The 288,358-nt window shown below is 40.6% G+C and overlaps 2 protein-coding genes across 3 annotated transcripts; both read right to left on the bottom strand.

Annotated features, from left to right (window-relative positions):
- Window positions 1-25,161: 25,161 nt before the first annotated feature.
- LOC127626327 (saposin-like protein 11) lies at window positions 25,162-31,635 on the bottom strand. Its single transcript, XM_052102050.1, has 2 exons — window positions 31,133-31,635; window positions 25,162-25,381 (listed from the first exon to the last, which is right to left on the bottom strand). The coding sequence occupies exons 1-2, from the start codon at window positions 31,608-31,610 to the stop codon at window positions 25,353-25,355; spliced, it is 507 nt and encodes a 168-aa protein (XP_051958010.1). The 5' UTR covers window positions 31,611-31,635; the 3' UTR covers window positions 25,162-25,352.
- A 53,960-nt stretch (window positions 31,636-85,595) lies between these two features.
- Window positions 85,596-241,329, bottom strand: LOC127626006 (ephrin type-A receptor 8-like). Of its 2 annotated transcripts, none has more exons than XM_052101506.1 (17): window positions 241,123-241,329; window positions 197,264-197,328; window positions 157,002-157,665; window positions 114,558-114,713; window positions 109,754-110,212; window positions 108,199-108,323; window positions 107,066-107,228; window positions 105,209-105,305; window positions 98,906-98,973; window positions 98,596-98,721; window positions 95,976-96,161; window positions 94,041-94,102; window positions 93,695-93,904; window positions 93,404-93,553; window positions 92,684-92,874; window positions 92,015-92,170; window positions 85,596-88,482 (listed from the first exon to the last, which is right to left on the bottom strand). In XM_052101506.1, exons 1-17 carry the CDS (start codon window positions 241,208-241,210, stop codon window positions 88,368-88,370), a joined length of 3,081 nt encoding a protein of 1,026 aa, XP_051957466.1. In that variant the 5' UTR covers window positions 241,211-241,329; the 3' UTR covers window positions 85,596-88,367. The 2 variants fall into 2 exon arrangements, with proteins under 2 accessions (XP_051957466.1, XP_051957465.1); XM_052101505.1 differs by having other exon boundaries at window positions 105,200-105,305.
- Between the last annotated feature and the right edge of the window lie 47,029 nt (window positions 241,330-288,358).

A 288,358-nucleotide genomic window follows, 5' to 3' on the forward strand; every position in this document is an offset into this window, starting at 1 on the left:
TGTGCATCCCACAAATCTCCATCAACTGCAAGATCCTATCAATATTGGCCAACATTTCTAAAGAATGCTTTCAGCACCTTGTTGAATCAATGCCACGTAGAATTAAGGCAGTTCTGAAGGTGAAAGGGGGTCAAACACAGTATTAGTATGGTGTTCCTAATAATCCTTTAGGTGAGTGTATATATATATATATATATATATATATATATATATATATATATATATTGACCAAAACAAAGCTCAAAGTTTTTAACTTCTGGCACTTTTAGCCTGTGGATTTCAACTGAAAGTCTCAATAAAACGCTTTTCACACTTTTACAAACAATGTCCAACTCTACATGTACATGCATCACAGAACATTTATACAATTTTTCAAATTGTTCCTGAAAGTCATGAAATTCCCAACACAGTATAATTTCCAGCACATCTCATATTCTGCATTGTGTTCTGTGGTGGACATTATGCTGATAGAAATACAATTTTTATTGTTTTTGAAATAAAAATAGCCGATTCCTTTGTCTTGCTAAGACCCATTTCATAGCTAACATTTTATGTATCTCCCCCCACCAATTTGGAATGCCTAATTCCCACTACTTAACAGGTTCTAGTGTACTCACTTCAATCTGGGTGGTGGAGGACAAGTCTCAGTTGCCTCCGCTTCTAAGACCGTCAGTCTGCGCATCTTATCACGTGGCTTGTTGTGCATGACAACGCAGAGACTCACAGCACGTGGAGGCTCATGTTACTCTCTGTGATCCACGCACAACTTACCATGTACCCCATTGAGAATAAGAACCACTAATCGCGACCACAAAGAGGTTAACCAATGTGACTCTACCCTTCCTAGCAACCGGCCAATTTGGTTGCTTAGGATACCTAGGTGGAGTCACTCAGCACACCCTGGATTCGACCTTGCAACTCCAGGGGTGGTAGTCAGCGTCAATACTCGCTGATATACCCAGGCCCCCCACATTTTATGCATCTTAAATACAAATAATTAAATCATATTTTCACACATTTTTGCATACTTTTTTTTTTGCATACAAATTTACAGGTTGATTGTAAATAACTTTCAATAAAAATATTCTGTTCATAAGTAATATGAACCTTCATTTCCCCTTCTGTCGCTCTCTCCACGTTGTGTCGGAGAAGCGACACTAGGGGTCTCTCTTGAGCGCCGATATTCACTTCTGATCTTATTGAAAAGGGCCAATGGGAGTTGGCAGTCAGTATTTGCATACCCCGCCCCCGGACATACGGGTATTTAAGCGGGGCAAATACGGGAGTTCATTCAGAAAATTTCTTCGGAGCCGATGGTCTGTCTGCAGTTTGCTGCGAGTTACACGCCACTTAAACGTTCCTGTTTTCCTCTGACGATCTGCATGCTGTTGGATCTTGACGGCGCACAACAGCGGCTTTCTCCTTCTCAGTGCACGGAGTGCATTGTTGCCCCTGAGCGCTTCGACAGCGCAGACACGTACACACACACACTGTGTATTAAAAGAGTTTTTACTAAAAGAGTAATTTTCTCTAAAAGAGCAAACACAGCGGTGTTGAACGTCCTTTTAAGGACGCATCTTTTTCAAGATGCCTTTCCGCCCCTGTGTCATTCCTGGATGCGGTAGAGTGCTCTCCGCTTCAGACGGCCACAGGCGCTGTCTCGTGTGTTTGGGCCGCGATCACACCGAGGCGGCGTTTGTGGATGGTTCATGTTCTCACTGCGAGAACATGACCATGACCACGTTGTGGTCGCGGCTTGCTTTCAACAGAAAGCAAGCCACCCAAGCTGCACCCCGCATTGCTCCTTCTTCCCACGGGATTAAGGACGGTGCGGTTGGCGCTGGGGGCGGCAGTGGGTGCAGTTTCGCCTGGTAACCCCCCTCGAACCTCCCGTTCCCCGACACACTCGCTGGTCTCCGTCCACGCTCGCGGCGATAGCGGCTCGCCTCACGGCCCGGCTGTCTATCCTCCCGAGTCCGAAGCAGATGAGCTCGCCGCTGCATCGGAGAGTGCGGTGTCTGATGCCGAGGACTCCCCTCGGGCCCAGGCTGAGGCCGACGCTCAGATGTCCGACATGCTTTCCCGGGCCGCCTTGAGCGTGGGGTTGGACTGGAACCCTCCATCCTCCCCACAGCCTTCTCAGTTGGATGATTGGTTCCTGGGGGCAGTGCGCCGTTCGCGGCCTCGCATCCCCCCGGTCCCTTTCTTCCCGGAGGTGCATGATGAGCTGACGTCTACGTGGAGAGCCCTGCACTCCGCTCGTCTAGGTGCCACCCGCTCCACTCTCTCCACCCTCGACGGCGGAGAGCGCCACGGGTACGACGCGATTCCCCAGGTTTATAGGGCAGTTGCGCACCATCTATGCCCCGGTAGCCCTACCTCCTGGCAGGGTCGCCCCGTACTCCCATCCAAGCCCTGTAGGACAACATCCTCGCTTAACGCGAAGGCCTACACTATGGCTGGACGCGCTGCCTCCGCCCTGCATGCGATGGCCCTCCTGAAAGTCCACCAGGCCAAAGCTCTCAGAAACATGCACGGGGGTGGACCTGATCCTGATGTGCTGCAGGAACTGCGCTCAGCGACCGACCTCACCCTGAGAGCGACGAAGGCCACAGCGCAGGCACTCGGACAGACGATGGCCACCCTAGTGGTCCAGGAACGGCATCTTTGGCTCAACCTGGTCGAGATGCGTGAGGCTGACAAAAACCGCTTCCTGGACGCACCTGTCTCCCAGATTGGCCTTTTCGGTGACACCGTCAAGGACTTCGCCCAACATTTCTCCGCGGTGAAGAAGCAGACGGAGGCCATTTCGCACATCATGCCCCGCCGCAGACCTGCCGCTACGGGCCCTGCCCCGTCTGCCTGCCGAGGGCGTCCCCCTGCGAGGAAACCAGCTCCTGCTCTGCCTCAACCCAGGCCCAGCTCTCAGCAACAGCGTCAAGCACTCCACAGGCGGCGCACGCCCCCTGTCTCACGATCCCCCTCCAGGACCCGGAAGGCTCCCAAGCGTTCCTGAGACAGTCGACCCAGAGCCGAAGACGTTAGCTCCGGAGGTGGTAAGACCGCTCCGTCCCCTGGTGGACGGCCGGGAGGAGAATCCTTTGTTTTTTCATTTGCCACACCCCCTGACGGGGGCTGTGGTACCCACACTCTCAATAAAAGAGCTATTTCCTTTGCCTCTGGGTCACCTGGCCCGCAAATGCCGTTTTCACGGCAATGTGCTTTCAGATCACAACAGTCCCGGTACACCGGACGCGGCGATCCCGCCTTCCGCCTGCCCACGACTGTCCCCCGGCCGGCCGGTTCAGACGAGGCCAGAGGACGCCAACATCAGACCTCCTTCTCAGTCAAGAACCCGCCCCCTGCCGGGCGCGCGGAGCAAGGTAAGTGCTTTGAGTCTATTCTCAGCACCTCAGCCTCAGTCCGCAACGAAGCCACCCGACGCTGCATTACCTGTTCCGCGTGGCTTTCGCTTCCCAACGCATCACGCTGGCTGCACCGGACCATTCGACTCGGTTATGCAATTCAGTTTGCCCGGCTCCCGCCCCCCTTCAGGGGCGTCCGCTTTTCCGCAGTACACGGCGAGCACGCCAGTTCCCTGCGCACGGAAATCGCGACCCTCTTAGCCAAGGGCACGGTAGAGCCCGTCCCTCCAACCGAAATGAGGAAGGGTTTCTACAGCCCTTACTTCATTGTACCCAAGAAAGGCGGCGGCTTACGACCAATCCTGGACTTGCGAGTTTTCAATCGGGCCTTGTTAAAACTCCCGTTCAAAATGCTTACGCAGAGAAATATTCTGGCTGGCGTTCAGCATCTAGATTGGTTCGCAGCAGTGGAGGACGCGTACTTCCACGTCTCAATTCTGCCACGACACCGACCCTTCTTACGGTTCGCGTTCGATGGCCAGGCGTTTCAGTACAAAGTCCTCCCCTTCGGCCTGTCTCTGTCCCCTCGCGTCTTCACGAAAGTCGCAGAGGCGGCCCTTGCCCTGCTACGAGTAGCCGGCATCCGCATTCTCAACTACCTCGACGACTGGCTCATCCTAGCACACTCTCGAGAGTTACTATGCACACACAGAGACCAGGTGCTCCGGCACCTCAGCCGCTTGGGGCTTCAGGTCAACTGGGAAAAGAGCAAGCTCACTCCGGTTCAGAGCATCTCTTTTCTCGGGTTGGAGTTAGACTCAGTCTCAATGACAGCACGTCTCACGAGCGAGCGTGCTCAGTCGTTGCTGGACTGCCTCGCTTCCTTCAAGCCAGGCACAGTGGTCCCTCTAAAACCTTTCCAGAGGCTCCTGGGGCATATGGCGTCCTCCGCGGCGGTCGCGCCGCTGGGGTTGATGCATATGAGACCACTCCAGCACTGGCTCCAGACTCGAGTCCCGAGACAAGCATGGCACCGCGGCACGCAGCAGCGGGCCGTTGGAAAGGGGCCCCGCTGCGTTGGCACATCAATTGCCTGGAGTTGCTGACCGTCCTTCTTGCTCTCAGGAAGTTCCTCCCATTAGTTCGGGACAAACATGTCCTCGTGAGATCGGACAGCACCACGGTGGTGGCGTACATAAATTGCCAAGGCGGCGTACGCTCCCGCCACATGTCACAACTCGCCTGCCGTCTCCTCCTATGGAGCCAGCAGCGACTCAAGTCGCTGCGTGCCACTTACATCCCCGGCAAGCTCAACGTCGTAGCGGACGCGCTATCACGACAACGCCTGCCCGGCGGGGAGTGGAGGCTTCACCCCCAGTCGGTCCAGCTGATTTGGGAACGGTTTGGCAAGGCCCAGGTAGAACTCGGTAACATGTAGACCGACCGGCCGGGTGGATCGCTTGCGCCCAGCGCCCTTTTCCTGACGTCAAGGTAAAGTAGTGCGCCTTCTTCCCAGGGCGCCCCACTCCGAATCGGGCCCCTGGTCGATTCCTCCCCAGCCCTCTGGGTCTGCGGTTCAGCGGAGGAACTCACCGACCCAAGCCACTGCGGGTACCCTGATGGCTACCCTGTACTGGTATAGGTGCTCCACAGGTAAGGCCTCCTGCTCGGACTCCCCCTGTGTGTAATTCCATGGTTCTGTCCCCTTACGAGCGGACCCCCGTGTCTCCCTTAGGCAGTTACAGCTGCCTCGGTCGCCGTGCTGTAGCAACTCCCCCCTTTCGAGGCTGGATCTACCACCGCACCATACTTTCCACACGTGCCCTAAGACGGCCGTGTGACGTGTCTACCACTTTTCGTCCCCAAGAAAAAGGGCAAGTGTGGTCTCCGCAGGGTCTGGGTAAGACCCCCTTCCCTATATGCGTGTAAGGGCCCCGGCCGTGATTGCTCTATGCGAGAAACATAGAGATAAAAGAGGCCCAGCCAGGCTGGCCCATTCCCATGTTGGCAAACATCGCCTTGTTCCCCTCCCAGGGTAACTAGAAGGACTCCGATGTTCTTATGGGGCATTGGGGAAGGGTACGTGCAGCCAGGTACAGACGATGCGTGGCACTGGATGAAATCCCTGCCCGCCTCTGTATCGGCGGTCCACGTACAAGGTTCAGCGCATGGCAAGATTGGAATGGGTCCCCTAGTGTCGCTTCTCCGACACAACGTGGAGAGAGCGACAGAAGGGAACGTTTGGTTACGTATGTAACCTCCGTTCCCCGAGGGAGGAACGACACGTTGTGTCTTTCCTCCGCAATGTCGCTGAACCGAGCCACTGTTGTGGCCGGACCATTTCGGCTCCTCAGAAAAATCCTGAATGAACTCCCGTATTTGCCCCGCTTAAATACCCGTATGTCCGGGGGCAGGGTATGCAAATACTGACTGCCAACTCCCATTGGCCCTTTTCAATAAGATCAGAGGTGAATATCGGCGCTCAAGAGAGACCCCTAGTGTCGCTTCTCCGACACAACGTGTCGTTCCCTCCCTCGGGGAATGGAGGTTACATACGTAACCAAACGTTTTCTTTTATCTTTTTTAAATATTGTCATTTAAGCATTCTCTGCACTCACACTTTTGGTTAGTAAGTAGGCCAATGCTAACTTCTGAAAAAACTTGTTTGGTGGGGCAAAATTGCTTAGTGGGGTGGAAATTACACTTTGGGGCAGCTGTATCTTTTGAAATATTATTATAAATAATTTTCAAAAATGTTTATTTCAATCTTTGTTTAGATTATCATAGATTTAAATGTAATCATTTTTATTTTTATAATGGGTTTTCATAGTTTAATATTGAAAGTCTGGCTCTAGGACAAGGTTAAAACAAAAAAGGCATTTAAAACGTATTTTAAAAAATGATAAAAGCCTGCTAAAAAGTTACCAAGTCACTTTTAATGTGAGTTTGATATCTGTTTTTTTTTCTTCTTTTTAACCAACCCCTGGGACATGGAACTAATTAATAAATAATAATAATACCTACAAATAATTCCCAAAATAAGTGTAAAAGTCTCGAAGGCCAAAAAAGGCACTTGTGACAAACGTTTGGCAATAAAAAATATCTTTGTCACAGAGTGTGCCATCTGTGCACACATCCAAAACAACGATTTAATAAAACCAATACATTTACCCTGAAGTATGCCAGTCAACCAAAATTTGAAACAGTCAATTTAAAGTTTAGTGCATCAGGGTTCATTGTGTGCATACACTTCACTTAGTTGCTCAGTAAACAAAAAGCCTTATCAAAAGCATATGATAACCAGTGGTCCATAATCCATTTTATGTGTTTGACATTCAAGTGTTTTCTTGTTTCTTGAAACTGGATCTCAAAATTATGGTAACAGCAGGGAGCAGGCTTGAAAGTACAGCGTTTGCTCCAAACACATTAACCATGCTTGAACTCTACTCTGTTTTTTTCTCTTTTTCTTTGATTTGTGTTGTTGTCAATTCATCTGTGAGAGTACCCCCTCCTGTTCAGAGTAATGACTGAATGGCTTTTCTGTCGCCTAGAGCCAGGCAGTGGCGAAACACGGCTTCATTACTGCAGTGTGAGGCTGAACTTTCAGTGTCAACTTCTAGGAGATAAATTTCAACTAAATGAACGATGGAATGCCCGTTAGCTTTCCATTATGTGACTAATAGATGACATTAGTCACGTTTAGTAACATTAGTATCAATTAGTAATTTTAATTAGTAGCATGTAATGAGTAATGAACATTATTCTCAAAGACAATGCTGTAATTCTTTTGTTCTATTTATTTATCTAAGGGCCTCACAAATAAATCTAAATATATATACTGCCTCATAATCATTTAAATTAATAAAGTAATGATAGAACTCTGTGGGGATGGGGGCATGGTTGTGTAACTGTCTTGGGAGAGGCTCATCACCTGGGTTGTCATTATCATTAACACCTGTCTCTCTTTAGTGATGGTGGAGGGAGACCTGAAAAGACCAGCAGATGCATCAGTCGGCAGAGAGAGAAAACAGAGAGAGATGGCTGTGGCGGTTTGGGCACAAAGATCCCTTTTTGTTCTGATGCTAAAGGAGTAATAGAAATTCTCACGTTGACTGTTTCCGCTGACTTGCCCATGAAAATATGAACTCAACACCATTCCTTGTTCTTTTAATTTCTCTTATCAGATTTATTTTTTTTAATTCCAAAATTCAGCATATTAGTTATAATAATATGCTGTTTTGTAGCCAAAAAACATTCTACATATGTTTTTTCTTTTTTTTTGCTGCGTCATTTAAATGTTTCATGTTTTTCACAAATAAACATTTTCTTACAAAGAAAATATGAATTGCCCTTTGCCAACTCTCTTCTACAAAGGAAAACAATTAAATGTGGAATTCATCATTTTTATAGATAGTGCCATCAATTATATTATTATTATTATAGTGTAAAAAAAACTCCTAACTCCTTAGCTTACATACACCTTAGCTAAATACATTTAAACTCTTTCTAAATACATTTCACACTTCCTGACATTTAATCATAGAAAACATTCCCTGTCTTAGATCAGTTAGGATCACTATTTTAAGAATGTAAAATGTCAGAATAATATTAGAGAGAATTATTTATTTCAGCTTTTATTTCTTTCATCACATTTGCATTTAACTTGTTTAACTTGGGTCAGCTTGTTTAGCCTTTTGGCCTTGTTTAGCCTTTTTGGCCTTCAAGACAGAACTCGTGTAACTGAATCAGGTTTGTAGGCCTCCTTGCTCGCACAAGCTTTTTCAGTTCTGCCCACAAATGTTCTATCGGATTGAGGTCAGGGCTTTGTGATACCCACTCCAATACCTTGACTTTGTTGTCCTTAAGCCATTTTGCCATAACTTTGGAAGTATGCCTGGGGTCATTGTCCATTTGGAAGACCGATTTGCGACCGAGCTTTAACTTCCTGGCTGATGTCTTGAGATGTTGCTTCATGAAGCCATCTATTTTGTGAAGTGCACCAGTCCCTCCTGCAGCAAAGTACCCTCACAACAAGATGCTACCACCCCCATGCTTCATGGTTGGAATAGTGTTCTTCGGCTTGCAAGCCTCACCCTTTTTCCTCCAAAGATAACAATGGTCATTATGGCCAGACAGTTACATTTTTGTTTCATTAGATCAGAGGGCATTTTTCCAAAAAGTGCATTTGAAGTGCACATTTGTCCCCATGTGCATTTGAAAAATGTAGTCTGGCTTTTTTATGGTGGTTTTGGAGCAGTCACTGAGTTGCTGAGCAGCCTTTCAGGTTATGTCAATATAGGAAACATTTTACTGTGGATATAGATACTTGTCTACCTGTTTCCTCCAGCATCTTCACAATGCTTTGCTGTGGTGCTGGGATTGATTTGCACTTTTCACACCAAACTGCAGTCATCTATATGAGACAGAATGTGTCTCTTTCCTGAGCAGTAACCCTCTTGGAGCTTCATAGGAGCTGGTGGATGTTAGAGACATCTTCCATTTGAGGATGCCCCACAGATGCTCAATAGGGTTTAGGTCTATATATTACAGACTTGGCCAGTCCATCACCTTTACCATCAGCTCTTTAGCAAGGCTGTGTTTGGGTCGTTATCATGCTGTCAATACTGCCCTGCAGCCTCTCTGAAGGGAGGGGATCATGCTCTGCTTCAGTATGTCACATATGTTGGCATTCATGGTTCCCTCAATGAACTGTGCCAGCAGCCCGAGACCATGACACTCCCACCAACATGCTTGAGGCAAGACACACTTATCTTTTTTGTAATGAGGCTTCAGTAGGCGGGGATCGAACCCAGGTCTGCAGTGCTCAAGTGTTAGGTGTTTTACAACTGCGCTAACTCCCCAATAAATGAACCCAAGAGCAGAAGAGCAAGAGAAGAGTCAGGAAACTTGTGTTTCTTCCCAAAAAATTATAATCTTTACTTGAAAAATAAAGCAAAGTACAAATACACAAGGGAGGGAGGGAGGCATGAGCCCACTGCAAAACCTCAGAAAGCAGACAGTTAGGGACAAAGAGGTGCCCTGGAGGGCCATAACCTGGTCCTGGCTGCTGCAGTTGGGCCCTCTTGACAGCCGTCTCAATATCCCACTGGATGGGGGCCACCATCCTGGAAGTGGGGAGAATGGGATCTGGACAGGACTCCCCCTCTGGTGGCACAAACTGTCTCGAGAGTGCATCTGGCTTGAGATTCTTGGAACCTGGGTGATAGGAAAGAGTGAAATTAAATCGTTATAAAAGAGGGACAAACAGGCTTGTCAAGAATTCAACCTCTTTGCCTCCTGGATGTAAGTGAGGTTCCTGTGGTCCGTCCATATGAGGTAAGGATATTTTGCCCCCTCCAGCCAATGCCTCCACTCTTCCAATGACATTTTAATGGCCAGCAGCTCTCTGTTCCCAAAATCATAATTCCTCTGAGTTGGGGTAAGTCGACGAGAGAAGAATGCACATGGGTGAAGCTTATTATCACTCTTACTCTGTGTCAAGACAGCTCCTATCCCCACATCTGAGGCATCCACCTCCAATAAAAAGGGCATCTCTGGATCAGGGAGAGTAAGGATAGGGGCAGATGTGAAGAGTCGCTTCAATTTATTGAAGGCCTGGTTAGCTCTGCTGGTCCACTCAAACTGTCTGGTTGACTTCTTAGTGAGTGTGGAGAGAGGCTCAGCAACAGAACTGAAGTTTATAATGAATCTCCTATAAAAATTGGAGAAGCCTAGAAAGCGCTGTACCTGCTTCCGCTGGGCTCACTTCCATGGTTCAGTGTTGCTGTAATGAGGCTGCCGTTGACGGGGATCGATCCTGGGTCTGCAGTGCTCAAGTGGTAGGTGTTTTACCACTGAGCTAACTCAACAAATAAACAAGGAAAGCCAAGCTTCCACAAAAAGAAGAAAAAGAAAAAAAAAAAAAAGAAAAAAGAAAAATCATATACATATACATATACATAAGGGTCGAAAAGTGTATAATAAGGAAAACGCTTAGCTAGAGAACTGGTCAATGGAGGCACAGGGTACATAGGCTCAAGACTGAACACAAAGGCAGGGAACAAACATACTTATAAAGGCCTAGACACAGGTGAAGGGAATGAGGGTTAACAAGCAGAGAGTTGAACATGGTTAGGGGTGTTGGTGCCATCTGCAGGAGTGGAGAGAACAGAGCTCAAGGTATAAGTGCCATCTGCAGGCCTGGAAGGAGCATGGAAACTGAGTTCTGAGTGGAACCTGTCCTGCTAAACTGCTGTATGGTCTTGGCCATTGTGCTGCAGCTCAGTGTCAGGGTCTTGGCAATCTTATATAGCCTAGGCCATCTTTATGTAAAGCAACAATTATTTTTGTTCAGATCCTCAGAGAGTTCTTTGCCATGAGGTGCAATGTTGAACTTCCAGTGAACAGTATGAGGGAGTGTGAGAGCGATGACACCAAATTTAACACACCTGCTCCCTATTCACACCTGGAGACCTTGTAACACTAACGAGTCACATGACACCGGGGAGGGAAAATGGCTAATTGGGCCCAATTTGGACATTTTCACTTAGGGGTGTACTCACTTGCCAGCGGTTTAGACATTAATGGTTGTGTGTTGAGTTGTTTGGAGGGGACAGCAAATTTACACTGTTCACAAGCTGTACACTCACTACTTTACATTGTATCAAAGTGTCATTTCTTCAGTGTTGTCACATGAAAAGATAAAATCAAATATTTACAAAAATGTGAGGGGTGTACTCACTTTTGTGAGATTAGTATATATAATATAAATCTTTTTTTTTTTTCATTGTTTACGGAAAAAAACCGAATGGGAAAAAAAGTCCACCGTTAGAATTTAACAGAGGTAGGCTGATGGCAGTCTGACATGATCTCAATTGATATTAACCCAGATTAGTCTCTAGGGGGCAGCATTATCCTACATCTACACAATCCTCCATCACAATCCGTTGATTATTTATCCTACACTGAAACACAAGAAGACACTGATCAAGTGTGCTCCCGAGGACAGTAATATTTTCCAGTGCAGGTTTGGGAGAGGTTTGGTTTGTAGACTTTAACTTTTAAAATGCCCTGTTTCCCAGAGCTGTGAACGCAAGCTGAGGGAGCCAGTCACTCAGACTGCAGCTGCTCATTTTGACAAATGAGAGATGAGGGTTTAATTAAGCATTTCATTACTGTGCTCTCACAATTAACACTTATACAATATGGGCTGTAGATGATGCAGTGAATAATTGCTGTCTCTTATTAGAGAAGATGAAATATTAAAGAAAAGAAATGGACAGAACAATGTTATTTATTGGTATTTGATTATATGTTGAAATTGTGGGCAGTTTTTAAAGGAATAGTTCACTCAAAAATGAACATTTTCATAATTTACTCAACTTCATGCCATTCCAGATGTGTATGACTTTCTCTCTTCTGCTGAACACAAACAAAGATGTTTATAATAATGTCTCAGCTATGTAGGTCCATACAATGCAAGTGAATGGTGATCAAAACATTGAAGCTCCAAAAAGCATATAAAGACAGCATAAAATAAATCAATCAAAATTCACGCAGTCTCACAATAAGGATTTCAAACTCAATTACACTTATCCTTTAGCACCATATAGTGCTCTGCGCATGTGTCAAGCACTAGGAAGTGTAATCGAGCTTGAAATCATGATCATGCAGACAGCAATGGTAAGATGTACGATGAAAAATTAGTTATATTTTGGTCTGTTCTCACTCAAAATCGATTAGATCGCATCAGAAGACATTGATTCAATTCTGGGGTTTTATGGATTACTTTTATGCTGCATGTATGTGCTTTTTGGAGCCTCAAAAGTTTGGTATCCATTCACTTACATTGTATGGAACTACAGAGCTGAGATATTCTTATATAAAACTTTGTTTGTGTTCTGCAAAAGAAAGAAAGTCAGACAGTACATATCTGGGATGGCACAAGGGTGTGTAAATGATGAGAGTATTTTCATTTTGGGGTGAACTATTCCTTTAAGCTAAGGAAAACAGTGTTATTACTACATCAGGATCTATTTCAGTTCAGATGCTGCTTTAAAATGCAGTTGACAGCAAGACAGTTTGCTCAGTTTTGCAACAGAGCAAATGTTTTATAAATGTGTATTTTTAATGTTATTCAAAGCCAGCAGAACCAACAGCAAATCCTGTTACAATCTCTGTGTCTGGCCCTCACACACTCTTTACACTAAATGAAAGGAAGTGGAAATCCTATTAGTACTCTTGTCCTTGGCTCTCTCCCCCTGTCTCTGATATGCGTCTGCGTTTAATGCTGAGAGCAAGTCTGTTACACCCGCAAGACCCCTAGTTTTGCATCATTGCTTGTGTTTGGACAACTGCGTGCATGAAACGTTCCGAAATTAGCCCCTATGGCATTGACAGACATCCTGATACCTGAAGTTTAAAGCCTGTGGGGCTAGTTTCGTCACACTTTCTAAACCAAGCTCCCAGAGGGTGCCTTTGAAGGGATAGCTCACTCAGAAATGACAATTCTATCATCATTTACTCACCATTGTCCTGTTCCAAACCCATATGACTTTATTTCTTCTGTGGAACACAAAAGATGTTAGGCTGAATATTTTGTGTTATCACTTTTGTGTTTTACCGAAAAAATAAGTAATATAGGTTTGGAACAGATTTGGGTGAGTAACTGACAGAATTTTCACTTTTAAGTGAAATATCCCTTTAAGAAATCTGCCCCTACGGTGCCCACAGACATGCCCTAACTTTAAAACCTGTGGGGTTCATCTTTAATACTTATCTGGAGTCAGTCGCCCTGCAAATAACAACCCGAGGCATTACTAGAGGAGTCATGATCTTGGTTTTTACATCAGTGTTAAGTGAGCATAAAAGGCAGTTGAGGTTGGAAAATCAGACTTTTTCCTCCTCTTCTCTCATCCTGTGTGAGTCAGAAGTGGGTAGGTGGCAGTGGCACATTTGAATCAGTGCCAGTCAAGAGAGAAAAAAATGACTCTTTGGCTGAACTTGATTGAGTCGTTGACAGTGGTTCCATGTGGTTTAAATGAGCTTAACTGTTAACATTACTATGTAATATCAACACAAACATTTTGTGATGAAAGAACTTGATGAATCGATGCAAACCCAACAAAATTGTCAAAAATGTCAGTGTTACTCAAATAAATCTGTACTGTATATATGTACTAAATAGTGAAAGTGAATGTTAGCATGCTAAATACATGCTGGTTAGTTTGGTTCATGGCTCTTTTATTAATGATTTTTATTTTTTAAATCCCTATGAGAAAAGAATGAATGGGAAAGAATGGGAAAAATTCTTTCAGAACCAAGATGGCTGAAAAAGTGGGCAGCCAATGTTTATATATATATATATATATATATATATATATATATATATATATATATATACATTAGCTGCCCATATATATATATACATTAGCTGCATATATATATATATATATATATATATATATATATATATATATATATATATATATATATATATATATATATATTCATGCTGGAATATAATACCCACTTTTCATGATCCAGTCAATTTTAACTTGAAATAAAAAAGTCCAAAACCAAATTTTTTCTTGTTGAATATCATGTTAAATTTGATCCTTACTTACTTTTACATTACTGCTTTTATGTAATGTGCTGTGAATGCTATTTCTTGTTGATTTTAAAACTCCAATAGACATGAATTGCAATTTTGAAATATATATAGGTACTCATGAGCACTCACATTAAAATAAAGACTCCAGTCATATCAGTAACCTTATAAAAGCTATTTTATTCTACATGGAGAGGGTCCACACATGGGGGTGGCCATTTTAGAATCACATGACCAGAAAAATACTACTTGCTTATTTATGATTCATAATTATGGCTCACCGTGAATACTATTTCTACAATGGCATCTGAAACTGAAAACTATTTATTTTAACCTATGCTGCATCCAAGCCGCTAGGTGTCAGTGTATTTCCAAGATGACACAAAGAAAGTTCTGATATATTACGCCCAAAATGTACTGTTAAAGGAACAGTTCACCCAAAAAAAAAAAAAGAATTTGGTCCTAATTTACTCACTAATGTTGTACCAAACTTGCAAGTCTTTCTTTCTAAAGTGAAACACAAAAGGAGGTGTTGTAATGGAAATTGCAGGCCAACAAACGTTGAAAGTGACTTTCTTTAAAGTTTAAAAAAAGGACCCAAAAGTATCACAAAAGTAGTCTATGTCATCCAACTCTTCCTAAGGCATAAGATTGGCATACGTCTGTTGCATTTTCATGAGTGCTTTGAGTAAATTATTACAGTTTTCATTTTTGGATGAACTATTCCTTTAAGCAAGGAATTATAATATGAATTAAAATAACAATATAAATAACACCAAAGGCCTAAACTAAACAAAGACAATTAACTCTAACTATCAATCATATTTAATTAATCACTCCCTCTTTTTTGAGCAGATTTAAAGCTTATGGTGCATGTGCAGGGGAGCATGGGAACAGAGCAGAGAGACATGTGAGATCAGCTCGGCTGGCAAATGTAAAGCGAGTGGGGTCATGTTAGAATGTATGCATTTTAATCTGCAAGAAGGCTGTATCGATCAGCTAAGCATATCAAAGCTTTCCTTGCTGCCGAAGTTTACTATGCAATGACATAACCGATGTGGCTTCCTCTGAACGTGTGTGAATGGACTGACAAAAAACAGGTTGGAAGGAAAGGGGCTGTGGTAATCACACAGTAAACAGCTGTGAGGGGCTGATTTAAAACTCACTGGAGCAGGCTCACTTGATTTGGATTGAAATAACGCAGAGTTACCCCCCCATAATCCCTCATGCCTAAATACATGAATTTAACAGATGTGTTTTGAATGTTTATTTGTAATACTGTGCCATAACATACTGAGTTGTTCGAAAGTATTGTAGTTTAGGGTTAGTTTATGCAAAAATTTGAATTCTGTCATCATTTACTCACCATCATGAGGTTCCAAACCTGTATGACTTTCGGTAACACTTTACATTTATGTTCCCTTTAAAGAGTTTTATTTACAAATGCATTATAACTCATTTAAATTAGGTTATTACAATATGCATTATGGTCTCATATTAATCTCCATTCCTGAATGGCTACATCACTCTACTCTCTCCTCCCCACCAATAGCTGGTGTGTGGTGGGCGTTCTGGCGCACTATGGCTGCCGTCGCATCATCATCCCTATGCTATGTAAAGCGCTTTGAGTGCCTAGAAAAGCGCTATATAAATGTAAGGAATTATTATTATTATGAATTATTAATAGGGTGACTTTCATGCAAAGTGAGCCAATATACCTCATGTTATAAATGCTTAATAACACATATTCAACATTAGTAAACTATGAAAATGTACCTTAATGTAAAGTGGACACATATTAAGCATTTATTAAGTAGTTGCCAACATTAGAAACCTATGTACATAGAGTTCAGTATGTTTCATGGCCATCAGGCTTTATTATACAATACAGTATATGCTGAGAATGAGCATGAGATCCAGATTTTTTTGGAGACAAGGAAAGTGACAGAACAAGTGAGTCAAGGCATTACATAAATTGTAATTGGTGAGTAATTATTTATTAAGCATTCATAACATGCAAGTTAAAATGCTCAATATTGTAGTATTATATATATTATAAGTATTGCATGAAAATCACATTTTTGTTCATGTTGTTATACATTTTAATAAATGGTTTATAACACATTATTTAATTAATTATTAGTCATTTATAAACCCTTAACAAAGGAAACATCACTGTGTTTATTAAGTGTTACATGACTTTCTTCTATGGAACACAAAAGTAGATGTTAGGCAGCCTCAGTCACTTTCACTTTCATTGAATGGAAAGAAGATGCAATGAAAGTGAATGGTGACCGAGGATATCATTCTGTCTAGCATCTCCTTTAGTGTTTTACAGAAGACAGTAAGTCATAAGTACGGGTCTGGAACAACATGAGGGTGAGTAAATCATGACCATTTTCATTTTTGAATGAACTATCCCTTTAAATTACAAATTAATTTGGTTAATGAAGAACTCTGCTAGGACAGAACAGTAAAGCTATAACTTTACCTCTGACATTTCAGTGGAAATAATTTGGGGTGGAAATCTTTGAAAAAAATCTTATACTGTTTTCCACCTTCCAGACTTTTTCATCCCAGCGGGCATCTGTTGAAAAACAGGAACCATATTTCACCCCCAGTGTTTGAACGAATCCTGCTTTTAATTATGTTTCCTGTGTTATTGTGTGTTTTTTTTTTGTTTTTTTTTTGCGAGCTGTTGGTTTTGTGCTCCATCTCAGTGAGGGCTTCATTAATCAATCCGTCTGACAAGAAATGGCTCACCTGCATGCGGAGGTGTTTATCTTTAGCTAATTTCCTGGCGGGATGCCTGTCATGCTGTGTTTAAAACCAGGAACAGGTGTAAACAGAAGGATCTCAGGACTGTATCTTCTATATGAGTTTCTATCACCACACCTGTCGCATAGTTATAAAAAAGTGCAAAAAATGTGATTGTTGCAACTCCAATCAGTGTCGTCTGTTTTCGGTGAAACCTGTATTATTATCAGTAAGCATGAATGAATGTTTTTGCTTGATAACATTTCCTTGCTTTGAGTTCAACGGCATCACATATGGCCTACAGAGTGAAAATCTAATGAAGCCTGTCGGCATCACATCATTTAAGTTTGTGTACAGATCTGTAGTTTGAAACATCTGACACATTCAGTGCAGTAAAGACCATGTGACTTTGCATATAAAATGAATACTCGCCAATCATTTCTAATGACTGTCAAATACTTAAACATCTTGTCCTCAATTGTGAGTGCAATGCAAACTGATAAAAAACGTAATTATACATAGCTCTGAGATGAAAATAAACATTTGTAATTAACATGCAGCGCAGACGTTGGCCAAAAGGAAGAAAGACAATGCGCCGTGCGCTCCTCGTTATGCTTCTGTGAAAATGACTGCAGCTTCCAATCGCTATCGGCTGAAAAACCCCAGCAGCTCAGGCCCAGAATGGCTCAAAGCAGCTGGAGCCAAACCCCACAGCTGACAGCTGGTTCAGGCTGAGGAGGGTCTATGTGACCTGGCTCGTTCCAGCTCCACTGACAAGTACTATGTACAGAGACAGAATAGCTCAGACAATATAGCATTCACACAGCGATCAAATTAGGGTGCACAGTGCAATCAACAGGTTTGGGGTCAAAGAGGCACACAAGGAAATTATATTAACATATCAATATGAACAATGGTCATTGTTTGGTTGCAGAGTTTTCTTTGTATTTTACTGGAGTCGTCTCAATGAGATGCCCTCACATCTGTGCATTTAGCAAGCAAGTTCATACAAAAACAAACTTATTTGTGCTTTGTCTCTCACAAAGGCTCTGTTCCAAAACGTAGTGAGCTGAAAACGTAGGCTGCATTTTAAGGCATCATATGCTCCCAAGTTGAAGGCTGTTCAAAAAGGTACAGGGCAGACATGACACGTTGTAGCAACTCATGATGTAATAACTGCACATAATGTAATAAGTATAACATTATTAATGTTATAAAATGTTATCAAAACGTAATAAAATCTTGAGCTCATAATGTAATAACGTAATGTAATAAAATATTACTTAATAAACTCATCAAAAACATTTGAATTAAAATGTCATAATTTTGTCATATTGTAATAATTTCCAAAACAAAGAAACAGGTATACATGCTGATAAATAGTGTGTGATAACAACACTGTGTACAAAGTAAAGCCTACCTTGTAAAAACAATTACCCACAGCATCAATATATATATATATATATATATATATATATATATATATATATATATATATATATATATACACAGCACACATTTTCAAGTGTTGTTAAGGAGTAGCACAACATCTTATAGCAAAAGAAAAAAAATACTTTTTAAACCAGTAACTTTAAAAATAGTAATAATTAATAAATAAATAACACTGGGACAGTTCAACCAGCCACCAATCAAAAACAAATAAATCCACAAATTTAGGCAGCATCTACGGTACAAGAATGCACCCCAGAGGCTACAATATTTCTGGGAGTGCTGAAGAAAAACAAGAAATATACTGGGGAAAACATTTGCACAATATAATCACCTATTATGCATCTTCAGATGAACACTATAAGTGTGTTGTGTGTTGAAATGCAACTCAGTTAAATAAATATTAGTATATTATTAAGTACTCCAATCTGACTGAAAAGGAAAAGGCTAGCAATTTAACTAAAATATTAAAGAATGTTGCATAGTGTGCCATTTATTTTTTCCAGTAGAAGTCCTTTATGGTAAACAATCCAAAGAACACATGATTTACTACAATCTACTCCCATGTCCATCGAATATGCTGGCCAAAAAGCTCCTTGAGTTTTTGAGCAAGGCCACTTGTGCGTCCAGCTCATTAATACAGCCTCATCATGCTGATGCAACAATCCTCAAATTGCAAAATATCTGCCAAAGCTTCTCTGATATATATATATATATATATATATATATATATATATATATATATATATATATTTGGGTTTCTCCCCAATTTGGCATGCCCAATTCCCAGTGCACTCTAAATCCTTGTGGTGGCGTAGTGACTTGCCTCAATCTGGGCGGTAGAGGACGAATCTCAGCTGTCACCAAGTCTGAGTGAGTTAATCCGGTCATTTTATCACATGGCTTGTTGAGCGCGTTACCACAGAGACCTAGCACACGTGGAGGCTTCACACTACTCTCCGAGGCGTCCACGCACAACTCACCACATGCCCCACAGAGAGCGAGAACCGCATTATAGTGACCACGAGGAGGTTAACCCAACATGACTCTACCCACTCTAGCAACCGGGCCAATTAGTTGCTTAGGATCTGATATATATTCTTGGTAAAAATGGCTGGGTAAATTCTCTGAAAAGGGCAGAGCCTCTGTTAAAAGTGTGAAGCATAGACATTCAAGGCTGAGATTAGTTTTGACTCTTGCACTGGGAGAAGGATAAGTGTCAGGGGCAGGATGAAGACCAGGATACATGTCTGAGATGGGAATAGGATCATGTTCAGTGTTTGAGGCAGAAAATAAACAAGATTTTATGACAGCCATTTAAATGACTAAAGCTCAACCATGATTATAAACGTAATAATTACATAATTAGAAAGCAGAAACGTCATTTTTTTATTTAGTGAATTTAAAAAAAAAATGTGTTTCTGGGTCTAAGTGACTCTGATGGAGCATGTCATAATCACAAAATTAGTAAAATTTGATAAAAAAATTTGAGTTCACAATATAGCCTAATAAGCCTACATTTATTTTTATGTAATAACCTAATGAATATATATATATATATATATATATATATATATATATATATATATATATATATATATATGGGGGCTGGACTGGCAATCTGGCACACCGGGAATTTTCCCAGTGGGCCGACGCACTTTGGGGCCAATCATGGGCGGACTGGCCAGCGGGAGAATCGAGCGGGCTGGTGGTGCATCCGCGAAATGTGCCGAATGGGCCGCGATAAGCAAAAATTAGCTGCTGCGTTATGCTGGCCCGGAAAACATCTATACTGCTGCTGACTCTATTTTTCCTCTATGGTCTACTTTCGTTAAAATACTGTAAATGGGTCTGCAGCTCCCCTGACCCGCATGTGATTAGACAAGAGTAGCATAGAGCTGCAGACTCAGCTGTACACAGCACCTGATGTCTACTCACATGCGGGCCAGGAAAGAGAGAGACAATGTGCATGGACCTTGAAGGGGTGTAAATGAAGTGTGTTCGGTACTCGAGAAAAATATTCTAGGATACAATGCTGAAAGATCAGTGCTATCTACGCCCCTGAGCGCTTGCGGTGTACACATCTTAAAGTATACAAACGGTGAGTTGGGGTAATCAAAATCATGATGTCTCACGGTCCGAATGGAACCCATCCAGGGTCTGGACCTGGACTGCAGTCCGCTAATTGGTGACTCACGGTTTAGTGGATGTTTACATAGAAAGACAATTGAAAAACATCACAGATGAAAGCAAAAACACATTGAACAGCTCCTTAGATACCTTCTTTTACCCAAGTCTAGCAGATGAGGACGTTTTTCAGACAGACAGAAAGACAGACACTGTAGCAGTATCAGTGAGATGGGTGGGAAAGGATAGCACAGGGGCTGATAGAATCACTCCCTAGGACAGTTTATTTTGAATGAGTTAGGTGAATGGTCACGGAATTCAGCGCAGGAGCATGACACCTGACACGGAGTGAGAGAAGCGGAGTGCCCGTCTGTGCGAGGATCTGCCGCTGACTCAACACATCTGCAAGACAGACTGTGCAAAACAATTAATCTTCAGCAAATGATGATCGCGATATGTATTTGTAAATATATCAGATGCTATTATTAAAAAAACAGGAACTCGATGATATTTATACAGTACATATGATGTTTATCTATATCTATATATCTATATCTATATCTATATATATATACACATACAATATTTAAATGATATTTAGCTTTTGGTACACATCTTTTGTTTTGTGTCGATGAAGGGGTATTTTCGGCAAAAAAGTTTGGGAAACACTGTCTTAGGGTACTGTTGTGTTAGCTTAGCAACACGCTAACATCAAACTCATTTGAAATAAATTGTGAGTCTCTCATGTGCTTCATGTGCAGAGCGCTATTTGTATGATGCACAGACTATTTGCTGCATATCTTATGACGTTCCGTTTCCATTTTCAGTCAGGATGCTGCCTTAAAAGGCAGCTGCCTATGTAGACAGCATGGCTAGCTCATACCTAGAGACTCTCTTTTTCTACTGCCTGGCATTTACCAACCTCAAATGTTTCTATCTCTCTCTAATTCAATCTTCTTTTTTTTCTACTAATCACAATAATACACCAATTTAATTGGCTCTGACTGCCTTCCAAAGTCGATTGCCAACACCTTCTCATTTTCTTTTACCTTTCTAATTAGTTACAATCATCCTGAGTGATATTTATTGATCACAGATCTTTGTTTGAAGGAGACTCTGTTCTAACACTGCAAACATTTGCCTTGCGTTAGTCGCTAATTTTAGTATCAGTAAAATAATTATGATTGACTCTAGGTGTATCTTTGCTCCTTCAAAGTATTATATTAATTAAATGAGGAGAGTTCAGAAATTAATTAATCTGTAAGGCTATGCCAGGAAACTAAGTTATCAGGCAGGAATCAATCAACACCACTTTGAATGTCACATTAGCTTTCTTAAATGTTAATTCAAAGCAATATGGCGAGGGACAATGTGTGTTTTTTATCCCCCAGATGAAGGATATAGCTTTGTTCTTTGCCCTCAATTATCTGGTTATTCCGTAACACCACAGGTAATTTGAATATATTATATGATAATTTGTAAAACAAAATGTAGCTTTAGCAAACAACCCACTGTGTCTCGAAATGATGAGGTCTTCCTAGCAGATGGTTGCACTGCAAGGCACTTACATTGAAAAAGGACAATTCTGTCACAAACAGGCCCATACTGAGGGAGGAAATAAGACATCTTGACCAAAGAATTTTTTTTATATAGGAGAGTGAATCAAACACTCAGGATGGGGCTTACCAAAAGCTTATTGATTCAAACCACAAGGGTACTGGTATAGGTGGTACTAGAATCTAGTCTAGGTGGACTAGGAGGTGTTGATATTTTTTTTTTTTGTCCGGCTATGAAATGCCCTGACCAATAAAATATGAGGTTTGATCACGAGTCAGGAGCTTCCGCAGTTACCAAAACCAGTTGAACTGGTGGCGCTAAAGCATATAAAGCTGTTTTGACCACTGCTGATGGAACTGAAGGAACTCAGCAGTGATGATGTGCATTTAATTTGCAACAAATGCCTTAAAGGTGATCTCGGTAATTTTCTCCTATAGACATGAATTGTAATTTTGCAATATATGTAGGAAATCATGACCCCTCACTTTAAAATGAAGACTCCATAACAGTAACAGAGTCATAACAGTAACCATATGAAAGCTGTTTTATTCCACACAGGGGTGGACTGGGCCGGCCACAAAACTGGTGGTGATAAGCTGAAACAGGCTGCTGCGTTAAGACGAACTGGCCGTGACTGGCTGAAGAGGGCCGCAAAACGGCGATACAATATGCTGAAGGGGAACGTGACATGCAGAAAAGGACTGCAATCTTATATCTCTAATATAATGTACTGTATATGGCGATTTGTCTAACATCGTTTCATCGCCTCTGGTGTGAAAAGGCCTTTAGACATGAAGAGATTGTTTAACTGACATGTAAAAGGACCAACCACAGATCTTTTTGTTTATGTGCAGTTTAGGGGTGGGTTTATCTGAAAGAGAGCAATAGTTGGGTTTTGGAAGTGACATCCCACTCATTTTTTCCATAGGGTAATTAATTCATTAATTTTCAATTGTGCACTTAGTTACGATAACTTATAAAAGTTTAACGCCAGACAACCAAATTGGGTCACATAGACATACATGTTGGGTCGTGATGTATTTTAAGATGAGCAGTTATTTCCTTAATAAGAGTAACTAAAATTGCTATGAGTAATACACTCTGTTCAGAGCACTAATTGATGCTGTTGCGCTGGCTGGAACTGTCTTTCATATCTTTTCCCTAGTAACATTTGATAGTCATGCTCTCTCTCCAAGATGTCATGTGACGCGGATGCCTCTTTAGGTGCTTACGTAATGCAGCCAACAGATTACTCAGCTTGAAATGTTAACGACATTGCATTTACCATGTACACTAGACAAATAAAAAGATGATACATTCATTGATGAATGATCATTGATGAATTTGTCTCAGTTTTATATAAAGTATCATAAAGAGCATAAAGTATCATATCATAATGCATTATGTGGGCAAGTTCAAAATAATGAGCAGGGTGGGGAGGGTTACTTTTAAAATGTATTCCACTACAAATTACAAAATAAAATTTATTTTAAGGAGTTATTCGATTTTTTACTGTAACACAATATTACAATTCTTATTAAGAGTAATATCTTTGCAGTATATCTTTGCACTAACATCAAATGTCTTACTAGAGGGAAGAAAAAAGATTGAACGTGGATTTTCTTGATAGAATTCATTATAATATATAATCATGACTCATAACAGGTGGATCTAATTGCTAGAAATACCATTTTACCTTGACATAATGCTAAATGTTCACTTGGCAATTTACACAAGGAACTATTTCTGATGCTCCAAACTTACTTCAAAACCCCACAAAGTGTACAAAACAACATCTTCCAAACTTTTGTGGATTCTTTTCATAGAATGAGGTAAAAAAAATCTATGATTTACAGGCTACATTGGTTAGTATTTCTCTTATAAGCATCCTTGAGTCTTGTAAAAACAAAATACCCAAACCACATAAAAAATTTAATTTAAAACCATATAGCCTTGTAATCGTGTATTTATTGGATTTATATTTCACCTGTCAGTGTGTTTCTAACTCTTTTTTTCCCTCAAAGATCCTCAATGCATGGTGGCAGTTCCACCTTTTCACACATAACAGTATGAGTGTCTGTTCATCCCAGGTAAACATGAAACTTGTTATTTCAGTCCTGGGCCAAAAGTTTAAGAACCCCGAAATAGGGGCCTGGGTAGCTCAGTGAGTATTGACGTTGACTACCACCCCTGGAGTTGCGAGTTCGAATCCAGGGTGTGCTGAGTGATTTCAGCCAGGACTCCTAAGCAACCAAATCAGCCTGGTTGCTAGGGAGGGTAGAGTCACATGGGGTAACCTCGCATGGTGTGATTAGTGGTTCTCACTCTCAGTGGGGCACATGGTAATTTGTGCATGGATCTTGGAGAGTTGCATGAGCCTCCACATGCAGAGTCTCTGAGGTGTCACGCATGACGAGCCATGTGATAAGATGCTTGGATTGACGGTCTCAGAAGCGGAGGCAACTTGTCCAAATCTCACCTCAAATCCTCGCGGATTGAGGTGAGTAACCGCGCCACCACGAGAACCTACTAAGTAGTTGGAATTTGGCATTCCAAATTGGGAGAAAAGGGGATACATTTTTTTTTTTTAAGAACCCCTGGAATAAAGTATTAAAATGTGTTGAACTGTTACATTGTAAACTCAACTTTATTACCAGGTGGACTGGTAAAAAACCTCCTAGAAGTTGCATAAAGCTAGTTAATCAGATTAGTGTTTGTCAGACTGAAAAAGTGCTTGTCATCTTTGTGTGCAATATACATCTGATATTCAGTGAATGGACTGCTTTGGATCAGCATCTGCTAAATACTATGAATAACAGTTGATGATAAACTGCACCTGATCTCCATGGTCTCCATGTGACCTCATCCTCTTAACATCTCTTTCTGTATTCTCTGCTAAATTGCATGTTCGACTTCAACGCTCCAAGCTTTGTTTTTTCTCCTGACCTGCGGTGTAGTCTTTGATCACAGTTCTGCCCTAAAGGCAGCCTGCCAACGCTGACCTTATCCGAGTCAGTTTTTCTCACCTGCAAACACTCAGAATAAAAAGCGCCCTGCATTTCAACCAGTTACAACTGAACATTTCTCCTTTGTTCTCCTTCATCCATCTCAACCTGCCAATCATCATCACGCAAACAGAAGTTGTTTCGCTTAGAAACAAGAGGAAAGATGAAAGGACAATCAACAGAGGACACGTCAGCCACAGTGCACAGAGTAAATTTGAGGCGAGTCAAAGAGTGGTCTTCCTTTATCTGTAATTTCCGTCTTCCTAACCCTCAAATAATGATTGACTTTGGCTGCCATAATAATGATTGACTTTGGCAGTCATCCCCTTGGATAAAACAAACTGTGAAACAGAGGAGGAGAGAAAGAGATGGGTTATGGGGGTCACAGAGTGTTTGGTCTGAGTTGCTCTAAGAGAGCATCCCGCTGAGATAATCATTGTTTCCATTGCAGCCTTGGATGGCTGTGGCCAAACCTGCTTTCCCTCAGATCAGTGGATGGATTGTTGAGCTGACTGCACATCGGGAGAATGAAAAAGAAACAAAGATTAGAAGGAATGGAGAATCTGAATCTTGAGGAAGACATGTATGTACAGTATGTGTATATACAGTATATATATATATATATATATATATATATATATATATATATATATATATATATATATATACAGTATTAGAGCTGTCAATTTAACAGATTATTTTGGTTCCATTCATTGTATAAAAAAAATAAGGCATTAAAGAAATGCAATTAATCATGACCCTGCCTGTAGTAAATTCAGAAATATGAAAAGTTCCTACCATCAGAGAAATTCCACAGTCACAGAGCAATTCGTACTAGCTTCCACAAGTGTGCTTTTGTGCTCAAAGCCCGAGCTAGGATCTACTATCGTTATCGGTGAGAACCAAAAATGAAGTATCTGTACTGATACTCATTCTCAAAAAGTGGTATTGGGACAACCCTAATACAGGTGAAACTCGAAAAATTAGAATATCGTGCAAAAGTTCATTAACTTCAGTAATTCAACTTAAAAGATGAAACTAATATATTATATAGACTCATTACAAGCAAAGTAAGATATTTCAAGCCTTTATTTGATATAATTTTGATGATTATGGCTTACAGCTTATGAAAACCCCAAATTCAGAATCTCAGAAAATTAGAATATTGTGAAAAGGTTCAGTATTGTAGGCTCAAATTGTCACACTCTAATCAGCTAAACACCTGCAAAGGGTTCCTGAGCCTTTAAATGGTCTCTCAGTCTGGTTCAGTTGAATTCACAATGATGGGGAAGACTGCTGACCTGACAGTTGTGCAGAAAACCATCATTGACACCCTCCACAAGGAGGGAAAGCCTCAAAAGGTAATTGCAAAAGAAGTTGGATGTTCTCAAAGTGCTGTATCAAAGCACATTAATAGAAAGTTAAGTGGAAGGGAAAAGTGTGGAAGAAAAAGGTGCACAAGCAGCAGGGATGACCGTAGCCTGGAGAGGATTGTCAGGAAAAGGCCATTCAAATGTGTGGGGGAGCTTCACAAGGAGTGGACTGAGGCTGGAGTTACTGCATCAAGAGCCACCACACACAGACGGGTCCTGGACATGGGCTTCAAATGTCAAACGTCTTACCTGGGCTAAAGAAAAAAGAACTGGTCTGTTGCTCAGTGGTCCAAAGTCCTTTTTCTGATGAGAGCAAATTTTGCATCTCATTTGGAAACCAAGGTCCCAGAGTCTGGAGGAAGAATGGAGAGGAACACAATCCAAGATGCTTGAAGTCCAGTGTGAAGTTTCCACAGTCTGTGTTGGTTTGGGGAGCCATGTCATCGGCTGGTGTTGGTCCACTGTGCTTTATTAAGTCCAGAGTCAACGCAGCCGCCTACCGGGACATTTTAGAGCACTTCATGCTTCCTTCAGCAGACAAGCTTTATGGAGATGCTGACTTCATTTTCCAGCAGGACTTGGCACCTGCCCACACTGCCAAAAGTACCAAAACCTGGTTCAATGACCATGGTATTACTGTGCTTGATTGGCCAGCAAACTCGCCTGACCTGAACCCCATAGAGAATCTATGGGGCATTGCCAAGAGAAAGATGAGAGACATGAGACCAAACAATGCAGAAGAGCTGAAGGCCGCTATTGAAGCATCTTGGTCTTCCATAACACCTCAGCAGTGCCACAGGCTGATAGCATCCATGCCATGCTTCATTGAGGCAGTAATTAATGCAAAAGGGGCCCAAGCCAAGTACTGAGTACATATGCATGATTATACTTTTCAGAGGGCCGACATTTCTGTATTTAAAATCCTTTTATTATATTGATTTCATGTAATATTCTAATTTTCTGAGATTCTGAATTTGGGGTTTTCATAAGCTGTAAGCCATAATCATCAAAATTATATCAAATAAAGGCTTGAAATATCTTACTTTGCTTGTAATGAGTCTATATAATATATTAGTTTCACCTTTTAAGTTGAATTACTGAAATTAATGAACTTTTGCACGATATTCTAATTTTTCGAGTTTCACCTGTATATATTTTAGACCGTTAATGCATTAACGCAGTGGTTCTCAAAGTGTGGAGCAGGGTGGCGCAGAAGACTGACCTGTTCTCAAATCTTATTCACTTTCACACATTCAACAAAAATAGTGAAAGCCCAAATAGCAGCTCTTGAAAGCCCAAAGCATTGATGTCAGGTGCACTCATGCAAACAAGGTCATTCTTGCATGTGCGCCAGTTTCAAATGAGTGACGACGTGAATTAATACTTATATTTCAGTCTGTTCCTCACATCATATGGCTTCAGAAGAATTTAAATCTAAGGCACAAGTGTTATGGATGACTTTAATGGTGCTTTTATGTGTGCTTTCGGAGCATAGTCAGCCACAACATGATTCTCGCATCCCTCAATCTTGTGTTTCATGAATGAAAAAAGTGCACAAAAGGTTTTCTTGTTTCAAAGGGGCGAGATCAGAAAAAACTGAGAACCACTGCATTAAAGCATGTGATTCATTTAAAATGTGTAAATTTTTTGCAATTAACACATTTACCATTAATACTCCATAAACCAGCATAAATACTGGTTGGAAGGGCAGAACCTTTGGATGTGTCTTCCCCGAATCATACTTTGACGCATACTTCATAACTGTAAGAGCTGCTTTGAACTCCACATGAAAAGCGCTTGCAGACAAAAACATCTCCTTCTACGTTTTGGTGATAGTTTACACTTGACCAGAGCATGTGAGCGAAGCGGAGCGGTGTGACGCTCAGCTCAATATTCCGCTCTATGCGCATGCGCTCCACTCAGTCGCTCGCGTCCCAAGCGAACGCTCCACTGATGAATCGCTCACGCTCACCGGTAAAACAAATCCCGCTCAGATCCCGCTCAGACATAAAATGTCTCTGTAGGCTACTTGCTTTCTGTTTGTACTTTGTAATGAATATCTGGAATACATGTATAAATTACAGTAGCTAGGATTGTAAATAGAAGTTATTTCGGGGTGATTCTGAATAAAAGTCTGTTCTTTTTATTCATTTAAATGCATTAAATTAACTTAATTATAAAACATGTCTAGCCCTTTGGCAAACTTGCCTATTAAATGCAATAACTGAAAAGGTATATTTGATTTTCGTTATTTTATTTCCGTGAACATAACTGCAGATGCAAAACAGGCATATTAAAATGCGCACGCACACACAAACAAGATGAAATGCATGTAGAACTTCACAAAACACATCTGGACTATCATGCTCATAAAAGCACACACAGGTGAAATGCACTTAACAACATCTTATCAAAGCACACCTGGATGATTTACTGGCATTAGTAAAAGAAACGCGCGTTCTAAAGTTTAAATATAACTGCGGGTAATTGCGGTCTATTTAAAAACGTCTCAATCTTTACATCACTTTAGAATTTACTTTTAGAAACATTAGCTTGGACAAAGTATTAGGTTTCAGGCTCATGCGGTGTGCCCGGGACAGTAATCCAGCGGCGGAAAACACGCGCTCAGAACTGGGGAGTCTGGGGACGCAGGAGAGGAAAAAATTATTTATCTCCCTTTGATTGGTAGCAGTTTTTTCTGTAAAAACTAATTTGCGTACATTATAATAGCGTACAGTACATTTTCTGTTGCCTAGGCCTACATCTAAATTATAGGCCTACCTAATTATTCGGGTCAGTTTTTTTTTTATTTAAATTTAACAAGTGGTTCAATAACTTCTGTCTAATTTCAACTTAAAAATAGGCTACATCAACTACAATTATGTAGGCTAATTCATATTGTGAGTTGGCTATAGGTTATTTTTAGTTGCACTGATATGATGATTGCATAACGAATTAACAATTCGTTCCAACCTGACGTCAGCATGTTTTAATAATTAATTTCCTAATTTTATTTAAATCGTACAAAATTAACAATATAATATTTCGATCCATGGTTTAGTAAATCGTGACCACGTTGTAATAATTTGTTTCCTTGTTTTAATAAAACGAGAGTAGCCTACTAATTAGTTCAACATGGCCACGATTTACTAAACTCAGAGAACGATTTAAGAACTTGTAGAAACAAATTTCATTCGTAGCCACCCTAAATGAGAGAACGAATTCTTAATTCATGGGAAGTTGGGAACGAAATGTTAATTTGTATATTACAATATATTTTTGTCTGCATGTCATGAGAGGGGCTCAGTACAACAGCCTACCTTACCCATTTATCTATTAATTTATTTTCGAATGGTATAGGCTATAGCTCACCTTTTGCTGCACTACCATGTTTGCGTAGCACATCCTCCTGCTTTCTGGCAATGTGACGCTTTATATTCCAATATGAATCTTTGCTAACTCTCACAGTCTCTCCACACTCCCTTTCAATTTCTCCTCCCTGCTCGTTCTTAACTGTGATTTTTACTGTGCATTTATGCATAAGGCTCGCAACTTCCTTAAAACAATATTTGAACTCCATAACCAACCCACTATTGCTTTAGCTAATTCACCGATTCTCGAACTAGCAAATCACAATAGGGCATTCCGGGTAGAGCGAGCGGCGCTGAGCGGACGGAGCGAGCGGAGCGGAATCTTCAGAAAGGCGCTCTCCGCTCAGGAGGAAGTATTACCGCTCCGCTCCCCGCTACGCTCACGCTCCGCTACATACTTCTTTGGTAATTAAAATGTGCCTTACTTTGTTTCAAAAATACTTGATTTCTATCACAAGTCCCATCTGGGCTTGTTTTACATCAAGTAGCATTAAGAGTTCCTTTCTCCATCATTTTATCACTGACACCGAAGCACAGTCCAATGAACTGTATATTTGTCCTTGGCAATGAGGGTGGACATTTTTAATTGTTTTGTTCTCGCCAAGACTTGTTTGTGTCCGTAATTGTACTAAAGCCAAGAAATTGGCTCTAAAATGTCAATGGAGTAATATACACTGACTTAGCACTTTATTAGGAAAACCTGTTCACCTGCTTATTAATATATGTAGCTATTTATACGTAAATATTTGTAACATTTAAATGTACATGTTTGTACGTATGGATAGACACTGAAACGTACAACATGGACGTTTGAAAGCATCTAAAATGGAATTTATTTTACATATGTACAGCTTTAGAAATTTAAAATATTGACAAATCCATTACAACTATATTTGAATACATGAATCGATTATTAATATATTTTTACTGTTTTATAGATATTTTAGATCCCTTAACCCTACCCCATCCTCTAAACATAACCACATTTCAACAATATAAAAACATGTAACAATTAGATTGTAATGTATTAGAAGGAAGTACAAGAGCTGGATCTAGGTGTGGCGATAATAAGATAAACAAAGTACAATGTAACGGGGTAAACAGGAAAAAACTAAACATCCACGATGGGAAATCACAGGAACAAAGGAAACAACCACGATGAACAGGCACATAAACAGAAGGTCAAACCACATATCAACTGACAAAGACTAAACAAACAACAGGGCATTATATACACAATGGGTAATGAGTAAATGAAAGACAGGTGAAAACAATCGAGGACAGCTGGCAGTGATCAGGGCTGGGAATTATGTGAAGTGTAGTCCGGGAGGAACAGATAACAGGGGAGAAACACAAGGCAAACAACAGTTAATCATGACATGGGAAGAGACTATGAAATGACTTCTGTGGTCTTGTACATGGGCAGAGACGCGGAGACAACCTCCGTGGTCGTGAACATGGGTAGAGACTCAGAGACGACCTCTGTGGTCGTGAATAAGAGCTGAGACTTGGAAATTACCTCTGTGGTCCTGTACATGGGCAGAGGCTCGGAGATGACATCTGTGGTCTTGTACATGGGCAGAGACTTGGAAACGACCCGGTCGTGTACATGGGCAGAGACTTGGAAACGACCTGGTCGTGTACATGGACAGAGGCTTGGAAACGATCTCCGTGGTCGTGTAAATGGGCAGAGACTCGGGGACGACCTCTGTGGTTGGGTACATGGGCAGAGACTTGGAAATGACCTCCATGGTTGTGTACATGGGCAGAGACTTGGAGACGACCTCTGTGGTCGGGTACATGGGCAGAAACTTGGAAATGACCTCCATGGTTGTGTACATGGGCAGAGATGCGGAGACAACCTCCGTGGTCGTGAACATGGGTAGAGACTCAGAGACGACCTCTGTGGTCGTGAATATGGGCTGAGACTTGGAAATTACCTCTGTGGTCCTGTACATGGGCAGAGGCTCTGAGATGACATCTGTGGTCTTGTACATGGGCAGAGACTTGGAAACGACCCGGTCGTGTACATGGGCAGAGACTTGGAAACGACCTGGTCATGTACATGGACAGAGGCTTGGAAACGATCTCCGTGGTCGTGTAAATGGGCAGAGACTCGGGGACGACCTCTGTGGTTGGGTACATGGGCAGAGACTTGGAAATGACCTCCATGGTTGTGTACATGGGCAGAGACTTGGAGACGACCTCTGTGGTCGGGTACATGGGCAGAAACTTGGAAATGACCTCCATGGTTGTGTACATGGGCAGAGACTTGGAGACGACCTCTGTGGTCAGGAACATGGGCTGAGACTTGGATACGGAAGCCTTTCTCCTCCTACTCTGGGAGGCCAAAGTTGGCAACACTAGGATGTACAAGGCTAGCAACGCCGGCTCTGGGAAGGACGAGGCTGGCAAAGCCGACTCTGGGACGGACGAAGCTGGCAACGCAGGCTCTGGGACAGACGAAGCTTCCAGCTCATTGGCCATTGCAGCCTTGGGTGTTGGCCATGGCAGGCGTGGGCGTCGGCTCGTTGGCCGTGGCAGGCGTGGGGCGTCGGCACATATGATGGGGAGAAACACAATGCAAACAACAGTGAATCATGACATAGATACTCTGTAATACAATGTAATGTAATGCAATCTATTAATTTATATATATTTTACAGCCGCAAATCCCACACCTACTCCTAAACCTAACCATAACCATTATTAAGCATATAAAACATGTAAAAAGCAGATAAATTAAATCACAATAATTTATTCAGAATACTGGCAAAATTCTGTACAAAAGTTTTACAAAGTGCGATATTCTGCAGATGAAGATTGTTGAATAAAAGGCTTTGGGTCTGTTCTTCACAGAAAGCTGTCTGAAGATTTGGATTATAGCGAACAACTGTATGGATTAATTTTATTATTATTTTATGATGCTTTTTGTGGTATATTTTTTGGCATATTCTGAAAAATCCTTTTGTGTCCCATGGCAAACCAAAAAAAATGAACTTCTTAATAAGAACGCTCAAAGAATACATACAAATTCTAATGAGATCACGTTGACTTATTCATGCGGTTATTTAATCAGCCAATCATATAGTAGCAGTTCAATGCTTAAAATCATGCAGTTATGGATCAGGAGCTTAAGTTACTGTTCACATCAACCATCAGAATGTGGAAATTTTTTTATCTTATTAATTTGTACCGTGGCATTATTGTTGGTGCCAGATGGGCTGGTTTGAGTATTTCTGTAACTGCTGATCTCCTGGGATTTTCATGCACAACAGTCTCTAGTGAGTGTCAGTTCTGTGGACGGACACAATTTGTTGATGAGTGTGGTCAATAGCTAGACTGGTTCGAGTTGACAGAAAGGCTACGGTAACTCAGATAACCGCTCTGTAAAATTTTAGTGACCCCAATAGCATCTCAGAATGCACAACTTGTCAAACTTTGAGGCGAATAGGCTACAACAAAAGAAGACCATATTGGGCACTTTATTAGGGCTTTAGTATTACTGATAAAGTGCTAAGTGAGTGTATATATATATATATATATATATATATATATATATATATATATATATATATATTAATATTGTCAGTCGATTAAAATGTATTGCAATTAAACATTTCAATCAACTAACAGCACTAACATATATAGTATACTGTATATATTATGTACAGTATATTACAGTTCATTGGACAACACTTCCATGTCAGTAAGACAATTATGGAGAAAGGACGTCTTAATGCTATTTTATGTACAAAACAAGCCTTGATGCTTGACTCTGGCGATGATGCCCTGATGTGAATCATAAATGCGGCTTCACTTTTGCTGTAGAAGAGCAGTCCCATTGCATGAAAATGCAATCTATGGGGAGATTAGTTCTTTCAATAAGTCAACCTCCAAATTAGACTTTGGGATATGTTTAATATTACTTGATTTGGTGCTATTTTAATGCATTTCTATCTTTATACTTTATTTGGAAGGCTTTAGCGCAATTCCTGACAAACAAGTATTGGTGACAACAAAGCTATTTACAATTTCCACCTTCATTGCCATGGAAAAACATACAGTTTATTGGACACATCTGTTACACTTATTGTTACACTATATTGGGAAAGTACACTTTGTATTCACAGTGGAACCTACAATTAAATAGTCTATTCTAGGCATTTCTGAACAAAAAAATAAACAGTAAAATAACTATAAAACACAAAATAATTAATGAAACAGCAAAAATAAAAAATTAAATAACATACAAAAATAGCAAACAATATTTGGACAATAACAGCACAAATATGATGCTATTTGAATTACAGTATGGAAGGTTGACTTCAAAACAGTATTGTTCTAGTTTAATTATTTAATTATTATTATTTAAAAACAAATCTAAAAATAATTATTTTGTTATTTCAAAGGTGTTTTAAACCAGCATATGCACTGAAAGAGAAAAGAAACACTTGTTTAATTGGACTTTTGACCCAAAATCTTAAGTTACTGAAATGATTTGACAGCAAGTTGCTAACTAGATAGATGGCAGACAGACAGTCCGACAGATAGACAGAAAAACAGATAGTCGGTGTATATGTGCTTCATTGTATTGAAGAGAGCTTCTGCATAAAGACACAAGCAGTGAGTCTTGACCCTCACTCCATTAGTAGCGGCTCTGCACTTTGTTAATGGAAGAATAAATGTTTGGACGATTAAACTTTATTGGCCACTTCAGATGTTAAAATGACAGAACCGAGTTAGTCGCTACAAGGTGTGAAAGGTCAGCAATTATCTGAAACAGTCATCCCACACTAATCTGAGTCAATTCCGGAGATGCGAGCTTCACGGCACATAAGGATATTATAAACATCAACGGAATTCTTTTGAGTCAGTCACCTTAATGTCAGAGGTTAGGCTGTTTTCATATGCCATAATATATAAAAAAAATATGACACACAATATGAGACAGATTTTTCTTCTTTTACCAAACTTTTAAGAGTCCATTTTATACTGTTATAACATTTTCATGTTTTCAATTGCACTTTATTTTGTATCATTTTTAAAGTGCACTTTTAATGTTAGTCAAAGTCTGTAGTGCCACAATTTAGTTCTACATGAAATTCCATACTTACTCTTTAGCAGCTACAGTACATGTCTTAAAAAGAGAAAAATAAAGAAAAATACATGCAATCTGCCATCCTATTCCTCTCTGAGTTTCGGAAGAAAAGGACTGTACGATTCTCAGATGTCAAGGAGAGACCTTGAACCATCTCTGTCAACTGTTAAAAAGAGTCAGTCTGCTTACCCTTTGCTGTACAATAAAGATTTTCACACGGCTTCTCACTTCAAATGCTTGACCTCTGACACGCACTCAAACCAAGCAGGGAGCTCAAGTTTCTTTCATTGTGACATTGAGAGAGCTACACAGCCAAATCCTCTAGGGTCCAAACCGTTAGAATGTCTTTGAAAATATGTTTCTTGGAGTGTGTTCTTTTATCGACCAGCACCTGGGAAAAGCCATTCGTAGAATACAAAGCTCTGACCACCATTTAAACTTGATTGGACTAAATCTCTATTGACCCTTATTAATTTTCAAAACTTTGAGGAAATGATTGCAAATATATATTCAAGCTTGTACAACTTAGGCCACACACAAGTGCACAACGGCAGATGTGAATTCTTGGCGAACGCATTGTGTACGCAATGTCCTGTTGTATATACTTAATTAACATTCTTGGATTACTGTGACAATAACAAACCTAAGTACTCGAGGGGAGAACTGAGTTACGTTGAAATGTCTGTGTCATTAAATTGGATTTGTTAATATTTTGGGAGCTAGCTATACACGTTAAAGATCTAAGGGGCTATTCAGAACATGTTCTTGCACTGAAAAAAGCTGGACAGAGCGCATGAATAAATCAGAGTGCAGATGTCTCGAGACGTGTTTTGAAAATGTGAATTTCTTTTTAGGTTGATACGGCATCTTACACGCTAAAAAATAAAAACAAATGCCCGTCTAACATGCTTGCGTAGAAAAACAATTGAATAACAACAGAGACTGACACAAAAAGACATTCCGTGTGAATGGTCCCTAACTTGCTCTGCCAACTGTTGCTCCGTCATGACAGTAGTTGTCCTGAAAGAGGAAACTAACTGTAGAAGCAGATGCTTCTTATACAATACTAAAAGGGGCAGCTGTGGCTCAGGTGGTACAGCGGGTTGTCCACTAATTGCAGAGTTGGTGGTTTGATTCCCTGCCCACATGACTCCACATGCCGAAGTGTCCTTGGGCAAGACACTGAACCCCAAGTTGCTCCCAATGGCAGGCTTGCACCTTGCATGGCAGCTCTGCCATCATTGGTGTGTGAATGGTGAATGAGACGCAGTGTAAAGGGATTTGAATACCGCAAAGGTTAAAAAGGCGCTATATAAGTGCAGACCGTTTACTAATACGCTGTAGCGCCCATTGAGACAACTCTGAGAATGCAATGTGAATGTGTGTTGCAATATTAATTGGACCTATTTTGGAACAAAACTAAGCATGAAATCAAGAGTTTCTCTAAGCATGAAAAATGTCATTGTTTTATGAACATTTGACAAAGACTACCAAGTAATTAATGGAGATTAATCACAACAACAACAAAAAATAAAGGCGTATGTGTATTTATTAGGCATTATATAGGTTCTGTAATTTGTATGGATGATGATGATCATATTGTAGATTTATGCAACAGTGTTCTTTACTTGGCTCACTCACTTGTTTCTGTTTAAATGCGTTAACGGTTTTATGTTAATCAAAATGTAATTAATTGCTAATACAATTTAAATAATCACTTGCATTTACATGTGAATTGCAACAACTCTACTTCAAAGACAGTTTTTTTTCGAATAACATGAACTATTGAATCACAACATAATCACGAATGTGCATTCATAATATAAACTGTGTAAATTTGAATTTCACGTCAACTTTTAGGTGACAACATAGCAGTCAATACCAATAAATAGCATCAATTTTGATTTCATGTTGACTTTAATGTAATGACCTCCTACGGAAATGCTTGACCAGAAAATCCGAATTTGGCTCTTCGCCATGCAGTGGGAACATAGTCTTAGACTAGGTGCACTTCTGACTCAAGTATGAGCTCTTGTCTCATATTTCTAAACCCATCACTGTTGAATGTGGATTTGTGGTCAGCAGGTGTTTTGAGTATCATAGAGTATCAGTTTTATTCTGAGAAGCACTGATGAGTATATTATCCATGTAGAACCAGTTCATAGGCATAATTAAAACAGCGATAAAACGCAAGATAAGTGTATCTCAAGGAGGATGAAAATATGATTCTGACAATTATTAATCAGCATTGAGACATCATTGAGTCCATTCAAGAAATTGCATAAGGAGGCATGCTAAAATAGCAATGCTTTAGGTTGCCAACAACTTGCATTAAAAAGGACAATTATGAGACAAAATGAAGGTATGCATGTGTTAATCTGCCATATTCATAGCCATAAATAAATGTGACCCATTCCTGAAATCCTGAAAGTTTAAAGAGGGCGACCCTTCAAATTTGATTGCCTTATTCAAAATGTCCTGCTTGAATGATCTTAGTCTTCATTAGGTGGGGAGACAGAGGCTTGCTTAACGATAATGATGGAGCACAAATGTGCAGCTCAATCAGGAGTTTGATCCCGTCAGAGGAGGCAGCGTCGCAACCTCCACAGCTGAAAGAACACAAGCAGCTGTCTCAGTTGTTACGTACTGGGATCTTAACCCTACCAACCCCCAACGGAATACATCAACTGGGAGACAATCAACCTCTCTTACAGCCATTTCTCATTAAATAGCCCAGTGCGTACGGTTAAAACAAGGCACGTGTCAGATGCAAATGGATTGATCTCGAGTGCAGGGCAGTTTAGTAAGATCTTAGAATGTGCAGAATTACAGCTCCTCAAATTGGAAAGAAACAAAAACAAGAAATGCAGCTGTGCGATGAACAGTTGAGTGTGAAAACAGCCAGTCCAGCTTTCAAGTTAGCTACACTGAATTTAAATACGCTCACTGAGCACTTTATTAGGAACACAGGTCTTCATAAAGTGCCCGACGCAGTCTTCTGCTCTTGTAGCCCATTATTATTTTATGCATTGCACTGCTGCCACATGATTGGCTGATTAGATAATGTATAATGTATAAAATTATATATATATATTACTTTATATGAATATTTTAGTAACTTGACACTGAAGCACTGCTACTTCGAGCAGAGACCAAAAACGGTTCAAGGAAAGAAAACAATCAAAAGTCCTTTCAATTGTTCCGAGTGATAACTTTATTTTTAAATGCTAGTAACTGGTTAATTTCTGTAATATATATATATATATATATACATATATATATATATATATATATATATATATATATATATATATTTCATGAAACCTAATGACAAATCGCAGTAAATTGTTGGAATTACAACATTTATACCATTACGGTATATATAATTACTACATATACATGCATGATTAATCTAGATGCTACTTCTAGGTACATTTCCCAGTAGTCAAGTCAAGTCAAGTGGTTTTTATTGTCGTTTCAACCATATACAGTTAGTACAGTACACAGCAAAATGAGACAACGTTCCTCCAGGACCATGGTGCTACATAAAAACAACAAAGGACCAACACAGGACCACATGAGACAACACAACGAAATAAAATACCTATATAAAAAACCTATATATACCTATATAAAGTGCATGTGCAAACATGTGCAAAAAAGTACTGGACAGTACAACAAATTTCTGACAATGAACAGGACAATAGACAGTGCAGCGCCGACCAGTACTCAGTAGTGCAAAAAGATGACAGTTTCTAAAATGTAAACATAACATACTATGAGATAGTGTTCTATGCACATAGCAGTTATTGAGGTAGCAGACAGTTATAAAGTGACAGTAATTAAAGTGCAACTCAGGACACGTGTGTGTCAAACCAGTCTCTGAGTATTGAGGAGTCTGATGGCTTGGGGGAAGAAGCTGTTACACAGTCTGGCCGTGAGGGCCCGAATGCTTCGGTACCTCTTGCCAGACGGGAGGAGGGTAAAGAGTTTGTGTGAGGGGTGTGTGGGGTCGTCCACAATGCTGGTTGCTTTGCGGATACAGTGTTTTTTGTAAATGTCTTTGATGGAGGGAAGAGAGTCCCCAATGATCTTCTCAGCTGTCCTCACTATCCTCTGCAGGGCTTTGCGGTCCGAAAAAGGTTTGGGACTTTTGGGAAAGTCCCAAACCAGGCAGTGATGCAGCTGCTCAGGATGCTCTCAACAGTCCCTCTATAGAATGTAGTGAGGATGGGGGTTGGGAGATGTGCTTTCCTCAGCCTTCGAAGAAAGTAGAAACGCTGCTGGGCTTTCTTGGTGATAGAGCTGGGGTTGAGGGACCAGTTGAGGTTCTCCGCCAAGTGAACACCAAGGAATTTGGTGCTTTTGACGATCTCCACAGAGGAGCTGTCGATGTTCAGCGGAGTGTGTTCACCTTGTGCTCTCCTAAAGTCAACAACCATCTCTTTTGTTTTGTCGACATTCAGGGACAGGTTGTTGGCTCTACACTAGTTCATCAGCCGCTGCACCTCCTCTCTGTATGCTGACTCGTCGTTCTTGCTGATGAGACCCACCACGGTCGTGTCATCGGCGAACTTGATGATGTGATTCGAGCTGTGCATTGCTGTACAGTCGTGAGTCAGCAGAGTGAACAGCAGTGGACTGAGCACACAGCCCTGGGGGGGCCCCAGTGCTCAGTGTGGTGGTGGTGGAGATGCTGTTCCCGATCCGGACTGACTGAGGTCTCCCAGTCAGGAAGTCCAGGATCCAGTTGCAGAGGGAGGTGTCCAGGCCCAGCAGGTTCAGCTTTCCAATCAGGTGCTGGGGAATGATTGTGTTGAATGCTGAGCTGAAATCTATGAACAGCATTCGAACGTATGAGTCCTTATTGTCTAGGTGGGTGAGGGCCAGATGGAGGGTTGTGGTGATGGCATCGTCCGTTGAACGGTTTGAACGATATGCAAACTGCAGTGGGTCTAGTGAGGGGGGCACTAGACCCACTGCTATCTATATTAATACTATCTATACTGAATTACTGTTAGGCATGATGCATTAATACAGATATGATTCTGCCAGTATGATTCTGCCAGTTTTTGACTGAAAAGCAGATCTGTAATTAAACAAATACTTAAAATAAAATAATTAAACAATTATTAAATAATTAAAATTAAATAATAAGCATTAGATGGTGTTTAACCCAAATGTGCCAATACATTGTGTGTGTGTGTGTGTGTGTGCAGGCGAGAGAGATTTAGGCTATTAATTGATTTTAAATGACCAGATGTATACTGGTGAGTCAAAACATTATGACTAGCTTCCAAAAATGCTGTTGGTCCTTTGCTTGCCGCCAAAACAGCGCAGACCTTAGCAGCAGATCCTTCAAGTCCTGTAAGTTGCGAGGTGGAGCCACCGTGGATCGCTTTGGATTCCCACAGATGCTCAATCGGATTGAGATCTGGGGAAATTGGAGGTCAGGGCAACACCTTGAACTCTTCATCATGTTCCTTAAATTCCCGAACAATTTGTGCAGTGTGGAAGGGTGCATTATCCTGTTGAAAGAGGCCACTGCCATCAGGGAATACCATTGCCATGAAGGGGTGTACCTGGTCTGCAACGATGTTTAGGTAGGCGACACGTGCCATATTGACGTCCACATGAATGGCAGGACCCAAGGTTTCCCAGCAGAACATTGCCCAGAACATCACACACCCTGCTCCAGCTTGTCTGCTTCCCACAGTGCATCGCGGTGCCATCACTTCCCCAGGTAAACGGTGCACACGTACACGGCCGTCCACGTGATGTAATTGAAAATGGGACTCATCAGACCAGGCAACCTTATTCCACTGCTCCAAGGTTCATTTCTTATGCTCGTGAGCCCATTGTAGGTGCTTTTAACGGTGGACAGGGGTCATCATGGGCACTCTGACAGACCCCATACGCAGCAGGGTTGTGACAAATTCCTCCTGTAACCAGGTGGTCATAATGTTATGGCTCATCAGTGTATATTTAAAAAAAAAAAAAGGTATAAATATTAAATATTTTTGGGGACATATTTAATATTAAGAATACATTTATTTTATATACTAGGCTACTGTATGCTATGCTTGCTATTATTTCTATGCTGATAATTCCCCTACATGCTTATTTTGAGTTCGTTTTTCCAGACCAGGTTGCTTGTTTCTCTAGTGAGATCTGCAACATCGCAACTGGTATATCACCCACCTTTAGCTCAGACAGCCCAACTGTCATTTTAAAAAGAATCTCATTATCCATTCTTTTATTTAGCTCTTTCCGGTTACCAATTGGAAAGGAGGCTGCGGAATGCTGCAACAGGAATAAAAGATACCATTTTGGCTCAAAATGAACCAAAATGAAAAACGTTTGGTTACGTATGTAACCTCCGTTCCCAGAGGGAGGGAACGACACGTTGTGTCGGAGAAGTGACACTAGGGGTCTCTCTTAAGCGCCGATATTCACCTCTGACCTATTGAAAAGGGCCAATGAGAGTTGGCAGTCAGTATACGGGTATTTAAGGGGGCAAATACGGAAGTTTAGTCAGAATTTTTCTGAGGAGCCGGAAATGGTCCGGCCACAACAGTGGCTCGGTTGGGCAACATGGCGGAGGAAAGACACAACGTGTCGTTCCCTCGCTCAGGGAACGGAGGTTACATACGTAACCAAACGTTCCCCTTCTGTCGCTCTCTCCACGTTGTGTCGGAGAAGCGACACTAGGGGACCCATTCCAATCTTGCCATGTGCTGAACCGTGTACGTGAACCGCCGATACAGAGGCGGGCAGGCTGCACGTACCCTTCCCCAATGCCCCATAAAAACATCGGAATCCTTTTGGTTACCCTGGGAGGATAACAAGGCAATGTTTGCCAACTAGGGAACGGGCCAGCCTGGCAGGGAAGGGGGTCTTATCCCAGACCCTGCGGAGACCACACCTGCCCTTTTTCTTGGGGAGGAAAAGTGGTAGACACGTCACACGGCTGTCTTAGAGCTCGTGTGGAAAGTATGGTGCGGTGGTAGATCCAGCCTCGAAAGGGGGGAGTTGCTACAGCACGGCGACCGAGGCAGCTGTAACTGCCTAAGGGAGACACGGGGGTCCGCTCGTAAGGGGACAGAACCGTGGAGTTACACACAGGGGGAGTCTGAGCAGGAGGCCTTACCTGTGGAGCACCTATACCAGTACAGGGTAGCCATTAGGGTACCCGCAGTGGCTTGGGTTGGCGAGTTCCTCTGCTGAACCGCGGACCCGGAGGGCTGGGGAGGAATCAACCAGGGGCCCGACTCGGAGTGGGGCGCCCTGGGAAGAAGGCGCACTACTTTACCTTGACGTCAGGAAAAGGGCGCTGGGTGCAAGCGATCCACCCGGCCGGTCGGTCTACGTGTTACCGAGTTGTACGGGCTCGGACCTGACAAAACACGAGACGCAACCGACTCAACGCGGAGGTTGTAAAACCTCGCGAAGGTGTTGGGTGTTGCCCAACCCGCGGCTCTGCAGATGTCTGCTAGGGAGGTGCCCCTGGCCAGTGCCCACGAGGACGCTACACCCCTTGTTGAGTGAGCTCGGACCTGCAAGTGTAGGGGCACGGCCTGTGTGTGATAAGCCAGTGTGATGGCGTCGACAACCCAGTGGGCGAGCCTCTGTTTGGAGACGGCATTCCCTTTCCAGGTAAATGCGCAGGGCGCGCACTGGACATAGCAACGAAAGGGCTGGGTCTGCCTCCTCCCGGGGCAGCGCTTGCAGGTTCACTACCTGATCTCAGAACGGTGTGGTAGGAACCTTGGGCACATAGCCCGGTCGCGGTCTTAGGATCACAGACGTATCTGCCGGACTGAACTCCAGGCAAGTGTCGCTGACAGAGAACGCTTGCAGTTCCCCGACCCTCTTGATAGAGGCGAGCGCGATCAGCAGGGCCGTCTTAAGGGAGAGGGCCCCGTGTCCAACTGATTCAAGCAGCTCGAAGGGAGGTCTCTGGAGTCCTGCCAAGACTACCGAGAGATCCCAGGAGGGAACTAGGCCTGGCGGGAGGGATTCAACCTCCGGGCGCCTCTCAGGAACCTGAGGATCAGTTTGTGCTTACCCAGAGATTTTCCGTCTACAGGATCGTGGTGGGCGGCAATAGCGGCAACATACACCTTGAGGGTGGACGGGGACAGCCTCCTGTCCAGCCTCTCCTGTAGGAACAGAAGCACTGACCTAATCGCGCATCTCTGCGGGTCTTCAGCTCGGGAAGAGCACCAATCTGCAAACAAACGCCACTTTAGGGTGTAAAGGTGCCTGGTAGAGGGGGCTCTGGCTTGGTTAATTGTATTCACAACGGTCGCCGGCTTCTTCCGCGTCCCGTCCAGGGACCAGACGTGGAGGTTCCAGAGGTCTGGGCGCGGGTGCCAGAGCATGCCCCGTCCCTGAGAGAGGAGGTCCTTTCTCAGAGGAGCTGTCGCGAGGAGCCTGAGTTCCGAGAACCAAGTCTGAGTGGGCCAGTAGGGGGCCACCAACATGACTTGCTCATCGTCCTTCCTGACCTTGCACAGCACCGGCGCAAGAAGGCTCACTGGGGGAAATGCGTACTTGCGCAGCCCTGAGGGCCAGCTGTGTGCCAGCGCGTCTGTCCTGAGGGGAGCCTCTGTTAGGGCGTACCAGAGCGGGCACTGGGAGGTTTCCTGGGCAGCAAACAGGTCTACCTGGGCCTTGCCAAACCGTTCCCAAATCAGCTGGACCGACTGGGGGTGAAGCCTCCACTCCCCGCCGGGCAGGCGTTGTCGTGATAGCGCGTCTGCTACGACGTTGAGCTTGCCGGGGATGTGAGTGGCACGCAACGACCTGAGTCGCTGCTGGCTCCATAGGAGGAGACTGCGGGCGAGTTGTGACATTTGGTGGGAGCGTACGCCGCCATGGCGATTTGTGTACGCCACCACCGCGGTGCTGTCCGATCTCACGAGGATATGTTTGTCCCGAACTAACGGGAGGAACTTCCTGAGAGCAAGAAGGACGGTCAGCAACTCCAGGCAGTTGATGTGCCAACGCAGCGGGGCCCCTTTCCAACGGCCCGCTGCTGCGTGCCCGCTGCACACGGCACCCCACCCGGACCGGGAGGCGTCGGTTGTGACCAGAACGCGTCGGGACACCTGCTGCAGGGGCACTCCTGCCCGTAAAAAGCAGAGGTCTGTCCAGGGTCGGAGTGTTTTGAGGCAGGCGGGGGTGATTCTTACCCGATGCGTGCCGTGGTGCCATGCTTGTCTCGGGACTCGAGTCTGGAGCCAGTGCTGGAGTGGTCTCATATGCATCAACCCCAGCGGCTTTCCAGCGGATTCTGCCAGTTTTTGACTGAAAAGCAGATCTGTAATTAAACAAATACTTAAAATAAACCGTGTATCGCACCGTGGATCGCTTTGGATTCCCACAGATGCTCAATCGGATTGAGATCTGGGGAAATTGGAGGTCAGGGCAACACCTTGAACTCTTCATCATGTTCCTTAAATTCCCGAACAACTTGTGCAGTGTGGAAGGGTGCATTATCCTGTTGAAAGAGGCCACTGCCATCAGGGAATACCATTGCCATGAAGGGGTGTACCTGGTCTGCAATGATGTTTAGGTAGGTGACACGTGCCATATTGACGTCCACATGAATGGCAGGACACAAGGTTTCCCAGCAGAACATTGCCCAGAACATCACACACCCTGCTCCAGCTTGTCTGATTCGCGACCACCGCGGAGGACGCCATATGCCCCAGGAGCCTCTGGAAAAGTTTTAGAGGGACCACTCTGCCTGGCTTGAATGAAGCGAGGCAGTCCAGCACTGACTGAGCACGCTCGCTCGTGAGACGTGCTGTCATTGAGACTGAGTCTAACTCCAGCCCGAGAAAAGAGATGCTCTGAACCGGAGTGAGCTTGCTCTTTTCCCAGTTGACCTGAAGCCCCAAGCGGCTGAGGTGCCGGAGCACCTGGTCTCTGTGTGTGCATAGTAACTCTCGAGAGTGTGCTAGGATGAGCCAGTCATCGAGGTAGTTGAGTATGCGGATGCCTGCTACTCGTAGCGGGGCAAGGGCCGCCTCTGCAACCTTCGTGAAGACGCGAGGGGACAGAGGCAGGCCGAAGGGGAGGACTTTGTACTGAAACGCCTGGCCGTCGAACGCGAACCGTAAGAAGGGTCGGTGTTGTGGCAGAATTGAGACGTGGAAGTACGCGTCCTTCAGGTCTACCGCTGCGAACCAATCTAGATGCTGAACGCTAGCCAGAATATTTCTCTGCATGAGCATTTTGAACGGGAGTTTTAACAAGGCCCGATTGAAAACTCGCAGGTCCAGGATTGGTCGTAAGCCGCGGCCTTTCTTGGGTACAATGAAGTAAGGGCTCTAGAATCCCTTCCTCATTTCGGTTGGAGGGACGGGCTCTACCGCGCCCTTGGCTAAGAGGGTCGCGATTTCCGTGAGCAGGGAACTGGCATGCTCGCCATGTACTGCGGAAAAGCGGACGCCCCTGAAGGGGGGCGGGAGCCGGGCAAACTGAATTGTGTAACCGAGTCGAATGGTCCGGTGCAGCAAGCGTGATGCGTTGGGAAGCGAAAGCCACGCTTCCCAGCTCTGCACTAGGGGCACCAAAGGGACGAGTATTTTGGACGTACCCAGCGGGGCCTCGCAGCGGGGCGGAACAGGTAATGCAGCGTCGGGCGGCTTCGTTGCGGCCTGAGGCTGAGGTGCTGAGAATAGACTCAAAGCACTTACCTTGCTCCGCGTGCCCGGCAGGGGGCGGGTTCGTGACTGAGGAGGAGGTCTGATGCTGGCGTCCTCTGGACTCGTCTGAACCGGTCAGCTGGGGGGCAGTCGAGGGCAAGCGGAAGGCGGGATCGCCGCGTCCGGTGTACCGGGACTGTCGTGATCTGAAAGCAGATTGCCGTGAGAACGGCATTTGCGGGCCAGGTGACCCAGAGGCAAAGGAAATAGCTCTTTTATTGAGAATGTGGATACCACAGGCCCCGTCAGGGGGTGTGGCAAATGAAAAAACAAAGGATTCTCCTCCCGGCCCTCCACCGGGGGACGGAGCGGTCTTACCACCTCCGGAGCTAACGTCTTCGGCTCTGGGTCGGCTGTCTCAGGAACGCTTGGGAGCCTTCTGGGTCCTAGAGGGGGTTCGTGAGACAGGGGGCGTGCGCCGCCTGCGGAGTGCTCGACGCTGGGGCTGAGAGCTGGGCCCGGGTTGAGGCGGAGCAGGAGCTGGTTTCTTCGCAGGGGGATGCCCTCGGCGGGCAGACGGGGCAGGGCCCGTAGCAGCAGGTCTGCGGCGGGGCATGATGTGGGAGATGGCCTCCATCTGCTTCTTCACTGCGGAGAACTGTTGGGCGAAGTCCTCGACGGTGTCACCGAAAAGGCCAATCTGGGAGACAGGTGCGTCCAGGAAGCGATTCTTGTCAGCCTCACGCATCTCGACCAGATTGAGCCAAAGATGGCGTTCCTGGACCACTAGGGTGGCCATCGTCTGTCCGAGTGCCTGCGCTGTGGCCTTCGTCGCTCTCAGGGCAAGGTCGGTCGCTGAGCGCAGTTCCTGCAGTACATCAGGATCAGGTCCACCCCCGTGCATGTTTTTGAGAGCTTTGTCCTGGTGGACTTGCAGGAGGGCCATCGCATGCAGGGCGGAGGCAGCGTGTCCAGCCGCACTGTAGGCCTTCGCATTAAGTGAGGATGTTGTCCTACAGGGCTTGGATGGGAGTACGGGGCGACCGCGCCAGGAGGTAGGGCTACCGGGGCATAGATGGTGCGCAACTGCCCTATCGACCTGGGGAATTGCGCCGTATCCGTGGCGCTCTCCGCCGTCGAGGGTGGAGAGAGTGGAGCGGTTGGCACCTAGACGAGCGGAGAGTGGGGCTCTCCACATAGACGTCAGCTCATCATGCACCTCCAGGAAAAACGGGACCGGGGGGATGCGAGGCTGTGAACGGGGCGCTGCCCCCAGGAACCAATCCTCCAACCGCGAAGGCTGTGGGGAGGATGGAGGGTTCCAATCCAACCCCACGCTCACGGCGGCCCGGGAAAGCATGTCGGACATCTGAGCGTCGGCCTCAGCCTGGGCCTGCTGGCCCGAAGGCGGCAGTCCAGGGGAGTCTTCGACATCAGACATCGCACTCTCCGATGCAGCGGCGAGCTCATCCGCTTCGGACTCGGGAGGATAGACGGCCGGGCCATGAGGCGAGATGCTATCGCCGCGAGCATGGACGGGGACCAGCGAGCGTGTCGGGGAATGGGAGGTTCTCGCAGTGAGAACATGAACCATCCACAAACGCCGCCTCGGTGTGATCGCGGCCCAAACACACGAGACAGCGCCTGTGGCCGTCTGAAGCGGAGAGGCTTCTACCGCATCCAGGAACGACACAGGGGCGGAAAGGCATCTTGAAAAAGACGCGTCCTTAAAAGGATGTTCAACGCCGCTGTGTTTGCTCTTTTAGAGAAATTTGCTCTTTTACAGGAAATTTGCTCTTTTAATACACAGTGTGTGTGTGTGTGTGTGTGTGTGTGTCTGCGCTGTCGAAGCGCTCAGGGGCAACAATGCACGCCGTGCAAAGTACAGAGAAAGCCGCTGTTGTGCGCCATCAGATCCAACAGCAAGCAGATCGTCAGAGATACAGGAACGTTCAGGGTGTGTATTCTCGCAGCAGACTGCAAACAGACCATCGGCTCCGAAGAAATTTTCTGACTAAACTTCCGTATTTGCCCCGCTTAAATACCCGTGATGCGGGGCGGGGTATGCAAATACTGACTGCCAACTCTCATTGGCCCTTTTCAATAGGTCAGAGGTGAATATCGGCGCTCAAGAGAGACCCCTAGTGTCGCTTCTCCGACACAACGTGGAGAGAGCGACAGAAGGGGAACATTTATTTTTTAGGCCCTGGTTTCAACATCACTACAACATTCAGGTCTTTACTGAAAACATTCAGGGCTTAAGCTTTGGTATACCACCCCTTGCACCACCATTGCTCTTTAACATTGAACATGTTTACATGCACAATCTTACACCGATTATGCTTAGTAAGCTGACAATGTGTACAGTCATGTTATCTCCTTTTTTTTTTTTAATCAGGGTAATGTCATAAACAGTTGAAGCCAAAACTGATTGCACACATAGATTTTTGCCTATTATCACAATTTCCCTTGCATGTAAACACCTTTACCCGCGTTCTTATGGCTTATGCAATGTGAGAAAGTGTTGTGCTTATGATATGACGCCTAAACCCAAGAAAAAGCTGGTGATTTTAAATGTCACGCAAGCATGTTTTTCTTACGGTTTCATATTTTTGGAATACGCCTATAAAAATAATTCATGGCAAATTTGCTGCAAACACAGATTATTTTCACATGCAAATGAGCTTTGCAGCAAACTGTCCATTGTTGCCAAAGGTATGCTGCAGTTTCACCACTATTGGTGATGAGCTGCAAACTCTGCAAACATTTGTGGCAAATCACAAGCTAATTGGCATGTGGCATATAGTGGCAAATGTGTGCTACATTTGTGGCAAGTTTGCAGCTAGTTTGCCAGAACTCTAAACTTTTGTAGGGGTAGCTATCAGTATATTGTTATATATTAAAGGTTACACTTATATTCCATACTTGTTGAGCTTATTAAATGAGTAATTAAATTTAGCCATTAAAGAGAAAATTACTTAATTTAATTACTCTCGTCTGGATTCCATTCATTTATGAATTTGTGTTTAAAAAGTTATTTTTCTGCCATCTCCATCTCACCAATCTTCAAATGATTCATAAACATTTGTCTCTAAATTTGTAGCTTCATATATAAAGGCTTTATATTTGAGATGATTTTAATATGTTGATGTTGCAGGTTTTAGTGTCAATCCAAACATACCATACATGTTAGCATGCAACAGCACTTAATTGCTCTAAATTGTCAGACGTAATAATATAAAATCAGGTATGTGCTAAATCACTCGCTAATTAAAACAAGTTCCGAATCTTTGCAATATGTCATTTCTTCTCTATATTTCTTTATCCAATTATTTCTTTTCTTTATTGAATCTTTTTTGGAAAGACCAGCCATCTGGCTGCTAGTGTTCCTGGCAGTAACTTGTTCTGGCAAATGTATTGCTATCATGACTCTTCATTAAAAAATAATTTTCAAATTAACAACATATTTATGGACTGAAGAGGAACCAGATAAAATGTGTATCTTTCACTCAAACGAAACGAAAGAGAGACAATCTAATTATGGTGAACTCGCTTCAAATACACTCTGAATCATCGTTATGCTGCTAATAAGCTGTCAGAGGTGTCAACAAAGCTGAAATGTGTTGTTTCTTAGCAGCACTCTAAAGGAATCATGCAAATTAAGGAAAATAAACTGAGAATTACATCACTAATAAATAAGCATCCTGCTCTCGGGAGCTTCAAATTAGAACTAAAAAATCATTTTAAAAGGGATAGTTCACTCAAAATGAAATTTGTTCATTATTTATGCACCCTCATAATGTTCCAGAACCATAGACATTTCTTCTGTGGAGAAATGCTAGCCTCAGCCACAATTCCCTTTTATTGCATCTTTGTTCCATACCATGAAAGTGAATGGTGACTGAGGCATTCTGTCTAAAATAACTGTCTATGATGAGCCACTGCAACTAATCTAATATATTCTTATGCTTTCTAAAATTTGAATAGTTTGGCTCATCTTGATGCAAAACTAGTAATTGCAAAAGTGTGTATGGTTCGAGAAACTGTGACGTCCTTGGCGTTACGACTGCACACAGTCAAGGTTGCTGTGATCTATTTAAATGTAAGCTGTCAAACACTTTGTGTTCAACCCTCAGCACTGCTGTAGATGTTTCTCTGTAGTGAAGGTCAAGTGAAGAATCATATACTTCCTGTCTGAATCAAACCTGCTGGGAAAATGCATGCAGAAAATTTCAATCATTATTTACTCACACTTATGCTGTTCCAAACCCATATGCTGTTCATTTTTGGATCACAAAAGGGAGAATATTTAAACATACATTTTTTTTCTACAGAATGAAAATGTCTTCCGTTTTCCACTAAAAATATATAATGATCCTTTAAACAAGATACATGTACTGGAAAAGCAACACTGCAGAAGATTTTAAGACAGGCTATCTATCTTTAAAATACACTACCTACATTTTTTCAAAATAATTTGTTAAATTTTTACATGGCTTGTTGTACATATCGCGGCAGTTTCCTGGTAAAATTAAAGGGGTCATGACATGGTTTTTTTTATTGTATTATTATGTTCCCTTAGGTGCAATTATAGTATTAATATATTTTTTTTTTAAGAAAAACTTTTAAAATCTAGTGATTTATGACCTTTTCCCACCCTGTTTCTCATCCTCTGATTCAAACAGTCTGTTTTGGGGGCGTTTTCCATTTAAGACTTCAGTGTTAACGCCCACTGTTATGATTGGCTAACGTCAGTGCCTATGTATCAATTATTGACGCCCCCAGCCAGAACAATATGCAAGTAAACTAAGTAAAAACACTGTGATTATTCATAATGAATGAAATTGCGCTTTAAAAAGTAGTTTAAAGTTTAAAATAGATTACTTACAGTTTGCGTCGTCGTTGTTCCCAGAATAGTCGGCACGGACTTATCTTTGAGCAACAGTTTTCTGGCAAAGCCAGCATCATATTGAGATTTGTTCTCAAAACAGTCATCCTTAAAATGTACAGAACAAACGCTTAAGTTAACACTGCCGTGACTGGGTCGTCCGCAAAAAATAAACTGCATCCATTTTTCCCTGACGTCTGGATCTTTCGGCAGCTTATTCAGAGGTTTTGTTTGACCACAGCCAGGAACAGCACATCTGTGTGGCATCGTAATTTTCCTGTGCACAAGTAGTCTCTGTCAGAGCTCGCTGTCCATCGACTGAACACTTGTGAGGCGACGGCGATACTGAAATGAGCGTAGTCTTGCGCTTAAAGCGTAGTTATCTTGTGCTGGAGGCGGTCATATGCAAACGCTGTTACGTCACTTCTAACCGACACGTCACTTCTAACCATGAATCCAGAACGAGATGTATTTTGAGCTTGATTAAATAAATGATTCGTTTAGAATGGGGAGGACGTCTTAAAATATTAAACTTGCAGGACGTTTTAATGATACAAAGACCTCTTATATACCAAAAGATCAAGGCAAATTTGGTTTCTCATGTCATGACCCCTTTAACACTAGAGGCGTTACAGCAACAAGGACTTTTAGTCCCTTTTACACTAATCACGGCAAATAAATGCAGAGAAAAATTATAAATGATCAGTTCATAAACACTTACCTTTCACCCTGTTCCTCACACAATGCTGTCTCATGACATCTCAACACTTTTATTACAGTGTAGTCAGGGCCGTAGCCAGGGTTTGAAAATTAGTGAGGGCCACGGTGAGGTGTCAAGACTTACAAATGGAACAGATTCAATCCATAAAAATTAAATATAAAAATGTAAGGACAGAAACAATAATAATACTGAAATCATGTATTAATCACAAATGCAGTTAACGATATTAATACTGCATTTTTGTCACATAGAAATGCACATTTGAAAATAAAGCATTGATTTTGAGTTGGGCAGCAACATTTACTCATATTAACTACAGAAAAACAGCAACATTTCATTAACAACTAATTTATCTAGGACTCTGTTACATATTAATATTATCCAAAACAATCAGTTGTTTTCCCAGTCTCTTAATTATTTATATCAGTAATTATTTCCCCTTTAAAAAAAGTTTGACTCCTTTAGAAATTAATTATAATTTTAAAACATATGTATAAAATCATGACCACTCACAAGAGATTAGGACTCTAGTCATATCAGTATCCTTATGAAAGCTGTTTTATTCTACATGGGGCAGGGGCGCCCTTATGGGGGCTGCCATTTTAGAATCACATGACCATCTGAATACTAATCGCTAAATCTCAGTAACCATCTTGTTATTGGACACATTCACTCCTATATTAAATTATTCATGGTTGATTGTGAATATTGAATTTCTACAATGGCATCTATACCTGAAAGATGCTGATTTTGCATGATGCTGCATCCACATCACTAGGTGTCACTGTAAATCCAAGATGACATGAACAAAGAGTTACTGAGTGTAGCTACATTTAATTCACCTTTTTCAACTAAGGTTCATTAGAACTAAACATATTTACAAACAAGAAAAAGTAATAACATCATACTTAATTCATGAGTTTCCATGCTTGAAAGCTTTTTGTTAAATTCTGCTTTGTATTTGCCTTTATGACGATTTATCATTGTTCGTGCATAGTATCCAGAGTTTAACTATGACATTAGTAAGATCATGTTAATCACAGGTAAAAATAAAATTAAAAAAAGATGTAAAAAAAAATACATTGTTAGATGTAATTAATTTGTAAAAAAGAAAAAATATATAATAGTGTATGGAATTTGTAATGAAAAACATCCTAAACACATGTAGAAATAACAAAAACAACCTCCATAAAAGTTACTTTTATTGCCCTAATATACAATATTTCATATTTTTGTAGGCTAATAATAGTAACATTTACTACAAATACACTATTTCTGGCAACATACCGTAGTTACTACTACAGTTAATGTTACTACAGTAACTGTCAGGTATATTTCTATAAGGGTGCTGATTTGTGGAATGAAAAGCCTGTAATTACCATTGTGAATGGAACAATGTTTTCCTGTTTACCTTGTCACTGTAGTTTAATATGAGGGGCTGTTTAATCTTGTTTCACCTATAGCTTCAGCACAGAGTCTTTAAATGTCTTGTATCAGATGGGTTTATAACAGAGAATTCTGTGTCAAATTCAAATGGGTCGCACACGACTTGCACTGTGTTAACCTCGGGACAGCACGCCACATGCGCAGAGCAGGTTCATCAGATTAGTGAGACCGGTCCCGCTTTTACTCTGCTCTGCCTGGCAAATCCGCTGCGCATCTTCAGGTAGCACCATTTGATCACACTCTTGTGGTATTTGCGGACACTAAAGAATCCATCCAACTGTCCAAACTAAATTATACATGCATGCAGACACTCAAAGGTTTTATCAACCGCTTATTTTTTATTCAGTTGCATCAAATGTTATATTTTAATATGAAAGAATTACTGAGGTCCAGAACTCGGTGACCTCATAGATGGCTACGGCCATGAGTTTAGCGCATGACTTGCAAATTGATTCATGACCAAAAACATTTACAAGCTTATTTGAGTGCAATCAAATTGTGCAGTTGCTCAACTTTCCAGAAAAGCATGCGAGTTGACACGTTAGCCAAAATGATCATAGATGCACCACAAAAAGAGAGTTTTTCATGTCACATTTGCTTTTTATTACACTATCGGTTAGGTTCAGGTCTAAGGTTTAGGGAAGGAAGGAAGGTAGGTTTTGTTGATTTAAATGTCAATAGCGCATTTATCTTACAAACCTCATCTGTTTGGAAGTACATTTAACTCACTTTTAGTGCCACACAGTGGACACTTAACCTTAGAACTGCTGCAATACGTGTAGGGAACCAAGTAAAGTAATTTTGCAAAAATGTTGATACTATCGCATAATATTTATGACATCATATTGAAATACACTTATTTTAAAGATTAATTTTCTGAAAACACTTCTTAATATCTAATGTTGTTTTTCATCTCAAGTAAATGTATCTTGTTTTAAAGGGGTCATGAAATGGAGAATCAAATTTTACTTGATATTTATACATATAAGAGGTAACTGTACTATTAAAACATACTGTAAATTTCAGAGCTCAAAACTTCCTCCCAAGTCTAAAAAGAGCATTTACAGTTGCCACCCTGCTGAAATGTATTGTTTTGAAATCTGTCTGTTTGTGATGTTGAGAAACATTTCTCATTTCTATTTACTCATCCGACATGCATCATCAAACCCTTGGCTCCGCCCACAGGTGTGCAGTTCAAATCAAGCTAAATAATCCTGAACACCAAAGGGGACCCATCTGGACTATTTTGAATTATTTTGTATATAAATACAAATATATCTCGCCGCTTTAAAAAAACGCGGTGTCAAGTTACAACTCTGAAAGGGAGAAGCAATTATCTTTCATTCAGCTGCTGCCTCTTGTTGTTTTGAGCACAAACTCGCCATGGATGTGTTCTTTCACCCATCTGTTTTTAGTTATTGGTGTATGTAAACAAGAACTAGATGGACGTTTTTGACCATTTTGATGTGTGCACCTACAGTATGTGTGTGTGTGTATTTTTTTTTGCCGCGGATTGCTTGTAAACCAGACAAAATATGATTCAAGCTTTGCAAAGGAACTGTTATTGAAGAATGGGGCAGTTAAAAACACTTGTTTCAATTGTCATGACTGTTTGATAGTTTATGGTATTGAGTGATAACAGTTGTGCTTGAGATTAACAGTTTAATATATTCGGATGCAATGTGTTGGATGTGCTTTATGTGTAAACCCTGAAATTTTGTTTTATAATGTTGAAAAACACACTGTTGAAAAAGGGCTGGTTTTTGTAAATAATTACATAATTTTCATTTTGGAGGTGTTCATGGAGTATTACAATACATTTACCTATACTACATCACATAAGAACACTGTATGAGAGTTCACTTTTGTTTATTTCTCAATGTAAGAACACCAGACGTCCTTTACCTTCACCGTCTAGGAAACCATTAATATGACAAAGAGGTGAGAGACGCCCCGCACAAACAAACACACTTGATTTATATCCAGTGCCAACGCTCTTTATTAGACTGTCAATACATTACCTGTTGTCTATTTGCAGCTGTCGAGTCAGAGAACACAGACAGTGGAAGACAAAAATAAATGCGTCTGCGGTGAGTGAGAAAAGCCGGCGGTGATGAGCGGCATGATGGACAGAGTGGTAATTGTGCCGTGAACCGGATGCATTCCTCCATTCCGTGTGATGAGTGCACTTTCATCTGGATCTCGCCTTGTGTCGGCGCCCTGAGCCGATGTTTACCTTGCTCTGCGCTTACTTTGCCTGTCGATCTGAGCAGGGAAGATATTACGTTTCAAGTGCTCTCCTGGGCTAAACTATCATTTCAAAGTGTTATCACACAATGCTGACTCCCAAGGGCCACTTGCCCGCTCGCCTGCATGCCATACGGAGGCGTCGGAGGAGCTCTAGAGTTTTGCCAAGCCAGACAGACGCCAAAGCAATGGCATCTTGGCAAATGGTTTGAGAACACATAAAAGGGTGTAGGAACATTCCAATACACCAAACTATTAATCAGGTCGAACTATGACCCCATTTCTACCTGGTATTAAGATGCATTTGGGGTGATCCGATCACATGTGGTCAGCCCTAAATACAGGTCTAAAAGGGGTCTAGTTATTCTAGAGTAAATTTTAAGGGTATAAAATGAAGTGAAATCTACTTAGTTTCATGACATAATATTGATGAAATGAGTAAGCATTTAACTTAACTTTCAAGATTTCAGTTAATACAGTATCATTTCTCAAAATTTGATGTACAGTAAGTAACATTTCAATGAACATTGTATATGAACAATTCACATTTTGAACTTTCCTTACAAACCCAAATGTAATCTTGTACCACATGACATATGGAAGCTTTCCAAAGGGATCTTATTGTATTCTATGTAGTCTAATCGACAACATCTTCTTGCATTGCTGGCAATTGACTATAGACACAGAGTTGCTCATGAAGACCTCAATATGTGGTGCACAAAACACAATGACGGTAACAATCATCAGATCATTTTTTAAATCATGAATAGTTAATTTTGACTAGACAATTAACTTCAGACTTCATAAAACAAGAAGTTACCAAATGTCATCAACAATAAAGGTGGTGTGCATAAACTTGCAAATGGTGAAACCATGCAAGCTCATGAATTATTCAAGATAGGAACAACATAAGTCAAATTTACTTATTTATTTACCAGTGCAATTTACTCAGATTAGCAAATAAATATGACAAGGTTTTCTATTTTAGTACTGATACATGATGACACATTGTAAAGATAAACAATCATACATACTAGAGCAGTCATATTTACATGCTTGAATTTAGTTCAAATGTAGAATTTACTTAATATTTTCAAGTTCAAGCTTGAACTTATTCAATGTAGAAAACAATGAATCTTTTCTGCTATATTTACCTAACCACAAAAAAAGAAATTCAGTATAGAACAAATAAAAACAATATAAAAGTTCCGAGTTCCAGATCAGGATTTTTTCCCTCTTTGTTCTTTCTGCATTAATCTATTCTTATAGTTCTATACAGTAATGTGTTTTTAAAGAATTTACTTGCCATTAGATCGGTCAAATTACCACATTGGCAGAAAACAGTTGGTCAGTCCAGCCAGTCGCTTTTGTGTTAAAGAGCCCCAACTTTTGTGCTATCATTCCAAACAATTTGGCTACATAAGTTCTCCACTTATAGCCAGCTACCATGTGACAGTTGTCTTCCAGTGAATATCATACAAGGAGAAATGGACCTGGTTAATTGCAAGAATATACTCTGTATAAAGGCCTTAATACATAAAAAAATATTATTATCATTATTAATAGCAATAATGATAATAATAATTAGGTTGGACCCCTGCTAGCCTTATAAACTCCTCTACATCAATGCAGTAATAATCCGTCCATTCCCTAAACCACACCCACATGCTAATGGTTCAACCCACCGTGCAAATTGCAAGACACAAAATATGGAAAAATTGTAAATTGGTGATGAGTCAGATATTCCAAAAATCATTTCTAAAGTTACAATTTAGAAAAGGTCTAAAAATGAATTGTAAAGCATTAGACGGACCTTCCGCAAAGGTAAGCTTCAAATTAAAAAATAACCTATGGATAGATTCTTCTAAAAGCTAAAATATATTTAATGCTAACAACAGCATATACTCATTGTGCCTAATGTGCATTCTGGGTCAAAGGTCAACAGGGGTCAGAGGTCAGAAAGTTGCATTTTCAATAACGATGTGTTACTAATTGGATCACCCTTGAATAGGGCAAATGTGAGCAAATTAATTTCATAGTCCTGGAGTCATTTCAAGGACATCTCCAGCAGTGACATCTGTTCTCAGCAGTAGATGAGAGTCAATGTGTCTTCCTCACCACATGCTAATATTTGTCAGGAAAGTGTCTCACCCTAAAACCACTTCTATTACTCTACCACTTTGTAAAATGTACAAAACTGCCCAGTTAAAGGTTGCACATAGTATTTTTCCAACCCCTAAGCTATATGACACCTTTAAGCTTTAAAATATTAACATTAATAGCATTCACAATGCTGTTAACATTCGTAGCATGATGTATTTCTAAGTAGGTCTGGATATTGATACAAATTCAGCAATTTAAATGGAAAATCTTTCAAAGCTCTTCATTTGCTTATGATTCTATTTGATTCTGAGTAATTTAAGTATACATTATTTCAGTTCATAATGTCCATTTTATGTACCAGTACATTGAAAATAAATTATCTTTTAGCTAATGCTGTTAATTATAGAGGGAACATTCTGAATTGGTACAGTACACATATTTATTTGACAATTTTTATTTTATAATAATTTTTCTTTTTTTTTAGCATTCGTTTATAATAACATTGAAGCACTAAGGCAAAGTTCAAACACTTAACTCATGGAGCCCACCCAATATTCATCACAACAGTGGAGGCTTTACTAGCCTTCCTTAAGTGAAGGATTAGCACGTCTAATTGTGCACCAATGGCCAAACTCTCTGTGCTGATAAGGTGCTGCTCATGAGTAATGCATTTCAGTCTTCCTCTGAGTGCTAGACGCAGACAGGATTTACTTCGGCCTTAAATCCATCTCTCTTCTTGTGCGAACAGGATCAGAGGGAGCGTGTTGTCGTATCTATCTACATAAGCAATCAAATGAAATGCCGCACTGATGTAGACTCTTCAATTTAGGCATACGATACAGATGGGGCACTGGTGAAATTGTTTCTTTTTTTCTCTTGCTGACTTTCTCAAACGTTTAACAAGCTGCTTAAAGGACCTGAAAAAAACAATGCCTGGAACTTTCTCAGAAGAAAATGTTGGATGTGTTGACCTTTCAAAATAGCCACAAAATAAATGAGTGTTATTTAAGGAAAAAAGTTCAAATTTATATTAGATATTCAAAGCAGATGGTAATTTTAACTTACAGTTTTGTAAACTTAGTGCTTCCTGAGGCAAACATAACTATTTCTATTGCTCAAACCCCTTTTAAATCTAGCTGATCCACCAGCTAAACCAGCATAAACCAGACTAGACCCGCATGGGAATTTCGTGTTGGTTAAGCTTGTCTTTTTAGCAGGGTAATCACCAGGAAATTCCTTGTAATGCTCCACAACCTCCTAGTATCGTGGCAGCGAGTTTGCTAGGGTGAGCACCACTCTCATTTCTTTCAGAAATGTAAAAATCTTGTCTATAAAATATTCGGTAACGCTTTAGATTACAGCTCGCAATTTGCAGTGTAGGTACACCGAATTTACAGCGTAACTTTTTGTATTAATAGTGTACCTATAAATTACTTACGTGTCGGTATAAGGGAACAATATGCAAAGTTTGGGGAATAAAATTATAAATAATTTATACTGTAAGTATTTTATAACTAAGGTGTAACTATTCTAATACTAAGTGGTATGTATGACCTACTATACTTAACCACAATCTTACGTTAGCGAGCAATTTAGCACTGCGTACCTTTTTGTAATAGTACCTAGGTATTATATTATAATATATATATATATATATATATATATATATATATATATATATATATATATAGGCCTAGGTATTTTTTTAACCTCAGGGTACATATTCTATTATTGCAGGATACATGATGGAGATTACTGAACAATAAAACTTGAAATCTAGGGAAATTAGTTAATGAGTTTCTGCTATGATTTTATTTAGAATTTTCAATGTAGGCTACTTACCTTATGAAAGTGTATTGCATACAGTCCATCTCAGCTGTGAGTCATGCCAGCAAAAGAGTACAGAATTTAATTTGGTCTTCAAGCAAAATTAAATCTAGGCAAAACAACTAGGTATAACAAGGCAAGCAAAATCTGAACAATTGCAAAACATTTTTCTGTAGATACTGTGTAAATATACCATTGTTCCGTGTTGTTACCCCTATTTCCATGTAGTTATAGGGTAAGTGCAACATTTGTGGGCTGTAAATTGAAGTGGTGCTTGTTACCCCCTTATTCCATGTAGTTACAGGGTAAGTACAACATTAAACAATTTTAATTATGCTGGAACAGATAACCCTAGCTTTAGCATTAGTTATATATATACATATATAACATATCTACGGTAGAATATAAAATGGATGAAATATTTCATCCCAAGCATTTCAGTTAAATATAATTTATGCTTTATGTCAAACCTTTAACCTGGGGTGTAACATGTGGACTTGGCAACCCTGCTTAAATGGTAAACATCCACGACTGTAGGCCTAGGATTGCTGTACATGTGGACATATGCTAAAGTTGACCGTTACTTTTCACATCATTGTCATCAAACTTCTCTGTGATCCGAATGGGGATGCTTCTTTAATTGTAGATCATGAGGATGGAGTCTTGCTTGCGTTTTTTATAATGGGAGTTAAAAAAAACTCTCTGGTGGGATGAAGCAATACAAAAGGCCATACCAAATTAAAGATAATTGATGGTAGTGCTGTTCGATTCCAAGCTTTGTAGAGACTTCTCGATTCATAACGATTCTAAATCAGGGAATCATTCATTTTAATAATTTCACAGCCCTACTTGACAGCACAACAGGGAGCAGGACGGCAGTACGCCGTAGAAAGGACAGTAGGTAGTATTTTGATTACATTTATGATCACATAAGTGTTTGGTTTGTTTGTGGTTTCTATCAGCTTTTTTTATCAGTGAAAGATGAATCAGTCCAAAAGAAAGATATTCAAACCTTCGAAATACAGGAAGATGGATGAAAATGCCAAATCGACTGAGGTCACAGGTGGGAGCAGCATGACCAGCACCGTGTCGGGCAAACATGCTACTGGGGTTAAGTGTTAGATCAGAAGCTCCCTTTTACTCTATTGCTGTTTTGACAATAATTAATTTTTACTACTTTAAATAAACATCCTAGCTTTGTGACCAGCTAATTTATATATAATCTAACTTACTGCAATGGCTAACATTTTGACTCCTTTCTGCTCTTTAGTGCTACCGACAGATGGGCTGAATTTATTTTCACAAGTGGAAATAAAGTTGTGGCAGGGCGGAGGGCGGGGCCGGGTTGCGATTCCACACACCCAACCCCTAATCAGGCTAATTAAGCCTCAGAGAGGGATAAAGGCCGACTGGAGACTGCAGTGGGACAGAGATCGAGAGATTTACAGACAGCTGTCCGACACCTTTGTGTGTTTGTCTTTCTGGTTATGTTCATTATTAAATTCTCATTTAAATTTTCAAGCCGGTTCTCGCCTCCTCCTTTCCCTTTTACCTTTACAAAAGTCAATGAGGTTTTCATGATGCACTGCACTGCACCCTGAACTTTGTATGTAATTATTATTGTGCCATTCATTTGTAAGGCAAAGGCATTTTTGACAAACTAGGTATAAGAACATTGCTCCAATGTAAGTGGCTGAATTGTGTTTGGACATATTAACAATGTAAGTGTATTTAATGAAAATGTACAGTACCAGTGATAATTATTTCTTAGATTTGATATTTTGAAGAATGAGAAAGTGGTCAAATGATTTTAAGCTAAGAATGCTACTCTAAAAGCAGAGATCACCTTGCTTAAAGATGAATGTGATTTTTTTGAATAAGGTGATTGAAAAGATTAAGTCTGCTGTCCCATCTGCAATGTCACAAATCCATACTGTTCCTACAGTGTCAGGTCCCTCAGGTTTATGTTTCATGCTTCATTGTTATTGGTTGCTGTCAGAACAACTATTTGTTTGCTTTGTAGAAAACGAATTAATGAGGAGTAATTATCATAATTTTACTTCAGGACTGGAGTTGAAAAGCCGTTATCTACATCTTCCTGTACATGATGGGATATAGGCATGTAGATGCATAAATGTTATCTGACAATTTAGCCTCTACACTCAAGCTGAACCCAGTGAACAGGATTTGTGGATGAATCAATCCTCTAAATAACACTGCACTGTAGAGAAAAGCGACATGGAAACTGTGTGTGAACAAATAAACATCCTTTTCCACAAATATTGAAATAGATAAATAAATGGTAACCATGGTAACTGCACACAACAAAGATGGTGACAGATGTACCATCACAATTCTTGGAATATATAAACATTAAAAATGCAGGTTAAAAAAAACTATGAAAACCAGACTAAGATCACTATTTTTTTTTTAAACTAACTAAACTCAGTACAGCTTATACATTTTCAGCTGCACTACAATGATTGTCACTATTAAAAATATCACAATCTCCAATATGATCTGATAACTGTGATAGGATTGTTCCATCATAGTTACTTATAACAACATGAGGAATTATTATTTATAAATCAGTGTCTTCTGTCTCAAGCTTCGCATAAAAATGTCATTTACAGTGATTACGATGGCCCTAAATGTTTCAGTGCAGGTGGACTGTTTGACAACTTCACCATTGTCTTAATATATTCACATATTAGGCCTTGGGTAACAAACTAATAGGCTACTATCGAGCCACAATTTGTATCTTTTTCTCAAAAAGTTAACTCAATGTGATTGCATATGTGCTTTGATATGGACTGAGAGTCAGCTTCTTCAGGGTCAACAGGAAGAGACTAAAAGAAACTCAGTCTCAGGTTTTGTTGGAAAAAAAAAGCCAATCTGTAGGTTAGCAACATACTGTTAACAATTCCACAGTAACTGACTCAGAGTTAAAGTGATCTCTGTTCCTAGACACTGAAAACTTAGTTTCTGAAATCATGGGAAAGAAACACATTTTCTACCAAAGCCACTTAAAGGAATAGTAATATACTTATATATTATAATAGTTCCACCAACTACTCAACATCAGAGTCCTCAGTGAAAGGAAAGAAAAAGAAGAAGAAGCCAAGCAAGAGAAAAAAATGGCTGCTGGAAATGGGGCCTCTCTAGATTTTATCAAAAATTACTTTTATCAAATAGTGATGGTGCTATTTATTACATCAGTAATGTCTGGACTATACTTTGTGATCAGTTGAATGCCACTTTGATCATTTAAAGTACCCATTTCTCTCCGAAACTGCAAAATCTGTTTTGGAATTATTCTATCATTCATCCATCCATCCATCCATCCATCCATCCATCCATCCATCCATCCATCCATCCATCCATCCATCCATCTATCTATCTATCTGTCTGTCTGTCTGTCTGTCTGTCTGTCTGTCTAAATGCTTTTTACAAAAGTGAAATGTTTACAGAAATGCAGAGATTTATGGATGCTCTTCAACTTGATCTATCAAAACCTGATACAAATAATAGATTGTGCTCTTGCATACTAGCATCAGTGAACATCAGAAATGGTAGTGAAAGGTAGTGTAGATCAAAGTATTGGGTGTCTGAATTCATGCCTGTTTGCTCGTGCAGCTCGTTTTCGTGACTGTGTTCAGTCTTGCAGTGTGAAGTCTGAGTAGAATGCTCTCTCTCATGAATAAAACATTGCGACAAATGAAACGAACCGCTCCACTTCCACCAGCTCACATGCTCAACACGAGGACACAAACACGCTTTCTGAGTAACACAACATGCTCGGGCTTCCCATTTATATTTGATGCTGAAAATAGTAGCATTTTCTCTATCAGAGGCTTGGGGAGGCACTGCTTCAGAGTAGAGGCAGCACCAGGTGATGAACTGGTGTGCCTGGCTTCCATGCAAAAACAGCGCATTCTAAATGTGCACGCAGGCAGCCCATGAGTTCTTGCTGCCGTGTGCCTGCCTGTGTGACTCGGTTTGAATAAAATTCTAAGGAAAAAAATTCTAATAAATGAGGAACAAACTCTTAGCTAAACCTTTGATCTCCTATCCTATTAGTTTTTTATTCACAAATTGGAGGAAAATAAGCTATAAGTCTGTAATCTGACCCACACCCTATAGGATCTGACAAACTGTTGTTCAGACCAGATTTGAATGGATCAGTTTATTAAGTATAACATTGGGTTATTATTAATAACACTTTATGTGTTCATTTTAACATAATTCCAAAAAAAATAAAAAATTAAATCCCATTGACATTGAAGGAGGGACCAAAATATGATAGAGAATTGGGGGTGGGCTTTATAGAGTGCATCAGTGCCTGGCCACTTGTTCAGCGGTCTCAGTTCCGGAAATATTTTTCCCATTAATGTCTTCAATAGGGATTATCATTATCAGTGATGAGTGCATTTCAGAAGATGCATTTTTCCCTCTAACATTACGTTTTCACTCCACTGATGGCTAGGTTAGCTGAGATCATCGATGAGCCACCCTTTTGCCTGTTTGTGGATTGTCCCTTCTCGGATCACTGTCGGTAGGTACTCACCACTGCTGACCGAGACTACCCAACAAGCTTTGCCATTTCAGAGATGCTCTGACCCAGTCGTCTGGCCATAAAAATGTGGCCTTTGTCAAAGTCACTTAAGTCTTTACTCCTGCCCATTTCTCCTGCATTCAACATGTTGACTACGAAAACTGATTGTTCGTTTTCCATCCAATCTACCCAGACCTTGAAATGTGGCCTTGTTAGATAATCATCACCATTATTCGCTTCACCTGTGAGAGGTCAGAATGTTTTGGCTCATTGGTGTACAGTACATCCACTGATGTACAGATGCACTCTTTGTGTCACGGATCCACCTGACCCTCCTGCCACATACACACAACCCTCCCACTCTCCTGAATACTGATCACCTGCACCTGCCTCTCTTCACCATGTCAATCAGATCTTCTACTTCAACCCCATTCTCCCTTTACTCATTGTCTGGTCTCAACTCAGAATACAGACTCACTTACCTGAGACTTACCTGAATCTTCAAATGTAGAACTCCAATGATCTCTCCAAGCCTCCACTCCTATGTCTACTTCCCATTGTGTGTTTGTCACCCCAAGGAATATCACTACCTACATCAACATGAACCATCCTCAGGTTTCAGTCCTTCACATCTGCACAGATCTGCTTATTTACTACTCACCTGTTTTTCTCTGTTTGTGTTTTGTGTCAATAAATACCTGCCTTCGGGTTCAACACCATCATCAAGTCTGGGTTTCTGTGACACTTTGTTTATTAAAATAAAATGTTTTACTAGCGTGGATTAGAACCCAGAACTCCTTGTAATTGAAAATGTTACTACGGAGACTGCTGTATAACATACCGAGGTGGACGGCACGACAAAAACATAAAGACAGGTATGTAGCCAATCTACTAGAAACTACAAAGCAGTTTCGCACGGCACGGGACCTGACAACTGGTAAAACCACATGCAGCGTTTGTGCAGCCAATACTGTGCTCGCATCGCGGTTTCATCGTGGTTGAGAACATAATTAAGTCAAGTCACCCACATCATGTCTCTCACAGTTTACTAAAACAACATATACAAATAAAAATTCCAAAAAATATTATTAATATCATTTTATTAGTCTTTTTTAGACATAACGTATCCACACATGTAGGCTTCTGTTCAAGGGCCGGTCGCTGAGCACAGTTCCTGCAGCACGTCGGGATCAGGGCTACCCCCATGCAGATCTTTGAGTGCCTTGGCCTGGTGGAATTGCAGGAGGGCCATGGCCTGGGCAAGCATATCGGACATCTGCGCGTCGGCCTCAGCCTGGGCATGCAGGCCTGAAGCGGCAGCCCAGGGGAGTCTTCAGCGTCAGACGCCACGCTCTCCGATGCAGCGGCGAGCTCATCCACCTCGTGCTGTAGAGGATAGGCAGGCTGGCCGTGAGGCTAGCCGCTGTTGCCTCGAGCATGGACGGGAGTCAACGAGCGTCCCGGGGGGCGGGTGGTCCGAGGACGTGTACCCAGCGGAGCTGCACCCGCTGCAGTCCCCAGATAGCCTCCATCGCCAGCCGCACCGTCCGCAATCCCGTGGGAAGGAGCAATGCGGGGGGGAGGGGCGTCTGGACTGATAAAACTGGACTGATTTTTGTTGAAATCAAGCCGTGACCGCAACGTTGCCATGGTCATGCTCTCGCAGTGAGAACATGAACCATCCACAAATGCTGCCTCGGTGTGATCGCAACCCAGACACACAAGACAACGCCTGTGGCCGTCTGAAGCGGAGAGCACTCTACCGCATCCAGGAACTACGCAGGGGCAGAAGGGCATCTTTATAAAGACGCGTCCTGAAAAGGACGTTCAACACCAGCTGTGTATTGCTCTTTTAGAGGAAATAACTCTTTCAGAGAAAATCACTCTTTTATAAACTCTTTTAAGTTTCTTGCGCTGTCGAAGCACCCAGGGGCAAAATGCACTGCCGTGCAGAGAAGGAGAAAGCCACTGTAATTCGTCGTCAAATCCAACAGGCAAGCTTCAGAGGAAAACAGGAACAGGTGTGTGACTCGCAGCTGACTGCAACACGACCATCGGCTCCGAAGAAAATTTCTGAATGAACTCGACGTATTTGCACGCTTTTATACCCGTATGTCCAGGGGCGGGGTATGCAAATACTGTCTGCCTAATTCCCATTGGCCTTTTTCCATAGATCAGAGGCATATTCGGCACTCAAGAGAGACCCCTAGAGTCCCTTCTTCGACAAAACGTCGAAGTGATCGACAGATTTGCACCTTTTATTGTTATCTATTTAAAAGCATTGACAAGCTACTTAAAATATTTTCCACAATAAAATGCACAAAGAAATATGAAGTTATTTTGGGCAGCGAAATGTTTTGTTATAATTTAATTATAGATGGTGTATTATACAGGACAGTCCTGGTTTTGGGTAGGGTCACTGTTTTTTCTTCTTAAATGAAATCTCCTCGCTGTCCTTTTTGCTATTGTCTCTGGTATCTTTTGCAGAGAAGAAATTCTATTTTGTTGCATTGCATGTTGATTTGATGATAGGCCAACTTTCATTCTAGTCTTCAGCAAATCAGCTGAAATGTATCTGGTTACCAATGCAATGACGTCATGCGCTTAGCGCAATGCCCAAAATAATGCAAAAATGCCTTTTCAACAACAAGCTGAAAGAAGCCGATCCATGTCTTCATTCAAAATTTGAAAATGTAAGCGGGTGTTTTCTGAATTTTAATTTTCCCTAGGAGCACAGAGGTAAATGAGACAAGTGTCACATTCAGACAGCGAAACTAAATGTTTTACATAGTACAAGTACTTTAAGGAATATCAATACAAGTTAAGCTTAATCAACAGCATTTGTGGTGTAATGTTGATTACCACAAAAATACATTTTGACTCGTCCCCTCTTTTCTTTAAAAAAGCAAAAATCTGTGTTACAGTGAGGGAATTACAATGGAAGTGAATGGGACCAATTTGTGAATGTTAAAATACTAAAATACTCACTGTTTCAAAAATATAGCAACAAGACATAAAGGATATGCATGTAATCACTTACAAACTAGATCTGTGTAAAGTTACAGCCAATTTTACAACTTCTTTGCCATGATGATGTAATGTCAACAAACCCTTAAAGGGGTCATGACATGAGAAACCAAATTTGCCTTGATCTTTTGGTATATAAGAGGTCTTTGTATCATTAAAACGTCCTGCAAGTTTAATATTTTAAGACGTCCTCCCCATTCTAAACGAATCATTTATTTAATCAAGCTCAAAATACAGCTCGTTCTGGATTCATGGTTAGAAGTGACGTGTCGGGTTAGAAGTGACGTAACAGCGTTTGCATATGACCGCCTCCAGCACAAGATAACTACGATTTAAGCGCAAGACAACTACGCTCATTTCAGTATCGCCGTACGCCTCACAAGTGTTCAGTCGATGGACAGCGAGCTCTGACAGAGACTACTTGTGCACAGGAAAATTACGATGCCACACAGATGTGCTGTTCCTGGCTGTGGTCAAACAAAACCTCTGAATAAGCTGCCGAAAGATCCAGACGTCAGGGAAAAATGGATGCAGTTTATTTTTTGCGGACGCTCCAGTCACGGCAGTGTTAACTTAAGCGTTTGTTCTGTACATTTTAAGGATGACTGTTTTGAGAACAAATCTCAATATGATGCTGGCTTTGCCAGAAAACTGTTGCTCAAAGATAAGTCTGTGCCGACTATTCTGGGAACAACGACGACGCAAACTGTAAGTAATCTATTTTAAACTTTAAACTACTTTTTAAAGCGCAATTTCATTCATTATGAATAATCACAGTGTTTTTACTTAGTTTACTTGCATATTGTTCTGGCTGGGGCGTCAATAATTGATACATAGGCACTGACGTTAGCCAATCATAACAGTGGGCGTTAACACTGAAGTCTTAAATGGAAAACGCCCCCAAAACAGACTGTTTAAATCAGAGGATGAGAAACAGGGTGGGAAAAGGTCATAAATCACGAGATTTTAAAAGTTTTTCTTAAAAAAAAATATATTAATACTATAATTGCACCTAAGGGAACATAATAATACAATAAAAAAAACCATGTCATGACCCCTTTAAACGACTGTAAATATGACTATGTTAACAACTTTACAGCTCAAATAATACACAAGTTTTAACAGAAGAATTAATGCAAGTGCTTTTATAACATTATAAGGTTCACATTTCTTTGTTTAAACCCTCCAAAAATTGGCCACATTCACTTTCATTGACCCAATTCTCTTGTAAGAGCCTCACTGTAACCCAGATTTTCGAGACGAGTCAAAGTTATTTTTTGTGATAATCAATATTATGCCACAAATGCTGTTGTATTGAACTTAACTTGCATTGAACCCAGAATATTTCTTTAAATGTTGAGATGTGGGGATTGGGAATTTTAGGTTCCAATGTTGTGAATTGTGTGTTAAAATGTGTACCTGACATGACAATCTACTCATAACTACACATGCAATATGAAATTATATGTATAGGCTATGTGAAATTTGTAAATTAAAAAAGCTAAAATGTGGTTAAATGGTGAAAAATACAATTTAAATAAAAATATACATTTTCACAAACTATTTAATGCAAATGTTTGCAATACCTTTCAGAATGTATGCAAATATAAGAGATAAAAGATTATATATTTTATGTAGTACTACCCTTCAAAAGCTCCATTACACAAACTATACTACAATTTACACAAATCATCCTGTTCAAAGTTTACATCCCATTGGTTCTTGGTGCATGTGTTGCCTTCTTGAGCATCAATGAATGTTTGCACCTTTTGTGTCCATCAATTGTCCTAAGTGTCAAAAGCTGGATGTCTTTATCATTTAGCCACTGTGGGGAAGAACTTAAATGTGCAGAAGATGCTAGGAGACCAAAGAATGCACAGAATGTTTCTTAAGAAAGGTGGGCAGCTTCACAGCTCAGGACAAAGCAGGGACCCATGAACAATTATTACACAAACAGTCATTGATCACAGAGAAAGCAACACGACATATTAAAGGGTTTGCTCTCATGCAGTCTGTCTCATGAACGCGCGCAGGTGATCAATGGTCGGTGAACAGTTTCACTTAATAATACATACGTTTTCAGTTTTTTTCTCACCAAACCTTATCGTGTTCCTTCAGAACAAGACGTGAGTCACATACAATAATTTGATAGACTTCTGAATTATTATTTTGTGTCTTTTGAAGCTTGAAATGGTCACATAAACTGCCATTGTATGACATCACTGAGCCCAATTTTTTCTCAATTTCTCCCTTTGTGTTAAGAAAAAGAATGTCATATGGCGTTATAACAACACAGGGGTGAGTAAACAATGACTGAATTAAACATTTTGGGTGAACTAATCCTTTTAGAACCAAGGGAATGTAAACTTTAGAACAGAATCATTTTGTCTTGTATTATATAATTATATTTATTTTTTAAACAATAACACACGGACGAATCAGGGTTTTAGGTGCACAATCAGTGCGTAGACTTGCCCCACGTTTTCTGTGAATTAACAGTCATGTCTGTGTTAAATGGCCCTAATATTAGCAATGAGCTTTACCAGTGTTTTCTGATGTAGCATTTGCAGTCAAGCCATTAAAAATGGGGAAAAAGTGATAAAGCAACAAATAACTGAAATGTCAACAGAACGTAATAAGAGTTGTGTTGAAGGACAGTTTTGTCTTTATACACCCAAAGCCCATGCTTTTATTCTGAAAAAATTTTGACTCAGTTGTTAAAAGACTCAGACTTAACTTGGACTCTAAGTTGGACTCGAGCCCAACACTATATTTACCATTGATTAACAACATGAGAGTAGGTCTATCTTTAAAGGTTTATTAGTTACCATTAATAATCAATTCCCCTATGGAAAAAGTAAATAGGATTTCTACTTCGAGAACCATACTGTTTCACTCTATAGAATTGGTCTAGTTATGTCTTAGTAACCACCCAGAACATCATAGCAACCACATAGCAAAGCGTTAAAAGTGACTCAGAACACCTTAGCAACCAGCAACACAAAGCAATGCCCTAGCATTCAAATACAACACCTTAGCATAATCGTGCCGCTTTTTGCATAGGCAAGCATCATTCACATTTTGTTTAGAAAAAGTATAAATCTAGTAATTTGCATTAATTGAAAAGTTAGAACTTTATCAATCTCAGGTGGTATTTCATGTAAATAACAAGCACAACTGGAAAAAAAAGGTTAGAAGCCACTGCTCAAATATATAGGAATATGGTGTTTATAATTATAGTGTAATGTATGCAGCATGCTTTATAATTTAACCGATTTGTCAGTACTAGTACAATACTGCCTAATTTATTTTGCCACTGCAGTCATCTATCTTGAGGACATTTTCAGGTTTATGAGGTGAGAATGTTTTAAGGTATAGAGGTTGCTGCATGCGCAACAACACAAATCATGTAGTATGTTACAAATTTTATGTAAGATCGCATTCACGTAAAGATGGAAAAGGTTTGCTTACATCCAAAGTGCATTCCCCTTCATAAAGGGAAAGCTGTTATCAAAAATAAAGCTCTGATGCTAAAATGGCCAGGAGAAAACTTGCACTGCAAGCTACACGCGGGACAGTCAGACCAACAGTGAGAGGTTCAGCCAGCGAACATGCAAGCCCCGCAGACAGACCTGAGGAGAAAATCAGGCAGGGGCAGAACAGAGGCTCTGGTGTTTTTGGAGATCAATGCACATAATTTCATGATCTATTTCCATGTTTTTTTCCTCTCTTCCTCATCGGTGTGCTTAATTACCATCAGATTGAAATGTGCTGATTCCCTAAAATGTTGACATGATGTTTCCGAATGTTCTGAAACCCTGACATCGACCCATTCGGATGAATTACTGATATGTGTCATCTCCGATCCAATTTATTTGCATCAATTCAAGCGTAAACATATTTCCCTCTAGTGGAAGTGATACCGTGTTGTGCGAGCAACCTGCAAGTCACGGATTCTAGTCAAGTAATTGTCTAAATCAATGATGAGCATGATACGAGGTTGAATTTTCCTTCTAAAATAACCACTATCCAGTAACGGATAGGATGAGGGTTGGGGTTTGGATTAGGCAGAGTGGTTAACAAAACAGAGTGACTATTTGCACCAGGTGTTATAAGCCACAAAGCGTGGCTATTTGCACTCCAAATGTCTAGTGGAAACTCAGAAATCTACGACAAACTGCTATATAAACTCAGCTTCAGTGGAATGGTGTGTGACTACGGTATGAATGTGCTTTTTCGTGCCAGCGCCCCGGGTTCGAATCCACCTTTTGTCCCACTCTGTTTCCCTTCCTGTTTCCTGTTCCCACTCTTAACATTCCCTTTAATACTACTCACAATTATAAATAATAAAAAAAAAGAATATAAATGTTTATTTTGGTAACGGTGAATGTCGGGGAGTTAGGGCTTGATATACAGGTTAGGGAGGGGGACTGTTGATCGCACACGTTCCCTTCCTCTTCTGGTGTGAGAAGGGTGATTCTCCCGGAGCCCGACATCAGTAGTGTGTAGATTGTATCGCAGCTTTTGCGAAAGTCCTGGGAGTCTAACCTGTGAGAAAATGAATTAATTAGTTTTACTAATGTAATATTTTGTTTGTACTATAGTATGTTTATGGTAGAAATCATAGTTTTGATGTAATTAACCATGCTTACTGCAGTAATATATTCTTAATATAGTAACCATGCATAATTTTGTGTTTACTATGATTTTCCTATGAAATACTATGGTGATACTATGGTTACTGTAGTAAAACCTTGGTTTGTATTTATCAATAGACCAATCCCATTGTTTACAAACACTGCAGTACATGTGCAGTAAGTGGTGGTGTAATGTTGGCTGGCAACAGGCAGACAAAGAGACGATGATGTGTGGTGAACACAAGTGCAGTTTTATATACAAATGTGATATCCAGAAACCCTAACTACAAATGTGAACAAATACAAAAACATGAACTACTTAACTAGACTTGACATAACATGACTTGATTATGAACTTAGCATAAACATGATTGATTCAACATTACACAAGCAAACACATTAAACATTACATATCCCCCCAACTAAGGGTGGCTCCCGACACCCCAAAACATGAACAAACACATGAAACATGACATAATCCCAATGTTCTGTAGGGAGCTGGGGGTGGGGGGGTCTTAAGGCATTGCTTGGCAAGACAGGGCATGAAGCATGGGATCAGGGCAACACCAGTGGAAGGTGGAGCCATGAGAGGTTCGAAGGGCACACTGAGGCGTGGCTGTGACGTGGCATGGAGCAGGCTCAGGCGTGGCTGTGACGAGGCATGGAAAATGCTGAGGCGTTGCTTTGACGTGGCATGGAACAGGCTGAGGCGTTGCTGTGATGTGGCATGGAGCAGACTCAGGACTCCGGGGCAAAAGATGGCACTGGCTCAGCGACCATGACGAGGGACTCTGGCTTGGCGGCCATGATGTGGGACTCCAGCTCGGCCTCTGCCTCCCCCACAGTGAACGTAGAACTAATTATCTGCAGGGCAAGTCGATATATTGAGCCAGATTGAGGGGACTGCAACTGCCAGGCATCAGGGAAGAGATTGGCTCATTCAACCCCACCCGGAAAATGTCCTTGAGGGCGACTTCATTAAAGTCTGCCTGGCAGGCCAGAGCGCAGAAGTCCTCAGCATCATTTTCCAAAATGAAGAAGAAAATGATGAAGCTGGATTGCTGGGTCAGTCAGGTCTTCTGTAATGTTGGCTGGCAACAGGTAGAGGAAGAGACGATTATTTGTGATAAACCCAAGTGCAGTTTTATTTAAAAACATGATATCCATAAACCCTAACTACAAACGTGAACAAATACAAAAACATGAACTACTTAGCTAGACTTGAAATAACATGACTTGACTATGAACTTGGCATAAACATGACTTGAACACAAATTACACAAACAAACACTTTAAACATTACATGTGGCAGCCAGCAAAATGTTATGATAGATTTGACAGATTAGACCTCTAAATATCGCTGAAAGATAGCTAGCTAGATTTGGGCACACTATTGCTATTAACACAGCTAAATATAATCATTGATTTAACGAGTACGGCACAAAGCCATAATAAATACAGAGACATTATTAGCTATACAATTATTTTTTTAATGAAATTAATTAATGTTTGCTACAAAGCCATGAGTTGGAAATGATCTCCTCGGTCCAGTCAGCTTTGTTGATGGAATCCGATAAAAGTGAAGCCCTTGTTTTTTGCCATTGTGATTTTGACAGCCAACAGCGCTGTGCTCTTGTCAGCTTACAAGAGGTTTGGTTTACTGTTCGCACTGGTCTTTTTGCCATCACTTCTGTATGTGACGTAGGAGGTGGCCTTGCAAAATTATTGGTGTATAGTAACATTAAAAAGTGAGTACTGTCAATCAAAGCGGGATATGTAAGTTGTTTACAGTCAATCACTATGTATTGTTGAGTGTCATGCAGTCCATTTTTTATAGTCCAATCCTAAATAAATAGAAAGAAATCAGTATGACAAGTAACAATCAGCTGACACAAAATTATTGATCATGTCTGTTCACATACCCACCCACCCACCTACCCAATATTCAAGCCAAATCTAATCCCTTGCCTACAATAAAACTTGAAATTCATATGTGATCTGCTTCAAACTTTGTATAAGACTTTCAGAATAATTCTATCTTTTCCTGACTAATAAATCGCCATCAGTTTTATGTATTTTTATAGTTTTATTAACAGTGAATGTAGGTGAACCCTATGGTGTTTTTTTTTGCCAGAAACTATGGTAGCCATGGTACATGTTTGTAGGGTTTGAAAAATATGATGCTTTCCAGTTCAACTGTATATAATTGATTTGATCAATGTAACATTTCTATTGTCTACAATTTAAGAGTGTGCATATTTTTGTGAGTCAGTGTAAAAAAAAATCTGAAAAAGTGTATAAACCAATGGATATACTGTTGTAAATGCAGCACAGTTTTGTAAGTGTGGGTCCCAGGTAAACGCAAAATGTCATATTTGGGTTCTGATCTGATCTGATCTGACTTTCTGAAATGTTGGAAGGAGGAGATATTCTGTCTGGGGTAAAATATCTGTCACTTTGCCTTCATGCACTGCCGCCCCCTTGAACTACACAAGTGGGGGAGCTACAGCATGCTGGGAAAACAAGCCACTGTCACGAAAAGTGTGTTAACTAGGACAGTGAGCTTTTCAAATATTTACGTCGCTTTCAAAAGACATGGCCTCAAAAGAGGACAGACATAATAGAAAGAGAGGGTTTTGACACTGTTTGACTATTGTTTACACAGATCTGAGTCTACAGATTGAAAATGAGTTTAACGATAGAGTGTTTAGATTTTGTAGGGTCTTCGGCCAGGAACATAGTCTACTCAACGTGAACGTAAACCCGAGCACTTGGCCAATGCATTGACAATGCACGGTCCCGTTGTACATACTAACGTGCCTTCTTGCATTACTGTGATGGTAACAAACCTCATTACTCAAGAGGGTGACAGAGACACCTTCAAGTCTGTGCCATTCAACCAGATGTGTTATTATTAAGTTGCTATAAATACATTGCCTTGCTTGTTTAGCTATATTCTCTCCAAATTGTTGCCATTTACTTGAAAGAGAAAACTCAGCATTCACACTACTGTGTTATGAAATGCAGTCTGAGATATTTCAGAATGCAACGACACACAGAATCGAGCTTGCTTAGCTAGAAGCGTCTGTGTTCATGCATGAAGTATATATTTTTGGGATTAGCTTAATTAAGATCACTTACAAATTCACACTTTAAATAACAAAATACTGTTTTTCAACCAAGTGACATATGCAAACAACTGATACAGGAGCTTTTCTCAGAACTGACTTTTCTATATCATTTTTGTGATTACATTTAACCATCTGGTGTGAAAAAGGTGATTTTAGTCAGTCAGTTCACAGTTCAAAGTACTGTTTGTCTTCATTATGAATATTATAACTATAATTTATAATTAAAAAACAATCTTCTTTTTGTGAAATGTTTTGCTTGAACAGTTTACTTTTAAATAAATGCTACTTGCTTTGATATTTTGTTCTCATTCATCATTGATGCCTTTTTAAGTTTCCAAATACTCTTTGGGGCCAATGTATATCCTACTTTAGATATACACTGTATCTGGTATCTTGTTTTTAGTATATATGATGTGAACTGAAAACTTTATTGGAGCTGCTGCTGATTCAAATTAACGGCCAATGGGTTCAATAAAATCATTTATGCTATGTAATAATATAATATGTTTTTAATAAAGTATTTAAAGGAATAGTTTATCCAAAAATGAAAATTTCCTCATCATTTACTCACCCTTCTTGCCATCCCAGGTGCGTGTGATTTTCTTAATTCTGCTGAACACAAATTACGATTTTTAGAAAAATATCTAAACTCTGTAAGTGGATACAATGCATGTGAATGGTTGCAGAAATGTTAAGGTCCAAAAAGCAAATAAAGGCAGCATAAAAGTAATCAATAAGACTCCAGTGGTTAAAAACTTGTTTTCAGAAGCGATATGACTGGTGTGGGTGAGAAACAGATGAAAAATGGTGTCCTTTTATACTCAAAATCTCCACTTATTCTTTCTTCTTCTTTTGTTTTTGCCGATTCACATTCTTTGTGCATATCGCCACCTACAGTGCAAGGAGGAAAATGTATAGTAGAAAAGGACTTCAATATTGATTTAACACCCACACCTATCATATTGCATCTGAAAGTCATATTGGTTATTTTATGCTGCCTTTATGTGCTTTTTGGACCTTCAAAGTTCTGGTCACCATTAACTTGCATTGTGGGGAACTACAGATCTGAGATATTCTTCTAGAAATCTTAATTTGTGTTCAGCAGCAGAAAGAAAGTCATACACATCTGGGATGGCATGACGATGAGTAAATATGAGATCATTTAAATTTTATTCACACTGTTTGTTGAATTCATGTTGCAGCTACTGAGACAATGTTGTTTGTTTAGTTTGTATAAACGACGTATGCAAGAAAGATAAGTAATGGATAATGATATTTTATAACATTAAAAACTAGCTCTCTAAATAAATATGGTGTGCTGAACCTTGCAGAGAACCAAAAGAAACATTTTCAGCTCTGTTTTGTGAATCTCTTTTCACTAATAATCTCCGTGAAGTTGAATCGGCGGTCAGGCCGCTCTGTGACTAACAAGGTTTAATCCCGGCCTGCAACACCATGGCTCCTCCTGATTCAGCATTCACCCCATACTATTTGCATTTTTTGCCCCTTAAAACATTTTATCTACTGAATTAGGTCTTAATTTCTTCTCTGTCTGGTTGATATCTCCAGGGGTATGATAATTTGCAAAGCATGGATTGTATCAGATCCATGCAAATAAGGATCATTGGTGACAGACTTCGCTTATAACATCAAAGGGAAAGTTTGAGCAGGCCGGGTGCACACAGAGGCCAAGAGAGTAAAGGTTCTGCATTGAAATTATGCGGATTTGCATATATGGTAATGAGGGCACTATTACATTTTATTAGTAACTCATGAATTTTTCTCTAAGGGTAGAGAAACCCTTATTCAACTTGTTCAGGTAATTAGGTCATCCACAGCGGATGTCTTTAGTTATTTAATGTATGCAAGTATGAGTGTGTTTTGACTCCTGGTTTAGTCAAGAGGTTCATTAGAGTAATGAAGACCTGTTTATGTACAGTAAAAAATCTTAGTAGGGTATTGCATATATTTGTAGCACATAAATGTTTAAATTACTTCTTTCTTGCTTTTTTGATAATAGCATTCATTGTTGCCGTAGAAACTGTTATTTTTGAATTCGGTCATATTGACCCAAATGTACATCATTTTCCTTAGGGATACTGCAAACATGCACGCAGAGAGTATAGCATACACTATGAATGCACAACAACACTAGTAAGTCAAGGCACTCATAAATGTTTAATCGCAGATTTTGTATGAATTGCACGTATCGCAAATGTTTGGAACACCTGTTTGCATTTTGTCCGTTTGGATTACTGTGGACGCTCACATTGAAGTGTATTTGTCTTAAACACAGTTGGTGACAAAAGCAATTCATGATGTTGTTTACAATGTCCATAAGAATATTGAAAATGTTTTGTGTGCTGAATTTTGACAACAGTATCAGCAATTATATATTTTTGTCAATATTAATTAAACATTTGACTGTAAAAACTTGCATTGGTTGGAGCCATCTTGTGTGCTTCAATGGAAACAAGTAAATCATTTTTAAGATAGTTTTCTATAAATTTTTTATTAGTGACCTAGATATAATGAATCATCTTAGATATTGTTTTTCTTTCTTTCTTTCTTTCTTTTTGCCATAATAATACTTGAAAATGAGAAGAAGAAAAAAATCCTAAAACTTTGTTTATTTCCAGGCTTTAAGATTTAAATTCCAGTGCAGTCTTTAAGATTTTTATACCACACTTTTTGATACATATACTGTATACACTTCAGGTTGATGTTATTTCAAAAGCTAAAAAAATGCCTCAAAGGTATAGTTCACCCACAAATGAAAATTCTCACAAATGAAAAAATTATCATTTACTCACCCTCATGCCATGACAAATGTCTATGACTTCCATTCTTCTGCTGAATGCAACCGAAGATTTTTAGAAGAATATTTCAGCTCTGTACGTCCTCACACTGCAAGTGAATGGGTACAAACCTTTTGTTACTTCAAAAGCACACAAAACAGCATAAAAGTAATCCATAAGCAATATGATAGGTGTGTGTGAGAAACAGATCAATAATTAATCCTTTTTTACTATCAATCTCAACTTTCACTTTTCACTTTTGTTTTTGGCGATCCGCATTCTTTTTGCATGTCGCCACTTACTGGGTAGGGAGGAGAATTTATATTAAAAAAGATTTATGTTTCTCACCCACATCTGTCATTTAGTTTCTGAAGATTTCGATTTAACCACTCAAGTCATATGGATTACTTTTATGCTGCCTTTATGATCTTTTTGGAGCATCAAAATGTTGGACACCATTCACTTGCATTGTAAGGACCTACATTGCTGAAATATTCTTCTAAATATCTTCATTTGTGTTATACAAAAGAAAGGAAGTCACATACACTGTAGTAGCACAATATGATGGAAACATTTTATAAATAGTTGGAAAATGTGATTTGCCTTACGATAATCCTATGATGACATCATCGTAGTGCGTATAACATTTACAGTTTTACCATTAGATATGTAGTGGATATTAAAATGTATCTTCAATTATTATATATATATTTTTTTTAAAGCATATGAGTATAAGGTTTATTTCACCACATTGTGGGATGTCCTAAAATAATCAGTGTTGTAAAATATCTTATTTTAACATTGTAATTTACATTTACATTTATTCATTTGGCAGACACTTTTATCCAAAGCGACTTAAGAGGAACACATTGTAATCATCTTATGGAGACAGTGGTACAAAAAGTGCTGCATTACAAAGTTTCACTAGCATTAGGATAGTAGTGTTCAAGACAGATTAACGTGCAACAATAATTTCTTTTTTTTTTTTTTTAGTGACTGGATAAGTGCTCATGGAAAAGATGTGTTTTTAGATGTTTTTGAAGACAGAAAGTGATTCAGCTTCACGAATGGAGTTTGGAAGGTCATTCCACCTACGTGTTACGATGAAACCGAAAGTTACGGAAAGTGTTTTGGTGCCTCTTTGTGTTGGTACAACAAGGCGCCATTCCATAGCCGACCGCAGGCTTCTGGTGGGAATGTAGCTCTGCAGAAGTGATTTTAGGTATGCTGGAGAAGATGCAGTGACTGTTCTGTATGACAGCATCAGAGCCTTGAATTTGATACGTGCATCAACCGGAAGCCAGTGAAAAGAGACAAGGAGTGGTGTAACATGCGCTCTCTTTGGTTTATTAAAGACCAGACATGTTAATGCATTCTGGATCATTTGTATGTGTCTAATTGCACATGCAGGAAGGCCTGCAATGAGAGCGTTACAGTAGTCCAGTCTAGTTATGACAAGGGACTGAACGAGAAGTTGTGTGGCATGTTCAGAGAGAAAGGGTCTTATCTTCCTGAAATTATAGAGAGTAAATCTACATGATCGTGCAGTCTTTGTGATGTGGTCTGTGAAATTAAGTTGGTTATCAATGGTTACCCCTAGATATCTGACCATTTTGGAAGGCGTTACTGTAGTTGAACCCAGCTGCATGGTGATGTTGTGTTCAACAGCAGGGTTGGCTGGAATGCCAAGGAGTTCAGTCTTGTCTGGGTTAAGTTGCAGTTGGTGTTCCTTTATCCAGGCCGAGATGTCTGCCAAACAGGCCGAAATTCGAGCAGTCACCAACAGTGCAACAACAGTGTTGTTGGAATGGAAAGACAAGTAGAGCTGTGTGTCATCGGCGTAGCAGTGGTAAGAGAAACCATGTAACTGAATGATGGGCACAAGTGATGTTGTGTATGTAGAGAAGAGAAGTGGTCCAAGCACTGAGCCCTAAGGTACCCCAGTAAGTAGCTGATGTGACTTGGACACCTCAAATCTTCAGGCTACCTTGAAGGATCTACCTGAGAGATAGGAATCAAACCAGTCAAGCACAGTTCATGTGATGCCCAGAGAATAGGTGAGGAGAAGGTGGAGAATAGGATCTGATGTTTGACTGTGCGAAGGCTGCAGAGAGGTCCAGTAGAATCAAGACGGATGATCTGGATCCAGCTTCCGCCTATCTTAGTGACTCAGTGACAGGCAGCAGGGCAGTCTCGGTGCAGTGTCCACTTTTGCAGCCTGAATGATTGTCATCCAGCAGCTTGTTCTGTGAGAGATAGGCAGAGATCTGATTGAAAACTACCCTTTCAAGTGTTTTTGCCATGAATGGGATGAGAGACACTGGTCTGTAGTGTTCTTCTTGTGTGGGGTTAAGTGCAGGTTTTTTCAGCAGTGGCATTACTCGAGCCTGTTTAAATGTAGTGGTGTAGTGTAATCCATGTTCGTATTCATTTTAAAATGAGTTCAATCAATATGGGACTTTTATTCTGAAAAATTATGTCCAGAAGCGCCTGCTGTTTTGTCTCATTACTACACACCAACACACAACGCTGAGGGAAAACACAGGACAGTGCAAGATACAGCTACATATGCACAAATTGTGACAAGCTCCATCATTTCAGTCAAAAGTTGTTTTTTGGAGAACACGATTTTAGTCTCAGCTTTCAAATTATATCACTTTTATCTCTAAATGTAAACAATAAATGTTGTATTCATGCTCTTTAAAGGATTAGTTCACCCAAAAATTATAATTCTCTCATGATTTACTCACCTTGAAGCCACCCCAGATGCGTATGACTTTCCTTCTTCAGAAGAAACAAAATTAAGATTTGAAATGGCACATTTCACCTCTGTTTGCCATACATTGAAACTGAATGGGTGTCATGAGGCTGCTGGCTGTCTGACAGTCCAAAAGGCATATTTAGGCAGCATAACACATGACACATGATTCCACAGGACTCCAGTCGATCAATGAATGTCTTCTGAAGCATATCTATAGGTTTGTGCAAATAGATAACTAAAACGTTTTTAACTTTAAATCATTGCTTCCGGCAAAACTGCTGTAATGCTGTTTGAAATAATTAACTCTTGTGTGACATTCATTCCTCTGTTGCATACAAAGTGCATGTTACCGAGTTCTCATGTGAACACGACATTGCACTTTCATCACGTGACAGCTCCACGATGAGTTGACTGGTAGCATGAAGTGTTTTTTAAAAGTTAATAAAGTTTTAATTATAGCTTTTTTTATACAAACCTATCGATTTGCTTCAGACATTCACTGATCGACTGGAGGCTTGTGAATTGCTTTTTACAAAAAGTAAATGTATTGTAGTAAAAGTATTATTTATCTCTTCAAAATTTAAAGAAGTTTAAGCCAACAGAAATATTTATACTTCAGTAAAGTAGAAAGCAGCTTTACAGAAGATCAGACATTAACAGAAGATATAACTGTAATATCTATAATGTTGATGAATCATTATTGTGTAATTAGATAAAACATGATTGTTAATCATGTTTAAAAATAAGTAATTCAATAATAATTGTATTAATAACCCCAGTGAGCAAGCTGAAGGCAAGGAACACAAAACTCCATGAGATGTTGATTAATGGAGAAAAATAAACTTGAGAGAAACCAGACTCACTGTGGGGGCCAGTTCCTCTCTGGCTAACATCATGAATATAATGTAAATATTACTTATGTATAGTTCAAGTCATGATTTAAAATTATTAAACTAAGTAAGTGTTAAAAGTCAGTGTTTAAACATCGATTTTGTTTGAACTGTAAGATTATTGACCAATGTCTTTGAAGTCCATCCTGGATTAACAGCAGAAGTTCACATTGATGCAATTGTCCTTGTTAATTGGCTGATGAAGGCTTTTGTTGACAATTGTTTGTCTATGCATTCCATTTCAAGAGTGTAGTCCATCAATAGACCGAGGTGATGCAGGCAGAGATCAGTGAGGTGGATCGCATTTCAACCTGGCCGGAAATTTTTGTGAGGTTTGGTGTGGTCCATCCTAAATCCAAGGTTCAGGCAATGACAAATGTAGTATCCCATGTCTTATGGTTGGAGCTGGCATCAGTTCATCCTCTGAAGTCCATCATAATAGACTGAAGGGATGTTTGGCTGGCACCGGCTGCATTTAGTCATCATCGTTCAATGACACGTGGCAGTGGAGTCCAACACGAAGCAGGAATAATGCTGGATCCAACCGGTTCTGGTGACCTCAGTATAGGAGTCCCGAGGTTGAGACAGGGAAACAAATAAAATAGTATAAGCATAGATGCCATTCAATTTATTGCAGAGCTATAAATCATGATCAATGTTTCTGGTTTCTGGTTCCGGCAGACTAAACTAAAGCAGCCTAATTGTGGTTTGGAGGATAAATTAGGTGAATGCCTGGATAAATAGATGAGGCTTTAGTCTAGACTTAAACTGAGGGAGTGTGTCTGTATCTCGAACAGCGTTAGGGAGACTATTCCATAGTTTAGGAGCCAAATATGAAAAGGATCTTCCTCCTTTTGTGGATTTTGATACTCTAGGAACTATTAACAGGCCAGAATTTTACGATCGTAATGAACGTGATCGAATATAACATGGTAGAAGGTCACATAAGTACTGTGGAGCTAGACCATTCAAAGCTTTGTACGTAGATAATACGGAATTTAACAGGTAGCCAATGTAACAATGATAAAATGGGGCTAATTTGATCATATTTCTTGGTTCTTGTTAGCACTCTTGCTGCTGCATTTTTAACCAATTTAAGTATATTTATTGATCTTGCTGGACATCCTCCCAGTAATGCATTACAATAATTTAGTCTTGAGGTTATGAATGCATGAAATAGTTTTTCGGCATCAGCAACAGAGAGCATGTGCCATAATTTAGCAATATTTCTTAGGTGGAAGAATGCTGTTCTACAAACATTGGTAATTTGATTTTCAAAGGACAGTATCAAATTTGGTATCAAATATAACACCCAAGTTCTTCGCTGTTGAAGATGATTTAACAGAACATCTATCGAGAGTCAAATTATATTGTAGTGGCTTATTTTTAGAGTTTTTTGGTCCAATAATTAGTACCTCTGTTTTGTCAGAATTGGGTAGAAGGAAATTTCTGGCGATACAATCTTTTGTTTCATTAATACACTGCTAATTTGGAGAATTGCGAAATCTCATCAGGTTTTGAATAAATATAAAGTTGTGTATCGTCGGCATAGCAGTGGAAAGTTATTCCACGATTCCTGATAATATCTCCCAGGGGAAGCATATACAAGGATAAAACCAGAGGCCCTAAAACTGATCCCTGTGGCACTCCATATTTTACTTTTGTTTACAAAGTGGAATATAGACAAAGTGGTAGCGGTCTGCTAAATGTGACTTAAACCATGCTAATGCAACTCCACAAATGCCAGCATAATTCTCTAGCCTATTCAAGAGAATGTCGTGATCTATCCTGTCGAATGTGGCACTAAGATCTAAAAGCACTAGAAGAGAAATGCAGCCGTGATCAGATGATAAGAGCAAATCATTTGTAACTATGATAAGTACTCTCTCTGTACTGTGATGAGGCCTAAATCTTGACTGAAATTCTTCGTATATATTATTTCTCTGTATAAATGAACATATTTGGGAGCATACTACCTTTTCTAGTATTTTCGACATAAATGGGAGATTTGAAATCAGTCTATAACTAGCCAGTTCTCCAGGATCAAGTTGTGGATTCTTAATAAGTGATTTGATAACTGCCATTTTAAAGTTTCTTGGGACATGTCCTAAGCATAGTGAGGAGTTAATAATATTAAGAAGAGGTTCTGAAATTACAGGAGATACCTCTTTTAAGAGCTTAGTTGGTTTTGGATCTAACAAAAATGTTGTGGCTTTTGATGTTTCGATCATATTTGTTAGCTCTTCATGACCTATCACAGTGAAGAATTGAAGTTGCACATTAGGAAAATTGATAGCATAATTCCAATTTTATCTCTGATTATTTCAATTTTATCTGTAAAAAATTTCATGAAGTCATTACTCTTGTGCTGCAACGTAATGTCTGGTTCTGTTGAGGATTTATTCCTTACCAATTTAGCCACAGTACTGAATAAACATCTAGGATTGTTGTGGTTATTTTCTATGAGTTTACTACAATATGCTGACCTGGCAGCTTTTAGTTCCTGTCTGTAGCTACAGACACTATCCTTCCATGCACCACAAAATACTTCAAATTTTTTATTTTTCCACATGTGCTCCATTTTCTGAGCTGCTCTCTTGTGAGCATGAGTGTGATCATTGTACAATGGTGCAGGGCTTATTTCTTTAATTTTCTTTAAATGAAGTGGGGCTACAATATCAAGAGTGCTAGAGAAGACTGCATTTATATTTTTTGTTATTTCATCAAGTTCTTCTGTGCTTTGGGGTTTATAGAGTGTATGAGAAAGATCTGGAAGTTTATCAGTGAAGCTATCTTTAGTGGTCAAAATAATAGTTCTACCTGAATGATAGCATGGTGAAGATTGAGTAACGTTAGCTGATTGCAGCATACAAGAGACGAGGTAATGATCCGAGATGTCATCGCTCTGCGGTAGAATTTCTATATTATCAACATCTACTCCATATGAAAGAATTAAATCTAGCGTATGATTATGGCGATGAGTTGGTCCTGTTACATTTGTCTGACTCCAAGATAGTTGAGAATTTCGAGAAGTGCAAATCCCAATGTATAATTTTCATTATCTATGTGAATGTTGAAGTCACCTTCAATTAAAGCTCTATCTATATTAAATATACACTTTAGGGGGGTACAAGGGTAAAAGACGACTTCGTTTTTTATTTATTTATATCTGACGGTGTCACATTAAGCATTATATATATATATATATATATATATATATATATATATATATATATATATATATATATATATATATATATATATATTGTTTGAAGAATAATATATTTCTGTCGTATTGATTTCACCTTTACCTGGGGCTATATTTCACAGTTTACAATGTTTCTCATGACAAATCTGGTGAAACGCTGTCACCTCCTTCTTTACTGTGATACTGTGTCATGCTTTTAAATTTGTATAAAAACTTTAAGCAGCTTCAAATGATTGGATTTATGCAAATGGGTAAACCTTCAGTACATTGACTTCACAATGAACATGACCCTTAACCACTGAAAACAGCACATCCACGTGTAAACACAGAACAGCGCATCAACCCTTGAGTGTGCATGAGGGTTTACACTGCTACTGGGTCTAGAAAGGTATTAACAGTGCTGGGTAGTAACGGATTACACATAATCTGGAATATGTATTCAAATAGATAGATTACATGATTACATATTACAAGGCAACAGCAGTAAATTGTAAAAACTGTATTGATAATTTTTTTATCAATATCATCATATTCTTACCTCGAAGTGCAATAGGCTAACAGATGTACATTTTGAGCATGTGCTCCTTTTACATTACAACAGTAATATATGCACCTCAGCTAAGGACTAGGAGATGGATTATTAATGAGTAGTAAGGGTTAAAAGTAGGTGTGTCAGTGATTTGAGCTATTAGCTGTGACCTAGCAATGTCATTACTATTGATTTCAGGTTCATTACTGTTTGTTCATGTAATGTTTTATGCTCTTAAAATGAACTATATATATATATATATATATATATATATTTCTTACCACCTCACCAATGGTTTGCAGCTCACACATTGAACTTAATTGCTTCAAAGGATCTAGTAGATGGCAATACACAATAGTTCAACTGCAAAATGTGCAGCATTGTGGAACAAAGCCCATCGCTCTACTGTCGCTGCTGATACAGTGGAGTCTATTGCATGACACCAGACATAAAACATGACACAATTGTTCCTTGTGTGGCTCGGTGGAACTCTGCTGTATTAAAATATTTTGCTCTTTTAGAATATTCTTGCTGTTCAAAAGATAATATCTTGCACCTCAGTTTTGGAATAGGTGATGAACTATTAATAAGTAAAGGTTCCAGTGTTTTTAGATGAAAGCTTTGACCTAGGCAACCTGGTCATTTTTGTTCGTGATGCTGCTATTGTTTGTGCTCTTAAAATGAACTTGACATCTCAGTGTTTTGAATGATAAACTTTGGCCATGATCTGTGATTGCTGTTAGATTTTATATTTATTTAATTCATGTAATGTTTAATGCACTTTTTAAAAATGTCATAAGGAGCTCTTTTTGTTAGTAATAAAGAATGGAATACATTTTCTTCCTCTTTGTACTTTTGTTAAAATGTTTATCCTTCTCAAATGTGACATAAAATAAAATAGAATTAGTTTGAAAGTAATCCAAAAGTAATTGGATTAGATTACCCCCAAAATGTTATCTATTAGATTATGTTACTTATTGCATTTTTTATCATGTAATTTGTAATCAGTACCTGATTACAATTCACAAGTAATCTGCCCAACACTGGGCATGTCACAGTCCACTGAAACATGTACACTAACAACAGTACCTACAGTAACAAAATTGTACTTTGTTGCTTTAGGCTATAGCTACACCTCAGGCTACTTTTAGTTAGTTGCAAAGTTCCAAAGTTTTAGTAATTATGCAAAATATAATTTTGTGTTTTAATTTAGCTTTATTTAGGATGAAAATATGATATTTACCCACATCTGACTTTTATGTTGACATGGATTGTTGTGCAATGGGTTTCCTTGGGGATGGCAACAATTATGATGTTGATGAAGATGTTAATGTTGATAAAGACAAATTGTACCAAGACAATTATGATGACAGTAAGAAAATTGATAATGTGCCCAGATAAAAAAAACACATTAAAAAAAATCACTGATTAAAAACACACAAGGAAGTGTTTTGATTTTATTTGCACTTCAGAGTGCATACAGAAAGTTATTGCTCTTTCCAATGGAACAGAGAGAAAGAAAAAAACTTTATTTGATTAATATTTACATGTCTGATTCATTGGAAACTCCATTACAAAAACATGTACAGTTAAATTATTTAATTATTATCTTTAAGATGAATTTAACAGACATACACTGTTTTCAGTGCTTATCAAAGGAGGCCCAGTGTTTTTAGCTTTTATTTACAGGGTTGTATAGATGGACAGGAAACAGAGGGAGAGAGAGCGGGAATAGGGTTGGAACATGACCTAAACCACATTTTGAACTTGGGTCCCTGTGAGTCAACAGCTCTGATAAATGTCAGGGGCGAATGTGCTACCTTCTGTGCCACAGCTCCAACAGCAAGTTGAATTTTGATGAAAGATTGCAAAGATATTTTATTTTCTGTGGAATAGCATGCACTAAACATTGTGCACAATACAACAAAAATGAGTATTAAGAAAGTAAAAAAGGTTGATATCATGTTGATTTTAAAGTCAAGTTCCACTTTATAATTAAATCTGCACTTTTTTCCTCATCAAAAAAGTTTAACTCCTAAAGACATGAATTGTAATTTTTCAATATACGGAATGTAGGAAATCATGAGCACTCACATTAAAATGAATACTCCAGTCATATCAGTAACCTTATAAAATCTGTATTATTTTGCATGGAGAGGGTCCACACATGGGGGCTGCCATGTTACAATCACATGACCAGCCGAACACTACTCGCTTAATCTCATTAACCCTCCTGTTATTTGACACTTTCACTCATTGATTAAAGAAATCATGGCTGACTTTGAATACTACATTTCTACAATGGCATCTGAAACTTAAAACTATTGATTTTAAATGATGCTGCATCCAAGCCACTAGGTGTCAATTAGTCCAAGATGACACAAAGACAAAAGTTACTAAATGCAGCTTTAAGTGTGAGGTAGGTTCATTACTGGAGCTGATGTTTGTTAGTTAAAAAAATCTATTACCCCTAAACATTAGATTTTCTTAGGGTAAGAATTAGGGTCACAATTTTAAAACTGGCCATCTCTGAATCAAGATATAACAGAAAGATACAGATTCTACTTCAAATAGATCTCAAGCAGAATGAATGCCTTTCTGTTATTTTCAGTAGACCGGCATTTACACATATTTATTCCTCCCATTTCCAGAGGGATCCACAGGGAAGCTCGGTTCAGCACGCAATAAATAACAGCAGGTTTAGTTCCAGGGTGTTTAATCAAACACATGACACACATAATTGCCTTTTTTCCCTTTTTTACGACCACAGAGGCAAAATGGAGACGAATTCAGTGTTTGTCCATATTATTGTGTGCTATGCAGCTTTTATCAAGAGCCCAGAGATTTCCATTCAAAAGGATAATCACCCAAAAATTAAAATTCTCTCATCATATATGCACCCTCCTGCCAACCCAGATGTGTATAACTTTTGTTCTTTTGCTGAACACAAATGTAGGTTTTTAGAAGAATATCTCAGCTCTGTAGGTCCATACAATACAAGTGAATGGTGGCCAGAACGTTTAAGGTCTAAAAAGTACATAAAGGCAGCATAAAAGTAATCCATACGAATCCAGTGGTTAAATCCATAGAGATTTGAGAAGTGGTTCAGTAGTGATATGATAGGAAAGGGGAAAAACCAGATCAATATTATGTACTTTTTTCCATAAATCTCCATTACGCTTCACTTCCACATTGCCCAATATCGCCACCTATTGGGCAGGTTTAACATGGACTTAAACATGGACTTAAATATCGATCTGTTTCTTACCAACATTTATCTTATTGCTTCTGAGGACATGGATTTAACCCATGGAGTTGCATGGATTACTTTTATGCTTTTTGGACCTTTAAAGTTCTAGCCACCATTCACTTGCATTGTATGGACCTACAAAGATGAAAGAAGTTCATATACATCTGGTATGGCATGAGGGTGAGCAAATGATGATAGTATTTTCATTTTTGGGTGAACTATCCCTTTAAGTGTCTTGGTTTGTCATAGATTATGTGCTTGTTGCTTAAAGATGAAGTGTGTAATTTCTATCCCAGTTTAATATGCAGAGACAAATAAGTCAGCGATTCATAGGCTGACTTCGGCAAAAATGTAAACACTGTGGCACTATAACAATATTGCTGTTCGTATAAACACAACAGCATTGGCTTAAACCTGTTTTCCGACTAATGGTATGCTTTCCAAATAACTTTTGCAATTCTGTTTTGTATCACTAGTGATGCAGAAATTGCACACTTCACCTTTCAGGTTCATTCCAATACGACATTGTTTTCATCGTAATATTCGGCTTTGAATATCAGCACTTGATGTACTCATAGTTTCATCCATGCCATTGTGGTGCTGTGGTGGGTGTGGCAAAACTTTAACAATATGCATATTCATGTCCATCTTTTTAATATTCATTAGGTCCACTTTTTACATATTCAGGACTCTGTTATTCATAAAATCTTCATCCATGTACAACAATATTTAAATTATTTGTGTCGTTTAAGGCAGTCCGTCATACATACAAAAGAAAGTAAAGAGAAAAAGGGATGTTTTCAGAATGTCCTGTTGAAGCAAAAAAGATGTGTTGCATTCATTCTCATCCCAGTAGTAGTTCATGTCAGGTTCTGTTTTAGGAAGGGGAAGTAGTCTTTTGAAGTTCATACACAAGACCCAAACACGCATCAGATCAATATGTATTTTGTATTCTGATAAGGCAGAGAGGTCCATGATTATATGTGCACTGATGGCACGCTCTGGTTCAGTACCTGGGCCCTCATCACCTGAACACTGGTCATGATCTTCTTCTGGTGGCCCATTAAAGTAACGCCCAACCTCTGGATGTCTCTAAGATAGAAATAAAATAAGAAATGTAATTAGTAGGGCTGTCAGTCTATAAAAATGTAGAATCGCGATTAATCACTCTTTTTTCTTTCTTTTTTTAATCACGATTAATTGCCGATTTTAAAACAATGCTGAAATTTCACACCATATACTTATTTTCCTGTCAAAATGCTTTTATTTCCATCTTAGGAAAGAAAACCAAACAATATGTAACAATATAATGCTTTATTAACATTTTCCAAACAAAGCCTTCGACAGTATAATGTCACCTATTCCAGAAACATTAAACATTTCCCAAAGTCTCATTGGGAGGCTGACTTATTGAAATAATTAGAGCCCATTGGTTGAGTATGAATTTCAATATCAAATAGTTTTTGCACACAAGTAATTTTGAACGGTATAAAATTAAGTAAAATCTACTTCATGACATAATATTGATTAAAGTGAGTGAGTATATTTAACTTAAACATTTCAGTTAATACAATCATTTTTACTTACAAATTAAATGTACATTTAGTAAAACATCTTATTGGAACATTTCACATTTGAACTTTATGACATCCACAAGAAAGCGTATTGCATGCTACATAGTCTTATTAGACAATATCACTATGCATTACAGGCAAAAGAAGCAAAATACAGGGCTGCACACGCAGACCTCAACACTTGGTGTGCAAAACACGATAACATTAACAATTAAAAGGTTTTTTTTTTTTTGTGATCATGAACAATTTTAAGTAAATTATCTTCAGACTTCATAAAACAAGAATATACTAATAGTAACAGCAAAAACAATAATATAAATGGTGTAAATAAACTTGCAATCAGTGAAACAATGCAAGCTCATTAATTATTCAAGCCCAATGCATGCTGGGAACACCAGCTTCAAAGTAAAATATACTTATTCTATGTACTCACATAGCTAATGTACTCATATTAACGAATAAAATAACAAGGTTTCTACTTCAGGAATGATAAATGATGATGCATTGTAAAGATAACAAACAATCAGTAATAATAATTATTTATAAGCAAGAACGTTCAGTTTTACATGTCTGAATTGAAGTACAAATATAGAATTTACATAGAAAGTATTTTCAAGTTATTCAATGTACAAAGTACTGAATCTTTTCTGCTATATTTACTTCACCACAAAATCCTTTTTTTCAGAATAGTTATTATAACTTAAAATGTAGAGTTATGACAACTCAATTATCCAAGTTTTTGTACGCTGAATTGTGATGTTATTGAATTTAGAAAAACTATTCCGATAAAATCAAAAATCATGCTCATGTATTCGGATTCCCAGCATGCACTGCGGCATGAATAAATTATGCAAATTGTAGAGTTACTGTTATTTTTTTTACTGTTTGCTGTTTTAATTTATGCTGCTGGTTGGTGTGTTTGTTGTCACTTTCAGTTATTTGGCATGTAGCAATAATTCAAAGCTAATATTTGTACTCAGTGTTTGATGATTGTCATCATCATTGTGATTTGTGTGTAGAGTTCTGCATTCCAACGGGACAGCAGCAGAACCCGCGGGACCCTATCAGATTTCTTGCGGCACGGGATTACATTTCTGAGTTGAAAGTGGTAGCAGACGGTACGTCCATGAGTTCTGTGCGGGAGTGGGCAGTCAGAAAAGAGTTTTAAAAATTAGTTGTGGAAATCTATTTTTATATTAGTATATTAATATAAAAGTATTACATTCATGAGTGCAAAAAAATTTTACAAAAAAAAAAAACCTGTAATTTATTTGTGTTATGAAGCCAACCTCAGGCAAGTCAGATGGCATCAAGTCACGCATCATCTGACAACAGCAATAACAGAAAAATAACAATATTTGCATACACTTGTCTATTTGTTTGGATTTTGCCCTATGTGGAAAACAAATGCAGGTTTGTGGGAATAGGAGTGGTCGGAACGGAAATCACCGCGGGCAAAGGGCAGGTGAACATGGAGCAAAATTCAGCAGGAGCATTCGGGTGTGGGATAGAAACTTGAGGGAGCATGCGGGAGCAGGATGGTAAAAACAGTCCTGTACACACCTCTGATATAAAGTGTTGAGGCCTTTACGTGTCTCATTGATAAGCTTTAGTTTGAATATGATAGAGGTATAATATGTTGGTCTCTGATCATCATCTGGTCATGAGTTATCAAATTGTAGTTTATTTTACCTCTGACAATGGGATAGCCCTAACTACTTCTATGCTTATCAATAATATATTTCTATATTCAGTTTGAACTGAAATTGAACGCAGTTGATTGAAACAGTGTTGAGTGTAATGCATTACAAAGTAATTAATTACTGTAATTACATTACTTTTTCATTGAAAAATATAGGGATTACTCTTAATTTTTCAATAATTTAATTAGTTACTTCTGATGTAATTGTGTTAAATACTTTATAGAACAATTCTAAATAAAACGATAGTGAATTTAAAATGGAAATGTAACGTCTAATGTTAAAATATATGTTTTCGAATTTAACGCTACCCCCTTAAATTATTTGGACATGACATTAATCATTTATTTAATGTTTATCCTTGTATACTACATCGAGGTTGAGTTGATCAGGGTTTTAGAAAGTAATGCAATTACTTTTCAGACAGAGTAATTATTACAGTAAAGTAATTTCATTGTTGAAGATGTAATTAGTAGTTAGTAATTAATTACTTTTTTAGAATAATTTACCCAACACTAGATTGAACTAAGTCAAGTTTACTTAAAAAGACATTAAGCTCATTTAACAAGTTTTATTGATTTAAGGCAACTTTATGTTCTGTTTAAATAAACTTTCCCTCTTAAGTTGACCACTTACATTTTTAAAAGGGAGCATGAGCACTTTCTTTAAGTTAAAATAAAACAAAAAAAATTCCCAATGTTATATACAGCATACTGTATATAGACCTATAGAATTTGACTGAAATTTACTGAAAATATTATATTTCTATATTATATTTGAAAAATATTTGAATATATAAGGATATTGCAGAGGATATTTAGATATTTTACTGGAAAAAGAAAAATACTGATAAAGAAGGTTTGTGTGTGTGTACTGTGTGTGTGTATGTGTATGTGTATTTGTATGTGTACTATTTATTGTACTGCCATAATCATGACATCACTTTTATTTTATAAGATTAACTGAAAGCATTTGAGATAAAAACATTTTTTGCAACCAGATCTCAAAACAAAACAAAACAAAACAAAACATAAAGTTATAATTTTGTTATAAACGGTGTATGGTTTCAAGGCAGCAATGTTTTCAAATTCACAAAAACTGGACTGGCACATTAAATAGCCAATGGAAATGTGAAGAACATATAGATACTGCATCTAATAGTCAAATGATCTGACCTAGGAGGCAACAATCAGTGGCTTTAAACCAAAAAGGTCCCTCCATTGTATTCTTAATCTACCTTAGCATCAATATTCATGTATTTTACCATGGAACCCTGTGAGCACACAATGATGCACTAAAGGGTGTCATTCTGGCATTACAAATCTTCAAGCACTCCATCAATCAGCTTACTGTTGATTCATGCTCATCACATGCCCTAGAGTCAGGTACCCTCCTACAGCAAAGCGGTCCTTATAACGGCCCATCTTAATGGTGTCCAACCACTCATCCACCGATCTGCAGCTGGTGAAATCAGGAATACTTCTGTTCATCAAAGTGCTGTTTAGTCTGAAATGAGAACACGGGGTGTGAGAAAGCAAGTACAAATATTACCTCTGAAATGTGATGAGCGCATGCAGAAAATCAATACAAGTTAAAATGATGGAGAAGGTTGGAAAGGAGGAGGCCATTTCAAGTAGATTAATACAGGGATGAAATCCCTCTTTTTCTCCATCAACTCTTTCCCCCCCATCTAGATATGCACCAGTAACTCGACGGTACTCACACTCCGAGAGGAGTAATTCATACAAGTCCAATTGTGAAAGGAGAAGCCTTCTTTTTTTTTGTTCACGCTTTTGGATCAATGTCAATATCGCACAGAGGCCTTTTATTTAACAGCGACCACATCTATTTGAGATGAGCTTATTGGAAAGTGTACACTTTTGTCTTGGCGGCAACGTATTTCCGAAACATTCTCGTCAACTTTGTGATACTTTGTTGGTGTCAGTTATGATACGTTGACAAAGTGCACTTGTTTAGTAAATCCCTAGGAAGGCCGTGCATTGATTGACGGGTGCTCACCTGCACAATGTGTCCATTGTCTTGAGGTTCTCTGGGTTCCGGATCAGCTTGTCCAGGACCATGACAATCTGGCAGAATTTGGGTCTTTCATTGCGGTCTTTCTGCCAGCAGTCCAGCATGAGGGTGTGGAGGGCACCGGGACAGCCCATGGGTGCAGGGAGTCTGTAGCCCTCCTCTACAGACTTGATTACCTGCAGAAATACAAGAATCAAATTGATATGTGTAAGATCACATTGCCTTTTTCCAATATAATTCCACTAATCAAATGATCATGATTACGCATGTGTGATTGGTACAAAATAGCAAATGTAGTAAGCTAGTATGCTACTTTGAGCATAGCGAGAAAAAGTCGTATGTGCGAGCTATACAGTTGCATGCTGCAAAAACAATAAAGGTAGTATGCTATTCTGTACATAGACTACATGGCTTTGGTAAAGTATGTGTGACTGATACAAAATAACAAATGTATTATGCTATTTTGAGCATAGCCAAAAAAATAAATAATTAAAAAACAAAGTATTTTAAAAATAGCCGATCTGTACAGTTGCATACTCCATCATGGAGTACATAGCCATCATGGACTTTGTAAAGTATGTGTGACCGATACAAAATAGTAAAGGTAGTATGCTAGTAAGCTATTTTGAGCATAGTAAATGTAGTATGCTAGTGTATATTCTAAACATTTGAAATTGGTGAAGTATGTGTGCGATTTAGACTCACATCTCTGTTGGTCAAGTTCCAATATGGCCGTTCTCCATATGACATCACTTCCCACATCACCACTCCATAACTCCACACATCACTGGAAGACGAGAACTTCCGATAGGCAATAGCCTCAGGGGCCGTCCAACGGATTGGGATCTTTCCTCCCTAAAATTCCATAAGGAGGAAGGATGAACAAATTTAGATGCATACAAGTTTAAACACTAACAATTGTGATATGAAATAGACGTACAGTGTGATTCAAAAGTCTGATTGAACATTTAAATAAATCAGAACATGGACACTCACACTCGTGGTGTAGGCTGCATCAGGGTCGTCTTCTAGCACACGTGACAGACCAAAATCTGAAATCTTGCACACTAGATTACTGTTGACCAGAACGTTCCTGGCAGCCAGATCCCGGTGGATGTACCCCAGATTGGCCAAGTAAGTCATGCCGGCAGCTATACCACGAAGAATCCCGACCAGCTGAATAATGGTAAACTGACCATCATGTTTCTGTTTAGAAGAACGAAAACAAGCAAAGGAAGAGAAAACTTTGTGAAGTCATTCTTTAGTTCACAGGGAGGTTCAATGAGGCGAAACATAATTACAAAGACGTAACAGAAAATAAAAAAAAAACGTGTTTACACACCCTGAGGAAAGAGTCCAGTGAGCCATTCTCCATGTACTCTGTGATGATCATTACCGGTTTGCCTGAGCAGAGCAAGAGAAACAAGGAGAAAAACAGAAGGAACGAGAAAAGTATGTAGAGTTTAGAAAGGTGAAGTGAATTTCTCTGTGAAGTGAAATTTAACTATAGGTTTCCAACCACTTCTATCTGTAAGTTTCCATGCTAGTGGAGCACGTCAATATTTAATGTGATGAACTACATCTGTGGTTACTCTGCTAGGACACCTGTGTGAACTAGAGGAACTGACTGATTGCAAAAATGGTTCAGAAAAGTGAAGATAGTTCTGAGAAATGCTCAAGCATCAGTTGTTTGCAGATGCCACTTGGTTTGATTTTGTAATCTAATGTGCAACCTAGTCTCATCGAATGAACGTTACTAAAACAATTTTTGCTAACTTGCAAAGTTGTACTGCAGGGGGTCCGCAAATTATTGTTTGATCCACCATTGGTGGCATTTGTAAAAATCACTCACTCGCAAACGAGCAAGTATGAACTATCGACATATTGAAGTCCTTCACATTTGCATGCCAAATCTTAAAGTGTGACTAAACTGCGCTAGACAGCAGAAGCGCGCAGCCTGGAAAAATCCTTCACTGCTCATCACGATCAATGCACGACACACATCAGGTTTAGCTGCACTGTAGCAGAGGGTCACTTGAGTAAACAAGTGTTTTGTGTTGGTTGTGCTGTACGGTTGAGCAGATGACAGCCTGCTTTCAGACATAACGTACTGGTATAAATAAATACAGCAGCTACCGATGAGATTATCAAGGTGGGATACAGGGTCCTTGACGTTCCACATACACAAGATGGTGACTCAAATCAACATAAAAGGCACACTCTTTTTGTAATTTGTAATGTTTTCCTTATTACAAATTTTATGAAATCAACTGTAATTTTAAAATGTATAAAATCGATAACTCAAATGAGATGACTCCGTTTTAGTAACCTTATAAAAGTTGTTTTATTCTGCATGGACAGGGCCTGTCTGTATATCTTTCTGTCTGTCGGTCTGTCTGTCATTTTCTTTCTTTTTGGAGGTTTGGCACAGGGATTAACAGAGGGATTTAAAAATGTCAAAAATGTCAAAAATGTTGCAGACTCCTGCTGTACATCCTTATTGAAAAGACCAGCAAAAACCAGCTTAAGCTGGTTGGCTGGATTTAGTTGGATGCCCAGCCGAGCCAGGCTGGTCAGTTAGATGGTTTCAGAGGGGGTTTGAACACTTTTTAGCTGGTCAGGCTGGGAGACTAGCTAAGACCATCCTGACCAGCCAAGGCCTCCCTGACCAGCTAAGACCATCCTGACCAGTTAAGACCACCCTGACCAGCCTGACTAGCTAAGGCCAGCTAAGACCAGCCTGACCAGCTAATAAAAGTGTTCAAAACCCCTTTAAAACCAGCTTGACCAGCTATGACCAGGCTGGGTGACCAGCTAAAACCAGCCAACCAGTTTATGCTTGTTTTAGCTGTTCTATTCAGCAGGGCAGCATTTAATAATTATTCTAATGGCTTTGCAATGTAAACATCATGACGTATGCATACAATAATTTGGTAGCCAACCATCCACATTTTTATAGGCATAAAACTCAATACTTAATTTTATACAATTTGTTACTGGGGTACCGGCTCCATCTCTCTACCCACCAAGGGGTAAAAAATGGTTGAACCCCTGGTTTAGGGTAATGATGTCTGTTTTGTGTCTACCTCTCATTTGATTTTAGATCACAATTGGATAGGTTTAAGTTAAATATTTAGGCTAGGGAGGTACGTTTTACTCATTAGAACTTCTATCTAATATTCACCTTTAAAACCTCATCTGATTACATGCAAATGTTACATTTTAAGTGTGACTTAAGTGTCCAAATAATTTTTTGTGACTGAAGTATAATGCTTACTGCGAGTAACAACTCCTTCCAGGTGTATAACGTTAGGGTGGTCAAACTGCGCCATGATGCTGGCCTCGCTGAGGAAATCTCTTCTCTGTTTCTCTGTGTATCCAGCTTTAAGAGTCTTCAGAGCCACCGGAGTATCACGTTTTCCTGGCAGTTTCATCCGCCCATAGCATACTTCACCAAACTCTCCTGATATGTGCCAAAAAAAAGGATAAGAAGATGGGCAGTGTTCAATCATTTCAGATTTGTATTCAAGTTACAATTTCAACCTTCAGGCAGTACGTTTACATGCTCTTTAAAAGTTTGATTTCAGTCAGTCTTTTGAAAATGTCTTGTCAACAGATTTGTCCATCTGGAGTTGTACTTTTTCATTCTCAAATTTTTCTGAAATCAGACTAAAAGACCTAGATAATGTTCCAGCTCCCAAATATACTTGAATTTGAATCTAATTTCAAATGTGATGTTTTGAGCAGAATTCTCAATTATTTTAACTGTATTAAAAGAGGTGTTTCTTCTTGTGCATAACTATGAATGTGTTTAAAACAAATAAATAAAACAATTTGGACCAGATGGTTGTTTTCTTTTAAATCCGTATATAGCCAGCAAAGTTTAAAACTCTTGCTTTAGAGCAACATTTGATTGATAGGTGACTAGGCGGTTCTTTGTTATTATCTGAGATGCATCAGGACAGACTAGCATTTATAAATGCAATGTGGTCACATTGTTTCTGACTATCTCCAAATGTGGTTTGAGTGATCGGATCACAAAACGTGTTAGGACCCATCAACACCTGATTTTAGTGCTTGTGATTGGATCACCCAATATTTGGTTGAATAAACCTGATTTTTATTCACAGCTTTGATGCGTCTTGGCATGATCTCTACCAGTTGTTCACATTGCGGTTGGGTGACTTCATGCCACTCCTGAAGCGAAAAATCAAGCAGCTCGGATTTGTTTGATGGACTTGTGGCCATCCATCTTCCCACTGATCACATTCCAGAGGTTTTCAATGGGGTTCAGGTCTGGAGATTGGGCTGGCCATGACATGGTCTTGATCCAGTGGTTCTCCATCCACACCTTGATTGACATGGCTGTGTGGCATGGAGCATTGTCCTGCTGGAAAAACCAATCCTCGGAGTTGATGAACAGTCAGTGCAGAAGCCACTGGATAACTTCTTCCAGGATAACATTGTACGTGCCTTGATACATGCATCCTTCACAAAGATGAATCTGCCTGATTCCAGCCTTGCTGAAGCACCCCCAGATCATCACTGATCCTCCACCAAATTCCACAGTGGGTGTGAGACACTATGGCTTGAAGGCCTCTCCAGGTCTCCATCTAACCATTAGACGATCAGTTGGAGGATCGTAGATGATCTGGGGGTGCTTAAGCTCCATGGCAGAACACCACGAAGGAAGCTGCTGCTTTCCAATAAAAACATTGCTGCACACCTGAAGTTTGCCAAAGACCACCATGACACTCCACAATGCTATTGGGTAAATGCTTTGTAGACTGAGAAAGCCAAGGTTGAATTGTTTTGGAAGAGCATGCAGCACTACGTATGGCGTAAAAAGAGCACCGCATACCAACTTGAAAACATAATTCCAATGGTGAAGTATGGTGGAAGGAGCATCATGATTTGGGGCTGTTTTGCCTGGACCACTTGCCATCAGAGGAAAACACAAATTCCCAAGTTTATCAAGATATCCTACAGGATATTGTCAGGGTGGCTGTACCCCAGCTGAAGTTCAGTAGAAGCTGGGTGATGCAGCAGGACAATGAACCTAAACAAAGTAAATCTACTACAGAATGGATTAAAAAAAAGAAAATCCATCTTTTGCAGTGACCCAGTCAGAGCCCAGAACTTAACCCAATAGAGATGTGTGGAATGACATCAAGAGAGCCGTTTACTCCAGATATCTTAAGATTATGGCTCAGCTGAAGCAGATCTATAAGGAAGATTGGTCAGATGGTTCTGAACGTTGTGCATTCAAACCCACAGCTACCAGAAACACTTGGTTGAGGTTATTGCTGCCAAAGGAGGATCAAGGATAATTCTGAAGGGTTCACATACTTTTTATTGCCACATACACACACACATATATATATATATATATTAGTATTATTATTTACAAATATTAGTAATTTTAATTAAATTTGAGTCAAGATATATCAAGAATATTTTTTTTTTTTTGTATTTTTACTTCACACAGTCTTAATGGTTTAAATGTGTCCTATCCGTTCCATTTATTTATTTTTTTCATTACATGGCAATAGAATTGCTACCTACTTGTTGTTTACACCACCTGAATTTTATTTGGTGGACAACATTTTGTTTTTAAAGAATTTCATTTTTAAATTAGACTTTTATATATTTGTTTAAATTTTTTATTTTACTGTCTCCAGACGGAAACGGCATTTAGACATTTTTTACTAAACAAACAGCAAAAAATAAAATATATATCAAAATGGTTTTGAACTCAGAAAATGTAATTGAAAACATGTTCTTCATAACATCATATACTTAACAATTATGAATCTATGAGACTGTTTAAAAGGCAACACTCGTGTAGTGCCTGAATACCCAGGTGTTTTGGACACAGTTGCAAAGGAAAAATATACCTGAACCAATGATTTTCTCTATTTTGATCCTGGAAGCTTCAATTTCTCTGGCAAACTCGTGGACAGCCTGGCAGGGGTCCTCATATGTGTGGGGATCAATATAAAATCTGGCTTCAGGAAATGATACTAGAATAAACAGAATCAGCATTTGGTCACATATCGCAGCATAAAAGCAATTTTCAGTCAGAGCCACAATCTCTGAAGGGCCTTGACAGCAGCTACAGCATGATATTGCAGCAAAAAAAGCAATCGTTTCCTGCCTAAAATTCATTAAAAGAGGAATCATCAGGGAACAGATTGTCTTTCATACCATGGCCATTTTGGTAGTGCATTTTCTCCTCGTCTGAGTCCTGGAAAGCTTTGCTGTACCCACAACGCCTGTAACACAAACCGGGAGAAATATACATATATAAGGTAGATAAGATATAAAATATGTAAGTATACAAGACTTGTAAGGCCCTTATTTCATGATATACGTCCCACATATTAATTATATTCAAATGAAAAATAATAAAAAAGAAATGACCTAAGTCCCTAATTATGAAAGGATTCAAGACATTAACAAATTTTCCATATGTGGGGATTTCAAATGAACAGCTTCTGTTCATTAAAATACAGTAAGCGATGATAAACGTCTAGGTTACTAGTGTAACCCCTGTTCCCTGATGGAGGAAACGAGACGTTGTGTCGATTGTAGTGATACAAGGGGCTTCTTTTGGGAGCCTCGGATACCTCAGAATATGAAAAAGGCCAATGCCAAATTGGCAAACAGGATTAGCATGTCCCACCCCCAGACATACGGGTATAAATGGCGGGGATCGTGCATCTGTTGAGTCAGGTTCTGCACTGAGGAGCCGAGAATAAGGTTCGGCCATTACAGCGGCTTGGTACAGTGTTGTGGGAAGGGGACACAACGTCTCATTCCCTTCATCAGGGAACGTAGGTTACACTAGTAACCTAGACGTTCCCCTTCTGCCACTCACTCGATGTTGTGTCAATTGTAGTGACACAAGGGATCCCTATTCAATAGTGCAACCTACACTGAACCGTGTCACGTGATCTACCGATGCTGGTGCAGCAAGCTGTAGCGTGCCAAAGGAGAATGGGCATCAGACTGCATGTAACCTTCCCCAACGCCCCACTAAGATGTCATATTGTTTTTATTAGGTTCCTGGTATCCGACCAAGGATTTTCCTTAAGGGGTGGGAACAAGCATCGTGACAAGCATAGGAGCAAGCCTCTGCCCTTTTCTCTCTCTATGGTTCTCCTCATAGTGTTAGATGCTACTGGGGCCATCTAGCTATAACACGCATCGGGGAAGGTGTTCTTTTCCAGTCCTATTCTTTCAGGGGGAAAAGACCCCGGAGACCACATCCTGCCCAGGCTGGGGAGGTGAAAATGCGGCAAATACGTCACGTGGGTCTGTTACGCCTCACATGGAAGTGGCACGGTGGTAGGTCCTGCCTAATGAGGGAGGAGCTCTACAAACACAGCAACTGGGACAGAGGGGACTGCCCAAGGGAGACGCAGGTCTGCCTAACTGGGGGAACATACCACGGAAAATACATCACAGGGGGTTACCATGATAACCGGCACCTATGGAGCACCTATTCCAGTACAGAGTAACTAGTACCCAAAATGGGTCTTGTTGGGAATTCCTCTGCTGAATTCACGAGCCAGAGGGCTGGGGAGGAAGAACATCCAGGGAGTGCAAGTTTGAGGACTCATCTGGGAGTAAAAGCGCACATGTTTGCCTTCAGTGAGGGAAAAGGCACTAGCGCACGTGGTCTACCCGGTCAGTCATCGACTCAACCTGGAAATTGTAGAATCTCGCAAAGGTATTGGGTGTTGCCCAGCCCACTGCTTTACAGAGCTAGAGAGAGCTAGAGAGGTGCCGTTGGCCAGTGCCCACAAGGATGCCACACTTGTTGTAGATTGTGCTCGAACCTGCAAGGGGGCGGGCATGTCCTGGTTCCGATAGGCCAGTGCGTTGCATCGGCTACCCAGTGGGCGAGCCTCTGTTTGGAGACAGCGTTCCCTTTCCGCTGTCCGCCAAAGCAAACAAAGAGCTGCTCAGAGAGTCAAAGCTCTGTGTGCAGTACAAATAGGTATGCAAAGCACGTACCGGACACAGCAACGATAAGGCTGGGTCTGCCTCCTCCCAGGCAGCACTTGCAGGTTCACTACCTTATCCCTGAAAGGGGTCGCAGGAACCTTGGCACATAGCCCGGTCGAGGACTTAGGATGACATGAGCATCTGCCGGACCGAGCTCCAGACAAGTGTTGCTAACAGATAATGCTAGCAGGTCTCCCATGCTCTTGATGGAAGTGAACGCAATCAGGAGGGCCGTCTTCTGGGAGAGGGCACTTAGCTTGACTGATTCTAGCGGCTCGAAGGGGTGATGATCAGGTCATTCTTCCCTAGGGACTTACCGTCCACCGTATCATGGTGTGCCGCTATAGCCGCCCCTCCAGCTTCCCTGTATCAATGAGAGCACTGACCCGACTGCGCACCTCTGTGGGTCTTCAGGTCGGGAAGAACACCAATTTGTGAACAAACGCCACTTTAGGGCATAAAGCTGCCTGGTAGAGGGAGCTCTGGCTTGGTTGATCATGTCTACGACAGCTGGTGGTAGACCACTCAGATCTTCCGCATCTCATCCAGGGGCCAGATGTGGAGGTTCCAGAGGTTTGGACACAGATTCCAGAGGGTGCCCCGTCCCCGAGAAAGAAGGTCTTTGCTCAGGGGGATTTTCCAGGGAGGTGCTGTCACAAGGAGCATAAGATCCGAGAACCAAGTCTGGGTAGGCCAATAAGGCCCTCGTCCTCCCTGCAAGTAGGCTCACTGGGAGAAATGTGTACTTGCGCAGCCCCCGGGGCAAGCTGTGTGCCAACTTGTCTGTCCTGAGGGGACTTGCCTCAGACCTGAGTGAGTACCAGAGCAGGCAATGGGAGTTCTCTTTGGAAGCGAACAGGTCTACCTGTGCTTTGCCATAATGGTCCCAGATCAGATGAACCACCTGGGGGTGGAGTCTCCAATCTCCGTTGAGCGCATCCGATTTCGTGTTGATGCTACCTGGGATATGAGTGGTGTGCTACGACCTCAGTCAGTGCTGAGTCCAAAGGAGGGGATGGCGGGTGAGTTGTGACATATGAGGGAAGACACTGTCTTGGCGATTTATGTACACTACCGTTGCGGTGCTGTCTAAATGGATCAAGACATGCTTGCCTCGGACCAGCAGGAGAAACCTCTGCAGGGCAAGAAATACAGCCAGCAACTCTAAGCTGTTGATGTACCAACATAGCCACGGGCCAGACCAGGAATCGGCTGCTGTATGCCCTTTGCACACAGCACCCCAACCCTGTTTGGAGGCATCTGTGGTGACCACGATTGTCTGGACACCTGCTGCAGGGGAACTCCTGTGCCCAGAAAACAGAGGTCTATCCAGGGGTTGAATAAATGACAGCAGAGGGGGGTGAAGATCACAAAATACATGCCGCGGCACCATGCCCATCTCGCGACTCGAGTCTGAAGCCAGTCGAGCAGCACCCTGACCCGAGGAATCAATCTAGCTGTGAGGGTGGAGGGGAGGATGGAGGGTTCCAGACGAGCCCCACGCTCACAGCGGCCTGGGCATTCATATTGGACATCTGGGCGTCAGCCTCGAACTGGGCGGGCAAACCCCAAGGTAGCAGCCCATCTGAGTCCTCCGCGTCAGACGCAGTGACGCTTTCCGATGCAGTGGCGAAGTAATCAGCCTGCTCCATGGCGCCAACGGAGACATCAGACTGGCCATGAGGCGAGGCATTCTCACATCGAGCCCAGACGGAAGCAATCGAGCATGATGGGGGGGCAGGTGGTTCGTGGGGATTTACCCCGTGAAACTGTGCCCGCTGAACCCAAAAATCGCCTCCATCGCCAGCCGGGTCGTCCTCAATCCTTTGGGAAGAAGGAGTAATGGCGGGGGTGGCTGGGTGGCGTTTCCCTTGAGAAAGGAAAGCCGCGACCGCAACAATGCCATGGTCAATTTCTCGCAATGAGTACATGAGCCATCCACAAACGCTGCCTTGGTGTGATCGTGACCCAGACCTATGACCGTCAGAAGCTGAGAGATATCCAGGAACAACGCAAAGGTTTAAGGGCATCTTGACAAAGACACGTCTTTAAAAAGACATTCGACAACAATGCGTTAACTCTTTTAGAGAAAATAATGCTCTTTTAAAGGAGTTGTTGCTCTTTTAGGAGGCTGTCGAAGCGCCCAGGGGTGTATATTGCTCTGGCGTGCAGAGGAGTGAGAAAGCCGCTGGCAATGCGCCGTAGGTCCAACAGCAAAGCTCTCTTAGAGTTGAGTGGAACAGTAGTAAGATTTTCAGCTCACACAACCGCTTGGCTCCGACGAAAAAAGGTATCTGACTGAACAGATGAACGATACCCGCCTTTTATACCTCTATGTCCGGGGGCGGGACATGCAAATTCTGTACGCCAATTTGGCATTGGCCTTTCATATTCAGAGGTATCCGAGGCTCCTGAAAGTAGCCCCTTGTTTCACTACAATCGACATAACATCGAGTGAGTGACAGAAGGGGAACCACAATTAAATTCATTATTTAACAAAGACTTGTGGAAATGCAAGTTGTTTGCATAAAAAAACCAACAGACTGACCACAGACTTTTGCGGAAGGATATTTCCCATTCTTTTACTCCACAGGAAGTTAAAATAAATAAAAAATAAAAATAAAAAAAAGGCTTAGAGATTGCAACACCTGCAATGTATAATCATTCCATGAAGTCATAGTCAAAATCTAATTTGTTGACATTACTCTAATATATATATATATAAATAAACCCGAGTAGGTTTGTAAGTAAATAAACATACTTATTTGGCTCATGTAAAGTGGATGTTGAATTGCATGTGAATGTAAAGTTAACTTCATAACTTAAGTTAACATAAAAGTTTGAAGTGCACTTTTTCATGTGCTGTTTTTCCATTTTTGTGGCTTTTTTCCAGCTTCTCACCCAGGAGCATTATGTTTTTTGGACATTATATTATGTTAAAAGAACTTGATCTTTTAAAAACGAATCTCAAAAAGCATCTGCATTCTGTTCCATTAGTTGCACTGCGCTAGCCTATTTTTAAAGAGCAAGATCGCATTCGGTCTGAACAGTCAACAAATTTGCTGAGCTCTTTTGCCACAATACCAGTTTCCAAGGTAAGAGTAACTTTGATTGGTGGATCTCTATTCAGGATTGTGGGTAGTGTAGTTAATCATCAGGAATTCCACATTTAAAACTATAAATAATTTATTTCAAGTTAAAATCACTCTGATTGTTGCTTCTACAAAAGCATATACCATGACAACTCTATAAAAAGGTCTATCATGAAAGGTTTATTTGTTATTAAAACACTGGAGAAAAAGAATGGGATTTTTACTTCCAGAACCCTACTGTTGTGTTCTAAATGGCTATATCAGAACATCCCCCTATCAATACAATAAAAAATGTATGAAGGTATACTTTTGAGGGAGCAACTTTGCCTAGATATTGCCTTGTGAAGCACAGTTTTCTACTGTGTTTCACAAGGCAAGGGTGTCAGGGTCGGTTTTGACATCGGGAGAGGCGGGACTTTTCCCGGTGGGCCGATGGGCTTGTGAGCCAACAGCAAGCAGATCCACGATATAAATATAATAATAATAAAAATGTCAAATAAACAAATAAAATTAATTTAAAATATGATACTATTATTGTACAATATTTTATAACTTCAAACATAAAAACACCAAAATGATGCTTCATTCCTAAGTGTTTCATGCAGCCAGATTTGCCATCCCTTAAAGATGTTTGATCTAAGAGAAATGGGCCGTTCACACTAAACAATTACAGACAAAGGGTGGCACGGAGATAAACAACACATCAAAATACTTAAAAGTTTGCAAAAAAATGTGGCTAAAAGCACAGTGTCATTGGGCCAGTCTACAAAGTTGCTAACTCTGCCAATTAACCAAGTGGCATATCAAAGGATTTTTTGCACTCAAAAAAAAACACACTTGATCAACCATCTCACAGAGAAATGTGATCTACTACGAAACTACTGACATCTTATTATTCTAAGTTGATCTTGTCCAAAAAGTTTAAAAAATATTGCCAATCAACTTTTGTTTACTAAATAACTAAACACGTTTTTGTTATTGCTATTGTTCACCCTCGAGCTCTTGCATGAAGATAAGCACTGAGAGAAAATCCCGAGAGTAAATTAAGTTATGATTTAATGTCTTGGCGCATGTACCAATCTATTCTATTTATGTGCAACATAGCCTATGAAAACCATATATCAATAATAATAATCATAAAATATAGATAAATAATGAAATGATTATAAAATAATAAAATATAGATTAAATATATACACAATAGAATCTCCAGGGGGGCACAAAAATCCTGAAATTCACAGTACAACATTTTTTCAAAATCCAACCCTGAGTGCAACTTCACTGTGAATCATATTTGAGTCTTAATTATTTCAGGATAGAAAGCTGGCATGAGTTTTCTCTTAACATATATTACAAAATAAAGCAGGGGAAAGTGAAGGCAGATAATTCAAAGTACTCCTCTTGCCGTTTTCTGCAGATGACAAAGGCCAGAAATGTCACCAGTCCTGATACCAAAACCATGCAGATCCAGATAACTGTCATGTTGGTATATCGCAGGGGAGCTGGTGAGGAAAAACAGAAACCAGCACATATCAACACAAATGCCTCATTAAGCACTGAATCATCAACAGTTTTGCCACTGCAGGGGGATGCTCGAACGAAAACGAAATGGATGAGTAAAACTCATATTTGTCAAAGGAGATGAAAACGATCAGCTTCACAAGATATACCAGAGTAAGGTATTTTATGAATATTCAAGTTATAAATACTGAAAAACTTTGCTGTGGTCAAACAAGAAAGGCATAATTGAAGGTTTTAAGACCAATTTTGGTGCAAATCTTCCATTAAGCAATCGAATGGATTAAAACACTTAAAGCTAATCATTTTTGAAGACCATAAGGTTTTAAACATGATGTAACTTTCGTTTATAAGAACAATGTATTTATCAGAAAAAGAATAATACACCAACATTCTAATATTTGGAATTATTTATGAAGTTAACAGTATGGATTAAGTCTAAAAAGTGTAATAATTGTGTTGTAGCATCTCTCATTTGTAAGCCACTTTAAATACAAGTATTTGCTTAATAAAATGCAATGTAACTGGATTTTTACATTTTCTGAAGAAAATATGATTGGTAAAATATTTGGCTTTACAAAATGTGCTGCTACAATGCTAGAGTGTTTTTTGGCACATTTCGGTGTTGTTGCTTGGGGTTGCTATGGCACTGTCAAAATAGCCCACCCCCTGGTCTCCATGATATTCTGGTTCTTCAACCTGTCTTGGGTCCCTCCTTAAAGGGATAGATTTCAGGAAATGATATGAAAATTCTCTCATTGTTTACTCACCCTCATGCCTTCCCAGATGTGTATGACTTTCTTTTGTCTGCTGAACACACAAAAAATATATTTTTAGAAGAATATCTCAGCTCTGTAGGTCCACACAATGCTAGTGAATGGTGGACAGAAATTAGAAGTTCCAAAAAGCATATAAAAACAGCATAAAATAAATCCATATGAGTCCAGTGTTAATTTAACCACTGGAAAATGTGATTACTTTTATGCTGCATTTATGTGCTTTTGGAGCTTCAAAGTACTGGTCACCATTCAATTGCTTTGTAAGGACCAAAAGCACTAAAATATTTTTCTAAAAATACATATATATTTTTTGTGTGTGTTCAGCAGAAGAAAGTCATACACATCTGTAACGGCATGCGGGAGAGTAAATTAGAGAATTGTAATATTTGGGTGAACTATCCCTTTAAAGAGGGAGTCAAGACATAATGATGAACCAGAATATCATAGAGTCCGGGGGAGGGCTATTTTTACTAGGGCCAGTAAGAAATCACTTAGCAATTACCTGAAACTCCCCAACAACCACAACAACCTAGCAACCACATTGAAATTTGCCAAAAAACACTCAGAAAAACCTAGCATTGTGGCAGCATGTTTTGCAAAGGCAATCACCACTTATATTTTCTTCAGAAAATGCAAAAATCCAGTTACATTTTTATTTATTTATTAAGAAAATTTGTATTTAAAAGGATGAGAGATGCTACAACACAATTATTAGACTTATTAGATATATAGACTAATTGGAACTTTAAACATCTGGACACCATTCGCTTACATTATATGAACCTACAGAGCTGAGTTCAGTAGAAGAAAGTCATTCACATCTGGAAGGGCATGATGGTGAATAACTGATGAGAATTAAAAATTTGGGTTGAACTATCCCTTTAAATGTTAGATATTTTTTTCATGGGTTTTAGCATCCAACAGGTGAAAATGTATATAGCACAAACATGTGGAATAGCACTCACTTGCTTTGCCGGTTTGTATCTCCACTGACTGGCTGAAACGGCCACAGCCAGCAGAGGTTCTCGCCCGTATCTGGAAGATGTAGCTTGTGCCGGGCTTCAGTCCTGAAACTTTAGCACTGGTATTCTTTGACTTTAGTGTAGCATAACTTTGCTGCTCATTGTCCTGTGGAGATGTCCCAGAGAAACAAACAAGACAATGACAGGTTACAATGTACCTTTAAAGGACAATCAGATCTAGTAAATAATCTATTTAAGGTGATTTAGGTTTATACAATCCATAAATAAGGGTGACAGTGACCAAAGACAAACTGTCCAGTGACTTCAAACAAAGGACCTGACATTTTTTGGTTTTAAAAGAATCAGAAACAATAACAGCAGAAGTGTTTGGAAAAACATGAGGGTGAGTAAATGACATACCTGTAATTTGAACTATCCCTTTAAGCCAAGACAAGAGGATTAAACAGCATAAACTGAATTGCAAACAACTGTGCAGCTCACTAATCTGTTAGCATTCTCTGCTTCACTCCACAATGTCCATGAACCTTGTCCCTTCCTAAAGCATTTCACTTTGTTTAAATGCCTTTGATGCTTGTCAGTCCCCTGAGGAGACCGCAGGCATCGTATGTCCGTCAAAAACCAATGCATGGTCTTTGTTAAGTACCGTTCCCCATGAATCAGCATCACAGACAGCAGTTTGACAAGCGGGGATTGCATGTAAATTGTATTTACATCATGGCATTGTTAAGTAGGCCCTGTATACTAATTCTCTATCACAGCTGAGATGTCTTTTGAGCCATTAGGCAGCAAAGCTCCTAGCTCACGCAACAATTAACTTCTCTCCAGTGTTTGGCAGCACTCACTGTTTGCTGTCAATGTCACTTTAAATAATCTCACCAAATCAGTCAGAGAGTGCCATTGGTTGGTAATTTCCTTTCAATTACACTGAGCTGCCAATAAGCCAAGCCATTAAATTGAGATATATGACTTCGGGCAAGTCTATAAAATGTGACCCTTTATTAACTGGCACTCGCTGTCAAGCCATTTGTACTGATGAAAAGACCTTCTCGTTAGTAAATCAATATCAACCCTGCTGGACTTGGAGTGTATTGACTTTAATAAAGAAATTATCCTACCTTTTCATAATATGTGATATCATATTCCAATATAACTCCATTGGGCTGGGCTGGTTCGTGCCAGAAAAGAGTAATACTGTTCTGACTGGCGTTTTCTTGTCGGATAGCCGTCACTTGAGATGGAGCTGTGAAAACAAGACATGAATGTCTCCTTAGCAAAACAACAGATTAATTCTACAAAATGTATATTATATTATGAGAAACAATAAAAATAATACACTATTTATTATCCTTCTAGAAAAAATAGTCAAATCCATTTGCTGATTTAATACTGTATGGTTTATTCGTCTATAAGATAGTCATTTTGGTCATTAGCTGGATCAAATAAGTTAAGGTGGTTGAACAGTTAGACTACTAGCTGGTGGGGTTGAAGCCAACTTGGTTAGGGCTGGTATACTACCTACACTTAGCTGTTTGAAGCAGGTCATTTATGGTCATTAGCTGGTTCACGCTAATTTAGGTGATTGATCAGCTAGACTACTAGCTGCTCTGGCTTAGGTCTATGTGGTTAATGCTGGTGGACCACCTTGGCTAAGCTGTATGAAGCTGGTCATTTATGATCATTAGCTGGTTCAAGCTAGTTTAGATAATTGATCAGCTAGATTACTAGCCGGGGGGGGGTTGAAGTCAACATGGTTTGCACTCGTAGACCACATTGGCTAAGCTGTTTGAAGCTGGTCATTTTGGTAATTAGTTGGTAAACCAGTTTTGGTGGTAGATCATCTAGACTACTAGTTGGTGGGGCTGGAGTCACCTTTGTTAAAGTTGGTAGACTACCTACACGTAGCTCTTTGAAATAGTTCATTTATGGTCATTAGCTGGTTTACGCTAGTTTAGGTGGTTGTTCAGCTAGACTACTAGCTGCTCTGTCTGAGGTCTACATGGTTAGTGTCATGGGTTTGGAGAGATGAAGGACATGCCAATCGACAAACAAGACGAGAACAGACACTTGTGTGAGATTTCGGCCACACGCACACCCGACACCTTCCCGAAGTGACCGAATCTCAGCACAAACAAGAAGACAGCTCGTGTCCTGGGCGCATGGTGCAAAGTGAGTGCAACAGGCCTCCGTCGACATGAGAGACAGACAAGGATTATTGATGCGTAGTGGCTCCAGGAGCAAAGCCACGGAAGGCTCAGGCAGCAAAGCCGTGGAAGGCTTAGGGAGCTAGCTGGTGGGGCTGAAGTCAACTTGGTTAGGGCTGGTAGACCACCTTGGCAAAGCTGCTTGAAGTTGGTGATTTTGGTCATTAGTTGAATCAAATTAGTTTAGGTGGTTGATCAGCTAGACAAGCTTAATGGTGTGGCCAAGGTCAACCTGATTATGGCTTGTAGACCCTCTAAGATAAGCTGGTGGATACCTTGTTATCCATGTTCCAAAACACAGCTTGAACTGCTCGACTAGCTTGACGACTTTAGGCTAGTAAGACCTGTATTTTCAGGGGTTTTTAAGAATTATGTGAGGGCAAATAACACTGTTCAGATTTGTTTTAAATCTCTGGACATTTATACAAACATATTCCTCAAGATTTAATGACCGAACAGTATCTCTTACCTGCCTGATTTGTGGTGATATTGACCATCACAGATTTTGGTTGCTCACTGCTCAGGTGTGTGACTCTGTTCAGCGCCTCAATACGGAAGGTGTAGTTGGCATGAGCGGCAAGGTTCAGGACCGTCACCCAGGGTTCCGTAAGTCCCATCTGTTGAGGGATAAACCGTACCGGAGCCACTCTTGTCCGGGCCACCAAAACCCCATTCATAATTCCTCCAACTGTTTCGCCAACAAGTCGAGTCTTGTCTCCAACAGCTCCATTGAAGTTCCCAGCCCCGTTGCCCCCAACAGCACCGACCCTACAGTCTTCACAATGTGTTCCATATTTGTCACACTTCTGGCACTGAACATCATAGATGACATCACTGCGGCCCCCGGTGTCCAGAGGTGAGCCCCACTCCAGACTGACCGAGGTGCCATTCACAGATGAGATGACGTTTACTGGGGCTGAAGGAGGTCCTGTGGGGAGGGTGAAGTCAGAAACTGGTTAATTATAGGTTAATTAGAGAGGCTGAGTGTATTCATGCTTATCAGCTCTGACTGATCAAAAGGGAATTATTGAATTTGCACTTCAGTAACCACATGACCTAAGTTCAACAAATAATCACGTCTTGTGTTTTTTTTAGACTCAAAGTCTAAAAAGCTGAATTGTCAAAATTGTAGTTACAGTTCACCCAAAAACTTGAAGGGAACTGACACCTTGACACTAGTTGGTTAAAATTAACTGAAGAAAGTACTGCAAGAAATGAAGTTAGTTTTGAGAAAATATTAGAATAACTTGGTTAGATATTTTGTTATCTAATGCAATGGCATTCAGTAATTTTTAAGAGTGGCTTGAGTGTCCAAATATTTTTTTGGAGTCACTGTATCTAAGAAGTTAAATCTGAATTAGAAGATCTTGTATTGAAAAGTAACGGCCTGATTTGTAAGCCTGCACTGTAATGATGTGGAAATAAGGGAAAGGCAGAAGGGTGTGCGGATCCAAATGTGGCTTTATTTTAATACCAAACAAACAAACACTGGAGCAAAATAAAAAGTCCACGAGGGGAAAAGTAAACTCAAACACAAAATAACGCACGAGTGAACACAGGCTGACAAACATCCACGAAGGGCAGGGTTAACTAAAACGAACACGAGAGAAGAAGGCAACACAAACACGGATGAAGCACTCACGGGCAAAAGCACGAACATGAAACGATAACGATCGACAACGGAGATAGGAAACGACAGGGTTTAAATAGATAGACACAGTGATAACAAAATAGGCGACAGGTGCGGATAATAACGCTGTGACAGCGGTGATGAGGAGTGAGGAAGTGTAGTTTTAACAGAGACAGTGAAACACAGGCGGACAACAAGGAAGACATGACAAGGAGCGTGTTCGGTGAAACAGAAAACACGGGATGGACAACAAGGAAGAGTGACATGGAACGTGATTGGCGAGGGTAAAACGGAAAACACGGGGCAGACCACAATGAAAGGTGACATAAACGTGACTAGTGAAAACAGAGAACACAGGGCAGACAATACGGGAACATAACATAATCCCCCCTCAAAAGGACCGGATTCCAGACGGTCCTACAAAAAGAAAAACCCACAAAAATAACAAAAACAAAAAGTTCAAGGAGTGAGGGGGTAGACCCAGGGGAACACAGACAGACAAAAGGGGGCACAAGGGACACAGAGACAGTCCAAGGAGGCACAAGGGACAATTAGGCAGTCCACGGGGGCACAAAGGGCAGACAGACAGACCAGGGAGCCCGAGAGGGCAGACTGGCAGACCAGGGAGGCCGAGAGGGCAGGCAAGCAGTCTCTGGGGGTGTGTGAAGGGAACCGGGTCAGGTGGCCTGGGGGGCGTCCACCGGGTAGGGACAGGTTTAGGAGACCAGGGAGGTATCGACCGGGCAAGGACAGGTTTGGATGGCCCGGGAGCTGGCCACAAGACAAGGGCCGGTTCTGGAGGCCTGGGAGGTGGCCACAGGACAGAGGCCGGTTTAGGTGGCCTGGGAGGCGACCACGCTATGGGGACAGGTTTGGGTGGCCCGAGAGCGGGCCACAAGGCAAGGGCCAGTTCAGGGGGCCTGGGAGGAGGAGTGGCCACTGGGGAAGCTGGCGGAGCCAAGGTGGACTTCTGAGGCGGAGCAGTCGTGGCCTTGGGTGGCGGCGCCGAAGGAGGCGTAGGCAAGGACGCTGGAGACCCTGGGGGCGGAGCAGAGACAGGCAGATCCGTGGCAGACTCAGGCGGTAAGGCCTTGGGCGATGGCGTAGAAGGCTCAGAAGGCGGAGCTGGGGGAGCCACTGGAGGCGGAGCTGAGGGGGGCTCAGGAGGTGGAGCTGAAGGAGACTCCGGAGGCGGAACCGAGGGAGGTTCAAGAGGCAGAGCCGAAGGAGGCGAGGGCGAAGAAGGCTCTGAAGACGGAGCCAATGGAGGCTTCGGAGGCGGAGCCGGGAGAGGCTCGGGAGACTCCGGAGGCGGAGCCAAGGGAGGCTCAGGAGGTGGAACTGAAGGAGGTTCTGGAGGCGGAGCCGAAGGAGGCGAGGGCGAAGAAGGCTCTGAAGGCGGAGCCAAGGGAAGTTCAGGAGGCGCAGCAAAGGGTACCTCAGGAGGCGGAGCCGAGGAAGGCCTAGGAGACGGGGCTGAGGAAGGCGGAGCCGAGGATGGCTCAGGAGGCCCAGGAGGCGGAGCCGTGGGAGGCTGTGGAGGCTGAGCCGAGAAAGGCTCAGGAGGCAGGGCCGAGGAAGGTGGAGCCGTAGGAGGCTTAAGAGGCGGAGACCTGGAAGGCTCTGGAGGCGGAGCCCTGGAAGGCTCAAGAGGCTTGAGAGGCGGAGCCCTGGGAGGCTTGAGAGGCGGAGCCCAGGGAGGCTTGAGAGGCGGAGCCCTGGTAGGCTCGAGAGACTTGAGATGCGGAGCCCTGGGAGGCTCGAGAGGAGGAGCCCTGGAAGACTCGAGGGGCGGAGCCCTGGGAGGCTCAGGAGGAGGAGCCCTGGAAGACTCGAGAGACTGGAGAGGCGGAGCCCTAGGAGGCTCGGGAGGAGGAGCCATGGAAGACTCGAGAGACTTGAGAGGCGGAGCCCTGGGAGGCTCGAGAGGAGGAGCCCTAGGAGGCTCGAGAGGAGCCCTGGGAGGCTCGAGAGGCGCTGGCTCTAAGATGGGCACGACCACTGGCGCTGGCTCTTGGACGGTCCTGACTACTGGCGCTGGCTCTTGGATGGTCACGGCTACTGGCGCTGGCTCTTGGACGGTCACGGCTACTGGCGCTGGCTCAGGGATGGTCACGGCTACTGGCGCTGGCTCAGGGACGGTCACGCTACAGGCGCTGGCTCAGGGACGGTCGAGGCTACAGGCGCTGACTCAGGGACGGTCGAGGCTACAGGCGCTGGCTCAGGGACAACCGAGGCGACAGGCACTGGCTCACTGACCTCTGAGGTGACAGGGTCTGGCTGGTTGACCGTGGTATGCGCTGGTACACTGTTCCTGGTCGGCGTGGCTTCAGGCTCGCTGGCCGTGGCTGGCTCGGCTCGGCTCGCTGACCGTGGCTGACGAGGGCTCGGGCTCGGTAACCGTGGCTGACGAGGGCTCGGGCTTGCTGACTGGGGCAGGCGTGGGCTCTGGCTCGCAGACCGGGGCAGGCGTGGGCTCTGGCTCGCAGATCGGGGCAGGCGCGGGCTCTGGCTCGCAGATCGGGGCAGGCGTGGGCTCTGGCTCGCAGACCGGGGCAGGCGTGGGCTGGGAGGCGGAAGCCTGTCTTCTCTTCCTCCTCCGGGCAGATGAAGTGTAACGCGCTGGCTCGTGGGGGGCAACTGGCGTAGGGATGGGCTTTCTGACAGGTGGGGCTGGCGCGACAGGAAGCACCATGGACGACTGGGGAGTCACCACTGTGGGAGGAGAGGTGGAATCCTCCTCGGCGATGCCCACAGTGAATGGCGAGCCGCAGACCAGCAAGGTCTCCTCCACGAATTCCTGGAGAGTCCAACCGCGTGTCGCCGGTGGTAACCGCTCCTTAAGCGAACCGTCCAGATTACCCCTGAAGAAGGCCACAAGGGAGGATTCAGGAAAGTCCGCGACACTCGCCAGTTCAATGAAGTCGCGGACGTGGTCCTCTATAGGTCGGCCTTCTTGCCTCAGGCTGAGCAGCCGGTAGTTAGCCTGCTGGACTGCTGGATCCATTGGGTGGTTCGATCGTTCTGTAATGATGTCGAAATAAGGGAATGGCAGAAGGGTGTGCGGATCCAAATGCAGCTTTATTTTAATACCAAACAAACAAACACTGGAGCAAAATAAAAAGTCCACGAGGGGAAAAGTAAACTCAAACACAAAATAACGCACGAGTGAACACAGGCTGACAAACATCCACGAAGGGCAGGGTTAACTAAAACGAACACGAGAGAAGAAGGCAACACAAACACGGATGAAGCACTCACGGGCAAAAGCACGAACATGAAACGATCGACAATGGAGAGAGGAAACGACAGGGTTTAAATAGATAGACACAGTGATAACAAAATAGGCGACAGGTGCGGATAATAACGCTGTGACAGCGGTGATGAGGAGTGAGGAAGAAGGGAAGTGTAGTTTTAACAGAGACAGTGAAACACAGGCGGACAACAAGGAAGACATGACAAGGAGCATGTTCGGTGAAACAGAAAACACGGGACGGACAACAAGGAAGAGTGACATGGAACGTGACTGGCGAGGGTGAAACGGAAAACACGGGGCAGACCACTATGAAAGGTGACATAAACGTGACTAGTGAAAACAGAGAACACAGGGCAGACAACATGGGAACGTAACATGCACACTCACTTGTGCAGGGAGAAGCAGGAAGGTCTGTAGAAGAACGGTAGAAGTTGGTATCACATGGGCAGGTTAGAGCAGCTCTGGTCTCGGAGTGACTGTGGAGGGGACATTTCCCACACAGCTGATTACCCGCAACTGGCTTGTAGAAACCCACCTCACAGGCTGACAGGGAATACAGAAAAAAATAGAAACAAGTTTAAAGGTAATAGGTGCATTTTTAGATGTTAAATAAACATTTTCTTCTAGCCCAGCTTGATGGACTATAAGTAAACTTCAATTAAAATCTTTCACTTAAAGTAAAACACAGTGGATCTCTGAACTCTGAGCTTACCAGTGCCCCAAACCCCTCTAAAATTTGCAAATCAGACCAGACTGAGAGAACAGTGAAAACGAGCAAACCACCTTAGGCTGGTATATGCTACTTTTTAGCAGGGATTTGTTTGCATGAGCATCCCAACAAGCCAAACCCAGCAACATTGGCTGAACCAAATGTCATAGATTTTGGGCAGGATTACCTGACTGCATATGGAAGACAGGGCTGTGTTCGGGAAACTAGTTTGAAAACAATTATTTTCTCTATTCTGGTAATGTTAATAGTAGAAATGCATCTGCAACTAAAATTATTATAACAAAATAAGCAAACTTCTGTTTACTATTGAAATGCTTTCTTGGGGGGACATTTAGCCATTTTTGTCAAGTGTGTCACAAAGTCATTAGAGAAAGGGGCAATGGGAACATTACTGTCCAGACTTGAACCTGCACCCCCACTGCACAATGGCTCAGATTGTAAAACTATGTTAATATTATGTCATACTATGTCTAACAGAATTTTTTTTTAACAAATATAACAAGTTGTGAACAAGTCATCAAACACAGTCACTTCAAGTGAAGCAGTTCAGAGATGGAAAGAGAATGTTCAAGTAGGGACAACAAGCATATGGGTGAGAAATGTGAGCTTTAGGGAAAAAAGAAAATGAGAATTAACACAGAGTGATAGCAAGTTCTTTATCTTGACTGGCAGAAACCCAAGGGAGCCCGAAAAGTTGCAGTATTTATCCTTGTCTGTTTTCTCTTTTGGCTTTATCTGATTAATCCTTCCCTCCCTTGATGTTTTTTTAAAAGCTCCAGAGTTGAAAAGCGGGTCACGATAAACATCAGAACCGTATGCTCATCAAGTACAGTGGTGTCTATGCACTTTGAAGTTTCTGACAGATTACCCACGGCAACACAATCATGCACACACATTCAACATATATACCTACAGACATCCACGAGAATGGAGGTTGTAGGGTGTGTTTGCATTTTTTCAAGTTCTAGTTAATCGCAATGAACTTTTTGTGACCTTTTCCAAGGGTGATTGCATTCATATCTGTTGATTTTCGTAAGTGAAGTGTACACAAAATTTATTAATTTATTTATTGCATTTGGATAGACCCTGAGGCCATGTTTACACTAATAGATTTTTTTTAAATACATTGATTTGTTTAATGTGTTTATGCCTCTCATTCAAACTGGAAACCTGTTTCCTTCACCAAAAATGGAGATGTTTAAAAACGCTACCCATAACTATATACTTTGGAAAATGATGATGGTGACAAAGGGTTGGGGTTATGAAATTGAAAACTGAGTTTTCAAACTAAAATAGATTACTGTGGACTTGGCCTGAAATGCTCAATATTAACACACTGACAGCATCTAAAACATAAACCCTTTAACATTTGTTAATGTTTAGGTAAATGAAAACCTTTGAAGTCAGAGTGTCTTGGTTATTGTCATAACCTCCGTTCCCTGATAGAGGGAATGAGACGTTGTGTCGATGTAGTGACACTAGGAGTTGATATTGAGAGCCCCAGACACCTTCAGATCTTTGATAAAAGGCCAATGAGAATTGGCGGATACATTCAGGTTTTGCACTGAGGAGCCGAGACAAGGTCCTGACCATTACATAGGTGTAGAACAGCCTGTGGCAAGAGGTACACAACGCCTCGTTCCCTCCATCAGAGAACAAAGGTTACGACAGTAACCGAGATGTTCCCCTTCTGTCACTCACTCGACACTGTGTCGATGTAGTGACACTAGGGGTTCCTATACGAAAAGCCACATGGCTGAACTGTGTTACGTGAACTGCCGATGCAGGTGTAGACAAGCTACTGTGAGCGTAAGAACAGATGCACTCGGACTGCACGTTGCCTACTCAGGCGCCCCAAAAATGTTGTGTAGTCCCAACAACTTAGGGGGATGAGATGTAACTAGTATGGAGCAGGCCGTGCACAGACTTTTCTCTCTAAGTTTTTCTCTCCACAGAATATTAGATTCGTCTGGGACCTTTAAATGCTTATAAAATGCACAGGGAAGACATTATTTTGCCTTCCTATTCTTTCAGGGGGGAAAGACCACACCCTTCCCTAAAGGAGAGTGTAAAAAGTGGTGAATATGTCATATGGGCCCGAGGCCGCACATGGAAAAGGCGCAGCGGTAGGTACTGCCCTTTGTAGGGGAGGAGCTCTGCAAATGCATTGACCGGGGCAGATAGGGCTCTGCCAACGGAGATACGGGTTTACCGAAAGGGAGACTGTACCGCGGAAGATCCATCGCAGGAGGTTACTGGGGTAACTGAGACCTGTGAGGCACTTACCCCAGTATAGAGAACTTTTGCAGGTCCCCGACCCTCTTGATGGAAGTGAGCCACCCGTCAACCCTCTTGCAAGAAGGGAAGCACTGAACTGACTTTGCATCTCTGGGGGTATTCGCTATGGGAAGAACACCACTTAGCGAAGATACACCACTTCAGGGAATACAGCTGCCTTTTAGAAGGAGCTCTGGCCTGAGTAATCGTGTTAACCACTGCGGGCGTTTGACCAGATATGTCTTCCGCTTCCAGTCCAGGGACCAGACATGGAGATTCCAGAGGCCTTAGCGTGCTTGCCAGAGGGTGCCCCGTCCCTGAGAAAGAAGGTCCTGCCTCAGGGGAATTTTCCAGGGAGGTGCTGTCGCGAAGAGCGCGTGGTCCGAGAACAAGGGCTGGGTGGGCCAATACAGAGCCACGAGAATGACCTGCTCCTTGTCCTCCCTGACCATGAACATAACCTGTGCATGTAGGCTCACTGGGGGGAATTTGCACAGCCCCCAGAGCCAGCTGTGTGCCAGCGTGACTGTACCGAGGGGAGCTCCTGTCAGGGCATACCAGAGCAGACAGTGGGAGGATTCCATGGAGGCAAACAGATCTACCTGTGCCTTGCCGAATCGACTCCAAATCAGCTGGACCACCTGGGGGTGGGGTCTCCACTCTCCCCTGAGCATCACCTGCCACAACAGAGCATATAAGTCACTGTCGTCGTGTTGCTCATCCGGACGTGCTTGCCCTGGATCAATGGCAATAGCCTCTGCAGGGCGAGCTGTACTGCCAGCAACTCGAGGCAGTTGATGTGCCAATGCAGGCGTGGTCCTGTCCAGGAGCCAGCGGTTGCGTGCCCATTGCACACAGCACCCCAGCCTGTCTTGGAGGCGTCAATCGTAACCACGACATGCCTGGACACATGCTCTATGTGGACTCTAGCCCGCAGGAATGAAAGGTCTGTCCAAGGGCTGAAAAGCCAGTGGCAGATGGGCGTGAGAGTCACGCGATGTGTTCCACGGTGTCATGCGTACCTCGGGACTTGGGTCTGGAGCCAGTGCTGTAGCGGTCTCATATGCATCAACCCAAGCAGCGTGACCAAAATCTTGAACGGGAGTCTGTGCGAGGCCCGGTTCAGAAATCGCAGGTCCATGATTGGCCACAACCCACCGCCCTTCTTGGGAATGATGAAGTAAGTGCTGTAAAACCCTTGCCTCCCCTCGGCTTGAAGGACAGGCTCTTCTTCAGAAGGATCGCGATCTCCAGCCGCAGGACAGTGGTGCTCTTGTCCTTCACTTATGTGAAGTGAATGGCGCATAACCGGGGTGGGTGCCTGGTGAATTGAATCGCATGTCCAAGTCGGATGGTTCTGGCCAACCAGCGTGACGGGTTGGAAAGCAATAGCCATGCATCCAAACACCGGGCAAGGGGCACTAATGGAAGGATCGCATCTGACATTCCTGGGGGTGGGTCCTCGCGGCGGCGGGGAGCAGAAAGTGCCGCGTCGTGGCGACCACGCTGAGGGAGCCCTCAAAGCACTTACCTTGCTCTGTGTACCCGGCATAAGGTGGGCCGACGACTGAGGAGGAGGTCCTCTCGGGCCGTCCTTGAGACTAGTCACCATCGGCCGGCCGGGGGTGTAGTTTATGTGATGCAGTGGAGGCACGTGAAGGCGGGGGGCAGCGTTCGTAAGGCCATGGCTGCGAGCGGTCAGTGTCCAGTTGCCCGGGGGGTGTGACCCAAGGAGAGAGGAAACTGCTTTTATTTTGAAAATGTGGGTACCGCAGCCCATACAGGGTTAGGCGAAAAGAAAAGGAAACAAAAGATTTTCCTCCCGGCCCTCCACCGGGGAATGGAGTAATCTGACTACCAGCTCTGGAGTTCCCGCAGACATCTCGATCCTCGGGTCTCCTATCTCAGGGGTGCTTTGGAGCATTCCTGGGGGTCTTCTTGGCCGGCCGAGAGGCGGGGGGAGTCCCTCTTCTGTGTGGGGGTTCTACGATGGGGCCTCGGGCTGGGCTCGGGCTGAGGCAGAGACACTTGGGTTTCTGTTGCCGCAGGGGGACGCCCTGGGTGAACAGATGGGGTGAAATCTGAATGAATCTGCATTCCAGCTCCCTTTTATGTCAGGGGGAGTGGCATACAAATTCTACTCGCCAATGCTCATTGGCCTTTTCTCAAATATCTGAAGGTGTTTGGGACTCTCACACCCCTAGTGTCACTACATCGACACAACTTCGAATGAGTGACAGAAGGGGAACTTAAATTTCCAAAACATTTGTGACGTTGCCATGTCAGGTTCAATACTAAGGCCAAGTTCACACTAAAACATTTTTGGTTGACTTTCGAAAACACTCTCTAAGAGTACGAAAACGCTGACTAACTCCTTACGGCCCTTTCGTAGTATTATGTATATGTATACAGTACATTTTCATTTGATCTAATATATTTTTGTCACAATTTTGTTTGAAAATGCATTTATTTAGTTATGTTTAAGCCTCTCATCTACACTAGAACAGTGTTTCCCTCCACCAAAAACAGAGCGCTCAAACAATGCTCTTTATTACAGCATACTTTGGAAAATGATGACGTGAAACTGCATTTTCAAATGAAAACAGATTAGTGTGGATGTGTCTTTAGACACAATCCCAGTGCTGGACTCTCGTTTATTAGTGAATTTTGGAGAAACTTTGTCAGAGAAGTCAAATTTGTTTATAAATGAAATCCAGATGGGACTAATAAAAGTGAAGTCTTTTGCACAATTTTATGGCTGATTTTTATTTTATTTTATTATCATCAAAGCTCAACCAGTATGAAATGTAAGTTTCATACACTGTAGATGTCAAACTAGGTTAGCTGCATTAAATAAATGTGATAACATTAAACTTAGGCTATTTAATTAATAATACTCATTAAAATTATAATGACATCAACCTTTAAATTCCAATAATTCAATGTTCCATGAACCTCATCTCTAAAGTCATACATGATTGGTTTTATTTTGTGTTTTTTTTATTTTATTTTAGAAGCTGCCCATACGTTGATATTGTGCATGTCAGTGTCTATCCCACTAACTACGAATACGAATACCTACGAATACTAATGAGATCACGTTGCATTTTCATTTTTAGCTGAAATATTGCTTTTATAGGACTTTTCTTAATAAATCTCTTTTCGAAGCAGATAAGAGTATGGTGTTTACATACACTACATTAGGGTTGCCATGTTTTAGTTTTTTTTTATAGCACATTGGCACATTGTTTGGTTTGTCAGCAGCTGTCAGAGTGCATCTCCCTTGCAGCCAAATTTGCATTACAATGAATTTTAATGAATATTTAGAGCCATTGTGTGCTGACCTTGATTTCTACTCTCTGTTTAGATAGTTAAATAAATATGGTTGAGAAGAATAACTACCAAGGTGTGATATGACCAGACTATACAAGGACTCATAGAAGAAAGGTGATTTAAGCATCGGCACTAAAAAAGACTCACATTAATTAAGTGTTTTTAATTACCTTCATATAACCTTGCATGCTCAATCTAAAGTTCTGAATCAGATCTGCAACTCCTCTATGTAGTAACCACAAACCTTAGCATGACTTTTAAGAGACTCACAAGCAGACAAAGAAATACTTACATACTCACAGACACCCCGAGAACTCTTATGGGAGCAAACAGCAGCTGCTAACAGGCTGGGAGGAACGTGTGAGTGATGAATGAATCTGTCAGTGAAATCATAGCTGGAAATGGGCCACTCCATCACAACTCCTCCAAATGCACACATGCTGTAAATGTCCCTCTCTACAGTGAAGGGGATACTGATTGCACAGTGTCTGGACAACCACTGGACGCATTCAGCTCGATCGTGTTAGTGTGTCATTTGCTCGGTACACACTGTTCTGATCTAGATTTAGGCCAGCATCACTCACTCTACATTACAGCACTGTGCCATATTTTAATATATGTGGGCCTGTAATGTTACTTTAATGACTGTTTCCTGTGAGGGTCATATAAATCCAACAGGTGTTCCCAATCAGGCTGTAATTTACAATGCAAACATTTCTGCTTTTAAAATGACTAAATCCCATATGTGGAATACCAAAGGCAAAGTGCCTTGTAATATTTGAATCTTGAAAAATAGTGATGTATTCCATAGCGATATATTTACATGGAAATTTAAATTCTTGGCCGAAACCAAAAATTCTGGACACACTTGGCCAAAAACTGAAAATGATTATTTTAAATTAGTCTTTTTGGAATAATTTAATTCTAAGTGTTATTCTTAGAGATGCACCAAAACCACTTTTTTATAACTTAACCCTAACCTAACCCTAACCCCTAAACCTAACCTTCACTAATCCTTACTCTAAACTCTAACAGTATCCCTAACCCTACCCATAATGTACCTCAACCTCAGAAGCAGCAAATGTGAATCTAAAATTTTGCAGAACTTCATGTAGTCACACAATCAGTACATTCTATTGAATTAATTTAAGTACATAGTAGTGTTACATCAAAAAGTGAGAGTTTCTGCTTTTTTTGGTGACTGCACATTTAGGTGTGACATTAATCAAGGTTAGTGACATTTGGAACCAGCCACTCCGTCCCCGGGCTAAAAACTCTGCAGCAGTGATACTGACCTTGACTGGCACCAACCAGATTCTGAAAGCCACGCGGTCATGATAAGACTTAATACCGACTGGCCTCAAACCACAAGGGAGTGAGTGGGTCTCGAGATCGAACATCCAGAGGGTAAAAATAAATAAATAAATAAGAATGGATAAGAAGAGGAAATGATGAATTGCTTACAAACGATCAGTCCTTCAAGTGTCATCTCTAACTATCCAAATGCCAATTCATGCATGAAATTCCAGCCAAACCATAAGTACAATAACAGCAAACACAGACATGACCTTTTGATAGTCATTAAATAGGCAGGCCTTTGATATCAAACAGCGTGGATACCATTTTGCATTACAATACAAGAATTTACCTGCATATTAGATTTAGTCTTCAGTCATAATAAACTCTGCACATTATAGATGTTCAACAGCAGTGTGCGTAATATCTGCCAATTTTGCTAAATATTACTCACACTCTCCTCTGTAAAATTAAAAGTATAGTACACCTAAAAATACAAATTCTGTCATCATTTACTCACCCTCATGTTTTTTGAGTTTTTTAAGTTTTTCTGTGAAACAAAAAATGTTGGCAAGGCAAATGTTGTTGTGCTGGGGGACGTGTTCGCTGTCCTTTTCTGCATATTGCGGCTCCGTTTTGTGGTCCGTTCAGCATAACGCAGCGGCTCATTGTTGCTTATTGGGCACGTTTTGCGGCCGAACTACCGGCCCGCTCGGTTCTCCCGATGGCCAGTCTGCCCCTATATCGCCGCTGGCTCCCCGGGAAAATGCCCGGTATGCCAGATTGCCAATACAGTCCTGGGTCACACTTTATATTAGGTGTCTTTAACTACTATGTACATACATTAAAATAAATACAACATAATGTATTTGCTGTGTAATAACATGTTGTTCTGCAAAATTCTCACAAGATTCACATTTGCTGGTACTGTTTGAGGAGTTATGCTTTAGGGTAAGGGTTGGTTTAGGATTAGAGGTAAGGTTAACAGTGTAACTACAAATATAATTGAATGCAGGTACTTTTAATTTAAGTACAATGCAACAATTCATACAGTATGTACATAATAAGTACATTGTATGTTACATAGTAGTTAAAGACATTTAATGCATTCCAAAATGTATCAAACCACAATTCATAACTGACCTGTCCACTTCTACGGTAAGTTCTCTCTTTCAAGTAAACTACTGTCATGGTGGAGCGACAGTTTAAAAAAATAATATTGCTGAACAAGTAACGTAAAATCAATATATTTATACCTGAATAATAACCCATCCAGTTGAATGGTAAAGACTTTTGAAGGCATCTCTATCACCCCTTGATTACTGAGGGTTGTTACCGTCACAGTAATGGAAAATGCACCTTAAAGGATTAGTTCACCCAAAAATTATCATTCTCTCATTATTTACTCACCTTTAAGCCATCCCAGATGTGTATGACTTTCCTTCTTCAGCCGAACCGAAATGAAGATTTTTATAAGCACATTTCAGCTCTTTTTGTCCATACAATGAAAGTGAATGGGTGCCATGATGATGCTGGCTGTTTGATGGTCCAAAAGACATATTTAGGCAGCATAAAAGTATTCCACAAATTCAGTCGGTCAATTAATTTATTTTGAAGCAAATTGATAGGTTTGTCATCACGGAGCTCGCGCTTTGTACACAACATGTGAACGAACGTCACGCAAGAGTTAGGTAATTTTAAACAGCATTACAGCGGTGGCTGGAAGCAACGATTTCAAGTTAAAAACTTTCTAATTATCTATTTGTTTCTTACACAACCTATAGATTTGCTTCAGAAGACATTCATTGATAGACTGGAGTCATGTGGATTACTTTTATGCTGCCTAAATATGTCTTTTAGACCATCAAACAACCAGCAGCCTCACAGCACCTGTTAACTTTCATTGTATGGACAAACAGAGCTGAAATGTGCTTATAAAAATCTTCATTTCGGTTCTGCTGAAGAAGGAAAGACATACACATCTGGGATGGCTTAAATGTGAGTAAATCATGAGAGAAATATCATTTTGGGATGAACTAATCCTTTAAACATGCTCAACCAGACAGCGAATTGGAAATGCGTTGACTTAGCGCTTGGATCTGCATACTTGCGTAAAGTAAGTTTCAGGCACACTGTATGTAGGTTTGACTTCACATGTTACGTTACAGACAACTAAGTGACTGGAAATAATATTATCCATTCATCCATCCATCCATCCATCGTCAACCGCTTATCCTGTGTACAGGGTCGCGGGGGAATGGAGCCTATCCCAGCTAACATCGGGCGAAAGGCGGGGGACACCCTGGACAGGTCGCCAGTCCATCGCAGGGCCACACATAGACAGACATACACTCACACTCACCTCCACATCCACACCTAGGGCAATTTTTTTGGAGACACCAATTAACCTAGCCTATGACTTTTGGATGGTGGGAGGAAGCCGGAGTACCCGGAGAGAACCCACGCAGACACGGGGAGAACATGCAAACTCCACACAGAAAGGCCGGGGCAACCAGGGTTTGAACCCACGACCTTCTTGCTGTGAGGCGACAGTGCTAACCGCTGCACCACCGTGCATATCACTTTTTGAAGCACAATTTACTTTCATTATATGCAAAAAATAAGCATGAACATTCTGCATGAGATCTCCTTTTGTGTTTCATGGAGTAAAGACAATAATACAGGGTTGGAATATGGGTAAATAATGCCAAAAATTCTTCATTGAACTATTACTTTAATTGATCCCAAGGCTACATGAAGAAAGAGTGCATGGGTCATAAAATCTACAAACATAGCCCCCCAATGCACAAAATAACAATATACCTTTGACACACAAGCATATCTTAATTTGTGCAAATGGCTTGCAGTGGCCTCTAGAAAGCAGCCTAATTTGAAACTGGCCATGTGTAAAAATGTGTTTATCCCAGAGGGAGGCTTTTAATGGATAAATGAAAGGGCTGTAAGGAGTTAATTGTTCATGGCTTGCAATCTGATATTAACAACTCTTTGTGGTTACGAGCATGGGTCATGTAAGTCTATTATCGAGTTTATTCTCAAATACGTACATACATATAAGTACAGTTTATGAGTGTGTTTGTGTGGGCATGCAATTTTGTTTTTGTTTTCTATTTTGGCACTTAATCTTGTTGTCTGTAGATGCGGTTCGGCAGTGTCCTCCAAAGATCTCATCTAAAACTTTCCAAGCGCAGGAGGGTAATTGCTATCAGATCAATTTACTCAAGAAAAGTGGTGCCTCTTTCTAAGTGCTTGATAGATGAAGACCAACTTGTCTAAATTGGGGGCGACCTTGAAGAGTCATTAACAGTAGAAGGAGAGATGCGGCTGGTGACTTTATTACTTTAAGAATTTGTGTGATAGTGCAGATAGACACGGCTGCTTATGGAAAACAAATGAATAAATGACTGAACAGATTTCAGTCCCCGCGATTTGAAAAGGACATCATTTTTGCAGTTTTTACATCATGAAGAACAAAGCCTATTAGCTAAGAATGTTCAGATGGAGATGGATTTCTCAAAACGGACCAGCTGACAAGTTTCCAAAAGTCCTGTTAAAACAATCAAGCCAAACCAGTCTGAGCAGTGGAAACCAGTTTGGTGGCCATCTTAGACCAGTAAACCACCTTAAACTGGTTTAAGCTGGTATAGCTGGTCTTCCAGCCTGACAAGTTGATGTTTAGCTGGTTAGATAGCCAGTCTCCCAAGCTCACCAGTTGAAAAGTGCTCAAAAGTCCTCTAAAACCATCAAACCTGAACAGACTGACCAGTGAAAACACGTTTGGTGGCTAGCTAAAACCAACAAACCACATTAGGCTGGTTTAAGCTTTTTTTTTAACAAAGAAAATAACAACATCTTCCATCTAAATCCAGTTACGACTACTTTGGAATTTCAAGATGTTTTTTTGTTTTTTTTTTTGCAACAGGACACATTTTAAATCTGTTTGATGGTGGTAAAATGGTTAGATGGTCTGTAAGCCTTGCTAAGGTGTTTATACTTTTTTGATGGTTTTAAAGGGGCTTGGGCCATTTGTCAGCTGGGAGACCAGCTGTCCGAACAGCTATACTATTAAAACACCAGGGGCATCATGTATTAAACTGCATAGATTTCATTCTAAAAGTGTGTGTATGCACAAAAGTCTGATTTTGCATATGCACAAAACATTTCAGATTTATAAACCCCCAGAACCTGCGCAAAGTTCACTTCATGGTGTGAGGCTGTACTAAGCCCTAAACGTACCCCAAGCCCTAACAACTTAACATTTGCCCACTTCGTAGAAAATAACGAGATGTATATCGTGTATCACCATTTAGCCTAAAAATACAGAGATATGATTTTTGGTCCATATCGCCCAGCCCAACTAGAATGTATGAACACAGGAGATAATACAGTCTGTTAATGCCTCAAGTGCCCATAGGTTAGATGCTAGTGCTAAAAATAATTTCTAAATATTTGTCTTGTTTAGAGTAAAATATCTAGACATCTTTTAAGCAAGATCTGTTAACCCGAGAAACATAATTTTTTAAAGATATTAACTTTTTTTCAGAGAATATATCTTATCCCAGGACAATTTTTTATTCTTGCAAGTATAAATCTATGCAATTTTGCTTCTCAGAGAATGTTTTATATAATTTTAAGGGTGTTTTATAGAGAAGATGAATATATAATACTGGAAACAAAACAAAGATTAATTTTGATTCAAGTGATTAACTACATATGTTTTATTCTATTTAATTTAATTAATGCTGTGTATTTAAATGCAGTGTTGGGTAAGTTACTCTAAAAAAGTAATTAATTCCTAACTACTAATTACATCTAGTGTAATTAGATTACAGTACTAATTACTCTGACTGAGAAGTAATTGCATTACTTATTACCAATTAATTTCTAAAACCCTGATCATCCTCGTCCAGATGAAAAATACAAGGATAAACATGACATTTTTCTTTTAATTCTTTCATATAAAATCAAATAAATTATTCATGAACTGGTCAAAGAATTTAAAGGAGCTGTATTCAGTTAGAATTTGTTTTATTTTTTATCATTAGACATTAAGTATTGATTTTAAATTCACTATTGTTTTATAAAGAATTGTTCTATAGTCTATACAGTATTTAACACAATTATATCAGAAGTAACTGTTATTACATTACTGAAAAATTAAAAGTAATCCCTTAAATGTTTTCAATGAAAAAGTAATTTAATTACAGTAATTTATTACTTAGTAATTACTTAACACATTTTAAAATCAAGGATACTTTTTATAAATTCCATCATGAGCTTGAGAAGCGACGCACCATTTTTTTTGTGCATTACACAACGTTTATACATGAAGCCCCAACTTGGTCAGGATGGGATACCGCTAAACCAGTTTAAAATGCATAAGAGCAGCAAACCACCATAGGCTGGTTTAATTTTTTTTAAATATTATTTTCTTCTTTTTTTTAACACATTACAAAAACAACAACAAAATGAAGATGATTAGTTGATTTCCCAGCCTGGCCAATCTGGCTAAACTGGTCTGTTTGGATGGTTTTACATAGATTTTGAGCACATGCCATCTGGCCAGATTGGGAAACCAGATAGCGACTAGCTAAACCAGCAAAAAAACAGTTTGGTCAGAATGGAAGGACATCTAAACCATTTTAAAACACCTAAAACTAACAAAGCATGCAGCCTGGTTTAAGCCTTTTTAAGCAAAAAAATCTAAATCCAGTTAAGACTATTTTTTGAATGTAAAGCTGGTTGAAAAGTTTTAAAAAGTAGAGAGAGACAAAAGGTATTCCAGCAGAACAGTTTGGATAGTTTTGGAAAGTTTTTGTCAGATAGTCAGACTTGAAGACCAGCTAAACCAGCTTGGGAGACTAGATCAACCAGTTGAACACTTAAAACCAGCAAAACACCTTAGATTTTTTATTTTCAACAGAAAACATAACAACATGGTCTATCTAAATACATTTAAATCTATTCTTAAATTTAGACTGTTTTGTTGTTTAAGCTGGTCCAAACTGAAAACCAAAACCCGGTCTTTTCTTTCAGCAGGACACATTATAGGATGGTTTAAGTTGGATTTTTTTGGCAGGTTGTGTTAATAAATAATAATAAATAATAAAACATGTATGTACACACTTTATACGATCTTTGACAATCTTCTCCCAGCAGGGAAGCCCTGTATCTCAGACCAGTGCTTCTGTCCGGTGGCTACATCCCACACTTGCTGCAGCGTAACTCTAATGAAGTCATTTAATCTACCTGAAACCTCCCACAGGGGCCTCTCGCTTTAATTATGTTCTTAAACGTCCCTCACTTGCACTAATAGGCAGAAATGAAACATGGCACCAGGTTAACAAATCCAGCTGGAAGAAGGAACCTGAGTGCATATATTAAAAACTTCACAGGCTGACGTTAATTTTTGTCGCTAGAGAAGTACATATGCCATATAGCAAAGTGAGGCTGTGATCAGAAGCGCCCCTGTAAAGGGCATGCAGAACATTTTTTAATAATTCTGGTGCAAAATGGGTCACATGGCGTTAAATATTCCTATTCATTTTTTTAAGACTTATGTTTTCTCTTTGTTAAGATAATGATGTATTTTCACTCAAAAGATGTTTTTTTTTTTTTTATAAAAAATATTTAACAATAAAAATATATTTAATAATAAAAAACGGATCAAATTGAATTGTGTATTTTTTAACAACATTAAATGAGTAAAATCCTAAAATATTTAATAGCGAATTCTCTTAGCAGATATTTTCAGAGCTTGCCAGGTACATCATTGGTTGTATAGCAATGCTATGTTGTTAAATTTTATTGGTTTGTTAAGTCACCCTTTTACTGTTTCTGACGACTGTCATATTTCTCCTTTAGTGGCATTCGCAACCTGGTCATACAATCATGTTACAATAACTACATGTTTGCAAAATGATTTTTATGTGGCCTATTGTATGTAACACAGCAATTTCCTGGTGGAATGAACACTAGAGGCGCTAAAACAACAATGACTTTTATCCCCTTTCACTCAAATCACGAGTGAAAGGGCAGATTATGAGTTCATAAACACAATGTTATCTGATGACATATAAACACTTTTACTATAGCATATGACTCATTTTATCATTTGCATTGCATAAAAACTACAAACTGCGTGGTAGCTCAACTGATAGAGTGTTGCATATGCGATACAAAGGACTGGGGTATGAATCCTGAAGAGCATGTGAGTCCATACGTGAGCCAAAATTGTCGTAGAGGCACCACAATATGATGTGGTTGCTTCAGAAATTGTGTTTTTCATCTCATTTGCTTTTTATGACACTATCGGTTAGGTTTAAGTTTAAGGTTTAGGGTAGAGAGGTCAGTTTTTTGGGAGAGCATTTCACTCACTTTTAGTGCCACACAGTGGACATTTCGGAACTGCGCTGAGATGTGTAATGAACTTCAAATTGTATTTAAAATAAAACGTTGCCACAGTCACGCAATGTTTGTTTCATGGGAAAAGGCACTCACAAATTGCGATGTCAGAGCACCCAGTCCCTTGAGTCATAAAGATAAAAAAGAAAATTCATATGAAGCTTTGAAGATAGTTAGTAATGTTGGTTTTGTGAATAGTTTCCTGAGGTTTGCTACCAAACCTGGCTGTAGAGCAGATTGATAACTTTAATAAAATGCATAATTCATATTTATTGAGATTATTATCATTACCATTGCTGGTTTTATAGTTTTTATTATAATTATTTGTTGCCTAACAACAACAGCAATAAATATAGCTGCAAGCAGCAATGATTGGGGCCAAGCCCTAAACACATTGCAATAAGCTCCAGCACAACAGTCACACCAGCTGAAGCGGATATCAAACCAGGGTTCACCCAATCCTTTGAACTGAAGCTCAGAGCTCTAACCACTGCCCCACACAATCAACAAGTCTATATTACGTCAAAGAGACATTCTAGGATGAGATTACACAGCAAATTCCCCGGTGTTATATATACACTCCTTATTGTTCATTTCAGTCCCATCTGATGGAGTTAAAACCTAACACTGAGCAGTGTTGAATCTAGATTTTGAAGTGTGCAATGTTTATTTGGCCAAATGTATTAAATATAGTAAATACACTCTCTGAGTGATGGTTGATCATTAGTGATGAGACCTGGTGTTAACAAGCAAAGTCTACTGAAGGAAAGAGGAACAACAAGACCAAGAAAACCAGGGGTGTACTCCACAAAGCAGGGTTAATTTACCGTCACATATACCCTGAACTCTCGGATGATTAACCCATTTATGATATACCCTCTAACTCTGGGTATGAGGGTTCAAGAACACCTGCGCGGGGTTAGTTCACTCAACCGTGAGTTTGAAACTCATTTTGTGCTCATTCACGGCGAATTCAGAAAGGCATTCTTTGTAGATCGCCAAATCACGAGTCACCATGGAAACAGATGCTTAGAAGAAAGGCGCGCCATATTTCAGTGAAGCAGAACATGAAGTTTTAATGACTTTAAACGAACATTATTACATTGGTTTAGGATTGAGAGTTTGCATGACAGAATGTATACTGATACATTGAGTGAATTTTTAAATTAATAAAACTATAAAGGTCTACAGTACATTTAAAAGCTTAATTCAACATTAATATTAGACCTCTCTCAACTACATTAATGTTTATTAGGTCGACCGTTATGTTATTTGTTTGCACTATTATACGTATTAACATTCATGCTCTATTGATATTTTGATAATATTTTAAGATGAATTTTAATGGTATTTACCACAATCTGTGCATGCTAATGTTATTGTTACTGTATGTCATGTGAACTGAATGTATTTGCTTTATTTTTAATACCATTTGATGTACCCTGTTGGGGTTTCAACATCTTATAATCATATCACATTTAATTTCCCACAGTTGCTGATGGTCTCATTGTATTAATAGACACTCTTTCAATTGTAGGATCTCCCACAGTTGTCATCATTTTCCATTGATTTAATGTAATATTTTTCAGTAGGCCACACATGATTATTCTGTGCATTATAAGATGAAGATGCTGTAACAGATGTGGACATGATTTGTGGATAGGAGTCACATGTCACTTGTCATGATGTGTTGTCATGTACAGTAGGGTCCATCTGCCTCCACCAACTTTAATTGAAGATCTTGTGTCTGATTATACATTATAGATGTTCATGATCTCAGCATTAGAGAAAGGTAACTAATCTCTTCCTTGTTAATAGGAAGCTGTAAATGGTCCCCATTGAAAGGCAGATTAAAAATGTAATTTAGAGATGGACCATGTACAGCTTCTGATGGAGTAGAGAAGGCTGAGCATCAGAAAGATACATCTTTTCATTGAATCACCTGACCACCGACTAAATGAGGGCACTGTTGGTAAACTCTAAATTTATTCTATGACATTTATAGAATAAACATGATTTATTAGAAGGGCTAAATATAAATAAAGCCCTGTTTTCACAGTGAAGAGTTTGGTGGATTTTGGACCTCCGTTTTTGTAACCGAAAGCTGAGTTTATCTGTTAATTTATCCATAAATTTTACCCAGTTGTGTTGCATAACCTGCTTTCTGGAATACACCCCAGCAGAGACCACAACATTTGAAAATGGATTTGCTTTAAACTAATATGATCATCTTCTGGGAAATAAAGTATTGTTCAGTAAAACAAGCACAAAACAGTGAGATGGAAAGGGTCCACTGGGAGGATTTCTGGAATATCTAACTGAGATTTTGTAAAAGTAAAAGTATCAAATGAAATCCAAAATTACAGTGGAAGTGTAATTTAGTGACCAGGGGTGTAGCAGTAAATGTTGGACCCTGGACACAAAACTATTTTAGGACCCCTAAATAATTTGGGTTTGTGGTGAGGGTTAGATATAAATGTTTTTTTTTATGGATATTTAATCGTGCTATATTATTTATAAGTAATTAAATTTTTTTTTTTCATAAGACAAACAATTTGATTTCAACAATACATTTGTAAAAAAAAAAAAAATCATACAAAAATGTATTTATACATTTAGAATCTACAAAGTCTGTAATAAGAGTTGTGCAAGGTTGTTCAGTCTATACTGAGGCTTTTCTGCTCTCGGGTAGTTTTAGCAAATCATAACTATATCTTACATAAGGTTCAAAATATACTTTAAATATTATAGTATTATTATTATAATTTTATATATATTATTATATAAATAATTATAATGTGTGAACTTATTATCAAGTAATTGATAAAAAGCAAATTCTTACAAGCCCTGCAACAGAATTTTGCATTTTTTTTATTTATATAACATTTTTGTCACTGTGACAGTGGAATTATTTAGCAATTTTTTTACCTTGCAAATCAGTGACAAACACAGGTTATAAATTCTGTCAGGAAAGTGAAACTGAACTTCATAGAAAAAATATTGTAAATTCTGTTGTGGTTTTTGCTTGGGGACTTGTTATTGGCTGTTGTGTTTGCATAATGAATTAGTTAGGTCTGTGGAGTAGGGATGGGCGATACCACTTATTTTATTTTCGAGTCCAATATCGTTGATACCGATACAATACAAATACCGGTACTTCTATAATTTTTAAATACAATTTCTTTTTTCTTTTGCAATTTCTTGGGATAAAAATGGGTAGTTTAAAATATTAGATTTAGTCATAATTCAAGTAAGTACTTTTTTTATATATATTTGCGAGCCTAAACAGAAAATTATTAGACTTCTGTTTTACTTACCCTTAAAAAATTAACCATAGTTTCACTGCAGTAACTATAGTTTAACAATGGTTTTTAATTAAACCATTGTTACCACACAATTAACCATGGTTACTACTACAATATAGGCCTACTGAAGTAAAACCATGGTTTCCTGCGATTAGTGGACAACCCGCTCTACCACCTGAGCCACAGATACCCCCGGAAAAATTTTTTTTATGCAAAGTCGTGGTTAATACATTATTACTACAGTAAATCTATGGGTACTTTTTAATATAATGGTATTGTCATGTCTAGGTTTGTCATTACTTAGTGTGAATAACTCCAGATGCGGTTTTTCTGTCAGTACCTCAGAAAAGCACTGCTCACTCTTTGAACGAGTGCTCAGCGCTGTGACTGAAAGGGTGAGTGCTGTCTGCTGGTGTATTTTAGCATTTCTGCACATCAAGATGAGCAGAATAAAAAATAGTTCAGGTGCCATGCAACAATTTATAATATAATAATTTTTTCCAACTTCGAAGCTTATGAGATGCAGTAATATTCATGTAATCTGAATAATAATATCACTAGTTTTAACTACTTTAGTATCGATCCGCCCATCCCTACTGTAGATAATGCTGGCAAATTTGCATTTTCACACATTTTGAATAAGCAGAAGCACTAGCAGTCTGTTCTGTAGAAGAGTGGGAATAACTGTAAGAATCTTCTTCTCTGTCAAAGGTCACTGAAATCACACATGGGAATATGAAGACTGTGCAACAGTGAAAGAAGTCCATGCAGTACACGATCAAAGAGGATCTCCCCTTTGCTTTTTTGTGGGCCCTCTCAGAGTGATGAGTCTATGTGAATAACTATGTGAAAGATTTTTTTTGAGTTTGTTGAATCCTTCAGTGGCAGTATCTGCTCAATTTGTCAAATAACCATTGCAGTAAATCCTCTTCTATGTGAACTGCATATATTGCCATGATCAATGTATCATTGATTTGTTCAATTAATTTACAACTAAAGCGATCAAAGCATTACAGTTCTTTTAGGCACTTCTCACAATGTGAATAACCTGCGTTCTGCTCATTTTTTTCCTCTCCCATCATTGTGCAACTGAACATGTTTTGCTGAAACATTATTACACCTACTTTAGGAACTTACTCATTAAAGAATAAGGTTCTGAATAATAACCATTAAGAATAAGGTGCATAACCAAAGAGAACATTAATCAACATAACGGCGACTTTAAATCAAAAACGATTTAATAAAACAAAATAAGCAACATTAAATAGCGCTAAAGCTCTATTAATTCCCAGTCTTATCACACACACACACACACACACACACACACACACACACACACACACACACACACACACACACACACACACACACACACAAACACGTTGGTTTTCCATGTTTTATGGGGACTTTCCATAGACATAATGGTTTTTATACTGTACAAACTTTATATTCTATCCCCTAACCCTACACCTAACCCGCACAAAAAACACTTTCTGCATTTTTACATTTTCAAAAAACATAATTTTGTATGATTTATAAGCTGTTTTGTGAGCTACATAAGCTACATTAGGTCCCCACAAAGTGATAAATACATGCTCTCTCTCTCTCTCTCTCTCTCTCTCTCTCTCTCTCTCTCTCACACACACACACACACACACACACAAAGTAACTTATAATAGTAGTATATGGCAATGTTGTATTTTGAGTATTGTCAGGCTTTCTCCCAGGAGATGTTGAGACATTTAATTTGTTGTTCAACAGCATATTTTATTTGCAGTGGATGTACATCTAAGACTGGGTGACAGTAAGACAGATTCAGTTGTTGCAGTGTTTGCTGGTTTGATCTCTTTTTTACTTGCTCTTGTTGTGCCTCCCTCTTTCCATCAGTAGACTCTGTGTTAGCATCAGGTGTCTTCACTGATGATCAATCATCATCCAGAGAGTGTACCTTCTTTATTTGAATTATCTGTTTGGCCAATTCTGTGAATTGTTATAGTTTAGTTTTTATTTTATTTTAATCGAAGCAGGAATTACACAATACAGTCTGCATTGAAGTAAGCACAATATGAAGACTCACAACCTTTTGACCTGCATTCCAATGTGTTAACCACTGGGCCACAGTTCAAAAGACCCAAAGAGACATTCCAAGCTGAGAGTAGCTGATTTAAAATAAATTATTATAATATAATAAATACATTTAGAAATGTATCTCTGCCAAGTTCAGAAGACTTAGAATAAGGAAGCAATGGTACATTAAAGGTTTTGTTTAAGTTGACTAAGAATTTTTGCCACTAAGTGGCACTGTCTCCAAACGGCTGAAGTACCCTCTGGACATGATGTCGAAGACCCCGCCAATGTTTATTCAAATCGGACAAAGCGTTTTATATATACATTACTTTTTCATCAAATTAAAAATGGTGGAGATGTTAAAAACGGTGTTGGAAAAATGTATATAGTTTAAATCCTCATGACTCAAGGAATCTAGTTAAACCAAAACGTCTAGGTTATGTATGTAACCTCCGTTCCCTGATGGAGGGAACGAGACGTTGTGTCAGAGAAGCGACACTAGGGGTCTCTCTTGAGCGCCGATATTCACCTTTGGACTATGAAAAAAGGCCAATGAGAGTTGGCAACCAGTATTTGCATGTCCCGCCCCCGGACATACGGGTATTTAAGTGGCGCAAATACGGGAGTTCATTCAGGATTTTTCTGAGGAGCCGGAAATGGTCCGCTCAGCGACATGGCAGGGGAGACACAACATCTTGTTCCCTCCATCAGGGAACGGAGGTTACATACGTAACCTAGACGTTCCCCTTCTGTCGCTCTCTCCACGTTGTGTCAGAGAAGCGACACTAGGGGTCCACTTATAAAAGCGCCATGCGCTGAGCCGTGTACGTGAACTGCTGATACAGGAGCGAGCAGGAATTCTTACGTGCAGGACGACCAACTGTATCAGGCTGCACGTACCCTTCCCCAATGCCCCATTTAAGCCATCAGGATTCCTTATCGTTACCCTGGAGGGGAACAAGGTGCTGGCCGCCAACCTGGGAACGGGCCAAGCCTGGCCGGGCCTCTTTTCTCTCTATGTTTTCGCATAGAGCAACTTAGGAAGGGGCCCTTACACGCATTGAGGGAAGGGGGTCTTAGCCCTTATTCAGGAAGGAGAAGACCCTGCGGAGGCCACGCCTACCCGAGAGGGGAGGCAAGTTTAAGTGGAAAAACCATCAGAGGCCTGCTTAGGGCCTATGTGGAAAAGTCGGTGCGGTGGTGGATCCAGCCTATAGAGGGGGGAACATACAGCATGGCAGCCGAGGCAGCCATGACTGCCTAAGGGAAACACGGGAGTCAGCTCACCAGAGGGGACAGAACCGTGGTGTTACACACAGGGGGAGTCCGAAGGAGGCCTTACCTGTGGAGCACCTATACCAGTACAGGGTAGCTTACAGTACCCGCAGTGGCTTGGGTCAGCGAGTTCCTCCGCTGAACTGCGACCCACGAGGGCTAGGGAGGAATCGACCAGTGTTCCAAACCTGAGATCTCCTGGGAATGAAGGCGCACTGTTTCCCCTGGTTAGGGGGAAGGGCACTAGGTGCAAGCGATTCACCTGGTCAGATCGTGGGCATGCCACCGAGTTCTACGGGCTCGGTACCTGAGAGAACACGGGACGATACTGACTCAACTCGGAGATTGTAGAATCTCGCAAAAGTGATAGGTGTTGCCCAGCCCGCTGCTCTACAAATGTCTGCTAGGGCAGTGCCCCTAGCCAGTGCCCATGAGGACGCAACACTCCTGGTGGAGTGAGCTCGGACCCGCAAGGGGGGGGGGGCACGGCCTGGGTGTGATAAGCCAGGGAAATGGCGTCGACAACCCAGTGGGCGAGTCTCTGCTTGGAGACAGCATTCCCTTTCTGCTGTCCCCCAAAGCAGACGAAGAGCTGCTCAGAGCGTCTGGTGCTCTGTGTGCGGTCCAGATAAATACATAAAGCACGTACTGGACACAGCAGTGAAAGGGCTGGGTCTGCCTCCTCCCGGGGCAGCGCTTGCAGGTTCACTACCTGATCCCTGAAGGGCTTGGTAGGAACCTTGGGCACATAGCCCGGTCGTGGTCTTAGGATCACGATAGTATCTGCCGGACCGAACTCCAGGCAAGCGTCGCTAACAGAGAACGCATGCAGGTCCCCTACCCTCTTGATGGAAGCGAGCGCGATCAGCAGGGCAGTCTTGAGGGAGAGGGCCCTGAGTCCAGCTGAGTCAAGCGGCTCGAAGTGGGGTCTCTGGAGGCCCGTAAGGAGGACCGAGAGATCCCAGGAGGGGAACAGGTTAGGCCAGGAGGGAGTTATCCTCCAGGCACCTTTTAGGAACCTGACGATTAAGTCGTGCTTACCAAGAGACTTGCCGTCTACCGTGTCGTGGTGGGCCGCGATAGCGGCGACATACACCTTGAGGGTGGAGGGGGACAGCCTCCTCTCCAGCCTCTCCTGAAGAAACACGAGCACTGACCTAACTGCGCACTTCTGCGGGTCTTCGGCTCGGGAAGAACACCAGTCCGCGAACAGACGCCACTTTAGAGCGTAGATATGCCTGGTAGAGGGGGCTCTGGCTTGATTGATTGTATCTATGACGGTCGGTGGTAGGCCGGCTAGATCTTCCGCATCCTGTCCAAGGGCCAGACGTGGAGGTTCCAGAGGTCTGGGTACGGGTGCCAGAGCGTGCCCCGTCCCTGAGAAAGAAGGTCCTTCCTCAGGGGAATCCACCAGGGAGGGGCTGTCGTGAGGAGCGTGAGGTCCGAAAACCAAGTCCGGGTAGGCCAGTAAGGGGCTACCAGAATGACTTGCTCCTCGTCCTCCCTGACCTTGCATAGCACCTGTGCAAGAAGGCTCACTGGGGGGAATGCGTACTTGCGCAGCCCCGCAGGCCAGCTGTGTGCCAACGCCTCTGCCCCGAGGGGAGCCTCTGTCCGGGCATACCAGAGCGGGCAGTGGGAGGTTTCTTGGGAGGCAAACAGGTCTACCTGAGCCTTGCCGAACCGGTCCCAAATCAGCTGGACCGACTAGGGGTGGAGCCTCCACTCTCCGGGCACCAAGGGGACGGGTTTTTTTGGACGTACCCGGCGGGGCTTCGCAGCGGTGCGGAACAGGTTACGCGGTGTCGGGAGGCAACGTGGCATCCCGAGGCTCTGGTGCTGAGAATGAACTCAAAGCACTTACCTTGCTCTGCGCACCAGGCAGGGGGCGGGTTCGTGACTGAGGAGGAGGTCTGATGTTGGCGTCCTCTGTACTCGTCTGAACCGGCCGGCCGGGGAACAGTCGTGGCGCTGAAGGCGGGGACACCGCGTCCATGGAGCCGGGACTGTTGAGGCCTGAAAGCAGAGTGCCGTGAGAATGGCATTGTGCCCCAGAGACAAAGGAAATAGTTCTTTTATTGAGAATTTGGGTACCGCAGCCCGTGTTAGGGGGTGCGGCAAATGAAAAAACAAAGGATTCTCCTCCCGGCCCTCCACCGGGGGACGGAGCGGTCTTACCACCTCTGGAGCTAACGTCTTGGGCTCTGGGTGCGTTGTCTCAGGAGCGCCTGGGAGCCTTCCGGGTCCTCGAGGGGGTCCGTGAGACAGGGGGCGTGCGCTTCCCGCAGTTTGCTCGACGCTGGGGCTGAGAGCTGGGCCCGGGTTGAGGCGGAGCAGGGGTTTGCCTTCTGGCCGCGGGAGAAGTGGCTGAATATCTCGACCAGGTTCTGAACATCTCGACCATGTTTAGCCACAGTTGACGTTCCTGGACCACTAGCGTGGCCATCGCCTGCCCGAGTGCTTGCGCTGTGACCTTCGTCGCTCTCAGGGCGAGGTCAGTCGCTGAGCGCAGTTGCTGCAGCGTGTCGGGATCAGGGCCACCCCAGTGCATGTCGCGTAGTGCCTTGGCTTGGTGGACCTGCAGGAGAGCCATGGCATGCAGGGCGGAAGCGGCGCGTCCGGTGGCGCTGTAGGCCTTCGCTGTCAGCGAGGAGGTTGCTCTACAGGTCCAGGAAGGGAGTACGGGGCGACCTCGCAAGGTGGTAGGGGTACCGGGGCATAGATGGATCGCAACCGCCCTATCCACCTCGGGAATCGCCTCGTACCCATGGCGCGCTCCGCCATCGAGGGTGGCGAGGGCGGATGAGCCTGTGGCGATGTGACGAGTGGAGAGGGGTGCTCTCCAAGAAGACGTCAGCTCGTCATGCACTTCTGGGAAAAACGGGACCGGGGGTGCGAGGCTGTGAGCGGCGCCCAGACCCCAGGAACCAGTCGTCGAGCCGTGATGGTTGTGGGGAGGATGGAGGGTTCCAATCCAAGCCCACACTGTCGGCTGCCCGGGAAAGCATGTTCATCATCTGTGCGTCAGCCTCAGCCTGGGCGTGCAGGCCCGAAAGCGGCAGCCCAGGGGAGTCCTCAGCATCAGATAACCCACCCTCCGATGCCGCGGCGAGCTCATCGGCTTCCATCATAAGAGGGTCGGCCGACTGGCTGTGAGGCGAGTCACCGCTACCTCGAGCACGGACGGGAATCAACGAGCGTGTCGGGGCGCGGGTGGTCCGAGGGGGCGTACCTGGCGGAGCTGCACCGGCTGCCATCCCCAAATCGCCTCCATCGCCAACCGCATCGTCCTCAATCCCGTGGGAAGAAGGAGCGACACGGGGGCGACTGGAGTGGCTTGCTCACGGTTGTAAGCAAGCCGCGACCGCAACGTTGTCATGGTCATGTTCTCGCAGTGAGAACATGAACCATCCACAAATGCAGCCTCGGTGTGATCGCTACCCAGACACACGAGACAGCGCCTGTGGCGGTCGGAAGCGGAGAGCACTCTACCGCATCCAGAAACAAGGGCATCTTTATAAAGACGCGTCCTTAAAAGGACGTTCAACACCGCTGTGTTTTGCTCTTTTAGAGGAAATTACTCTTAAATAAAATCACTCTTTTAGGGAAAAAACTCGTGAGAGTTTTTAAATCTGCACTGTCGATGCGCCCAGGGGCAGGAATGCACAGCTGTGCAAACAGGAGAAAGCCACTGTTGTGTGCCGTAGAATCCAACAGCATGCAGCAGAGGGATAACAGGAACTCGGTGTGTACACGCAGCAGTTGCAGACACGACCATCGGCTCCGAAGAAATTTTCTGAATGAACTCCCGTATTTGCGCCGCTTAAATACCCGTATGCAAATACTGGTTGCCAACTCTCATTGGCCTTTTTTCATAGTCCACAGGTGAATATCGGCGCTCAAGAGAGACCCCTAGTGTCGCTTCTCTGACACAACGTGGAGAGAGCGACAGAAGGGGAATCATAGTTTTAGGATGAACAGTTAAAAAGTTACAGCCAAAAGAGCCAATTTTGGCATTTCTTGACCCATACGTGGTGCTGTGACCAAACTTTGCATGGTACCTCGGATCATGGTCCTGATGAAGCATACCATATTTTGTTTCAATAGGACAAAGCATTGCCGAGATACATCCTCAAATCCATTTTCATGTCGACGTCGCTACATTTCTGAACAGTAGCACAAATTTAAATTATTTCTTGTCAATTGTATGCGGCTCAGTCTGGAGATTATTTTGAGCCATTGTTTGGACAAATTGAACAAAGTTTGAAGGATGTGAAAAGTTTAAACTGTAAATGTCATAATGCAAGACGATGGCCACTGTAATGGTTGGAGTTTTAATAAAAGGGATCTATTTGAATCATGAGGAGTAATCAAAAATGTTTGGTGAATTGTGAACCAGAATGGTGTCTCTAGGACAAACGGTTCAAAAGATACACACAAAAGACTTCTGAATTGATGGTAGCACTATAGAGTATGACCTAGAGAACCCAAATTTGATATAAGGGCTATTCATGCCACCCCTATCAGTGTGCCAAATGTAATAATTTTCCTATGTATGGTTCATAGGGCTGCCATATGGGGATTTTCCACTGCACGGTACAACTCGACTCAACTGGACTCTGCTCGGTTTTTGGGGGTTTTCCACTGTGGATAGTACCTGGTACCTGATACTTTTTTTAGTACCACCTCGGTCGAGCCGAGCCGATACTAAATGAGATGTCAAAATCCTGCAGATCACTGATTGGTCAGGGAGAATCGTCACTACCAGCATCAGTGGATTTCCGACACGCGACATCAACCCACTAGTTTTAAAGTTAGCAACAGTGATAACAGTATTGTTTGTTCACGCAAATTTTGAATTGTGAAAAAAGAAATAGCTGTGCGCAAAACCACGCCATGGTCAATAAACGAGGTCTACTCATTAGCGATGAGTGAAACAATAAAGTCTATCAGGAAGTGTACCAGCTACCACTGGACCTACCAATAGTGTAGGGAAAAGTTAAAAAAAAACATAAAATTGACTACAGAACTATCAAGGAAAAGTGGTAGTGGTTCAACCAAATGGACGCTATCTAAACCGGCGAGCAATGGGAGCGAGAGTGCCCTGGACTGGCGTTGATCCACGATGGAGGATGGTATGTTTTGTTATGTTAACTCTATACTCTGCTTGAAAGCTTCACTTTATTTAGTTGACCAGCTACAGGAAGCTTGCTTCTAAAACAACCAGGCCAATTTAATTGTTACACTTGTGTAAAATCACCGTGCGACAACTGCTTTATGCAGCACAATGAGCTAGTAGCTAACAGCTAGCGGTTGTGTTATTGTTTTGTTCAGTTTAGGTTGTGTTTAAGATGATGTCATGGCAGTAGAGGCGGCACAACTATGACGATCAGCCTAAAATCCCACCCACGTTGAGGGACACTAAACTGAAATGGAAATGCAAACTCAGAAAAGTAAAGTGAGTAGAGTTGAGGTGAGTCGAACCGTAAAGTGCAGTGGAAAAGTTCCAATCGACTCCCAGCCATAATAATAATAATAATAATACTAACGGATACAATAGGTGCCATAGCACCATCGGTGCTTGTCCCTAAAAATACAAACGAACACAATAGGGGCTACTATTGCTTGCTTCGGTGCTTGGACTCTAATAATAATACTAATGGATTCAATAGTGGCTACTCAATTTTGGTGCTTGGCCCCTAACGTACGGATATAATAGGGTATGGTACCTCAACAGGCAAGCGCTAAAGGCCTGTTCACACCAAATCCATGATGATTTTGTGGGACAATCTTCCATAGCCTAATATTTTTATATTACATTTATTAAAAATAAAATACATGAGAAAACACTGGTTCACTGTCTTTTCTTTATTGAAACGATTGTAATACTTTATTATTACATATTACCCTTAAGAACAATACTAATGCTAATATGTCTAATAATTGAATCTGTTATTAGAAAAAGTGCAAGGAATAGATTCCATTTGGAGGTGAGCAGGAACAGTTGACTTGCATGGAGGACATGGAGATCCAGATTCTTCATTAAAGGTTTTTTCTCTTTTTTCCCTGCAGGCAAAGTTGTGTAGTTTTGTGTATCTATATACAAACAAAATGTTCTTAATTGTTGAATAAATAAAAAAGGCTACTAATACTGAGAAAAATAACTAATAAAATAATAATTAAAAAAAGATAAATAATAAAAACAACAATAGTAATAATAATAATAGCAGCAGCACAAACACTTTGTCATTACATTGAGGGCTTTGGCACTTTACATTGTATTGTTGACAGAATTTGGCTCTTGGTGAAAACTAATTGGGTAACCCTTCAGTGCTTGGCCCCTAATACTTACTTAAATAGGGAGTAGAAGGCAAGTGTAGACATAAATGACATGTACATATTTAATTACAAAACTATTTTGTTTTTATATATACATTTGCAACATGAATGATCATTTTTGACTTCAGAACTGTCCAATCTGTAGAAGTAGCAGGTGTTTAGAATAAAGTTTAGGACAAAAACCATCAGTGTTTCTCACTTCATGCTCATAGTTTTGAATGAATACTGAACATTACATTCAGTTGGTTAATCATATATTGTCTAATAGCACAAATATTTCAACCTATCCAAAGCTCAAATCAGATCTGAAATTCCGCCAATGGTCGTACCTCCACAAAGCCGCCGTGCGACACTTCATCTTTCATTTTCGCAGTGAAATGGCAGCTTCAGTCCAGTAAGATGAAAGAAAAATAATCTGCAAAACTATGAGTTTTTCGAGTTGAAATAAAAAATAAAAGTTTTTCGAGTTGAAATAAAATTGTAAGGTGTAAAAAATTTATCTTTAGAAATGTAATTAAGTAAAAATTAAGTATTCAGTTTAAATTGCACTTGAGTCAAGTACAAATCCAAGAAAATAATACTTAAGTATAATACTTAAGTCACATATACTTCACAAAAAAATCCCATAAGTCAGTGATGCTGTTCAGTCCTGCCAAAGTCTCTCAGACAACGGTGGTCTGCTGCATCCTCCGCTATATAGCGCTCATTCAGTGGCGTATTTGTTTAGTGTGTCAAACCAACATTGTTGGGGAGTAACGGAATACAATAACACCGCCCTCATGGAGAGAGCACTCGTGGCCGACACTACAGAGGTTGGTTCACTCTCAGTCTCTGTTGCGGATGTAACCCGATCCTTCCGAAGGGTGAACATCCGTAAAGCCGCGGGTCCAGAGGGCATTCCGGGCTGCGTCATCAGAGCGTGCGCGAACCAACCGGCTGGTGTTTTTACTGACATTTTCAACCTGTCCCTCTCCCTGTCTGTAGTCCCCACATGCTTCAAAATGTCCACCATTGTGTCTGTACAAAAGCAATCAAAAATCACTTGCTTAAATGACTGACACTGGACTGTTGCTCTGACCCCCATCATCAGCAAATGCTTTGAGAGGCTAATCAGAGATCACATCTGCTGTTCTGCCCACCTCTCTGGACCCATTGCAGTTTGCCTACCACAACAACCGCTCCTCTGATGATGCCATTGCATCTACAATACACACTGCTCTCTCCCGTCTGGAAAAATGAACACATATGTGAGAATGCTGTTTGTAGACTACAGCTCACCATAGTGCCCTCCAAGCTTGATGTGAAACTCTGGGCTCTGGGCTCAAACAGTTCACTGTGCTCCTGGATTTCCTGTCAGGCAGACATCAGGTGTTAGAATGGGCATCAACATCTCCTCATCACTGACCCTCAACACTGGAGCCCCGCAGGGCTGTGTTCTCACCCCACTCCTGTATTCCCTATACACACATGACTGTGTGGCAACACATAGCTCCAATGCCAACATAAAGTTTGCTGACGATACAACGGTGGTAGGTCTGATCACTGACAATGATGAAACAGCCTACAGAGAGGAGGTGCACACTCTGACACGCTGGTGTCAGGAGCACAACCTCTCCCTCAACGTCAGTAAGACCAAGGAGCTTGTAGTGGACTTCAGGAGGTAAGACAGAGAACACAGCCCCATCACCATTAATGGATCACCAGTGGAGAGAGTCGGCAGCTTCAAGTTCCTCTGTGTCCACATGACTGAGGAACTCACATGGTCTGTCCACACTCAGGCCATTGTGAAGAAGGCTCACCAGCGCCTCTTCTTCCTGAGACGGCTGAGGAAGTTTGGAATGAACCACCACATCCTCACACGGTTCTACACTAGTACTGTAGAGAGCATTCTGACTGGTTGCATCACCGCCTGGTACGGCAATAGCACCGCCTTCAACCGCAAAGCCCTGCAAAGGGTGGTGCGAACTGCTAGACACATCATCGGAGGTGAGCTTCCATCCCTCCAGGACATATGTAACAGGTGGTGTGTGAAAAAAGCTCAGAGGATCATCAGAGACTACAGCCACCCGTGTCATGGGCTGCTCTCACTGCTACCATCAGGTAGGCGGTATCGCAGCATCAGGACCAGCACCAGCCGACTACATGACAGCTTCTTCCCCCAAGCAATCAGACTTTTGAACACTTGATCTCTCACGATCAATAATCAGCACTGCACTTTATTAATCTTATTATCTCACACTGGACTGTCATAAATTATATTCTCTACAATACATCTACTGTATATATATTTTATATATACTCTTATTTTTTATTTTTATTGTATGTGTATTCTATATTGTGTGTATTGTTTACAGTACATTGTAGGCCTATATTATTATTAAGTAAGTGTAAGTATTTGTACATTAGATACGTAAATTGTGCTGCGTAAATCTGATGTTTGTTGTAATTGGTATATGTCTCGTCACTGTCATGACTGCTATGTTGCTCGGAACTGCACACAAGACTTTCACCTACTGCTGCACTTGTGCATATGGTCGTATGACAATAAAGTAATTTGATTTGATATGTAACAGGATTACGTATTTAAAATACAAAATAGTAACTGTAATTAGAATAAAGTTACATTCAAAATGTATTTTGATTACTGAATAGATTACTTTGCATTTTATTGTCATTTGTTTCATTTCATATTTAGTCCTTTCAGATGGAAAACATTTATACATATAAATGATGTGATCTAAAGTGCATTTGAACAGCAGTGAAACACTTTATGATGTGTTACATTCATACGTGCAGACAGAGAAGTACGGTGCAGACAGAGAAGTACGTTTGACGTAAGAAGAAATTGAAATAAATCTTGCAGCATGTAATATAATATAATATGTAGTGGAATGCATTTCAAAAGTAACCCTCCCAACCCTGCAAACCAATGATACTCCTTCACAGCCTGCATTCAAATGTTGTTGGCTGAGGATATAGGTAAACTTTAGAGGTTGGAAACGCCACCAGAGCAGTTTGCAATCCAAACAGTGAGTGCTGCCGCTGTTTAAAGAGATCACATTATGCAGTTACAGATTTTTAGGGGGGCTGAGATGAAAGTTAGGGGGGCTTAAGCCCTCCTAAATAGGGTCTAGCAACGCAAAAAGAAAAAATAAATAATTACAAATTATTATTTTCAAAGTAAAAATGTTTGTCAAAAGTTAAACACAAGTTTGAATTCAAAATATCCAAGCATGATTTAAGAATGTTTCAAAGAGCATCTTATGTGCTTCAATAGAAGGAAATCTCCACACTGCAGCAATCTAACGGTGTAACCGCACATCAAGTGAGACAAATTCATCTCTGTTAATGAGCATTAAACAGTTGTTGATTGTTTGATTGAATTGCTGTCAGCTATCTAAACGTGTCTAATTGAAGTGTGCAGAGACAGTGAAAGAGCGACACATTTACAGTGGCGCTGACTGAATAAAACAATCTAAATGAAAATTTAGTGCTGTCTTGTGAACAGCAATTATCAGGGAAACGCCGAAGAAGCTTTTGTTTAGTTCTTTTGTCTGTGCTCGGACTTGAAATGTCTTATGAAATTGCTGTGATGCTTTGGCTTTGTGGATTATCACACGCCCCGTTCGTTTCATGAGAACAATGGCAATGCAAATGGACTGATAAGACGGTTTTCGGTTGCAACGAGGGAGGCAGGCGTGCATTGTCATTCTCACAGAGTTTGGTTTAAATTAACTGCGACAAAGAATGTGAGAAAGAAAATCACAGCTGACGAGTTATAAAGTGAAAATCTGATTACATAATGTATTTAAGAATTTCCTGTCACCATCAACACCACAGACTGATATTGTGAAAATTACGTGACTGTGGCAACAATTTGTAAAATGACAATGCGTGGCTCCTTAATGAAATGTCCACTGAGTGATGGCAAAAGCGAGTTACATTTTCTCCCAATCAGAGAAGGTTAATGCTTGTGGTAGTGGGGGCGTGGTTGAGCGCCAGTTTGTGAATGGAGAGCAAGATCAGGAGATGAGAACAGTAAGGATCATTACATGTCAGTGATTGTCTCTAACAGCTGTTTGTCATTGCAGTGAGAGTTGGAAACAGATTTAAGGACAAGCCTGATACCAGTTAGGGAGAGAGAGCTTCACACACCCCAAGACAGTGCTGTTTGAATGAACATTGTGTTTGAGTGTTTACCGCTGGAAAGCGTAGTTTTGAGTTTTGTAAAATAAATAACACATTTGAGTTGGATTTGCTGTCTCTCGCCTCCTTTCCAAGAAAGCTAAGAACCTTTCACAATGCTCTATCAAGTTCTAAATCAACTAAACCTACTTCCCTACCCTTAACCTAACCAATAGTGTCATAAAAAAAGAAAATGTGCCATGAAAAGTGCAATTGCTAAAGCAACCACATCATTTGGTGCTTCTATGACATTTTTGACTCACGTGTCGACTTGATTGGTCTTCAGGACTCGTACCCCCATTTCAAATAAAATTGTTTAAGCCTAAGAACTATTTAAATCTCAAAATGTCACGTCCATGTCATTATTGTTGTGTTCAGGTAAAATGAGCCATGCATTGAGCTAAAATGGGCCAGTGAATCTGTAGAAAAAACATTATTGTCAATAAAGAAATGTGCTCTTTTAATTTATTTCAAATTTGCCTCGTTAAATTAATGACATTGCATTGCAAGAAATCTTCTCTGACATCACAAATGAATGTGTTAAAATGAGTGTAGTGGGGGAGGTTGAGTTAAGAGAGATTGAGGTAAATTTGAAGTTGCTAGAATATTGCCCTCTAGTGGCTGGGAGCATTTATGTTGTGTTGTGGCTTAATTTCTTTGTGTTGTTGCTTAATTTATTTGTGTTATGGCTTAATGTATTTGTGTTGCGGTTTACATTTGTTGTGTTTTGGCTTAATTTCTTTGTGTTGTGGCTTAATTTATTTGTGTTGTGACTTAATATATTTGTGTTGTGGCTTAATTTTTGTGATGTGGATTAAATTTTGTGTTGTGTATTAATTTCTTTGTGTTGTGGCATAATTTATTTGTGTTGTGGCTTAATTTCGTTGTGTTGTGTCTTAATATTTGTATTGTGGATTAATTTAATTGGGTTGTATCTTAATTTATTTGTGTTTCGGTTTACTTTTGTTGTATTGTGGCTTAATTTTGTTGTGTTGTGGATGAATTTCTTTGTATTGTGGCTTAATTTATTTGTGTTGTGGCTTCATTTTGTTGTGTTGTTTGGCTCAATTTATTTGTGTTGTGGCTTGATTTCTTTGTGCTGTAAACTTTTTTTTCTTTGTTAATTTAATTGTGTTGTGCACCTCTGGGCCACCGTAAGATATAACTTTAAAAGACAACCTCCCTTTACTAAAAGTCTCAACTTGTTACCATTTTGTGAAAAGCTCCTAGTGTATGTGTGTTTGTGTGTGGATTTGTGTGTGTGGATCAAATACTGCATTGTTCTGTAAAGGTTTTCTGAAAGTCTTCACATTTTAATAAAGTAATTTCTAAAATTAAAGTAATTTTTTACTATTTGTTAATATAGGAATTTATGTTCAACTGTCATTTTATGTGTAAATTTATTTTTACACATAACAGTTCTTATTAAATTAGCATGAGTGTTTGTGAGAGTGTGTGTGAAGTCATTGTGCATTTTTGAGCACATTTATGGATACTGCGTTCATACAATAATACTATAACACATCCAAACTTGAATTTGGATTCTTTCAATATTATTTGAGCAGTTTTAATAAAAAGGAAAATATAATTGTTTATAATCATTTATAAAGTGGCCCATTTTGGCTTAAACAATCTACAGACTCCCTACTGTATATTAGAATACAAAATATTAATGCACGTTGCCTGGAATAAACAAGTAGTTTATGCTTGTTAGGTCATAATTGTGCAGACCCTTCTTCAACATTTCTGATACATGTACACGTTTATGGCTGGGGAGGGGGAAAGATTTTGAGTGACAGGCGTTAACTCAGTCTTTCCGAGATAAAATGCATTAAACCCCGCAAACCCTTTTCCAAACCCCATTCCTCTGTCTGACTGCCTGTGCGGTGGGCAGACAGATAAAACCAACATTGTCACAGCGGCATAGTTGTCTGCAGGCCTTCAATATTGCACACAGGAGCCCCCCATTTCCTCATTTAATCCCTGTGTAATATGTTGGCCAGAAAACCCTCGTGCTGTACACAATGCTCACCCAGCTTAGACACAAAAAAGGCTTATTAGTCTCCCACACTTCTCCACCCCGTCTTACAAATTCCTATTCTTTCCATTCGCAGGTGCAATATCTGTTTGTGTTATCACGGCCACCAATGTGTTGTTGGCTGGTATTGTTCAGTTTTTTTCCCTCATACAGTGTGGTTAACAGGACACAGAGTAAATTAGTCTTTACATGTTGGATTTTAACTTGTAACAGTTATTTCGTTACTGTAAAGGTATATTTTTGTTGCAATCCAATATGATGTTGAAGTTTGTTATTGCTGATATTTAAAGGAATGTTCCAGGTTCAATCCAATGCATGATGTTGATTACCTTAAAATAAATGTCAACTTGATCCTCAGTTAGAAAAAATTATACAAATTAGTATCGCACTTACAATGGAAGTCTATGGGGCATTGCAAGAAATTATAAAATACATACTGTTAACTTGAGATTTAACAATTGTTAAAGAAATATTCAGGGTTCAATACAAGTTAAGCTCAATCAACAGCATTGGTAGCATAAAATTGATGACCACAAGAAAACGTTTTGACTCACCCCCCCTTTTCTTAAAAAAAAAAGCACAACTCAGGTTAAAGCGAGGCACTTACAATGCAAGTGAATGGAGCCCATTTTTGGAGGATTTAATTGCAATCAGAATATAATAGAAGAACAGGGAGCCCTGCAACAGATGCATGGCCCTCAGAGACACCCCCCCCCTACCCCTCTCCCATCCCCCGGACATCAGGTCAGTCTGGGATTACACAAAAAGACATAAAAGACACAAAATATAAATAAATAAAAGATATGTGGCAAATTCTCCAAGAAGCTTGGAACATCTTATCTGCCAACAACCAACAAAAACTGTGTCCAGATGTAAGTAGGAGAATTGGTGCTGGTTTGAAGGCAAAAGTGTTCACACCAAATATTGATTTAGCTCTTTATCTGTTTACTGGACTTTGTATGATGTTAATTGATTAATGAAAACTATTTATTTCATAATTTTTTAAGAAATACTCACTTTGAAAAATTTCACAAGTGCCTAAAACTTATGCACAGTACTGTACATATATATATATAAATATATCATCCACCTTACATATGTTAGGCTGACTAGCCTAATCTCTTACAAGGAAAGTGAATGGTGACTGCAGCTTACATTCTGCAGAAATCAAAAAGTAGGGGTTTGGAAAAACATGAGGGTTCGTAAACGATGGCAGCATTTTCATCTTTGGGTAACCTATCACTTTAACCCCTTAAAGTGCCTTTCTGTTATACACATCCTGTATATAACATAGCAATTTTATGATTTGTTATAGAAAAAATTATGTCAAAATTGTTTTCTGTTATAATCGATATTATGCCACAAATGTTGTCAATAGAGCTTCACTTCTATTGAACCTTAAAAATTCCTTTAAGAATTGTCCAGTGCCGAAATTGCTAAGCTGAGAAGAGAATCATTCGAAACACATATCGGTTTTCCCAGACTATAAATGCATAACCATTCTCAGCATAATAAAATACTGTACAGCAATGACATGAACTGAACACAACTTGCCTCTCTAAAATCCTAATTTTGTTCTGCGACAACAAATCTCCCTGCTAATACATTCATACTCTTAATTATATGGCATACTTATGGCATTAATTAGATGGTGTCCTCGTCAACTCGAAGACTGTAATCAGTATGACTTTCTTAAAACATATCATTAATACCCTTTATCTAACAGCAACAAGTTCACAGAAAAGTTGTCCTTTTGTATTCATGAAACAATGTTTCTTTTTGTCAGTTTTATATAAATTGGTAGTTAGAATAAAACAGATCCCAGAAGATATATCTGTTAAAAGTTTATTTATCATCAAAGCTAACTAAATGTTAAATGTTCTTCACTTTAAACTAGGGCTGGGCGATATATTGAATATTCACAAATTGCTGGCATAAAATTAAGCAATATCGTGAATACCACACAGATTTAAATGCTCTTTTTATTTGGCCATATAAGGATTCACCCAAAAATGAAAATTCAGTCATTGTTTATTTACCCGTGTTGTTATAACCCTATATGAGTTTGTTTCTTAACACAAAGGGAGACATTGTGAAAAAATGTGGTGCTCAATGAAGTCATACAATAGCAGTTTATGGTGACCACCTCTTCAAGCTTCAAAAGGACACAAAATTATAATTCAGAACTAGTGGTCGACCGATATGTTTTTTTTTTAAGGGCCATTGCCGATATCCAGAGAACAGGGTGGCCGATAGGCCGATACAATGCCGAAATATGACACAATTTAATATAGTAAGTAACAAATATTAAATTGCTAAAAATATATAATAAACTCTTATTTATCACTCTTTTTAATACATTTCACACAAAACTAAAAAACGATATTGTATTGTAAATAGTAAAAGTCTTTTTATTTCTTTTTAGTCATCACATTTAAGTAATTTAGTTGCACATGAAGTTGTGTTAATTGTTAAATTGTTAATATATTAGGAAGAAGGAAGTAACAGTACACCCAGTAGTCCAGCAACCATGGATGGTATGTCCATGTTGTTAGCAATCGTGTTTACTCAAAAATATTGAATCAAACCAATTGTACATACAGTACACAGTGAATAAGACATTTACTTATAGCACACGTGACACGCTTTTACCTTGGGCTGCAACTGAAAACGTAGACAGCTGACTTGCTACCTTGCTGCTTAACCAATTAATGGCTTAACTGACCGCTGTTTTAACTGAATGAAACTCTTAAGGAAACTAATCTCTGAACAGTTTGAAAAGCACCTTATTTTCATCCTACCTCCATATACTGCCTCCGGAGGCAGCATTGTCCTGGTTTCAGATGCAGCCTTAAAGTTGCACTCATACATTCGTGCGGATCCAGAGCGAGCTTCATCTCCTGACAGTTTAAATGGTTTAAACAGTAAATGAGATATCTGAATGTTTTCAGATGGTATATGATATTAGTTTTATTGATATTTGCCTTTTTTCTCATTGGACAAGACAGTTAAAGTTTCAGGGAACTGTTGAGGAGAGAGAGAGAGAGAGAATGAAACAGGCGAGCACTGTGACATTATGAGCTCAAACACATCTGCGGACCAGTTAATTTAGACTGTGTTACACACTGATTTATTATTGGAATAACACGATGGCACGTAACAACAAAACAAATCATGACTGGTCGTTTACATGTCTCAGATGCTTCACATGTAAGCAGGTGATTTTCGGCGCCCTTAAGAAAAACAAACGACGAAATGGGAAAAATTTAGCGGCATTGGCTGATACATTTTTCCGCTTGGAATATAAAAAGTCTGAATTATCTGCCCATTTATCGGCCTTGCTGATAAATCGGTCGACCACTATTCAGAAGTCTAAAAAATTATTCCATGAGACTCATGATTGTATGATAATTTTGCCAAAGATTTGAAGTTGAAGAATTTATGCATTTCTATGCCCAGCCTTATTTTTGAATGTTTTTGCACCGGTGCTAGATCACAGTGGACGGATTTACCCACGCGATACCCACGTAAATGCCAAAAATAGAAAAAAAAAAGCCATCAGTAGAATATATCATTGCTCGTCACTGCTAGTTAGGACAAAAACTTTAATTACCATAGAAAGAAAAGGGTGATAAAAAGTCAGTGAACATTTTCACTATACAATACATTCGATTTCAGTTTGTTTCTCACCAAACCTTATCGTATGCTTTGATAACAATCATGAGTCTCATGGAATAATTTATTAGACTTCTGAATAATACTTTTGTGTCCTTTTGAAGCTTGAAGAGGGGTCGCCATAAACTGCCACTGTATGACATCACAGAGCACACAATTTTTTCACAATTTCTCCATCTGTGTTAAGAAAAAGTAAAGAAAGACATATAGGGTTATAACAACACAGGAGTGAGTAAACAATGATTGAATTTTCATTTTTGGGTGAACTATCCCTTTAAGTTTTATAAAGAGTGCACCAGTAGACTCATTTCACAGCCCTTCAGTGCTGCACAATTAATAAAAATAACATAAAATTGGTGATGTTGTTATATATGATTATTAAATCACAAAATGCACTGAATAAAGACAGATAAACATGGTCTGTGTACCCATCAGAATGAACCGGTAACCCGCTAATCTGTGTGCACACGCAGGGCTAATGATGTTTTCAGCACTCTCAGAGCAGTTCACATGTATTGTAAAATCAAAAGTACTGCAGGTGCAACCATCTGTGCAATTCAAAATTTTAGTAACTGCAACAAGTTATTATACAATATACAATACAATACAATATAATTGTAAATAATGCTTTTTATTAAGCTACATGTACTTTTGTATATGCAATATAAATATAAATATCCATATCAAAGAAAATGATTAAATCTCATTCTCCCTTGTGTTTATTTAGCCTAGCGAAAAACTGGAAAACAAGCATTCATAATTTGAGGGATGAAATGATGGTTACACTTATAAAAAAAAAAAAACTTTTGAGTCATGTCAGACCAAATACACAATTATCGAGATATACATTGAATATCATCAATGGATTGAAAAATATTGATATATAGCTTTTGTAGCTACATTACCCAGCCCTACTTCAAGCCTTCAGGATATAATACATACAGCCTATTATGTTCAAAACCCATTCATCACATCTTCACTCAAATCATCATATTTTAGCTTTTGTGCAGGTGTCTTTGTGTCTGTGAGATACAAACAGACAGCTTAAGGACTGTTAGTCATCTATGTGACCAGATCGCATCTGTCTGCTTTGTAAATCTAATTAGCTGCTTTCAGGTCTATGATCTAATAAAATAAATATATATTAAAACTCTGCAGCTCTTAGTTCTCTTTCTCTCTCTCTCTCTTTTGTTCAACTGTATGCTGTCAGAAAATAAATATAATTATGGAAGAGTGACAGTATAAAGCATTCTGAAATTCCCTGATGTGATGCCAATGAGCTGGCGATGTCTCGGCCCATTAAAGCAAGAGAGATGTCTAACAATCACAAGCAGACATGAGATTGTACGGAGGAGTTCAGAATTATAAACTGTGAGTATAACATTTGGGAAATAAGTAGATTGTAAAAAGCTAGCCTTTTTTGCAATGTTGTTTTTGACTAGCTTTGAAATAATCTAATGTCAGAGTTACAATGTCAAAGCTTTTTTACCAGATGTTATGAGTAATAAAAGACCTTGACAAACAAATTTAAGCTCTTTGAGCCTTGCAGAAGAAGGAAACACTATTTCTGTGAAGCAAACCTTGGACAATTCCTCCAAAACACTAACAAAATGGGAACACATCAATACTATGAAATTCAGATATTAATGTAAATTTGTCATTTGTAAAGAAAGAAAATAATTCTAAAAAATCACTAGTGGTCTCAGACTTTTGGACCCCACAGTATATCTTGATACAGTATAGTAAATGTTATTATATTTTTCTTTTGTTCAAAGAACCCAATGCAAATCATCATGGCCTTCCAAACACAATTCTTGTAGAATGGCAGCGTGTTTACAACCACTCATGAATAAGTTAGCCCACAGCGGCGGCCGAACATGTGGGAGAGACGCTCTCCCTTGAATCTAAGTAGGTTAAATCAAGTTGCCAAATGGAGTGGATTTGACAAGGCTCCCTGCTACTCGAATGAGCATGAACTGTCTCATCTCCACTGAAATGGATATTTTCCCCACACTTTCACGCTGGACCGGAAGTCCTGGAGCCACGGCTGACAGGAGAGAGACGTGAAGCTAGCTTTCTGTTTTGATCTGCACTTAAAGTGAGCGTCGCTGAGCTCTTTGTCAAAAGAAACAAGAAACATTTTGACGTTTTCTATCACTACAACATGCAATTCTTCCACAGGGGCCAGCGCCCAAGACTTAAGTGGTAGTATGCAGGGTGTCCCCCCATACTGCGAAAACAAAAATTGTAATCAATGTTTTCCAGTAAAATACATAAACATTCTTAAACAAGAAAAAAGTCAGTTCACTCTGTGGCCATCTTGGTAACTTGATAAGTTTAAGACAATTAAACTGAATTCAAGATATATTCTCTGAAAACAAATCTTACACAAGAAGTCTCTTCTGCTAAAGCTCTAGTTCACCCAAAAATGGTTGTTCTGTGGTACCCCCAAAAATACATTTTTGAGATTCTTTTCGCAATTCTTTCCATACAATGATAGTTTGTAGTGACCACACTGTAAAAAAAATTGCATTAAAATACCACCAGCTGTGGTTGCCATAAATTTATGGTATAAAATACAGTGACCATTTTTCAGGCTTTACATATATTTTACGGTTCACTACCATTTATATTATTAAATAGTATAAACTAGAGCTGCCAAAAGGTAACACATCAATGCATGCGAATGATACAAATTTTATCACGTACATTTTTCTTAACCGTGATTAACACATATACAATTAATAAAGCATAAACCTTGGAAAAGGGTGGAACCTTTGCGATGTGTCCGCCTGGAGTCATTACAATGACAAACACCTCACAAACACACACACACAGCCGTGTCAGTGATCAAGTGATGGGAAAAGGGAAATCAAGTACTTTGCATCATGTTTAAGGTGCAATTTAATTACCATAGAAGCACGTCAAGTCTTAACTATCACGAAAATGTAGAATGCGACATTGTTTGTAATCGATTTTCATGTGAAATTCAAAGTAGTGATTTGAATTAGGAGTTGATATTTACAAAAAAATTTACAATACCTGTCATTCACTACAGAAAACGTACTCCCCTCTGCCATGTTGAAAGTTTAAGTCTCCTCCCATCTCTGAAAGTAAGATATCAGGTATTACTCTGGTAAATTATCTCTGAGTTCCAAGTCATAATTGCGAATTTAGGGGTCATTCATGTGCAACTTCCGAGTGGGAAACTCGTATTTACGATAATTCCGATAGCACGTGAAGGCAGCATGTTACTTGAATAGGTGCAATTTTAGGGCATTTCTATCTTTATAATGTGTAAGTCTTTATTTGGAAAATGTTATTAACTACAAAAGGTCACATGATGACTTAAATTTAATCAAGAGTGGCCCTCCCAGAAGAAATAATAAATACACATGTTGAGAGTGCACAGTGTCAATCACCCAAACATGAAACACCATCACAGTAACACATGTGACATAACAGCAATATAATAGACAATAAGCTACATACAATATAACACAGAACACCCAAATGTACATAACTGATAAAAAAAAATAAGATACAACTATTTCCTTTAAAATATAATGAAATGTGGTAGGTCACGCAGGGACTTCTGGGAAAGCTTGATTATAATTTTTCACTGTAATTTCAACAACAGTTCATGTATTCTCTTGTTAAACTTAATACATTTTTACCATTAATTATACATAAAATAATACTTTTTACATGCATTTACACATTTCATTTTGCTTACATATGAACTAAATTCTCTCTTAGCTAATGCTGTTACAGGGGACCTTCTAACTTGAGACATTACGAAAATAATAATTTTACAAATGTAATTTTAGCTTTAGTTTTTCATCTATATCATATATATATATACTATTTTCTTCTTTTTTGGAGCTTGACAGATGTCGCAGGTGTATATATTCTGTGGGGGATGGGTGGTGGGGGGGTTAAAGCTTTGTTCAATGTTCAAGCCAAATGTACTCCCTTAGATGTCACTATGAACTGTAATTTAATGGAAAATAAATGCGTAAAGAAAAAATTATTAAAATCCATTTTGTGTTCTATGAAAAGAGCACACAGGATTGAAATTATATAATGGTGAGTAAATAATTGCAAGACTTATATTTTTGGTTAAACTAATGCTTGCTTACTTTAAGAGTAGTAAGTGATTTTTTTCTTTTTATGAGGGGGCCACAGTGTCTAAGAGCAGCCCAGTTAGAGTGCTGGTTTGTCCCTGAGCTGTGCGTGACTAGAGGAGGGCGAGTTCACCGTGATAATTAGCACAGTGACCCAGTTTAAACAGCAAAAGCCTGAATCTGTGGCTCAGACACTTAACCTTTACTGACTCACACAGACAGAGGCAGTGCTTTAGAAAGGAGCCAGAAAGGAAATGGATTGCCGTGAGTGCTATTAGCCACAGATCGAGCAGAAAATTACCTGACAAACTATGAGTATTTGTGACGGTTTGAGTAATATGCTCGACACAGAACATTTCAGTACTGGCAACAAGAGGGAAATTGAATTAATAGCAATTCTACAGCATTTCACAGTCATGTATCCATTGAAACATACAGTAGCTGCTAATGGCCATGCAATGAGAGCTTTGGAAATGAACTAGTAAACAGAAAGAAAAAAACAAATAGTCCTTCTTTTATATGGTTTATCACAGATTCATGGTTAATTCCTTTAAATGAGTGAACGAGCAACAATTGAAAATGCTTATTGAGATGGAAAAAATAATTTTGGGGAAGATAAAAAGAGGTAGATAGATAGATTTATTTACTATCATAATAATGATCTTAATTTAGTTAAATTAGCAGTGTCACTATTTTTAGTTAGATAATCCCTAACACTGCACAATTCAGCTTTTAAGAAATTAGTCAAACTTTTCCACTCACCAATACAGCTATCTCTATGTTCCTCAAACCCGGCACTACACACACATCGCCCAATAGGCACAAGCCACTCCCCCTCTGCGCTGCAGTACATCTTGGGCGTGTCTCTTTCTTCTGCATGGTCCACACACTGACCTCTGACCTCCACGAGTGAGGACGAATCCGCCCCTGTTACCACATCCGTGAAGACGGCAAGATTCCGTGCCATGCCCGTGCAACGTTTAAAGTAAACTCGCACCGACACTATAGCGATGCAAGCTCCGATATCCTGGAAAGCCAAGTAGAAGCCTCGTTTGCTAAGTGGCCCCACGCCACGAATTTCAGTGTTAAGTTTGAGTCTTCGCACACCTAGGTCCACGTTTGTGAAACTTTCGTCAGCCGCGATGGTGTCAATTTTGGAAAACTGACTCTCCCAGATGCTCGTGCCAATATCACGGTCAGTCTCGTAGTAGTAGAGGTTAAAGGTCTCCTTGCAGGTGCCGAGTACGCCTGGCATGCTGTTGCAGTCACGCAGCGTGAATTTAATCTCGATGTAGATACGGCGGGCGCCGTCTCGCTGGATCCAGTTGGTTCGGAGCCAGTTGTTTTGGCTCAGGCTCATGACATTGCACACCTGGTACGTATGGATGGGAGTGAAATACTCATCCATTTCGTTGATTGCGTCCCACTGCCAAAGAGAAACAGAGAATGAGAGAGCTGATATTATATGGAAAATGGGTCCATTTTAAAAGAATACAAAATCATAAAAGTTTAGAACAACATAAGGGTGAGAATTTTATGCATGTGCAAAATCTGAATATTGCAAAACAATTTGCAAATAAAGCAGCATTTCCATCCCATGTTTATGAGAGAAATTGGTTGAAATTGGTGCAAAATAGAAATGAAAATGGAAGTTGAAGCCAGTTCTGGAAGGTAATAGTAGACAACAATTGTGATGACAGACTTGGGCATTTCAGAATAACCAGGGGCCTGTACCACGAAGCTAGTTAAACAAACTCAGGGTTACAGGATTGGTTTCGATTTGACAAAACCAAACCAATCCAATCACGCTTAATTGGTACCATGATGCTGCTCATTAACTTTGTCAATTCAAATTTGATCCTTAAAATGTGTTCATATGTGCATGCACTAGAATGAGTGACGTTTCCAATGAACAGCCAATCATGTAAAACATGGAGAGAAAGAGAGAGACAGAGAGCGATTCACTTCTCGCAAAGGAGTCAGTGGGATTTACCTCTCCCCTGAATGCTGATCATTATGAAAATTTTAATAATTAATTTTTTTTTAATATTTACAAAATTAAACAAAACAATTTAAATGAGAAACAGCTGATATGTGTAAGTACATTCCTAAATGTTCACAACAAGTACATAGGCTTATTATTTTTAAAAGCTTAAAAACTATATGTTAAAAAATATATAAAATGTTATATTCAAGCTTAATGAAATGTAATACTATTACATATTTATATACAGTAGGCTACTTTAGCATAATTAAAAGTTAGCACTCGGAATATTAAATAATTGGTTTGCAAAAATAAGGCATATTTGTAATTTTTTTAAAGTCACATTTTGTGGACTGCTTATATTAAACAAAGTGAAATACAGTATGTTCATCTCTAATCCTTAAAATAATGGGTTTGGGTGGCATTCATCCCCTTTCAATAGCCATCTTGCTGAGTGATTAATATTTAAATATTTTTAAACAGATAATTATTGGCAGGTATTGCATTAATCCATCTTACTAGCTGTTTTATAGACAGCCAAATATTCCAAGTATAATATGTTTATATTTTTATAGATATTTTTTATTTTATGGCTAGATTAAGTAAATTAAATCAATTATAATGTATTTTAATAAAATACTCCATCTGCTGAAAATCTATATTTAGACTCTCAGATAAGTAATTTATCATTGATTCATCAAGTCTATTTTTGGATTTCTAAAAAAAAAAATTGTAAAGTATAAACTTGATTGACCCACCTGAGGGTCCATAGGGGGTCAATATATCGCAAAATAAGTTTACGCTTAAAATGATAAAATCCACAGATACATGAGTCAGACATATATGGTATCACTTGAGAGCTTAGAATCTGAATCTTTCATAGATAACCATTACTTCTGCATTTATGTTACATAACAGAACAAAATAAGGGCTGAAAACATCCACGTCGCAAATAGGCGCCACCTATAGGTAATGTGGTAGAAATATTAATATAAATATAAAAGTCTTTCACTTAAATAGACAAGTCATATTTCAAATGAAAGCTAACCTTCTCAGAAATGAGACTGTATAGTTTATTTTATTGCCCTAATATCACAGTTCAAAATATTTTCAAAAGAATCACAACGTGAAATATGATTTCTGTAAAATGATTTCTGAGCCGATCAGTGCAACTGTAAGCCACAAGTAGCCAAAAATCTGCTTTTACACAGTTTTCTACAAAATTTGACATTTTCTACTTATTTGTGATCTTGCTTGGGTGAATAATTCAATGTTATATCTGAGATGTCCAGAACAAAATATGCAGTCCAGCAGGAAAAGCATGCAAAAAAAACACTTAGCAGAACATTTTTAAATGTGATAAAATTATTGTTATTATATCCCTGCAAAGCGAATAATATTGATTTTCTATTGACAACTAGATTGAGCTTCTTGTCCACTCAGAGGCCGAGATATTCGATGAAACAATAGGGGTGGTGCATGAACTGAAAATTAGACTTAATGTCTATGGACGAGCACATCTGTGAGGGCTGAAATGCGTTAGAGCATCGCCTACATTTCAGATCTGCATTTTGTCATGGAAGGTAATAGAGGAAAACTTCTGCTGCCATATAGTGGCATAAAATGCTCACAAAGTTAGGACAAAAACAAAACTTTTTACATTTTCTGTTCATAATAAGACACAATATTGTTTATGACTAATTTGAGTCTTTTTTATTTGGAGGGTTTTCTGAAAAAATTATACCAGCTTTTTGCAAAAAGTCCACAGTATGTGTGAATGGTGAGCTTTAAAATTTGAGTGTTAAAAATTGCAACATGAGCAACATTTAAGATGCTATGCAATTAAACTATCCAGTGATATTCTCTGAGCAAATTATGTATTCACATGGCTTGCTGAGGAAAAGTCACATAACTATATTACTATTTAAATTCTATAGGAATACATATTGATAATGTGTTACATCATAGTTTATGAGCTTGAATTCTTTTTGAATTTAATTTTGTTTTGTTTTGTTTTTTAATGAGCATTTTACAGATTTAATTTGTATCTTGGTGGTTTCATCCAGTATTTTCAAATATGTGGATGGAAATCCAGCTAATGATGACTTTTAAGGTGAACTATCCCTTTAAGGATAGATCCCTTTAAGGATAGGAGCTTCTGTTACAAACACATCTTCAATGCCACAGAGATCTTATTTGTGGATTTACATATTTGTAGAATTAAGATTCTTATAAAACAGACAACATATTGCTACTCATTCTTTAAAACATTTACATCTTGCATTGCATTTCTGTGCTGAGATTAATTTCATATTGTGATGAATGTGGCATGTGTTTCCCAACTAACAGAATAACTCATTATTCATAGACCATTTTTGTGCAATTTAAGCAGTTTCTTATGCAATGCAAATATTACGGGTTGCAAATTAATTTTAAGATTCATATATTGAGCTCGAAGAAAAAATTGGAAATGCTCATCTGTGTGAATGTGCAAAACTGATAAAGCATGTCATTGTTTTCCTTGAATGGTGACTGAGGCTAACATTCCAACTAACATCTACTTTTACTAACTTACATCTGCATGAATGAAAGTCATACAGGTTTGGAACAAAATTTGAATCAGAGCACAAGCAAGAAAACCTGTTTAGAGGGAAAATGTACAGACAATACATTGTGTGTAGGCCCAATCTGATAGTGCTGATGTCTCAGTCAAGCTGTCTGTGGGCAATTAGCTCTTCTCTATCGGCTCGCTCATGAAATAGTAAAGAGGGCGAGTTGAAGGCAAGCTGTACTTTGAAAGACCTCGCGCCCAACTGGGGTAGATCCTCATGAGGAGGGAGCCGCTACGTGCCGCCACACAGCGGGTCTTTCATCTCTCCAAGCCAAGTGCTCACACCAAGCTCTACAGATGGCACAGACGTACACCGCGTTTGAGTGCTGAATATTCCAATACAATTTCTATTGTAAGGAATTAGCTTTAATAAGTAAATTATGATTAATTCACTTATTTGAGTTATATTATTCTCAAGGCTTATCGAAAATAATATTACACATATTTAGGTACAACTTTGAAATTAAATCTTTTAAAAACATGGATGTATTATTTATCAAAATATACCACAGTCAAATTACCTTTGAAAACAGAAAAACTTTATTGCCTATTTTAAACATAAATCTGTTCTAATACATCCAACATGAAACAGGTTTATGAGTAGTGGCAGAATGTTAAGTAAATGATCAATACAGAGAAAATTAATTTTATGGAGTCTGTTGACAATGCCTTAAGAACCATTTATCATTCTTTGAGTCTAAATCGATTTGCAATCAGATTATCCAAAGTATTTAACTAATACACCAGCACTTTGAGCAAAAGTCTGGAGATGTACTTGCATGTCGTTGCGTTTCCTTGCATTGTGTTTCTTGTGTTGATTGGTTCTTTGGCTCTTTGTCGAAATTTCATTCCGTCATTGTCTTGGACTCTGTTATGATCGTGAATAGTTATTATCTGTATAGCTGATAAAGTGGGCTTTGAAGCAAGGCCTTCTGCAAGGAAGCATCTCGACTCCCGTTGGGTGTGTGAACCATAGAGCAAAGAGTGAGAGACTTCCTCTGGACTTTTGTGTCCCAAGTTTTCCTTGGACTCTACATGGCATGGACGATTAGGAAGAAGCAAGAGAACCGGAGAGAGGAGACCAAGCAACAGTTCCAAGAGAGTGTTGCAAGAGAGAAGAATTCAAGAGAGTTCATTCTTGGTAGGAAAGATTTCAACTGAAATTGGCTGCACCCAAAGGTGCCCTGAGCCAATTAGAAGTGGCTTTTCAGAGTCACATGGTCGACTGGTCTATCCATTTCAAAGTTTCTTTACAATCCTTTGTGTGGAGGATTCTTACAACTTCCCATGCAAAATAGTGCATGTTTAATCATGAACGTTTATATCTTGGATACAACTGACTATATCAAAGATGAATTAACATAAACGTTCCTGAAATGCAGAAAGAAATTCAACGATATTAAACATGAGGTTTTTTTATCCAGAATGTTACAATCCTTAGTAAAAATGACTTAAATAACATAAGATTAAAGATTATAATCATCGATTTGTCAGTTATAAGTGATTAAAAATCCCTACACATATTTTAAAAGGTACATCGCTATAATCTTTCATTTGTCAGTTATAAAAGTGATCACAGGTCATAAAGTCATTTTCAGAATTGCCTAGCTAGGCTATATATTTATACATTGAGGGTCAATGTGGTCTTTGCTGAAGGAGGGACCCTAGCTATATAGTATATACAGACCAAAATATCATAAAGACCAAGAACACTCAAGCAATTCCCACTAAATCTATGAACTGGCCAACAAGAAAAGGGAAGGAAAAAAACAAATTTATGAACAGTAATCAGATATTAAAAGTTTTAGCCCATCTAAGCACACATGAAGAGCAGTGCAAGAGGTAACACTAGAATTCAGTTCCTACTGGCCTTGGGTAGATCGCCTCCCCTGAATACATTACAGGCACGGAGGGCCTAATTGAAAAGGAAAATGCTGACCTCAGAGATGCCTCGAGCTTGGCCACAGTAAACTTGGCCTCTGCTCACACGTAGATCTTCCAAGGCATGCCCTTCCCATGGGAGAGCTACAAAAAGCCCATTGCTGTAATTTAAATGTTTGATTCGAGCGTACACTATAACAAGCCACCTACATTAAGTTTTTATCAGTTAAATTGAATTTGTCCTTGCTCTAATGATTAGAGCATTAGAAAATCTAACGCTCTGAACAAATGTAATACCTTTTATTAGTGCTTTTGAAGCATATTTAGGTTGGCTCGAGGGGTGTGAGCAATTTGGTTAGTCTCTTCATAAGCTTCCCGATAAAAGTCTGGGTTTTGTTTGAACTATATCACATAATAGACTATCTGTGAAGAAAACTATTGAAATAAATCAAAGTGATGGTATTTTTGGGAGGCACAAAGTAAATCCTTTTGTTCAGGTATTGAAACGCCTTTGTATGTAAATGGATCTGATCTCTGATTTCTGATACTCCAATCATTTTAGGCAATATTTGATCCTGCAAATGGGCTGGTTTGAGTATTTCTGTAACTTCTGATCTCCTGGGATTTTCACACACAACAGTCTCTAGAGTTTTCTCAGAATGGTGCCAAAAACAATAAAACATCCATTGAGTGGCAGTTCTGCAGACGGAAGTGCCTTGTTGATGAGAGAGGTAAATGGAGAATGGCCAGACTGGTTCACTCTGAGAGAAAGGTTGCGGGAACTCAGATGACCACTCTGTACAATTGTAGTGAACAGAATAACATCTCAGAATGCACAACATGTCTAACCTTGAGGCGAATGGGCTACAACAGCCGAAGTCCATCTTGAGTTCCCAAAGGCTCACCAAAACTTGACAATTAAAGACTGTAAAAACATAGCCTGGTCAGATGAATCTCAGTTTCTGCTGAGGTACACCGATGGTAGGCCCACTGCAGCCTCAGCTTTCTGTTCTTGGCTGAAAGAGTGGAACCCGATGTGGTCTTTTGCTGTTGTAGCCCATCTGCCTCAAGGTTCAACGTGTTGTGCATTCTGAGTTGTAATAAAACTATGAATTGTTCTACCATCTGAGCAATTCAAGCTTGAGGTAGGCTTACATGTAACATTGTGTTTTTACAAGCCACATCAGCAAGGGGCATTCAGCGTGCCTCAACAAACCTCACAAGCAGTGCAGCCACAGAATAAGAGCCGGTCACACAAGATGATTTCTTGACAGCTGGATGAAGCACAACAGAAAACAGGTGCCTTAAGATGTGATTTTAAAAGTTTCAACTAATTTAAACTTGACACAGGCTCAGAAAAAGGGCAGCACCTTGACATCTTCATCATGTTCCTCAAACCATTGCCGATTTTTTTTATATATATATATATATATATATATATATATATATATATATATATATATATATATATTTGTATGCAGAATGGCAGGGTGCATTATCCTGCTGAAAGGGGCTACAGCCATCAGGGAATATCATTGTCATGAAGGGGTGTTCCTGGTCTGCAACGGTGTTTAGGTTTTACATTTAATTTTACATCCACATGAATAGCCAGACCCAGTGTTTTCCAGCAGAATATTGCCCAAAGCATCACACTCCCTCCACCATCATGTTGTCTTTGCATTGTGCATTCTGGTGCCATCACTTTCCCAGGTAAATGGCACGAACGCACTCGGCCATCCATGGCGACCATGTAACCTTTTACCACTGCTCTAAGGTTCAGTTCCGACACTCACTTGCCTATTGTAGGTGCTTTGACGGTGGACAAGATTCATCAAGGGCACTCTGACCAGTCAGTGGCTATGCAGCTCAATACACAGCAGGGTGCAATGCACTGTGTGTTGTGTCACATTCCTCCCGTAACTATCATTAAAATGTTCTATGACTTGTGCCTCAGTAGACCTTCTGTTCATTCGGATCACATGGGATAACCTTCGTTGTCCTTGTGCATCGATGAGCCTTGGTCACCCAAAACCTGTTGCCAGTTTGTGATTTGTACCTTCTCGGACCACCGTCAGTATTTACTCACCACTGCTGACTGGGAGCACCCCACAAGCCTTGCCATTTCAGAGATATGACCCAGTCGTCTGGCCATAACAATTTGGCCCTTGTAAAAGTCACTCAAGTCTTTACTCCTGCCCATTTCTCCTGCATTTAACACATTGACTTCGAGAACTGATTGTTTGCTTACCATCTAATCTTCCCAGACCTTGACACGTGGCTTTGTTAGGAGATGATCAATATTATTTGCTTCACCTGTGAGTGGTCATATTGTTTTGGCTCATCAGTGTATTTCAATCTGAATATCTGAATTAAATATATATTTAAATGATAATTTCTGTTACATGTGTTTGGGGAACTTTATCAGCAAATATTGATATGGGATTAATTACAATTAATTCGATTAAATATTTGGAAATTTATGTAATTACTTTGATTAAATTTGTTAATCCATTGATAGCCCTGATTAAAATAGCAATTATTCATTTTTAATTATTTAAGTAAATAAAACCTGTGTGAAAAAAAGAATGCAATCCTGATTGGTGATGCTAGTGGTGCAGAATTTACACACTTCACTTTTAAATATTTAATATAGGCTTACCTACAGTAAGTACAAATAATGACAGATGCCAACATTGACCGATACAGGGTTTGTATCTGAACACTTTGATATGGATCCTCATCACAGCTGACATGTAATTGTAAAGTAATTTTAGTGAGCAAAATAGGCAACATATTATACATTTATATCATGTATCATGCATTTATATTTAAGGTAATGTATATATATTAGGGCTGTCAATCGATAAACATTTTTAATAAAATTAATTACACGGTGTCCCGATTAATTAATCGCAATTAATCACATATGCAAATATTTGCTGAGAAAGCCCCTCATATAAAAATAATTCATTATATAATGATGAAATAATTATACATAGTTATCTTTAAATATTTATATATATATATATATATATATATATATATATATATATATATATATATATATAGTAAAATAACAAATATTCAGATAATTAAAATGCATTACATTATTGTGGCAGAAGAGTTAATCATTAATAAGACAATACAAAAAGTGACTTTAGAATACAATGTATTGTTTACTACCATATTATTGATCATAAGTCAGTCATTGTCACACAGTTCACAGCAATCCATTTCACAAGTGAATTTGTCAATCAGTTTGAGATTTATTATGAGGGCTTGTTTAAGGACCCGTCAATTTCAACAAGCATCAGACATGCTTTTGTAGCATCTCGGGTGCATTGCGTCATAAACATAAAATGTTTAGGTCACTGTGTCAAGTTAAATATTGTTTAATACTTAGAACACATCTTGAAATCCCTTAGTTGGAATTTGCGCTCCATGAAGTGTTTTGAACGCAAGAACGTAACGCATGTTTGTGTTGTGCTGCCTGCTGAAGGGTTGTTTTGTTCACTGTATAAACTGCGTGTTGCCCATACAGCTGAAGTTTCACTTACTGACCTCTGGAGTAAACAGGTGGTACTAGAACAGCTTGCATTTCTCAGGAATCTTCCTTATTGCGGTCCGGGGGCATTGCAATTAATTGCATAAATAAATAAAAAAAACGTTATTTTTAACAAATTTAATCACACTGAATTAACGCGTTAAATCGACAGCCCTAATATATATATATATATATATATATATATATATATATATATATATATATATATATATATATATATATATATATTAATTATTAAAATCAAATGCACCCCAAGAGTCATTCATGGAAGATGTCACTGAAATGTTTTTATTAGTTTACACTTTCTCAAAGCATTTGCAATAAGGAGGTATGCAAAAAAATTCACGACACAAAATTACTAAGGAATAATTTTTTGGTAGTGTCATGTCATGTTTTCCTTTAACTCAGATTTTAGCACAGTGTGAAAAGTTAAACACAGCTCCAAAAAACCTGGCAGAGAAAAGTTTTGTATCAATTCTTGGTGATCTAATTTCAGATTAGTGACTTGGATGAGAAAATCCTTTGAAAAAAAGCAACACAGAACAACTGCTGATCTTAAAGTGGCATTGACACAACCATGCAGCATCAAACCAGACTATTAATCTTGGAAATATTCCCACCCTGTTTCACTCAAGAAAGACATCTTGATTTGATTTGAATTGAATTCTCCTCCTGCTGATCGTAATACCGGCTTTGACAGCGATAACCTTTTTGGAATCTATGTGTTAATTGTGTATGTCGACCACCAGCTAGCACACAGTGTTGTGCTTCATCCAGAGCTGTGTGAGGTTAAAACATCTGTCATCTAGTCTTGATATATTCTGTGCGTCGAAGTATTGAGGCAAATAAATGAAGAGTCTAGATAATGTCAAAAGGCTTTAAATGTATAAATAACGATATATAATACAAAAGGGCAATCAAAAAATAAAGTTACATTTTAGCTTAAGCAATATGACTAAAAGTGGTCTAAATAAAACCACCTACAACAACCTAGAAACTGCCTAAAAATGCCCTAGCAACCACACATAACATAGTAGCAATATTCCTACCAATGAATGCTATGAAAGAGCAATTACATTTTCCTCTGAGGAGACATCTTCACTGGCCACTAATATACTGCTGCTGTGCAAATAGATCATCATGACACCAAATGTCTACCAACCTTTTGGGCCCTGCGAAATATTTGCTCAAGACCTTTGTGGTTCCTTTGTTGTACACTTTAGAGGATATGAAATATCAGTATTTATTCAAGTGCCTGTGGTCCTGAGCAGGGAGAGGAGAAGAGAAAACATCCTGCTCTATTTAATAAGGTGACGCTGTTCGAGGTAGATAAGTAGGAGTTCTTTTTTTCTTGATGTAATTACTGCAAAAGTTACTGAGAAGCATTAAATGTCAGCTATCAGAACTTAACAGACTTGTGTTGTGAAATTATATAATATATTTTGACAGGCAAGGATGAAACTTCTGAACACTTCCCATGTTGTTATACTGTAAATATAATATTATGATTCTCATATCATTTTGTTTTTCTGTAAAACTGTGCAAAAGTCTTAACATAAGCACATAAGATGTTTCACAAAAGCATTTGTCAGGACGGTTATTTAAATAGGAAAATATAAGGAAATATAGTATATAATTTATAATAGGAAATATACATGTTAGACTCCCAAACATTACTTTTGCTAATAGAAAAGATGAACAGAAGAACAGGGAGCCCTGCAATAGATGTCATGACCCCCCACAGAGCCCCCCACTGAACATCAAGCTTGGAACGTCCTAAATGCCAACAACCCATAAAAACTGTAGGAGATCTGATGCTGTTTGAAGGCAAAGGTGCTCACAGCAAATATTGATTTAGTTTGTTTATGTTTACTGGACATCAACTGATAAATGAAAACTATTTATGACATTATTTTTGAAGACATCCTCACTATGCAACATTTTCCCCAAATGCCTAAAACAGCTGCACAGTACTGTGTGTAGTATATATATATATATAATGTAATTATATAATACTGTGGAAGTTAACACCTTAACGCAAAATTCATTTAACAACGTTAATTATTTTTTTACCCCGTTAACAAAACACTTTCAATAAACCGTAGTTCATGAGAAGCGAGTCAATTCGCTTGGTGGGAGACATTATGCTGCTAAGCATTTTATCATTGTAGCACAGCAGTAGAACATGCCCGCAAAGAACAGATAAAACTCCTAACATTGTAACATGATTGTAACATGATTGCACTGCGTGTCCTTGAATAACATATAACATGTGAGTAAAGGCAGACGGTGGAGTTTCTTTTCTCCCTCTCTATATATATGTTCATATAATAATATTACATTTTTACACAATATTTTCAATTAATTTTGTTGTATTCATATTATATATTTACTCTTTTGAATGTTTGTACATATTTTCTTCAAAAAGACTATCTTCAAAAACCACTTTTAACCATAATGTAATATATTAAGCTCAAAACATTTCTTATTTTAAATTTTTGTTTGATAATGATGGTCAAATTTATCTCAATGTAAAAATTAACTTTTTATGTTTAAACAATTTCTTATTCTAATAAATAAAAAAATAAAAAAAGTAAAATGTATTTACTTTTAATGCAATTAGATTGTCATGACACCAAAAGTCTACTAACCATATTTTACAAATTATGAGTATCTCAATTTTAAAGTTTCTTTGTTTTAAGTTTGAAAATAAAACAATTAAAAATGACCATTTATTTTCTTTTAATGCGATAAAATTATCGTGACATCAAAAGTCTACCAAACATTGAACCCTACGAAATATTTGTAGAAGTTGCAGTGAATTACATATTAATATGATATCATTTATAAAAAAAATTAAGAATATTTTTACATAAAATCTTCAAAAAATATTTAACTTTAAAAATATTTTACAAATTATGAGTATCTCAATGTAAATGTTAATTTTAAGTTTTTTTTTTATTTAAAGTTTTAAATTAAAATCTTGAATATGATGGTCAAATAAAAAAATAAAAAATCTTTACTTTTAATGCAATAAGATTGTCATTACACCAAAAGTCTACTAACCTTTGGACCTTATGAAATACTTACAGAAGTTGTAATAAATTACACATTAATATGATATAATTGTTTTGAAAAATTTGACATAGTATCTTCAAGACATTTTAACATATTTTTTCTTAATAATATTTTACAATTTGTTATTTATAAATGTAAATGTTTCTTAGTTTAAAAAAATGTCATATTTTAATGTTTAGCTTGAATATTATGGTCATTTTTTAAAAGTAACATTTATTCACATGACACCAGAATTTTACCAACCTTTGGACTCTATGAAATATTTGCGAAAGTTGTAATAAATCACATCTTCATATTTCAAATCAAAAGTTTCTTTTTCATTTGTTTGAAAAACAGTCACTTTTTACTTAAAATGTTCATTTATTTACTTTTAATGCTTTGAGTTTGTTGTTACTGCTCCGCAACTCAGGGTGTTTTCTCAGCCCATTGCAAATGACCTTGATATGAATACAGCATGATGCAATTATTGCATGTTTGTGACAGTAAAACACTCCAGCCCATTTCCCCTGAACTCCATTCAGGTGCTGCAGCCACCCGTAAACTAATGCTGTGCCTCCATGCAACAGCGCAGAGTGACAGAGTGACACATTTGATGGTAACAGGGGAGTGGGCAGACATCTGGATACATCCATATCATCTCACTCCATTTGTCATAGTCCCTGCCTATCTTATCACTCCGATCGATTGTGGTGGGTGGGTGATAGGGCGAGAGGGGTTGGAAAGAAGGTGGGTGTCAATAGACATGTCACCATGACTATTGATAGGCACATAATGAAGTCATCGGACAGCAGCTGTCACAGCCTGAGTGATTTGCAGTAATGACAGCCTATGGTGACTGAAGCCCTGCAGGAATGTGCAGAAGGCTGAGATGTCTGCCAGGGGTGAGCCTGGGGTCACCCGTCTGTCTGCCAAACAGAATTGGATAGTAAAAAGCTATCTCACTATGAGTTCATGAAGGGGCATAAATGATTCAAGTCTTGTCGGCTGCGGTGAGGAGCCATAACAATGGATTCAGATACAAACCCTGGATCTGTCAATGTTGGCATCTATCATTAGTTGTTCTTATGTAAGCCTATATAATAAAATTAAAAGTGAAGTGTGTAACTTCTGCACCACTTGCATCACCATTTTTTCTATGCGATCAGACTTTTTGCCTGGCAGGCGATAAGAGGGGCCAAAAAACCTCAAACTTACATTGAAGGAGGGTCCTGAACCATATATGGAGACCAGAATATCATAAAGCCAACCTGGTCTAATAGAAGAGCATGTGAGCTGAAAGTATCATAAATGTATCACAAAATGATGTGATTGCGTCAGAAATTTAATTTTTTATTTCACATTGCTTTCTATTACACTTTCGGTTAGGTTTAGGTTTAAGGTTTATGGTAGGGTTTTGTTGATTTAAAACCTCATCTGTTCAGGGGAAAATGTAGTCACGTTCAGCGCCAAACAGTGGACAATTTACCTTAAAACTGCCAGAACACACTAGCATTGTGGTAGTGAGTTTTGCTCAGGCCTGAGTTTCCCGATAACGTTGTCTCTTAGCGCGCTACGAAGACTCTTAAGGTATAACTTAACTGAAGGTATACCATTTCTAGGTGTGTTCCTCGAACCATGCCTTAGGAAGCCGCCTAAGATATACCTTCTTACGTGCGACGTTACCCGGTGCTGTCCGTGGCGATGGTGCTGAATTTGTTGATATCGATGGCTCGAGAATCAATTATTCTCTCGTGCTGGGGCTGCTTCACTGCGTTATGTGAGAAAGCGGTGTTCTTTTAAAAGAAGCACTTCAGAAATAGTGGAAATTGCATTTATTTGGACTCATGGGATATTATAAAAAAAAAATTACAAATTGCAAACTAAATTAAACCCTGGATATTTTATATAATTTCGAAAGAGTGCGCGAACGCACAACCTCGCGGCTCAAACGTGTCATGCGCCTAACCCACTACTGAATTGGCCCATACAAAGCTGTCGTAGTGCGCTACCAGGCCACTTTGCCACCACGTCTGCAAACATCCCCTGTGGTCCACCACCACCTGGACATTGATGGCCGCGAAGCCCTTACGACAGATGAAGGCCTGGTTGAGCTGATGGGTTGGCTATGGGGATAAGTGTCACGTCGACAAGCCCTATTATTTGTGGTATACCGGCAATGGCATGGAAGCTTTGATGCGCCTCCATCACTTCGTGCCTGGCGGAAGGCATGCGGATATAATCTGTGGCATGACGGAGCAGGATGTTTGTGACTGAACGAACGCACCGCCACACCGAGGTCTTAGGCTACTCAGTCCATATCCATCCCCAGCCACCTCCAGAAAACTCCCCACTGCATAAAAACGGAGAGCCGCAAGCAGCTGAATTTCGGGGCTGAGTGGGTGCTTCCGTCGAGTTTGTCTTGACACATCCGGACTAATAAGATCTAAAAGCTGCTGAATTTGCTGTCGTGGCAGGCGAAATTTCTTTTGAATTGTATCTTCTGACATGGTAGCCAGGGGACTAAAGTTTTCGCGAATATAATAGTGCACATACACTAAATGGCTTCATGGATCGGCGCCGTCTTTGATTTAGCACAACTATTCGCTGTATCGCTGCAATAGTTTGACCAAATTCCCCACCACAGTCATTCTCTTTAAATAGACTGAATAAGCCTTTACTTTCGAATGGTTTGCCAGCTGATGTACCTTTGGATAATATAATTAAAAAGCTAACAACAATCAGTGTGATGACAATTTTATTATTTGCATGAAAACACTTGAATTAGCCTAATTGAACACTGGGTGTATTCAATTTAAAATAATATTCGTATAGACTAAGATGTAAAGAAGCTTTTTGCAGTGGTGCCCACTAGCGGAGTGAACTGCCAACAGTGATAAGGTATAGCTAAGAATGCTCCAGACCAACCTTCCGAACGTATGACTTACAGAAGGTATACTTAACTAAGAACGTTTCGGGAAACACGTATTAACGATAAGGTACAGCTTAAGGTGTAACTTAAGAACGACGTAGCGTTAAGAAGGTTTCGGGAAACTCAGCCCAGGCAAACAACACTCACATTTTCTTCAGAAAATGTTACAGAATATTTTAACAAAGGCATTTTATACAAACACAAAAAAAAATGCATTTTTACTTCTTGTTCAATTTATTTAATTAAAATGAACTAAAGCAACACAATTTTAGAACACTTTATCACAACGTGATTTCAATGCATTTTATCCATTTAAATTGGTAAAATGGAAGTTTGCTTAATCAAGTTGGGACTACATGAATACTTGTTGTGGTGTTAGGGCAAGTAAATGTTAAAATTAATTGTTATTTTATATTAAGTTTAATATTTAGTAATGCAGAGATTTCAAAGAGTTTTTTGACTTTTGGGGGTTACCATTATGTTAAAGAGTGGAGCTTTAGCTAATGATGAGGACAGGTAAATGTTACACTTGAAATTAATTGCTCGTTTTGTTGAGTAAATGCTGAGCCTAAACATAGCAAAGTTACTAAACTACACTCTGTTGTGCCAACCAATGTATTTAGCATGCTTAAAGTCCCTTTTTCACTAGTTAGTACATAAACGAATAGAAGAAATTTATTTGAGTTACATTGACTTGTCTAATTTTGTTGGGTTTACCCAGTTCAACTAGGTTCTTTCAACACAACATGTTTGTGTTGAGATTACATAGTAATTTTAAGTTAAGAAAACTCATTTCAAATATGTGGAACCATTGTCCACGACTAAATCAAGTTCAGCAAAAGAGCTATTTTTTGAGCATACACTTGCCTGTGACCTCTGGATGTCAGAACCAATTAATACAAATAAACAAAAGTTGAATTGTCTTGGCTTGATGAGAACTGTATGATAACTGGTAAAAGTGGGACTATTTTATATTTATTTCATCATCTTCTGAAACTTTGTCGAACTAGTGAGCTGTAAAATTAGCAATTACAGCCATCATTTAATCACTCAATACATCACGAACGTGCTTAATATTTCTGTATCCGGCTGACAGCTTTAGTTCATCCAAAAATGAAAAGGATGTGTTGAGGAAACCTGTTTGAAAACCTGTTTGTCATTATTTTTCAAAGATACGTTTGTGATGCTAGTAGTGCAGAAATGAAACACTAAAGCTGATCTAAGGTAACAGGTGTGCTCTGAACTATTGCAACATATCTTTCTCATGTTTCAGACGATGTCAGTTCCTCATCATTTGTTTCTACTTTATGCTCACATAAACTTCCATAAGCCTCCTATTTGCGTGAGGGAACGTGACGGATTTCATAGTCAAGGTGCTGCTTTTATCCAATTTTAATCCAGCTTCCCGGGTCAGTGTCAGATGGCTTTTAATTCCCTTTTGTCAAGTTCTTCCTGAGAATGCAGCCCATTCTCATTTTACATTCAGACTTGCGTGTATTAAAATTGGTGCAAATAAATTCATAAGGATAGATGCAAAATAGTTTGTTAAGTTGGCTGCGTGTGCCATCAAAGAGCCAAATATAATTATTTTTGATTAAATTATTATTAGATTTATTATAATACATTTGAATATACATGTATACATTTAAAAATACAATTATTTACATTTCTTATAGTTTATCATTTAATTTTCAAAACATTTTATTGAATTTATATTTTTTACAGGAGGCATTGTTTATGATGCTAAATATTTCAAATATCTTAATGAATGATGATTATGAGTAATCACTATGGAGCGTTTCATAAACTCACTGACTGTAATTACATTGGTTAATTTATTTCTTCACTGGGGGAAAAAAAAACCTGGAAAACACAGGTTGTTTATTTACAAAATCATATTATTTGTACACAACAAAATTGTGTTTCTCTTCTAAACTTGCTTTCCACTCATGTTATTCTCTAAAATGTGGACTGTACTAGATTACATTATGTAGGGTGAATGTAAATACTTTTCAGACAAAGAATTAATGAGGCAAACCAAGAGAAAAAATTATGTTCATGTAAATTAATTGGTTCATGTGCAGCCGATGTATATGATTAAATCATGTAAATTCAAAGTATTTTTTTTCAGTGTGTAGCATTAAACTCCAGTCTATCACTAAACCTGGTTTAATATATGGTGTGATAAAGTGAGATGTGACAAGCCTCACAGGACCTGATACTGAGGGAGCTTTCACACTGGGCACGTTTGCTGTGGTCCGATTCCGATTGTTCCCGTTGCCCCTGGCAGCATTGGTCTGGTTTCACACTCACTTGATTCTATCGAACCCCAGTCCAGTTGCGTTCATCTAAAGTCATCACAAACACGCATGGTGAACACAATGCGACTCATACTTTTTGTTTTGAGTTATTTTGGTGATATCATGCACAGCAGAGTGAACGACAACTGCGTATATGTGTGCTTCATGACGTAACTCATCAGATGTCCAGGGGAAGGCGGCTTGCAGCTGCTCGCAAACGTCATTTTTGAGGAGACAGCTGATTGCAAGGAACTGATTTGCATCTTGTTTACACTTGTTACACGCTTACTCACGCACGTGTCCAAGCTGGAGTTATTGCCACTGTAATCTCCTATTATACCCTATATTTATAACCTATAATAGTATTTATATATAGTATTTATAAGGTGTATAGATAGAGAGTGGTGGTGGCGTAGTGGGCTAAAGCACAAAACTGTTAATTAGAAGGTTGCTGGTTCGATCCCCACAGCCACCACCATTGTGTCCTTGAGCAAGACACTTAACTCCAGGTTGCTCCGGGGGGATTGTCCCTGTAATAAGTGCACTGTAAGTCGCTTTGGATAAAAGTGTCTGCCAAATGCATAAATGTAAATGTAATACAGACAAATAGACAGACAGTATTTATAGTGCTGATTGTAATTGTATGTCATTGTGGTGTCATTACTTTTTTGGGACTTTCAGGAATGTGTGGATCCTCGTGTGTTGTCGAAACTAATGATGTCGTCATCGGCTAAAATGCATGGGCAGGTTACTTTACTTCCTGAACGAGTGCGCACCAGAGTCTGAGTTGCTTTCACATTCCCGCGAATCGTGCTACAGTTCCATTGCAACTGAACTCAGACCACCTCCTATGGGTAGTCCCGGGCACCCCGGTCTGCACGATACCTTTCACATTACCAATTTTTCATGTGAACCGTGCTGCTGTTTGGAACTAAACTGCCAGTGTGAAAGCACCCTGAGATAGCAATGTGCCGAGAAGCTGTCAGAGAAGGCACTTAACCCAAGGGTGCCCACACGTTTTTGCGTGATGATCTACTTTTATATGACTAACTCAATAAGATCTACCAACTAAAAAAACTGTTTAATTTAAAAAAAAAAAAAATGCTTGTTGGGACTACTTTATGTATCCCTACATGCAATTAATCTTCAAATTAATAAAAAAAATAAAAATAATGTTCAATGTTGATATCATCCAGTTTTAACACTAAACCCAAAACACCTACAGCACAATAGATTACAATAGACAGGGCATTAGACAGTTTTGCATAATCAGGGCAGTAGCCGCTGGTAGCTAGTCTCAAACACTGCTAGCTTTGCAACTTCGCGCTCTGTTCTCAGAAGCCCTAGGAGGGCGCGAACCTAGTTGTCATGGCAACTGAATAAACAAAAATCTCGCCTCGTCAAAATTTACTCATCAAGTTAAAGAAGGAAAGACATTATGTATATTTTTATAAAAATTTTACGAAACCACATTTAAATTTTGTGCGATATGCCAGCATTGCCTTTGCGATCGACTGGTAGATCGCGATCGACGTATTGGGCACCCCTGCTTTAACCAAACACCTGTTTCCTTATACTGAAAGAATAAACACATGACATAAAGGGGTCATGTCAAGCATTCTTTTTTTATGTACTTTTTATTTTCCTTGAGGTTCACTTAAAATTATAGAAAGATTTTTGCACAAAAAACAGTCATAATGAAGAACTACTTGACCTTTTCCCACCCTACTGTATACAATACTTTTCCTTTAAGACTTCAATATGCACAACCACTGTGTTATGACTGGCTAGCATGTTTGCAGTGCAAATACATTACACTCGTGCAACTGTTTTTTTCCAAGAATTTAAGAATGAAAACATACAAGTGATTTACGAAATCCCCGAAAAGCACTAAGTCCAGGCATTCATTGATAGCTACATTATATGTTCCAATTTATGTGAAGCATGCAATCAAACTACTACGACTGAAATAACAATCAAAAACTAAACAAAGTCAGCACACTGTTGCTCCCCTATACTTCTATTTTTAGGCATACTACATTTGGTGATAAAATGAATGAATAAAACAGATTAAACATTAGAATTTAACTCCCTGTGTCCAATATACTTGGCACTTCTCCATGTTTTAATATACATTTCTTTGTAAAGCCTAAATCTTGGTCCTCAAAAGTATCCATAGAGAAATGTGCTGATCAAACATAGTATAACCCCACATTGAAGCATTCAGGAAATTTGTTTGAATAAGCCACTCATTCCTAACATTAGAATCCTTCCGAAGGCTATGCAGAGATGCAGTATTTCCATAACCAGGAACACAACAACATCTGGGGACCTTACTCAACATCTTAATCTTTTCATTTGTTAAAGCAAAGTACAGCAACAATATTACCACTTTTAGAGTTTAAGTACCTTAGGCACTCTCTTTTTCACCACAGTGATTACGTATGATGTGGAGGCAAGGCTATTCAAATGAACACCACATGCTGATGTCACAATGTGTCTGATTTCAAAACTTGTGGAAATAATACTTGGTCTTTTTGGACTGGAGAAGAAGTTTTGAGTTCTCAAACTAAAAGTTTGTTTTTATAGTTCAAAACATCAAGGAAAATATTATTCCTTTTGACATCACCTCTTAAAGATGTTAAGTTCTTATGTATAGTCTTGGCCAAATGAAGAAAACTGTCTCGTCCATGAAACTTCAAACTACTGTCAAAAATGGTAGTAAACAGAAATAGTGGATTATTTCTGTTTACTAGCAGATTATAGTAGGTGGCCTTAACTACTATGTATTTAACCATTTGATACAATGTACTTATTATGTACATACATGTTGATGCATTTTAATTACATTTAAAGTACTTGCATTTAATTACAACTCTAACCCCTAATCCTAATCTTAACCCTAACTTTACTCCTAAACCTACCCGTGCCTCAACCTCAGAAGCAGCAAATGTGGGAATTTTGCAGAACATGTAGCTACACAGTAAATACATAGTCTTGTATGTATTTCATGTTAGTACAAAGTAGTTAAGGCCACCGAATATAAAGTGTGACCGAAATAGTAACCAAAAAGGAAGGTCAAAATTCTATAAAACATGTAAAGTGCTTAACTGTGCATTAAGTTACCTTACCACTTAGCTATCACCAAAATGCAGAATGAGACAATTTTGTCTGCAAGCTCTTTTCATGTGGAGTTCAAAGCTGTTGTTGGCGTTTTATATATATATATATATATATATATATATATATATATATATATATATATATTATCACCCTTGGTAAATATGCACAAAGAAGGCTGTGAAAAAAAATCTGCATTATTTAGCCTTTTGATCTTTCATTCAAATAATTAATACAAATAGAACCTTCATATATATATATATAGTATATATATATATATATATATATATATATATATATATATATATATATATACACATACAACAGTTAGTTCTGGTCCTTGAATCTGATTGGACGAGAGACATTCCATGAGTACAGATGGTCTCACACCATCAGTACTCGGACGCTTCAGTGTGTGTATCACTCCGCTTATGTTCATGCCATTCTAAACTAAAGTGTATGAGCAGTGCAGATGTGTTAAGAGCCATCTGTCTCTTTACATTTAATATTGTGACATTACATATCTTAGCCAGCAGGTGGAGGCAAAAGATAATTTTTGTGTGTAGTATAAGTCAGGTGGTGACGAGAAGTGACGAGTGTTTATATTCAACAGCACTCCATGATCGCTCATATTACTACTACACAACTAAAGCTAGAAAAGTTTGTTTTAACGGCTTTAAACTAACAACTTCAGCATTACAGCTCATCACAGCTGAGAGACACAACAGACTGATTAATTACACAAACTCAAAGCAACTTTCCACGTTGGAGAGGACAAAATGTTGGAGGAGACTGTGGTTTCTATAGTGAAAGACTCTTGTGTACCGGCTACAGCGAAATAGGGAGGAATACCCCCAATTGTAAAGCTATTTTTCCACATAGAAAATAGGATGCATTTCACCAAAATGACATTACCAAGGGCTTAAATATACAAGGGAACAAACAAGGGAACGAGGAACACCTGTGGAAACAATCAGGGGAAACCAATCATAAAATTAAACTACAAAAGGACTACAAAAACTGGAAACAAGAACTAAACAAAAATTTCAACATAAAAGCACAAAATCAAAAGACAACAGGGAATATGTGACAATTATTATATATTAAAAGGAGTCACCTTATAATGTTAAATTAAAAACAGTAAAAAGGCATTCCCATAATTCCATACTCAAAACAGCGAAATTTGGTTATTGGCCTATTTCAATTAAGAAGTTATTTTTGTTAATAGTTATGAACATAAGGTTGTTTATACATTATATAAAGATTATCTGTTAATAATATTTATAATTTTAATCTGTAAAATATACAGGCGCCACAATGCCATCCCATAATACCTATAACATTGTACGTTTTTTAAAGAAACTAATTTAACTGTATATTTACTGCAGGGCCAAACAAGCATCAACCCCAACTGATTTGATAAAACATATGGCAGATATGCTTTAACCGTATGTCATGTTTCTTGTAGCTGTGCTCAATGAGTGTGTAAAGCGAACCCAGATTTGCAGAAGTCTTCTTTGCATGACACAATCTGCCACGGCAAACATTTTTTCATCAAAACTGCAGGACACACACAGTGCGAAGGCCCCTCCTCTATGACAGATCATACGTCACAGCCATACAGCCTTAAAAGAATGACAAATAGAAACAGTAATCTCTTTGCGCTGTGCTCTTTTTGTCCCAGACGGTCATGTGTATTGTGTGGTGCACCGCACAAGTCACGTAGCATTCCGAGGAAGGCTACATTTTAAGGAAATGGAAATGGCGAATCCTTGAAAATACAGATTTATATAGAGGGAAGTGTCCATGCAGCAAATCCTTTCGTGAAAGGGAATCAGAGGGCACAAAGATAGCTGAAGTATTTAATCCATCTAAACCGATTCCACAGACGGTACAGACATTGCTGTGGCACTTTAACATGTGGGTCAGGCCTGCGACTACCAAACAAACTGTATATACCGACTACGTGATCAGCATGTGCTGTGTAAGTATTTAGTTTGTTCCAAAAACTGTCTTTGTTGTCTGGAACTGCCTAGAGAAAATAATTATGGCTCAGAGGTTGCTCTTTTATAAAACATTGTTGACATAGAGTTAGAGTATAGAGCTATACAATTAATGTGAAAAGTATTACTCAGATAATTTATAGTAAAATAGTCTTTGAGTTCATACTGAGATCTCTGACTTTTGATGCAGACTTGTATGTTGGCAAATCTAAGCACAGATGGAGACATTTTTGAGACCTCTTCTGAAACTCTAGAGGAGGCAAATATGAGATTACTGGGTTCCTTTCTTAGGAAAAAAGCAAGAGGCTTAAGATGCACTCTCACTGCTGTCTAGAAGAGATAATTGAGATATTACTGAGTTCTCATTTGTGATTTTACAAATTACGATAATTGAATTTAGCCAATATATATCTTCGACTAATTTGATGAGAATCGCTTGAGTTCATGTTGAGCAAATTTGTGCACAGTCTTTCTCTTCTGAAAGGAGTGACATGTGAGATTACTCCAGTGTGCTCTTTGTCTCCACTGGTCTCAGAACAGTTCGAAATGCACCACATTTTCATGCTAAATCCATATAAAGCCTCTGAAAGTAAAAACACATTTCTCAATGTGTAAATGCACAGTTAATAAAGGATTTCTAATTAAAACCTTGTGCTGTTGTACACATTAGTGTACATACGCTAAATCGCTCAAATTTAAAAAACGGCATATCGGATGAAACTAGAGACTCTAATATTTTGACTGAAGTTTCAATGTAAAAATGTAATGAGGTTTCTTACCAGATGTAGTTTACTTGGCGTTTCTGCCAAAGACAAACTTCGCTGTGATCCTTGCCATGTTTTGTCATATGACTCCATACGACGAAAGTTTAAAATACTGTCAATTATGCGTTGCGTATAGTGAGGACAAAATACAACGTCCACACATGCGTATGCAGGGTCGCACAAGGTAATATCATTGCTGTCTAGGAGAAACATTTGCAACATTATAGAGTTCTCATTTTAGACTTTTCCAAATTATGATAGTCAATATGATTTGTTCTTAGAGTAATTTAATGAGAAATGTTTGAGTTAATATCGATATCTATTTCTATCGGGAAGACACGCAGGCTTGAGTGAAGTTTAAGATGCCATTTATTTGATAGATGTAAAACAGAAAGTAATGTCTCTCTCTTTGGCGTAGGCCCCGTCCGGCGGTCCGAGGGAGTTGTACCCGGAACCGTCATGTCCTGCCGGAGATAGGATGCAGGAGCGAGGAGCCTACCCCAGTGCGGGACGGGGCTCAACTGGTGGTGGTGGGGTGGTGGAGGTTGCAGTGTTAGCACACCGAACCAGCAATGTGATAGTTTGTGAGCAGACTTATAAAGCAATGGCTTACATGCGATTGGCTAGGAATTACCCAGCTAATGATGTGATGATGTACAGCTGCTAGTCTTCCCGCTAGAACTACGCTGCGCATCCATGACTTTTGATTGCAGAATGTTTCTGCAAAAATATAATTTTGTTCGAGTAAACCAAAAATTAGTCTTCCAAAGTGTGTTTTTGCCCTACCCTGATTCACTATGGTAAGCCTAAATTAACGATTCATGTTTTAGTGCTATCAGGATGGATTTCCCAGCAAAATGCATACTTTCTTCATTTGTCCATGCATGTTTATATCATGTCCGTAAATAAGGAAGAAAAGGTCTGGCTACTATAGCACATGTATGGTGCAGTGGAAGGTATGGTAGTAGCTTGAAGCTGAAAGCTTGTAGTCACAACAAATTATCAAAACTGACCATGAATCATTCAAAACTGCAACCCTCTGGTGAATCACCTGTTCAAACCTTGAACCGAGAAGAGTCTGCAAACAAAAAAGGTCAGAGGTCTGATACTATTTAAAAATGACCTAGAGATGGCTTTTTTCCTGCTCGAGAGGTAAGATATTTTATTGGACCGATAGTTAGGTAACTCTCTAACATTAATGTGTTAGTTCGTTAAACAGCGTTAGCCACTCTAAGGGGCATTTTATTATGGATTGTGATAATGCGGTGCTTGATTTTATTTTCGAGGAAGGACAGTGTAAAATTTTTACTTTATGGGTCCTATCTAGTCTTCATCTTTTTATTTAGCCAACTAGTGACCATTTCCAGTTAAACAGGTTATCTCTTGAGCTCGGTATCTTGTAGCAAATGTTTTATGATCAGTAGGATAATCTGCATTTAACCATCAGATTCATCCGCAACAGAGAGTAGAGCCGAAGCCCAACTCACGTAATTACCAAAACAATGTTCCTCTCCATGTAACTTGCAGTTTTATGCTTCTAATGCTAGAGGGCCAAAAAAAAATGTAATATAATTATAATTTGTTCTTGGAGAAATGTAATGAGAAATGTTAATATTAAAATCACTGATTTGTGATTGCCAAATTTGCTATGCTGTGAGACATTGTTGAGCTTTTTCTGAAACTTTATACATTTAAAATTAGCACCAAAGTGTCTCAGCAGAAACATTTCCATTTTCTCTCCATTTAATCTCATTGCTGTCTAGGAACAACAATTGAGACATTAAAGAGCTCTTCTATGTGATATATATATATATATATATATATATATATATATATATATATATATATACAGTTACATTCAAAAAGTATTTTGATTACTGAAGAGATTACTTTGCATTTTATTTTCATTTTGTTTCATTTAATATTTAGTCCTTTCAGATGGAAAACATTTATACATTTAAATAATGTGATCCAAAGTGCATTTGAACAGCAGTGAAACACTTTCTTATAATGTGTTACATTCATACAAGCAGACAGAGAAGTAAGTCTGAAGTAAGTTTGGTGCAGAAGAAATAGAAATAAACCTTGTGTAAATTGTCAGCTTTACCATAATGCTATTTCTAGACATTTTGCATTCACGTGTTACCAGGCACGATCATATTTGTTTATCAAGAAAATTCATTATAGATCATAATTTTTTTTTTTCTAGTAAGACCATTGATATTAGGACAAAAATCGTATTCTTGATAATAATTTTTGTATTTTTTCAAATAAAAATATCTAAAAATCCTTAAAACAAGATCAATTAGATTAATCTTGTTTTAAAAACAACAGTCAAGAGTAAGGCTAAAAAACAAGAGAAAAAAATATAATCTGCTGAAGAAATAATCCAAAGTATTTAGAATACGTTACTGACCTTGAGTAATCTAACGAAATACGCTACAAATTAAATTTTAAAGCATGTATTCTGTAATCTGTCGTGGAATACCTTTCCAACCCTGTATATATATATGCAGGCTTTGTGTTTTCAGAACACAAATCTGAAGTCAAATGAACAAAAATAAATAAAAGTACATCTATAAGTGAAGAAAAGACAAGATTCTGCATCTAACAGAGCACTGCCAAGTGTAAATGAGATACATTTGTCGTGACACATTTCAGTTGGGTCTGCCGCATTCACATCAGACAGGTACACTAATTAATGCCAAGCTGATAAAGTTCGCAACTAATTTTAGCCAGCTGTCAAATAATAATTGGGGAGGAGATGCTGTCTGTGTCAGTGCAAATAGGCACACTAACAATCTATTTGCGGAAATTATTTTTACAGTTGAGAGAAGAAGATGTAACTGCCTGCATACCATGAGAGAGATGGTTTAATAGTCATCGCTGGCCTTTGATGTTTATATAACACAGTAGATGTGAAACTAAAAGGAGACAAAGATCAATAAAGTAGCTTTCATTATCTGCTGTGAAATGAATATAACAAACAGTAATTAGAGGGCAAATGTAAAAGTGGATGCTCATTATCAAGAGGTTTTATTGCATTCAGGCTTGCTGACTTGTGCTGAAAGTGCACTCCATTAAATTGTGTACATCCAATTTTCTACCTTTTAGGTTGTAAGTAAGTGTGCTTTCAGTAAAGGGGGAAATCCATTTCATTTGTGGTCTTCTTCTTAGGACTGTCATTCAAAATTCGACTGTATTGGATGCAACAATTCCTTTTTAGGGGGTAGTTCACCCAAAAATGAAAATTCTGTCATCATTCGAATGTTAATTTACCCTGAAATCGACCACATCAGACGTTTTGTATCAATTAAAATGTTTTCACCGCTCCCTGTGGCACTACTAACACCAAGATTCCCATAGAAACCAGAAAGTAATCGCACTCACTCCGAGATACAGGTTCTTGTCACGTGGAAACCAGGAAGTAATCGTGTTCACTCCTAGATGCAGGTTTTGGTCAAATGGAAACCAGAAAGTAATTGTGTTCACTCCTAGATGCAGGTTTTGGTCAAATGGAAACCAGAAAGTAATTGTGTTCACTCCTAGATGCAGGTTTTGGTCAAATGGAAACCAGGAAGTTATCACGCTCACTCAGAAACTGTCAAAATGGAAAGCAGGAAGTAATCGCACTTACTCCGAGACACGGTTCTTGTCCCATGGAAACCAGTAAGTAATCACATTCACTCCGAGACACAGGTTCTTGTCACATGGAAACAGGAAGTAATCACGTTAACTCCGAGACACGGGTTCTGGTCTAAATGGAAACCAGGAAGTAATCAGGTTCACTCCGAAACACAGGTTCTGGTTAAACTGGAAACCAGGAAGTAATTACATTAACTCTGAGACAAGGGTTATTGTCAAAATGAAAATCAGGAGGTCATCGCGCTCACTCCGAGACAGGTTCTGGTCACATTGAAACCAGGAAGTAATTGTGTTCACTCCTAGATGCGGGTTTTGGTCAAAATTGAAACCAAGAAGTAATCACACTCACTCAGAAACACAGTTTTTGTTTCACTTGGAAACCAATAAGTAATCAGGTTCACTCCAAGACACGAGTTCTGGTCAAAATGGAAACCAGGAAGTTATTATGTTAACTCCAAGACAAGGGTTCTGGTCAAAATGAAAACCAGGAAGTAATCGTGCTCACTCTGAGACAAGGTTATAATAGTTTTACATTTTTTATTTCTATTTCGTTTAAAATGTTTAATTCCAATTTAGTTTAGTTTTCATTTTGTTTGTTAGTTCTTTGTTAGTTTTAGTTGTTAAATATTTTTTAATTTTAGTTTTTCATTACGTTTGGTTTTTAATTAAGTTTTTATATCAAGTGAAACATATAGAATGGGGAAAACAGGCAGTTCTGCAATGTGGGCCATGCGCTGGACACCCAAATGTACAGTTTGTAAATAATACTTATAATATACAAAATGTTAGTTTTGAGAGTCACATGACGCCATGCAAGGAGCGGACGTGTAAACGGCGAGCTCTGCACACTTTGCTTTATTTTTATGTCATAAACTGTTGAGATTTGATACACCCTACTACATATTTGTTCTTTGAAGTCAACATGGCAAAGAATTCAAAATCCTTGGGCTCTTGAGATATTAAAACACACTTACATGCTCAAGCTGATACCTATGACAGGCACGCAGACCAGGGACTCAGTTTGGATGGTCAATTTATATTGTAAATTGGACTATTTGGAGAATCATAGCAGGCAAAATAATGTCCGAATTGTTGGAATTCCTGAGCATGAGGAGGGACGAGATATGTTGAAATTCCTTGATGAGCTCTTCCTGAATCTGCTCGACATAACTGGCCATAAGCTGGAAATCGAGTGAGCTCAAAGAGTCCCTGCTTGAGAACCTCTGAGAGCTTTGCGAATTCGACGAGAGAAAAACATGATCAATTCAAGGAATGCAAGAAACTCTTACATCAAAGGAAATTTGCTTTTTCTCTGATGTTCCTGGTCAAATTGAGATTAGATAAGGATGGCCGCAAAGTATTTACATGTCCCCAGCAAGCATTGTCTTTCATAGAGGCATTGGGGTGAGTAAGCCATTTGATGTTTTCTCATGTGGCCCCTGAGTGAGCTGTCTCGCTGTACATACACTTGGCCTTCTGAGAAAACTGAGTGCCATTTTTGTTTCTTTTTGTGCTGGTTCCGCCTAGTGGGTGGAGTTTGTTTTGTGGAATAACATTCCTTTGGGACAGTTGTGGATGAATCTGCTCGTTGTTTGTACTTGTGCCTCCTATTGGCAGGAATTTGTTTTGTGGAGTATTTGCACTCATGCATAGCCGGCTCACTGAACATTCGTTTGACTGCCTGAGGAAACTGAACGGCTTTTTAAAAAAAATGTTGGTTCTGGTTCCGCTAGTGGCTGGAGCTTGTTTTGTGGAAGATCACAACTTGTTCTTTGTGTTTATTCTGCATTCTGACTGGAGTTTGTGACATGTTTTTGGTTAGAGTCCAATGATAAAATCATAAAAATAAAAATAACTAAAATAGCTACTTCTTAGAATTTTTGACCAGTATGTAGCGCTGTTCATAAACTGCTCACATAGTATCTGGGAATGATGGTCATCATACAGGAAAGCGTTCCAGAGTTATAAGCCAAAATAGCAATTTTCATAGCAAAAATCTCCTGAGCAGTAGGAGTCAGTGTGCCAAAATGCTGCAGGTAACCTCAGGGCCTAATGGTGACACTTACCACATTTCATCCCAATCCCTCAAAACGTTGAGTATATTCTGTTATGTAATTTTGTCTCACAAAAGTTGTATAGAAGCACCAGACTTGAGCAATCCGATGGCAAAGTATTTGCAGGGAGTCTTGTAGGCATATATGGAATTTTTGAGTTTTGAGGGATGTTTTCTTTAGTGCTGACTCAAGTAAGAGCAGGGGAGTCAAAATCAAATAAAATCGATTTATTGTCACTCAACCATATACACAAGTGCAACAGTGGGTGAAAGTCGTGGGTGTAGTTCCCAGCAATAAAGCAGTATGACACTTACAATAAACATCTGATTTACACATGACACATCTGTAACACAACACAATATACAATATACGTTTAATAATATACAATATACAGTATACACAAAATAAGAAGACTGTATACAATAAAAATACACTAACCCCCCACACACACACCATGTAATCAGTGGAAATAAATATGTGGGTCCAGTCTGAGGCTAATAAAGTGTGGTGCTGATACTATATGTATCGTGAGTGATCAATAGTTCAAAACTCTGATTGCTTAGGGGAAGAAGCTGTCATGAAATTGGCTGGTGCGGGTCTGCCTGATGGTAGCCGTGAGAGCAGCCCATGGCTACTTGGCTGGAGTCTCTGATGATCCTCCAAGATTTTTCACACACCGATGTGTCACCTCTGACGATGTGTCTGGCAGTGCTGTTGCTGTACCAGGCAGTGATACAGCCAGTCAGGATGCTCACTACAGTGCTGGTGTAGAACCGTGTGAGGATGGGGTGTTCATTCAAAACTTCCTCAGCCGTCTCAGGAAGAAGAGGCGCTGATGAGCCTTCTTCACAACAGCCTCAGTGTGGATGGACCAAGTGAGTTCTTCAGTGATGTGGACACCGAGGAACTTGAAGTTGCTGACTCTCTCCACCAGTGCTCCATTGATGGTGATGGGCTGTGTTCTCTGTCTTTTCTCCTGAAGTCCATCACAAGCTCCTTGGTCTTACTGACATTGACCAAGGAGAAATGAGAGGTTGTGCTCCTGACACCAGCGTGTCAGAGTGTGCACCTCCTCTTTGTAGGCTGTTTCATCATTGTCAGTGATCAGACCTACCACCGTCATATCATCAGCAAACTTAATGATGGCATTGGAGCTGTGTTTTGCCACAAAGTCATGTTTGCACAGGGAATACAGGAGTGGGCTGAGAACACAGCCCTGCAGTGCTCCAGTGTTGAGGGTCAGTGATGAGGAAATGCTGTTGCCCATTCTCACCACATGCCGTCTGCTTGACAGGAAGTCCAGGATCCAGCTGCACAGCCAGCTTTTTAAGCCCAGACGCTGGAGTTTCACATCAAGCTTGGAGGGTACTATTGTGTTGAATGTTGAGCTGTAGTCTACAAACAGCATTCTCACATATGTGTTCCTTTTTTCCTGGTGGGAGAGAGCAGTGTGTAGTGTAGATACAATGGCATCATCAGTGGAATGGTTGTTGTGGTATGCATACTGCAGTGAGTCCAGTGAGGCAGGCAGTACAGAGCAGATGTAAACTCTGATTAGCCTCTCAAAGCATTTGCTTCAGGATCAACAGATCTCAGTTTTTTTGTTATCTTCAGCTGCGCCACGTGCTCTGTAATATTTTTGGGAATAGAATTCACCCCCCTAAAGTGGCAGATACTATGAGAGTGGTGATTACTGCTTTTGGAAAAGGTCATGAGGCATCAGTGTATTACTCCCTATTAATTCACCACTCTCAAGAGAAATTGGGAGAAATATTTAAACATGGAATTTGAGGAGGGAGAGTGGGGTGGGATTCTAAAAAAATATCAAAACAGAGCAAAACATTTAAATTCCATTTTCACATGTTGTGCAAAGAAATAGATTGGCTTATTTCGGCTTGTTGAACATGCTTTGGGCATTTCTATTTTGCATTAGATGCATTGTCATGGTAACCAGATTCTGAGCGAATTGCTGCAAATCTAGAATGAAGTATCGTCAAATCAATGTGCAATGCAATACAATATCTTCCCTTCCCTGCAACTGATACCAGACATGATACCAAGAAGGACGTAGAATTTATTTAATTTCAAAGAAAAAAAAATCTGTGAGGCTAACAGCTGAAACCATGACATTATCAATTTATTTTTAGAAATGATGGGATGCCAGGACACACCTTGTAAAACCGGGACTGACTTCTGGTCACTCTTGTTTTCTACCTGCTTTGAAAATTCATTTTAGTTTAGTTTCTGTTTTTCCAATTATGTTTATTTGTATTTTTTTTTTAGTTTACAATAATAACCTTGCTCCGAGACACAGTGTGTTGTCCCCTGAAAATCAGGAAGTAATCATGTTCACTCCGAGACACGGGTTCTGGTACCGTGGAAACCAGGTATTAATCGGTTTCACATAAATAATGGTGAGCCTGATTCTGAGGTTGCATTTTTGCTCTAAAACAAAAATTTTACTCCACTGATGGTGAGGTTTAGGGTTGTGGCTTGTGTTAGGGGTAGGGTTCCTTTTAGGGAAGCTACGATCAATCGGCCACCAATCAATATCAAACTGATCTCTAAATCCAAACTGCACCAACAGTATTTTAGACCACAAATATGTGCTCTTTGTCCAGTCTCTTCTCAACACTCTTACACTCATTAATGCTCTAGTGGGAACAAGTAGAAGCAGAAATAATATTACCAACATCTAACACAAAAGGAAGGGACATAGTTAGGAATAAAATAATTTTATATCAAACATTTAGATTTGTATAATATTATCCAAAAAATAAATACAATATACAAAATTGAATTATGAATAACAATAATTAAATGAAATACTGATATTGAATAAATAAACACATCTGTCACATTAAGTTTAATATGGGTTATCAGTTCGACAGTTTGTAACTAAGTCTTGTTCTTTATAGGGCTATCTATCCTAATATAGAGAATATTTTGTGTAAGTCTACTTTTGTTAATTCCTATTAAAAACTTTCATTTTAAAAATGAATATTTTTAACCTACAGTAATTTAGTCAGCAAAAAACAAATCAACAGCTATGGTATAACAACAGGATAATTGAGTTAACAGTGAGCAGAAAGCTTCTATTACAGTTATGACAGAGCTCCTCATAAATGTTAAATGATCAGTATCAGGATCAGTTTTTGCCAATCAGATGACAAGAAATTGGAGACTAGATGGTGTTAAGAGGAACTCTTCTCTCTCCTTAAAAATCTCATGTAACACTTGCTTTCATGGTGCTTTTTTGTCCTTTTTGGAGCTCAACAGCCATCATCCCCACACACTTGTATGACAAGGAAAATAATGGCCATTGCATTCTTCAAAATGTAACCCTTTGTGTTCCACAGAAGAAAGAAAATTATACAGATTTGCAACAACATATGAGTGAGTAATAATTATTTTAAAACTTCAGAAATAACCCCCTTTTAAATCCATATTCAGAGACTCTTTGATTTTATTGCGTTCCGCCTCTGTTAAACTTGTGAAATGATAATAGCTGGATTGTTACATCAGTGGTGTCAATGTGTTGTGGGCTTTGGTAATTGTCGCCTTACGGGGAGGTGCGTCACTCCGAGGGACATCACCATGCCATCAGAATCTGACAGCCACCCTCGCTAATTGTGACAGTTCAACACTTAGATCACGTTGTGCACTGCTAATTCAATACCCCATGCATCATTTTCTCAATTTGAATATGCAAATATCCCTGACTTGAAAACAGAATACAGCCCCAACTCTCAACATTGCCTTGGTTCCCTATCTGTCACGCACTCAAAGTTGTGTCAATGTAGTGACACTAGGGAGTCACTCTTGGGAGCCCCAAACACCTCTGATCTTTGAGAAAATGCCAATGTGGAATTTGCATGCCACTCCCCCAGACATACGGGTATAAAAGGAGCTGGCTCGCAACCACTCATTCAGATTTTTCCTTCGGAGCCAAGTGGTGTTGAGAAGCAAGTTCCACTGCTGTTTCATTCACCTCACAATGAGTAGCGTATGCTGTTGTATATATGGCCAGGGCCTGTAAGTCTACGTCGTCTCTGGTGAGCAAAGCTTACAGTACCGCTGGACAGGCCGCCTCCGCCCTACATACCATGGCCCTCTTGCATGTACACCAGGACAAGGAATTGAAAGAGCTGCATGTGGGTAGTCCTGCCCATGCAGTGATGCAGGAGCTGTGCTTGGTAACCAATCTAGCCTTCCGGGCGACGAAGGTCACAGCGCAGACACTCAAGGTCACACAAGGTCTGCTTCCTCGATGCTCTCAGATCGGCCTATTCGGCGACACCGTTGAGGACTTTGCCCTCCAGTTCTCAGTAGTGAAGAAGCAGATGGAGGCCATTCAACACATACTTTCAAGGTTCCGCACCCTGTTTGTTCGCTGCCGAGTGCGTCCCCCTATAGCTGCAACTCATACTGCTCTGCCGCAACACAAAGCAACCGCTCAGCCCCTGCATAGAGCCCCCCGCCAGAAGCTAACACCCCCCGTCTCATGGTCAGTGGCTAAGAGCCCAAACAAGGCCTGCAAATGCCCCTGAGACGGACAACCCAAGGAGGAAGTGGCCCGCTGGAACCCCGGACCTGATATCCAGACCACTTTGTCCCTCTTTGGAGGGCCGGGAGGAGAATTCTGTGTTCCCTTTTGTTTTGTATTTGCCGCACGCCCAAGGGGATGCAGTACCCACATTTACAAAAAAAGAGCAGTTGCCTTACTCCATGGGTCACAAAGCTGGTGTTTACGGTCGTAGTTATCATGACAGCTGGACACTTGCAGCCAGGGCACTACGAATGCAGGCCCCCGCCTTCGCGTACCCAGCCGCAGCACACACCCACCCACAGCCAGGCAATCGTGACGAAGGCACTCAGCGCTCCTCCACCATCGCTGACCAGTCCTGGTTATGCGGAGGGAGGTAAGTGCTTTGATTTTCCCTCAGCACAACCACGAGCTCATGATGCGAGCTTCCTCGATGTGACTGTTCCTGCTCCTCCCCACCACGAGGCCCCACCCACAGATGCGTCAAATGCGATTGTCGCCTTGGTGCCCCTCACTCAGAGATTGGAAGTGTGGCTATGGCTCCCCAACCCTCCAGGTGGAGATGGTAATTTTGTGTCCCAATAGATCTGGTCTAGCCGAGAAGAAGAAGGGGTTCTACAGCCCCTACTTCATCGTGCCAAAGAAAGGCGGTGGTTTGCGGCCAAATTTGGACCTACGGGTGCTGAACCAGGACCTGCACAGACTCCTATTCAAGTTGCTGACTCAGAAGCGCATTCTGTTATGCGTTCGGCATCAAAATTGATTCAAGGCGGTAGAACTGAAGGACGCGTATTTCCATGTCTCGGTTTTACCTCAACACAGACCCTTCCTGCGGTTCACTTTTGAGGGATGGGCATATCAGAACAAGGCCCTCCCCTTCAGGCTGTCCCTGTCTCCTCACATCTTTCTGAAAGTCTTAGAGTCAGCCCTTGCCCCGCTAAGGGAAGCGGGCATCCGCATCCTCAATTATCTCGCTGACTGGCTGATTCTAGCCTACTCCCAAGACCTGTTGTTTGCGCATAGGGACCTGGTGCTCAGGCACCTCAGATGGTTGGGGCTTCAGGTCAACTGGGAAAAGAGCAAGCTCTTCCCGGTTCAGAGCATCTCTTTTCTCGGGATGGAATTAGACTTGTTCTCCATGATTGCAAGTCATTCAGACAGAGAACAGTGGCCCCACTGAAACAGTTCAGTCATTGCATTACCTTGCATTGCCTTTCTTGTGTTGCTTGGTTCTTTGACATTTGAAGAAAGTTAACTTTGTCGATGTCTTAGACTCTGTTATGATCGTGGATGGCTGATCAAGTGGGCTTTGAAGCGAGGCCTTCTGCAAGGAAGACTCATGACTCCCATTGGGTGTGTGAACCGTAGAGCAGAGAGTGAGAGGCTTCCTTGGTACTTTTGTGTCCCAAGTTTTCCTTGGATTCTACATGGCACTAAGGATCTCGAAGCAGCAAGAGAGCCGAAGAGAGGAGACCATGCAATGGTTCCAAGAGAGCGTTGCAAGAGCAGAAGTAGAAGCAGAATGTAACGTATTCAATGAAAAAGGAGGAGGCGAGAACCGGCTTGATAAAAAAAATGATAATCGGGGAACAGAAGGGGTCTCCCCCGCCCCTGGTAGCGGTCCTCTCGCTCCAGGCGGTCGCCAGTGAGCCCCTCCCCGCTCGCGGTCGGCGGTCTTAAACCCGCCGCATTTCAGCAGCCGGTAGGCGACTCCTGCGTCCCTGGCAGCGGCCCTGACCACTCCAGGCGGTCGGCTAGGAGCCCCTTCTCCCCTCGCGGTCGTCGGCCACTGTCCTCGTTCAGGCGGCTGGGCTCCTCGTCCCCCGGCAGATGGCCATGGCTGCTCCATTGGGGTGGACGGTAGTGGCGAGAACTCTACTATGGCGTATCTCTCCTCCTTCCCGGGCTTCGGCACCAGTGTAACGTATTCAATGCAAAAGGAGGAGGTGAGAACCGGCTTGATAATATAAATGATAGTTTAATGGTAAACTTAAAACAAAGACACAAACACATATGACGGACATGTCCGCTAACAATCTCTCTCTCCCGCACGGCCCTCATCAGTCAGACTTTAAACCTCACAGAGGCATAATTAGCCTAATACAAGACCGGGTGTGTAGTATCACGACCCGGCCCCGCCCTCCGCCCTGCCACATTCCTCCCTCGTTCTCTCAGGCTGGGGAGCCCCCGGCCTGACGTACACCCCCCCTCTTTCCCTGGGGGAGGGTGCGCCTTCCGCGCTGTCTGCCGGCAGGTCATCCCCATCTACCTGGACGAGGGAGGGGACAAGGGGAGGGAAACAGAAATAATTAAAATGGGGGTACTTCCTGTAACAGTGTAGTACCCCCCAAAAAACTGTAAAATTTAAAAGAGGATAAAGGCCAAAGCAGAGCGACAGTGAGAGAGAGAGAGGAGAGAGAGATGAAAAAAAAAACTCTTACTCGCCAGTTCTCCGATACGCCGCAGCTTGTTCCTCGGCCACTCCTCCACCCTTTATCGGATGACAGCCGCACCTCTCCGGGCGGATCCGAGGCAGTCCTCCAGCCCCTGGCGGACGGAACACCCCGCCGCGTTCTCGGGGAACAGAAGGGGTCTCCCCCGCCCCTGGTAGCGGTCCTCTCGCTCCAGGCGGTCGCCAGTGAGCCCCTCCCCGCTCGCGGTCGGCAGTCTTAAACCCGCTGCATTTCAGCAGCCGGTAGGCGACTCCTGCGTCCCTGGCAGCGGCCCTGACCACTCCAGGCGGTCGGCTAGGAGCCCCTTCTCCCCTCGCGGTCGTCGGCCATTGTCCTCGTTCAGGCGGCTGGGCTCCTTGTCCCCTGGCAGATGGCCACGGCTGCTCCGTTGGGGTGGACGGTAGTGGCGAGAACTCTACTACGGCGTATCTCTCCTCCTTCCCGGGCTTCGGCACCAGTGTAACGTATTCAATGCAAAAGGAGGAGGTGAGAACCGGCTTGATAATATAAATGATAGTTTAATGGTAAACTTAAAACAAAGACACAAACACATATGACGGACATGTCCGCTAACGATCTCTCTCTCCCGCACGGCCCTCATCAGTCAGCCTTTAAACCTCACAGAGGCATAATTAGCCTAATACAAGACCGGGTGTGTAGTATCACGACCCGGCCCCGCCCTCCGCCCTGCCACACAGAAGATTACAAGTTTTTCCTTGGTCGGGAAGTTTTCAACTAAAATTGGCCACACACCAAAGTTGTCCTGAGCCAATCAGAAGTGACTTTTCTGAGTTGATTTACAATGCTTTGTATGGAGGATTCTTGGGACTTCCTGCTCAAAAATAGTGCATGTTTAATCATTAACTTTTATATCTTGAAAACGGTGCAAGAGACATGACATTCGTTGTCATCAACATTCTCGATGTAAACAAGCAAGCATTTATATACTAAATATGACATTCTTTCAAGAATATTATATGTGTAACAAAACATGAAAATCCCTGATTACATATCATTACTCTAACATGCTCTAAGCATTCATTTGTCAGTTATTACAGTGTTCACAGGTCATAGGGTCATTTTCAGAATTATCTAGCAAGGCTAGGTATTGTGTACATTGTGGGATAAAATACATTCTGTACATTTTAAAGGGTTTACTCAACGAAGTACAACGTTCATGGATTCCTTTTTAACTGCTGTTTGCAGAATAATGAGGATCTCATGACTAATTATCGTCCAGAAAATAGAGTCATAGAATTGCCATTGTTTTGTTCATTGTATTTCAGGAGGATCCATGCAGTCTCTGCTGAGCTAAGAGAGGATGTCTTTGGAATGTGCAGAGGGGGAGAGGAGGTGTCCCGGGGAAGAAACAGATGTCACTGTTTTAGGTCCATGTTGATTTTAGGCCTTGGGACTGCCTTCACAAGTCTCCGTTTCCTGATATGGCCACGGATTTAAACATTTCAGGTCATAAGGATTACTTGGCCATTTGGTCTTAACAAGGGTTAAAGTTTGTGGAACAAAGATGGATCTACTTTATTGGTCAGCTCTGTCATTACAAACCCTAGTTTGAGATTAAGCAGGCATGGAAGAGATGGTCTCCGCCATGGATTCATTTTTATAATTCTCTAATGCTTGGTCTGGGATCTCTCTGATCTGTGGAATGTGGTGTTATGTTCATTTGATGGCTTTGTTTGTGGATAATCCTACACCTGCATAGAGTTTGGTCCGGAATACTCTCACGTAGTTTTGAGACCCTGACTGGGCTATGTGCCCAAGGTTTCCACCACCCCTTTTAGGGATCAGGTGGTGAGCCTGCAAGAGCTGCCCTGGGAGGAGGAAGACCAAGACGTGTCGTTGCTGTGTCCGATGTGGGCTTTGTGCATATACTTGGATCACACGCAGAGCTTTAGAGGCTCCAAGCTTTGGCAGACAGAGGAAAAGGAACGCTGTCTCCAAACAGAGGCTTTCCCACTGGATCATGGATGCCATCACTTTTCCCTACCCTTTGGGATTACGAGCACAATCCACGAGGAGTGTGGCTTCCTCCTGGGCACTAGTCAATGGTGCCTATTTAGCAGACATCTGCAGAGCATTGGGCTGGGCAACACCCAATAGCTTCGCAACATTTTATAATCTCCAGGTTGAGAAGGTTTCGTCCCGTGTGTTGTCAGGTATGAACAGGCAAATATGTGGGACAGCTGGCCAGCTGCACCGCTTGCGTACAGTGCCTTTCCCTTCCTGGAGGGGAAGACATATGCTTTTTTCCCCTATGCGAGTTCACAAGACAGTTAATCCTGGATGTCTTTCCACCCTAGCCCTGTGGCTGGTGAATTCAGCGGAGGAATTCATAGCCGGGCCCAGTAAGTATGCTAGGATGCCCTGTACTGGAGTAGGTGTTCCACGTATTTTCCGTGGTATGGTTTCCCTGTTGGTAAATCTGCATCTTCCTTGGGCAGAGCTCCTTCTGCCACCGGTTGCCGTGTTTGTAGATTTCCTCCCCTCTTCCTCTTCCACACGCAACTGGCAAGCCCATGTGACATAATTGCCACATGTTAACCTCACCTTCGGGCAGGATGTGGTCTCTGCGGTGTCTTTCCCTCTTGGAAAAAGAATACCTTGCCAGACGCGAATACATTAAGCCAAAAAATTTTTTTGAGAAAAGGTAGCGGCTGGCATGGCCTGTTCCCATTGTAGATATGACTTGTCCAATTCCCATTGGCCTTTTCTCGAAGATCAGAGGGGTTTGGGGCTCCCAAGAGTGACCCCTAGTGTCACTGCATCGACAACGTCTTGTGTCGTCATGTTTTTTTCACTCTCTCACTCTGTCCTATCCTCACCCTCTCTCTCTCTCTCTCTCTTTCAGGGCAGACTGAGAGTGGTTGAATAATGTGTCAAAGTGACAAGTGAGACAGATGAGCTGGGGATTAGGGAAAGTGTGTGTGTGTGTGTGTGTGTGTGTGTGTGTGTGTGTGTGTGTGTGTGTGTGTGTGTGTGTGTGTGTGTGTGTGTGTGTGTGTGTGTACAAAGCATATGTCAGCAATCACAATTTGGCTGAGTGTTTTCTGCATCTGCACTGACAGACACAAATCTTTAAACACATTTCGCATGCTATAAACAAACATAATAATATAGAGAAAAAAAATCATACAAGTTGGAAAAATCTGACCTTTTAACCTCAACAGAAATTGAAGAAGGCACAAATAAAGGCGAAACATATTCTACACACATATGTGAACACAAGTGCTTCTAATTACGCAGGCTTGATTTCATGACAAGTTGCACTCCAAATTTTGTCAGATAGCAATTCATAAAACATTGAAAGTACATGCTGCATTCTCAACAGTGCCACAAGAACTATAGCAGACATTAGTCTGAACTGTCCACTTCTACAGTACAGTAAGTTTTCTCTGTCAAGTCAACTTCTTTCATGGCGGAGAAACATTATAAAAATAATATTATTGAACAAGTTAAGGTGAATATATTTATAACAACTTACCTGAATAGTAAAATCCAGTTTAATGGCACAGACTTTTGAAGGTAACTCTATCGCCCCCTTGAGTACTGAGGTTTGTTACCACCACAGTAACGCAAGAATGCACTTTAATCATTTTAAACCTGACCGCACATTGGCAATGCATTGGCCAAGCACTCACATTTGTTTATGTTTCTGGCCTAAACGCTTAAGGTTACTGTGTGTATTTCCTGTGCCACTAGTGGCAACCAATGGGATTGCAAAAATATTGTTTGCAAACAGGATACAAACTGTGGTTGTTATTTGACATGTCAGTCAGATGTTCTCTTCCCTTCTAAGTGGGTGGGTCTTGGTCAGAAAAAGCTGCAAAATGGAGTATACTTTATGCAGCAAGTAAGAAGCCTGGCTATGAGAAACTATCCTGTTTTAAACTTACGCCATTGGTTGAGCCAGATGTCGAGCTGCACAGTGTTTAGAGTCTACGGGAAGTCAAACTACATATGGCTTACCTAAAGTTGTCTCTGTACATTAAACTGAATTATGAGAAAGTATGTATTTTAAAATCTACAAGCATAAAACAGATGACAGTTTTAAAACACACATGATGTAATGTTAAATTAAATTGGACATTTCTTACCCCATGTGAAGGATATGTGAGCCAGCCCCAGTCTCCTGATATTTTCGTTGTGTCCAGGATATTCACTGTAAATTGAACATAAGTACATTTTACAATGGTAATCAAAAGCACTGATTTTCCTGCAATTATATTAGTGGAACTAAGTTTACGATTTTATGCCCAGCCAAGTAAATTGGGATTGCATACACTTTTTTTTGGCTAAATTGTAGCAATGTCTTCTCTTTTAAACTGATACAAAAGTTTTAGAAAATGTATCATTCAAACAAACTGCTTGGCAGACATATAGCGAATTCCAATCAAAAGTGATCATCCCTATGCCCTACTCACTACAAAGGACAGAGCTCTAGATATGGACACACTGAATGTAACATGACATTACAGTTTGAATGTAGCCATCACTAAAAGTGTTGTGACGGGGGCCTTTCTGAAATAAATTAAGTTTCTTATTTTTGTTTGGAACGTCCCCTTCTTAAAGTGCCCTTCAAAGGCAAAAAAATGCCAGACAATCTGATCTCCAATCTCCCAGAGACTGACATCTAATGTCATTATCAAAAAGCAAAATGGGAATAAACCACAAGTACCCTCTTCTCAAAGCGAGAGCCAAAGCTTTTACAAATAATTTCCTAAATGTTTGGTTAATGGCCCATAAATGAGTTCAAACTCCTTTACGGCTGGGCCAATATGCCACATTAACCCAGTGTTAAATATAGTGTCAATTGAATACAATAAATGGACAAGCTAGACTTTCTTGCTCTATTAAGGGCTCCCACCCTTTTTGACCAATTCAATTCTATGACTTTTTTCAGACATTTGTGATTTCTGGATAATAAATTATTCAGGCCAATTTGTGAACTGTTTAATCAACTTTAAAAACTGGTTCACAATCACCATGGTCTACTCAACACAAGAACACTATTTAAGATATTCATTATTTTAGAATAAAATAACAGTATAAATAAATAACTAGAAAAACAATATATTCACTATAAAAATTTCCTTTTCAAGATTTTATCATTTTGCAAATATTTTCCAGGCCTGAAAACAAAATATTATAATTCACTGATATTTCCTGGTTTTCCATGACTGTGTGAACCATGTCTATTAAAATAAATTTCGCAAAAAGAAACCAAACGTTTGCTTGAGAAACAATCTGAAATGTAATTTATTTTTGGGTGAAAATCTTGATGTCCACTGCACATTCATGAGCGCTAAGAGAGAAGCTCATTCATAGTGGCACACATGTTCAGCTGAAAACTTGCATAGTTTTGTTAGCACTTAGCAACGCAAGTTATGAACAAGATTTTCTTTGAAAAATGTCTTCAGAAGACTTGCAATATGACACATGAGTTGCATGTATTACTTTTATATTTTTGGTGCTTTTTAAGATTTAAAGTAAGTCTCTATCAACTATCATTGCATTGAATACACAGATCAGATATTCATTAAAATGCTCCCTTTTGTGTTCTACATAAGAAAGAAAGTCATGCAGGTTTGAGGGTGAGTAAATTAAGACACATTCCCCGTCTGTCACTCAGTCGATGTTGTCTCGCTGAGTTGACACTAGGGGTCGCTCTTGCGGAGCACGGCCATCTCTGATTTTGAGAAAAGGCCAATGAGAATTGGCGTGTGGAATTTGCATGCCACTCCCCCGGACATACAGGTATAAAAGGAGTGACGCTGCAAATACACATCAGATATCTTTTTCGGAGCCGAGAGAGCAGTCGTAGAGCTGAACTCCTCTGCTGTTCCAGTCATCTCTGCAAGCTGTTGGCTTTACGGCGCTTTCCAGCGGTCCTCCCCCTCGCATACTACGTTGTGCTGAGCATACACCCCTGGGCGCTTCAGCAGCTGATAAAAGAGATATGGAGTGAATAACTTCGTTTATATATACATTTATACTCTCGTATACATATATATATATAAAAAAAACAAAAAAAAAAACATTAAAAGAGTGGCACAAACGGTGAAGCCTCTTTTTCAAGATGTCTTTCCGTTTGTGTGTGTTTCCTGGTTGCGGTCGTTCTCTCTCCCCGTCTGATGGCCACGATCGTTGCCTCTTGTGCCTGGGTGCTACCCACGCAGAGTCAGCGTTCATGGATGGTTCATGCTCTCACTGCGAGAGCATGCCCATGGCTACACTGCGGTCGCGCCTCGCACTCGTAAGAGCGCGGGGCACCCCAGCCGCTCCCCGACTCGGTCCTTCTCCCTACGGGTATGAGGCGGTGTCGGCTAGCGCTGGGGGCGATATGGGGACCTCAGTGGGAGCCTCTCCACCGGATACAACCCCACGGACCTCCCACTCCCCGCCACGCTCGTATGCTCCAACCGAGCGCTGGGGCGCGGTTGCCGGCTCGCTTCATTGCGGACCCGCGATCACGTTCGGAGCGCCTGACGACAATGAGATTTCGATCGCGGCATCGGAGAGCGGGTTTGTCATGTCTGACGCTGAAGACTCGGCTGAGCTCCCACCCTCGGGTGCGGCGGCTCAGTCGCAGGCTGACGTGGTTGCCCGGGAAGCTCTTTGTTTGCTTTGGCGGACAGTGGAAGGGAAGCGCTGTCTCCAAACAGAGGATCGGCCACTGGGTCGTCGATGCCATCACGATGGCATACCACGCCCAGCATGTGCCGCCCCCTGCTGGCCTACGAGCCCATTCTACCAGGGGCTTTGCGGCTTCATGGGCGTTGTGTCATGGCGCCTCTCTAGCAGACATATGTAGAGCCACGGGTTGGGCAACACCTAACACCTTTGCGAGGTTCTATAACCTCAGGGTTGAGCCAGTTTCGTCCCGTGTGTTATCAGGTGACACAAACAGGTAAGTTCGGGTCAGCTGGCCGGGTGTATCGCTTGTGCATAGCGCCTTTCCCCTCCCTTGAGGTGAAGACGTGTGCTCTTTTCCCCAGTTGCGTTTGCAGGAAGTGTGAACCCTGGACGTTCTTCCTCCCTAGCCTAGCGGCCATTGAGTCTTCGGAGAGGCTCACTGCCGCCCCGGTACGGGCGTCACCAGGCCCCTGTACTGAGGTAAGTGCTCCACATGTGCTGGTTGCCCCCTTCGGCAACCCCGTGTGACGTATATCCCGCAAAATGGTTTCCCTACTGGCAAACCGCATCTTCCTTGGACAGAGGGCCCTCTGCCCTGGGTCGCCGTGTTTGTAGTAACCCCTCCCCACCTTTGGGTAGGGTCTACCACGGCGCCGTTCCACACGATGTGCTTCCGCTGTTAGCCGGTAAGACCGTGTGTGTATTCCACCTAAACCCCCCCCCCCTCGGGGCCGGGTGTGGTCTCCGCGGTGTCCTCCTCTTTGGAGGGACACCCCCCAGCTTGGAACATTTATAATTGGCCCCCAGCCGAATGATTGCATTCCTTTTACAGGGGAGAAAAATAGAGAGAACGCCCCAGCTGGGCCAGCCAGTCCTTATACTTCTGAGCAGTTAGCTGTTCCCCCTAGGTGCAGGGGACCGCTTCATGCCTGCCAGTGTGTTGGGGGTAGTTATATGACGGCTTGCTGCGCTGGCTACGAGGCACACAGGTTTGCCCGTCTCGCACCGCTTGTCTGCGTAACTCGGTTCAGCTCTGTGGCGTTTTCCATGGGACCCCTAGTGTCAACTCAGCGACACAATGACTGAGTGACAGACGGGGAACGTCTCGGTTACTGACGTAACCTCCGTTCCCTGATGGAGGGAACGAGACGTTGTGTTCCCGCTAGCCACAATACTGAACCATCCGCTGAAAGCGCAGGGTCTTTGGATCGGCTCCTCAATGCGATACCTGATGTGTATTTGCAGCGTCACTCCTTTTATACCCGTATGTCCGGGGGAGTGGCATGCAAATTCCACACGCCAATTCTCATCGGCATTTTCTAAAAATCAGAGATGGCCGTGCTCTGCAAGAGCGACCCCTAGTGTCAACTCAGCGACACAACGTCTCGTTCCCTCCATCAGGGAACGGAGGTTACGTCAGTAACCGAGACGTTTTTCATTATTGCTTTACTAATGAATATATACAGTATATATATATATATATATATATATATATATATATATATATATATATATATATATATAGTTGAAGTCAGAAGTTGACGTAAACTTAGGTCCAGTAGAGGTCCAGTGATGTTATTCAGGTAGGCCAAAACCAGTCTCTCAAATTACTTCATGAGCAAATATAATTAAGTCACCTTAAGACCTTTTAAGTTTTTTTGGTGACCGGAATGATGGTGGAGCATTTGAAGCAGCAGGGAACTTCACACTGCTCCAGTGATCTACTGAAGATCTGTGTGAAGATGAGGTTGGTTGGTCAGCACAAACGTTCAGACAGGCAGGTGAAACACAAAGACCTTACTTTTTGGTGAAATTTCCTCTGTTCTGATGAAACAAAATGAAACTGTTTGGCCATAGAGACCATTGTTATGTTTGGAGGAAAAATGTTGAGCCGAAGAACACCATCCCAACCGTGAAGTTTGGGGGTGGTAGTATCATGTTGTGGGGGTGCTTTGATGCAGGAGGGACTATGGCACTTCACAAAATAGATAGCATTACGAGGAAGGACATTTTTGTGGATATATTGAAGCAACATCTCAAGACATCAGCCAGGAAGATAAAGCTCTGTGACAAATGGGTCTTCCAAATGGACAATGACCACAAGATTACCTCCAAAGTTGTGGCAAAATGGCTTAAGGACAGCAAAGCCAAGGTATTGGCGTGGTCATCACAAAGCCCTGACCTCAATCTGATAGAAAATGTGTGGGCAGAACTGAAAAAGCATATGCAAGTAAGGAGGCCTAAAAGCCTGACTCGGTTACACCAGTTCTGTCTGGAGGATTGGGCCAACATTCCAGCAACTTATTGTGAGAAGATTGTGGAAGGCTACCCAAAATGTTTGACCCAAGTTAAACAATTTAAAGGCAATGCTACCAAATATCAAAACAACTTATGTAAACTTCTGACTCACTGGGAATGTGATGAAAGATATAATAGCTGAAATAAATAATTCTCTCTACTATTATTCTGACATTTCACATTCTTAAAATAAAGTAGTGATCCTAACTGACCTAAGACACAGAAAGTTTTCTGTGATTAAAAGTCAGGAATTGTGAAAAACTGAGTTTAAATGTATTTGGCTAAGGTGTACGTAAACTTCTGACTTCAACTGTACATATATATATATATATATATATATATATATATATATATATATATATATATTGAACCTTTGTTTTTATTCATACAGTATTTTTTAGGCACATAGATTTCATTGCATCGTGCTTAAGAACATGGTAGCATACATCACTGTAACAAAAAGCCTTTCATGGCTTATTGCTAATCCTAGCCCCAAATTTACCATGATGAAACATGTTCGCTGGCTCATATTGATGACCAGACATCGTGCCTGTTTTCATTACAATTCAAGGTCGCCCTGAAACAAACATTGTTTTCTTTCATAACCACAGCTGAAGGCCATATCATGGTAAATTTCTCTCATGGATAAACATGGTAAACTGTATCTTCCTGCTCCCATCCATCTGGGATACAGGGGAGGAACTGTGTGCCCCTGAGCGGGCGTTGTGACACTTGATGGGGGAAGCTGTGACAGATGTGCCCATCTGTGCGTGAGGAGGAGCCGATGAGAGACAATCACCTGACCCAGTTTTATCCCCATAAGCCCAGAGACCCAGAATCCTGTTTTACATTCACTGCACCTAACTAGTTGGAAATGGATAAACAAGGAGTCACCTTCAATTTGCAAAACTCCCAGACTGCCACATGAATACGTGTTGGTACCGCGGTAACAGATAACACAAACCGGCTTAAAACTCCTTAAGGTATCGTGAAACAACAGGTGAGCTCAAAGCAGATGTATAATTATATTTTACAGGTAAAATGGTACAGTAGTACAATCAGAAGACTTTGAGGCACTTTCTGCCTGTCAATCAATGTGCATTTACAGGACAGCCCATAAATGGGATGCAGGAAGCTGATAGTATGGTAAATGAAAGTGGATATTTCAAGTTCAATACGATATTCAGCTTTATAAGCAGTTGTCAGTTACTAGTTTATCTTGCATTATAACTGTAACTTTGTCCGACTTGGCTTGACTTTGTAGGACAGGGTTTTGAAAAAAAGGGGGCAAAAAGGGGGAAATAGGCATGCCTATTTCAGTGGCTAGAAGTTCTGGAAAGGCTAACATCTCTAACCTTTATGTTTATGTGCATTAGCAAAAAAAATAATATTTATAATAATAATAAGTCAGCATGTTTAAATTTGTATAGTTTTTTGTGGTCTGAAAAAACAGCGAAATCCCATTTTTACAAATCCGAATTTCAAGTGTTTTGAAATTCGATTAAAATTGTATTTTATGTTAATGTATTTCAGTCAATGAGTGCGATAACATGCACACCAATACACTAACTACCATAAGTCAGTTTATTCAAAAAATCAAACATCGCAAGTAAAATGTATTTACATAAGAATTGAAATCATCAGGTAATTCACTGCTTTTGATGACAAAAAAGTCATGTGAAAAGTATTTGTGCAAATTGGATAAGCCGGTAAGAACGCCAGTAAAAGTGATTACATACAATGTGAAATCTGGAAAAAAAATTCTACATGTGCCAATTGGTTTATGCTTAAACCATTTGTCGCCTTGCCCTGATTAAGGAAAACCATTTAATGCACTTACATGACCTGACATGTTGTCGGTTCAAGCCTAAGTGGTGTAAAATCATGCTCACTTAGCTCAGTACTTACAGAAACTTTAAGCTTTGTTCAGACAAGCAGCAAAATTATATTTATTGACATCTTTGATTTAAATTAGCTTCTTTTTCGTGGTCTGAAAAAAAAATATGCAAACTATATCCATGTGGTTTAAAATCTGATTAAAATGTGATTTATGCTAATGCTAATGCATTTCAGTCAGTGTGATTTGGGCCACATTCAACTGTATTGTGAATATTGCCAGAATCTCTTCATTAACAGGTTTTTTGTATTTTTTCTTTAATTTACATGTCATCACTTTGGTCAATTTTCCTTAGACTCACTTCAAGAACTTCCTCCGCTCTCTTTCTCTCTTCTCTCTGTCTCTCTAGCAGATAGCATGTGTTTTAATCAGCAGTATTATTGTGCTTGGTGATTGGACTCATAATTTGGTAAGGCTGCTTTTAATGAGGGCACTGGGTCAGAAGGTAGGAACAGATGGCCTCTCTCACTCTCTCATACTTTCTCTCCTTGTTGCTTTTGGCTCCTTGGACCAGCATTAAGAAGTAACTAACTAATAGTGATGCTACCAACTTAAGCGCATTTTCAGAACCGTCACAGCTGAAATTCAACTTTTTATTTCTTTTTTTTAAACAGTGTCGCTTGTCCTGTTTAGCATGTTAAAACATCACATTCATATGATGCACATTCTTTACGGGCGGATTCACATTTACTTTTGTACGGTGAAATTCCATGGGCAAAATACAGTCATCTCGGAAATTCATAATGGAAATTTGCGCGATAATACATTTTGTGCAATGGACTTCCAGTGCCGAAAAATGTCCCCTTGTGTATTAACTTTGAATTTGGTTAACTTTGACAGGTTGAATTCGCTGCATTGACCAATAGGAACTTGCTTGGTTTGGCAGTGACATATGTGTGGGCGGTACTTTGTACACAGCTATACTGAATATTCCAAATCAGTTAGCTTTGAATTTCTTTTTAAATTCACTTTCACAGATTATAAAGTGCAGTGTTAACAAGAGGCAGCTTGGCAATTAGTTCTTTGCTGGTTTCACACATGCTCAACGTCCACAAAATTTTGCATGGTGTTATTTTTGAGGGAAAGTATAATAGGTGGTATATTTAAACATTTTTAATTCCGCAATTTACAGGAAATTATGTCATACTCGAGGGCTTCTCAATTAAATAGTCAAGAAAATAAAATCGATTCGTTTAAGGGGCAGTCACACTACACTGGACGCTCCATTCACTCCCATTAAAACGCATCGGAACGTTGCGGTAACACAGCCTCATATGCGAAGATATTTTGTACTACACTGCATATCGAATGTTCAAGTTTGGTAAACTTTGGCCTATGAATCCGTATGTCGAGAGGATATTTGACCAATAGAAGATTGAAATGTCACACGCTGACCTCTTGGGTAAATACAAATACTATTTAAATATATACAGAGGTAAGAAAAAGTTTGTGAATTCTTTGGAATTAGTTATATAATTACATAATTACAATCTTTCATGTCTTTACTGAACACATCCCATTAAACATTCACAATTCTGTGGAAAAAGTAAGTGATCTCCTAGTCTAAGGATGTCAACAAAAGCCAATTAAAGTCAGGAGTTAGCAAGCCTGGCATCCAATTAATGAAACAAGATTGGAGGTGTGGGTTATAGCTACTTTGACTTATAAAAAGCAATCAAACATTTTGATTTTGCTTTTCACAGGAAGCATCTGCTGACATGGAATATGCCTTGTGTAAAAGAGATCTCAGAAGACCTACAATCAAGAATATATATTTTGCATAAAGCTGAAAAGGGTAACAAAGTTATCTCGAAGAGCTTAGATATTCATCACACCACGAAAGAAGCTGCTGCATTACAACAAAAATATTGCTGTGCACATGAAGTTTTCCAAAGTCCAACTTGACAGTCCACAACGCTACTGGGAAAGTGTTTTTTGGACTGAGAAAAAGGTTTAATTGGTTGTGAAGAACACGCAGAACTTCATATGATGTAAAAAGGGCACCGCATACCAACTTGAAAACATCATCCCAATGGTGAATTACAGTGGAGGGAACATCATGATTTGGGACTGCTTTGATGCTTCAGGGCCTGAAATCATTGCCAGCATCAAGGGAAAAATGGATATCCCACAGGATAATGTCAGGATGGCTGTAAACCAGCTGAAGCTCAGTAGAAGTTGAGTGATGCAGCAGGACAATGACCCTAAACACTGAAGTAAATTCACTACATAATGGCTTCAAAAAAGAAAATCCACCTTTTTGCATCAGAGCCCAGACCTTAACCCAAGAGAGATACTGTGAAATGACCTCAAGAGAGCCGTTCACACCAGACATCCTAAGATTATGGCTGAGCTGAAGCTGTTCTGTAAGGAAGAGTGGTACAAAATTCCTTCTAAACGTTGTGTGGGTCTAATCCTCATCTACCGGAAACATTTGATTGAGGTTACTGCTGCCAAAGGAGGATCGACCAGTTATTAAACCCAAGGGTTTGCTTACTTTTTCTACACCACTGTGAATGTTTAATGAAATGTGTTCAATACATGAAAGATTATCATTGTCTGTGTGTTTATAGCTTAAGCACATTGCGGTGTCTGGTGGAGACCATATATGTATTTATGTGTGTATGTGTGTGTGTGTGTGTGTGTGTGTGTGTGTAATATTTCAAACTGCATGTTTAAATGTTGCAAGAAAGTGAATACATTTTAACACTTCGAATATAGTATTTTTTGTGATGTTTTATTTACTTAGACCAGAAGTCCATTTGTGAATTTATTTACCCAAGTGTAAATAGTGTGGTCTGTGACATTATTAAATCTTTGCCCTGTTTGTTTGAGCAGCCAGACACAGCAACACTGGCTCAACCAATGTCGTGAGGTAGGGGTGGGACTATCCATTTCAAAAATAGTTCCATCTTCCTCTCATTTAAGGGAAATCAGGCAATTGTACCAATTTCAGAAGCCCATGTCAAAATTACACATGGAGATGCCTGTTGCTTGTCAACTGTGACGAATGAATTTCCGCGACAAAAGGATCTCTTGGGGGGGATTAGGTGTACACTTCCACAGTTTTGTAAAACAATTTTTTATCTTTTGCCCCCCAGAAAATATCATTTTTTTATGAGTCCATCCATCAAAACAGAAAAGTCATGGACCTGCTGTAAAATAAGTTTTGTTTGTTTCGGAAACACAGACGTCCCTGGGCAATGGTTAACTTTTCCATTTATTCTTTTACTCTTCGAAAACTGTTCTCCATTTCCAATTCTTCTGGCTATTCACGCGGAAGCACGTTTCAAACCTGTGGATTGATGGAGGTCTGTGATGTCCCAAACTGTCTGGGTCACTGCTGGAGAGATTGCGGTGAGTAAAAGGGAACAGGGTGAAGTTTTGGTCATCGAGGTGAGAGTAGAAGGGGTACCGCCAACAGCCTCAAAGCAATTTGTGCAATGCATTTGGATTAGAAATGTAACTTTTTTCCTAATGACAAAGAAATATGTTTGCAATTCAAAAGGGAATATAAAGTAATAATTATAATTAACAATAAGTTCTCTTACGAGAGGTTCTCTCATATTGCGTAAGCTAGCTTACGCTACGGGAAAGATTCATCTTTTCTGAGATATTGAAGCCAAAACATTATCCTTAATTTTGTATCATTTGTCAACGCAGTGCAGCAACTGCAGACCTTGAGCGGGCTAGCTAGCGAGCTCATTGGTTGCTCTGCGGCAACTGCTGTAGCCTATAGATGAACTTGCGTGAACTCGCGCCCAATGAGAGAGCCCGCGCTCACTGTCCCAAAGCCCGCCAGAATGGGCGTGGCTAAGGTGCATATAAGCGCAGTTCAGTAGGCTGGAACCCTGATTTTCATCTCTTCAGCGAAGCTCTTCGCATCTCTGAAACTGCAAGCAGCCGTTGCCGTTCGAGGGGCATCAAGCAAGCTTGGACAGCGCTCGAAGAAGCCGGCTGCCGCCACCTTCAGCCATCCTGCCAGCTACGCCATCCGGCGACGTATCCTTTTAAAGCAAACTAGTTCCTCAGTGAACTTCACAAAAGAGCACGAGCATCTTTTTAAAGATGCCTCGCACCTCGCGGTTCATGCCGCACCCCTCTCAGCGCCGGAGACCGCCACATCATCTGCGCTCTCTGCCTGGGACTGGGGCATGCAGAGCTCGCCGCTGACTGGCGGGTGCGACCTCTGCGAGGAGCTTCCGATGCCGACCCTGCGGGCTCGACTTCAAGCGCTCAGGACCAAGCCGCCAGCGCCTTCTGTTTCGCCGCGCGGAAGAAGCGCCGCTCCCAAAGGCTGCCGGAACCGGGTTTAGAAGCGACTGTCTCGCCGGAGCCTCTCCCTCGAGCATCGCGTTCACCCTCCCTGCCCCCGGACGCCGCGCAGTTGCCGCCGGCGGCCGACTGCTGCCACCTCGAGAGCGAGGCGGAGGACAAGGGCTGCTGTTCCATCATGGCTTCGGACAGCGAGGAGTGGTCACAAGCCTCCTCATCGGCCCAGGAATCCAGCAGGACCCGCGCCGGAGTCGAAGGGGAACTGATACGCCTTCTCACACAGGCCGTCGACCGCCTCAGGCTCGAGTGGTCACCACCCCCTGAGCAGGCTCCCAACAGACTCGACGGCTGCTTTCTTCAAAGCCGTCACCGCAGGGCGCCCGCGGCCCGGGCCGCTCCCTTCCTCTTCAGTGGATGGTGCCGCCGAGAAGGGCTACTCTTCCATCCCCCCGGTCGAGGATTCAGTAGCAGCACACCTTTGCCCGCCCTCCGCGAGATGGCGGTCTAAGCCAGTGCTCCCGTCTAAGGCCTGCAGAACAACTTCCGCCTGTGTTGGCCGCGCCTATTCCGCCGCCGGCCAAGCCGCATCTGCTCTGCATTCCATGGCCGTCTTGCAGATCCTCCAAGCGGACCTTCTTCGGGAATGGGATGAGAAAGGCAGGCACCCAGAGGCTGTTACAGATCTAAGGAGCGCGACGGACCTCGCCGCCAGCGCCACCAAAGCTGCAGCTCAAGCCCTAGGGAAGTGCATGGCCTCGCTGACTGTAACCGAGAGACACCTGTGGCTAACGCTAGCTGACATGGGAGAAGCTGAGCTCCACGTTCCTCAACGCCGCTCTCTCCGTCCGGTCTCTTCGGTTCCGAGGTAAGTGGCATTGTTGACCGCTTTTCGAAGTCCAGAAAGCCACCCAAGCCATGAATCTCTTCCTGCCTCGCCGCGCTAGCTCCTCTGCAGGCCGCCCACGTAACCAGCCTCCTGCACGAGCATCTTCACAGCGCCCAGCTCAACAAAGCCAGACTTCCCAGCGTCGACAGGGCGGCCGCCCCAGATCAGCGCTCAGACAGCCGCCGCAGACCGCCGCCCCGCGGGCCTCGGCCTAAGATTGCGCTGAAACCTGAACAACCGAAGTCCTCCTAGCTTTGTTGAAAAAACGACGGCTCAGTCCCGCCGCGGCGGACCACCGTCAAAGCTTCAGCCCCTGTCAGTCCCCTTCTCTCAGGCTACTACAGTGGTGAGTTCAGCAGCCAACAAGCCGGTGTTACTACCCGCTTGCCTGCACTCAAACGCCGTTTTCACGGTGACACAAAAAGATCTTGTAAAGAGCAAACATGTCTTATGTGTAGAAAATGTGCCCACAATCCAGTGTTCACCCCTACACACAAGCATTACACTTCCCGTGTCCCTATCAGAGAGCAAACATGTCTTATGTGTAGAAAATGTGCCCACAATCCAGTGTTCACCCCTACACACAAGCATTACACTTCCCGTGTTCCTATCAGAGCACACTCACATAAAGCGGGCGCGCGTGCGCGCGTCCCCTCTCTGCCCGCTCTGTCACACGGCCAGCAAACACCTCTCTATGTGTAAGTCCCGTGCCCGTGACTATACTCGCGCATCACTTAACAGATGTGACTCTTTCCCCATTCATCTCATTCGGGAAGTCACTCACAGAACAGCATGTCCCTGCTGTCTGCGAGCAGTCATGCATAAGCACAATAAGCACGCTCACACATTCTGTTCAGCCCGCTGTGTACGGCAATCAGGGCGACTCGGCCATTCACCCTCTAGCGTTACGCTTCAAAGCGTGGGAAGCTATCCCAGGGATATGCAAATGGGTGTTAAGCACAATAAAACAGGGCTATTTGCTACAGTTCGATCGCCGCCCTCCCGCTTCAGGGCGTGCTCGAACTACTGTGAACACGGAAGCAGCCTGCATGCTTCGTTCAGAAATAGCAAACCTTCTGTGCAAAAGGGCCATAGAGAGAGTGCCGCCTTCACTGAGCGAGTCGGGGTTTTACAGCCGTTATTTTCTTGTCCCCAAGAAAGACGGCGGCCTCAGACCAATATTAGATCTCAGGGTTTTGAACAAGGTGCTTGCAAAAAGACCGTTCAAAATGCTTACAATCAGGAAACTCCTCGTGCATGTGCGCCAGGGGGACTGGTTTATTTCTCTCGATCTGAAAGATGCCTATTTTCAGATTCAGATAAATCCCCATCACAGGCCATTCTTGAGATTCGCCTTCGACGGTCAGGTTTATCAATACACGCGTCTTTTCAGATGAACAGCCTCACGCCTCTGAAAAAATTTCAGAGAGTGTTAGGTTACATGGCCTCAGCCGCAGCAGTACTTCAGCTGGGTTTACTGTGTATGCACCCGCTTCAGCATAGGCTAAACACCCGCGCGTCTCACCGGGCGTGGGCCACAGGCCGCCAGCCGATCAGAGTGACTCAGACCTGTATATCAGCTCTGGAGCCTTGGACGGTGGCCGAATGGTATCAGCGGGGAGTGACGATGGGAGCTGTATCTCGCCGAAAAGTCATCTCGACAGACGCGTCCAACACGGGTTGGGGCGCGGTCTGCGAGGGCTCGCCGGTTTTGGCCTATGGTCAGTTCAGGAAAAGCTCCTTCACATAAATTGTCTGGAAATGATAGCGGTCGATTACTGGCCGCGGCGCTTCCTCCCGGTCATTCAGGGTCACCACATCCTGGTCCGTTCGGACAACAGATCTGTGGTATCCTATCTAAACCGTCAGGGCGGTGTCAGATCCAGGAACCTCTTCCATCTGACAAAACACATACTAAGTTGGTCCCAGGGCCACCTGCGCCGCTGAGGGCGACGCGACGTGCCAGGCCACCTGAACGATGGCCCAGACAGACTGTCCAGAGACAATGTTCCCCCAGGGGAATGGTCCCTGCATGCTCAAACAGTCCAGAAATTATGGCAAATATTCGGCAGAGCAGAGATAGACCTCTTCGCGTCAGAAGAGAACTCTCACTGCCCAGTATTTTTCTCGAAATGCGAGGACGCGTTGGCCCAGGTCTGGCCCAACCGCCCGCTTTACGCCTTCCCTCCCGTCTCGCTATTGCCACAGGTAATGCAGAGGATCAGGGAAACGCATCACTCGGTGCTCCTCATAGCCCTGCGCTGGGAGAATCAGACATGGTTCCCGGAGCTTACGCAGCTGTCACTGACAGCCCCGTGGCCCATCCCAGTGAGAGCAGATCTCCTCTCTCAAGCTCGCGGCACGATCTGGCATCCCCACTCAGAGCGCTGGGCACTGCACGCGTGGGTGATCAACGACTACCCGTCGCTTTGCCAGAAGGAGTAATGAACACTATCATACATGCTAGAGCCCCTTCCACGAGAAGACTCTATGCGTCCAAATGGTCGGTGTTTTCAAAATGGTGCACCGACAGAGACCTGGACCCACGGACATGTGGGGTGTCGTCACTGCTCTTGTTTTTACAAGAGCTGTTGGATAAGGGCAGATCCCCATCCACGCTCAAAGTGTACGTGGCGGCCGTCGTGGCGTTCGCCGAACCCCTGCACCGCCTGTCACGGGGAAAAAACGAGCTGGTCATCCGCTTCCTCAGGGGAGCTAGAAGGATGAACCCCCCGTGCTGTCTGTCAGCGCTGCGTGTATTGAGTTTGGACCAAGTGACCCCAAGGTCATTTTAAAGCCTAGACACGGCTATGTCCCCAAGGTGATCGTTACTCCTTTCAGAGCACAGATTATTTCCCTATCGGCTCTGCCAGCATCCGATAGCGAACGCGACACAAATCTCCTTTGCCCAGTCAGAGCACTGAGATTGTATACTGCGCGCTCCGCCTCTTTCAGACGCGCTGAGCAGCTTTTCGTTTCGTTCGGAGGGCGCACCAAGGGTCTTGCCACCTCGAAACAGACACTGTCTAGATGGATAGTGGACGCTATTGCTGCCGCGTACGTGTCGAAAGACCTGCCATGCCCCTTAGGCATTAGGGCTCACTCCACCAGAGGCATGGCCTCCTTGTGGGCATGGTCCAGCGGGATTTCCATTCAGGACATATGTGTGGCAGCGGGCTGGGCTTCCCCCTCCACCTTTGTCAGATTTTACAATCTGGAAGTGCCCGCCCTGCAGGCAAAACTACTAGCGGTTTAATACGCTACAGCTCCCCTGGTGAGCTGCACTAATGGGACACATTCCACACAGACCGGCACCGCCGCTCTGTTTTTCCCTTCCCACTATGTGCTTATGTATCACACACACACTGACCCGCACTCTTGCCGGCCAAATATTATTTCCCCACTCACAAGGGTTCCCCTGGGTCCCCCCACCCCCCTGGGCCTCATGCAGTGGATGCTTGGCGCGACGGCGTTGACAATGGGTTCCGTAGTGTAAGCTAGCTTACGCATATCTGAGAGAACCTCTCGTAAGAGAACGTCTCGGTTACCTACGTAACCTCGGTTCTCTCTAGATGAGGAACGCAGTATTGCGTAGCTGGCGTGCTTCAGCGCCACGGCGATTTTACGCTTCATTCAATGAAAACCAGGGTTCCAGCCTCACGAACTGCGCTTATATGCACCCTAGCCACGCCCATTTTGGCGGGCTTTGGGACAGTGAGCTGGCGCTCTCATTGGGCGCGAGTTCACGCAAGTTCGTCTATAGGCTGCAGCAGTTGCCGCAGAGCAACCAATGAGCTCGCTAGCTAGCCCGCTCAAGGTCTGCAGTTGCTGCACTGTGTTGACAAATGATACAAAATTAAGGATCATTTTTTGGCTTCAATATCTCAGAAAAGATTAATCTTTCCCGTAGCATAAGCTAGCTTACGCAATACTCGTTCCCTCATCTAGAGAGAACCGAGGTTACGTAGGTAACCGAGACGTTGTAAATAATGCAAGCTGGGTATGAATCCACAAGAGAATTAAATATACCTGTGTTTGTTTGTTTGTTTGTATTTTTAATGAGAAAAAATACTTTTTCGAATGCTTCAAGCAGTTTAGAGGGTGATAGACCTAAGTAATAAACTTCAGTGTGTTATTCATCCTGCACCAGTTATGCTACAAACATAAATTATAAACTCAATTCACGTGGCTTTTTGAGGTGTGCTGTTATATTTCTACGCAATTATATATAAAATATAACATAAGAAATATACATAGCAATGCTTTGCCAACCAGCCAAGACACCCTACCATCATGGCGGCAAGTTTTGCAGTCAAGCGCCACTTACATTTTCTTATATATATATTTGGTTCTTTTTGTTTTTGGTCTAATGCAGCTAAAATGCAAAGAGCACAAACACATCCTTAATAGAATGTGCTATTAAATGAATCCTTTGTCTGCACAATCAAATCCTTCTCAATTTAATTTCAAAACAACCATCTGTATCCTTTCAGCCAGTTCCAGCTGGAGCAACAATAACAGGTGCAGATTTGGGAAGTACTGATGAGGGTTTAAGATGACTTTTGATTGGCAGACCTAATTCCACACATGACTATTTTCATTTTGACCAATCAAATCACTGATCTATTTCTTATTCTTACACACACATAACTGCAAACTATTCAAAAACAAACAGAAGGACATAGTTTTATCCCTTTCCAGAATCTACCCTATTTCTTTCATTCTGACTGGCAACTTACACACTGGAGCTAATGCTGTTCTGAAGACATCTGGGTGAATTCAATAAAAAAAGTTGCTCAACTTTTGCACAGTGTTTCAGCCCAAAAAAATTATTGTCATTCTTCAGCGCAAACACCTTCTTTCTATGTAAATTATAGATAAATTATACACTCACTCAGCACTTAATTAGGAACACCTGTACACATACTTGTTCATGCGATTATCTAATCAGCCAATCATGTGGTAGGAGTGCAATCCATAAAATCATGCATCTGAATGGGGAAAAAATTTGATTTCGACTGTGGCATGGTTGCTGGTGCCATACTGGCTGGATTGAGTATTTCTGTAACTGCTGATCTCCTGTGATTTTCATGCACAACAGTCTCTAGAATTTACTAAGAATGGTGCCAAAAACAAAAAACATACAATGAGCGGCAGTTCTGTGGGCGGATGCACTTTGTTGATGAGAGAGGTCAACGGAGAATGGCCAGACTGGTTCAAGGTGACAGAAAGGTTATGGTAATTCAGGTAAACACTGTACAATTGTAGTGAGCAGAATAGCATTATGTCTGTCATTATAACAGATAGAAAAACAAAGCACATATTCTATTTAACCCACAGCATGTCAATTTTCATTTTAACTATCTTTACCATATGTGGTATATATGTGTGGCTTCCCTCATACATGCTTTTTAAATGCAAAGCACTCCATGTTCACTTTATTTATGTAATTCCTAATAACGTTAGATATTCTTTAAAATGTTTTTGTGTGCAAATACACAGGATGCTGTTTGGAACAAGCCTAACTGAAAGGGATAGGCGGCATGGACCAAACGTTTCGAGAAGAGACAGAACTAACCGACTAGTTGTCTAGTCGGTGCAACCCCTACTACACTTACAATTATATGACAATGTACTACAGTTCACTAAACCTAATAGATTTGCTAAAATGTACAGTTTTCAACAGCAAGGAATACTGGAATATCTTACAATGCAATGCGCTCAACCTGACTTTCCATTGTGATGAATGAACTGGAAGCATATACAGATGCAACTTTTTTGTATTCAGTATTTGTAATCAGACTACAAAAATGTAATAGTTTTTCACACAAAATGTTTTAAAAAATACGAAATAAATGTTACATTTCCGAGATGATTGCTGGGTGCAACTAACATGCATTGTAAGAAATTTGCGTAATTTGAACGAAGAACGGAAAAATACTCCAGTGAAAAACTGTCAATAGTTAACTAGTTGCTACCCTGTACATTACCATGTACAGTAAAAAAGAAAATAAATTTTATCTAACAAGAACTTGCATGTGTGTGTGTATATATATATATATATATATAATGTTTTTTTTTTTTAAATAAAAGTATTATTTACCTTATAGTTAACACTGAAGATTTGTTAACTGATACCTTACACCAATTGCAAAGCAAGACAATACAATATATAATGTGTGTGTCTATATATAGTTTTAAAAATATTTTACAGTGTGCAATCTGATGAGATTATGTGACAACAATGTTGCGTCCTGTAGCAATGCATACCTTTTCACTTTTTTAAAGATGTCAGTATACAGTATATTCTGCACCGTATCTAGTCAGTATTAAGCTAGTATTCCATTCTGAGCATGTCAATATATTTCCTCTCATTAAAGCATATCTGACAAGTATTGTTTTTCCATTATAATTAAGTTGATTTCGGATCTCACACAGCAACTGTGTGCCACTGCTTCTGTTTTTCATGCAAAATCTCCTTCTCTTTGAAATGACATTCTTACAAAACTTCACAGGGAACACAACAAAGCGATGGAGTCTAAACACTCTCACTGCTGCGGGGAGTCTGTAAGCGACTCGACACAAACATTTAAAACAACATTCTGTTTTAGCATATAATCTAAGTGAAGAAATCCCCGAGGACTCATTTCATGGATGCAAATCTATTCTCAAAGCTCTGGAGAATCTTTCTATTGCAAACACATCATGCTTGAAGGAATCGGTCATTAAATTGGCTCGGTTTTGCTTGTGTTGAATAACCGGCTGCTTTTAGTTTAAAGCACTACTTTAGTGAACGGTGATGAATTGTTGATAGCATTTCGAGACAGAGATGAATTCCCAGCTGTATTGGTCTGCTCTCTGCCAGGTCCTCCAGAGGAAATTATATCGCTTATAGGTTTCTTTTTCATAGCTCAGGAGACTTAAAGGAATAGTTAGACAAAAAATGAATATGTTATGTAATTCCAAACCCTTATGACTTTCTTTCTTAAAAGTCTCCAATTGCTCTCCATTTACTCATGGCTGTTTTAGTGACACAATAACAGAGATCGCATTCGTGATTTTTCTTTTTTATGGGCCTCAAAAGCTCAATTTCTTAAAGACTACAATTATTTTAGACTAGTAGCAGCATTTTGACTCTCTGTCCTGCCATGACTGATCAGTTGATTCCAGAGTTTCATGTTCTCTGCAGCCTGAGAAGAGCAAGAACTGGAGATGAACACGAGCCTCCATGTCCCTGGAGGATTCAGTGGGCAAAAACGGCCATGCAGCACCAAAGCTGGGTGTTCCCTAGAGAGTGTTTGCTCACTTGTTTGCTGGATGGATGTAAAGGCTTGCAGAGTTATTTCTGGAGCAAGGAAAGCACAGCAAAATCACTATGTAGAACAGAGTTCAATAAGTAACTTTAGTTAGAAACAGCTATGAGCTGGGAAGAATGTTTACAAGTTTATACGATTCAGACATTCAACTATCTCATGTTCATTCTGGATAAAACTCATTCAGAATCAATAGCTTTCTGTTAAACACTATTTTAACTTTAGTCTTTAAACTTTATGTACTTAAAGGGCCATATTCTACAGTTTACCATTTTTATGTATGTTCCCTGAAGTTCGCTTATAACGTTAGTCAAGGATTATAGAGTGCCATCTTGGTGCAGGAAGTATTTTTTTGTTTTTTCATAAAATCCTTCATAAAGGAGTTGACCAAACATGACATGAACCAAACCAACCAGCTCCGAGGTTAATCACAACATTGCAAATTTGATTTGAAGCAAATTAAATATTTGAAAATCTAACAAAAAGACAAAGGTACAAGACTGTGTACTTAACATCTGAATGAGGGAATAAACTATAGCCAACGATCCCTTGACACATTGTGAATGACATATTTGGAAAGAGTGAAATCATGAAAATGGGTCACATCATTAAAACATCAATAGAACCATTACAAACGTGATGATTAGATTTTTTAAAGATGAAGGAGAAAAAATTAGAATCAGGACTCTATATCTTGGTAGATGACAAAGTACATGTTGAAGACCTTTTCCCCCAATATATAAACATTTTATGTTAAAATGTACATGAATATATAAGTGAAAAGTGTGTATTTTAGGTGCTATGACAAGTCAGAATTTATTAACTATTTCAAGTTTTTCATAATTTTAATCACCTTTTAAAATTGTAGAAGTATAATTAAACTAGTGTCTCAATTAATATGAGAAAACTGCAAGTGGGCAATTCCAGCATTATGGATGTGATATTTGCAGTGAAAGTGTGAAATTTTATTTAATCAGTTTATATGTATAATCATAGACCGCTGCAGATCGAGTTCAGACATCAGAAAAGTTTCAGTCTAGACAAGTATTTTTTCCAGTTTAGATCAGGAAATGTGCTTGTGTTATGGATGTGACAAAAATGGACACAAGTTTTTGAGAACGAGAGTTGGTCACGCTGCATTCGAAAGAGAGGGCTCACACTGCGATTTGAATAGGAGACTGCTCTATTGAGAGAGAGAGCTCATGGCATTCGAACGGGTAAGCCCAGCAAGCAATCGAACAGGGAATGTGAGCACAAGTGTTGGTCATGCTGCGTTCCAAAGGGAGGGCTCACACTGGGATTAGAACAAGAGACTGCTCTATAAAGAGAGAGAGCTCACGGCATTTGAACGGGTAAGCCCAGTAAGCAATCGAACGGGGAAGGTGAAAATGAGAGTTGGCTCACGCTACGTTCGAAAAGGAGAGCTCACACTGGGATTAGAACGGAAGACTGCTCTATAAAGAGAGAGAGCTCACAGCATTTGAACGTGTAAGCCCAGTAAGCAATCGAATGGGGAAGGTGAGAATGAGAGTTTGCTCGCAATCCATTTGAAAGGGAGGGCTTACAATGTGATTCGAACAAGAGACTGCTCTATAAAGAGAGAGAGCTCATGGCATTCGAATGGGTAAGCCCAGCAAGCAATCGAACGGGGAAGGTGAGATTGAGAGTTTGCTCATGCTGCGTTCGAAAGGGAGGGCTCACAATGCGATTTGAATGGGAGACTGCTCTATAGAGCGAGAGCGCTCACGGCATTTGAACGGGTAAGCCCATCAAGCAATGGAACTCTGAAAATAAGAGCTAGAGTTGGCTCGAATGGGTCTTAAGCCCAGCAAGCAATCAAACGGGGAGAATGAGAACGAGAGGAATGGGGCTTGTTTGCAGAGGTAGCCTCACTCAATAGACTACCCATATATAGGGAAATATGGTGCTTTGAAGAGGAGGTGGTGACCGCCATCCCCTGTAATGCTAGCTGCAGCTGCTGAGAAGTGAAGACAAAAGCTTCTGCGGAAGCATGGTAAAACGGTGCTGTGGCAGTAGAGTAAAGTGGGCCTCCTGTGGGAGCAGAGTTAAGGCAGTGCTGTGGCAGTGGATTGAGTATTTGGGGGCATAGTGAAGGAGCTTCTGTGGGAGCGTTGCTGTGTCTCCACTGCTGTAGATGCACTTCTATGAAAGTATGGAACTTAGATATTGAAAGCACCTGTGGAGAAAATATTAACAATCATGTACACACATTTGGTATGGGTGGGGCACTGTTGCTGTGGTATCAAGTAGGGCACAAAAGACTTCATTAAATTCATCAACACCTGTAAGGGAAGCAAAGGTTAGCTTGAATTTACTTGTAGGGGGAGTAAATGGTTAATTAGGAATATGTAAATTTATTACCATTTATATACATCTGTAAGGGAAGCAGAAGGTTAGTTATGGAAAATGTGTCAGTTACATTTATATACAGCTTTGAGGGAAGCAAAAGGTTAGTTAAGAATACAACTTTATTACATTTGTCATGGCAGGGCACTGCTGTGGCAGTATTAAAATGCAAAAGGGGTGATGCTGTGGCATAATCGAGAATATGCGGTCAATGCTGCGGCAGTATCGAGTGTGGGCGCGCACTGCAGCACATTATCTGGTTGGGCACTGTGGCTGCAGTATCAAATAGGGCACACATGGTTTATCAAATTTAGGCACACCTTTTTGTGTGTCTGGCTCATATCGACCATGAGCAAAGGAAATGCCAATGCAAAGGTTAACAGGAAAAGCTAAAAGGCTCTTAAGATTACTGTACTACCACTGCACTTGAACGGGAGAGCTCATAGTGCGTTTCAGATGGGAGAGCCCACCCTGTGATTCGAATGGGAGAGCCTGCATTGAGGTAAAACGGGAGGGCACACAATGCGATTCGAAAGGGAGTGTCTGCGACCACTGCATTTGAACAGGAGAGCCAACAATGCAATTCGATGGAAAGCCTACATAGCATTTGAATGGTGGGTGGCACAGAGTAATGAACCTTGCTGAATTGTAGTTTGTGATGAGTATATATTTATGAGCTGTGCCAATAGAGTTTTAATAAGAGAAAATATAAGCAGAAACAGGAAGCATGATTGCGGTGTTGTGGGAGATTTAGTGGCACGGCCTGAAAAGTTCGGTAGTTGCGGCTCCTGGAAAACACATTTGCGCTCTTTTGTGGTGTGGTGGGAGTTTGTCGCATGGTTCGAAGGACACCGCAGTTGTGGCACCTGTACAGCATGTTTGCACTGCTTTGTGGTGTGGTGGGAGTTTGTCGCCTGGTCCGAAGGACACAGCAGTTGCGGCACATACACATCAAGTTTGCGCTGCTTTGTGGTGACGTGGGAGTTCTAGAGCTTAGGGATGTTTTGAGCCGAAGGCAGAAGCACCGCAGTTGTGCTTTCTTAACTAAAATGGTTGCCATCTTTGGCTCCACGGTAGGTAACGGTGAAGTCATGGAAAGACACCTAGATAGAGAAAGAGAGAGGTAAACCTGCGTACAATTCAGTGACAGGAATTTAAATGTGCTCTCGCAGAGACCTGCTGGTAATATTGGTACTATTGGAGACACTGCGGAAGGTGCAAATTCATGCGTTGCTGTATAAAAGACAAAATAATAATATTTAGGTGAAACTTTAGAAAAATTGTGCTAAGGAATACAGTACATCTTAAACTGTGAAAAAATAGCATAAAATGATCTGAGAAATAAGTTTATGAATAAGTTGGGACACGGCGCATGATCCGCCTCTTGATCCAAATTCGGCTTGTGTCTGTTCGGACAGTGGCCTTGTATAACTGCAGTGTGCTGTGGAATGGTCAGAGTGAGTGCTTCCGTTAAAATGTCTGCGTTGGTTTGAAAATAATTTGTCATTCGATTATTGGTCGATTTAAGGGAGTTCTATTTTTAATGATGCCCCTGTGTTCAGAATGATACATATCATGCTCCGAAGCACTTTGGAGGGAGAATCGATCATGATATTCATGTTAGAAGATGAGCAACAATCGCTGAATAGAGCATGCCCCCTAAACAAGCTGCGGCGATGTAATGAGGCTGACGGGCATCACCTGATTAAAAATGCTGGGGGTTGAAATGGTGGTTGGATTGAATAGTTAATCTTTGTTTCACTCACTTCAAACATTTTTTTTTATATATAACTCTAATAGCTTGAAGCCAGAATGGTGCCCATTCGTGGAGGCAGGTAGCACTGCTTTCTGTGTGGAAAGTTTTGATAAGGGAACATATGAGCAGTGGTAGAGAGCTTTTTCACATTTTTAAAGAGCAGGACAAGCCAGTTTGTGGCAGCAACTTCATGCTATAAACTGTTTCATCGAATGGAGCATAGAAAGACAGACAGGTTAAAAATAAATAAATGTATATATATATATATATATATATATATATATATATATATATATATATATATATATATATACACTTAATATGGTAGCCGTCAATACTGCTAAAAACAAAGGGCTGCTGTAGCAGCTTCTGTTGAAGAATGAGATTGTTTGGATGGAAGAGCTGTTCTGGTGGAGCCGATTGCTTTGCAGTAAAGTTGCATCCAATGATCCGACTGCCTGGGTCTGAAATGGGTGGGGCCGAATGCTGGAAATATTCTCATATCAGAAGAGTTGTCACAGGAAACAGGTAAGCAGTGCCTTATATACTCCTGCTCATGGGCTGTGATTTGTCAGATTAAAATTAGCATTTAATCTCCCGAACTGCTGTTAATTAACTCTTAATTAACTCATTGTTAATTTACTTGATCCGTTTGAGTTGGGACTACATAAATACTTTTGTGGTGTTAATGTAGCATTGATGAAAACTGGGCAAGAGTTTTCCATTTCCCAGCATGCTTTGCATGGGACTCGATAGGGAGAGTGAATTTTTACATTAAGTGTTATTTTATGTGTTTTTGTGCAAGTTGACTATAACGGGGGATACTTTTTAGTTTTTTATGTATTGTTATGTTGGAATTTTGGGGGTTACCATCCAATCAGATTTCAGAATATCCATTTTATAATGTGCATTTAACTATGGAGTTAATTAGTAACACCACACATTGTAGTAATTTGTAGTAATAAATTGTTGAATTTATATATATATATATATATATATATACACACACACACACACACACACACACACACACACACACACACACACACAGTATACTGTATAACACATTTTTGGATGCAAGTCCAGTCACCTTAAAAATATGTTACATCAACTTGTAGCTTCTAACTGTCATAATATCACATAATTACTCTGTGGTAATTAATGTGTGACTGTTTCTAAAAGATACACATCAAGGACAGATAAAACATAGGCAGACTATGTTTAGAGTCTTTGAATTGGGGGGTGAGGGTTGACGTGCACTCCACAGGGGACCAAATATGATTTGCTTATCAATTCATAAAAAGCCTTTTATTTCATTTCTTTTAAACTACCTCCAATATCAGCTCTGGCATTCCTAGTGTCTTTGAGGAAAATTAGGCAGCTTTGAAGTTACAAACATAAGCCTGATTTGTGTTCACATTTAGCCGATGTTCAGACAAAATCATTTGAATAAATCAGTAAATCCTTTAGAGAAATGCGTGATGTCTCATATAGAATTATGTCAGGATAAGTCGTAACCCAATCCAATGATACAACACAAGTCTTCTCAGATGAACAACGATAAGTCTTCTTTTGACAGTCAGATATATTTTAATCCATAAAAATGGCTTTAGTATCGGGCTGCCATTCATCAGAACCACCGAGGTGAATCTATACACTCTGATAGCATTTAATGGAAATAAGTCCAGTACAATAGAGTGGATACTAAGCGCTCATATGGTGATTGAACAGTGTATGTGAAATGACAAGATACACTCAGATGAAAATGGCCAATGCATTTTAAAGACACGATGCTGCAGATATGCCATTTTAAGTCATAATGATGTTTTATTATACTTCTCAATAAAAAAGACTGAAAATAAACACCAGGGTTAGTTTGGGTTAGGTTCTTGAGCATTAACCGTAAAAACCTAATTTGTTCGGGAGTAAATATAACTCACTTTTAGCAGCACACATTGGACATTTTACCTCGGAACACGCAATATCATTTTGCAAAAATGTTGCCACAGTCATAATTTTAATGAGATCAGGCCCACTAATTGGACTACTTTTATAGTGATTATGTCATTTTTGGAGCATGACAGCTCCTTTTTTGTTCCACGGAAGAGAGGAAGCCATACAGGTATGCAACAACTTAGAGTGAGTAAATTAAGATAGAATTTGTTTATTCATTTTTGGGTGATTTATTCCTTTAAAAAGTGATTTTAAACATCACAGCTTACAAAAAGAGATTATTTCTTTCATCACCAACGTATAACTTGATTTTCTTTGGGTTTAAACTCTTAGAACTCAGGAAGGTCTGTTCCTTTTTTAAATAAACAGGGTTTTATGCAGGTAATTATTTAATATACATTCACCCATGACAAATATTCAACTTGTTGAATGCGGGTTTGTTCGATAATTTCTTCAATAATCTGGGCCACTGCCTAAATAACTCACTGTATGCTGATGCAACGGGTTGAAAGAGATATTAAATAAATCTTTTTCCACAGAATGAGTTTTGTTTGCTTCTCTTCTCGCCTTCAAATAATGTTTATTAATTTTTCCTACCGTTTATAATCTGTGCTTCCTTTCAATGATGAATTTTTTTGTCACTTTTTAATATGATGAATGTGTGTGTGTGTGAGAAGCATTTATATTGCGTAGAGTGTGCTGGTTATATTGTGAGGTGGAGACCACTGTAGACTTACTCTACCTTCACCCCATCACCGAATTAGGTTAAACCTTTGATTTATGTGCAGATTATGAGGTGTAAAATACATTATTTCTTCATGAAACTAGAGGGGGCATCCATCACTGAAGATCAAGCAGAGTTTAGCGATCATTGTATCACGTTTCCGTGTTGTGACGCAATGCCAGCTGGAATATTGAAGCTTTTCAGATTTTAAATATTCTGAAATTTGATCTGAGATCATGCCACAGAGCTCTTCAACAGACCATAAGACTTGATATTGCAATAAATGTGTATTTAAACTCAGATCTTATTTTATGTATCTGAACAACTCTATAGATGCAATGACAAATATACTTAAAAAATAAATAAAATTTAAATGCATAAAAAATGTAAGTTGTGTATGTATTTGTGTTGCTTTCATACAGTTATGGAGAACATATATTAAATGTTCAACAAAATAAAAAAATATCAAAATTAAATGTAAAAAAAGAAATAGAATTTTTAACAAATATTTTCATTTTGGTAATTTTCTTGCTGAACAAAAGTTTTTCAAATATTAAATATGATTTTTAATATTTTAAAACAAATGTTTTACCAATTTTCATTAAAAACCAAACAATTCTAAACGTCCTAAAAGAAGGATGTCCAAGATGAACTGACAATTTAAAAAAATCAATAAAAAAATTACAAATATTAAAAAATCTTATTTATTATTTTCATAGTTTGTAAATAAATAAATAAAACTCTTCAAATTAGCAGGTATTTTTAACAAAATTTTTCAATTTATGAATCATGAAAATTGGTCATTTTCTTGCTGAACAAAAGCTTTTCAAATATTAAATATGATTTATAATATTTGTAACAAAACTGCTTCACTTTTTCCAAGAATTTCAGCCTTTTAATCTTCTATACAACAATTGTCCAACTGACATGAAAAAGCATTCAAAAGCAATCAAAACCATTTTAATTTATAAATTAAAAAATGTGTATCATAGAATAGCTGTATTCAATATCATGCATTTTTTTATGAATTATTTTATTTATTTTGAAAAAAAAAATTATTGCATACTTTTGGCAAAAAAAAATGAAATAAAAAAAGCTTAATTCTAGTCTGGCACTATAAATAGTGACTCTCAGTTAAAAAAATTATTTCTCGATTTTGTAATGAAGACTCAGGTTGGTTGGGATCCATATGCGGTTTTATTGGAAAGGCAAGCTCAGGTCGTACAGGCAAAGGTCTGGGACAGGCAAACAGAGTAAGGTAGAGAGGCTGGAGCGTAATCAGGGACAGGCTAATGATCAGGGCGGGCAGCAAAGAATCGTAGTAAGGCAGGCTAGAGTATCAGGGCTGGAGGCTAACAAACAGGAACGGAGAAAAGCTAGGTCGGTACACGGGTAAACTAGAGAGACAACTAATAGTGCTTGGAAATGTCGCCAGGGGCTAAACAAGACTTCGCAAGGAGGGAACAAACTGGCGTGATTAAATAGGGTGAGGTAATGAGCAACAGCTGGGGTGAGTAATTAGTATTCGGGTGAATGTGATCTCCGGAGACTCGAGGAGGAGGCGCTTTCACCCGTGTTTGTGACAGAGCCCCCTCCTGTGAGCGGCTCCTGACGCCGAAGATGCACTCCACGCCGAGGTCTCCCCCTAGGTCGAGGGGCTGGTCTTTCCGGGTTGGTCCGATGGTACTCTGAAATGAGGTTAGGGTCGAGGATGTCGTTAGTGCTGACCCAGGACCTTTCTTCCGGGCCGTACCCCTCCCAGTCCACCAGGTACTGCATCTGACCTCGGTGGCGCCTGGAGTCGAGTAGCCTTCGCACCAGGAAGGCCTCCTCGCCACCCACGATCAGGGGAGGGGGTCTGAGAGTGGCCTCCTCTTCGGCCCCCGGGTCGTCGGCCGGTTTCAGTAGGGAGACATGAAAAGAGGGAGAGATTCGGTAATTAGTGGGGAGTTTGAGACGGAAGGTAACAGGGTTAATTTTTTTTAGGATTTTAAAGGGGCCAACATACCTAGGGCCGAGCTTTCTGCAGGGCTGGCGGAGGCGGAGGTCTCGGGTGGAGAGCCAAACCCATTGGCCTGGGGCGTAGTCGGGTCCGGGACGGCGGTGACGGTCGGCTTGTGACTTAGTGCGGTCCACGGCCCGCTGTAAGTGGACGTGGGCCTGGTCCCAAACTGCTTCGCTGCGCTGCAGCCAGTCGTTAACGGCGGGGACCTCCGAGGGTTCTCCGGACCAAGGGAAGAGAGGGGGGCTGGTACCCCAGGATGCACTGGAAGGGGGTCAGTTTGGTGGACGGTTTGAGCAAGGAGTTCTGGGCGTACTCAGCCCATGGAAGGAATCTACTCCAGTCCGACTGGTTGTTGTGACAGTAAGTGCGCAGGAATCTGACAATTTCTTGGTTTAGTCTTTCGGTCTGTCCATTGGACTGGGGGTGGTAACCGGAGGTGAGGCAGAGGTTGATGTTTAGGAGACGGCAGAAAGCCTTCCAGACCCTGGAGGTGAACTGGGTCCCCCGGTCCGAGACAATATCTTCGGGCAGACCGTAGAAGCGGAATACGTACTGAAACAGGTGTTCGGCGGTTTCGAGGGCAGTGGGGAGCTTGGGTAAAGGTATCAAGCGGCAAGCCTTGGAGAACCGATCTATGACCGTGAGGATGGTGGTGTGCCCCTGGGAGTTGGGTAGGTCGGTTACGAAGTCCACGGCGATATGTGACCAAGGACGATGTGGAATGGGGAGAGGTTGGAGCAGACCGGCCGGTGGTTGTTTAGGGGACTTCGCTAGGTTGCAGGCTGGGCACCTCTTGACGAAGTCGGCAGTATCCTCGGGTAGGGTTCCCCACCAGAAGCGGTTACTCAGGAGGCGGGTGGTAGCTGTGATTCCGGGGTGGCCGGAACTTGCGGAGTCGTGCACCCAGCTGAGTACCCTCTCCCGGAGGCTGGGGGGTACGAAGGTCCGGCCTGCAGGGCACTCAGGAGGAGGTGGGACTGAGACTTGAGCCTGGGAGATGTCTGACATTAGGTCCCACTGGACGGGGGCTAGGAAGAGCGCAGGCGGTACGATGGGTTCGGCGGTGTGGTTTTGGGTTGTGGTCTCGTGTTGACGTGAGAGGGAGTCGGCCTTGGTGTTCTTGGAACCCGGGAGGTAGGAGATGTTGAAGTTGAAGTGAGTGAAGAACAGGGCCCATCGGGCCTGTCTGGGGTTGAGCCTCTTGGCAGAGCGGAGGTACTCAAGATTTCGGTGGTCCGTCAAGACCTGGAATGGCTGCCTGGCCCCCTCCAGCCAGTGACGCCACTCCTCCAGGGCTACTTTTATGGCCAGAAGCTCCCGGTTACCAACATCATAATTTTGCTCGGCGGGAGTGAGTTTGCGGGAATAGTAGGCGCAGGGAAACAGCTTAGGTGGGTTTCCTTGGCGCTGGGAGAGGATGGCCCCAATTCCAGTGTTCGAGGCGTCCACCTCTACCATGAAGGGGAGGTCAGGATTGGGGTGGTGCAGGATGGGCGCAGTGGTGAAGCGTGTTTTGAGTTGGGCGAAGGCCTGGAGGGCTTCAGCTGGCCAGTGGAGTTTGTTTCGACCTTTCTTCAGCATGGCGGTAAGAGGGGAAGCAACTGTGCTGAAGTTACGGATGAACCGGCGGTAGAAGTTCGCGAACCCCAGGAAACGTTGGAGCTCCTTCACCGTGACGGGCTGAGGCCATTCCAGGATAGCTCGTACCTTGCGGTCATCCATGGCCACTCCATCTGGGCTGATGATATACCCCAGGAAGGCTACCGACTTCAGGTGGAACTCACACTTCTCGGCCTTGGCGTACAATTGGTGCTGGATCAGGCGTTTGAGGACGGTTCGGACATGTGTGATGTGTTCCTCAAGGGAGTCAGAGTAGATTAGAATGTCATCAATGTAAACAATAAGATATCGGTTGAGCAGGTCTCTGAACACATCATTGACGAAGGACTGGAACACCGAGGGACTGTTAGACAAACCGAACGGCATCACCAGATATACATAATGGCCGGAGGTGGTGGAAAAGGCAGTCTTCCACTCGTCTCCCTCCCGAATACGCACCAGGTTATAGGCGGAGCGTAGGTCCAGCTTGGTGTAGATATTTGCGTTTCTTAATTGCTCCAGAGCAGCGGGCACTAGTGGCAGGGGGTATCTGAATTTTATGGTGACATCATTGAGACCGCGGTAGTCGATGCACGGGCGAAGGGAGCCGTCCTTCTTGCCCACGAAGAAGAATCCGGCAGCTGCCGGGGACGTGGAGGGCCGGATGAATCCCTTGGCCAGTTCCTCCTCGATGTAAGACTTCATGGCCAAGGATTCGGGTTCAGACAGGGGAAAGATTCGGCCTTGAGGTGGTGTGGCTCCCGGTTTGAGATCGATGGCACAATCGCTAGGTCGGTGGGGCGGAAGTTGGGAGGCCTTGACCTTGCTGAAGGCCTCGCTCAGGTCAGCGTACATGGAGGGTATCTGAACGGAGTCGTCAGGCGCCTTCTGGACATTGGTGGTTCCCACGGTTAAGGGGTGGATTGTTTTCAGACACCTCGCCGAGCAGGCATTGCCCCACTGTGTGATTTGATTGTGCCGCCAGGAAATTCGTGGGTCATGGAGACGGAGCCAGGGGAGGCTGAGGATTACCGGGTGGTGAGGGGAGGTGACGAGGTGCAGACGGATGGTCTCATAGCGTGGACATTTAAGCTATATGATTGGTAGCAAAGTGAAATGGGAACTTTCAGGCTGGAACTGGTTAGGGTGGAAGAAAGGAACAAACTCACCCCTGGTTGTTGTCGTTCAGGCGGACGCGTTGTGCAGTTGGAGCGGATATGCCCGGCCTGGCCACAGTAGAGACAGAGGTGGTTGGAGAGGCGGCGTTCTCTCTCCTCCGGAGTGAGGTGGGCGCGGTCTAATTGCATGGGTTCTGGAAGCGCGTGGCGCTGAGGTGCCGGAGCGGACTGCGGGAGCCACCTAGCTGGTCGTCGGGAGCGGATGAGGTTGTCAACGCGGATAGCCAGCGAGATGAACTGCTCCAAGGTGGTCCCCTCATCGCGACACGCCAGCTCAGATTGTAGATCCGCGCTCAGTCCCTGACGGAAGAGGAGTTTTAGGGTGCACTCAAGCCAGCCGGTTTGTGTTGCGAGGGTGCGGAAAGTGAGTGCGTAATCCGCCGCGGTGCGATTTCCCTGGCGGAGAGCCAGAAGTTGCTCACCAGCGCTCTTGCCACATTCAGGGTGATCAAAGACGTCGATCAGGTTCTGCATGAACGAGTCAAAGGAGAATTGTGTGAAGCCCTGATTGTGCCAAACCGCGGTCGCCCAGTCGAGAGCGCGGCCCGTCAGAACGGAGCTGACGAAGAGAATTTTGCTCAGATCGGTCGGGTATACCGGTGGTTGTATACCGTCGTGGGCTGGCAGCAGCTTGGGGAAGTGACTCGCCGACTGACGCCTGGCTAGCTTGTGGGGCCGCGGGTGCAGTCGCGGAAGCCGGCGCGGGTTGGAGTGCAGCCTGTACGGTGCGCATTATCTCCTCAATGGCTGAAGTGAGGCGCCCAAGCTGGAGCTGTTGCGTGGAGAGCTGGTTCGCCTGCGCAGAGAGTTCCTCCGATAGGCGGGTGATCACCGCTGGATCGAGGGGCGGCGAAGTCTTCTGTAATGAAGACTCAGGTTGGTTGGGATCCATATGCGGTTTTATTGGAAAGGCAAGCTCAGGTCGTACAGGCAAAGGTCTGGGGACAGGCAAACAGAGTAAGGTAGAGAGGCTGGAGCGTAATCAGGGACAGGCTAATGATCAGGGCGGGCAGCAAAGAATCGTAGTAAGGCAGGCTAGAGTATCAGGGCTGGAGGCTAACAAACAGGAACGGAGAAAAGCTAGGTCGGTACACGGGTAAACTAGAGAGACAACTAATAGTGCTTGGAAATGTCGCCAGGGGCTAAACAAGACTTCGCAAGGAGGGAACAAACTGGCGTGATTAAATAGGGTGAGGTAATGAGCAACAGCTGGGGTGAGTAATTAGTATTCGGGTGAATGTGATCTCCGGAGACTCGAGGAGGAGGCGCTTTCACCCGTGTTCGTGACAGATTTAAAGGGATAGTTTACTCGCCGAAGTCAAAGTGCAACAAAGCGACATGATCCCATTCATTTTCAATGAGATTGGAGCGATGGTGACTGAGGCTGTCAGTCTCTAATGTTATGTGAGAGATGTACAGTACAGTTAAGAAGTACAAATACTTTGTTACTGTTCTTATGTACCCATTTTTTATACTTTGGTCAGGTAAAAATATTTTTGTTGGCTTTGACTTTTAGTTCACTACTAGTGTGAGGAATCATCCTTGCAGTCGTAAGAATATATGTCTGAGAGTTCCTGCGGCAATAGTGCACAGCAGAGTTTGGGGTTTCTGTTTGGCTCTCCATCATCCAGGGATGTGGAGGTGAATCTTGTCAGCATGACAGAAACAGCCCCTCTGGCCAGAGCGGTGGATTTTCACAGCACTGCCACTGCCATATAGTTCAATACAGGCATGTTTTTTATGTCTGCTGTGGGCCACTCCATTTTTCTATTATGTCAGAATGTTATCTATCTCCTTTCGTTCTCACACTTTGCACCACTCTCTCTGTCTCTTTCTCCCTTTTGGAAAAAATGCATCAAGTGGCTCTTTTTTCATACTGCCTTGCATTAGGTCTCTTCCTCTAGTTCAGGCTGGTACAACACTAGCTTTCAGAGAGCAAATTACATAGACTGGCATATAGACTTGTTTTGAAGTCAAAACCAGCAATGCTGAATGCATTTATTAACAAGATAAATTCAAAGGAGCAAATCACTCTGTTCCAAAAGCTAGTAAATTGCATCCGTAAGCAGCATGATAAGGCATCCACAACCGTATGACTTTCTTTCTTCTTTGCAGAATGACAGCCTTAGTCCCCATTCACATTAATTACATCTTCTTCTTTCTTTCTTTTTTTTTGGGGAAGGTGGGGGTGGGGTGGTTGAGACATTGACATGAGTCATTTTTTCTAAAATCTCCTTTAACATCTCACTAACATGAGGGTAAATAAATAATGACAGATTTTTTTTACATTTTTGTGTGAACTATACCTCAAGGTACTGACAATTTTTGAAAGCACCAAACAAAAAGAATGTGCTTTCATCTCAACTATTGCTTTACTTTAGCCTCCAGTGAACGTTAAGTAATAGGTGAGGTCAGCCTTAGCTCAAGTGCTAGCAAGAGTGTGCTAGCATGCTAAGCAGGTGTCATGCTATGTCTCCTCAGATTTGACCTTATGAAGTCCAGGCTGCTACCAGACAGTGTGTATTGATTTAGAAATCCTTGTTCCACAAATGCACAAGTCCAAACACAATCCTCCTACACTGTAAACCAAGACAGAAAAGTGAAAAAAGACCATGTTTATTCTGATATAGAAAGAGTACTTGTAGGTCAGCTAAGAAAGTCTATTGTTTGGAGGCATATGATTAACACCACAGCTGAGACAATGGTAACTTCACAGGCATGACTTACCTTGCAGTGGTGGCTCAGCGGTTAAGGCTCTGGGTTACTGATCAGAAGGTCGTGGGTTCAAGCCCCAACACCACCAAGACACCACTGTTGGGCCCTTGAGCAAGGCCCTTGAACCTATCTGCTCCAGGGGCGCCGTATCATGGCTGACCCTGCACTCTGACCCCAGCTTAGCTGGGATATGTGAAAAATAAATAATTTCACCATGTATATGCAGAAATGTATGTATAATGTGTGACAATTGGTCAAATTAAATTAAAATTAAATTAAATTTAATTATTTAGCTTCAAGCTTTGACCTTATAACATGCATAGATATTATACCGAACTCATGCCGAAGAACATGTCTATAGAAATACCTCAACGGCAGTCTCTGGCATCTCTGAATTTGTGAAACAATCATGTGAAATATTTACATTGCTTTACATCTTTACATTGCCTTGCTAACATAAATTCCTAATATGTAGTCTTATTTGTAGTTTCGATACTTAACTATTTTTTATCTTTTTGTCAAATGGTGCCTAAGCTACATTTATTTATCATTTAGCTACTTTGCTAACTGTTGTTTTATACCCTGATCAGCCACAACATTAAAACCGCCTGCCTAATATCGTGTAGGTACCCCTCATGCCACTAAAACAGCCCTGACCCATCGAGGCATGGACTCCACAAGACCTCTGAAGGTGTCATGTGGTATCTGGCATCAATACTTTAGCAGCAGATCCTTTAGATTCTCTAAGTTGTGAGGTGGGGCCTCCATGGATCAGACATCTTGGTCCAGCACATCCCATAGGTGCTCAATCGGATTGAGATCTGGGGAATTTGGAGGCCAAGTCAACACCTTGATCTCTTTGTCATGTTCCTCAAACCATTCCTGAACAATTTTTGAAGTGTGGCAGGGTGCATTATCCTGCTGAAAGAGGCCACTGCCATCAGGGAATGCCATTGCCATGAAGGGGTGTACATGGTCTGCAATAATCTTTAGGTAGCTGAAATGTCTCATAGTAACATCCACATGAATGCCAGGACCCAAGGTTTCCCAGCAGAACATTACTCTGCATCCGCCGGCCTGTCTTCTTCCCATGGTGCCTCCTGCTATCATCTCTTCCTCAGGTAAACAACACACACGCACACAGCCGTCCACATGAATTAAAAGAAAACATGATTAATCAGACCCAGGCCATGTCGAGGAACTCTGGCTCGGCGCCGGCCATGTCGAGGAACTCTGGCTCGGCGGTGGCCATGTCATGGAACTCTGGTTTGGCGCCATGACGTGGAACTCTGGCTCGGCAGCGGCCATGTCGAAGAACTCTGGCTCGGCGGCCATGACGTGGAACTCTGGCTCGGCGGCGGTCATGTCGAGGAACTCTGGCTCGGCAGCGGCCATGTCGAGGAACTCTGGCTTGGCGGTGGCCATGTCGAGGAGCTTTGGCTCGGCGGTATCTGCCTCCCCCACAGTGAACGTGGAACCAATGATCTGCAGGGCTAGGTTGATATATTGGGCCAGATTGAGGGGACTGCAACTGCCAGGCATCAAGGAGGAGATGAGCTCATTAAGTCCCTCCCGAAAAATGTCCTTGAGGGCAAACTCATTAAAGCCCACCTTGCTGGCCAGATTGCAGAAATTTACTTTAGCTACTTATATAACTTCTTAAAGTTCATATACCATAGGTACTGTCCTCCTAAAGTAAACTTGGTGTTCAAGGTCTTCTAGATTTTTAGTAACCCTCTTGTACATAAATCACTTTTACTGGAGATTGAACACACAACCTTTTGGGTCATCATCCCAGATCTTTAACCATTACACCACCCCTCCCTTGAATAGTCTAGTCTAGTCACAAACAGCCCACAATCAATATCAAATTCCCTAGCACAATAAGCTACTCTTATGTAAGGAATCATAATGCAATTCCCTACATGTGACACACATTCTAGTTATCTCATTTAATCAACACTTCCTTTATCATACACAGAGTGAAAGAGTGATGAATAACTTGAAGCAAATATGTCCAGTAGACGGAAGGTGGTATTAGGTTTAAGACACATAGATCTTTAAACAGCAGAGCAAGCTGAGGAAATTGTGCAGAGCCCACTTAAAATCATGTATGAACCATGTGATGCTGGGCTTTAAATTATGGAGCAGGAATGTCGTCTCTTTCTCGGCCCCCCACATGGAAATAAAAGGAGTGAAATGGTGGAAATAAAAGGATGGAAATGATTGACAGTACTGTTTTGGAATTGTGGTTTCATTCCTGGGAAGATACAGATTTACTTTGTCTGGGGTTTTTTTTTCACTGTCACACTACAAGAGTTACTTATTTTTTCTGATGTTTAGTAGCTTCGCAGCTTTGATGTAACATGTCACTACATGCAGTAATGCATCTACATTTAAAGCATCTTAACTGCATCACAAAATAAAAACAAAAACTGAATACAAAGTCTGCAGTTTCCTTCATTGCACTTTAAGAAATCATAAAATCTATTATTCACATATTTTTCATAATATTCCACAAGCAAAATCTCATCATAATTACCATATTAATCAAACTTATAACTTTTTAAAACAAATTTTGAAAATATAATCTTACAATTCAAAATCAATTAGTCTAAAGGTATTTTTATTCATATTACTTTTTGTTTTATTTTTCAAAAAGGTTTTTATTTAATCTTTATATCTTTATATATATATATATATATATTTGTTTCATAATTTTGGGTAAACATTTGTTCTTTATAAATAAACATGAAATCCCACAATCTCCAAATCAACTGTAGTGTCTACGATGACCTAGCTTAATAATTATGTCCATAAATAAACACAGGATTGGGCTAATCTAGAGTCAAATATTTTTATAGAGAATAAAGATGTAATTATATATGAAATTATAATAGAATTACTGTAGAATTAGTAGTAGTAATAATAATAATAATAATAATAATAATAATATTCATAATAATTGTTATTGTTGTTGTTATTAATTATAAGAACTTGTCAAAGACAGTTTAAAAAGGAACTTCTTAAAACAAACAAACAAATATATTTTTTTAACCTTTTCTTTTTAGAGTTTAAACTTATGTTAGACTGCAACATTATAAGAGCCTAAGATTATTATAAAACATACAGACAACCATTCATCAGACCCTCTTGTTTAATGGTTAGTAAAATTCTTCACAATTCAAAGGTCTATGTTTGAGAAACTGGCTGACAAAAATTGAGCAAGTTTTTAATAGATCCACTGATAAGTATTCTGATGGCATTCTGGATTTAGGGCCAATCTAGAAAATTACACAGTGAAGTACTAAACTCAAGATGAGACCATGTGTATGCTCTGGTATAAATGTAAAAAAAAAATGAAACATTTAAGATAGAGAGATCGACTTCTTTTTCTTTTTCTCAGAATTATGTTTTTCCTGCTAATGTAGTGTCTGTGATTGCCTTCCAGACATAAGTGAGTTGAATGTGAAATTAATTTGATGTCTTACTGTCTTCTGTACTGTATATAATGTCTTTCAGCATAAAATTAAGAAAAATAATAAAAATAGACCATAGACATTGAATAGGTTTATGGTTTAGTCATTAATTTAGACTTGCGAAGTCAAGCATAACAATGTTTTCCCATTATTTTAATTTCACTCTCATTTGTTGCAGGGGGCAAAAAGAAAATGCTTCCATTCTGAATTCCTCTGTTTTGTGTCTTTTATCTACTGTAACGTATGATATATTCCATACTATTCTCTTAAATAGTACAAACAAATTGCATTTAAATAAAACATCATTGCCCAATGAATCCATACTAATTTTAAGATGTGTAAAATTAGTTTTCAGGAATAATGCTGCAGTGCTACAATGCTTTATGACGGTTTGATATGCCATATACTCTTTATCCTAATTGGTTAAGATTGTCGCCTCCAGAGAGTGCGGGTAGGAGAAACAGAATGTCCAACGAATATCAAACATACAACAGACTTTTAGATTTCCAAAAGAATTGTTGGCCGTTTCAGCATTATTCAGCTTTTGCTTCAGTTTAATTTGTGTTAATAACATGATTCCCCACGTTATTATCATCAAATCCTGTCTGTATCGTAGAGATTATCTGCCCGATTGATTTTATATTGGCAGGCATGCACTGTTTTAAATCAGAAGAAATATTTGTTTATGTGCATGTTTGCCATGTTTAAATTTATGAATTTACATATAAAGAATAATTAAATATAATATTATAAGGTCATTATAATGTCAATATTCACCATCATTATTTAAAAGAAATTGCACTGTACAATGCAGCTGATATCAGTTATAAACACTGATATAAACACTTGTGTTTATGCAGGTAGCTGATACACAATAATTTTGAGACGTTGGCATGCCCTGTTCAACAGCATTTTTTAGTTTTTGTATAATTCTAATTATGCATGCAGCATGTATGACCTCATAGTAAATAAAATACAACATGGAATACTATTTGTACTTTTAAAAATGCATTTGTTACACTGCAGGACCATTTAAATTAGACTAAGTTAAAAATGTGCTTAAATATGGAAACAATCTTAAAAGAAATGGTGACCATTTACAAGGACACATCCCGCACACTCTTTAAAAAGGTGATTTTTGTCCCACGCACTTTTCCAAGCTAAACCCAATCCGAGTCCAAATGGTGGATTTGTATACAGTACTCTTACAGTTTGTTTTGTTACTTTGGGGCTGAATTAGCAACCATCCAGTCAATCACAGATGTGTTTCATGAGCCGAAACAACCCTTACGTAATAGGCCATCAGTCAGACAGTCTAATCAATGTGGATCCGTTCATTTCTACATAGTTTCTTTCAACAATACTCATTTATGCATGTTTTTTATCTGCATCGATGTTGTTCTAAATGAACAATCTAGAGATGAGGAACACACAAATGAGAGTTATTTATCGGCATATCATTCTTGATTGGCAGCATTACGTGAAATGCACTGTAGGAAAAAAAACAAAGGGCATTCCTTCTTTTAAGCACACATTGTAAGTGGAGTGTAGATCAGCGCATGAGTCTTCATTAAGTTGTGTTTTTTACATTATGTTTGTGAGGTAATAGTTTGATTGGTTGTTTTTTTCCAATTTAAGCAGATTACTAGATCTGTGTTAAATTTGGAAAGCTATTTTTAATACCAGCTCCTGTTTTTTACCTCTATGTTGGTGTGCAGTCGACAAACTGTAGGAAGTCAAGCGATATGTAGACACGCTTTTTTATACATGAACGTACGGACGTTATTCAAACTCATTATTATAATTATAAGACTATTATTGTTGTCTTTTGATAAAAGTCATGATCAGCAGCTCACAAACTGTAGGGAAATTAGAGATTTGCTTTGTTCTTATAATGCTTAAAACCTTTACTAAAGTCTCTTTGTAGGTCTGTAGACATACATATTTTAAATGATTACAATTTTATTTTGATCGTTGATTCAGTGATTAACTCATTTCAAACAAGACAATCATTTGTCACCACCTTCTGGCATCACCAGAAATGGTCACTGAATCATTAAATAAATCTGAATGAATTTTGGTGAACGTAGTCAAAACACCCGAGCCACAATGCACAAACAATGAGTAAAAATACAATTGTGCAATTGTCATTATTGGAATTGATTAAATAATTTATTCAAGTGTTTTATTGTCATGTGTGAAACAGAAGTGCTCCACAAGATGCCCTATATTTTTGCAGCTAATTTTGTGGAATTTGGCATTTATTTTGCAATACTTGAATCTTTAAAATACTACAAATATTACAAGTAAATAATATGAATATATTAATATAATATTTACTGTATATCATATACTGTAATGTATTAATACTGCACTATAAGTGTTGGGTCTGTGCGAGCCACCTACTGACAGCTGGGCCCCCCCCACCTCCCCACACACACACACACACTTTTAAAATGACTGCAACGCCCCTGCTTGTACATGTTCCTTATACAGCGTAAACTAACTTAAAATGTTGATATGTCATTCATCTTTTTACCGCATTTGTTATTCTAAAGAACAACATGTCTGGGTAACCAATGCTGACTCAAAAATGTATAACGAGCCTTTTTGTTCATACATTTTCATGCAATTTTAGTTAGTAAATATTTGGTCTTCCAAAATAGCTTTGTTATAAAATATAAAAAAAAGCAAAATTTGTTTTATACTTGTATATAGGACATGTAAAGTATAATGCAGTTGCCCCCCTACAAGTACCCCCCGCCAAAGCCTGCCCCCACCCCCCACCCCACCACACCTGTCTAGAACTGGTCTAGAACCGCGACTGGATAGAAGATCGTCACTGTTGAAAACATCACTTGGATGCTTTATAAACAGCATTTCAAACTCGTTTTCCTGCTTAATATTGCATTGGCTCAAAAGCTACTTTTTAAGGCAGGTAATATGTTTTTCGACAGAGATTTTCAAAGCACTTTTGTGCAGGTTAATGGAGCAATACAACAAAACACCAAACGCATCAGCAGTTACATGCCTAAAAGTGTATGATTAAAGTCCACAGAGTTATTTGGAATTTCAAACATCCGTTTATGGGTCTCAAAATATGTTCCTTGTTTTCTTTTGTCATTGCAGCTTGCTGAGGCCAAGTCTGCCAAGATGTCTTTAAAGATCTCGCATGTTAAAAAGAAAGTAAAATGGCAAGGTTTATATTTTTCTTATACAGTCTAGTGGGATTCAAATGTTTGAGAGAAAAGCTGAATTGAAAAATGTACATGTATTTCATCATTTTTATTTTTTGTCATTTTTGCCTTAATTACAACAAGCACTCAAGCTGGCATGCACCTGATGATCCATGTTAGCCAAGCATGATTTGAGGATGCTCCAAAGATCATCTTATGTGCATCAATTGAAGTGAACTTGGTCAATGACACAACATTTCTTGCCTAGAAAGAGTGCAAAATCTTTATTTTAAAATTTTCTAAATTCGTTTTTGACATTCCGATGTTCCATTGACTTTTGGACCCCACTGTATTCACTGTTTCACCCCTTGTTTGTCCAACACTCTTGTCTAGAGTCATTTCAGACTCCCTCTGTCTCCCTCGCTCACCTAAGTGGCCTTTATGCCGTACTGAATCATTTGTGACAGAGACCGAAAAAGAGGCAGAAATAGGATGCAAACCATGTGTTCACTTAGTGTGTCTGAGCGGAACATCCATGACAAGCCGCAGTCTCCAGCACACGCAAAACTCTCTCTAAGGCATGATTCTACGAGATGGGAAACTTGCTATGGCTGGAACGGGGGGACACAGCCACGTATCCAGAGGCTGGATGTGGTCAAGAGGTCAGAAGTGTTTCTGTTCTCATAGTGAACAAGTGTGATATGACAATGTAACAGATCAACAGTGGGGGCTTCAAATTCTAGACTCGCAATGAAAGAAAGGTTGACTGATTGATACATATAGTAATTTCTTTAAAAAAGATATGCTGTAAATTTCAAAATATTTTTCAAAATGTGGTTAATTTGTTCTATAGCTTTTTGTTTTTAATAAATAATCATAAATAATGTATCTCATATCAGCCTGATTTCATACATTTTTAAAGGTCTTTTTATGTTTGGACAGGCACATAAACAGACTATTTTAACATATTGACAACACCTAAAACATAAACATGTATAAATACATATAGCCTAAGAGATGTACAAATGTCTCTGAATACTTTGAGGTTTATAGAATATTGAGTTCAAGGAATTTGCCGGCTAATTTTATTGTATTTATAATCAATTTGATTATTTAGATATGTAATGTGAATATCTAATGAGATTTTGATTGTTTGTTTCCATCTCTATTGTCATGGCGAAAACCAGGTTGAAATATGAAAACAGGCAAAACAACAACAAAAATCTTAGATGTTTAAAATAACATTTTAAGAAAAACTCTGAAATTACATCTGGACTGACTTGAAAACCGTTTCAAGGGCGTCCGCAGAATCAAACTTCGCCGAGGACTAGAAATAACGTATTCCAACAAAATATGTAATCTTAAAAAAGTAACATTAAAAAAGGTGCCGTTAATATGTGAATATTGTGCATGTCAGTGTCTGTCCACACATAACAAAATACACATTTAACACATTATAAATACCTACAGATGAGATCAGCCTGCTTATATCATCCTAAATAGATATGGTAGATATAGAGTGTAAAACCATCATTAAGCCAATGTATATCTCTTTTATTCAAACTGTACAGTGGTGAATTGAGAACATGGTAACGTTCATTTAGAAATCGGGTCTTTAGTAGTTTAGCATATTGCAAAAATGTTTACGTTTTTAATGAAAGTCACTATACAGTCAGTGTTATCAAAAAAATGTGGCATTTTTAAATTGGGGGTCCCTGGATTTGGCTTAGAGTCTAGTAGGTTGAAAAATGTTGGCAATCCTGTTCTAGACAAATAACAGAAATGCATAAAACTTAATAGTAACTACTAAGCTTCTTATTAACATAAGTAAATGCATTAGGCATCATGAACTAACAATGAACAATACACAATATTTTTTTACAGCATTTCTTAATCTTTTTTAATGTTAGTTAATTAACACACAATTGTTCATTGTTAGTTCATAGTGCATTAACTGATGTTACATAACTTTTAATTTGAAAAGATTAATAAATGTTAACAAATGGAACCTCATTGTAAATTGTTGCCATGTTAATTTATAAAAAAAAAATGTAATGCATACAACTTTTAATTTAAATAATTTGTTAGTATATGTAGAAATTAACTGAGATAAAAAAGCGCTGTAAAAGTGATGTTAACGAATACAACCTTATTGTAGAATGTTACCAACCTAATTTCAGCTAATTAAAGAAACTTTGACAACCTGACAGATATATAGAAAATGCCAAAAACTGCAAACAATGCAGCATTGCAGGGTATGTGTTCTCAGTCAGCAATATTATATGATGGTTCATGAACAACCCTAAACTTTTAGCATTGATCGCACCGATGAGTTTGCATATCATTAAGATATTTTTTTAAAGGGGATTGAGCATATCATTACCCTAATATCACTTTTGGGCAGTCTAATGCTCAACATGTTGGATATCTAGGCAGTGATATGATGTGAGGATGCATCCGCATCCAAAACTACACGTTTATCTTTAGCATACATGTTTAATTCATTGCACAAATCGCACAATATAACCCCAAAGCCATCATGGTATCACTCCAATCACAATGACAGATCTGAAACAGTGTGTTCCCTATTTTACAGTGACAGACTGGCCCACACACACACACACACACACACACACACACATTCGCATACAAATAAAACTGATCTGAGAGATTTTCTGCAAGTTTCCACTGATCCAAAGGCACGCGCACAAACACTTGAATAAAGTTTTCTTGCCTTTCGCACTGATGCATAGAAGCAATATAGACGTAATCATCGAGTATAGGGGAGATTTGGGCTGGTTGTCATACTTTTAACTCCATTTTTAAGCTCAGGTATATTTTAAAAGTCAATTTGTGACACTTACCTTAAAGTCTTGGCTACAGTAGATCTAAAGAATATTTCAATCATTACTGACATGGAAAAAAAAGATTTTATTTGATTAAATACATGTTGAACTTTGAACCCCAGGGCATGTTGTCACAAAAGTTCAACATTTATTAAATTATCTGTATCTATATCCAGGTCAGTAATGATGGAAATATGCATTAGATGTTAGATGACACATCTAATCTAATATAGATTAGATGTATATCCAAAGTAAATGGGGTAAGTTGTCACAATGGAACCTGCCAATAACCAACCTATTATATGCTTTTCAGCAAAACCGAAGCAGTAAATCAATTACGAAGCAGAAAACAATTCACAAAACTGCAAACAATGGAAAAGAAACATCAATATTAAACTATTGTTTTGGCTAAATACATTGTAATTAATCAATTGAATAAAATTATGTCTTACCTTACATTTAAGAAAAATACCCTTGTCCTGAGAACACAGTTCAACACATCGGTTTAAATCATTACATAATTGATATTTGCCTTAATGTATTCCAATCTGATTTTGATGTGTTTGCTTGTTACCCAAGAGCTAATAATGAATTAATGATATTAGAATTAGTATTAGTGAGACAGAATTGGAGTATGGAGGACAGAATTCACAAATATGTCCTAATTTAATATTTATGTAATTGGACTTTTGACCCAAAATATTAAAGTTTCTGAGACATAGCCCTTGTGACAACTTCTCTGTATGACAACTAGCCCCGCTCACCCCTAATATGCATCACTCTGTTGTACTGTCAACTTTTGGCAAAACACCAAAAATGCATGCCCATATAATCCAGACACATATACACTTACCTTCGTTACTAGCAGTTCCTCTGGACCCCAGAACCTGCATTGATATAGTCCACACTAAGAGGGGCAAGAGCCCTGGATCTGATGCCATCGTGCAAATGTGGACCCGGTGCACGGGGAGAAATCTCTCTCTCTGCCTCTGTCTCTCTCTCCCTCTCCCTCGCACGCTTGCTCTCCTATGCTGTCTGCCAGGTTAGAAGCGGAGCAGTAGTCTCTATCAGGAACTGCTTTCAAAACTGCCTGCCTGCACTTGAACACATGCAATACCACCAGGCGCAGCGCAGGGGTGTGTTCAGCGATGCCTGTCAGATGAAGAAGCCAATCAGAATGCTGGGTTTGAAATATATGTAAGTCTTACATTGACTCCACCACACACAACATACAGTATATCTGGTCTGGAGCCACATTCCAATGCATGCATTTAGATAAATAATTTGATTAAGGATGTGTTTGGAAAGTTGTACTTCAATTTGATTGGTATCTGATTGTGATATTTTCAAAATCATGAAGAAAAGTCTATTGTTTACAGAAAATAAGAAAATAAGGCAATATGGTCTTTTGTTAATTAAAGGGGTAGTTCACCCAAAAATGAAAATTCCCTCATCGTTTACTCACCCCAATGCCATCCCAGATGTGTAACTTTCTTTGTTCTGTTGATCACAAATGAAATTTGTCCATACAGGCAGCATTAAAATGAATCCATGTAAAGTTTAATGTGTTTGTTCATGTGTTTCATGTCATGTGGTCCCTTGGTCAAGTGATTTCATGTTTCTTGTTTTCATTGATTTTATTGTCTAGTTACCTTGTTATCAGTTCTGTCTTGTCATTGGGTAACTTGTTTGCCTTGTTACCATTGTCCATGTACTCAAGATTCATGTTTGCCATTGTCAGGTATTATTTGTTTGTGTAATGTTGGTTAAAGTCAAGTCAAGTCATGTTTATGCCAAGTTTATAGTCAAGTCAAGTCATGTTATTTTAATGATATGTTATGTCAAGTCAAGTTATACTCAAGTCCATGTTTTGTATATGTTCACATTTGTAGTTAGGGTTTTTGGATTTCACGTTTGGAAATAAAACTGCACTTGGGTTCATCACATATCATCGTGTTTTTGTCTACCTGTTGCCAGCCACCATTACAGAATAACTGACCGACCACAATGAACCCAGCAATCCAGCTTCCCTCCCTGGAAAATTATGAGGAGGACTTCTGCGCTGCTGGGTGTACTGTAATGAAGTCACCTAAGGACATTTTCCGGGTGGGATTGAATGAGCCAATCTCTTCCCTGATGCCTCGCGGTTGCAGTCCCCTAAATCTGGCTCAGTATATCGACCTGGCCCTGCAGATAATTGGTTCTATGTTCCCTGTGGGGGAGGTGGATGTAGAGCTGGTGTCCCACGCCATGGCCGCCGAGCCAGAGTCCCATGCCATGGTTGCTGACCTATTGCCATATTTGCTCCAGATCCTCAGCTTGCTCTGTGCCACGTCACAGCAATGCCTCAGCCTGCTCCGTGCCACATCACAGCCACGCCTCAGCCTGCTCTGTGCCACATCACAGCCACGCCTGAGCCTGCTCCATGCCACGTTTTGGGACTGCCCAATATTTTGTTTTAATATTATGAATTCGCTTCCACCTGAGAGAGCCCCTCCCTGGTTTTGTATTAAACAGGATGTTCTTGCCCCTAATTCGCCATTGCAAAGCCTTTCTATAAAACTAATTGGAAAAGTTAAGTTGCACCCCATTATCTCGCATTTGCACATGGTATGGACAAAAGTGTCCAGTGTGTTTAATTTGGACATTTATTTAAATGTTACCTCAAGCATATGGCTGAACCAAAAATTATGTATTAATAAATCCCATTTCTGCTAGTCAGAGTGGATTGTGAGGGAGGTTAATTCACTCGATGACCTATATGAGAATGGAGTGTTGAGATCCTTTGAAAATGTGGTTCCCAGATCTCAGTTCTTGAGGTATTTACAGCTGTGCTATCTGCTCTGTACTATTTTTGGGAGTAGCATACACCCCCCTAAAGCAGCAGATACTCTGGGAGTGGTGATTACTGCTTTTGGAAAAGGTCATGAGGCATCAGTGTATTACTCCTTGCTAATTCAGAGTCTGGGGGATGGAGCTTTAACTTCTATCAAGAGGTTATGGGAGAAAGATTTAAACTTGGCATTGGAGGAGGGAGTGTGGGCTAGGATTCTAAACAAACGTCAATTCTGCATCTAGAGATGCAAGGGTGCGTCTTGTGCAATTCAAGATTATTTATTGATTCTATTGAACCCCATCTAGATTGTATAGGCTTGGTCTTAAAGACACACCCACCTGCTGGCGATGTCAATCAGAAGATGGAGATACAACACATGTTTTTTGGTGGTGTGTTAAGATCCAAGAATTCTGGTTGAAGGTTCAGAGTTTTATGTGTGATGTATTGGGCACTCAAATTTAATTTTGGCCAAGACTCTGTATTTTAGAAAATGGGGTGGTCATTAATATATGGGATAAATACATACAAAATTGTGTCCTTCCCAGTGTTATGATAGGCAGACAGATTGTTTTAGGGGGATGGAATTCGGCTTGAGCGCTTTAATTTCAAGAGTGGTGCATGGAGATGGGGAGGGTGGCGGCTTTCAAGGAAGTGTTATGTAGAATGCTGGGGAGCTTGGATTCATTTGATGTGAAATGGGGCAGCTATTTGGCATCCTTGGAGGGCTCTCGGTGAGGGGCAGTGGAGAGAAAAGTATAGTTTCAAATGAGTGTGATTATTATATAATTTGTGTGTGTGTGTGTGTGTGTGTGTGTGTGTGTGTTCATGCGTGTTTATGTGATTTACGAGGACAATTTTTTAAGTTACAAACTGGTAATTACAAGGGTATTATGCTATAAATGTGATTTATGAGGCCGCATGAGGACATTTCTAGTGTCCCCATAATTTAAATCTTTTAAAAATCTTTTATTGAAAATTTCAAAATGCAGAAAGTTTTCTGTGAGGGTTAGGTTTAGGGGTTGTGATAGGTTTAGGGGATCTAATCTATAGTTTGTACCGTATAAAAGTAATTATGTCTATGGAAAGTCCTCATAATGATAGGTGTGTGTGTGTGTGTGTGTGTGTGTGTGTGTGTGTGTGTGTGTGTGTGTGTGTGTGTGTGTGTGTGTGTGTGTGTGTATACTAATGTATTTGTTGAGGGTCAGGGTGGGGTTGGGTATTGAGTGGGGGAGGGGTAATATTGGGTGTTAAATGTTGATTTCCTGAATATATTTTTTCTTTTCTTTGTTAATTGTATGAATCAATAAAAACTGTTAATCAGGAAAAAAAAAATGGCCACCCCGATCGCCATAGTTCGATGGATTTTCTAATTAAGTGCTTCTGGCACAGATTAAATGATGTCTGCATATCGGGTTGTAGCTTATCTCTTCTAAGAGCATTTCTCATGGCAATATCTGATTCTGTTAGACTTGAGTCAGTATTTGCTTATCTCACATTGATTCAAATTAATCCATAAGAAATCTCCACTGCTCACAGCACTACACTTCTAGGTGTCATTGATAAAACCGCATATCCATGTTTTGCATGCGTACCTCAGATTTCTACTGAAACACTCAAATGTTTAAACTTGCATGGAAATGTTTTTTCCACATTGTGCCAAATGTACCTTTTCTTTTTCTATTTACTAGTTGTAACTAAAAGTAAATTTACTATCATTTTATATTTTTTTTACAAATTACATTTTAGTAATTATTTTTGCAAAATTAACATTGATTTTATATGCTTCAAAGTTATATTTCTTTGCAGAATTACAACAGATTTCTTATACCAACCTCAAAGCTGTGTGAACAAAAATAAAAATTGTAAATATTCTGAAAAAACAAAAGCTAACCTATAATTAGAATCACAATAATGTTTAGTTGTTTTGGTGCTTTGTGTTTTTGAATGGGAATTATGTATATATTATGTTTTACATTATATTTATAATTCTATATAAATTATAAATATTATAATCACTCATAAATAATATTGTGTGTTTATAATCTTATGATAAACAGAACACTAGAAACAATATTTTCTCTATTGCATTCCATCACAATATACAGATCTGAAATGTAGGTGGTGCTCTAATGCATCCATAGGCATTCAGTCTAATTTTCAGTTCATGCACAACCCCAATTGTTTCATTGGATATCTCAGCCTCTGAGTGGACTAGAAGCTCAATCGAAGTGTCATTTGAAAGCTGAGACCCCCTTTACAATAATATATAACATATCATCAGTAGTCAAAAACAGATTTTTCTGATAATTTTTAAACAAGCTTTTCCCACTGGATGGCATATTTTGTTCTGGATATCTAAGATATCGAATTGGATTATTAAGCCAATCAAGCTCACAGACAAGTAATAAAAAAACGTGTTTTGTTTTTTAAACTGCCTAAGGTAAAAGCAGATATAAAGTTTTTGGCTTTAGGCTTCGGGTCCATTTAGGTGCTATATGAAAAACATTGCTAATTTCTGACGCAAATGTTTTGAGGCCTAATTTTGTTTTTGTAACATAAATGCAGAAGTGATGGTTATCTCTGAAAAGTTCAGACTTATGTATACGCGTAAACCTTTTTTGCGATATAGCTCCTCCCTTTGGACCCACCATGCATAAACCTCACAAAAATGTTGTTTGATTTCTTTAAAAACAAGATTTATGTCATTAGTAAAGGTATCATCTAGTAAAGGTATCATGTTTTAAGGATGTTTAGATAGGTTTAGAGGAAAACAAGACAAAAGAGTGCTGAGTGCATAGAGTATAGAGAATTCTGAATTGGATTTATCTGTTTTAAAATAAGCCCTGTAAAATGTAAAAATGTTTGTTAATGTTATTAATGCAAGTTATTAAAAAGTGTTACCAGAAATGTAGGTATCAACACAGTGAACTCACCATCTTTGGTATTGCAGCTAGCCAGGAGAAACAGATGAGGAAGAGAGGAGAAGAGAAGAAGAGAGAGGAGAGGCACGGAGGAGATTCCAAGCCAAACTCTGCCAAAGTCTGTCCTGAGAATACAGGGGAGATGTTGTGTTGGGTCACAGCTATCCCTGTTTACAACCACTATTAAAAACATGCATGCATGCGAGAGGGCCAAGACATTTGGATCAGTCTATGAGCCTCTGTTTACAATTCCAGGCCAAATAAGTCTGTATTTTGTTTAAATGTGACTTAGAAAGACAACAAAATATATGATCATATTTTTTCCTGTCTGGTTACCAGTGAATATATGATATGATGTAAGTTTGTAGCTCATAGATCTTATTACATGTGTACCTGTTATACCACTATACTGTAATATGGTCATATATACATCTGTTTATTGAAAGTGCAGGTTCAGTATATGGAGTCCATTGAGTCTCCAGTGATCTGCCACTAGGCTGCAGTGCTTGTCTATTTCAGCTGTGATATAACTGTTGTCCTAAATATACATGTGAAGCTACAGTAAATTGATAGTGTTCTTAAAAGGGTTCCATAGTCTACCTGTGGCAGGGCGGAGGAACTCTTGAACTCTTATGAGGTGCACAAGAGGAACAGACCAAATTTCAGTCATTATTCAGACAAAATCTTGCTCTACACCATTGGTCTCAAATCTAATTTTCTGTTCTGCACATTATTAGACATTATTGGTCCTTAAGCATCATGTGACCAATCGCAACATGATGTATTTGAGTATGTTGGAAACTCAAGCAAATGATAACAGACTTTTCTAAATTACTTTAAGCGGCACACAGAATGGTACATCATTTTTGCAGTGTTGAATTTGTTTTGGCTTTATATACTTAAATAAATTACTTTTTTAAGCCAAAAAAAAAAAGGGTGAAAAAGAGACAATTTTAAGGATGTGTGACTAAAACAGATGGATTTTATATTTTAAAAAACATTCTGTAATGCATTTAGCCACTGAATACCTAGACAGTATTCATTTATTCAGCCTTCTGTAACTGCCCTGGCCTTGGTTGGTCTTTTAAAAACACTAGTCAAACTATTCTATGAGTAGAGAATTCTTTAGCTGTATAAAGTAGTTGCTACCGGTCACAGATCTTTACAGTTCTGCTTTTTACCGAATTGTAAAGAAAACATCAATAGAGATGATGCAAACTCCCCGTCTGTCACTCACTTCGATGCTGTGTCAAAGAAGCGACACTAGGAGTCTCTCTTGTGCGCCGAATATGCCTCTGATCTATGAAAAAAGGCCAATGGGAATTAGGCAGACAGTATTTGCATACCCCGCCCCAGACATACGTGTATAAAAGCGTAGAAATACGTTCTGAGTCATTCTGAAATTTTCTTCAGAGCCGATGGTGGTGTTGCAGTCAAACAGCTGTTCCTGTTTCCTCTGACGCTTTGCCTGTTGTTGGATCTACGGCACACTTCAGCGGCATTCTCCATTCTCTGCATGGCTGTGCAGTTTGCCCCTGGGCACTTCAACAGCGCAAAAACTAATAGATTCTATAAAAGAGTGATTTCTCTGAAAGAGTTATTTTCTCTAAAAGAGCAATACGCTGGCGTTGAATGTCCTTTTCAGGACGCGTCTTTGTAAAGATGCCCTTCCGCACCTGCGTAGTTCTTGGATGCGGTAGAGTGCTCTCCGCTTCAGACGGCCACAGGCATTGTCTCGTGTGTCTGGGTTGCGATCACACCGAGGCAGCGTTCGTGAATGGTTCATGTTCTCACTTCGAGACAAACATGTCCTAATCAGGTCAGACAGCACCACCGCGGTTACGTACATAAATCGGCAAGGCGGCGTAAGCTCCCGCCACATGTCGCGACTCGCCCGTCGTCTCCTCCTTTGGGGCCAGCCGAGACTCAAGTCGCTGCACGCCACTCACATCCCCGACGACCTCAATGTGATAGCGGATGCGCTGTCATGACAACGCTGGCTCGGTGGAGAGTGGAGGCTTCACCCCCAGTCGGTTCAGCTGATTTGGGAACAATTCGGCAAGGCCCAGGTAGACCTGTTTGCCTCCCGAGAGACCTCCAACTGCCCGCTCTGGTATGCCCGAACAGAGGCTCCCCTCGGGGCAGACACGCTGGCACACAGCTGGCCCTCGGGGCTGCGCAAGTACGCATTTCCCCCAGTGAGCCTTCTTGGACAGATGCTGTGCAAGGTCAGGGAGGACGAGGAACAAGTCACCCTAGTGGTTCCTTACTGGCCCACCCGGGCCTGGTTCTCAGACCTCGTACTCCTCGCGACAGCCCCTCCCTGGCGAATTCCCCTGAGGAAAGACTTTCTTTCTCAGGGACGGGGCACGCTCTGGCATCCGCACCTAGACTTCTGGAACCTCCACATCTGGCCCCTGGATGGAACATGGAAGATCTAGCTGGTCTACCACCTGCCGTCGAAGACACGATCAGTCAAGACAGAGCCCCCTCTACCAGGCAACTATACGCCCTGAAGTGGTGCTTGTTCGCAAATTGGTGTTCTTCCCAGGCTGAAGACCCACAGAGGTGCACAGTTAGGTCAGTGCTCCTATTCCTGCAGGAGAGGTTGGAGGGGAGGCTGTCCCCTTCCACCTTGAAGGTGTATGTTGCTGCTATCATGGCCCACCACGACGCAGTAGACGGCAAGTCTTTGGGTAAGCACAACTTAATCATCTTGTTCCTAAGAGGCGCCCGGAGATTAAATCCTTCCTGGCCAAGCCTGTTCCCCTCCTGGGATCTCTCAGTGGTCCTCACGGGCGTTCAGAGACCCCACTTTGAGATGCTAGAATCAGTTGGACTTAGGGCCCTCTCTCTAAAGACTGCCCTGCTGATCACGCTCGCATCAAGAGCGTCGGGAACCTGCAAGCGTTCTCTGTTAGCGACACTTGCCTGGAGTTCAGTCCAGCAGACACGCATGTGTTCCTAAGACCGCGACCGGGCTATGTGCCCAAGGTTCCCACCATACCCTTTAGAGACCAGGTAGTGAACCTGCAAGCGCTGCCCCGGGAGGAGGCAGACCCAGCCCCTACGTTGATGTGTCCGGTACGTGCTTTGCGTACCTACTTGGACCGCATGCAGAGCTTTAGACGTTCTGAGCAGCTCTTTGTCTGCTTTGGTGACAGCGGAAAGGGAACGCTGTCCATTTGGCGGAAATTTCTTATTAGCAGCCACAAAATATGATTATGCAAAATGTCTCATTTTTTATGAGATCAGACTCAATTTAATGATTCTAGTCCAGATTCCATTAACAATTTTTTTATTAATTTTGAGGAAGACAGAATACTTGGGAAATTATTCTGATTGCATTCACTAACCTCATATTTTTTAATGCTGTTTGATCTGCATTGGTGTAAAAATACAGACATTCCAGAACTGTTAACAGAACTGTTTCCTAATTCCCAACCCTAGCCAGGACCCAAATAACATTTATGTGAAAGGTAGTCTCTGAGAGAGAGCGAGCATGCGAGCAAGCAATAGAACTTGTAATCAGTGTAAAGCATATGTCTCACAGCTCATAACCAAAACCCTCTCATTAAAATCAAAGAATATTTCATTTTGTATCGAGCACAACCCTTTGTTTTCAGGGAAATTGTCAATGGGACATCATTGAGGCACAATCAGCATTTCAAACGGCATGTATTTCTGGGGGATAATATTGAGTGCTTTTGTGAAAAGCAGCTGAGCAGAACTGAAAAGAAAGTGAGAATTGACACCATGTGATGAGGGATTGTGTGGGCCAGATGAGTCTTCCATCAACACCATCACCACAACATTAGGTGCCCCAAGATGTCACTCTTGTTTTGCTTGCAAAAACATTAAAGCTTCCTCTGCTGAACACAGTGAGTGGATATCAATTGATAATTCACCCTTAAATTCCAATGAAATTATAATTTCCCAAAAATTATATTTTGCATAGAAAAAATTATGCTGATTTTTAGGACCATCTTTTGCATTGTTTATCCCTCCAAATTTTGATTAGTGTGTGTCTGGACATTTTGTAATAATATTGTTCTCAATGATATTTCTCATTAGATTTTCATTTATGCCAGGGTTTCTCCTGCATTTAACAGTTTTATAATTTAAAAATTAATTAAATAATTTTTTTTAATGACATTCATCTCACGTTCAGCTCTTAATACGTGCTAGTCCCGCTACATACATATCTCATCTAAAAATTTGCATTTGCACGGTCTGGTTTTCACGTGAGTGTGGTGCAAGTCATCAAGTGATCTGCTCTGCTCTATCGTACTGTATCTCTGGATTGCGTGCCTCAAACGGGCTTCCCTCGATGTGTGCGCCCCTGAGATAGGATAGTGCAGGGAGGATCAATTACGCAAGTCATGATCCCTCGATATTGCAGCGTAGACCACAAGACTTATGTAACTTACATCTTCACCCTTACTAAAATGTATCACGATATTAAAGATCTGTGGTGTTATGACAAAAATGTTACAGTTTCATATTAAATTAAAATCTATTACAACTGTGGCAGTTGTAGTTAAAGTTTCTGAATGTGTTTAGGATCCTATTTTTATTATTACACAGGAATTCTCTTTGGTCAATGGTGCTATATGTAACCGGTCCTGCTCAACCGGCTCCAAATGGGATTCGAACCAGCGTCTCCGGCATGGGAGGTGGGCACGCTAACATAGTGTTAAAGGCTACAGCCTCTAGTGTCAGTCGCTAGTGCACCTCTTGGGACCAGGGGAGTGAGATTTTACATACTGCACAGCTACCTACCAGTTAGCTCCTGTTACACTAACCCCTCTAAAAATCACTCCCATCCGGGTCACGGCACCACTGTAACCAGTCAGGCTCCTATCTGATTGGGATTGGAACTGCCGTCTCCGGCATGGGAGGCAGGTGCGCTAACGAGGAGGCTAAAGGCTACAGCCTCTAGCGTCAGTCGCTAGTGCGCCTCTTGATGCCATGGGAGTGAGGTTTTACAGCTACCTACTTGCTGGCACCCGTTACACTATAGCGGTCTAATATTTCTAAGTAACATCCACAGATACAAGGATTAAGACATATCAGACTGGTCATCCGTGTATTGCGAGTCTTCACTCTGCGATCTCTACAGGTATGCTTATAAAATCATTTCAAACTCATACCAATGTTTCATGTCCATTTATTTATTTATTTGGCAAGCAGACTTGTAGTAAGCTGAGTAATGAGCAGACAGGCAGTCATTTTCACAATATAAAAATCACTGTTTAACACAAACCAGAGGTGCAAATCAGCTGTTCGGCAATTTCTTTATTCTCAAATAATAACATAATTTTAACGCAAATCAAAATTTTATGTACAAAACAATATCTTTCATGGAGTAGGAAACAATAATATTCACTATCACAGTCCAAACTCATGGGGACATACTATAACTAGTCCCATAGGAATAAGGTGTTAATAAAATTAAGTTTAGTTTCACATAGGATCTTAAAGGGATAGTTCACCCAAATAGGTAAATTCTCTCATCATTTACTCACTCCTATGTTTTTCCAGATGTGTATGACATTCTTTCTTCTACCAAACACAAACAAAGATTTTTAGATGGATAATTCAGCTCTGTAGTTCCTCACAATGCAAGTGAATGGGTGCCAAAAATGTGAAGCTCCAAAAGGACATAAAGGCCACATAAAAGTAATCCACATAACTCCAGTGGTTAAATCCATATCTTCAGAAGCGACATGATATATGTGGGTGGGAAACAGATCAATATCTGTTTACTATTACTCTCCACTTTCACTCTAATATTCTTCTTTTGTTTTTAACAATTAATATTCTGCATATTGTCACCTACTGGGCAGGGAGGTGAATTTTGAATAAAAACGTACTTAAATGTTGTTCTGTTTCTCACCCACACTTATCATATTGCTTCTGAAGATATAGATTTAACCACCGCAGTCTTTTGGATTACTTTCTGCATATGTGTATTTTGGGGCTTAAAAAAGTTTGTACCCATTCACTTGCATTGTGAGGACCTCCAGTGCTGACATATTCTTCTAAAACTCTTTGTTTGTGCTCTGCAGAAGAAAGAAAGTCATTCACATCTGGGATGGCATGAGGGTGAATAATGATAAGAGAATTGTCATTTTTAGGTGAAATATGCATTTAAGTAAAAAAGAAATGGGAAATCAATGATTTTGATAGCGCCACAGTGTTAAACTTTATGGGGAAATCAACCTGCAAATGGCTTACTTACAGTTGACTCTGCATATTAAACTGGGATAGGAGAATGTTTTCTAACATTGAGAAGAAAAAAAAACTGTCACAGTGCCTTTAAGCAAATGTTATTTCTTTTTTTTACTGGTGGTGAATATTACCCAGACATATTCTTGACATATTTCATGAAATTCAGCCACTGTATTAAACTCAAAAAATGTTCTTTGGCCATATCCTTCGAGCAACAACCAACCAAACTTCCTCTTTCATACTAATGTGTTGTCATGCAGTACCCAGGCGTGTGTCTGCTTGGAGGTGTTTAATAAACTCCATCGCACTGGTGCGTGAGCAGTGCTAGTGGGCACCTGACGTGCATGTGTGCTTGACGGGCACTCGGGTAGAGCAGTTGGCACACGGCAACCTTGAATTACCTGCCTGGCTACCCAATAGCTTGCCATTTTGTGGCACTGTGAGCTGGCAGATGGTGTGGGTCGCTACACGGGTCTTGGACACAGAGTTGCTTCTATATATAAACCTGCAATGACACACTCGTGCAATCTAATGAATTTGCATATTTATGGTGAAAATGTATTAGTATAATTATTATTTAGATGAGTGTTGCTTCTATGTTGAATCTAGAAAAGCTGTATTTAGTTTTTTGCTTAATTTGTTTCTATTATCAAATAATTTTTGTGCATTAATGCATCATGGCATGCATTGTTGTCATTCATTGGTAGGACTTGTAGTTCTTTTGTTGCCATTACATCATCACTAAGTGCAACCATCTTGTATTTCAAGGGACAGTTAACCCAAAACTGAAAACCTGGGCAACTATTAGTCACCCATATGACTTATTTTCTTCTAAAGGAGGATGTCCTGGTCACTTTTTTCCATATGATGAAAGTGAACGTGAACTGGGTCTGTCAAGCTCTAAAATGCCATAAAAGTATAATTTTTCTGAAATTTAAGTCACTATTATGTAAAAATCTTGGCTTCCGCTGTAGCTCTCTGAGCAAATATGGCAGCTATGATGTCTATGGCATCTGGTCACATGACACATGAGAGCCAATGGCTTTTGGCTTCAAATGCTGCTGATGCACCATTTTTGCAGTCCATTTCAGAGCATCATTATCAGTGAATAATGACTTAAAGGTTAAGTATGTAATGTAATTTCTGCAACGCTAGCGCCACCAAATGTCGTATTCAAAACAGATTTCTGAATACGACCCTCCCCTGCAGTTGTTCAAACAGTCAGATAGTCCCACCCCAAACTCACGCATTGGTTGAGTAAAGTTGTTTGGGCGGGTCTAAGCGGGCGTTCAAAACAAACAGGAATTTTTAAACCGCCATAGAGACAGTGTTAACAGTTCGAAAAAAATAACCTATGAATGGCTTATTATAGTTGTCACTGCACCTCGTTGCGCTTACTGCCCCCTGCTGACTGAGACTCTTGTAAACATGAAGGTGGCACTTCAAACGTGAATTGCTCAGATTTTAGGATAATTCCTTAGTGACATTTATAAAATTTCTTTATTTTTATGATTTATTTTACCTTTTTTGTAATTAAATCCCTTATGTTCTATAAACTGTGACATTCATCACATTGAATTAACATGTTATAGAGGCTTCCCTAAAATATATATATTTGATATGATTGAAGATGGGCATATAAACACATGGGCATGCTAACAGGTTTTTGAAGAGTGCGTATGTGCACGGAACAGACCGAATAACAAACAATATATTATAGAACCCAACAAGTCAAAAAGTACAGTGGGAAAAGCACATACACTATAAAATATACCCATTAATAAGCACCACTGTAAAATATCGACGGCCCCTCCATTTGGATATATGCGCTTGTGCATTGAGGGAATCCCTGAGTTTTATGTAAAGGGAAACCCCACTCTTGAAGCACAGTATTTCTGCTATGTTATGATGTTGAGACACCTTTACTCTGACACATCTTTTGAAAAATTATAAATTTTAACGCTTGCATTACAGACCCACCTGAATGTATACACTTATTCCAATATGATTAGCATGCACCATAGCACACCTCAAAGGGCAATGGACTTTGGACTCGGAGGACTGTGGTTCAAAACCAGACAAGAACTCAAGCAAACCCGTGACATGACAGAGACATAGAAGCAACAAGAATTGACGTGGTCACATTTCATAAAATGTTCTTTTCATTTTGCTTCTGCATTTTAAAACAATATTGGTTAAGGTGAGGTGTTAATTAAGGGTAAGGATTTCTGTTTTGTTAAACTCTCATTACTTTTTTCAGACACTATTGCTTAAGTATAGGGTAAAGTTTTAGGTTAGGGAGGTATGTTTTATTAAAACCTCCATCTAAAATTCACCTTAAAAACCTCATCTTATTACAACCTCATTTTGCTCGCTTTTAGCGCCCCCTGCTGGAAATTTCACTTGAAAAGTGCAGGCAAACACGTTATGAAGCATGTCATTTCAGTTTTGCAAAAATGCTGCAATGCTCACGTAAATTTCATGGGATCAGGCTGTAAATAGCAGTGGGAGAACATCTTCACAGATCCAATGCAAAACATCTGTTCTCTAAAATGAAATGAATTACATTCTTGACAGGCGACTCAGTAAGTTTGATCAATGTGACAAGTGAGTTCAGCTTTCGGCAAAAATCAAACACCTCTCCACTCCAAAATTTACGCGTCAAGTGTTGAGACAATTTACCACTAGTTGATCTTATTAAGGCATCCTTTGCTCTTTAAAGGGATAGATCACCCAAAATGAAAATTATGTCATCATTTACTTATCATAACTTTCTTATTCAGACAAAACACAGTGTCCAGACAGTCTAGACTAGGGCTATTCAACTTCATTGGCAAGTGGGCCAGATTAAAAAATCTCTGGGACATGCGGGCCTAGCCAGAAAATGTTGTTAACGAAAAGCTGCTATCAGATATTGTGTTTTTGTAGGCCTATAATATTGGTTCACTAAATAAAACATCAAGAAAATATTTTAAAAAAGATAATGTTACAAAAAAGTACATCTGAGAAAATCTGATTGATAATACAAATTGAACAATAATAGTAAAGTTTATTAAAGATGCAATAATTTAAACTTTTGACTTTTCAAATTGAATGTTTCCTTGACAAAATTAATGAATAGAACTTTTATGTTTCTCCAAACTCATGCGTGTCAGTCATCCGTAATTTTAGGTCTTTAATCTTTCCATTTCGTCTAAATTATGAATAATGATTATTTGTACTGCAACCTCTGAAAGCATTTAAAAATGTGGCGCTCCTGCAAAAGGCACTGTAAAACATCAAGACCTGGCACGACTTCTATCTAGCGCAAGTTTTTGTAGGATAACTATTGAAAAACAGCACGATCAGACTCAAAACGTGTTCAGTGTGAGTGTAAAGGCCCTAAGACAACTGACAACCTCACGTGGGCCACTAAAAATTTCAAACATGCCGGATTTGACCCACAGGCCGCCAGTTCAATAGGCCTGGTCTAGACTCATCTGTTTTTGAATCTATCAAGGCCAGACAGTTTGAATCTGTTTAAATGTATTCACTTTTAGAGACACTTTTATCTAAAGCATTCATTCAAGGTATACATTCGTGTACATGATGCAAACTCATGACCGTGGCATTAATAGTCTCATGCGCTATCATTCAAGCTAAAGGCACCATATTCACAGAATTTCCATTTTACAGCATGATGGAACAGCCTCAAAATACAAAAATGCTTGTTTATTTCCATTTACAGTACATTCAAATGTTTTTTCATACATTAATCAGTCTATTCATTTGTCCTAACTGACTAAATCAGTCAGTTGACTCAGTCCATTCATTCTGCATCATGACTAATTCTATATTGTTCTAAATGGCTAGCTCAAATAAAGTGAATTCTGTCTCTTTATTAGGTTTTGATGCATTTTCACTGTTTATTTCAGCTAAGAAATACATTTTTTGTTGTTAGGGGGGTTGCTAGGGCAGTGCTAGATGGTTGCTAGGTGGTTCAAGTCAAAAGAGCACACCCTTAAATCTCCATGATATTATGGTTAATAAGCTTCTACAAATCATAAGTCTGATCATTTAGCCTCGGGATTTGAGGTATCATTCATGTCTATAGCATGGTTGCACAATGAGTTGCGTACAAAAAAGTTTTAAAGTTTTGTTCAAGTGCCCTTAAGCTCAAGTATAAGCAATAGTTATATGGTTGTTTGACTTAGTAATATCACCAATTCTCCAATGAGAGTTCCACATGGTGCTATCACCATCAAACAAGCTTCATCTAATAATTCATCAAGTCTAATAATTCATCAAATTCATTCAAGTTTCTGTATTAATTTCATAACAATAAAAGTGTAATTCTGTCCTAAAAAAGCTAATTGGATCTGTCTTCCTTAACCTGGATGAATGAATATGAAAGCAGGGTGTCATCTCAGAGTGATTAATCATAATTAGGAAGCCATTTAGTGGCCATACTACATAGCAAGACATCATCTCTCTGCCTCTGATAAGGTGATAATCAACCCCTAATAATCCACTCTTTGAAGGTGCGTGACCTTTATGATAATGAATATGAGGAACTCATAAGCGAATCGCCAGTACCCATACAAGGTCCAAATGTACTGTAACTATTTGCCACACCTGCCAATGGTTGGTGAATGGTGAACATTTTCCGGCCATGAAACTGTATATTCTATTGTTGTAATTCATTTTAATTAACCACAATATTTCGCTGTTTTATTCCTAGTATATTAGTGACAAACCGCAGAGTTCACCTGTTATCATATACTAAATGAGCCAGTCTCTGTATCGTTCGACGAAACCAACCTGGTCTCATGTAATCACATAACTATACCTAAATGTTTGCAGAATGATTTTTACATGCCTTGTTGCACGTATCACTGCAGTTTTCTGGTGAAATGAACACTAGAGGTGTTAAAACAGCAAATTACAACTAAAAAGGCAGATTGTTATGGCGTCAAAACCCTTTACTACAGAGTATGACTTGTAAGGCAAGACATATTAACATTGCATTATATAAACTAGATTTACAAGCTTGTTTGTGTGTGATCAAATTGTGAGGAAACTCAACTGAAAGAGTGTTGCACTTGAGATGCAAAGGACCGGGATTCAAATCCTGAAGAGTTCACAAGTCGATACGTGAGCCATTAGTGTTGTAGAGGCACCACAAATTAACGTATTTGCTTCAGCAATTGCGTTTTTGTCACATTTGCTTTTATGACACTGTCGATTGGGTTAAGGTTTAGGGTAGGGGGAAGGTTTTGCTGACTAAAAACTTAATAGAGCAAAACCTTAAAAACCTTATCTATTTGGGAGAAATTTTTATTCACATTTAGCTATGCAGTGTGGACTTTCACTTCGGAACTGTTGTGATAGGTGTAATGAGCCACATTTGCAAAACTAAATGAGGTGCTTCTTTACACGCTTAGCTGCAGTTTTCTTGTGAAATGTCCACCGAGGGCTGCCAAAAGCAAGTGAAATGGTGATGTAATCAGATGCGGTTATTAAGGTGAATACTAGCTGGAGGTTTTAACGAGTACTACGTACCACAGCTTTAACCTAAAACTAACCAATAGTGTTCTAAAAGCAAATGAGAGGTGAATAAAACAGACATCCTTACTTTTTACAAACACCTTTACATAACTGATAGTTTGGAAAAAGCAAATACAACATGAAAAGCACATTTTCTGAAGAAACATATAATTTCTGGTTGCTTCTATGACAATTACCTATCTCATGTCAGCTTGCGTGTTTTTCTCTGCTCAAACTGGCGGTCTACCAAGTCCACCACTCTACCAGGTGAGCTATCGTGCAAGGAATAAGTGTGTAAAAGTAGGTGAGTCTGTAATACAATTGTTAAAATGTTGTTTTTCAAATGCTGCATTATTGTAAAAAAAAATGTATATCATAACATAGCAGTGTGTGAGTAATAGTGCATAAAATAAGTGTTTCTAAAGTCATAATCAGCGGTTGTAGTTGTGATTTGTGTGAAAGTGAATAAAATTCACAGCTTTTGTAGCACCTCTTGTGTTAATTTCAACAGGAAACTGCTGCAAAACTTGGAAAGCTGCATGTAAAAGTCAGTTTGCAAACATTTTTGTTAGAATTACATTTAAACTATGAGACTAGTTTGAATTTTGAAATACGTAATTTTGCAAAAATGTTGCCACAGTTCTGTCATTCTCAAGATTTTCCAAAATATTGTGACTTATTTTTGTTTTGGTGGTTTAATGCTATGTGTAAAAATAAGTGGAACCTTTCACATCATAAAAAAATTATGATGTGAATCCTTGCCAGTCTCAACAAATGTATTCTTTAGTAGATGGTTTCATTTGAACATTGTTCATATCACTTGCGACATAGACAGCGAAAAGTTATTTTTCTGCAAAACAATTACAATGAATCAGAAGATATTTGATGTTCACTGTGGGCGTGGCTACCCAGCAGTATGCCACGGAAATAGAAACCAAGAAATCGACAAAATGTCCAGTCGCTGGTTAGGACAAAATCTTAACTTTAATTGCTTACGACACAAGCAAAGAATTTTGCTCCTACAATTCGATATAAACCATCAAATTATGCTGTTCCTTCTAAATTAACTGGCTAACTTACGAGCAACGGTTTATTTATTCTCCAAAGCCCATTTTTTACTCACATTTGCCTTGGCAGGTCTTAATTTTTGACCCTGCCTGAAAGCAAATACACTGAATATTAAATTCCCAGGTCTATCTGTGAAATCCATGAGGGGAATAGTACTACCAGATGAGTACACATGACTACGCCGTATTTACGGTTTGTAAGGATCCTCACCGAGTGCATGGTCACGTTCAATTGAGCCGGGAGCTAATTTTCACAGTCTATGAGGAGGAAGACCACATTAATCACTACTTTGAATTTTGAGTCCTGGCACTTTCACGCAAGGCGGCTTTCTGTGCCTTTGAGGGAGATAAGGCAATCTTTCACCATCTCTAATAGAATGAAAGAAAAAAAATAGAGGATGAAGACGATAGAAAATGAGGGTGAGGGTGGGCGAGGAGTTTGTTCACCCTTGATTTGATTTAAATTAAGCTAGTGGACCATTCATATACAAAAAAACTAACAACGAATATGACTCATAAAAGCAAACTTAAGTGCTTGCATGGACTTAAACAATAAAGATTCACATGAATTTATTTATTTTTGTCATTGAAATGCAAAAAAGGATAATAGAAATGAAATACAGTGTTGGGGATTAGTTAAGCCATGCAACAAACTAAACAACACTTTTCAGAAAAGTAACAGTAGTTCATCTACCTTTATCAATGAGTAGCGCTGTAGCGCCACAAAACATTTGACATTGTTTATGGAGTTTTCAAACACTGATTTCAACTAGCAATTCAATCCACGCTTTTATTTATAGGATAGTAGCCTACTACTTATACATGATAATGACAAATGTACAAAAGTTCACTTACAGTCTTGAGGTAAAATAAAAACATAATTATTAGTACATAATACAAACAGTGAAGCCTTTAAAAGGTGCAAAAACTGTGCAAAAGTGGTAAGAAGTGCGAAGGTTAGCAAAACAGTTAAAGCACTGTTGAACAGTAGAGCGAGCGAACTATGAGCAATTGTGATTCTTGCCTAGCACGACAAACTATTTAGAAGGCCATTGTGGAAAAAAAAAGCTAACAAGATGAGATTTGCCCCTATATCAATTGTAAAACCTTTGATAAGTTTATTTACTGATTAATTTGAATTGTTAATAGACAATGTGTCACAAGTTTAATCATTGTTTTTCTCTAGTAACCTTCTCTGCTATGTTTACAACAGCATGGCTAATTTATGGAACTTGTTAGTCACATATGGATGGAGCCAAGACGCAAAGGCTCAGACAAGCCTATATGCACATATATTATGCAAAATAAAGGTAAAGGAGAGTAAACAGATGCTATAGATGGCAGGAAGGACTTCATTAGTGAGGGATTTCTGCTGACAGAGACACACAGACTCTCTCGCTGTCTCGCAAACACGCACACATTTTTGTGAGAAAAACAGTGGGAATGTGAACTGTGGGAGGACAAGGAGAGACAGAACAAGGGCCATCAACACACAGCAGAGGATTTTTGTCACTTTCATTGCAGGCCTATGAGCTAGCTAGTGGCAGTCGCGGTGATTTTAGAAGGCAGGGTGAAGAAGAGTTCATTTGGTGGCGCTTAGCTCAAAAAGCTCCCGAGATATGGATTGACTCCAGGCTGTTGGCGCTACGACAGCAGTTAGCGCATAGCCGCTAATACCATACAGTGCTTTTCACAGAAGCTAATCTTCAAAACAACAGTGGCTATGGCAAAAAAACTCAGAATGAGTCATGTTTATACATAGACATGGTGGTTTTGTTTGCCTATGCGTAATCTGGGATGTTTATTTTATGTTGTTTGATGGTGGGCAAGGAAGGAAACCTGGAGAGCTAGTCGCATTTCATGGCCAATTAGAGTGGGCCACTTTTGGGTGTTGAAATGGTTGACGGTCAATCTGAGTTCATTTAGACTAGAATATGTGTCTGCTTTTAAAACATTACAAGGTGGTTGCTTATAGCTTGTGTCAAGATGAATTTGAGGCCATGAAATTGTATTTAGCATTTGTTTTTTATGAAATAATACATTTATCTCCTTGGCAATGGGATTGTTTAGCAAGAAACCCCCTGAACTTTAACATTTTTCACACTCTCTAAAATTATTTTAATTGTATATTAAAAAATGTCAACAGTGTATGTACATGCATCTCAGGGAATTGTAATTTTTGTCACATTTTTTGGAAAGTTTTCACCACGTCTCAAATTCTGTATTGCATTTAACTGAATACTGTGGTGGAAATGACAGTGATGGAAATGACATTTTTAAATATTTTCAAATGAAATGGCTAGCTCCTTTGTCTTGCTTAGGGTAATTTCATGCCTACATTTTTATGTATCCTTAATACACACAATTAAATAATATTTTCATACTTTTTGCATAATTTGGCAAAATTACAGCTTGATTGGAAATGGAGTCTTATTAAAAATATTCTGGTAACTCTTTACATTAAGGTTCCCTTTTTTTAAAGGGTTTATAAACAAATATATACAAATGCATTATAAATCATTTATATGCAGTTATAACAGCATGAATAAAAAGATGACCTTTATGCGATACTTGCCATATAGTGAACCAATTTATACTCAAACATTATAAATGCTTAATAAAGGTACGTATTAATACTTATTTTAATCAAAATCATAAAATGTCTTAATACATGATTTATGTCATGATTCAGCAAGAATAGATTATTATAGAGATAAATAAAAAGTGTTGTGTTTTACTATTCATTACTCTAATGTCTTGACTCCTCTCACTTTGCTTGTCAAGTTGGTGACAAAAGAATGCCGTTACTCAGATTTGTAGCCTACGTATATGGTTATAATTTTGAAATATTCCTGTAAGTTCTTTTTCTCTCACTTCTCAAAATTATATTTATATTCTTTATTTACCATCATTTTATAAGTCATTTATGAATAAAGTTTAATTTGGCTACAACCTTAAAAAAGTTACCATATTGCAAGCTGGACAACCATGGCCTGTTTGAGTTACCCATGAACCATTTACTTTATTAATGACTTACCCAAATTTATAAGCTATGAAAGTGTACCTTAATGTAAAGTGAACAACAGTGAACCATTTATTAATGAATTACCAACAATTATAAGCTAAGAAAGTGTACCTTAATGTAAATTAGAAACCTGTGAACCATTTAAAAATGACTTATAAATATTATTAAGCTATGAAAGTGTACCTTCATGTAAAGTGGACACCTGAGAGAATTAGAATGATTATACATTGCTGTAGAAAATCATCCTGAAAAGTTGTTTTGCAGAAAACTGTTTGCAATACACCATTTGGAGTAGCACCGTTCATTTTGACATTAAAGTGACATGTAAAGTGACAAAACACAATCACAACACCTTATAATCTCACTATAGTTGTAGTATGTTTTGCTGCATCATGACATAAATCATGAATTATGACATTTCATGATTTTAATAAAAATAAATTCTAATATGTACCTTTATTAAGCATTTATAACATGTGAGTTTAACTTGGCTCACTATTTGGCAAGTATTGTATGAAAGTCCTACTTTTTATTCCTGTGGTTATAACTGCATTATAATTTTGAAATGCCCAGTTCCCAATGAGCACTAAGTCCTCGTGGTGGCATAGTGCCCAATCCATTTGGCAGAGGACAAATCTCAGTTGCCTCCGTGTCTGAGACCATCAATCCACGCATCTTACCTTGTGGCTTGTTACCGCAGAGACGTAGCACGTGAAGAGGCCTACGCTATTCCATGCGGCATCCATATACAACTCACCACACCCCCCACTGAGATGGGAACCACACATTATAGCGACCACGAGGAGGTAACCCCATGTGACTCTACCCTCCCCTGTTACTCAACCCTGGTTGCTTAGGTGACCTGATTGGAGTCACTCAGCATCCCTGGATTCAAACTCATGACTCCAGGGGTGGTAGTCAGCGTCAATACTCGTTGAGCTACCCAGGCCCCCTATAAATGATTTTTAATGCATTTGTAAATGAGTAGTCATAAATTAACCCCTTTAAAAACCCTTTAAAAAAGGCAACCTTAAAGGAATATTCTGGGTTCAATACAAGCTAAGCTCAATCGACAGCATTTGTGACATAATGTTGTTTGAACCTGACCTTTATATAACAAAAGGAATATAAAGTTTTAATAAAAATCTACACCTGGGATGTGAAATTGCCTTAAGTTGAAGAAACAACCTAGTATAATATAGTACTGAATATTTGTGACAAAGTGTGCAGGTCATGCTGTCTCTCGCAGCATTTCAACACTGGCTCTCAACTAGTGGGTTGCAATACAAAAATGGGACGCAGGTCTGTTTTGAAAGTGTCGAAGAAAGCTGTGGAAAACAAAGCTAAATATAAATAATAAAATGCAACTTACCATTTAATCATGCAAAATAAATAGGCTTATTAACTTTAAAAAGGGAGAAAAAGACACTTCCCTTTAACGGTTACGATAAAAGGCTATGCGTCCAGTCAGATACGTCCCGTTTTTACATTTGTCAAAACTTTAGGCATTCTAGAGAAACTTCTGATGTTAAACTTTCCACTAGGCAAAGAATTTTAATTCTTGGGTGAACTATCCCTTTAAATACTATAATGTTACAGTTCTTAAAAAAATTACCGGCTAACAGGTAAGTAAATCTATTTATTTGCTCGCCAAAGCCTATTTTTCACTCACTTTGACGAGTGTTAATTTTGGATGCTGCCCACAGCGATAACTCACACTGTGAAGACATTCACGCCAGCAGATCGAAACAGTCCCTGAGCTAAAAATTATGTTGAGATGCTGCTTAAAGTGAGATGTTGACATGCAGGGAATTCTCGGAGGGACAGTCATTTAAAATCCCGACTGAGGATGCTGTTTCACACAACTCAAAGTTTGTCATCATACTTCATCAAAAACAAATTATTAACCTTTAGAAACTAGTGCCGCTGGCAGACATTCGCAAGTTCAATCCAGGCTGCAATATCTGCCAAAACGTGGCTGAAAATACACACAGGGACCATTTTCTTAACAGCTGGGAGTTCAATTAGCAGCTGATAAGCGAGCAGGGGCTGGACCCTACAGTTTCCGATTTCTCGTGAAAAGGGGAGCAGCACGGGACTGCTCGACACCGCGGGCCAGGATAGAAGAGTAATGTTCCTCTGCGCACAGCTGCTAACTGACAACAAAGGACTTGTCATCATGATTAATGGCTGAGGAAGCCTCTTTTTGTTACCAAGGCAGCACTGTAATATGTTAAAGGCTATTAACGTAGGGGAAAGATGGGGAAATATAAGAAAGGAATTAAGGAGGGGAAATTTGTTTATAAAAATCGGGTTGGGGGGCTTTCTTGCTTCAGTGAAACACAAAAGGAGATGTTTTGCAGAAAATACTGCCAGCTCTCCTACTTATAATGAAAATAAACCAGCATGTCAGATAGTGATGAGAATTTAACGATTTTAGTAACAATACCGATTCCTCTTAAAGGATTAGTTCACCCAAAAAGACAAATTCAGCCATTGTTTACTCACCCCTGTGTTGTTATATTACTTTCTTTCTTTTTCTTAACACAAAGGGAGAAATTGTAAAAAAAAAAAAACTATTTGTTCTCAATGATGTCATACAATGGCAATTTATGGTGACCACCTCCTTCAAGCTTCAAAATGACACAAAAGTATAATTCAGAAGTCTAATAAATTATTACATGAGACTCATGATTGTTATGAAAGCATACAATAAGGTTTGGAGCAAAACAAATTAATTGTCTAATGTATCTAGGAAATCTAATGTATTACAGTATTTAGTGAAAATCTTCACTGACCGTTATTCTCCTGTGCGCGTTCATGAGTCTGCACGTGAGCTTTAGAGCTCCTTGCACCAGAGCAACAGTAGTTACGCAGCACGTGCGAGATGGGACGTTCAAGCGAAAATACATTTTGTTTCGCTTCAACAGGACCACTAGCGATATTACCGACAGTAAACACAACATAGCTGCACACAAACCGGAGAACAGAACTTACAAACAGGTCTGAAGAGTTTGCTGTGGAAGAATAGATGCATTTCAATGTCCAGCCTGATTTGTTTGAACCGCAGTACTCAATCAAAAAAGTGTGATGGAGGAGGCTGAATGTTATTACATATTACACAGTCTGCATAGGGCACCAACTCCATAGGGGGCGTTATCTTACCCGAGGGGAGTACCAGAAACTCCATTGGCTGCCCTTACTCGCATGATATACCTTATTCAAGGCCCCGAAAGCAATTGCAAAACACAGAAGGTTGACACACGCGTCGCAATTTGCATTTTTGTGAGTAAACAATGACTGAATTTTCATGAGTGAACTATCCTTTAACGATTTTGTTTCCTTAATTGTTCCGCTATCAATTAATTTAGTGGTTTCGAAATTCAGTTCTTATTAGATTTACTGCCCTCAGCACCCTGTTACCAAATGATGAGATTATTTCATATTTTAAATTAAAGGGGTCATGACATGGGTTTTTTTATTGTATTATTATGTTCCCTTAGGTGCAATTATAGTATTAATATATTTTTTTCTAAGAAAAACTTTTAAAATGTAGTGATTTATGACCTTTTCCCACCCTGTTTCTCATCCTCTGATTCAAACAGTCTGTTTTGGGGGCGTTTTCCATTTAAGACTTCAGTGTTAACGCCCACTGTTATGATTGGCTAACGTCAGTGCCTATGTATCAATTATTGACGCTCCCAGCCAGAACAATATGCAAGTAAACTAAGTAAAAACACTGTGATTATTCATAATGAATGAAATTGCGCTTTAAAAAGTAGTTTAAAGTTTAAAATAGATTACTTACAGTTTGCGTCGTCGTTGTTCCCAGAATAGTCGGCACGGACTTATCTTTGAGCAACAGTTTTCTGGCAAAGCCAGCATCATATTGAGATTTGTTCTCAAAACAGTCATCCTTAAAATGTACAGAACAAACGCTTAAGTTAACACTGCCGTGACTGGGTCGTCCGCAAAAAATAAACTGCATCCATTTTTCCCTGACGTCTGGATCTTTCGGCAGCTTATTCAGAGGTTTTGTTTGACCACAGCCAGGAACAGCACATCTGTGTGGCATCGTAATTTTCCTGTGCACAAGTAGTCTCTGTCAGAGCTCGCTGTCCACGACTGAACACTTGTGAGGCGACGGCGATACTGAAATGAGCGTAGTTGTCTTGCGCTTAAAGCGTAGTTATCTTGTGCTGGAGGCGGTCATATGCAAACGCTGGTACGTCACTTCTAACCGTCACGTCACTTCTAACCATGAATCCAGAATGAGCTGTATTTTGAGCTTGATTAAATAAATGATTCGTTTAGAATGGGGAGGACGTCTTAAAATATTAAACTTGCAGGACGTTTTAATGATACAAAGACCTCTTATATACCAAAAGATCAAGGCAAATTTGGTTTCTCATGTCATGACCCCTTTAACAGATAGATTCTTGAAAATGGTGTTTAATTAGAATTTTTAACTAAGATATTTAAAAAAAAAATGATTTTTTTTATATATATCACACATTACGCCCTGCGATGGACTGGCAACGTGTCCAGGGTGTCCCCAGCCTTTCGCCCAATGTTAGCTGGGATAGGCTCCAGCCCCCCGCGACCCTGTACACAGGATAAGCGGTTGACGATGGATGGATGGATGGATATCACACATTACAACAAAACTCATAATGTGTATATTTAACTACAAATATGTCACAGGTCAAACGTCTAGTTATTATTCTGATTCTGAAGACCAACACAATCATTCACATCCATGGTCCATTTAGAGTTGGACAAGACAAAATTAATGGCTGGCCTTTAAGCTTTTGATTAATTTAAAAAGCAGATAAAAGTCATTTGTTTGGGAGAAAGCATTTCATGTTTTAGATTCACAAGAAGAGGCTCATAAAAGTCATTGTTTTTGACTCTGTATGTTGCGCACTGTAAGAACCGGCTCATAAGATTAATTTGTTCAGGAATTGGACTACAATTGTCACGCTGTATGTTTAGTGCTGTACATTCAAAATAACCCGCCCAAAATAGTCATTCATCCTGGAATTAGACCACATTGGTCATGCTGTATGTTTCATGATGTAGACTGAAAAGAACTGACTCATAAGAGTAATTTGTTCAGGAATTAGACTACACTGGTAAGTTTTGCAATATAGGTTCAAAAGAACCGCTCCTAAGATTCATTTGTTAGGGAGGCGGACTACTCTTGTTGCAATGTTTCGCAATGTACATTTAAATGAAGCAACTCATAAGAGTTATTCATTCAGGAATACTGGTCACACTTTATGTGTTGCAGTGCAATTAAATGGTAGTGCAGGAAACATTTTATTAAAGTGTTGCATCTGCATCGGCAGAAAAATACACGTTTTAAGTGGGTATATATTCCAAGTCTTCTGGTGACACACGACAGTTTTGTGTGATGAATAGACCAAAAGTCATTAAAATATAATTACTGACTTGCTATGACTGATCTTCCCTTACACTGTAGCTCTTGAGTCAATTATGATGTCAGTGCGATTTTGTAAGCGGCCTGTATGACTTCAGTAGTCCATTTCAAAAGGGGAAGATTATTAGTGAATAACAACTTAAATTTTGATCTGTTTTTCACTCAAATGTTATCATGTTGCTTTAAAAGCACACAAGTCAGTTTGATTACTTTTATTATTAGCTTGACAGACCCAGTCCCAACTCACTTTCATTGAATGGAAAAGAGTGGCCAAGATATTCTTAAAGAATTACCTCAGACGAAAGTAAGCCATAAGGATTTGGAACAATATGAGGGTGAATAAATGATGACAGAATTTTCATTTTTAGGTGAACTATTCTCTTAACTAGCAGGTATAGATGAGAATTCCAGGATGTCTGACAAAGAGGTATTTGTTGAAATCTCTTCATATCGGCATTCACAGTAATAATTACATGTGAATGGAGGTGCTGCAGCATTGGATTTAGGAGTTTGCAACATTCTTTTACATCTCAACCAGTATAAAATGAAAAGCACTTTTATTTATAGAGCTCATGATATGATGCACTGTCAGGTAAGTCAGAGTGAGTCATGTCATCTTAAAACAGAAAGGCTTAGGCCCTAATAGTGCCATGGCAAGCAGAAGCAAAAAAGAAATTCAGCATCACCTTCATTAATTCAGTTAAACCTGACACAAAAATTGCGAGGATCTTTCAGAGCAAAGAAGGCGGAGCTTCCTGATAGGAATCTTTGTGTTTGAAGAAACGCAAAGAATATTTTGCTCTCATACAACAAGCAACTCCAAATTCCTCTTTATATTTAAAGAGCACAATCAGATATAAGGTTGAAGTCAGAAGTTTACATAAACCTTAGCCAAATACATTTAAACTCTGGTTTTCACAATTCCTGAAATTTAAATATAGACAATATTCACTGCCTTAAGTCAGTTAGAATCACTACTTTATGTTAAGAAATTAAATTATTTTATGAAATAATTCGCAGAATAATAGTAGAGAGAATTATTTTTTTAAGCTTTTATTTCTTTCACCACATTCCCAGTGGGTCAGAAGTTTACATACATTTTGTTAGTATTCAGTAGCATTGCCTTTAAAATGTTTAATTTCGGTCTGACATTTTCAGTAGCATTTTGGCCCATTCCTCCAGACAGTACTGGTATAACTGAGTCAGGTTTGTAGACCTCCTTGCTCGCAAATGCTTTTTCAGTTCTACCCACAAATCGGATTGAGGTTAGGGCTTTGTGATGGCCACTCCAATACCTTGACTTTGTTGTCCTTTGGAGGTATGCTTGGGGTCATTGTCCATTTGGAAGACACATTTGTGACCAAGCTTTAACTTCCTGTCTGATGTCTTGAGATGTTGCGTCAAAATATCCACATTATTTTCTTTCCTCATGATGCCATCTATTTTGTGAAATGCACCAGTCCCTCCTGTAGCAAAGCACCCCCACAACATGATGCTGCCACCCCCAAGCTTCATGGTTTGGGTGGTGTTCTTCGACTTGCAAGCCTCGTGGTTTTACCTCCAAACATAACAATGGTCATTATGGCTAAACAGTTACATTTTTGTTTCATTAGACCAGAGGACAAAAGTTATTTGTCCCCATGTGCACATGGGCTTTATTTATGGAAGTTTTGGAGCAGTAGCATCTTCCTTGCTGAGCAGCATTTCAGGTTATGTCGATATAGGAGTCGTTTTACTGTGGATATAGATACTTCTACCGGTTTCCTCCAGCATCTTCACAAGGTCCTTTGCTGTTATTCTGGGATTGAATTGCATGTTTTGCACCAAACTACGTTCATCTCTAGGAGACAGAATGTTTATCCTTCCTGAGCGGTATGATGGCTGCGTGGTCCCATGGTATTTATACTTGAGCGTGGTACCTTCAGGCATTTGGAAATTGCTCCCAATGATGAATCAGACTTGTGGAGGTCCACAATTTTATTTCTGAGGTCTTGGCTAATTTATTTTGATTTTCCCATGACGTCAAGCCAAGAGGCACTGAGTTTGAAGGTAATCAGTCCACAGGTGCACCTCCAATTCAGTACACCTCCTATCAGAAGCTAATTGGCTAATTGACTAAAGGCTTGACATCATTTTCTGGAATTTTCCAAGCTGCTAAAAGGCACTGGAATTGTGATATTGTCAATTAAAAGTGAAACAATCAATTGTTGGAAAAATTACCCATGTCATGCACAAAGTAGATGTCTTAAATGACTTTCCAAAACTCTAGTTTGCTAATATTAAATCTGTGGAGTGGTTAAAAAATTAGTTTTAATGACAACCTAAGTGTATGTAAACTTCTGACTTCAAATGTATCTGATCCAATAATATAAATTCTGTTATAATTTCTTCACCCTCAAAATTTACTTTCTGAATGTAAACCAGCCTCTAACCATTGGTTAAAGCAGTTGCAGCTTGTTTGTGTTTGACCTGTAAAGAAATATCTGACATATGTGTCTTTCTCATAGTTATCTTCATTGCTTATTCAGTCCGGCGTGTGTCTGGGTTGCCAGTTCTCTATTGTGCTCTGGCAGTTGTGGTCTGAAGGGGCATTTGACCCTGCCCTCAAAACAGACAGCTTTCCCTGACTGGACCCACTAGGGACATCACTGTTATGCTGTTTTAAGTGAAAGGCAAAATGAGAACCTTAGACACAGTGTCACACGGCCCATGAACTGCGGAATAGCCTCTGCACCGATAAGACAACCCTTCCGAAATGGGAATATTTCAGAAGTCCTTCGCATGACAGGTCTAGTGGAACACGGCCTTGAAGGGTCAAATAGAACGATTTCACGCATGTTTGTGTTGGAGGGTTGAAGGAAGCAATTGAAGGCGAACTGTAAAAGAATACAGGTTAAAAGGATAGTTCACCCAAAAAGATTCTTTCTTATGCAGAACATCTTTTCAGTACAATGGCAGTGGAAAGAGCCTCACTTTGAACCTTACAAAAGGACCCTAAAGTATAATAAAAGTTGATTGTACATCATATTCCAAGACTTCTGAAGGCATACGATGGTGACAAACTACCCAGAGTTTTAAGGAATAGTTCAAATTATGATAATTGTCTCATAATTTACTCTTTATGTCATCTCAAATTTGTATAACTTTCTTTCCTCCGTGGAACATGAAGATATTTTGATGGCGATATGAGGTGCTTTTTCCATTTAATGCTAGTCAATGGAGTCCAAACTTTCAAGCTTCAAAAAGGACACCAAGGCAGCTGTAATGTTTATGTGTGTGTTCATGTATTTCATGTGATTCCTGTTTCCCTCCATGTTCATGTGTCTTGTTTTCATTGGTTAACTTGTCTTGTTACTCATTATTGTCCTTTGTAATTGTGAATGTGAGTGTAGATGTTTATTTCAAGGTACGTTTATGTCAAGCCATGTTTATGTCATGTTTTAAGTCGTCATGTTCATGTTTTTGTTTAGTTTTACATGTGCAGTTTTGAGGAACACTTATGTAAATAATTTGCACATGGGTTCTTACTTCATCGTCATCATCTTCATCATTGCCAGTGCCAGCAGCTACGTTACAGAATACTTGACCAAATAATGAACCCAGCAGTTCGGCTTCTGTGCCTACGTCAGGGGAATCGTCCTCTGGAGGACTATGTGGAAGAATTTTGCGATCTGGCCAGTCAGGTGGACTTAAATGAGGTTCCACTCAAGGACTGTCTACGATTTGGACTTAATGAGCCAATCTCCATTTTGATGCCAGGCGGTAAGTGTACCCTCACCCTTGCTCAATATATCGACCTCACGCTGCAGATCATTGGTTCTACGTTCACTGTGGGGAGGCAGATGCCGAGCCAGAGTTCCACAATATGGCCGCCAAGCCAGAGTTCCACAATATGGCCGCCAAGCCAGAGTTCCACAATATGGCCACCAAGCCAAAGTTTCACGTCATGTCCGCCGAGCCATCGTCCCACATCATGGCTGCCGAGCCAGCGTCCCACGTCCTTGCCAGCCGAGCCAGCACCCATGTCATGGCCACCGAGTTAGCGTCCCACGTCATGGCCGCCGAGCCAGCGTCCCATGTCATGGCCGACGAGCCAGCATCCCACGTCATGGTTGATGAGCCAACGTCTCACTCCATGGTTGACGAGCCAATGTCCCATGTCATAACTGATGAGCCAGCATCCCACGTCATGGCTGACGAGCCACCATCCCACGTCATGGCCGACGAGCCAGTGTTCCACATCATGGCCGACGAGCCAGCGTCCTACGTCATGGCCGACGAGCCAGCATCCCACGTCATGGTTGGCGAGCCAGCGTTCCACTTCATGGTCGATGAGCTAGTGTCCCACGTCACAGAGGAGGAGGAGAAAAACTTTTGTTTCCAAGTCTCTGCCCATGTACACAACCACAGAGGTCATTTCCAAGTCTCTGTCTATGCCCACGACCACAGAGGTCATTCACAAGTCTCAGTCCATGCCCACGACCACAGAGGTCATTCCTGAGTCTCTGTCTATGCCCACGACCACAGAGGTCGTTCCTGAGTCTCAGTCCATGCCCACGACCACAGAGGTCATTCCTGAGTCTCTGTATATACCCACGACCACAGAGATCATTCCCGAGACTCAGATCATGCCCACGACAACAGAGGTTGCTCCCGAAACTCTGTTTAAGTTCGCAACCACTGAGGTCTTTTCCCAGTCATCAAAGACTCTTAGTTTCGAGCCTCCCACGGCTCCGCCTTCCATGACTTTGCCCCAAGTCATGGCAGCCACGCCAGAGTCAGCTCCAGGCTATGTCACAGCCAAGCCAGATTCAGCTCCAGGCCATGTCACAGCCATGGCAGAGTAAGCTCCAGGCCATGTCACGGCAAAGCCAGAGTCAGCTCCAGGCCAGGTCACAACCAAGCCTCAGCCTGCTCCATGCCATGTCACAGCCACGCCCCAGACTGCTCCATGCCATGTCACAGCCGAACCTCAGTCAGCTCCATGCCATGTCACAGCCAAGCCCCAGACTGCTCCATGCCATGCCATAAGCCTTCCTCTGTTTCACAGTCCAGGCCCTACTCTGCTCCATGGTCCAGGTCCACCCCTGCTCCATGGTCCAGGCCTGCCTCTGCTCCTCAGTCCAGGCCCTCCTCTGCTCCTCGGTCCAGGCACGCCTCTGCTCCATGGCTCTGCTCGAGCCTCTCATGGCTCCACCCGAGCCTCTCATGGCTCCACCCCTCACGGGCTCCACCCTGTTCCCATGCTCCACACCCTGTCTCGCCAGGCCTTGCCAGTCCCTGTCTTTTATTTTGAAAAGTTTAGTTCCTGTTTTGAGCATGTGGTCCCTAGTCATGTGATTCCTGTTTCCCTCCATGTTCATGTATCTTGTTTTCATTGATTAACTTGTTTGTCTTGTTACTCATTATCAGTTCTAGTTTGTCATTGGTTTTACTTCATCTTGTTTATACATTTGTTGTCTTGTTACCCATGTCTGTTTATTTAAGCCCTCATGTTTTTCCATTGTCCATTTAATGTGAGTGTAGATGTTTATTTCAAGCTACGTTTATGTCAAGCCATGTTTATGGCAAGTTTTAAGTCAAGTCATTTTCATGTTTATGTTTAGTTTAGTTCATGTGTGTAGTTTTGGAGATCATTTATGTAAATAAATTGCACTTGTGTTCTTACTTCATCGTCATCGTCTTCGTCATTGCCAGTGCCAGCAGCTACGTTACAGCAGCATAAAGGTAAAACATATGAATTGAGTAGTTTCATTTTTTATGTTTTGGGTGATGTGAGGGTGAGTAAATGATTACAGATTTTTCATTTTTGGGTGAACTATCACTTCAACATCCAACCACCAGAAGCAAATAATTATATTTCCATTCTTGTACATGACAGTTTAACATAATGGATGCTGCAAGTTCAAACTTGATGCACACTCATCCAAAACAATTAGTTTACTCTGAAACATTGTTTCTGTGTTAGTTCTTCCTCCGTGGTGGCACACAAATGTCAGGCTGAGGCTGAGCTGTCAGGGTTATTCTGAGAAACAAGGCTTACGTCAGCTGGCACAGCTGAGACAGATGTGAGACTCATCCGTGTGATATTCATCTCGAGCGCCCAAAGCGCCATCCTCCAAATCTCTCACGAAAGCCTTTGAAGCAACCCTTTGAAGTGCCATCATTCTATAATTACTTGCATTGTCATGGTTATCATTCATTAGACTCAACCAAGTTTGTCAAAGTGTTGAGCCTTAAATGCCCACTTTCCTTTACATGGCTTAGTGGTACAGTAAAAGATTGGGGGTAGTAAGTGAAAATTTGTTGGTTCAGACCTCAGAATGGCGTGGCAATTACTCACAGGTATTGTCCTTGTGGTAACTACGGTATATGAGATTTTCTTTTGGCCATTTTATGAGCAAGGTGTGATTTATATTAAAACTAACAGATTTAAACTTTTTTTGTGTGTGTAATGAAGGTCTTATTAAAATTGTATTTAAAACTTTTTACCTGGCCTTCAGAATTATATAAAAACTTCTCAGTTTGTGTATCCAGAGCAGAACAGTACAGGTTCGGGAGAAACATTAAAAAAAAAAATGCTGGCAGAGTACAAATCCGTTAAAACACCAAATGGACAAAGCGGTGCCCAAAGAAATTACTTTCCCTGGTTCTGTGAACTTTCATAGATGGTGTACTGGGACATCGTCCCACTTTTAGTGAAGAGACCACTCGGGACACCGTGGCAGTTACAGTTGGTGAGTTGTCAATGCTAACTTATCTTGCTCTTTACATTCCATATAAATATGATATTCTAGATAAATCTATAACATGATGCCTCAGCTTGAGCTTCCCTCTTGTGAAATGGGCGGGGTGTGTGATATTGGCACCGCAGCGGCATATTAAAGGCGGGTTTTTGGGCAAAGCTTAGGAATTATTGGGACGTTGGTAGTAACGCAGATTGATTTTGGTCTTGCAGCTAGAGGTCCAATGCTATTATAAGAAATATGATCATCTTAGCCCCATTTTATCATCGTTACATTGGCTACCTGTTAAATTTCATATACATTTTTTAATTCTGTTAACTACATACAAAGCTTTGAATGGTCTAGCTCCACAGTACTTAAGTGACATTCTACCACACTATATTCCATCACCTTCATTACGATCGCAAACTTCTGGCTTGTTAATTGTTCCTAGAATATAAAAATCCACAAAAGTAGGTAGATCCTTTTCGTATTTGGCTCCTAAACTATGCAATAGTCTCCCTAACACTGTTCGAGATGCAGATACACTCCCTCAGTTCAAGTCTAGACTAAAGACTCATCTTTAGAGAAACCAGAAACCAGAAATTTTTATCATGATCTATAACTCTGCAATAAATTGAGTGGCATCTATGCTAATATTATTTTATTTGTTTCCCTGTCTCAACCTCGGGACTCCAATACTGAGGTCACCAGAACTGGCTGGATCCAGCTTCATTCCTGCTTCGTGTGTCACTGTGTGATGATGACTAAATGCAGCCGGTGCCAGCCAAACATCACTTCAGTCTATTATGATGGACTTCAGAGGATGAACTGATGCCAACTCCAACCATAAGACATGGGATACTTCATATGGCATTTTCTGAACCTAAGATGGACCACACCGAACCTCACCGGCCAGGTTGAACTGCAATGCACCTCACTGATCTCTGCCTGCATTACCTTGATCTAGACTATCAATTGCCAACAAGACATTAGTCATTACAGTTCATACAATATCTATGTTTAGACACTGTCCCTTAACACTTACTTAGTTTAATCATTTTAAACCATGACTTGCACTATACATAACTAATATTGGCATTGTATTCATGATGTTAACCAGAGGGGAACTGGGGGCCACAGTGAGTCTGGTTTCTCCGAAGGTTATTTTTCTTTACCACATTTACCACATCCTATTGTGTTCCTTGCCACAGTCGCCTTTGGCTTGCTCACTGGGGTTATAACTACAATTATTATAATTTTTAAACACAATTCACAATTGGATTTTATCTAATTACACAATGAGGACTCATAGACATTATAGATATTACAGTTTTATTTTCTGTTAATGCCTGATCTTCTGCAAAGCTGCTTTGAAACTATGTGTGTTGTGAAAGGCACTATACAAATAAAAATTACTTGACTTGACTATTAGCCCCTGGCTGGCCAGTTGATAGCTCTGGTTCACACTGGCCCAATAGTGGAAAAGAGGCTAATGAAAATTCCATCGGCTCGATATTTGTCATTGTGGCAGGGCGGAGGGCAGGGCCGGGTCGTGATCCTACACACTGGGGCTAATTATGCCTCTGTGAGAGATTAAGGTCGACTGCAGGGGATTGTGCGGAAGAGAGAGATCGTTTATGGACATGTCCGTCATGTGTGTGTTTATGTTGTCTTTTAAGTTTATCATTAAACCATTATTTATATTGTCAAGCCGGTTCTCGCCTCCTCCTTTCCATTGATCCCTTTACACTGGTGCCGAAGCCCGGGAAGGAGGAGGGATACGCCATAGTAGAGTTCTCGTCACTACCGTCCACCCCAACGGAGCAGCCGCGGCCATCTGCAGGGGGACGAGGAGCCCAGCCGCCTGAAAGAGGACGATGGCCACCAACCGCGAGGGGAGAAGGGGCTCCTAATCGACCACCTAGAGTGGTCAGGGCCGCTGAAACGCGGCAGGGTTTAAGACCGCCGACCACGAGTGGGGAGGGGCTCACTGGCGCCCACCTGGAGCTGGAGAACCGCAGCCAGGGGCGAGGGAGACCCCTTCTGTTCCCCGAGAACGCGGCGGGGCGTTCCGTCTGCCAGGGGCTGGAGGACTGCCTCTGATCCGCCCGGAGTGGCGCGGCTGTCGTCCGATAGAGGGTAGAGGAGTGGCCGAGGAACAAGCTGCGGCGTATCGAAGAACTGCCGTGTTTTGTTTTTTTTCCATCTCTCTCTCTCCCGCTCTCTCTCTCACACTCTGTGCTCTGCATTAGCCTTTTCCCTCTTTTAAATTTTACAGTGTTTTTGGGGGGATACTACTCTGTTACAGGAAGTACCCCCCATTTTATTTATTTCTGTTTCCCTCCCCTTGTCCCCTCCCTCGTCCAGGTAGATGGGGAGACTAGACGTAAAGCACGCACTCCCCCAGGGAAAGAGGGGTGTACATCAGGCCGGGGGCTCCCCAGCCTGAGAGAACAAGGGAGGAATGTGGCATTATTTACAGTCATTATTCACTGAATAGCTTCCTCATCACCCTAGCTTTGAAATATCAATCACACATTCACATAATCAAACTTGATACATCACAATGCAACCTAAGCATGAATTATATTTTAAAGCTACAATGTGAACTTTAAATCTGTTTAAATCCCTTAAAATGTGTGACACTATGACATCGCCAACCCTGATAGGTTCCAACAAGATCAACTGTAAATGGATTTTGGTTGGAGGGCAGCCACAAAACTGTTGATTTGAGACTCATAAATACTGTTGTATATACATAAACAGAGGTTGATGGAGTAAAAACCCAAGGTCTTGTGGGCAGAAGAGGCTATGGCCAGCATCATTTGGCAGACAGAGCAAGGTGATCTCACCAGCTGTTGCTGGCCCATAAGTTGTTATTGAGATGAAACATTAGATTATGGTCTTTTGGGGAAATATAGCTTAGATTCAGCATTCATGTTGAGTAATTGTGAAGAACCAGGTGTGAAAGTTGGGAATTTTGGACAGTAATCTGTATTATAATTTTGTCCTTTCTAAAGCGGTGTAGGATGATTATGCAGGCCGTATTATATGAGGTTAAAAAAAACATATTTATTCAGGCATTTTTTCCATTCTTGTAGTAATAAGCTGAGTTTTTTGTATTTTGGGGTTAACCTATACTGCAAAGAAAATATATATACCAATATATTGGGAAAATATATTTTTTATATATTGTATACATGTTTTATATTCATGTTTTAAATGCATGTATACATTTAAATACATTTTAGTCATCTCTCTCTCTCTCTCTCTCTCTCTCTCTCTATATATATATATATATATATATTAGTGTCAGCGCACACCTGCATCTCAGTGGGGTTAAAAACAGTTGTTAAGGTTTACAACGGAAAAGCTATTGTCACGTTAACTGTTGTCTTTTGTTTTTGTACTGTTATTTTGAAGTTTAGTTTAGTTCCTGTTTCCTGTTTTGGTTTTTGTAGTCCTTTGTAGTTTCTTTGTTTCATTGGTGTTCCCCTGATTGGTTAGCTTTCCCTGATTGTTTCCTCCAGGTGTCCCTCATTCCCTTGTTTGTTCCCTCCTGTATTTAAACCTGGTTCTTTGTTCAGTCTTTGTCGATCGTTGCATGTGATGTTCCATGTTTCCAGTGTTTTATGCCTGCTTTTGTGCCCATGTTTGATCGTTCGTGGATGTTTCATGTTCGTGTGTTGATTTCATTTTCCCATCGTGGACCGTTTGTTTTTGTTCCAGTGTTTTGTGTTTCTCCTATTATCATTTAATAAAACAGCGTTTGGATCCGCACCTTTCGTCTGTCTTGTCCTGCTTCCACCCCAGTCGTGACAGAACGATCGACCACAATGGATCCAGCGGTTCTTCAGGCAAGCTGCCGCCTCCTGAACCTGAGGCAAGGAAGCCGCCCAGTGGAGGACCACATTAGAGACTTCCTGGACCTAGCATGGGCTACCGACTTCCCAGACTCCTCCCTGGTGGTGTTCTTCCGGGCTAATCTGACCGACTCGCTCAAGGAGCTGTTGCCACCGGCGACGTGCGGCTGGATGCTCCGCAACTTTGTGGAAGAGGCTTTGCTGGTCAGCGGCTCGCCACTCACTGTGGGCGTGGCAAAGGAGGACCCAACCTCACCTCCCGCAGTGGTGACCTTCCACTCGCCCATGGCTCTTCCCATCACGCCTGCCCCAGTCTGCGAGCCAGCGCCACGCCAGCCACGGTCAGCGAGCCAGCGCCTACGCCAGCCACGGTCAGCGAGCCAGCGCCTACGCCAGCCACGGTCAGCGAGCCAGCGCCTACGCCAGCCACGGTCAGCGAGCCAGCGCCTACGCCAGCCACGGTCAGCGCCTACGCCAGCCACGGTCAGCGCCTACGCCAGCCACGGTCAGCGAGCCAGCGCCTACGCCAGCCACGGTCAGCGCCTACGCCAGCCACGGTCAGCGAGCCAGCGCCTACGCCAGCCACGGTCAGCGCCTACGCCAGCCACGGTCAGCGAGCCAGCGCCTGCGGCCCGTACCGTCCCTGAGCCAGCGCCTGCGGCCCGTACCGTCCCTGAGCCAGCGCCTGCGGCCCGTACCGTCCCTGAGCCAGCGCCTGCGGCCCGTACCGTCCCTGAGCCAGCGCCTGCGGCCCGTACCGTCCCTGAGCCAGCGTCTCTCGAGCCTCCCAGGGCTCCACCTATCAAGTCTCTCGAGCCTTCCAGGGCTCCGCCTCCCATGTCTCTCGAGCCTTCCAGGGCTCCGCCCCCCCGAGCCATCCAGGGCTCCGCCCCCCCGAGCCTTCCAGGGCTCCGCCCCCCGAGCCTTCCTCGGCTCTGCCTCCAGAGCCTTCTGAGCCTCCTACGGCTCTGCCCCCAGAGACTCCAGAGCCTTCTAGGGCTCCGCCTCTAGAGCATCCTACGGCACCACCTCCCTTGGCTCTGCCTTCAGAGCCTTCCAGGCCTCCGCCTTTAGTGCCGCCTACGGCGCCACCTCCTACGGCTCCACCTCCTGAGCCTTCCAGGCCTCCGCCTCCTGAGCCTCCCTCGGCTCCGCCTCCTGAGCCTCCCTCGGCTCTGCCTCCTGAGCCTCCCACGGCTCCGCCTCCTGAGCCTCCAGAGCTTTCCATGGTTCCTCCTACCTCGGCTCCGCCTCCTGAGCCTCCAGAGCTTTCCATGGTTCCGCCTCCCTCGGCTCTGCCTCCTGAACCTCCCACAGCTCCGCCTCTTGAGCCTCCAGAGCCTCCCACAACTCCGAATCCAGAGCCTTCTGCGGTTCAACCTCCTGAGCCACCCATGTCTCTGCCACCTGGGTCTTCCATGGCTCCGCCCTCGGAGTTCCCCATGGCTGTCCTGTGTCCGCCCCCCAGGCCTCCTGAACCTGTCCCTGTCCTATTGCCACCTCCCAGGCCTCCTGAACCTGTCCCTGCCCCTTGGATTTCCCGCCTGCCCTCTGTGCCCCCTTGGACTGCCTTCCTGCCCTCTGTGCCTCCTTGGACTGTCTGCCTGCCCCTTGTGTCCCCCCTGGTCTGTCTGTCTGCCCCTAGTGCCCCTTGGTCTGTCTGTCTGCCCTTCGTGCCCTCACTTTGTTTTTTGTGGGGTTTTTTTTTCGTCATTTTATTTTTATTTTAGGATCGTCTGGAATCCGATCCTTTGAGGGGGGATTCTGTCACGTTCACTGTTGTCTTTTGTTTTTGTACTGTTATTTTGAAGTTTAGTTTAGTTCCTGTTTCCTGTTTGGTTTTTGTAGTCCTCTGTAGTTTCTTTGTTTCATTGGTGTTCCCCTGATTGGTTAGCTTTCCCTGATTGTTTCCTCCAGGTGTCCCTCATTCCCTTGTTTGTTCCCTCCTGTATTTAAACCTGGTTCTTTGTTCAGTCTTTGTCGATCATTGTATGTGATGTTCCATGTTTCCAGTGTTTTATGCCTGCTCTTGTGCCCATGTTTGGTCGTTCGTGGATGTTTCGTGTTCGTGTTCGTGTGTTGATTTCATTTTCCCATCGTGGACCGTTTGTTTTTGTTCCAGTGTTGTGTGTTTCTCCTATTATCATTTAATAAAACCGCGTTTGGATCCGCACCTTTCGTCTGTCTTGTCCTGCTTCCACCCCAGTCGTGACAGCTATAAACAAAAACGTTGCTGAGAAGTGCTTAAAGTTACATCTTGGCGATTTTGAAGCAATGTTATTTTTGACAAGAGCTGCAACAAAAAAGGTAATCCCAGATGTGATCTCTCTCAGTTTCTGAGTTTCTCTGTTTTGGTAACTCAAAAACAAACACACAAACGCACACACATGCACAAAACACACTACCTTTTGTACTTCAGTAAGTGCTCCTGGAAAGCAGTGCAAGCCTCGCAAGTTGCTAGTTCTAAAGTGACGTTTTAGAACTAGCAACGAAGGCTCGAACTGTATTAAAGAAAGACGCTGAATCAGTGGCAGAAGAAAGTAGTTCCGCTCACAAGAGCGTTTTAGGGACGAAAACCAGAAACTGTCAAAAGATAAAACCCTGAATAATGTCTTAAGGTGTGGTAACCGTGGTATAAGCGGAATAATTGACTCCGGCCCATTTAAATATTGAAAAACAATGCACACCCGAGGTGTAACGGTCATTCCACTGCACATTCCCACCTCGGTGTGAATTATTTTTCAATAATTCAACATCAGTGATTCCTTAAATAGATACATACATACACACATACACACACAATATGGTGCAAAAACCATATATGCAAGGTATGCAATGCATAGGGGCACCATGTAATGGGGGGCACAGCAGCTCACTAAAGGTGGTGCAATCGGCCTCCTCGACCCCTCCAACATGTATGTGTGTGTGTGTGTGTGTGTGTGTGTGTGTGTGTGTATATATATATATATATATATATATATATATATATATATATATATATATATATATACACAACAGTTAGTTCTGGTCCTCGAACCTGATTTGATGAGAGATGTTCCATGAGCACTGATGGTCTAACACCATCAGTACTCGGACTCTTCACTGTGTGTGTATCACTCCGCTTGTGTTCATTGTGTTCACTGTATAAGTGTCTCTTACATGTATTGTATTTTATTTTATTTTTTGGACATTACATATGTTAGCCAGCAGGTGGTGGCAAAAGATAATTTTTGTGTGTAATATGAGCAGTTGGTGACGTGAAGTGAATTTGTCAGTCATTGTTTACATATAACAGCACTCTGTGATCACTCGTATTACTACTACATGACTACAGCTAGAAAATAGCTTTAAACGGCTTTAAACTTCAGCATTATGGGTCATCACAGCTGAGAGACACAACAGACAGATTAATTACACAACTCATTACTTACCTCTTACTTGAGTTTCCACATAGGAGAAAAAGTACTGTTTAAAATGGCGGAGGACATTGCGGTTTCTAAAGTGAATGACTCTTTCACCGGCTACCGTGAAAAAGGGAGAATTGCCCCCGCTTGGACAGCTATTTTTCCACTGAGAAAGCTGATCTCCAGAAAGCTGACAGCATCTCTGCTTGCGTGTGGCAACAGGTGACCACACACACTCCGTCTCTCTCCCTCACACACACACACACACACTCACTCACTCACTCACTCACATCCAGGGCTGAACTGGGAAGAGAAATCGGCCCGGGATTGTTCACTGTCCTTTTCTGCATATTGCGCAGCCGTTTTATGGTCCGTTCTGAATAATGCAGTGGCTCATTTTTGCTTGTCGCTGCCTATTCGTTTATCTGCACGTTTCGGTTCTCCCAATGGCCAGTCCACCCCGATCGGCCCCAAAGTGCGTCGGCCCACCAGGAAAATGCCCAGTATGCCAGATTACCAGTCCAGTCCTGCTCACATCCATCCTTTTTTATCCAATAACTTGTTCGAAACAGCACAAGCCATAATACTATTTCTGAAGTGACATTTTGAATTACTAACGGAGGCTTGAACGCATCATTTGTTTTGAACCAGCAACAGCAGATTCTGATCGGTCGCGTTTTTATGACCGTACTCAGTTTTTCCTAATTTGTAAAAATGTACTTGTTCATTGAACTGTTGTATATAAGCAATATCACACTCATAATCATGCTATATGGCCCTAAATCAGCACTGCTGTGATTACCTACAGCCGAATCACAGCAGTGCTGATGTAGGGCCATCTAGCACTTTCTCATTACACTTATATGTACTGTATATATATTTATTTATTTTCTAAAAAACTTAAGAGGTCTTCTCTGTATTAAGTTTACAACAGTGTTTTACAAAATTGCTTATAATATGAATAATATAAAAAAAAATTCAGGTGCTTTCATTTTTATTACGATAAAAGATTATTCCAAAGATAATTATGCCAGCATTTCTTGAATACTTTCGTCTTGAATACATTTATTTATTTATTTTTGCTGTGCCCATTCAGCTACACCATTTTTGTTTTTATATATACTGTATATACATTTTTTTTTACTTTAGGCCCCAGATAACATATTTTGCCAGATTTTTTTTTTCAAATAATCCATTTTAGCCATATGTAAAACTATTCATGCTGAATGTGAGGATAGTGAATTTGAGTCACAGATGAATATGCTACCTCCACTGAGTTGCGCAAGCAAACAATTAGCCATGGAATAGTTGTTTTCAATGTTGTCAGAAAGGTTAGCGCTGAAATGAAAACCTAATAAAAAGGGCCAAGTTGCAGTTATTAGGACCTTTTCTCCCCTCCATCCCACGCTACAAAAACAAAGAGATAAAGAATAACGGCGGGCCGCTATAATCAGAACATTTCTCAAATGTTAAAATTGCAAGTGGGAGAATGGGGCTCTGGTCAAGCGAATGCCTGGCTCTAAGGATGGGTGTTTCTTATCATTCGCAAAAATGACCACCTCTGATGATCTCTTGCTCCATTTTGGAGAAGCTTATCTCTGTTCCCAGCTCTAATTCAGAAGATAGTACTCTGCCAGCATTAGCTACTGTAGGAACACAAAACTCAGAGTACAAACATGCCATGCACAGACTAGAAAATTGAATAGGTGGCATGCTGGACGCAGCATGGCTTGAATATGGACAAATATGGCCAACTGTGAATGCATGTTAGGGTATCTATGATTTTTCCTGGGTCAAAAATGGTCTTCCACCTTTCTGAGGTGAGACTGCACTTTTAGTGAAAATGTTTGTTCCTACTCTTTAACCGATATCAATTATTTTCCTTAATGATTGAAATAATCTCTATGAATATCTGAAGGCAAATGTGGACAGTTTGTTTGCTTATAGCAAGCGAAATCTCATTAGAGCAGAACATATATTGCACAAGTGAGCTATAAAGCCCTTTATTTTTAATTCTATAGTTGCCTTTAAGTTCACCCTAAATCTTTCATTATGGCATTTGTAATGCAATAAAATAAGGTAAGACCATGGATGCCTCCTAATTACTGTGGTTATGAGTAAAATAGAATTATATATAAAATGTATATAAAGTCTCTTATTTTCTCTCTGAGAGAAATCTGAAAAGAAGTTTACTGTCAAACTTTTAGTAAGCGTGATGTTGTGTAGCTTAAAAACTAGGGCTGTCAATCGATTAAAAATTTCATCGAATGAATTACATGGTGTGCCGATGAATTAATCGCATATATAAATATTTGCTGAGAAAGCCCCTCAAAGAACAATAGTTCAATATATAATGATGTTAAATAACTACAAATAATAAATATTTTTTTAATCGATGGACAGCCCTAGTTTTAAGCTACACATCATTATGCTTACTAACATATTTGACCGTAAACTGTATCAGATTCCTATTTGGCTGACTTTACCAATCCTTCTTAGGCAAAATATATTCATTCAAATACATGGACGCAAATGCTTCTAGTTATGGAACTATGTCAGAATACAGAATTTTGGGTGCCCAAAGTCAACAAAGAAAATGCTAATCTAAATCTAAAATTAGCTGCCTCCTGTTTTGCATTTTTAAGTCAAATGCCGCTTAATGTCGCTCCCTTGCATTAGCATCATCACGGATGTAAACTGTTATGTTTGCATATAGTGTGGGTATAGATTACATTTACATGAGTTTTGCAGATTCACCTTTATGAGGTCAACTGTAAATGGAATGTGCATACACAAACGAATAACAATCCGATTGGTCTTGTCACGTAAAATTACTGAAACATACTTTACGCAAGTACGCGAATGCAAATGTGAATGCTTGGCTAACAGATTGCCAAAGCGTGATCCAGTTTAACATCCTAACGTGCGTTCTTGCGTTACTGTGGTGGTAACAAACCCCAGTACTCAAGGGGGCGATAGAGTTACCTTTAAAAGTCTGTACCATTAAACTGGATGTGTTATTATTCAGGTAAGTTTCTTTAAATATTTTGATTTTAACTTACTTGCTAAGTAATATTCTCTTCAAACTGTTGCACTGCCATGATTGTAGTTGACTTAAAAGAGAAAACTTACCGTAGAAGCGGAGAGTTCAAACTTATATTAACTAATGTGCCCCTTGGGTAAATGCAACACGTACTTAATTTGTGTTATGAATTTCGATCTAACACATTTCAGAATGTAACAATGAGCAATTGAGTATGCATAGCTGGAATCATCTGCATTCACATACTTGTGTAGGCCTTTAGTATATATCGGTCTTGTGTAAAGTGACTGGCGTGCAAGTAGCAGGGACATCTTGTGGATAGTGTTGGTTTCTGTGCTCATGCACCCTTATCCCCCCACGTACAATCGCTGACAAGACCCGACACCCAGCTGATCTCTGTGCCAGACCATGACACACCACTGCTGTGAGTGCCACGGGTCTTTATTCTAGACAGGGGACGTCCATTTGAGTGTTTAGGACTGTCAGAACTGCAGCACGCCACTGACAGGCACAGCATTTTTCTGCATCTGTATCGACTGGACTCTGATGTGCCTAAGAGAGGCTTTCAATGACGGAAATGTAGTTTTGCTGCCATATAGAGAAAGATCTGGCAAGGGATGTTCATACCGTGGAATCCTTTGCAGTCGTGTTTAATGATTACTGAGGAGTTGAGATTGAAGATGGATTGCTGTAAATGAGCACCGTAGCAGCTTCATGATATTCATGCATGCAAATGCTCACTAAATGAATAGAAATATGCATAAGGAAGCCTCAGCCTTGCAGGAATATTCAGCAGATTTGACATTTCTATATGTATCCTTGAATGTTTGCAGCATAATTTTTGCCTTAAATGTTTCCTTTTTTCCATCTGTTTGTAACAGGAAATTGTATCAGTAGTCCTATCACTAAAGGAATAGTTCACCCAAAAATGAAAATTCTGTCATTATTTACTTTTATTTTGTCTGTGGAGCACAAAAGGAGATTCTTAATGAAGAATAGATATCTTTAAAAATATATAAATACAAGTAGAAAGTTTATAGTGACCACACAAATTACTGTAAAAGTTATCCATATGACTTTGACCTTTTAAGCCATACAATACTGTAAATTTGTGTTTTTCGTGTAGTATTTTAAGCAAAATTTAAGTCGTTATTTTTAATGCATTTAGCTTACCCTGCAGAAAATAAAAAAAAAAAACATATTAAACCAACCTATGGTGGTTCTATTTTACTGGTTTTAGAGGAGTTTTGAGCACTTACTGTAACAGCTGGCTGACGAACTAAACTAGCTAAACACCAGCTCAACCTGGCTGGGTACCTGCTAAACCAGCTTGTAACAGGGGGGTTAAAATAGGAAAGGAGGATCAGGAACCGGACGAACAATCAAAGTAATATTTAATGATAACTTCAACAAAATGACACAAACATAGCTGCATGTGGCTCTCTCTAACTGCTGCAGCCGTCTGGTCTTTATCCCTCTCCTCGTCTGATTAGCCCGATAGGGGGCTGGGCGTGTACACTCACAGCCTGGGCCCACCCTCCTGCTCGTCACACAGCTGCTCAAAAAGTCTATCAGGCCTGTATCTAGAATGGTAAAATTAGCTGGGCAATAACGTATAATGGAGGGGCATCAAGGAGTGTAGGGGATGGAGGAGGGAGGTTGTGGGGGGTCTTGTCTTCAGTTCCAGACCATTAGGGCCAGTTAGGGTTTAGTGCCATGGGGGGAAAGCCCACTACAGCATCCACCTAGATCTAGCCCTGCAGTCTACAGTGGTTTGTTGTCCTAGTTTGCTGGTTTTAGAGGAGTTTTGAGAACTTATCAGCTGGAAGACCAGCTGGCTAGCTATAAACTATCTAAACATCTAAGAACAGCAAACCACCTTTGTCTGGTTTTAGCTGAGTTTTCATCTTGACCAGCCTGGAAGACTAGCTAAGACTAGCAAACCACCATCGGACTTTAGTTTTTATACCACCTGGCTGACCAACTTAACCATTTGAATATCAGCTTGACAAGGCTAGGAGACCAGCAAACCATGTTTTTGGTCTTAAACGACCAAAGCTAGTTAGGCTATTCTAGTTTAATGGCTTTTTTCAGCTGGTCATGCAGGGAGACCGGCTAAACCAGTCAAATACCAATATACACTCACTGAGCACTTTATTAAGAACACCTGAACACCTGTACACCTACATATTCATGCAATCTTCCAATCATGTGGCAGCAGTGAACTGCTGGAAGAAGGGGTTTTGGGCTCTTGTAGCTGGTCAGGCTGAGAGTTACTGTGAGAAACAAGTCTAATAGAAATGTATTTGAAAAACTTCATATTCATACATGGAACAAGTACAAACACTTACTGTAGTTTTCTAAATTATACTACCTTCCCTGCTGGAAATAAAAGTCTTAAACCAGCTAGCAACCAAACTAGTTTCGTCTTGTCATGATGGTTTGGTTTGATTACCATTGAAGAGGTTTTTCATAATTTTTTTATTTAATTTTTTTCAGCAGGGTGTAATCCATGCCTCTCTACTAATTCTCCTTTGCGTATACCTATCAAATCTCTGTGCATACATACAGTATACTTACATAATATAAGCTGGTTTTTAGCATGGAAGATACAACTGTCTCAGCCGCATACAATATACACCTTAAGGAAGTGTTTTACATAAGATCGGACACCAACAAGTTTGATTACATCTTGTTTAGTTTTGACATGGCACAGCTACCATAACATAAGTCATCGATTCTATGCATTAGTGTCTTTAACACTACTCAACTATAGACTTGTTCAACTTAGCTCTATAAGACAGTACTTCTTACCATTTCCAGGTTGACACACAGTATTTTATTTTCCCTGTTTTAGCTCATTTAGAAGAAACCCAAGGGCTATGAAAGTAATTATCAGTAATGATGAAGTCATCGTGGTCCACGAAGTTGTAGAGAGATTCCATATGAATTAATTGGTTTGCACAGCACTGATACTATGGTACTCTGGGGAACCAAGCACGCACAAAGCATAGCGTTCATTGTTGCCCTCATATTATACAGGCTATAAGTATTTGCATATTTTTAGAGGCAGTATCGTTAATGAATCAGGTTCAAATTTCGGTCATTTGGCACCGATGGACTGCTGGATTTATTTCAGAATAATAATTGTCCCGGAAAGACGTTGGGCGTTGGAAAAATTGCTGAAAATCTTTGCTTGGTTTGGCAGAAATCTCTCATGCCATGATCAAACTTTGTTTTTTAAGTATTTAAATTTTACACAATTGAAAGCACTTTTAAAGACTTTAAAATGATGACCAGGACAAAGAACCATGGAAGGTTCTACTATGACATTTTTTACTCCACCACTGTATCATTAAGGCTGTTATCATATCAAGGAAGACTCATCACACATGTCTGTCTTCTCTGTTCTCTCCTTCCTTCCGCTCCTCCCTTTAGCCCCATCACTGCTCATGCATTATGGGTATTGTAGTCCCTATCAGTACACCACCACCTTTAAGCTAAGCAATGCATTCACTTTCACTTATGGAAACTTTGAATATAACATTAACTCTGTTAAATGTTAACATTAACATGTTTTAATTTCAACAAACACTTTCTTAACATTTTCAGTTCTTTAACACATCCCTTTTTCAAACTTTCTTGTGACATTTTCCATCAAAACATTTTATAGCCCACTTTTCCTTCACTATATTATAGGTTCAGTTTATCAGGAGGTTTGTAAACTCTGCCCAATCTAGTGACACCTCCAATGAGGCAGAGATGCTTTCTGTTTCTCCGCAGCATTATTCTCTCTGTCTGTACCAGGTAAGATCTTGGTGTATGAGCCGGTCCGCAGACAGATCTATAGATCTATTCCATGGCCAGCCACACTTTCTGTTCACACTGAAGTAGTGGTAGGGGATGTGACTTATGGCGGTAATTGTAGTTCACTGCCTGGCGTTTCCTCCCTTCCTCATCCTTTTTTCTGAACTCCTGCAGGTCCGGCAACCTGGGCTC

Source organism: Xyrauchen texanus, chromosome 32 (assembly GCF_025860055.1).
Source record: "Xyrauchen texanus isolate HMW12.3.18 chromosome 32, RBS_HiC_50CHRs, whole genome shotgun sequence".
In the NCBI taxonomy this organism is placed as follows: domain Eukaryota; kingdom Metazoa; phylum Chordata; class Actinopteri; order Cypriniformes; family Catostomidae; genus Xyrauchen; species Xyrauchen texanus.

Excerpts from the sequence above, each read along its gene's own strand:
- LOC127626006 (XM_052101505.1), bottom strand. The coding sequence starts at position 241,210 with ATGGCATCAGATCCAGGGCTCTTGCCCCTCTTAGTGTGGACTATATCA. Across the intron at positions 157,666-197,263 it reads TCACATATCCTTCACATGGG|TGGGACGCAATCAACGAAAT; the intron begins GTAAGAAATGTC and ends TCTCTTTGGCAG. Across the intron at positions 92,171-92,683 it reads ACAATGGACACATTGTGCAG|ACTAAACAGCACTTTGATGA; the intron begins GTGAGCACCCGT and ends TTCTCATTTCAG.
- LOC127626327 (XM_052102050.1), bottom strand. The coding sequence starts at position 31,610 with ATGTACAAGACCACAGATGTCATCTCAGAGCCTCTGCCCATGTACAGG. Across the intron at positions 25,382-31,132 it reads CCATGTACAGGACCACAGAG|TCAGCTCAACAATCCATCCA; the intron begins GTAATTTCCAAG and ends CCCGATGTGCAG.